This window comes from Euleptes europaea, chromosome 16 (genome assembly GCF_029931775.1).
Source record: "Euleptes europaea isolate rEulEur1 chromosome 16, rEulEur1.hap1, whole genome shotgun sequence".
In the NCBI taxonomy this organism is placed as follows: domain Eukaryota; kingdom Metazoa; phylum Chordata; class Lepidosauria; order Squamata; family Sphaerodactylidae; genus Euleptes; species Euleptes europaea.
Genome location: NC_079327.1, coordinates 39,562,477 through 39,850,834, shown reverse-complemented (window position 1 = coordinate 39,850,834; position 288,358 = coordinate 39,562,477). Strand labels below are relative to the sequence as shown.

General features: G+C 41.2%; 1 protein-coding gene across 2 annotated transcripts; it reads left to right on the top strand.

The window, feature by feature from the left end:
- The first annotated feature begins 75,298 nt into the window (after positions 1 to 75,298).
- On the top strand, positions 75,299 to 238,075 carry NLGN4X (neuroligin 4 X-linked). Of its 2 annotated transcripts, XM_056861733.1 has the most exons (6): positions 75,299 to 75,856; positions 141,075 to 141,134; positions 146,408 to 146,560; positions 225,693 to 225,878; positions 227,507 to 228,296; positions 236,299 to 238,075. In XM_056861733.1, exons 1-6 carry the CDS (start codon positions 75,385 to 75,387, stop codon positions 237,140 to 237,142), a joined length of 2,505 nt encoding a protein of 834 aa, XP_056717711.1. In that variant the 5' UTR covers positions 75,299 to 75,384; the 3' UTR covers positions 237,143 to 238,075. The 2 variants fall into 2 exon arrangements, with proteins under 2 accessions (XP_056717711.1, XP_056717712.1); XM_056861734.1 differs by lacking the exon at positions 141,075 to 141,134.
- Positions 238,076 to 288,358: the final 50,283 nt, after the last annotated feature.

Genomic DNA, 288,358 nt, shown 5'->3' with positions numbered 1-288,358 from the left:
AGTTTTGCTCCTGTACTAATTTCCTAATCTCCAGGTGGTGGCTGGAGATCTCCTGCTTTTAAACTGATCTCTGGGCAACAGAGATCACCTGGAGAAAATGGCCTCTTTGGAAGGTGTACTCTATGGCATTATAACCCATTAATCTCTCCCCTCCCCAAACCCCACCCTCCTCAGGAGCCACCCCCCCAAATCTCCAGGTATTTTCCAACCTGGAGCTGGCAACCCAGAGGGGGGGTTCCTGAGTATCTGGAGCATGTGGAGCAGCAAAATCAGGAAATAACTCCCCCAGTGTAGTTTTTGAGGAGGAACATGGTGGGGGGGCAGGAGCCCTTCCTTCCCCTGTGGCACTGTTCTGAGCCTGTTTGGGCTTTCTCTTTGTTACAAGCCATTACACACTGCTGCTGTGTGGCTGCAAAGAACACAAGTTGGGTCCAGGAACCCGGACCCAACTCTTTAAAAACTGTAACATTTAGTTTGGCTTTGAATTGTATGGGTTGATCTGCAAGGGGACTAGTGAGTGAAAGGACTTTATGGGCAGGGCTCCAAGGTTTTTGTTCCATTCAACCATCAGTGGGTCAATTGATCAGACCTTCATTTATGTCAAATGAAGCTAACTCATTTGTGTAAGTCTAAGTTCTTCAACCCTGTTCCTCAATTTTTCAGGGGGTGGGGGGAAGCAGCACAGTATGGAAGAAATCAAGCATACCTCAAATTCACTAGTAGCAAGAATTCTATTGTACTTGAGGGTCTCTCTATATCAATCTCCTATAAAATCATCATGGGTTGTGTCAGAGTATTGAAATTCAAAATTACAATAGCCGAGCTGCTTGTCCTTGCTAGTATAACAAACAGCATTCATTTAGCTTTTGATTGTTTGCCACTGGCATCCTCTAAATTTAACCTTACTTTAAAAACTAGGCTCTGTTTATTGCAGAAGTATAATCACGATGGATTGAAGTCATAGCTTGCTGTTCTCTGAAACCTGAATTACTCTTAAGCGTAGGCTTCAGATAAGCCACTTCCAAGCTCAAATGGATTTGCTCTGACTGAAGTATCTATTCTTGAACAGGGGGAGCCTCTTTTATGTTCACAGATGCTGGCAGTAATGAACACCTTTGACAGCATTAAAATAAGGGGATGTAAGCAGAGACTGCAGGAAGTTCAATAATGGTAACAATCCAGTTGCTCTGTTGAACCTGTTTCAGGATCCGTGGGAGCTTCTTATACTTCTGCTTTAATCATCTCAGAGTAACATTTCTTCATTGGGCATTTCCATGTAGTTATTTTCATTGAAATCTCTCTTTCCTGTCCTCAGTTTCAGATCTCAAGCTTTGGAAGGGGAAATGGGTACATGGTACTTGGATCTAGGAGTCCAGGCATCCTGGCCTGGGTCAGGCTTCAGCCTGACATGGACTATTTAAGTCATTTCTGAAATAAAATAGAAGACTTTAAATGTATGAGATTGTAGATATGTCTTGTAATTGGAAATGGGAGCCCATGCTACAAGTTTGTACCAGGGCCAGATAAATTATGCTTGACCCTTGCCTAGTTCTGAAAGAACAATTATCTCCCCCCCCCCAAGCAGGTTCCTGTGCACATTCACAACCCCATCTCGAGCAAAAATCAACAGGTAATGGTTTCTACCATCTCTGTGCCAGGAAAACTGACACTGCATTCATTTTAGTATACAAAGACACAGGAGCCCTGAAGGGTAGTAACAGTCTCTGGAGAACTTAGAGCTAGGCAAAAACGTTCTTAGGGCGAAAACGCATGGTCGCTTTAGGGTGAAAACGCATGGTCGCTTTAGCCTCCTTTATTCCCTGTTTCAGCCAGGATTCAGCCAGGATCGAACACATGCGTTTTGTTGAACGTGCATTCGATCCTGGCTGAATCATGGCTGAAACCTGTGTGTTCACATATTACCTAGTTTACATAAACCAAACCTGAGTGGTGTCAAAGGGAAGATTGGGGTAGAGAGAGAAAGCCCTTTCTTCAGTCACAAAGTGGGAGGTGGCTCCTGAAATGGGGAGACTCCTAATTCAGTGGGGTTTTTTTTTGGGGGGGGTGTTTTCCACAAGGTGTGGGCAAATCTGAGGAATTGGAAAGGTTGTGGCTAAACCTTCACTCTCTAATGTTCTCTGTGCTCGGGTAAACCGAGTCCACACTGAGTATAATGAGTATAATGAACAAAGTCTGTATATTTATTGAATAGCCTGAAGAGTCCATACTGAAAACTAAGTAATGTGCCTGTAACAATCCAAGATTTGAACTGTTCCTTATCAACTAAGCTCTGTGCCTCTCTTGAAGTAAAGCAATCCATCTATCCACCTCTCTGTAAACTTCAATTCATTATTATAAAATCAGCTACAGCCTCTAAGCCTCTGACTTTCATCTGGGGGGAGGAAAGAGACCCTTTCTCCTCACCCAAATAAAGGTGACAAGGGTTTAAGAAATATTTTAAAACCCTCACATTTATCGGTGGCAGCAAATTTGTGGGGTTCAGGGAAGGCGAACCCTCACAGCAGCAGAATAAAATTTTGATTTCATCCTTAAACTCAAAACATGAGGAAAGCAAGTATATGAAGAATGAATCTAGAAGTTTTCAAACTGAAATTTCAGCTCAGTCATAAGCTCTCTAGGTATACTTAGGTAAGTTGCTCTTCTTTCAGTCTTAGCCCCATCTTCTGCAGTATGGGAATAGCAATACTAACCAAACTTACAGGTTTTTGTAAGGGTTAGTGAAAACATCTATTTATTTAGATCTTTAAACCCTGATTTTCTCCCCTGTAGGGACTCAAATCAGCTTACAATATTGATCTACCCTCCTCATTTTATTCTCACAAAATCACGTCTGTGAGGTAGTTTAGGCTGAGACAGAGAAAGTGACTGACCCAATAATGTATGTCGATCATTCTGAAAACTCTAAAAAAAATAGGAATGTCATTAGTGCTGTACTAAATGTTCTTCCATTTATATTTCTCAATCAACAATTCTGTGAAAAATCATATCTTTTGTGAATGTTCAATTTTTAATCTAGTTTGTTGCCATTGTTTCCCTAATTTGCTGCAAGCTCAATGCCATTTTTGTCTCAGAACAGTCACATGGATGATCCAAGCCAGTTGGACAGCACAGAGCTAACGGGATGACAAGCAGCGTAGCTAATCAGATTTGGCTACATGATATCACAGAGGAAAAAGAAAGTCAGCTGAGGAAACATTGGATGCTGTTGACCAGAGATAAATCTCTAAAAGGGGTGTGTGCCTTTTTATATGCTGAAATGTTTCACCAAAATTCCTTCCTTTTGGCTCAGTCATAATTAGTATGATACCAATCTCTTTTTAGCCGTCTTTTTGTTTTTACAGAAAGTCCATGCAGCTTTTCCCAGGGCTGAGAGAGACAGTGATGGAGAAAGCTTCACCCCATGCCATAGCAACAGTAGCCTTAGCAATGAGTTCTGCATCATGCCAGATCTCTTGGAGTAAGAGAAAGGAATTGTTGCATGTACTGATAGTCTAGTGGCTCCATTTGAAGGTTTTTTTTTTAAAAAAAACAAACCTGAGAATCAGCAACCTACAGAACAAGTAGTACAAGAGAGTACTTGCATTCCTCCAGGTAAGTGCCAGGAGAAGAGGTAGCCTGAAATCATTTACCCAACTGAGAGGATAACCTAATTAAGATAATGGCCAAGGTGTCCTTGCTATTTTGCTTTTTTGAATTTTGGATGAATAAAAAATGTTACATCTATGTGCCAATCTGTACTTCCAAGTCCCCTTTAATAATAAAAGGTGCTGAAGGAGCCCCAAAATGTAACTGATGTGGTTAAAGGCACAAATTGCACAAGGGCACAATCTGGCATCATCAGAGACTGATGGCTGAATCTCTCAGCAGCCCTGGGATCATTTACAATGTTATTAAGACCTGTAGGGTCAATTCTAAGGGCCTTAGGAATAAGACTGCTAATATATCTAGATGATATCTTAATAGCAGCTCCATCAGAGGAAGCTCCATTAGTTCACATAAAGGCCACAATTCATTTATTAAAAGCCTTGGGCTTTGTAATAAAAGAATGGAAAAATCAATCTTTCAGCTTCAAAAATCAATAGCCTACTTACGTTTGGAATGGGGGAGGGGGTGGATACTTGAACCATGACAATAATGATACCTTGGGAAAGGAAAAGAGTTAATCTAAACAGAAGAGAATGTCTGCAGAGGCAAAAGACTTTCAGTTGTATCATGCATGCAGTTAGATATGGTCTCTCTCACATTAGGCTATCTCCCAATTCTGAAAAAAAGCATGTGTCTGATTAGTTGACCCAGTGGTGGGCATGGAGAAGAGAGGAATGCATTTTAAAGAGATAAGCCTGGACCCACTACAGATTTATTCAATTCTGAAACAACCCATTGTTTCATAGAATGTAACTTAATTTAGTTGTCTAGAATGCGTGGCTCTTTTGCACCATAGTTATTTCCCCCAGTGTATAAACACCAACATCAATATATCTAATTCTCAAAATGGCTGCATTTGAGGATGCTTAAATTTGAGGATCAGGGCTATAGATAGAAAAAGGAGATCTTCCTACAAACCTAGGGAGACACCCAAATTTGCAGAAAAATCCTAAAAGTTAAAAAAAAAGAGGGTTACAAAAACTGAGTTGTCTGCACTTTTGCATAGGAGGACAGGAAGAGAGCTGGGTAGAAATCTAATAAAATAATAAAGAAAATAATAATAAGGAGTAGAAGTCAGTGTTCTTTAATCCTCTTCAGTCACTGAGGCAGTGAAAATGGAGAAGGGTGGGGAAGAGGTATGGAAACTGCCAGCCCTCCAAGCTGCTGTGGTGGTGATGCTAGCCCCCCCCCCCCCACCAAACACACACAGTGGCACCAAAACTGGAGACGAATGGGGAGGATCTGATGGCCTTCCACCCACTGAGGTGACAACACTTGGGACAGGCAGGGGCAGAAACATAGGACTCCCCAGCGGTCATGAGTTAGCCTACTAACTCACATAAAACTACAGCATGGAGGCAGACACTGTTGCAGCCAGCCTGGCTGCCCATAAAAACATAAGAACTTAAGAAAAGCCCTGCTGGATCAGACCAAGGTCCATCAAGTCCAGCAGTATGTTCAGACGGTGGCCAACCAGGTGCCTCTAGGAAGCCCCCAGACAAGACGACCCAGAACCAGGCCCTGCAGGATCAGGTTACCCAGGTCTCCAGTTTGTGAAATCAACTCCTGCAACAGCAGCAGCAGTGCCAGCCATGCCCTTGCCTCCAGGGAAGTGCCCAGTAAGCCCACCTGGGAAGTTTGGGGCAGTACAGAGGACTTTCCAGCTTTCCTGGCTCAGTGCCAGTTGTACATTTAGCTCCAAGGCCGGGACTTCCCTGATGATAAGAACAAGGTCTGCTTCATCATCAGCCTCTTAAAAAGGCAGCTAAGTGGACTACTCCATTGCTACTTGGCCAGTCCCCTCTGGCGAACAACTTTGCGGGGTTCTTGGCCAACATAAAAAATTACTTCCTGAACTCCCAACTGGCATATCCAGCATCTGAAGCAGGGCAAAGGAACTGAATCCGTGTACACTACTGAATTCCAGTTACTGGCCCAGGACCTGGAATGGAACGAGGCAGCCCTCTTGGATCAGTACCTGGAGGGGCTCTCTGATGCAATCCTAGATGAGCTGGCACAAGTTGACCACACTGCTACCCTCCAAGACCTAATGTTATTATGCTTCTGCATCAATGGATGGATGGAGGCACATCAGGAGCCAGGTCTTTGGGAAAGTTTGCCCGATGGGCCTAGTAACCCTGCCCCAGCACCTACGGCAGCAGAACCCTGTGAGCCAATGCAATTAGGGGCTGCTCAACCCCACCTGCTGGCCACAGAGAAAAAGAGGCAGCGTACCCAAAACCTGTGCTTATATTGTGGGGGTGGGGGCAGGACATTATGCTTGGCAGAGCCCAGAAAAATGATGACCATGGCCACTGGTGGGAAACAACCAGCCCTGAATCAGCACAGGCCACACAGCTTGGGGCACAGAGCTGAACCCCATGGCCTTGACAATCCCAGAGCAGGGCAGCTCCTGGTCCCTGTAAAGCTGATCTTGCCTCTAGGTTGACATCATGGTGGACTCAGGGGCATGATGCTGCTTCATGGACAAAACATTTGTAGCACAGCACCAGCACCAGTCCAAGGAATCCCCAACTCTGGTAGAAGCTATTGATGGCTGCCTTCTCCTTTCAGGAAACGCAGACACTCACCCTGCAGGTACAGCACCACCCAGAGCAGCTGCGCTTTGATATGGTTCAGATGCCCCACTTCCCTGTCATGCTGGGCATGTCCTGGCTTGACCCTCCATAACCTCATAGACTATGCTCATAGAGCCGATTTTTTTCCGGTAAACCTGGTAATAAAGGCGAAATTCCCCTTTACCAGTATGGGTATTTGGCTTATTTTTTTACTGAAAAAAAATCGGGCCCAATAAACCCGAACCTGAAATTTACAATTTATTTATTTATTTATTTATTTATTTATTTATTTATTTATTTATTTGCATAACCCTAGGTATAATGTTATAACTGTTCTGGAAGTCCTTGCTATCTATTTGTGATTAAGTCATGGTGTTAGTGTGATAAGATAATTAAGCAATTGCACCCATAGTAAACTGTAGCCAGCTCCCTTTACTGTTTTACTATTGATAACCTCTGTATTTTACTTCATTTTAAAACAATTTTCCAACATTCATTTGAATGTCATAAACGAAGCTAAACACTAATATAAACATTTTAACAAATGTTATAAGATATGCTACGTGTTCTTGTATGATAAGAAAAGTTAATAACAAACCCCTGTCTTGGTGCTACTTCAATCAGCTTGTGATAGGTTATCCGTATTGTCATTTAATTTAATTTATCTGATGCAAGTACTTCAAGGATCTGCTTGCTTTAAATGACAGAGTTAATTTTGGTATTATGGATATGTGTTTATCACCTACCATAAACCAAAAAAAATCAAACATAATTTGTCAATAGTTTTATTTGTACCTGTAACAATTGCCCCCCTTTTTTTGCTTAAATAATTTGTTAGTAGGTACAGGAACTGTGCATATCAGTAACTTCCAGTTTCATCATGTAAAAACCTGTAAAAATCAAATCTTTCAACCCATTTTATAATTCAACAAGTTTTCAAGAAAGCCTGGAGACCACTGACAATCCTCTGCAGCTATTCCTTCATCACAAATAAAGGACTAATTAGGTTATTTCTGTTGGAGCACATTTGCAGGAGAGAAGCTCGTATCTTCTGGCAGAAACACCATACTGTCCATATAGTAAAGCCTGAAAGCTGGGCTGTGAGGGTGGGGAAATACATCTTGGAGTGCCCCCTCTGCCCCTGATTCTCACTATTGTTCTAAGCATTAGCAGCTGCAGGTCTCCTCTGATGAAGGTTACCAGTGCTGCTGGGGTTATTTTTTATTGGGGTGCACTTCCAAAGAGGGAAACCTTTACCCTTGGACAGAGATATTATGGGCGCCAGTTTTTTGAGCCAGCAGCAGCTGGAAGATGGGGGTTAAAGTGAACGGATGCTTTTTGATCACTCATCAACGGATAGTCTCTGGTTAGATCGAAAGCAGTGAACAGTGATGCTGTATTAATAGTAGTTCCCAATGACATTGGTAACAATTTGCAGTTTTTGTGATCTTCCCACAATTTCTCCCAATTTTTCCAGGCACCAGTTCCTTGTGTTCTACTGTTGTGCAGAAGAACTGTAGATAGTCTTTTCTTTGATTGTTTCTATTTAAGGCAACTTCCAGCTTTTATGTCTGTTATCTATGAGTGGTGCAGCAACAATTGCCTGCATTTGCCTTAAAAAGGTAACAGTCCCCTGTGCAAGCACCGGGTCATTCCTGACCCGTGGGGTGATGCCACATCCCGACGTTTACTAGGCAGACTTTTTTTTTTTTTACGGAGTGGTTCGCCAGTGCCTTCCCCAGTCATCTTCCCTTTACCCCCAGCAAGCTGGGTACTTATTTTACCAACCTCGGAAGGATGGAAGGCGGAGTCAACCTTGAGCCGGCTACCTGAAACCAACTTCCGTCGGGATCGAACTCAGGTCGTGAGCAGAGCTTGGACTGCAGTACTGCAGCTTACCACTCTGCGCCACGGGGCTTAAAGGAAAAATAATGATTGGGGCTATAATGCCATTACAGTGCCATGGTCAGAGCAATCACGAAGGGGGGCCAAAAGCCTGTAGGAGCTGACGTGACCCCTGCAGCCACATAAGTGCCACTCACGCTGGCTAAACTAGCACTCTCGCTGCTGCAGGGACATGTATGCCTTCTCTGGGGAGCAGCACAGCAGCGCGAGCCATGGACACTGGCGCAGCTTCACCGGCAGCGTTTCCCCAGTGCAAGGGCTCACACCGGGTCCAAAGGGTGCATTCCTGGGGTGGCGGCTGACTTTAGGCAGCTCCCAAAGTCCTTTTGACCCAGGAACACCCCTTTAGCCAGCGCAAATTTAAGCCAGGCATAGCTCCATGAAACTCTATGGAGGGGTTTCATGCTTTTTTTAAAAAAAAAGTACATTTTCAACCTGCATTTTTGGGCTGGTAAGCCGCTCAGGGGGCGGTGCCATGCCCGTGCCTGACCCAACCCCCACACACATACATACACACTCAGGATTGCACTGTAAATCTTGGTTTTGGTGAGCTTGCCATAGAGCAGTTGGAATGTAGCATGAACTATTTTTTAGAAGAATCTTGGGTGTTCCGGTGTTTTACATACACACAGTATCCCATGCTGCCTGAATATATTAGACACTGATGCACTTTATTGATACGACTGATTTTCAGTTACATTCTCTTTTGTATTTTATTTTTGGACAATCTGTCTAAATAATTTGACTTGCATTCATAAATAGTACTACGTATACAGGATTATTCAAATCTTTAACCCTAATCTTAAACATGATTACTTGAAAGTAAATGTTTTAAATGTCAGTCGGCTATATTTCTATGTGGATCTGCAACATGTACGTTCATGGGTATTCACGTATTTGTTTGTTTATGTGATTAATGTGTTTAAGGAAACTGATATTCTGTCTTTCTTAAGAGTTCTCAAACTGCTTTATAGTAATTAAGATGATGATGATGATGATGACATCATAGCTATAAATGGTTGCCAGTGGACCAGAGTCCAGGAACTGAGGTCACCACCAAACAGCTGCAGTGGAGGGAAGGGATGTTTTGCTCTAAATTTTGCTCTATTTAAATCCTTCCTTGCCTACCACTGAAACCCTTTCCCCTCTCCAGTCACTTTCTGTGATGTGAATATTGTGAAGAAAATTACATGGGAAATGCAAGAGGTGGTGGAAGGAAACCCTCTACTCCCATGTGCAGCTTCTCTATCAAAAATTACCCTTATATTCTCTTTTCCTTTTTATTTTGTTAAGTTGCTGACCAGTGGCCTAACCTATCTAACTTCAATAAACGAAACATTTTTTGTTTCCAATGAAGAAGTTTGTATCTTGTCTTCTCAAGAATAAAATTCAACTAATTTATATGCGGAGACAGTATTTATTTGAGATGCATGACCTTTTGGAGAACTTACTTCACTTCATAAGGAGGTTTTACTGAGCTTATGTTGATGTACCTATGAGCACTTCATACTGTCAGACTTGTTGCTGGTGGCTCTAGCATAAGAACTCAGGATTAGGCATCAGAAACCATTTACGGATGTACTAATCCACTTTGCAAATTGAAAAGTCAACATCTTATTTTTGAGGCTGGTGCAGAATGACACAGACCAAATATGCCTTCTGTTTGCTTTTAATTTTTGCACATTTAAAGTGTTAGCAATGGTCATGTATATTCTATAGCACAGAAAGGCATTGTAAGTAAGCAAAATACTGTTTGTTCATGAGAAACTCCTTCAGCAGCCAAGCCAGTGTTGGATGCAATCATTGTATTGGTATATAAAGTGTAAACACAGTGAGAGGTTTTGCTTCTAATTCAGTTAAATGTATGTTTAGCAAAGTGGCAAAGTGGGCCTTACAAGATGATTCAGTAATATCTATGTTGAGAAAGAGAGAGAGAGAGAGAGAGAGAAATTTCAGGAACTGCAGAATGAGCTGAAACAGATTTGTCCTCTTTCTGAGTTTTAATAAAATGCACAGAGCTTTTTGTTTGGAATGCCAAAGCCATTACACAGATTGCAAAATATAACATATCCTCATTGAAAAAGGTCATTCGTATTTGCTTCAGGACTAAGAATAGCCAATGAAAGATGTTTATTTGTCAAGCCTAAGTTCCAGAAACATTTAGCAGAGGACGTCATAAAAAGCCATTCAGCATTTCCTAATTTCTCGATGGAGGATATTTTGGCAGTGACAGCTGAAAACACACATGCAATTAGTGGAATACTAGTAGCAGTAATGACAAATTTATCTCTATAAATGTGCCCTATTTGATGCTTTAGATTAGATGCTGAATGGCTAAAGTAGAACTGGAGAAGTAAGCAACCACCATGACAATTCCACATACCAGACAAATGTATAATTTATGAGTTTTATGTTTTTCAGTAATTTAACAGCTATGGAAATCAAACCTAATGTGGGATATGTAGAAAGAAGAATACATTCAGGATGACAATATTCTCTCCTAGAATCACCCATATCCTCAACTTTCTCTGTGTCCTTCTCTCCTTCCCGCCCACCCACCAACCTACCTTTTATCTTCCCTCCATCTTTGGCTATATTTTTTGTACATATTTTCTTCATTTATACCCCACTTTTCTCCCCCAAAAGGGACCCCGCTTAGCTTACATCACTCTCCCCATTTTATGTTCACCAAATGAGAACTAATATGTTGCCCTGAGCTCCTTAGAGACAGCCCAAACTTGGATTCTGCACGGGGGGGGGAATGCAAACCCGTCCCATTTCCTGATGCCACAGGGGCCCTTTTATTTCTTTGCCCTTTGCCTTAATAGGCTCCACCCTTGACCAGGAGCATGCAAGGGGGGCACTATGAATCTCCTCCACAGTTTTTGCTTCCCAATCTGCCCCCAACTAGATGACAAATTCTGGGGGTCTTGGGGATCCTGGGGGCTCATGGAACCAGGCAGATAATTTGTGTTTTGTATAATGGGAGGCAGAGGGATTGTTTAGCTGGAGTCCACAGTGGTTTTCAGTAGCCTTGCTTCTCAAAACCTGGTGGAATAAGAATATGCTTGAGTGTTGCTTAAATGAAGTACATGATGGTATCAGGCATGCCTCCTGAGAGAAGATATACTATAGCTTTCAGAGAAAAGGCCTTGCTTCTACTGTTTGCCAAACTTGCATCCACCTAAGATGGTACCTATAAGAAGTCTGTTGGCAGTGTTCATACAGGAGAAGGTACTTTCTGAGATATTTCAGACCCATTGTGACTCATGTTTATATCAGGGTAGATCAATGTACTATATGCCAATGACATTTTAAATTGTGTTTAGTACACTGGGACACACAACAAAATGTTTAGTCTGTTCCTAAACTGCCCATTCCCCATCCTATAGGCTGGTTTCTTTATACAACTGAGTTTATGAGATTTGGGGGTTCAGAAACAGCAATCTGACTCATTAGATTCACAAAGCTCAGAAACGGAGGGCCAAGCTAAATGATATGTCTGACATGTGCCAGCTCAGGAATGTACGACTGGACTTGTACGCATACATATGTCAAGGAAACTCACTTTTAAAAGTTCTCATTCACTCGGTGCTGCAAGGGAGCATTGTAACGGGGGAAAATAGGTTCCAGTTACTCTCCCACCCCTCTTTTGACAGTGGGAAAGGAGGTGGTGGGCTTGCCTTTGTCCTCTGGCTCCACTTGTCCTTCCTATGACACACGGAGCCAGAGAAAAAGGTCAAAAAGCCCTCCACTGCCTCTCTTTTTAAGGCGAGTCTCATCATGCACCTGTCAAGCATATGGTATACTTAAAACCTGAGACTTATAGGGAAATTGTCTGAGGTTCAGAAATAGTTTATGAGCAAATATAAAATGGTCACAACACTGACCCCAGCTATGTATAGCAATTTCTGTCCATACCTGATCTTCAGGGCATGAGGAGGCTGATCATGGTTTCTCATTCAAGCTAGGAAATGTCAACCTGCCCAGGTGAACTTTTTGAGTTCTAAAGGGAAATGGCCCACAATGTTTGGGTGAGATCTCCTCATCTAACCTGTAAACCCCTCACCTACTGCTGCCCTACAGGGCAGTAGCACTGTTCACAAGTAACAGTGAATGCATGTACATCCAGCCTGTGTGTGCATGCATTTGTTTGTAAGAAAGAGCCAATGCAAGTTCAATTTACAAATGAAACTGAGGACCAGTAGATGGATAAATGTAAGGTTTCAGTCACATGTTCATCTGTACATGTGTTGAACATAACATGAGAATTACTCAACACATACATAAAGAAAAATCAAGTGTACACTGTAACTTGTGAACAGGACTTAAGAGGCATCATATATGAACTATCTTTCTATGGGGAGGGATTGTCCCTATTGGGAAAGTAAAGAGGGAATCTTGTATTTTTCTGCATGCCTGGGAAATTGATAACTCCTTCAACATTTCCCTTCACATGAGAACTGACTTAAGGGGCAGTTGAGCATAATGGAGTTGTCAATGCTGTGTCTACGTGTTGTGGGTATACAATCTGAATCCTCCCTATAAAGTAACACAGCCTATGGCAGGCTCTAATGTCAGTTCTGAGCTTTTTCAGTTAGATTCAGTTTCAGTGGAATCTGTCTTGGATTATTCAAAGCAGTTCTTTTTAAATGGGGAGGGATGACAAAAAATAGTAAGATTATCATTCATTTTGTATAAACTACATATTTTGGGACACACTCTACCAGAGTTTCAATTTTAATCGGACCATTTTCCATTAAATCAGTTATTGGTGTCATTGTTATATGAAATGTAATTTCACAAGTGTTTATGCATAATATATCTGATGGAAGAGCTGCTAATAGCAAGCTTTTGACATTCCTTAGGTTCCTTTTTCAACTTTCTTTTTAACATACTGCAAGTAGAGCATAATGAACTACATTAATAAAAGTTACTTGAAAATGAGGTGAACACATTAAAATTGAATTACAGTAAGTACCTAGGATGCACAATCAGACTATGTGCAAAAGATTCTTTCAGGAATGGGCTTGCTTACCTATCCTTGTATCTCTGTAATAATAATTGACCTTTATCTGATGAGCCTATATGTTTAGCATTTCTTTTATTTATTTATTTTTAATGGCAAGGAGGGCTCTGAGGGTTTGCTGAGGCATGACCTGCGAACAGCGTCCTTATTGCCCGGAGATCTAACATTTTCAACTTGACTGCCCAGTGCTGCATCACTGCTTCTTGCTATACATTAACAAGCCAGTCATCATATGAGAGAAGTACTGCGAATTTCCACAAAGGAATATTTATCACCTCAGCTGCCTGTTAAAGCTATGCGACCACCTGCTATAACGTCAGTATCACAAGGCATCGGAAAACTATAATGAATGATTTAGTACTGCACAAATGTAGAGTCAAATATGAGATGAGACATAATATTAAAATCTAATCCAACAAGTGAATGTTTGTGAAAGAGATGGTTGTACCTATAGTGTTGTGAGAACCACCCAATGAAAATAAGACACTTCTGTGTTCATTAAAGAGGAACTATTTGTTTACACAAACTATATGCAAGATCCAATGGAAAACGCAGACTGTACAAATTATAAAATGTTTGTCTATTCCCCGTGGAGCCCCGTGGCGCAGAGTGTTAAGATGCAGTACTGCAGTCCAAAGCTCTGCTCACGATCTGAGTTCGATCCCGACAGAAGTTGGTTTCAGGTAGCCGGCTCAAGGTCGACTCAGCCTTCCATCCTTCCGAGGTTGGTAAAATGAGGACCCAGCTTGCAGGGGGTAAAGGGAAGATGCCTGGGGAAGGCACTGGCAAACCACCCCATAAACAAAAGTCTGCCTAGGAAATGTCGGGATGTGACATCACCCCATGAGTCAGGAATGACCCGGTGCTTGCACAGGGGACCTTTACCACTTTTACCTATCCCCACCTTGCCCATTTCTGGCCTGGCTTTTGCTTTGTCCTCAGATGAAAAAAGAAATTAGTCACTGACTAAAAAGCACTGTGTCCCTTGCTAAATAACAGTGCTGCGACATTTGTTTTAAAGCTGCCATAACATGTACAGCTAGAACATGCAGCTGTTGTCTTATTGCCTTTTCAGAAGTCTCGCTCTACCTACCCGCCCCCAAGAGCTCAGGGCGGTCTACATGGTTTCTGTTATGTTTGTGTTGCAGCAGTTTGCAGCCCCGTGAGTCAGAAAACATAGACTGCTATTCGCTTCAGTAAATTGCTAGAGTGGTCTGGAGAAGTTCTGGAATGAATCAATAGACAAGTGTTAGCTTTCTGTACATACTCCAATCGGGGGAAAGGTAGGATGTATAGAAAATGTTGACTTTTATTTCTTTTCTTTTTAAAAATTTTATTAGGAAAAAAAACAATGACAATACCAGCAACTAAAAAAGCAGAATTACTGACAGTCTTCATAATTTAAAATACAGTATGTATGTGTGTGTGTGTGTGTGTAAAGTGCCGTCAAGTCACAGGGGGGTTTCATGGTAAGAGACTAACAGGGGTGGTTTGCCAGTGCCTTCCTCTGCACAGCAACCCTGCTATTCCTTGGTGGTCTCCCATCCAAATACTAACCAGGGCTGACCCTGCTTAGCTTCTGAGATCTGACGAGATCAGGCTAGCCTGGGCCATCCAGGTCAGGGCGTGTATACACACACAAAATAAAATAAGATTAAGTCTCCCATGCTATAGCTTATTTCTATGTCTTCATATTCATCATTCCGTCCTGACTGAGTGCATCGCATTCCTCTTTCCCGCCCTTATTTATGAAATTCTCTGTTTTACTTATTGTATGGGGATTAACGCATGGCCGATTTGTCTCGCCTTTGTGCCCCAAAAGTAGTGAATTCCCGTGGTCTAAACGCATGACCGACCGTGGGCTGCGCATCAGACCCACCTTAGGGGCGAATTTCAAACGGGTTAAGCAATCCCTGGTTTATAGCGATATTTTCGGTGCTAAACTGCTACTTTTTAAAATTTCACTACATTACCGCCAGTCATTTATGCCACAGCTAAAGGAAGACACTGGTAAGAGGGTGTTCCTAACTGATCAGCTTCTGTGGGGCTCATATTTCTCTAACTGGACAACCCACAGCATTGGATTACGTTTCACTGTAATCCATTGCATTCGAAGGGGCCTGGTTCTTCAACTCTGGGTTCAGTTAACCCCATAAGCTGTGACGTGGTAAGAAGTGGCAAGAGGAGTCTCTAGTTGATCATGGGGAGTAAATATCTCTGCATCTGGACTGAGAGTAAGATGTATGTGAAGTAGCGACACATAACTCAGGCGATCTGTTTGCTCATCATCCAATTAACTGGAGTCAGTGTCTGAATCATCAGAGCCCAAACATGCAGCTTTCATCTGATGTCTAGCTATTCTAGTTGTGCCAGTTTAAAGGTTTGATTCTGTTCTTCTCTGGGCACAGATCCCTGATCTGTGGCTAAGAAATCACATGGATGTAAGAGGTTACGATGAAGAACTCTAACATTTCTATTGCCACCTTCTGCTTCCACTTCACACCTCTCCCTCTTGAGCACCAGATATATTCTGTCTTCCAAATAAGCTTGCAGTTTGCCAGGGCCCCCTCTCTCTGACAGGTTCTTGACTAGCACTCTGTCTCCTGGGGCAAGGGTAGCACCATGCATGCACTTTGCAATCATAACTTTGTTTTCCCCATAAAGCAGATGATTGAAAACATGTTGATGCTAGTGTGTATGTGCCTTTCCTCTATTCTTCTCTTACATATGAATTATGGAAGATGCTGGGCCTGTTGAAAGCCCAAATTCAAAGTCTATGGGTAAGCATAGTAATTGTCCAAACGACAAGTATCAGAGGGGAAACCCTGAGGCTTCATGCTGCAAACATGTTGTATGCATGTATCACTTTGTTAAAGGAGTCCCTCCAGTTGGCTTTTTGTTTCTCTGGCAAAGTTTGTAACATAGCCAGCAGTGTCCAATTCATTCTCTCAACTTGGCGATTACTTTCAGGATGACGCAGAGTTGTTTGAGAAGGGGCTAATATTTCAGTGCTGTTTCTGTCTTTTGAAAGGATGGTTTTCAAATTCTGCACGTTTGTCATGATGTAATTGGTTCAGAAAACGAAACCGCAGAATAAAATAATTGAATATTTTTTTTCTGATGCTGTCCTTCCAGACTTTTTGGGTGTAGGATAAGCCTGGACAGACCTTGAAAAAGGATCAAATGAGACTAAGATGTATTCATATCTTTCCTTGCTCCTATCTACATGCAAGAAATCAAAGGACACAAGTTCAAAAGGTTCTGTAGTGGTTGTGTTGTTAAATGGAACTCTATCCAACTGGCATGGCTGCTTTTGTTTGATACATCTGCAAATGTGTGATATAGTGTTGAATGTCTCTTTTCATGTGAGGCCCCAAAACATCCCTTGCTAAACTGAAGACCTTTTCCCCACCTAAGTGTCCCATTTCCTCATGCAGTTCACAATATGCCAATGTCTTGTATTTTGGCAGGTAAAATGAATTGGTTTCTTTACTTGTTTTTCTGATAAGAAGGCCCTCATTGTTTACATACAATGTATTCCATTCTCACAGCAGAGTAGAACATTCTTCATTACACCAATAGTTAGTGAGTTTATGACCCAAAGCTTTACAATGTAGAATTCTGGAGATCTGATCAACTTTTCTGGGCTGCCAGTAGATCATACTTGGAGATTGGCTGTAGTGTAGAAATAAGGTATTTTGCAAAATCTTCCATGACTAGTGAGCTGAAAGTAACAGCTTTTATCCAGGAGACATTTTCCTCTTTCTGATTATCTGCAGATTGTAAAATGGCATCATTCACCAGTCACCGGCGCAGCCCTTCCCCTCAGGAATGGGCTGTCATATGCATGTTTTCCTTGAAAAAGAAAATAGCCACATAGTGCAATGGTGACTGGCTTTATATTTAAATATTAAATCAATGATTTATTGAATTTTTTAAAAAAATAAATCATATTAGTGCATCTTTAAATATAATATTGTATCTTTAGTATACTCAATCTTGATTTAATTGAAAATAAAGGTGCAAACTGCAATTTGGACAACTTAGGGTGCACTGATATACAATACATTCCGGAGCAAATTGAAAATGCCGCACCTGCAGTTTGCTTGATAGAAAATATTTAGTCACTATCTCTGGGATTGAGAAAGGGAGCATCACTATAATAATGCAGATTTTCATGCTCTAGAGAAAATGTTAATACAGGCTTAGATTAAGCACAGTAAAATTACAAGTAAAATACTTCTGTCAACTAGCCATAAACTACTGTCAATGGAGCCATCAAGTAGAAGGGCAGCAAGCAGCCAGACATTCTTCAATGTGTTTGTATCCAGCTCAGCATAGAATCCCCTCCCACAAAACATTTCTATCAGGTTTTGTCATTTGTATTGGTTTTCTAGGCCAATAGGCTGTTTGAGGAGCCAATTTTAACTGGAAAAAATAAGTGCTCAGAAACTAATAGCATAATCCAGCTATAACGAAACTCTTCCAAGTTCTACTGATTTTGATGGGAGAGAATTAGATCCATGTTTGAGTCTGTATTGGAATTAATGGGACATTTCTGAACTTTGCTTTGCCTTGGTCAGGCTCTCAGTATTAAACCAAAGATGCCTGATGTGTTTACAGTTATTAACAATAATAAATACTAGTTATAGCTCCCAATAATATATTATTTCTTATCTGCACCATGTTATTGACAAACATGAGGAAAAAATCTAACTAATACAGCAAGGTTGCTAACTTCAAGGTGGGGCCTGGAGATGTCCCAGAATTACAACTGATCTCCAGACAACAGATGTCAGTTCCCCTTGACAAAATGGCTGTTTTGAAGGATGCTCCCCATGTCATTATACCTTGCTGAGGTCCCTCCCCCAAACCTGCTCTCTCCAGGCTCCTTTTTCAAATCTCCAGGAATTTTTCAACTCAGAGTTAGTTGACAACCCTAAGATCATGCCCATGAATTTAACAGAAGGCATGCATCCATTGAGCCACTGCATTATAGGGTCAAAATAGATTCATCATCCAAAATAAAAAAAATTGTCTATGCTAACATGTTTATGATTTATTTTGAGAAGAAATTCATTTTGAATCACAATCCATTTTCTGTCCATATTTTGGGCTTTAAACAATACATAGACTATTTTTTTTTATTTTGGATGATGAATCTATTAAATTCTATTAAATTCACGGGCATGTATAATATTAAAGAGATTCCTTTCTGGATGTTGTGGTGTACAAACAACTTACAGGCTTTCTGGCAGTGCGACCCTTTAGGAAAGCCATGTACAGGAATTCCTTACTGCATTATAATTTATTTCACCCCTTGGATTTAAGATCTAACCTTCCATATGGCCAATTTTTGAGATTACAATGAAATTCTTCTATGACACAAGATTTAGACAAAGCTGTGGTAGAACTCTCAGCTGCTCTTCATGACAGAGGCTATACTGAGTCAGTGATTCATTCAGCACTTTTGCTAACATGACAGGTGGATAGAAAGCAAATACTTACTCAAACCTATAGATCCTGCCAAGATAGCATAGTGACTTCATTGCTATACACACATTTGGCCCATCATATACAGCGCATCATTAGAAAGCACAGAGTATTCCAAGTTGTCAGTTACCACCAGTTATTGGGTTACGTAAAGCCCCATTTTGAAAGGAGAATCCAGAACACAACCAGTGAGGCATTTTAAATGTAACAGTTGTTCTGTTTGCTCGTATGCATTGCAAGTTAAAAGAGTTTCAATGCACTGATTCTGATTTCAAGTTTCAACTTGACTAATTGTAATACTAAATGAGTTGTTTATTGTATTTTATGCCTATGTAACAAAATGTTGGTCATTACGCGTTAGGATCATGGGACACCGATCACGTATAAGCTCTAAAATTAAAGAAACCCCATTGGTGGAACACTATATACATAGTAAACACACAGATTCTGATGTAAGATTCTTTATTCTTTGGCATTTAAAGAGTAAACCATATCATCGACTAGATGTGGAACACATTCTCCTTCAGAGGGAAGTTTTTTTCATACATCTTTTAAAACTGTAAGTCCTAATGGGCTAAATGCTGAAATGGATCTTTCTTGCTTTTTGTAAATTGGTTTTATTGTAAGTTCTTTAAGGATTATGTCTGGTTATTTTCAATGATTATAGTAAGTCCTTGGATGGTCCTTAATTGTTTATGTATATTTATGTATTGTTAGACAGGTTCTTAATAATTGTATACGCATTGGTCAAACTTTTGCATGGCAGATTCTACGTTTTTCTGAAGAAGTTGGCTGATGAAACGGTACATTTTCTAGAAGACTATCAAATAGAGTTCGCCTTACAAAGTGGCAAGTCTGACCTAAGATGCATTTAAGGTGGAACCCTCAAATTATTTTGGATTTTAAATTGTTCCAGCAAATGGCACATTATAGGACCAATTGTTATAGGATTGTTAATTTTGCTGTTTATGTAAATATTGTAGAGTAGACATTATTAGAAATATAGATCATATCATATATATAATTTTTGGCTTCCTATGCTGATTTTGGTGACTGTGTAAATTAAGCATAGAGGTGTTCTTTTTTGCACTATGATCATGTCATCAGCTATAATATACACTCTTTTTATATGCCCCAAAGCCTCCTCATTTTTCTACTAAAATACTTCGCTGGAGGATTTAAGTTCAAATGATAACCGATAAAAACAGTATCTTCCCCAAGCCGTATTGAATGTGCACAAGCGTACTGAAGCTTCATCTATTCTGACTGGCAGAAGCTCTCCGGGTCTCAGGCTGAGGTTTTTCACATTACCTACCACTATGGCTGCCAACCTGCAGGTGGGGGTGGAGATCTCCTAGAATTACAACTGATCTCCAGCTGACAAAGATCAGTTCCACTGGTGAAAATGGCTGGTTTGGAGGATAGACTTTATAGTATCACACCCCGCTGAGGTCTCTCACCTTTCCCAGGATCCACCTTTAAATCTCCTGGTATTTCCCAAGTGCCAATTGACAGCCCTACCAGCCACCTGATCCTTTTAGCTGGAGATGCCAGAGAGTGAACCTGGGACTTTTTGCATGCCAGATAGATGCTCTACTACTGAACTATGGCCCCTCCTCATGGCCTGCTTGTAAAATTGTGATTACCAGAGCGGAACACTTAACAATCTGAATAGCCTGATAAAAAAGATACTCTATACACTGTAGTGTGTCAACATACTGCTTTGCCTCAGCTACTTCTCCTCCCCCCAGCAGCTTCATCTGCTACCTCTAAGAATTTGAAGACATTTGTTAAAAGCAACAAAAAAAAAATTGAGGTGAGATTTACTAATTAGATAGCATCTGTATTTCCTTTATGACAGCAACACTTACTTTAGTTTATAGTTGCTGAACTGTCCAGATCTGGATTAATTCATGCATGCATGTATGTTCTTGTACTGCCTCATGGGAACTGTAGTTTCTTCCCTCTTCACTTGCATCTGGAAATATTGTTTTTCTGACTTTTAGACTTCAGACATTTGGCATATATTTACTGCTTTTTGCACCCATGTGAAAAAGCAATGCCTGTTTTTTTTTTTTTTTTTTTTACAAAATTTAAATATATGTCTTCCTCTCAAACTACTCTGAATCAGGTCTGGCCATGACATAGATAACAATACTTCAGTCAACTAAATTAAGCTCTTGTTTACTTCAAATCCCACAAAAAGCACATTTTGCCAATTCTCTAAAGAAAGCATAGAAATTGCTACTTATGACACAAACTAGAAATGAGAGAGACTCTCCTGCACCTGCTGCTTTTTCAGATAAATTGGTTATATGGCAGATATTAAGGCTGAAATCCTAAGGGGGAAACACTTTCCTGGGAATAAATCCTATTGAATAAATGGATCCTATTTATGAGTTTACTCTATACCAGTCAACACTGGATTCATTCTACTGAATAGGAATTCTTGAGCAGTTATGAGGCTGCACTCTCCTCTCTCACCAGAGAAAATAGCAACAAGTCCTATACCATTTTCCTTGATCAACCTCCCCTTCCTCCTATGTGTAACTGGCACTCTGGCTTAAGCAGCGGTAGTCTTCCTTGTGGCAGCAGGGATGGCTAGATTGGAAGGGCTGGTCTGCCAAACCACAAGCTGCAGAATCACTGGGGCCAACAACTGGAAACCAGCTGACAAGGGGCAATGGTTATGCCACACCTTTGATTACAGCATGCTGGTGAAAGGGAGGGCTCAAAGCCATGGATTTGGAAGACATTACCAGCTTTTGAGCATCCTGATCCTAATACCTAAAAGTGGTTAAATACACTTGATTTTTTAACATCATCTCATTGTTTGTTGCACCATCCCCTGTTCCTGCCTTGGTACATAAGGTTCATGTTGACAATAACAAGGAATAGCAAAATCTTTTTTAAAAAATCAGACTGGGGGGGGGGTTAAACAGTATAACAGATTTATAGTCAGTAGAACATTTTTCCAAGAAGGATTTTAGACAGTGGTAATGGAAGCCCGCCTATTAATATGCTTCCTGGTACCAAAAGGCACAGATGCATCATCAAGCTGCATCCTGAACGCAAGTGCCTTTTAACAGCTGAGAAGATAAATGGTTTACATTTTATCACTGGATTCTGTCCCCTTCATAAAATTGCCAATAAACATCCTGTCTCGGAAGCTTTTGAGAAAGGTGGTGGGGAGTTTTTCTCAAATGGTGTTTCTATACTTTGTTTTTAGGGATGTGAACCAGAAAAAAAAAATTGGGTGTGGGAGGGATATGGATGTCAGGAAGGACATCACTGTCGGTATTCTGGATTATTTGGGTCTCCAATACCAGTTCAGTATTCGGATTTGGATTTTTCTCGTAATTATTTGAGTCTATTATTTCCTATGGGGAATCTTTCCAGGAGGCTGGAGTGGCTGTTTTCAAACAAATGACACCAAAATTGCGGCACAATTAGTGCTACCCATGTCCTAAAGACCCCCCTCCCACACACACATACAAGTTTCAGGTGAATTGGACCATTAATGGTTCATCTTGTAGGAGACGTTTTGGTGACAGCATGGTGACTGGTTGAAGGATGTCAGCAGATCCATGACCCTCATTTTCTATAAAAAGTAGCCTACCTTTCTAGGCCTCATTCCCATCCCCTATCCTTTTCCCCTTCCCCATTCCTTGTACCTGCATTCACCATATGCTACATGTACTATAAATGTTGCTGCTTGTTTTGGACCGACAGCGCATTCCTGAGAAGCGCCGGCGGCCATACCCAAAGGCCTTTGGAGGCCGCCGACAGCCTATGCCAGTGCAAGGGCCCACAGTACCAGCGTCCGGGTGGCGCACATCAGTGTTTGTGGCCCCAGTGCCGGCGTGCAGGGCCGGACATGGGTGTCCAGCCGCTGGTGCGGCAGCACCGGGCCCGGATGCTGCTGGAGCCTGCCGCTGGCATCCAGATGCCGACAAAGGCCACAACTGCGACCCTGGAGGAGTTCCCAGGGCATAACGGCATCCTGGGAGCCATTCCTGGGGCGTAACGGCATCCTGGGAGGAGTTCCCGGGGTGTTACGGCACAGGCCGGGGGGCAAAGCCGCTGTTAGGTGGCCTCCTATGCCATTATGGCTTGGGAATGCCCCTTTTATTTTTGCAGATATATGCCACCTTTTAGATGGCATATCTCCCGTGCAACCCTATGCGGGTTGCAAATTTTTTTGGCACCACTGCATTGCCTCCTAAGCCTGGCATAGGCATTCCCTCAGGAATGCACTGTGAATTTGCTAAAGGTTTAAGAAGGTAAGACCTGCACTGCAGAAACACTATTGAGTAAGTGTATTTAGAAGGTTACCTTTGTTATTTTTGCATGCTTGGACCCTTCTCAGGCTCCTGTGCATGAGAGGACTCGATCTTCTGCTCTACAATTTAGGAAGTGGAGTGTTCTCGTAATTGGGGACTCCCCAATTACCTAATAGGAATTTCTGAAACTTGGTGGGATGTCACTCATGATTGGAATATTAAGATTGAGGGGTACAACTTGTTTAAAAGGGATAGACAGATACGGAAGGGGGGAGAAGTAGCACTGTATGTCAAATATGTGTACACTTGTGAAGAAGTACATGAATCTGAGCATGGTAGTGCAGTCGAGACTCTATGGGTAAACATAAAAGGAATAAGAAATAATTGTGATATTCTGGTGGGATTCTGCTATCGACCGCCAAACCAGGCAGAGGACTTGGATGGGATGCTCCTAGACCAGATCACAAAGTCTCAAAGAGAAGGGACATGGTGGTCATGGGAGATTTTAATTACTCAGATATCTGTTGGAAGTCCGCTGCTAAAAATGCAAGATCCAATAAATTCCTGACTTGTCTTGCTGACAACTTCCTATTCCAGAAGGTGGACAGGGAAACAAGGGGGTCTGCTATCCTAGACTTGATTCTCACCAAAAAGGAAGAACAGGTCGATGAGGTTAAAGTAGTAGGCACCCTGGGTAGTAGTGACCATGTACTCTTGGAATTTACAATCTTGGGGAAAGGAAAACCTGTACGTAGTCAGACATATAGGTTGGATTTTAAAGGATCAAATTTTAACAAACTTAACCTTATGCTAGGAAGAATCCCATGGTCGGAAATACTTAAGGAGAAGGGAGTTCAAGAAGGGTGGGCGTTTCTTAAAAATGAAATACTGAAAGTGCAATCCCAAACCATTCCTATGAGAAAGAAAAATGGGAGGAGCCTAAAGAGGCCAGGGTGGCTCCATTAACTGCTTTTTAAAGAGTTGAGAAATAAAAAAAAAACTCTTTTAGGAAGTGGAAAGAGGAATATAAACAAATAACTAGTGCTTGTAGGGAGAGTTAGGAAAGCTAAAGCTCAATATGAACTTCGGCTAGCGAGAGATGCTAAACGCAACAAAAAAGGGTTCTTTTCCTATGTACAGAGTAGGAGTAAGAACAAGGACAAGATAAGCCCATTGCGTGGACTGGAAAGTGTAATTGTAACAGGAGATGAAGAGAGGGCAGAACTCCTCAATTCCTACTTTTCCTCAGTCTTTTCTCGTGAGGGAAGTGGTGCTCAACATGGCATAAACAGAACATGTGATGAGGGAAGGGATTTGCAGACTAGAATTGGCATTGGGATAGTGCACAAACACCTTGTTTCTTTAAATGAAACAAAATCCTCTGGGCCAGATGAATTGCACCCAAGGGTACTCAAAGAACTTGCCAATGTAATTTCTGAACCTCTGTCCATTATTTTTGAAAAGTCTTGGCAAACAGGTGAGGTACCAGAAGATTGGAGGCGGGCAAATGTTGTCCCCATCTTCAAGAAGGGGAAAAAGGAGGATCCGGGTAACTACCGACCCATCAGCTTGACCTCTATACCAGGAAAAGTGTTTGAACAAATCATTAAACAGTCAGTCCTTGAGCATTTAGAAAGGATGGATCTGATCACTAAAGCCAGCACAGGTTTCTCAAGAATAAGTCATGTCAGACTAACCTTATCTCCTTTTTTGAGAAAGTTACTACCTTGCTGGCTCAGGGGAATGCTGTAGACATAGTTTATCTAGATTTCAGTAAGGTTCCACATAGTATTCTAGTTGACAAATTGGAAAAATGTGGGTTAGATCCTATTATTGTTAGGTGGATCTGCAACTGGTTGACAGATCGTAACCAAAGAGTGCTAGTTAATGGTTCCTCATCCACTTGGAGAGAAGTGACTAGTGGAGTTCCTCAGGGATCTGTGCTGGGCCCTGTGTTGTTCAACATCTTTATAAATGATTTGGATGAAGGAATAGAGGGGATGCTTATTAAATTTGCAGATGATACTAAATTGGGAGGGGTAGCAAATACGGTAGAAGACAGAGCCAAGATGCAGGATGATCTTGACAGGCTGGAGAAGTGGGCTAGAGCTAATAAAATGCACTTCAACAAAGACAAATGTAAAGTTCTGCATTTAGTTAGGAAAAATCAAATGCATAATTATAGGATGGAGAGACTTGTCTGAGCTACTGTGTGTGTGAAAAGGATCTTGGAGTCTTAGTAGACATGAGTCAGCAATGTGATGCGGTAGCTAAAAAGGCAAATGCCGTCTTGGGCTGCATCAACAGAAGTATAGTGTCCAGATCATGCAAATTGATGGTATTGCTTTACTCTGCTCTGGTTAGACCTCAGCTAGAGTACTGTGTTCAGTTTTGGGCTCCACAATTTAAAAAAAGATGTAGACAAGCTGGAACGTGTCCAGAGGAGGGTAACAAAGATGGTGAGGGGTCTGGAGACCAAGTCCTATGAGGAAAGGTTGAAGGAGCTGGGTATGTTTAGACTGAGAGGGGATATGATAACCATGTTCAAGTACTTGAGGGGCTGTCATATTGAGGATGGTGCCGAGTTGTTTTCTGTTGCCCAAGAAGGTCAGACCAGAACCAACGGGTTGAAATTAAATCAAAAGAGTTTCTGTCTAGACATTAGGAAAAATTTTCTAACAGTTAGAGTGGTTCCTCAGTGGAACAGGCTTCCTCGGGAGGTGGTAAGCTCTCCTTCCCTGGAGGTTTTTAAGAAGAGGTTAGATAGCCATCTGTCAGCAATGCTGATTGTGTGACAGGCAGATGATGAGAAGGAGGGCATCTTGGCCATCTTCCAGTCACTAGGTGTGTGTGGGGGGAGGTAGTTTTGAATTTCCTGCATTGTGCAGGGGGTTGGACTTGATGACCCTGGTGGTCCCTTCCAACTCTATGATTCTATTATTCTGTTCTATGATTCTATCTCCAGACCCCACCTGGATGTTGGCAACCCTATCCAGGGTCAGGTTCAAGACGAGAAAAATTCTCTCAGACCAAGGAAGGTCAGCCTTGACAGAATGTGTAACTGCCTATGATTATTTCAGTCTTCAGCTGCAATGTATGTAATAAACAGTATTTGACAGGAACAAACCGAGATGTTCTGTATTTTCTAAGGAACACATATGCAAATTTAATTTGTGAGGAAGAAGACTGTTTCTCAAGTTTCCACCTGTGTAACCTTGGCAGTGGCTTCTGAGCAGAATCTATGAAGTTGACCAGAGTAGTCAGGTAGGGTCATATAATAGTGAGCAGGCTTTCAAGTATGCTTGACCCAAGCCATATAGGCCTTTAAAGGTCAATACCTAGCACCCAAAACTTCTTCCATTTTTCTGAACTTTAAAAATCGATACTCTTTAGCCTTTCCTCATAGGAAAGGTGTTCATATCCCTTAATCATCTTGGTTGCGTTGTCTGAACTTTTTACACCTTTGCAATATATTGGAAGGGACCAGAACGGTACACAGTGTTTCAAAAGGGGCGACACCAAGGATCTCTACAGGAGAGTTACAATATTGACTGTTAAATTTTCAATCCCTTTCCTAAAAATCCCCCACATCAAGTTTGTCTTTATTACCACTGCTGCACAATGAGCCAACATTCATCAAGCTATCCATTTCAACATCAAAATACTCTTCCCTCAGTCTCTCCTAATTCAGACCTCAACATACACTTAACATTGGGATTTTTGTTCTAGTGTGCATGTCCTATATTCTTGTCTACTCATCGAACCTACAGAAAACCTGAAGCTCTTCACAATCTACTGTTATCCACCAGTAATTTGGTGTCATCTGCAAACTTGGCCACCACACTGCTCCCCCCCCCATTCCAGATTATTTATTTATTACATTTCTACCCCATTCTCCCCAACCCGAAGGTCGGGCTCAGAGCAGCTGAACAAATGTTTATGAACAAATTAAGTAGCATCTTTCCCCATACATATCTTTGTGGCTCCATTGTAAGAACTGTTTATCTATTCCTACTCTCTCCTCCATTGTGAGAACTACCCATTTATTTCTGTTCTCTTCTTCTTTTCATTTAATGAACTCTTTTAACCAAGAGGACCCATCCTGTTATCCCATGAGGGGTAAGCTTACTCAAGAGCCTTTGGTGAGATACTTTGTTGAAATCCTTTTGGATGTCCTTTACCCACATGCTTGATAATCTTCTCAAAGATTCATATAGCCCAGTAGTTAAGATACTGATGTTGCAAAACACATGGGCAATATCCTACTCTATGTCTACTTAGAACAGTGGTTCTCAACCTGGGGGTCGGGACCCCCAAGGGGTCGCGAAGTGTTTTCTGGGGGGTCGCCGCCACTGTCCTGGGACAGCCCCCATCCCCGGGCTGTCCAGGACTAACCTAGACGCCCTGTAACCCTGATCCGTCCGTGAGGGCAGGGAAGACCCCAAGCAGAGAGGTGAGGAACTGGCCGACCGACAGCCAGAAGTAGCCGGGTTGCAGAGACACGGCGGTGTGCCACCACACACCAGCTGTAGCCCCGCTGCCCAGCTGAGAGGCGGGCGGGCCAGCCCTGGGCGCGGTCGCACCTGCGCTGGACGGATGATGCGGCAGGATGTGTGGGAGGCCGAGGAAGCTCCCCTGGCCAGTTCAGGTCTCGGAGGAGAAGAGGGCGGTCCCCCTTGAGGCCACTACAGTTACGTTGTTTTTACTTTTAGCCGCGCTCGGGTGGGGCGGGAGCTTCAGCCTGGAATCCAAGTGCACATGTCTGTAGTGTGGCTTCGCTTTTCTGCCCTGAGTCATCAGTTCCACTCTGGCAAGGCCAAGGGGGAGAGAGTCGAGGTGTATGCGCAGTTTGGGATTTCCCCCTCGAACGTGCAGGTTCAGTGAGGCGCAGAAGAACCGGTGACTGGCGGAGGGGAGAAAAAGGCACGAAAAGTCCGAGCGGGATAAGTGGCCCTTGGCTCTTTCCTGGCCCTTCGCTCTCGTGAGCTCCGCTTTGAGGGTTAACTGCAGTTCTGTGCACAAGCAGTGTCCCAGTCACAAGAGAGGGGGTGTCCTCGCGAGAGCCCCGGCCTGCTTGGAAGAGTTTTTGGGGAGAGAGGGGAGGACAAGGAATGCAGTGCATGCTCAGAGGCACTCTTTCCTCCGTGCCAGGAAAGGTTGCCGCGCCACACAGTCACAGCCGCTGTGCAACAGGTGGTAGTACTGTTTGCTTGTTTGTTTTAAACTTTAAAATGTAAAGTAATTATATATATGGATACCCTGGACTGCCAAAAAAACAAATGTGTTTTCTTTATCCTATTGAAAATGTCATTTATGCAAATTTATGCAAATGTGACGAGGGTCACAGGTTACTTGGCAATTGTAAAAGGGGGGCGCGACTCGAAAAAGGTTGAGGACCACTGACTTAGAAGCTAACCCTTTTCAGCAAAGGTTCCACTTCTATCTGCAATTTTTCTTTTGCATTCTTGAATCATAAATTATGAGTTGTTGGGGAAGTTTATGTATTCATATTTCCCTTCTTGCAACCAGACCAAATAATTAATATGTTTAAGTTCTTTGATGTCAATAGATTAGTAAAAAATAACAACAATAAAATATAACATCTGAAAATAAGCAATGGTTTTTGCAAGTTTCAAAGTGGAAAACTGTACTTGAGCACTCTCTCATATCCAATTAGAAGTTTGTGCACCACACACCCTCTCTTACAGGTCTTACAGCAGTTCACAGTTTCATTAAAAAATACAAATAAGCCACTCTTTCATATTCAAGGACCACAAAATTGGAGTATTACACACTCTCAGTTTAACCTAGCTCACAGTGTTATGGGGCAGGTTCCCTGGAGAGGTGGCTTGCATTTTTTTCTGAATAAATGAATAAAATGGAGTCGAGAACAATGTAAGCTGGTTGGGTACTATAGTGTGGAGAAGGGCAGGGTATGAATGAAGTAAATATATAAGTTAATGACTGAAATATGTCTCCTATCTACCCCAATGCTTATTCCAAAGCTCCCCCTTACATTGTCTCCTAATAAGAAAGTTGATCACCTATTTCTTTCAAGATGCCATTTGACCATCGATGAAAAAGCTCTTATCCAGGCTGCAGTTGTTGTCACAGCCCTCTGTGATGGCATATCAGGAACTTCTGGGAAGAGACAGTCCTTCATATATGTTGGTCCCAGGCTGTGTCAAGTCAAGTTTATTAATATGGTCGACTGACCAATCATGTACCAACACATCAAAATTTCCAGACACAATAGTTTTGCACCGCAGAATCACAGACTGCCTGTACATATAAAGGTCAATAAAAGCAACCTCTGGTTAAAATTATCACATTAAAATTGATAAAATTATAAAACATTCTAGCAATCATTCTCTAATAAAGCTCTGCGTATTTTAATAGCAACAGCGCAGAACTTGGCAGTTTGGAGCATAAGCTGAGGGTCTTCTCCTAATAGGAGCTTCTTTGCCAAAAGCTCAACTGACTCATCAGGGAATTTACCAATAGGGGGGAAATAAGCTTTGATCTAACTTCGTGGTAGAATGGGCACCATATCAGTGCATGTTCGATGGTTTCAATGTCCCTTGTTCCACACGGACATAACCTCTCTGATCTAGGGATCTTCTTATATTTCCCTTCTAAAACAGCTGATGGTAGGGCCAGGCTGTGAAAGATTTAAAGGTAAACAATACTTTACAATCAGTTCATTAATATGAGAGAATTGGCTGGCTGCAAGGAACTAGGAAGCAATTCATTACAAAGACAAAGGGAAGGAAGAAAAAAGTAACTATCAGTAATCCTCAGGAAACTCAATAGTGCTATGAATGTTCACTCTGGAAAGCTTGATACAACAACTAAAACTTATTCTTTGAAAAATCACCATATATCAGGTCTGAAAGACGTCAAGAAACCAACATAGAACCCAACAGAATGCAACAGGCTGCTGACAACATTGACTGCTTTCTCAGTTAGAACTGAACGTATCATGGCAATTCCAAACAAAACTGCTAGTGTGGAACCAGCTCATCCAAGATCATTGGAAGTGTCTTGAAAAATTAAAGCAATAAACCAACAGACAAATAATAGATATCAACAAATAAAATAAGAAAAAAAAAAAAACCCAGTAAACTTAGCAGCATAAAGCCATGGCATAAGTCATGTGGAGGACAATTTTTTTTTAAATCCCTTGAGAATAAAATCAGTAAGGAAAATATGAATAAAATCACTAGTTGCACAATTAAAAAACAACAACATAGAACTGAAAGTGCAGCAGTGTATAACCAGGACAAAAATCACAAAGCAAGTCATGAGCAATGCTTAAAGTTATATCTTTACCTGGCACCTAACATTCAACACACCTGGCACCAGGTGAATTATTATGTGGAATTATTTTTCATCTATTGTTGGTTCTGTCAGTTGAGTCCTTTGTTTGATTGCAACAAATATTTCCCTTGACTGTTGAGATATCAAAATACAAATTGGTATGTGTATTCAGAACAAAATCCAGTTCAGCTCAATCCTCTATTTTTGTTAATGAAAGCCAAGTGTAAATTTATGCTATTACAATACGAGATCTGGTTTACTGGAATACATGTTAGCAGTGGTAGAATTTGGAAGGAAGGTAGGATGCCCTTAATGAAATCCACAAGCCCCGCATGCTAATTTAGGCCCTCCTGATCTCATAAATCACACCCCAGTTCTGCTCCTAGGGGTGCTTTACACATCGCTCATATAATTTTGGCATCATTGTGAGTCAGGTTTTATGAGGTCACATGCAGAACTATCATGAAAGTGCTTGGGACTCTTATGCCCTCTTCAGGTCAGACTATATAAACTATACCAAAACCCAACATCTTTCTACTACTGCTTAACTGAGCTGACCTGAGAGAACCGTCAGTGCTCTCATGAGCACCACTTTTGGTTCCATGTTGCACCCAACTTCCCCAACCCCTCAATCCCAACGCAATATCTCTCTTCCTCTATGTTTGTGAGAAGAATGGAGACCAGAAATAACCCTCAGTGCTGGGCTTACTCAACAGAGACTATCTTGGCAGGCAGGTGCTGAAACCCAACCAAGAGCAATACGACGGGTGTATCTGGATAAACAAAGGAACACAAAGCTATAGACCAGACTGGTGTCCTCAAGAAGAAGAGTTGGTTTTTATATGCCAACTTTCTCTACCACTTAAGGAAGAATCAAACTAGCTTACAATCATCTTCCCTTCCCCTTCTCTCAACAGACACCCTGTGAGGTACGTGGGGCTGAGAGAGCTCTAAGAGAGCTGTGACTAGCCCAAGGTCACCCAGCTGGCTTCACGTGGAGGAGTGGGGAAACCAACCAAGTTCACCAGATTAGTGTCCGCTGCTCTTATGGAGGAGTGGAGAATCAAACCCGGTTCTCCAGATCAGACTCCACCACTCCAAACCACCGCTCTTAATCAGAAACAGAAACAGAACCTTTATTGGCATTAACATTAACAAAGCAAACATGCAAAGCAGCTAGACATGGATCCAAAAAGAATGAATACACAGTTCATCGGCAAATATTATAATGAACAATTAAATGAGGGTTCCCCTCCTTCTTTCTCCCTCCTTTAGGACCTTGGCCAGGAACTCGGCTACTTGAGTGGTAACTTCAAAGCTTTTGTCATCCAATAAATGGGCTATGTTTCCAGTAGTCATTGCAATAGTAAATTGAGGAAGGGAGCTAATTAAGCTGCATCGAAGCTGTGTGAAAAGTGGACAGTACAAGAGAATGTGTTGTATTGTGTCAGGTTCTTTGCATTGACACCTACAACATCTTGCTTCACGTGGTATTCCCTTGTATCTACCACTAACAACAGCTGAAGGGAATATATTAAATCTGGCCAACAAAAATGCTCTACGGTGAGAGGGTATAGTTAAGTTAAAAAAATACTGGGCCATAGAATTTGTTTGATAAGAAAGGCCTAAAAAACGAGGGGAGCAGATACCTTCAGCACCGGCTTTTATTATTTGGGAATCACTGTCCCATATCCTTTTTTGGATTGTCCTAAAAATATATAATTCACTGGAATTGGACAAGGAATCAAGATCAATCCCGAGTGATCTGATCCTATTTAAGATAAGCCGAGACCATCTAGAAACAGTTGAGTCAGTATGTAAAGCTGCCAATAAACTACTTGGGGGGGATCGAAAATGAGAGCGTAACCAGTATTTGATTGTAGTGATCCAAGCACCAGATTCTATCGTGTGCAGTCCCAGCTCAGCGCACAGAGAGAAATAACAAACAGAGTTTGTGACGCCAAGGATGCGTCTCAAAAAAACTGCCCTGAGACGCTCCACTTCTTTATTAAAACCCTGGATCCAAACTGGGATTCCATACAAAAGTTGCGGGATCACAGTGGCTTGGAAAATCTGTAAGGCGGCCGGAACAAAATGGTTACCCTTCTTATAGTAAAAACGAGTTATTGCAGCCATCTTATTTTTTGCCAAGGTTAGGGACTGATTACGGTGTGCAATCCATTTTAAATTATAATGAAAAGAGACCCCCAAATATTTAAACGTTTTCACTTGTTCGATTTCTCTTCCCTCAATTTTCCAAACTGATTGCTTCCAAGTCTTAGAAAAGATCAGGATCTTGGTCTTATCAAAATTAATAGATAGAGAATTCCGTTTACAGAATAGGTTAAAAGAAGCTAATAAACGTTTAAGACCCATCTTTGAAAGGGATAGGACTGCTGCGTCATCCGCATATAACAGAATAGGGACTTTCTCAGAGCTTAACTTAGGTGCATGACCATCAGTATTAGCTAAAAAAGCAGGGAGATCTGAAATAAATAAATTAAATAAGGATGGTGCCAGTACACAGCCTTGCTTTACGCCCTTTGTCACCGGGATTTTTTGGGTTAAAAGGCTCCCCTCATCGAATCTAACTTGACAGGTATTGGATGTATGGAGGTTACGTAATAAAAACAAAAAGCGTTGGTCAAGGCCCATATGGCATACACCGCTCTTAATCACTATACTATGCTGGCTCTCTCAACAAGTACATAGGCACAAAGAGACATAATAGAGAAATCCAGGCATGGAGATCTGGGGTTACAAAGCTGCTTTCATTCGAGTCACAGTCCCACACCATCTTTAGTGCTGAGGCGAGTGTCCCTCTTTTTTTTATCTGACAAGCAAACAGATCTCTGGCCAAAACAGAAGGCAGAATGCCAGAAGAAAAAGTAAGGCTTCAGCTAATTAAATCATACTTATTGGGTTAGAATAGTTATCCAAGGGAGAAGCCTCAGCTTGCCCATTGCCTGGTAGACCACTGATAAAGGACTCACAATACTTAATCTAAAAACATATCTTAAGATCATAAACAGAGGATCCGTTCATGTATGGACTCACATCCATTTCATGTCCTGCCTCGGACTCTTTGTCTAATAGAACTGTTTTTTACAGTCTGCATTACCTGTCAAACTAATAAGACTAACAGAGCAATCCTAATTGCGGGGGGGGGGGGGGGGAGGGGATAGGAGATGGTGTGACTCCTGCACCAACATTAGTGCCACTTGTGCTGGCTAAACGGACACTAGTGGCAGCGTAGGGCCACTACGGTGGCTTTGGGCAGCCGCGTAGCAACACAAGTCGCAGGCACTCGCGCAACATTGCCGGTAGTGTTTTCTCGTGAGGGCTCATGCCAGCATCAAAGGGGGCGTTCCTGGGGGCGGGGCTAAGTTTAGGCAGCTCCTTAAGCCCTCCTGGACCAGGAACACCACTTTTTGCCAAGTTATGATACGAGTTTGAACTTCAGGTCATCCTGAATCTGTTTAAGTAGGGATATTTAAGCCGAACTGTAAGGTCCTGTAATATCTTCCTTGACCATTGAGATACTTGAACTGGGGCTCCTTAATTACTATGCTTTATCATTTAGGATTATTTTACAAGTGTTTTTGTCAAACCAAAGCACTAAATTGGAGATGTACTACAAATATCTCAAAACTCCAAAATAATATAGAGCATGTGTACATTCGTATGCTTTTTATGATGTTATTTTAAGATATAGACATACTCCATTCTCTGTTGGGTGTACAGGGGATGCCTATAGAGCATCTTTTACCATTTTTTTTTACCAGCCTTTACAAAGAGCATACATAGTGGATGGGAGAGGAGAACTTGCCTGGACAAGAGTTGACAACTCTATATGTCTATGTGAACTGAGGAAGGGCATTGTCATTGATGGTCACATTGCATATTGCAGTGCACATTTAGCATCATAGCTTCTCTTACAGTTGTTCCCATAACAATAGGAGAAAATATAGCGCTGTTCCCATGTGGGTTGCTGTGATCTCATGGTTAACAATCATGCTAGGAATAAATACCCCCAAGCACTTCACATTTCACAGCAACTCACATGGTGTGCAATCATTCTCTTAGCAGTCTGGGAACAGCCATGCTGGTTAATGCTTGTCTGAAGGAGATTTCAAGAGTTGGGAATGGTTTTAGGGCTTCCAGCCACATGAACACAGCTAACCAAAGCAACAACACTGCTTTAATTGATACTTGTGGTCCTTTGGTGGCAGCCAGATTGAAGGGGTTGAAATGGCTTCTGTTTGTAAACAGTGGTGTATGTGTGTGTCACAATTTTGTATCCCATCACATCCAGGAGGTCTGATTCCGAAGCCTGTGCATGTGATCACAGGCTCAGTGTGCTCTGCAATCCGACCACAGGGTTCAACCATGTGTCATTATTTGGGCAACGTTGTTAGTCTCCTGCAAATATGCATTGCTGGTCCTGGAAGCACCATTTCAGGAGGCCTCATATTAAGGAGTTAACAGAATGTGCCGAGTGAGATGCTAGAAGAAGAAAGGGACTACGGGGTGTCCTTTCTATATGTGTGTGTGTTAAGTGCCGTCAAGTCGCTTCCGACTCATGGCGACCCCACGAATGAAAGTCCTCCAAAATGTCCTATCTTTGACAGCCTTGTTCAGGTCTTGCCAATGGAAGGCCGTGGCTTCCTCGATTGAGTCCCTCCATCTCTCGTTGGGTCTTCCTCTTTTCCTGCTGCCCTCCACTTTTCCTAGCACGACTGTCTTTTCCAGTGACTCTTGTCCTCTCACGACGTGACCCAAATACGGCAGCCTCAGTTTCGTCATTTCAGCTTCTAGGGTCAGTTCAGGCTTGATTTGATCTGCAACCCACGGATTTGGTTTTTTTTTGGGGGGGGCAGTCCACGGAATCCGTAACACCCTCCTCCAACGCCGCCCGTGTCCAATGCCCACCTGTTCAGCCACGCAGACACCCTCGGCGAGTCTGTTACAGCTGGTTGGCCCTCGGATCAGATGCTCTTTGCGAAGTTGGGGTAGAGATGGTTTCTGTAGCGATGGGGCCGGCCGCAGAGATGGATTGGCTGCCGGCTTGGCAAATTTCATCCCGTTTGGTCCAATCGCAGGAGGAGAGAGGCTGCTAGAGCCTGGACCCCCCGCTCTCCCTCTTCAATCTCGCTTCTTCTTCCTTTTTTTTGTCGCCTTGCCGATCAGTCTCCTCTCCCCGTGGCTGTCTCCCCGCACAGGCAACCGGAGCTCTCCCGAGCCCACTCTTCTCCTTGCGCCGATCGCGATGCCTTTCGCCCGGCGAATGTAGGTCAGTCCCAGCGGCGGGCAGCGGGCTCCTTTGCAACCGCGTTGCGCTCCTCGTCCGTTCGCGGTTGCGATCCCCCGGAGGAGAAAAACCGTGTTGGGTTTCACCCCCCAAAAAAAAATAATAATAAAAAAAATTAAAATTAAAAGGGGGGGGGAGAGAGGGAAGCTGGACTTGGCTACCCCGTGCGCGGCTGACATCCTGCTACAATTGGGCTGGAAGGCAGGGGCTGGGAAAGCATCGCTGGGCAGCTGCCTCGATTCTCCCTCCGTAAAGGTAGGTGCAGACCCCTGGCTCACCCTCCCCCCCTCCCCAATTTTTTTTGCAGCTGGTACTCTAAATAGGGGCTGGTTTGCTGCAGTCACCGCTGCGCCTCCCCCCCCCTTTTCTTTTTTTGGCTTTGCCACCCTTTTATAAAGGAAGGAGGTGGTGGTGGTGGGGGGAATGGGTCTCTTCTTTCTTCCACCTTTATGGACGAGCTCTGTGTCATAGATGCTCCCCCCCCCCCCGCCGCCTCGTTCCCAGACCCCTGTTAGGAACTGATGGGGAGACACTTTGCTGCAGTCAGCTCTTTGGGGAAGGCTCCGGGGCTCTGTGTGAGATGTTTACAAAGTAGCCCTTCGCCTTCCAGGCGAAGCAACACGAGAGGGTGGCTGGAGAGAAGGGGGGGGGGTATCTGCAGTACAGGGAAAGAAGGGGCAATGCTCACGTTTCCTGCAAACCTGGAGATGGGGAGGGGGGGGGGTTGTGCAAGAAAGCACCTCCATGCACTTTGGTGGGGGTGTTGCAAAACAGGCGCGTGGGGCTGAGGTTTTTCAGCCCCCCCTCCCTCCCTCCACCCACCCACCCACCCACCCACTCACTTCGGAAGGAATGGTTCGGTAGGGATTTGGAGATTTCCCGGAGGCTTTCAACTCGTCCTTTCCCTCCTGGGTTGGTGGAAGTTGCCTCTCCCCCCCCACCCCCACCCCCATTGCATGGGATAATCCACGTGATTGATTTTCAGGCTGGCCTTCTGGTGGGTGCTCTTCACCCTTCCTTCTTTATTGTTTGTTTTCTTTGGCGTGGGGGGGGGGACAATAAAGGGAGGAAGGACACAGCAAATCGCCTTCCCTGCAAAGGAGGAGGTAGGATGATGGGGGAGGGAGAGGAGGTTTGCGGGATCTTGTGTGCATGCATTGGGGGGGGGGGCGGGGGGAGCTGTTTCTTCAAGAAATCTCCATACCTTCCTGGATAGAAAAGCATCCGCCTCCTTCCACCGCCTAAAACGCGGGCAACTCTTGACTTTTCAATGGAAAGTTAAGAAACCGGGAACTGTTCCCCGAGGATCTCCCCTCGGGAGATCTCCCCCAGCATCCTGGGGCCGCCTGCGCTCTTTTATTTCTGACCCCTCCTTCTCTGCACTGCAGCTGCCTTCATTTTCTTATAACCCCCCCCCCCTTCACTCTGCAGGGCGCTGTGAATGACGATCTGTCCCTCCCGCAGCCACCCATGAAGGGGGTCACGGAGATCGGATGCTAACTTGTTACCCATCCTTTCTCCCTATATCTTTTTTTTTTTTTGCCAAACCTCTTCTCCCCCCCCCCCCACACCTTCCTAGCCTGTGGGACCTCGCTGATATTGAAGACTGCGGGGCTCCAGTGTGTGCTGGGGGGGGCAGAGCTCCCTCTGTCCCCCCCCCATCTTCCCACTGCAGACACTTGCAAGTCCCTGATGCAGACAGGTCTCTTCCACCCGCTTTGCAGATGACAGGCTTCGGTTGCACCACCCCACCAAACCAGGTCCAGCTAGCCAGGTGAATCTATGGAGCACCGTGGACCCTTGTTCGTTTGGGAGCATTCCCTAGCCTTCCTTCAATGGTCAACTTTTATGTCTCTGCGTGCAACCGACCCCCCCCCCACCCCAAGTTTGCTTTTCAGTTCCCCCAGTTTATCCTCCCAAGACGTTTGCAAGGTGTTAACAACTGCCACCCTTGCAGTTACAGCCCAAGGGTAAAGTGAAGCGAAGCCACCAGCCCGCAGGGAGGCCCCCCTGTCCTGTAGCAACAGTTAGTGGGCCTGTTTGATGGGCATTTGGTAACTTAACTCCGGCTCAGAATGGGAAATCCTAGAGGTGAAAGCCCACCTCAGGCTATTTGTATCTTCTCGGAAGGTACCCTGACTTGAAAGGAGCCGGATTCTCTTTTCTTAGCATCAGTTGCTGCAGCTGGTATGCTGGTTACTGGATATTTGCAGGTTGTGGTTTCCTGCTGGAAGGATTGTGCTGGAAGGATATTTTGAACACCGGAATCCATTGGGAAGTGGTTACGTTGGTTGATTTTAATTATTATCTTCACTGTACAGGCTTAGGGCAGTTATTTCCAGGAAAGAAAGAAAAATTCAAGTTGTCTCTGCTGCTGGCCTAGGTAGAAACCCCCCCCCCCCATTTTTTAGAAACCAAATAGCCAGACAACCTTTATTTGCCCTGGTGTTGTGCTAATTTTCATACTAGATAAAGGCAGGGGGGGGGGAACTTTTTGGGTAGAATCAAGCAGGTGCTGTTCTTGCGAGAAGATTCCACAAGGTGGTAGTGTGGACACTTCTTAATGATATGTATTTTATTTATTTTGGGGGGAGGTTTGGTCAATTGCTTGAATGGGTTTATTTCCATGTACTTCTCTCTGTATCTTAAAAGACCCCATTGTAAGTCTGTTTTGCAAATTACAAGAGCAGGATTGTTTAACAGATCGGAGGGATACTCGTCCAGGCCTTCTCTCCTATCCATTTATTGGGTCTTGAGGAACAGAAGGGTTTATGAGATTTCAAAGTTTATATATATATACATGAGACTGAAAATTTCAATAAGCACAGGAATTGGCTATGTTTGAAACAAGATGTAGCAGTGATGTCAAATGATGCGTTAATAGAATGAAAAATAAACCTTTGGGTTTCATTTATACTAGAAAAATCAAGCATTCTGGATTAAAGTATAGCTAGTCTGGTAGTTTAATAACCAGAGGCACAGACTGATTTACCTATAGAATCTATTATACTGTCTTATATTTTGATTATCCCTTGTGAAAAGGAGGGGAGGGCTGCCCTTTTTATCTAAGGCTCCTTCCTGTTTTTTTTGTTTTTTTCAGTAGTTGTGTAATTTTGTAAAAATTAAAGGACGAGAAGAAAGGATATGCTTGGAAATATAAGAAAAGAGGGAAAAGGTTCCTAAAAATGAAGACTTTTGTTTAAGGCTTTTGAGGCTATATAGAGATGGGAAGAAAGGGCAAAAGGGCAAAGTGACTGGCAGCAATATCACGGAAATCTCTCAGATTGCTGCTTCTTTTCTTTTTTTTAGAAATTGTGGGACCTGTACAATATGGAGTTCATTGCAAATTAGAATGTCAGTTTAATGGAAGGCCTATGTATTTAAACACAAGATGAATATAAGTACCTAATGCTTATTAAGGACACAATAAGATTACATCATTTCCTTCCTTAATACCGATATAACAGAAGGATTCTAGTTTACCAAAGAATACAACTGATTACATCATTCAGTTTGAATTCATTGTCTGAATCTTTCTTTCTTTTTCTTTCTTTTTTCTTCTCTTCCTTCCCCAATCACTCTAAAATTCTTTTCGATGGCAGTTATGTAGCAGTCCTGGTTCTCTTATTCAAATGTCGTATTGCATATTAGTTAGAAATACCCATTTCATATAAAGGAGATAAAAATGACTGAATAACCAATAATCAACATAAGCATAAGTGGCATTACACCAACCAAATTAACTTAACACTATTTGGATGCACTAAAAACAGCATTTTCTTTTGTCCTAACAATAGGGAGGACATACAAATGTAATCCTATTTCTACAATAGCTATACCAGAACTTTTTTCTGTCATATTTGTTCCTCTAGTAAATTTGAAGCATTTGTTTAATGCTTCGAGGCACATAATTAAAGTTGCTCGTACATTGCCTGTAAATACTGTTGACTTTAAATCCGTGTTCTGAACAAGCCAGACTATGACAATTCCAGACATAAGAATGGTAAAGGTAACTCTTTATACAATGATTGGAAATAATGAAAGCATCTCTTTTTGTGTATGATTTTTTTGGTTAAAAAATCTACTGGCATCTTGACTGACAATAACTTAAACTTAGTTTGCCTCACAGATGCTTACTTCAACCTAGTTCATAAATCCAGTGATATTTAAAAATCTGTTTGTCACCTAAATGACAGTGATAAGGGTTTGTCAAATGTGACTGTCTTAAAATATGCTGAAGTTCATCAACATTATCTTTACTGTGACTCAGAAGGAAAAGCTGCTTGGATGCATCCTTCCAATAAAGTTATCATTTAACACACACTCTCCCCTCTCTTTCTCTTTCTCTCTCTGTGTATGTATATCACCAGCAGTCTTTTCTGACATGGTAGCAGGAAAATGTGTACAGCAGTTTTTGACAGGTTCTCAGCACAGCTGCTACTTGGCCTGGAAAAGAGAAGGATGGTTGGCTGACGGTCTGAACCACCCACTGTGTGGAACACATCCACGTGGGTGGGAGAGCATCTTTCTTTCAACTCCATGCATGTTTCTGCCATTCTGCCTGTTGATGGCCTGCCACAAGGACACAAAGGAACGAGAGGAATCTTTCCTGTGACCAATGTTCATTGCTAATGTGTGCACTTTAGTAAAGGTACACTTACCTGAAAAACCTAGGAAAGGAAACAAGAAACATCACAAATCCAGAACATCAATACAAAAGAGGGCACTGAGGCATTCAGATCAACCGTGAGAGTTTTTCCTTCAACCTGCCGCTGTTCTCCACTGTAGTGCAACTCAGGTGAACTCAAGCTATGTTTGTCAAGCATTTATGTTATGAGTCATTTTGATCCCCACATCTGACAGGGTTATGTATTCAGCTCTCTCACCTTTTAATGGGCTTCATTCTATTTGCTTTAGTAGTCCCCTGATCTGAATTGCAAGGGAGAAAAAAATGCTTGTTGTCTGATAGAAATGAGATTTCATTGGCAGTATTCCTGGAAATAATAGATAGTGAAGGCCCACTCAGTACATGAAGGTGAGGAAGAAAAACAAAGAGGAAAAATGTCAGCTGGAGAAAATTGTGTGTGGAATGGTTGTGCTTGCAAAATAAAATGATGTTTCCACATGTTTTTGAAGTAGCAGTGACAGTCTTCAGTGTACAAAGTGCTGCTGCTTTGGAGGTGTGTGGACTTCATGTATTTCATTTGATTCTCACAACAGCCAAGTGAGTCATGCTCAGATAAGAAATAGGACTAGTTTCACATCTGAGCAGGGATCTGAACCTGGCCTTGCACATACAAGCCCATACAAGACTCTATCTGATATATCTTATGATATTGTGATGCAAACAGCTCTTAAAAAAAAATTCTAATTGTGGTACATTCAGTGGAAGAATCATGAGCGAGACCAAAATATAATTCTTCCTCTGAAATATGGATGGAGAGGGTAGTTCCCTCCCACAGTGGGTTCTGCTCTTGAGTTGCACTTTAAGAACATAAGAACATAAGAAAGGCCCATCAAGTCCAGCAGTCTGTTCACACAGTGGCCAACCAGGTGCCTCTAGGAAGCCACAAACAAGACGACCACAGCAGCATTGTCCTGCCTGTATTCCACACCATCTAATATAATAGGCATCCTCCTCTGATACTAGAGAGAATAGGTAAGCAGCATGACCAGTATCCATTTTAACTAATAGCCATGAATACCCCTTTCATTAATGAGAAGTAATATCAGTTCTAAAACTTGGAACTTGAAGAATGAAAGAGTAGTAGGCAGTAGGGAAGTGGACATGGAAACAAAAATCAGAACTTTTCAGATTCAGATTTCTGGAAGGGTATCCAGACCAGTAGCCTAGATTATTCAGGTTCCTGATACCATTTTGGAATTTGGATTCATGTTTTGTTTCACAATTCTAATTTTTTTTTTTAGTCCATAATTCCCTGTAAGGACTTGGGGGGGATGGAGTAGCTGTTTTTCATGAAAATATCACCAAAATTGCTGGGAATCTAGTATTGCCTATCCTATTTAAGCAAATTGGATCAAGGGGTCCAGTTCTATTGCCTCCTGAGCCAGGTGCCACTGGCCACCTCACTTGTGTCCATTGTTTCCTATGGAGGGGAAAAATGCCATGCTTTCTCCAGGACAGAGTAGCCAATAGCCAAACACACAAGAGCAACCACTAGCCCAAAGTCTCAAAAGGCAAACAGAAACAACAAGCCCAACAGAACCAATGTCAACACAGAGAATCCCCACAGAACCATGGGCCCATAGGGCAAGTCTAACAGAACAAACATTAAACCAGAGAATCCAATCATCATGGATCTGACAGACAGTTCTAGTTCTCTCCCTAATGTCTTATCCCATTGCTTGGAAGAGTTGCTTTTCTCCCCATTCATCTTGTTGCCTAGGACTCCTGTAAATTGAAGAAAAACAGCCCTGGAAGCCTTAAAATGCCAGCCATGCATATTCCAGAATATTTATGGAATGTTTTGGGTCCCAATTATCAGTATTCCAGTATTTTTCAGATGTATACTCAGGGCAGAAGTCTCTAAATGCGCATCCCTAGTAGGCAGATGCAGGCGGAATGGAGAGAAGAAACATCTTAATTTCTCAGTGGGTTGGTTTCAAGCAGCCTTTTCACACAATCTCACCTAGTTTTGTTCATACTCCCACCCCTGTTATACATCCTATTTGTGCACACAGATCCCATGATTCCCAGCATACCTTTTTGGTAATGAAAGGGGACTGTCTTTTTCCTTTTTTGCCAACAGGAAAACTGGCTGGATCCAGCCCTATGAATATGCCAACATACTATATTTTAAAGTGCCATGGATGGAAGTTTTGCTTTTGACCCTGAACTTCAGGTTTCCATCACTTCCTGTGATCTGCCTCCACTATAATGCCAACCATAAACAAAAGCTATGCAAACCTTTTACTATTCACATTCATTTTAGACCATATTACTGGATGCAAGAGAATATAATTTATATTATAAAATTTTAGAAAAATTGACACATTATTATTCTCTGCTTGTAAGTTGTAACGTAAGACAGCTTTTGTTTAGCTTGGTTGCGGATGAGCAAATTAAGAGTAAATTAAGAAACTTTGATAAACTTGAACAGCAAAGTAGCTCAAATATAAAATCCTTTAGATTTGATTAGTTAGCCAAAATTAACATGAAACTCATTCTACGTCCCATAGTCACTTAAGGCCAAACTAGATATTGCATTTTACCATGATTTCGCCATACGCATTTACAGCCATACTGCATCTGCAGTTCCCCAGTGTCAGCTCCTTTGTTAAAAGTTCAGATGGGTCTCATTCATATCAGAACTATGGTACATGGGAAGGAGGGGGCCCTGCCTTCCCCATCCCCCTTGTTTTGGCAGACATAACAACCCAGAGGCCATGGGGAAAAGGGGGCATTATTTGCTTCATTGGGAGGCTGCACATACGCTGAATATTTTTATTCATAGCCTCCTCACTTGGTGAATACTCCCCATCAGACAGGTTTGAAAATGGAGGGATCAGTGACATTTTACTTAATCTGGAGTCAGATGTGAGGAATAAGTTAACTGGATCATTTGACGTGGTAAAATCCATGGTAAAAGTAGGCTGTGAAGAACTCCAGAAAGATCTCTTCAGTCTGTGTAACCAAATTGCAAATCAAGTTTTTTGTAAGAAGCAAATGCACACTGGAGCAGAAACATCCTTATTTCATGTATATGTTGACTAGTCCTGATTTGACTGCAGCAATCCAGGAATAAGATCTTGGGGTCCAAATTGACAGCTCACTGAAAACATTGTGTGCAAAGGCAATTAAACATGCAAATGCAATGTTGATAGCTATTAGGAAAGGATTGAAAATAGTTTGGCCAGTATCGTATGTGATTGTGTAAAGCAATGGCACAATCACACTTGCCACATTATGAAACATGTAGTGTATCACAGAACCTGGATAGGTACCTAAAATAGGAGCCCAAAAGATCAAGGATTTGCAGCACCTTCCCTAGAAGGCAAGGCTAAAGTTGATGTGGGATTTTATTTTAGAAGAAAAAAAAGCTACAGAAGGACACTATAGATGTGTATAAAATTACCAGAGGTATAGAGAATAGTGGCAGTTTTATCTTCTTTGCTTATAGTACTAGAACAGAGTCATCCAAGGAAAATCATTAGCAATAGACTCAGAGCAGACTACTGGAAATAGTATTTCACAGAACACGTAATTGAAATTTTTTAAAAAGATTTCAGAAATTCATGAGGAATATGTTTATAAATAGCTGCTACATTGTTATTATCTGAACATCAAAGGGTGAAGACATACCTGGGAGAGGGTTTTTGACTTCATACCCTGCTTGTGGGCTTTCAGGAAGCCCCTAGCTGGTCACAGTTGGAAACTGGATATTACATGGATCCTTTTCTTATGTTTATAGGGTTGAGATTGATAATTAAAACAGATGGGAGGTACAATTTGTGTGGTTTACCATCAGTAGTCAATAATATATTTTGAGAACAATAGCAAAAGTAAAAAAAAAATGTCCAAGCTGATGTCCAGGCTAATGTCCAGGAGCAAGGAAGTAAAGTACTATTGGAGCAAGTTGGTAACTGAAGGTAAAAAGGGGAAAATGCAGAGAAACTGGTATAATGAAGGAACACCAGAGTTTAAAAGTAGGCATGATGTTTCAGGCAAGGAATTAGAAGAGCCCGAGAAGCAGGTGAAGGTACTTATTATCCAGGCAAAGAAGACCAGGCTGTTGTGGAAATATTTGCATCAGGCAAGGTCTTAAAAGGTGGTTCAGTGCTTCCATGGTGGGGTCCTCAATGCCAAATGTCAGTTGATCCTCAGAGCCTGCAACTATGGGATGGTAGAATGCACAACCGCTTGCCATAGCAGAAAAATCCTAGTTCAAGCTTTGGAGTTTTTTCAAAATAAGAAGCCTGTGTGTGTGTATGTTAAGTGCCGTCGAGGTGCTTCTGACTCATGGCGACCCTATGAATAGGGTTGCCAGCTCCGGGTTGAGAAATACCTGGAGATGTTTGGGGCGGAGCCTGAGGAGTGCAAGGTTTGGGAAGGTGGGGTTCAATGCCATAGAGTCCAATTGCCAAAGCAGCCATTTTCTCCAGGTGAACTGATCTCTAGTGGATGGAGTCAGTTGTACTAGCAGGAGATCTCCAGCTAGTACCTGGAGGCTGGCAACCTTACCTATGAATCAATGTCCTCCAAAACGTTCTGTCCTTAACAGCCTTGTTCAGGTCTTGCAAACTGAGGGCTGTGGAAACACTTGGTCTTTTCCAATTAGAGATGTTGTTTATAAAAACAAGGTGTAGAGCAGAGGTTGAATTGAGTTAAAAAATGTTCAATGTAAACCTAAGAACACTGCAAATTATCCCCATTGAATAGATCTTAGTAGGATTCTGACTAGGCCTTAGGGTTGCCAGCTCTGGGTTGGGAAATACCTTGATATTTTGAGGGCAGAGCCTGAGGAGGGAGGGGTTTGGAGAGGGGAGAGACATCAATGTCATAGAGTCCAATTGCCTAAGCGGCCATTTTCTCCAGGTGAACTGATCTCTATTGGCTGGAGATCAGTTGTAATAGCGGGAGATCTCCAGCCACCACCTGAAGGTTGGCAACTCTACTAGGCCTGCTTATTGTTGCTTTCTCCAGTACTCCTTCCACTTGTTCCTGTAATTGTACAGGAAGACAACATTTGGCACTCATATTGCAGCATATTCCAGCAAAGGATGTTTTCATAGCTGAGCTCACCTGTGCACTTTCTTTGTAAAGCATTCTGTTTCCTGTTCAACTTGTAGTGTACTCAAATGAATCGGCCTTCATTCAAGAAATATGGCAGGACTTCCTGGGTTCTACTTTCCCATGTTATTTAGGGAACGCTTTTCTACTTGATAGAGCTGCTGAAACTTTTATGCTTTGAAGATTAATGGAACTCTTATTAGAAATACATTATCAGAAGTATCACTGCTGACTCCTTAAATGACTAGGCTGAGGGAGGAGAAAAATGCACTATCATTCATTATTAAAATGATTTTTGTTAATAATAATAAGAAATAATTTATGGTCGGAATTGAACTATTTTGTTGGATTTTTGGTACTACTATAGGAGGGCCATATTGGAGTGTAATTGAGAGAGTAAATGGAAAAAAGGATTAATGTAATGTAATAAGGCGAGAGAAAATGTGATAAGTATGAAAGCAGATATTTGGTACATTAGGAGTATCTGACATGAAAATGTTTGTTAGGCATGATTTTATAACCTATATCCTATTTTATAGTGGCAGTGTGGTTGGTTCTGAGTAATGCTTTCATATGTGGGTTCCCATTGAGTCAAAGTGATTAAGATCAGGAAGGCGCAATAGATCAGCAGTGGAACACACATATTGCTGTAGACGATCCTAGATTCAATCCTTCATGTCTATGTCTAGACTGGGAAATCCTTTGTCTGCGACCTTAGGGAACTGATGCTATTCAGAATAGATAATCCCAGGCAATATAGATTTAAGGCTTGACTTACTATGCTAAATTAATATATTCAGATGTAGTAAAAAGGCTCTGTAGCTCAATAGCTAATTAATTTGTTTTCTTATACTGTATTAAATCTGAATTGGATGTATGAGTTATAATTGGAATCTGCTTTATAAAAGACATTTTAGCTATTATTGACTTCTTCTCTTTCTTTCTTTCTTTCTTTCTTTCTTTCTTTCTTTCTTTCTTTCTTTCTTTCTTTCTTTCTTTCTTTCTTTCTTTCTTTCTTTCTTTCTTTCTACATTTATGATCCACCTTTCCTCATGGTTAAAGGTGGCTTAGATTTGGATAACTTTTCAATATGTCATAATAAGCTTCTTGAGATAATGAAGGTTAAGAAGGCTTCTTTTATTTTACTTGGTGATGACAAGTGCCACCAAGTCTCAGCCAATTTATGAAGACCGTGGCAATGCAATGGGTTTATTGTGGCATAAGCTTTCATGGACTGGTCCCCCTAGACATCCCAAGAGGAGGCGTGCATGGGTACAGAGAGGAAAGTTGTAAACTGTGCCATGAACTAATATAACTATGTTCTCAGTACTAATAATAAGTGGGAAATAGATGTGTTGCACTCAAATATGCTTGACAACCCTGATGACAGTGTCTATGAGATGGCTTATTTGAGACTGGTATTCAATTGTGGTTGATTTGCCTGGCCAAAGAATCAAGGTTGATTTTCTGCCTACATTTCTTTGCTCACTATGTTAATTCACTCTGCGGTCATCAAGCGCAGTCATGGTTTGCTAATTCTATCATTTATTTAGTGGTGCTCTGGTCTACAACATAGAAATAACGTGGCTTTTGAAATAACACTGAAGGACTCCCTCGCCCTGTGTTCTTGCTTCTTCCAGCAAAATCTGTGGTCTGTGCCTCCTTCGTCTAGGGTGCATTCAGCAATGGCTTGGCCTTTTTTAGTGGCTACAGCCTTTTGGAAGAGATCAGAGGCCTTTTACCCTCTAAGCTTTCCAGGAAGGCTATAAATTGGAATTATTATGGGAATCATTTGGGGCAGTCTGGGTTGTGAACAGGGTGGTTTTATATCATTTATTTTAATACAGTTAAATATGTTTTATATGTTATCTGTTATTTGTTAAATAAATGGACTTTTCTGAAAAATTTAGGATTAAGACAGACAGGCATTCATTAAATATTGTGTATTTGTAATTATTCATCATCTCCTAGATTTTCCTGTCCTGGTGAAAATCTAGGAGATGAATGAATGTAACAGTGCTACATAAAGGAACATGTGGTACCCATTTTAGTCTGGTGAAAGTGATTTGAATGAACATTTTCTGCCCTGAAAGTAAATACCTTGGAATTGGTAAAGCGGACAGAGTTTCTACTCTCCCCAAACGTCCAAAAATTTTCCAAACTGGAATTAGCAACTACTTGCCTCTAGGGTTGCCATCCTCCAGGGTAGGGTTGCCAGCTCTGGGTTGGGAAATACCTGGAGATTTGGGGGTGGAGGGCGGGGTTTGGAGAGGAGAGGAACTTCAATGAAATAGAGTCCAATTGCCAAAGCGGCCATTTTCTCTAGGTGAACTGATCTCTATCAACTGGAGATCAGTTGTAATGGTGGGAGTTCTCCAGCCACCAACTGGAGGTTGGCAACCCTAATCCAGGGATTACAACTCATCTCCAGACTACAAAGAGCTGTTCCCCTGGGAAAGATGGCCGCTTCAGAGGGCAGTCTCTATGGCGACATATCCCTTCAGCATCTGAAGTGAGAGCTGCTCTATATTTTTTGGCGGAAGCAGAGTTGTAGCAGAACCTTGCATGGGGAATATATTAATGTTCTTTACACATCTGTTCCATTCCACTACCCAGTTCATTTCTGATTGTCTCAAAAAATGGTATAAAAATAGTAAGTGTAACAAATTTATCCCACCCACCCCCTTTTGCACCTGCATATAAGTAATGAAAAATTGCCCTAGGCTAAAGTTTTGGATTCTTTAGCTTCAAATATCTAATTTTTAAACAAACTCTTTATTTGCTTGATTTCACAATTAAGAAATGCAACATCTGGTACAAATTGACACCTGTTCAGTAATGGCTGTAGTTAGGGTTGCCAGCTCCGGATTGGGAAATACCTGGAGATTTTGGGGGCGGAGCCTGAGGTGGGTGGGGTTTGGGAGGGGAGGGACTTCAATGCCATAGAGTCCAATTGCCAAAGCAGCCATTTTCTCCACCACCATTGCTGCCATGGCTGCAGGGAAATACCAGAAGGGAAAGCCTGTGACTGTGTTGGGGGGGGGGGTTCCTGGTGCACTTGCCAGGCCCCGTAGCTCCATCAATGGGAGCTTCGCAGGGCTGTGGCGTTAGCTTGCGATGCGCGCGTGTGCCTGGCACAATGCGCCTGCGCGCGATGCACCTACGTCACTTCCAGGTTAAACCATAGCGTTTTAGCCGAGGGTGCTAGAGCATCCACGTCACTTTTGGGTTAAACCAAAAGTGATGCCTGTGCTGTGTCTGCGAGCAGCCCGGTGGATTTATCCACCACCACCGGGCAATTGGCAACCCTATCCCAGGGTGAAGCTGATGTTAGTCAGCTTCCATACCCCTTTTGCCCTGGGAATGCCCCCTCGTGCTGCTGCATTGCTCATCCACCAAAATAGGCAGCATAGCCTTGCTAAACCCTTGAGGGGGGGGGTTCACATATTTTTTTAAATTCCTTTTACAGCCGAGAAGCCTCACAGGAGGCAGCATGGCTATGCTACTCCCGGCCACTGTGTATCAACTCCCCCCCCCTTAGGAATGGGCTGCCCAACTTGCTCACTCCAAATGTGACCGAAACATCTAGGGTGCATTTGTTTTTAATACCATCTATCTGCATTGGAATCATACAGGAACCTTCCCTGACCCAAAACTTTCCCATGCCTGTCCAGCTCTTGGAGAATAGCTGGCTTTGAGCCAGGAATGCTTCATTATATGAGTAGGACAGATTCACCTGATAAGGTACATCAGAAGAGATTTACATTATACCGTTGTTTACCTCCTTTGGAAAAGGTGATGTTTACAATATCCTCTAGAGTTTGAAGCAGTAGGACTTGGTGTAAATTGTACACAGCTGGACAGACAAGCTGCGACACTGGAAGGCATAAATTAGATAATGCAGCCTCCCTTTAGTGGGTCTGTCGGCCAAATTGGAAATGTTGGACCTGTAGACATGCACGAAACAGGTAGAAAATGGGAAAGGTTGCCGTTCCGAAGAGCAGCAGTTGCTTAATGCACCGATTCTTGTTCTATAATAGGTAGACAAATTTGTGCCAATAAAGATAATAGAATTGTGGTAAGGAGTACTGTGGATGGTATTGATAAAATGTCAAGGCAGTAATAGATATTGCTATATAACACAATTGTTAGTATTAATGATTGTGTGTGAATGTCTTGTTGAGTGTATATTCAAAGGAAAACCCAAGGAACATGAGGATATTGAAGTGGTGTTGTCTCCAAAACATATGTTATATATTTCACTTACTGTTCATCAGAAATGAAAGTATGATGCAGTTAGGCAGCTCTGCTATCATTTGAAAGCTCACATTAATGGGCATGCAACAAATGCTTTGCAAGAATTCAAATGTAGAAAATTTGACTAAGGTACAGACTGTTGTTATGTGATTTTCCTGTTGTATTATTTTGGCCTGAGCTGATCAAGGGGCAAGGCTGACTAGGTCATATTTGTTTAGATTTTGTGTAACTATTTTCTGATTAAATCTTGAATACTTGATTCTGGAGAGCGCATCTATTACACTGCAAAGGGCATAATTATTTAGAATCAAGACTGTTATGCAAATTTGGTCACCAATACAGTATTTACTTATAAGGAAGAAGAGCCTGTATTTAAGAACACCCTCCCTAAAAAGTTACACACACACACACAAGACATAAGAGTAACTTGTATACAACTGTAAAATGGCCCCCTCTTTTTTAAGACATATCTGGGGGGGGGGGAAACTTGGAGTGAATACTGTATTGTGGTGGTAGAAAGTGCTGTCAAGTTACAGCTGATTTATGACAACCCCATAGGGTTTTCAAGGAAAGAGAGGTGGTTTGCCATTGTCTGCCTCTGCGTAACAACCCTAGACTTACCCTGTGGTCTCCCATCCAAGTACTAACCAGGGCCAACTGGAGATCTGATGAGATCGGGCCATCCAGGTCAAGGCAAATACTATAGATAATGAAGAAGAGTTGGTTTTTATATGCCGACTTTCTCTACTTTTTAAGGTGAATCAAACTGGTTTACAATCTCCTTCTCTTCCTTTCCCCACAACAGACAACTTGTGAGGTAGGTGGGGCTGAGAGAGTTCTGAGAGAACTGTGACTAGCCCAAGGTCACCCAGCTGGCTTCGTGCATAGGAGTGGGGAAACCAACCCGGTTCACCAAATTAGAGTCTGCTGCTCATGTGGAGGAGTGGGGAATAAAACCTGGCTGTTCAGATTAGAGCCCACTGCTCCTAACCACTACACCACACTGGCAGATTAAGTGATAATAATTGAAACATTCTTGCAGCCAAGGGAGAGAAACAAAACAGTGTGTGTGTGTGTGTGTGTGTTAAGTGCTGTCAAATCGCTTCCGACTCATGGCGACCCTATGAATGAAAGTTCTCCAAAATGAATGAAAGTCTTTGACAGCCTTGCTCAGATCTTGCAAATTGAAGGCTGTGGCTTCCTTTGTTGAGTCAATCCATCTCTTGTTGGGTCTTCCTCTTTTCCTGCTACCCTCAACTTTTCCTAGCATGACTGTCTTTTCCAGTGACTCTTGTCGTCTCATGACGTGACCAAAATACGATAGCCTCAGTTTAGTCATTTTTGCTTCTAGGGTCAGTTCAGGCTTGATTTGATCTATAACCCACTGATTTGTATTTTTGGCAGTCCACAGAATCCACGTAACACTCTCCTCCAACATCACATTTCAAAGGAATCTCTTTTCTTCCTATCAGCTTTCTTCACTGTCCAGCATTCACACCCATACATAGTGATAGGGAATACGATGGCATGAATTAATCTAGTCTTGGTGGCCAGTGACACATCCTTACATTTCAAAATATTTTCTAGCTCCTTCATGGCTGCCCTTCCCAGTCTCAATCTCCTTCTGATTTCTTGGCTGGAGTCTCCCTTTTGGTTGATGGTGGAGCCAAGGAACAGAAAGTCTTGAACAATTTCAATTTCCTCATTGTCAACCTTAAAGTTGTGTAATTCTCCTGTAGTCATTACTTTTGTTTTCTTGATGTTCAGCTGTAGTCCTGCTTTGGCACTTTCTCTTTTAACAACAGAGGAGTGGAATAATCAGAAGTCATAATACATGATAGGTCCGTTCACATCTGCAATCAAGTATAAAGAAGGAAAACAGAGTACATATCATCAGCCATTGCTTGTAAAATCAACTGATGTCAGAACCTCTGGGTGTTGCTGATAGTTGCTGAAGTCACTAAGAAAGCCAAGACTGGTGTCAGTCTTGTGGAAAGTAATTGCTCTGTTTCTTGCATTGTGGTACTAGACCTGTAATAATTCACACTCTAACCTACCTCACAGAGTTGTGAGGAGAAAATTAGAATAGTCTATTATGGCCACCATTGAGCTTTTGGAATTAGGTAAAATCAACATAAACACCATTCTTAGCTACAACATGTAAAGGCTGTTCTTTTTCTCACCGTGAGTTTCTTGTGCTAGAAAAATGGAAGAGGTTTAATGGTCAATGCATCTTGTTTTTCTTTCAACTCATCAGTATTTAGAATGAGATTGCCCATCCTTACACAGATTAATTAATTAAAAAGACTTTCAAGGCTTCTTCTAAGCCCAGTGACTTTAATGCACTTAGAAGCATTTAACTGTATTTAGGATTTCACTTATAATTTCTTATGAATGGTAACTTGACATACAGTTCCATCTAACTGATCTGTATGAACAACCCAAAATCTAGGACTCTTGTCCAGACAATTTGGTTTCAAAATTGTTTTCTGTTGAAGAAGTTTTTTTTTTCCTTTAGGAGAAAAAAATTGTGTCTTCCCTGCCATTAATGCAATGAATAACTTCTCTTCGAGTTTTGAAATAATAATTTCAAATAATATAAAATGCACGATGTCAGGCAAAACAGGAACACTAAATGAGACTGATAAATACACGCTGAGTAGGCTCTGCAGGTATTTGCTTTTATTATGAAAGATCAAATACATCACAACAATGTAAGCTTTGACATTCTCTAATAAGATGAAAAATAAGAAAACAGGATAATAAATGAGATATACGTTTGCCTTTCTCATATGCATATAAAGCAACCTTACTGGAACTGCTGTATTAGTGGTCTGAATCCAAATCACATGGAATACATCATGCACCAGAGTCTATGATCTATGGCTGCCAGGTCCCCCCGGCCACCCATGGGGGTTGAGGAGGTAGGGTTGCCAACTCTAGGTTGGGAAGTTCCTGGAGATTGAGGGGGTGGGAAGCCTGGGTAGGACAGGGACCTTAGTGAAGTACAATGCCATAGAGTCCACCCTCGAAAGCATCCATTTTCTCCAGGGGAAATGATCTCTGTAGTCTGAAGATGAGCTGTAATTCTTGGGGATCCCCAGGTCTGACCAGGAGACTGGCATCCCTACTGTGATCTTTCCAGATTCTTAGAGAAAAGGTAGGAAATAAATTGGGTTTTTTTTTCACACCAGTATGTAGGATGAACCTGCCCAACCTTAATACTAATAGTTGATGGGAATCATTTCTTTTAAACAGAATGTTGCTTCCCCCTCCCCCTGAAATTTTGTCAACGTGCGGACGATGGAAGTAAAGGAATATCTTCTCCCAAAAGAATGCACAGTGGCGGCATTGTAACCCCTTAGTGGCCTCTCTACAAATATAAGGTCCTCCCCCCAACACTCATCAGGGAGATTGTCATTTTGCCACTGTATATAATAATGGCTTAGCAGAAGATAATCACTGATCTGCCTTAGTTGGCACCCAAACTGCACCAGCTACCTGGTATGACATAGAGGCATATAGGACCAAGGCTGACACAAAAAGCAGGGCACTGCTTCAGAAAGGTGAACAATACTTTCAGGGGATCCTGAAATCCATCTTTGTGACCTGTGTAAAGCTTTGGTGCTGACAGGCAGTAATGGGTCATTTTACATTTCTCCAGGTCCAGAGGTGTGAAAGGCTAAGCACTATTTTGTAGTGCTTGTGCTTTTGCAGCTGTTGGAACCTTCTATCCCAGGCCTTTATTTCCTTAGTGCAGTAAGACTTCAGTTCAAACTGTTAAGTTGAAGCTGGGAGCCAGCGTGGTATAGTGGCTAAGAGCGGTGGTTTGGAGCAGTGGAGTCTGATCTGGAGAACCTGGTTTGATTCCCCACTCCTCCACATGAGCAACAGAGGCTAATCTGGTGAACTGGATTTGTTTCCCCACTCCTACACACGAAGCCAGCTGGGTGACCTTGGGCTAGTCACACTCTCTCGGCCCCACCTACATCAAAGGGTGTCTGTTGTTGGGAGGGGAAGGGAAGGTGATTGTAAGCCAGTTTGAGTCTCCCTTAAGTGGTAGAGAAAGTCTTCTTCTTCTTCTTCTTCTTCTTCTTCTTCTTCTTCTTCTTCTTCTTCTTCTTCTTCTTCTTCTTCTTCTTCTTCTTCTTCTTGGAAGATTATTCAAGGGCTGAATCCAAAAGAGATTCTCTGTCAGTGGAAGTGAGGTAGTTGTTGCGGAGTTTCCATTGCTTTCCAGAGGATCCCCTGTCTCTCAGGGGCGGTGTTTCACAGAGCTAAGTGGACTACAGCAGGAAGGGGGAGACAGGAAAGTCCCTTTTCTGCTGATTGGAGTCCTTCTGTTGGCAGCAAATGACCTTTACATACAGTCCTAGTTCTTTTGCAGCTAGTAAGGTAAAGAAATGTATCTATGAATGCAAAAAAACAAACTTTCAGCTTGTTATTATCTCCTTTTTTCTTCCACTTGTTGGCTGTTAGATATCGTTCAACACATTTAATGGTGGTGTGCATCAGCTAGAGTGCATGCACAAAAACACACAAAAAATTAGGGGGAAGTGTGGGGAGTGTCCAGCACAATTAAACACCATGTCATGAATGACCTGACGCTCTCCACCAGAAAACATCCTGTTTAGGGGAAAGTGTGGACAGAATAACACTAATCTAGGAAAACATAACACAATGTTGCAAAGGGAGGCGTGCAGACAAAAATAGTAGAATTCCAAGCCTCACAGATTGACCATGTGATGTGAATAGGGTTGCCAGGTCCCTCTTCGCCATTAGCGGGAGGTTTGGGCGGAGCCTAAGGAGGGTGGGGTTTGGAGAGGGGAGGGACTTCAGTGCCATAGAGTCCAATTGCCATTTTCTCCAGGTGAACTATTCTCTATTGGCTGGAGATCAGTTGTAATAGCAGATCTCCTGCCACCACCAGGAGGTTGGCAACCCTACATGTGGAAAATCTAGCATAAGCAATGTATGTGGAAAAAGCCAGTGAAGACTTTCTTGTACTAGTTTATGAAATGTACCTGATAAAATATCATTTCCTTCATCTGGTAAATCTGTAACACATAATCATAAATTTGCATTTCTAGTATGTTGGCAATCTATTTTGGGTTTTCTTAACTATCTAAAGTAGACAGAATACCAGTTTAGCTTTCCCCCTGCAAATCCTTTGATTAGAGCCAGCCAACTGAGCAACACAGATGTTCTCATGTATGTACATTCAAGGAATGAAGATACTAGTGGAGAAATAGCTATTGCTTACAGTGGCTAAATAAAATTTCCATGTTCAGAGGCAGTGTATTGCTGTGGGAGGGGGACAGCAGTAAAGGGAAACCATTGTATTCATGCTCTACGTGGGGTTTCCTGGAGATATTGGGTTTAACATTGTGGAAAGCTGCATGCTGAGCTGGATGGATCTTGGTCTGATTCCGCAGGGTTTTCCTTTTTAAAAATAGTAGAAAACCCTGCTGAACTAGACCAAGAATCAGACAAAGACCTGATATGAAAAGGAATTACAATTGCAGCAGCAAACCAATTTTCATGCATCGATTGCACAGAGCCATGGCATGTACAGGCCTTAAACATTTGCAGTCTTCATGTGATCTACTTCCCTGAAAAATTGATACAGAGCTACCTGATGAATGCTTAGAAGTTAAGAAGATGGTGCCTTAGAACATAATTCCAACGCCCCTCTATACCCAGTTAGTCCACATGTTTTCATAACATTGCAAAAGGGGCACAGATGGTTTATTTTGTGGGAATTAAGAATGTGAATATTTTGCAAATTCTCAGTGCTAATTAAAATTCTAGTGAGTTTTCCCTTGTTGTTTTATATTCATTTATTTTGGAATTTTTTATAATAGCTGTTCTGTCGGTTTTTTCTGCTGGTATGCTAAGTCTCACCAACTTTCCTATTGTAGATAATTCACAGTGGGTAGCCGTGTTAGTCTGTTTGCAGTAGTCAAAAAGGGCAAGAGTCCAGTAGCACCTTAAAGACTAACAAAAATATTTTCTGGTAGGGTATGAGCTTTCGTGTATCTGAAGAAGTGAGCTGTGGCTCACGAAAGCTCATACCCTACCAGAAAATATTTTTCCTATTGTAGTGTTTCAATTTTCCATATGCACTTTTGGAGGGGGCTCTTTGTAATTGTAAAGATCCACTGAATCTGCTTCTATACATCCTGAAAAAATTATTGCATTCTTTCTGTTGCCCACATGGCTGAGACATTATAACAAGGCCTACAGGTGAAGGTCTCACTTGTGCTTGTGAATCCCTGGCTAAATAGCATCCAAAGCTCCCGATCTCATTCATGGTCAGATTTGTTTCCTAAAATCAACTTTAAGAACATGTCTTTGACCATGGATGACATGGTCAGGGCTCAGGGCTCACCTAGAATTTAGAACTGGGAATTGTTTTGTTTCTATAATGACTGTTGCAGTCAAATTGAGGTAAGAGAATACAATAACTATTGGAATGTATGGAAATTTATCCATGCCTATTCTTGGCTTCCATAAAGAATAAATCATTGTTGTCTTTGGAATTTGTCCCTGGGGTGGTATAGTCAATATCTAGTTAAATTGCTCCCACAAGCTCAACTTCTACAAATGGAATAAGAAAGCAGATTAGCTAACTGATAACAAAGTCAGTGCTTTGTTATTCTAAACTGAATATTGAATGTTTCATTCATTTTAGTTAACTTTTTATTTATTATGACATGTGCCAGGACTCATAGGCCATTTATGCATGGTCAATTTTGATGCTCGCTATAAGCTCTTTTTTAAAATACGACTTTAAAAATGCCTATTCACGGTCCCAACACAAAAGGAGAAATTCCACACACACCCCACTCGCCTGCTCCTTTGTTCCTGTTTGTATAGACATTAGCATGTGCATAACTAACCCGCCACTGTTATTTTGCATGGTTCCTTCAGGGGGATTCTTCGCGGCAAACATCAAAGGTTGTGTTAAATGGGCTCTTTAGTAATGCAAAGCAGGTACGCGCCAGCTTCTCAGTCACTTCCGGAATGACGGTTCAGCGTGAAAAATTAAAAAAAATATGTGGGGCAGTTCAGCCTGGAACGCGCTGCTAAGCCATAATTTATATTGGGTTTGATTTTTGGGAACTGTTCTCAAAGATCAAACCCAGTATAAATGGGGGATTCCTGATAAACTGTTTTAATGTAGAGATTTGAGGTTAAAACATATCCTAGTTGTAGTGTTTTGAACTTTTCAGTTCAGACAATCTATTTGTGAGGGGGCAGCAGGGACCCACCCTCCAGATGCCTGCTTTCCAACTTAACCTATAGATTTTCTCCTCGGGGAGCAAAATTAAGAGAGGACGGTGTTCTTAGAACCTTGTTCATTCTCCTCGTTTTGGCTCTCTTTTGTACAGTTTATAGAGTGTAGCCAAATGCTATCCTCATTAGTCCTCCCCTCCCAGCTACTTTTAAAGCTGGTCTGATAGGCTCTGCAGGTTCTCTGGCTATCCCCATCCTCTTGTGAGGATTCTTCTCTCTGTGAGCCCCAGGGGGCCAGTCAATGGCCATGGCCAAGCCCTGCCTTGTCACAAACCACGCTACGGCTGAGCCCCACTTCTACCTTGCCATGCCAAACAGCCCATTACTTGCTGTCATGGCATAGTCTGTTTAAAGAACCAGGCCTCTGGCACTCCCAACACAGACCAACTTTCTGGCACGTTTGGGTGACTCCCCACCCCTAGACACTGTCAAATCCCTTTCAGTCTTTGTTCAGGCCAGGCTATGGGTTAGACAGGATGTTGGTGGCTTGGGCTGAATATAGACAAGGGCCATGCCTCTTGGTTGTTCTTACTCGATTTATCCACAGCATTGAATACTGTGGAACATGCCATCTTGTTGAGGTTTTAGTGGCTGAAGTAGTACTGAAGTGGAGTGGGTTGGCTTACATTGCTCCTTATGGATCAGACCCATAGTGCTGTTGTAGGAGATCATTTGTCATCAGTGTGGGAATCTGTCCTGTGGGATTCCATAAAATTTCATTTGATCTTCCATGTTATGTAATCTCTATGTAAAGACCTTAGGATAAATCATGTGTCGTTTGGGAGTAGGTTGTCATCAATACTCTGAAAACACCCAGCTTTATATTTCAATATCCACATCCTCCAGTGATGCCTGAGTTATGTGTTTAAGTGGCTAAGGATGAACAAGTTGAAACTGAATCCTGACAAGACAGAGGTGATGCTAGTTGGTAAGGCTAAGGTTTGAAGGCTGTTGCACTTTTCACATTTGATGAGGTCTAGCTGACACCTACTGACTCAGTTAAGAGCCTATGGGTTATACTGGACCCAATATTATTGCTGGAGAAGCCAGTTAATGAAGCTGCAAAAATGCTTTCTTCCATCATTTATCCCAGAAATGGATACATGCTTTGACCTGGCTTATCTGGCCATGAAGATCCATACAACAGTAACTTCACAGCTAGAGTATTGTAATATACTTTACATGGGTCGGTCTTTAAAGTCAACTTGGAAACTCTAGCTGGTACAGAATGCCACCACTTGATTACTATCTGGAGCTGAGTAGAACAAAGTCATTTTTTCCCCCATCAGTGACTTTTGGTGACCTTGTAAGGTTTTAAAGGCAAGAGATGTTCAGAAGTGGTCTGCTGTTGCCTGCCTTTGCATAATGACCTTGGTATTCCTTGGAGGTCTGATACCCAAGGTTGGGCGGGATGGAAAACATATAATTAATGAAAATATGTAATTTATTAGAAGCACTATGTCAAGATTAAAAAAATTTTTTTTAAAAAAAAAAACAGCACAACGACATTTCCTAAGGTTGATATCTATAACCACAGGTTAGACGCATTTCAGCCTATATGGCCTTCCTCAGTGCTCTATTTGAAACCCATGTAAAACATGCACACATTTACAGATATATATATATATATATATATATATATATATATATATATATATATATATATATATACATACATACATATACAGGCAATATAAAATAGATCAGGCATGTAATAGGTTGTATATATTACCAATTATGCCAACATCTGGTAAGATTGTCTTAAGTTTTAATGCTGGGCTGTATATGTCTCCCATATAAGATGTGTGCAAGTATCAGCCTAGTCAAACGTTTGTCCAGTGTTGCACTCTCCTGTGTGATGGTCAGCTAGGGGACCTCCAAGATTAATTTTGTCTTATAGCGGGGGAAAAGTAAGTAACTGTTCTTTTGTTTAGCAGGGCTAATAGGAGCTCTGGAAGCGGATTATTTAGATTCCCTTTCTCAAAACTGCTCTAAACTGATCTGCTTTTCCCAGTGGCTGCTTTAAAATATAATGAAAATGATGGGTGAACCGATCATGGATCCCCTGCAAAACATCTGTTCTACTTTGCTTCCAAGATCTTCATATTCTCTCCATGGAGATTAGTCAATATTCACATTTGTATCTTGCAATTATTTCACTTTTGGGGAACTCTGGATGTTCATTTCTGGTATTCTACTGGTTGTGTTGTTGGATTAAAATTTGCAATTTATTCTCTGAAAGCTTGTGACTAACAGCCCATTCCTGAGTCGTGCCGGCAGCTCGACCCAAAGGCCTTTGGAGGCCGACTAAGGCCTCCACCAGCACAGGGGCCCACAGCACCGGCACCCGGAAGGCGCACGCCGGCTTGAGTGGTCCCAGCACTGGCATGCAGGCCTGGCTGCTGGTCCCCAGCTGCCATCGCAGACTTCCGCCGTCCACCAGCACAGGCTGTGGTGGCGAGCCTGGAGATGTTCCGGTGCCCCGGGAGGCATTCCCGGGACGTAACGGCGCCAGCCAGGGGTGAGGCCGCCATTAGTCGGCCTCCCAAGCCGAATCTGTCTAATCTCATTTCAAAGCCATGTGTGCTAGCAGTTGGGAGAGAAGACAGCGTGGTGTAGCCTGATCTCATCTGATCTTGTAAGGTAAGCAGTACCTTACTTAGATGGGAGACCAACAATGAAGGCTCTCCAGAGGAAGGCACTGGCAAACCACTTCTGCTTCTCAGTTGCCTTGAAAGCCCCTTGCTGAGGGCACCATAAGTCAGTTGCAACTTGATGGCACGTACATGGCCACCACAATATCTGCTGGCAGTGATCTCTTCTCAAGCACAAGAAATTTCTGTGTGCAAGTGAGTTGGTATGGGATAATCCACTGAATGCTGCAGCTTTACCACTTGTTTCAGATGAAGGGAGATTTGACTCTTGAAAGTTTATATCCCAAAAATCTTGTTGGTTTCTAAGGTGCTACTGGACTTGAATCTAGCAGTTTTACCACTGCTGTCGCAGCCCACCTGAACCCTTCTGGTGAGCTGGGATCAATACATTTATCATCCCTTAATTTATGTTGGATATTAAGAATGATATGAAAATGAGTATATACATGATCGAGTTTATAAAAGTTCACTTCTGGGGTTGCCTGCTCTTTATAGAAAGTATAAAGGATATTAAAAAAAAAACACTTTGTGACATACAGTTTTTGATGGCGCTGTCATTTGTTTTGCTGAAGGGCAATCTGTACCTCTTTCCAACAGGGGGAAAATGTGCTGCGTCTAAAATGGCATCATGCCACCTCTCACAGAAGCCTACTAAAACCACAACACTGTTGGTAAGTATTTTTACAGTAGCCTCTGAGAAACCCTATTACCGTTTTAACCAATTTTTTTTGCTTTAAAGTCCACCTCATGGTTACTTTACCAATTATGTTAACCCATGAAATTACAATAATTAGGTGTGATATTTCTACCTCATAGCACAATATGCCTTTGGGGGGGGGGTTATCAGGAAAATAATTCTCAAATGGGAGCAAAGGTGGGGTTGTTATGTTCACATGTTCAAGCTGTGTACTAACTATTTTATTACCATCACCATTTGTTGGAAGCCCAATAGTACAGTGTTATAATATGATTTCCTCACAATATCAGTCTATTGAAACCCCACAAATAAGAGATGTGCAGTTTGTCAGCAGTGTGGTAGCACTTATACTTTGGACTCATTCAGCCAATAAGGAAAAGTAACAAAACACACATCTAATCTGAAGAAGACAATCCAAAATATATTATATGATATGAAATCACTTGAAGAAGCAACTGTGACATAAACTCATGTATTATTATTATTATTTATTATTTGTTTTTGAGATTTTTCTTGTGATTTCTGGTTAAATTGCCTCAAGTGGTCAACAAATTGCCTCTTTTTCCTTCCAATATTATTTTATGGTTCATTTTTATTGATTTTAATGATCATTTTATGATTGTGTTCCTGGCTTTTGATTTTCCAAAAAGGAAAGAAAGTGAGGCATAAATTACATCATGTATAAATAAATAAATTATATAAATAGGTTTTAATATTTTACAGTCCATTCCTGAGGTTGGGGGCCAAATGGGCTTAGGAGGCGGCGTAACCCGTATGTTGGCATCCATGCCACTTGCACCATCTAAACTGGCATGGACACCAGCATAGAGACACTTATGTCAGCCCCCCAGTCTTCTAACCTGTTTCATCCTGGGCATGCCCCTTTAAGCAACAGTGGTGCTGCACCCCATTTGTGTTGGCGCAGCATTACTGCTTTCAATGGGGCTTTCCCCCCTTTTCCTAATTTTTATTTTAAAATGTCCCTCCCTCCGACAGCAGTGAAACTTCTTTGGAGATAGGGCTGTTGATTCAGTAAAAACCGAACTGAAAAAAATACTGAACAAATGCCATTTTGGTACATTTCTGTTTCGGGTTTACCAAATCAGCAAAATCCGGGAGGTTGGCAAAGTCGAATTTTCCATTCCTGAAAATTCGGCTTTATCAGGAACGTATTTCCGTGGCTCCTGCAGGGCCATTTTTGCAGGTAGAGGTCCCAAATTTTCAGGGTAGCTTGAAGGGACACTCCTTGCAACAACCCCCAACCTTGGTAAAGATTGGGTCATGGGGTCTGTAGTTATGGGGTCTGGAAGGGGTTGCCCCTATCCTCCTCCATTGAAATCCATTGTCAAAGTGGCTGTGACTTTTTAATCTGGTCTTTGCAATGTATCTCAGTTGAGAACCCAGGCTTTAAATGGTGGGTGAGAAAGTTCGCTCGGTGCCTCCATAGAGATACAATGTGATACACTTTGTCTCTATGGAGGTGCGGGGCAAACTTTCCGACCGTTTAAAGCCCGGCTTCTCGATTGAGATACATTGCAAAGATCTAACAATCTGGTGATTCTTGGGTGACTGGGATTGATGGGCAGTTTGATGTACCTCTTCCTTTAGTGACCACACAGAAGTATAGGGACTCTTGTGTATCACAGTGATGTCATGTGGAATTGCATCCTGGCAATGATACAAGGAGATGAAATATTCCTTGGCATAAGTATTAGAATCTTTGTGCTGGGTACCACAAGCAGCTTCAATAATGCCTCAAAGGTGTATATGTCTTTCATTCATCCATTTCATTCAACTTCCTCCACTGAGAATCAAATTTATGCTAACATTGCTTCACCTTCCAATTTGTAATACCAGCCATCATCTGAATTAATCCCCTCCCTGCATTGTATGTGGGTGTGTACATACAAAGATTCAGCTGAGGATCCAAATGGCTTTTCCTATTTAGTGATGATGGGAAAAGCCAGACACATTCATGCAAGGAAAGATAATAAGAATGAGCCCAAGGCCTTATGTATATTACTTGCCAAATACACCTTTACTGGCTGATTAATACACTGGGAATGTCTGCTTATAGTTACTTTCTCTGTCCCCAATTTGATTTGATTGTGCCATAAAAGAGCAATCTCTTGGTGTTTATTGTATGGTAATTCAAGGAAAACCAATCAGAATAATCAGTCTTTATTACCCTTATCTCTGTGGCTGTATTGCTTTTCTGTTGCTCATCTGCATTCTGCCTGAATGATACTTGAAGACCTTTTCCTGCCTGATTTAGACAGAGTGTACTCTTAGTTAATCAGATATCTTTGACATATACTTATCTTTTGGGAACACTGAGTTACACTCTATTACCTTGATCTAGCATCATGCTCGTGCAATGTCAGTGTAGTATATTGGATAGAGTTTGAGTTCCGGCACTTGGGTTCAGATTCCTGATTTAGACATAACATTTATTGAATATATTGATCAGGCCAGCCATCATGTCTTAGCTGAACCTCTCACAAATTATGTTAAAACTTGCTAGGCTAAAAGGGACAAACACAAAAATACTACCGTGAAAAACAAAACTACCCTAAAATAAATAAAATCCAGGATGTTGATATGTCCGCAACCCAAAAGGGTTCTTGGTTCTTGGTTGTTATTGGTAATTGGTTATTGGTTGTTATTGGTTCTGGGCTGTGTAACCGTGGTCTTGGTATTTTCTTTCAACCAACCAATTGGTAATTGGTTATTGGTTGTTATTGGTTCTGGGCTGTGTAACCGTGGTCTTGATATTTTCTTTCCTGACGTTTCGCCAGCAGCTGTGGCAGGCATCGTCAGAGGAGTAACACTGAAGGACAGTGTCTCTCAGTGTCAAGTGTGTAGGAAGAGATAATATAGATAAACTGTTGTAGGTCATTTTTAATTCATCCATGCCCTTTTGTGCAAATGAACTTAACTGAAAGCCAGCAAGACTTGTGAACCACAGGTTGAATGCAGCCCACCAGCTATGTATTGTGCCTTGCCAGGTGCTTCCCAACGCCTTTGTTTTTTACAGACTAGGAAGATAACAAACCCTAGACTTTATTGAACAATGTGCTTAGTGAACTTCTGATGGAATGCCATATCTGGACTATGGGATGTCTGATACATGGGCCAAAAATTGTTCAGATTCATTTAGTTCACTTCACAGAATTTTCAGTTTTCTTATTGTTTATTATTATTAAATTTATATCCTGCTCTCCCCTGGCAAAGCTTGGCTCACAGAATCCCAAGAGAGAATCCCAAGTCTCCTTTCAGTGAGGGAAAATTGGTTAACAACAATGCTTTGTACAATTAACCGCTCATTCCTGAGCCTTGCGGTGGCCGGGGATGGAGTGGCTGAAGCACTGCGGCAGTACCTCCAAAGAGGTTTCTCGGCTGCTGCGTGGCTAAAAAAGGCCTTTTTAAAAAAAAACAGTTGAAAATGGGGAAAATAGCCCCACTGAAAACAGCAATGCTGCGCCAAGAAAAACCTGCCACAGCAGGAGGGGGCGTTCCTGGGCTGGAGGGGCTTAGGAAGCTTACGACAGTCAGCTCCACCCCTGGGAACACCCCAGGAATGCTCCCCCATGCCAGCACCACATTTCTCTCCTGGGATTTAGGTCCTGGAGAGGCTGCAGCCTCAGAGGAGCACCATAAGGCTCCGTGGCACCCAGGCACCAACGGTACTGCGCCTGCCGCCAGCGTGCCTCTTATTCTGTGATAAGAGAGCACTTACGCTGGTGCCATGGTCATGCCTCCTCCACTACACTTTTAGCCTCAGGACTCTCTCCAAAGGGAAAGAAAAATTCTAATGGTTTTCATTCAACTCTGTGCTGACCTCTTTGCCAGGTCCATTAGAAGATGCAATTAAAAAAAAATCCAAGTTGTATTTCTGAGATCACTGTGTCCATTGCGTCACATTTCCATCTATGCATACATGGAATTGCCCTGACCTGGATGGTCCAGGCTAGCCTGATCTCGTCAGATCTCAGAAGCTAAGCAGGGTCAGCCCTGGTTAGTATTTGGATGGGGGGCCACCAAGGAATACCAGGGTTGCTGCGCAGAGGAAGGCACTGGCAAACCACCTCTGTTAGTCTCTTGCTATGAAAACCCCAAAAAAAGGGGTCGCCATAAGTCGGCTGCGGCTTGACGGTACTTTACACACACATACATGGAATTGTTCTGTGTGGGTGAAATGGAGACTACAGCATGTGGAAGAGACTACAGTTATCATAGATCAGAGTTAGATGTTCTCAAACCCTCAAACATGCGGAGCTGTCCACTCTACTGAAATGAAAGGAGCACCAGTGAGCCAGAGGCCACTGGATTTGAATGAGTGAATACAGGGTCTCTGCTGACACTGCTAAATTTTGTGCTGCCGCTACTGAAATCTGGCAAAATTTGTTTGGTAAAGTTGCTGCAAATAACTCTACAATAGACTAAAAATGATTTTTCATAGCAAGTGTTTCAAGGATCAATTTGGGTACCATTGTTGTCAGATCACTCTTGTTTTTATTGTTTTTTTATTTGTTTGGGCTGTTGGAAATCATTTTTTGTATATGCTTCTGTATATGGTTGGCTGTGAGCCGTATTTTTTAAGAAAGCAATGCGTGAATACAATTATTAATACTATATCCATAGTAAAGTCTGAGTTTACATTCTTCAACTTAGAGTTAAGGGACATAAATGGAGAGGGGAGAGGAAATGGAGTGGGATGGAGTTTAAAGTGAAAAGTTATACTAATGATGTGGTGTTGACAAACTCAGACCCCCAATTGTGGATGCAGCATGTAATAGATCAAATTGAAGAATGTGAATCTTTTTCAAAATATAAAATCAATAGGAAAAAGACAGAAATAATTTTAATTTTTTTAACAAAATGAGGAAAAAATCAGGAAGATTACAGGATGCACAGAAACAGATCTAATTAAACATTCGGGAATAAATTTGACTCGACAAAATGATATACCATTTAAAGACAACTATAATATTTCTGGGCATTATGATATGTAGGATGAATGTGTTAGGGGGTTGTACAAGATTTTGTGCAAGCAGAACTGTGTTAAGACTGCTTGTGCATTGTTGGATCCAAGCCTCTCTCTGTGTGTGTATGTGTGTGTTTATGTGTGTGGCATGTATCCTATGACTCTTCTCAGCAAAATCTGTAGCCTTTGTCCAACATAAGGAGCCTTCCTCCAAATTCCACTGGCTTCTTAGGATATAGGAAGCTTTCAGCTTTGCTTTGTTGAGTGGGTACAGATTGCCAAGTTATGGGTAGATCTTGCCAATGTGATCCCGCTTTCCCCTATGCATGCATACTCATTTGCCTGGTTATAACCTCTAAAAAAGACAGATGGTGCTTTCACACATGCCAAATAATGCACTTACGATCCACTTTCAATGCACTTTTCAACAGTGTGAAATGGCAAAATCCACTTGCGAACAATTATTAAAGTGCATCAAAAAAGTGATTTGAAAGTGCATTGTTCAACATGTATGAAACCGCCCTACATTGCATTGTTTAAAAAATTAAAAAACAGCTAACTAGAGGTGAAAAAATAGTTATTTATATAAACAAGAAAATATGAATTAAACAGAAATGTAGATCAAAATAACTGCAAATAAATAAGCAAAATATAAAGCATAATTCAGTAGAGCAGCTTCTGTACGAGTCTTATTGAAACAAATGGGGTTTGTGTCAGACTTTTGCTTAGAGGCCTACACAGATTTTTTTTTAGTTGGGCATTTTCTGCCATTGGCATTAAAAATAGGATATTATGATCGGAACTATGCACAACCGTGAAGAAAAAGAATGAATAATAAACAACTGCTTTGCAGAATAACATAAGCTCTGAGGCAATACTGTATCCCTGTAACAAAGAATGCATGTAACGGATAAGGATCAATCAATGTCATCTCCTCGGGCAGCCCATTCCTGAAGGGGGGTAGATCCGTGGTGGCCAGGAGCACCACAGCTGTGCTGCCTCCTCAAAGGCTTCCTGGCTGCCAAAAAGAAGTTTAAGATGTTTTACAAATAAATAAAAATAAAATGTCCCCATTGACTTCAATGAGGCTGCACCAGTAAAAAAGGTGGCGCAGAAACACTACAGAATGAGGGGGCCTTCCCAGGGCAAACGGGGTTAGGAAGCTGCCTAAAGGCAGCTCTGTCCCCGGGAATGCCCTGGGAATGCCCCTCACACTGGCATGGGCTTTCCCTTCTGGGAATACCTTGTCGGCGTGGCTGCACTGGCAGTGAGGCCCAGTGCAGCTCGACGGCTCCCCAACGCTGCCATGTTTGCCCCTAGGACAGCGTAAGTGCCCCTTATCCCAGTTTAATGGGGCACTTACACCAGCTCGGGGCCACTCCGGCTCCTAAGGAGCCTTGCCCCCCCCCCAGGATTGCACGCTTAATGAGCTGAAAAGGACATCCTGCCTGAGATTCCAGAGAGTTGGGTTAGAGATCTTCTATGCCGTTACTTTAGGGAGAGTATTGATCTGACTTCAGATATGGCATTTTACAGCCATGATATGAAGAACAGATCGAAAAAGTTTTTTGTTGTTTGAAATCTATTAATTTATTGTGTGGGTTTACATTCTTGAAAATATGGTGATCCAAATGTTAACTTCAAAATGAGCAGACCTGAAAACTGCACAGTAACTGGGGCTGTCAGCATAACTGAGCTGATAAGCATTCTTAAGATAGGCAGTTATTTAGGTGAGTAGTCTACTAAACAGAAATCCTTCCTTTTATTATCACGTATCTCCATGGCTGAAATCAACCTGGACATCACTAATTGTGGCCAGCTGCTTCTTTTTGAGGGTTGGGTCACAGGTATTTACAGTGCTGTGTGAAATGCTTCTCCATGCTGCAGTCCCATGGTGTTCCAATAATGTGTGAATGAAATCATACCGCTTTTGGGTTTGCTCACAATTACTTTATAAAGAAGAAGCTCCCACATTGCTATGGGGAAGTATGAATCAGTATAGAGTAACTGTGTTGTTGCTGGTAAGATCAGATTTATCACATGACTAGAGATGATTACTGCTTTGTACATGTAGCTGAAATTTCTATTATCTGGTTCCCAGTGTCTGAACTAGGAAATTAGAGAAGATTATAGTATTGTGTTGTATTCCAAGAGACCTCTACGCTTAATTAGGAACGCTCTGGAAGATCCAGGGCAAAAATCGCATTGGTGCAACCAAATAGCCAAACTTGTCTTATGTCAACTTGCCTTTAGACCTAGTTCACTTTTGACTTCTTGAGATGATTATGTAGTAGGCATGCCTCAATGAAACCACAGTGTATAATATAAAATCACAGAGCTATAACTCTGTGAGAATTCAGTGGTGCTAGAATGAAATATCCTGTTGTAAAACACTGCTGCTGGTTAAAAATGCGGTAAGACACAATGAGTGCATTCACATGTTATGATGAAACCAAGTTTTATTTTTTGTGCAAAGAGTGAATGTTGGGAGTGTTAACGCTGGTGTACTTGTGGTTTGTTTCTTGCCTAGACACCAGGATTCTAAACCATAATGCACTGGCATCTGTAAAGAATAGTTCTGTTTCATTATAGAACAGGGTGTTGTGGTAAACCAGGGGTCCCCAGTCTTGTTGAGTCTATGACCAATTTTGAAATTTAGCTTTGCTTTGGGGAAAAGATGTTTTGGAGAAGAAGGAAGTGAATGCCAGGAAGCAGAATGGTTTATGTCATAGTGCCCATGAGCACCACACTGGGAATTACTGCTGGATGCAGTGCAGTGTTTCTACAGGCAGGCCAGGGTCAAGGCAGGCAACAGCAAGTTCTAGTGGAACTGGTGATTCCATGACTGCCCAGGCAGGACTGAGACTGTTTATGGAGATGAGCACATAACAGCTGTCACCAAGGGCAGGATTGTACAGGCACTAATAGCTGGGCTTAGTCCAGCATCCTGGAGAAACGCATGATGGATCTTGATTGTCTTATCAAAAAAACTCAGGATGGATCTTGATTGTCTTATCAAAAAAACTCATGATGGATCTTGATTGCCTTATGGGTGGAGAAGAGGTTCCAGGGAGCCACCTGGGCCTTCTACCACCAGATCCTAGCCTCTACCCAGGCTCTCTCTTTCCTCTACTCCAGGGGCTCTGGAGGTATCTGTGGGATCCCTGGCAAATGGTAGGTTTGCTGTTGAATTCTTCTGTGCCCCCCCCCCATGTCCAGATCCTGTTCAGAAGCTCTGGATTTCTGATGCCATGGTTCTAGCAGGTGGCTTGAGTCCTGGGTGTCTGAAGGTCCAGGAATGGGGGGGGGGTTTCCCTAGGATCTTGATCTCCTTATGGTTAGTAGTCAAGACCTACTCATCTTGTGAAGATGACATCAAGGCCCAACCCTGACATCAAAGAGTGGAGAAAGGGGATAGATACTGTAATATTAGATCTTGCTGGTACATAATCAAGTTGATTGGCATTTAATTCAAGATGAACAAATGGAATTGTTTCTTCACTGGGAGAGCAATTAAATTGTTGGATTCAGTGTCACAGAATGTATGATGGCCACAGTTGCTTTTAAAGGAGGACTAGACAAATTCATGGAGGGAAGGCTTAGTTGAATCTGTATGATCAGAGGCAGTAATAACAGTGCTGGGGGCAACAACAGGGAAGACTTTGACCGTGGTACCATGGAACATCTGATTGGCCACTCTGTGAAATAGGATGCTGGACTACAGATGGACTATGGATCTGATCCAGCGGAGCTGCTATTATGTTCTTCTGTAATATTGGTGAATATCCAAGAAACAAGCTGTAATCTGTTAAAGCATACAATCTGGACATCACAACAAACTGTTGTCAGTTCTAAATCAGGAAGTATTCTGTCTCAGCATGGCATGTGAGAGAAGGGAAAGAACAACCCAACGCCTAGAACTTCCAGGCTCTTTCTAGTCTGCCTGTGATATTTAAATGCAGCCAACATACAAATGTCTAACCTGGCACAAAATCATCATTACCTCTAACATAATGCTTTTGCACAGGACTATTAGAGATGCTGCAGCAAAAGCTGACATTAGACGTGGTAAAAATGAATGAATAGGCCTGTGAAGTGAAAGATGACACTGCTTCAAGGAAAAAAAGAATACAAAATAACGCTTGGAAAATAACATGCATCTGACAGAGGAATGGAAGTTAGTACTGACAGGGAAAAATTGTTAGGCTAAGAGATTATTTAAAGGTTGTCATTTTATGACTACACTCTTTAGGGTAAAATCATATCACTGTTTATGGAAAAAGAAAATCACAAGCAAACATAGGGTTGCCAGCTTCCCACTCTAGTATTTGAGGAAAATTCTATAGTTTTACCACCGTTTTGTTCAAATACCAGTGTCCCCAGCAATTCCGATATTACTTAACGGCAGCATGGGGATTCATGTCAGCATGTCAGGATGCTGCCAGTGTCCCTCCTGTTTTTCACACCTTTTCCCACTTGCCAGCAAGCTGAATGATTGGGGGGGAGTGATGGCTGAGGGGGGCTGGCAGCTGGAAGAAAACATGTAAATTTATTAGATGAAGGCAGCATTTTAACATTTAATACATTTAACATAATATACTGAAAGAGCCAGCATGGTGTAATGGTTAAGAGCAGTGGTTTGGAGCTGTGGACTCTAACCTGGCGAACCAGGTTGGTTTCCCCACTCCTACACATAAAGCCAGCTGGGTGACCTTGGGCTAGTCACAGCTCTTATAGCTCTCTCAGCCCCACCTACCTCACAGGGTTTCTATTGTGGGGAGGGAAAGGGAAGGTGATTTTAAGCCAGTCTGATTCTTCTTTAAGTGGTAGAGAAAGTCAGCATATAAAAACCAACTCTTCTTCTTCTGCTGCTGCTGCTCCTCCTCCTTTTCCTCCTCCTCTTCTGCTTCTGCTTCTTTTGCTTCTTAATAAAACCTAAAATAACTTTAAGGTATCATGTATGTACTGTTGTGCTGTTTCCATGGCAAGTTGTAGCAACCATTTCATTGTTAATGCCCAAGCTATAAGCACTGTGTTGTGCCATATACTTCCCAAAAGAATCCACTGTGTCCAAAGTAGATAATTCCCAGCCTTCATGCGACAGCTGGAATAGTGTGCTCTGCTCCCTGCCCTCCATAAAGCATGGATGTTATGTAAGAGCCAGGTGTTCCACTTCCTTACATTTATACCCCTCACCCTTTTAGTGAAACCATCTGAATGTCAGCAATTAAGTGCCCATGGAGAACTCATTTCCTTAAGTAAGAGAATAAAAGGGTGGTGGCTCAGTGGAAGAGCCTCTGCTTGGCATGCAGAAGGTCCCAGGTTCAATCCCTGGCATCTCCAGTTGGAAGGACCAGGCAGTAGTTGATGTTGAAAGACCTCTGCCTGAGATCCTGCTGCTGCCAGTCTGAGTAGACAGCACTAACTTGGATGGGCCATTGGGTTGATTCAGTATCAGGCAACTTCATGTAAACAGCTGTATTTGTACTTGTAATATGGGTGCAGTTGGGGCCTGTTATATAGAACTTTCTTGTAATAGTGAAACTATCCTATAGATTGCATTTCACTCTATTGGCACTACCTTGTCCTTTTGGAACTTGGACCCTTCCACTGTTGAAAGACATTATTTTGTCAATGCAAAAGGTTCCTTGTACTGGAGGACCAAGGAGCACAAAAGGAACAACATGACAAGATCTAAATAGGTTGTAATGGTTATAAGTGATAAACTTGCATATAGGGGAGGCTAACTATTCATAGAGTTTTGGGGTTCAGAGATTATGACGTCTGGGTGCTAAAGGATTCTTGCCTCTGATACTTCCTCTTAGCTATCACCATGATAACTACTTGCTGCACCTGCTGTTGCTTCTGTACTTCTACACCCTGTCTCTGTTACCATTCTGAATTGCAACACCATATCTGAACCAATGTGGCTGTAGCAGAGGCACTGGCAACAGATATGGCAGCAATATAAGTCGATGCATTCTAGAACTTCCATCTATTTTGTGGTCAGAGTTGGAGTTTCATTTATAGGGTTCAAAGTGACTCATTAATATGGATTAATCTGAGTTTTCCTTGAAGTTCTATGTACAACCCTAGATGTAGAAAACATTCATTTGAGTAGTACTTGTTGAAAACTTCTGGCAAATAGAAAAAAAATGGCTATATGTGTGTATCCTTGCCAAATATTATTTTGGTTTTCTAGGCCAGGGATAGAGGGTGGGATATAAGTAAGTAATTAAATAAATAAATCCTTCTTCTTCTGGAACAACGATGCTGAATTGTGTTAGAATTCTGAAAGCTCATTGATGTGCAGAAATGTAATTAAGCACTAGATGACATTTCTAAATTTTATGTGTTTGGGTGGATGATAAGGGCTGTCAAGCAAATCATTTTAACAGGTTTAGTGGTGTTATTACAGAGAAGCACTGAGACAGCATGTTTTCTTACCAGGTATTGGCCATGAATAATAAAATTCTGTCTTCTTCCCTTTTTATCTGGTTTTCTTTTCCTGTAAGGGAACAGCACAGGATTTTCTGTTTCATAATGAAATACGTAATAGGAAACGAACCAATATTATTATGGCCTCTACTTTTTGCAATACCACTTTTTAAACTGTAATTTATCATTTTCAGTTTTCCATCCAGTCTAAAGAGGGATAAAGAAGTGAATATTCTACCACTGAAAAGACAGCGCCTTAGGTTCCCCCCCTGTGCTATTCGAAAAAAATCTCACAGTAGCCTTATTAGAAAAACTGTATTTAACTTACTATTATTACCCAGGCAGGGCAAAACTGATAGATACAGAAAGTATATACGGGCACAGGAAATTAATAGTGTTAGCTGGCAAACAGTTGAATAAAATCCAGGGACACTGTAATCATGGGGATTCATGGCTAGTTTACAAAATTTCATTTTCATAAACCTCTCCCAGTTGAAGCCTTTCCTGAGCCACCATAATGTACCTGTGGATACCACAGATCTCTGGTTCAGTTTCAGATGAACTCTGAGAAAGTGTTGAAATGAACAAGGAAAGGCTGCACTCACACAAAGCTCTATATTTGCATTGAGGGACCAGATCTTACTATAGTACTATTGCGGGAGATCTCCCAGACTTAGCCTCACCTCCCCACTGCTGCTTCTCTGGCCAATGAGGGAAATACTGGGGGAGGGGGGCTTGCTGGCATTGGCACAACATGCCATTTCACTTCTAGCACAAGATTGGAAGCAATGTCATTATGTCATGCTGGTGCTCTAGGATTTGCCTAAAAAGTTCGGGCAAATCCTAAAGTTATAGCACAACATGGTGATGTCACTTCCGGTTTTGTGTCATAAGTGATGTGGCACATCACTCTGATGTCAGTAGAACTGTCCCCACTCCCAGGGTCTCCTGGTGGCTCTAGCTGGCAACCCTAGTCTGCATCATAATCCCACAGAATTTTGGATGGCAGCAAATATGGTTAATATGCAGCATGAAGATGTGTGTGTGTGTTAAGTGCCGTCAAGTCGCTTCCGACTCATGGCGACCCTATGAATGAAAGTCCTCCAAAATGTCCTATCTTTGACAGCCTTGCTCAGATCTTGCACATTGAAGGCTGTGGCTTCCTTTATTGAGTCAATCCATCTCTTGTTGGGTCTTCCTCTTTTCCTGATGCCCTCAACTTTTCCTAGCATGACTGTCTTTTCCAGTGACTCTTGTCTCATGACTTGACCAAAATACGATAGCCTCAGTTTAGTCATTTTAGCTTCTAGGGTCAGTTGCTAGCATGAAGATAGCAACTTCTATAGTGAAAGAAGATATCCCTGTGTGCATACTCTGAATGTGGAGAGAAGGGAGTGGAATCTCACATGCTGGCAACATGTCGTCATTTCTATTCATTCAGTGGAAGATTCAGAACAGAGTCTTATGCATGTAGGCTCTTTCACAGGATCAGGCAGTTAGGCCTCAGTTGTTTGTTTAGCTTTCTGTTGTACGCACAGAGATCAAAGAGTATATGGATGTGATCCTCCTCCACTGTGTGTGTTTAGTGTATGCACATCTGAATAGGGGTATTAGCTTGGTTGGGGGCTAATTAGATTACCCCCTCGTGGTTCCCTGCATGGACAAAGACCTTAATGGTTGGCTGCGAGGTGGGGCAGGGGGCAATTTAGACAAGCTAAACCTAAACCATTGACTAAGCACTTTCCGGGAGTGTCGGGAGATGTTAGTAGATGGGATTATTCGGTCCAAGACAAAGATTTGCGCAACTGCGCTCGGGTGACTCATTCGTTTGACGCCGGAGATGCGATCTCGTGCCTTGGTTATCTCGATGGCTTCCGAGGGGCCATTAATTATGTAGATGGAGGGTGGGGTGGGCTGCCTGCATGTTTGGTCATTCCTTGCGAAATGGCAGCTGCTGGAGACTCGGTCTGGGCACAAAAAATGGATTCCCTCTGGTTCTTCCTGAGAGGCTTCTCTGCCCATGAATCATCCTCGTCCGTTCACTTGACAGTAAGGGAGTCTCTGTCCATAACGTCTGGGCTTGGCACCCACCTGGGATAGCGGTGACACGTGTCTGTTTGGTTACCATGTAACACAGTCCGGGAGATGGCAACTATTTGGCTACATATTTTTTATCCAGGATTGGAACTAGGACTAACACTGAGGAAACTGATAGGGGAGGGGATGCCTGTATTTCTTTGACTGAAAACATTTACACACAATGTCTCTGTATTTTCCATGGGACAACACTGATCCATCATGGCATGACTCATTTGACATGGCACAATTTATACACAGTATTTTGAAATCAGTTTACCTTACAGAGAGAAGGAGGGTATTAACATTTTAAAACATGACAGAAACATACAGTTAACATTCAGCCATTAATGCCTAACAAATATGAAAATACTCCTTCCTGGAATTACCAGTTATTTTAAGCTATCCCAAACACTCCTGAAAGATGTTCAAACTTGTGTCTGTTGGAGAAGGGAGGAGTGTTTGGATTGGACTGAGACTAAGATGGATTCAAAGCTTTCTTCATAAAATGTGCTGGTTCAATTTGTGCTAATCATGTATAACCTAACCTATTTCATAGAGGTGGGGATAAAGGGTGTGTGTGTCTCTTTGGTCTTTGAAGGCAGCAATATAAATAGAGAAAGCAGTAGCACACCCAACTGTAAACAGTGTTCTTTTCAATTGCTCTAAAATCTTCCTTCAGTTTACCAGAATTCTTTTTTATTTTTCATATACACACAAATGTTAGTCCTGCAGTTAGTGTAACTGCTAGGAAATGAAATGTACAATGTCACAGTTCATTAGTGACCACTCTCTGTGTGCAACACCCACTGGAGAGACCCACTTCAGTGTAACAGTGTGTTACTGAAGCATGTACCGCTAGGCTTCTACTCATTGGGGAATTCCTAAATCCTAAAAAAGAAGGAGAATAGGTTTTTAATACCCCACTTTTCTCTATCCCAAGGAGTCGCAAAGTGCTTTCCAATCACAAACCCTACCTCTCCCTGCAACAGACACCTTGTGAGGTAGGTGGGGCTGAGAGAGTTCTGTGAGAACTGTGACAGGCCCAAGGTCAGATCCGGTTCTCCAGATTAGAGTTTGTCACTCTTAGCGGCTATACCACAATGGATCTCTTGCAGTGCAAGGTTAATCTCACAGAATAGGATGAAAGTATGAAGCTGTTGAAAAAAAAATGTAATGAAAGCATAGTTTTAAATTTTTGTCAGTAGCAAAAAAAGATAATTTGATTTTTTTTTTCCCTGTGCACAGGTGGATCCATCATGCTGGAATTAACGGAAGGACATCACCATGCCAATGTAGCAGAGTAAATGCCAAGGATCGGGCCAACTTTAGTTCTTGGATAGTTATATCTGTATTAAACCAGGAACAGAGTCAAGGGATGGGTTTAAGGCACAAGAACTCTTCTGCTTTTTGTATCACTGGGATCTTTCTATGGTCAGCCTACTGAGACACATCTCACACATCTCTGGCATTTTCCCTGCCTGAGTAATATTACTTTTTGATTTTTTTATCTATTTTCCTTGGTCAACTATTCTCCCCTCTCCATTTTTCTCCTGTCTTCTTTTTTGGTCCTGTCCTGGCTACGCTGATTTTCTGTTTGGGTGTAGAAGACAGAAGCCTGCTAATGTTGATGTAAATCATGTCAAGGCCAATGGGACTCTTATGGCTGCCTTTGATCTTTACTCCAGTTTGTGTCATGTTGAATTCTAATTTCCTCCTCTGGATAACTGCTCTGGCGATACGGTTTACACTTATTGATGGACAAGCACAATACCCAGTTGTAACCACGAATTATGGCAAAATACGTGGTGTAAGAACACCCTTGCCCAATGAAATCCTTGGCCCTGTGGAGCAATATTTAGGAGTCCCTTATGCTTCTCCCCCAACTGGAGAGAGAAGATTCCAGCCCCCAGAACCTCCTTCATCCTGGACCGGTGTGCGGAATGCCACACAATTTGCTCCTGTTTGCCCACAATACCTGGATGAGAGGTCCCTGCTCAATGATATGCTGCCTGTTTGGTTTACTGCTAACTTGGATACTGTAGTGACGTATGTTCAAGATCAAAATGAAGACTGCCTGTATCTGAACATCTATGTGCCGACTGAAGATGGTAAGTACATTATCCTCAATAATAATAGATGATCTACCATAGATAATTTTATGTCACATTTTTCCTTTAGTCTTGTTAGATGCAGATGTTGTATAAATAGTACCACATTCATCTGAATGCTGCGATGTAATCGGAATACAATTCTGCTTTCTGGAAGTTGCCTTATTTATAGTATATTAATCACTATTACAAAGATTCTTTGCAGAAGAAAATCCTACAAATAAAAGAAAGGACCTTGGATCCACTGGTAGAAGAAGGAATAATCTCACTTTTAATATATTATGGTATTTCAAATATTGTTTTACTGTATGGCCCCTGCAAGGCAAATATTTCTAGCCTGTTTGATTTAGTGTAAGAGTTTTGAAATGTTATTAATTTTGTGGAACTAGCTGTACTTTAAATTACTTTAGGAAGTTAAACAATGATTAATACCCATGTCTGCAGCAAAAAAGACTTCTTGATATTTGAAGTAGTCACCATTTTAGTAATGCTGTACATCATCCTTCAGCCTAACAATTTAAAAAGGACTGATCTATATTGCACTGTAACATCCATTCTTTCCAGAACAAATATTCTTCTACAATAATTATCCTATGGAACCCTTTTAGTGAAAATATTTGTTCTTTCAGGGTCTGTAACTTTAAATAGCCTGTTTCTATAATATACTCCCCACAAGATGCTGATTGTTTATTAATAATTATTAATAATAAATTATTAATAATTTAATGTTTATATATATGTATGTGTTATTTATGGTTTTAACTGCAATAATTTTATATTGTTAGCTGCCCTGAGCCCTGTTTTAGTCGGGAAAGGAGGGATAAAAATATAATTAATAAGTAAAACTTAAACAATTCTTACCTGACAATAATGTCTTATTGGACAAGTAATGTATTGGTTCTACTTCACAGAATGATGAGAAATTTTAACATGTAACAATATTGGTAATCAGCTCAAAGCAGATGATTTCAGTTTGCTTATAATTGTACAATTTGCTCACAGATACATGACCTAAATCTAGGCAAGATTGATACCATTAGCAGTTACTTTAAATAACAAAATAAATAACAAATGACATATGTTTGAGCATCCAAACTGTTGAATGTACAATTTTTTGTCTTACATTGAATTAGTTTATCACTTTAGACTGGATAGTACCTGAAAATGAAACTCTCTCTTAACCTTATATTGTAATTGCCAGTGGCCATTCTTTCACAACTCTTGCGGCCACCTGCATGTTAGGGATTAATAAATATGGCAAGGCAAGGCATGGGAGAGCCTTGGTTTAAAGTGAATAGCCTAGCCACCCTACAGCATGCCCAGAGCAGCAACATTGCCACAGGGTGGCAGGTGTGTGTGTGCGGAGATCAATGGAACACTTCCCTTACTATTCTTAATGGGAAGAGGAAGGAATATCGCAGCCGTAGACTTTCTGAAAATAAAAGAAAGTCTCCACCCGTGTCCAATCTACTTCTCTTTCTGTTTATTTGTTTATTTAGAAATTTCAATGCCACCTCTTCAGAATCCTGTTCAAGGTGGCCTTAAAATTAAAAACCACAGTATTGAAATGCTATGTGTGTTTCACGCATGAAACCATTAGGTGATCTTTCTGCAGCTCCCTAACATGTGTAAAAAATGTATCAATTTACTTCACTATATCTGAGAGTGTGCATTCCCGCTTCTCTTGATAAAGGGGGAAATCATGCTGTTAGGGAATCCCCATACATGCACTGGGGTTCTTGTGGTGCTTTGGATTGGAACCATTCTATCTACAGCAAGTCTCATCTATTTGTTCTTTTAATGCTTCAGCTTTTATTTCAGCACACCTCAGCTTTAGGACAAATTCCTTCTTTTTTATTCAGTCAGGGAGAATGTTGCATTTGCAGTGCAGTGTCGTTTTGCAGTACCGTGTGGTTATCCTGGCTGCTCCGAAAACAAATGCTTGCAAGCAGCTTCTGAGCAAAATGTGATCCAGAAAAACACACACACACTAACCAAAAGAATGAAATCCAGGGAACCTGAAGCGCTGAAAGAACTTGTTGATATGTTTTACTTGCTGCGAGTTGATGGTAGTTCATTCTTGTTAGTGTTGAGCTTCATCAATTTGTAATATAATTAGCAAGATCTGCTACAGCTTCATTCTAAAGCTCTCCAGACTAATTCAGGTAACAGCAGTCTGGGCATGTAACAAAAGCATTTAACAACAGCTGTTAGCCCCCCCCCCCTTGAGCACATATGCCTCCGGAAGAATATTTGTTCTCAAGCTTGCTTGCAGTATTCTTAATTAAGACCCGAGTCTCCCCCACCCCGCCATGAATAATCCCACAGTCCGTCAGTGGATGGCATTGACTGCTGTGACTCTTTTCTGCTTGTACCAGCAGTCCCATGTAAACTTAGAAAAGTGGATTCTCAGGGTTGTCAGAGCCATTGACTAATAGCCACGAGGTTGAGTGACTGCAGCTAGAGCTGTTGGATGCAAAAGCCAGACCCTGCTTGCCAACCTCCAGGGACTGGCTGGAGATCTCCTGCTATTACAACTCATCTCCAGCTGATAGAGATCAGTTCACCTGGAGAAAATGGCCACCTCAGCAATTGGCCTCTATGGCATTGAAGTCCCTCCCCTCCCCAAACCCCACCCTCCTCAAGCTCCGCCCCAAAAAACTTCTGCTGGTTGTGAAGAGGGACCTGGCAACCCTAACTGTAGCTGTGAAGGAAGAGGGCCCTTCCTGTTCTCACTCTTCCATTAGTGGAGCTGCACTGGTGGGAGGAAAGGGAAATTCCACTCTTTCTTCAGTGCAGTTGTCTGACCCATGTGGCTGTTTGTTCACATGGGTCCCTTGAGCACCCAATTAACTTCCCCAAGGTAAAATGGGACTGCTGTAGTACAGGAATACTCATGGATCACATGATCCAACTGATTACTTATCCAATTAATGAACATTGTGTCCTTGGAGACTATCAGGATTTGTGAGAGGCCTGAGAGTTTTCCAGGCTATTCAGTCTGAGGCTTCTGTTAGACTTTGCTTCTTAGATAAATCACAGGTCCTGTTTTTGTTTAGCTAGGGCATACTGTATGCATTGAAGAAAGGTTGCTGGCTACTTGTCTTCTTGGTATTTAGATTGTCGACTGGGTTTTAAGCAATCTTTTCTGACTTTCAGCAAGTAACATTAAAAAAGGCAGGAATCACTGAGGCAGCTGTGGGAACAGGTATTGTGGGCAAAGGAGTTAATTCAGGTAATGTAGCAGAGGAAGGCACTGGCAAACCACCTCTATTAGCCTCTTGCCATGAAAACCCCAAAAGGGGTCACCATAAGTTGGCTGCGACTTGATGGCACTTTACACACACACACATACAAAGTAAAAGATAGGTAGTGCATTGAAGATGGGGAACTGATTTGGTAGTATCTGGATCATATCAGCTTACTTGCACTGTAGGCTGATTCTTTTCAAATTTCTGACCTCACGTTTTTGGCACAGACCATTCCTTTATGGTCCTACAATGACAATTCAACTTGTTCCTAAACCCAATTAGATTAATTTTGAAGCAACAGGCAATAGTTTGGTTTCTATTATCCCTTTATGTCTGCCCTCTTTCAAACAATATCCCACAAGAGTACAACGGTATATTTGCAAGCTCTGATTGTAACATTCAACTGGAGTAATGTCTTGAAAAATTATGCTTCAGTGCATTGTAGGTGAGGTACCTAAGAGAAGAGGGATTCAAGACACCTTACTTATTCATATTCAAGACCCTTGCTAGCTGTAGTAGTTAAACAACAGAGGAGCAAGGGCTACTGACAAAAGAGACATGAAGAAAAGGGTATCAGAAGAGGAGGTTACTGTGTTTGCATTTCTGATAGTGGCTAAATATAGTATCCTGGTAGATCAGATTCTGGCAGGCAGCACAGCTGTTACTGCTGGATAATATCAAAGTAAGCATGGAAGCATCTCTGGGCTCACCCATTCTTCAACTGATGTTTACTTATTCTTGTTCTTTGTTGTGATGAACAGATATTGTCACATTTCATGATTTAAAAAACAACAACCTTGTAAGCTTTGCCTTTTGAAATAAGGCATTATGTTCTCAGGATTTCCATATAGATACATGTTTTGTGGTTAGGATATTGACTCAAGAAAAATCTGCATAGCTTCTATCTTGGAAAATTCTATGATGTACATGCCCTTTTCTGGGGTGAAGATACTTCATTTTGCCTTAAAAGAATTCTGTTGTCTTCTCACCTCTATGTTACACTTAGCGGCCACTATTTTTGACCCTGGGATCCCTGTTTCCATGAGGGATTGTACTTCCTTTGCCATTACTTCCTTTTTACTTTGGAGACTTGTCCGACTTTCTGTTTATAGTGTGGTGTCCTTTTTAGGTCACAGCATGCTAGAGTCCGCCTCCCCCCACCCCAGATATAATCTGCTTTAGCATTTTCACCTCAACTGACTCTGGATTTAGTGTTTCTGTACACTTGCCCTCCAACAAAAAACGCTTAGTCATTTGGTCCCAGCACATGAGAGGAAGTATTTAATATCCTTGACTACATCCACATGGCGAGGATTCTGCATTTCCCTGTAACCGCCGCTGGAAATGCTGAGGTACTTGCATTGGCAACAAAACATCCACACGGCAGGTCTTTATGCACTTTCCTCTGTCAGATGCTGTTTGCCCTGCACAATCTCCCACTGGCCACTGAAGGGCTTTTTTCAGGCTTAAAAATAAAATGTTAGCCATTGCTTCGGTACTCTAGCATTTAACAATCTATTGCCACGATAGCGCTTACGAATTCCCATTTTTAATGGTAAGGCCTTTCAGGTTTCCTTTATATCTCTGCACCAAAAGGACTAAATGCACCAAAAGGACTAAATGCAATCTGGAAAGGACTAAATGCAATCTGTTAGATTGTGGCAATAGTTCATTAGATTGTTTTAATACTATAGTGCAGTAGTATATTTTTTTAATCCTGAAAAAGCCCTCTGGTGGTAGAGGGCAGGGGGAATGATCATGGGGGGCTAAGGAAAATGGCACCAATGTGGGCATGACTTTGAAAAAAACCTGCTTTGACTACAGTCTCCGACCCACACATCGGCCACAAAAGATCATATCAAAATAGGTTTGGAGAAGATCAGGGCAACACAGGGGGAAACAGAGCAAGTAGGATATTAGGAGACAAGATTGCGTGGATGCTCCAAAAAATGGTTCCAGTTTGGCATCCAAAAAATCCACCTCGAGGAGTAACATAAATAAGTACAGTTTGGAGTGAAAGAAAACATCCAATGAACTCATTCAGAACTGTCAGAAAATGTTATTAACATTTATAATAATAATTAAAACATACATTGAAAAACTCTACTGGAGTTGGAGGAGGACTAAAGTAGCTATAGGATTATTGCCCTTTGTCTCATAATCCCCTTGTACTCTACTAAAATGAGTACCAGATTCAGAACAAATCAAGCCTGAACTGACCCTAGAAGCTAAAATGACTAAACTGAGGCTGTCGTACTTTGGACATATTATGAGAAGACGAGTCACTTGAAAAGACAGCCATGCTAAGAAAAGTTGAGGTCAGCAGGAAAACAGGAAGACCCAACAAGAGATGGATTGACTCTGTAAAGGAAGCCATGGCCCTCAATTTGCAAGATCTGAGCAAGGCTGTTAAGGATAGGACACTTCGAAGGACATTGATTCATAGGGTCACCATGAGTCGGAAACGACTTGACGACACTTAACACGCACACAATGAGTAGATCTGGAAATCAGTTTCCACCTCTTTCTACCTCTTTCCTATCCCTGAATGGACAGATTTCTTCATTTTTCTGCTATGGGGATGCCTAATGCTGTTTTCTGTCTCCAAAATCTCTGTCTATAAACACAGTTGCCCCCAAAATTATGACAATCAGAATCCAATCATTACCTCATGGCAACAAAGAAATTCTACTCCCCTGCTAGCTTCACCTCATCACAGACCATGAAAAGAGACTTCTGGTACGTTGAGCACCTTCTCATATCTCAAGGCAGGAAAAGAATTCAGATATTTTACTGAATTTGCACTTAGAAGAAAAAAGTTTATACCATAGAAACTTTGATACTACGGCAATTTAGAAATCCCTTGCATCTCATTGGTAAGGGCAAAATTAAATATTGCATGGAGTTTTGTGTAATTTACCTTTCTTTTGTTTAATGAAAAGCAGCAGTAGGAAATTTTAGTCCAGAATGCAGCACTGGCTGGAGAAAGGTTCCTTCAAGCCATTTTGCCACCTAATATCAGTGCCAGATGTTTGCATTCCATGGGATGGAAGATATAGGTCTCCATATCTTTGTCCTATGTGGAGAAATGCTGCTTGAAGGGCACTTTAAGTGGGCAAAATGTGCAGAGGTGAATTCAGTAGTTCTTACCCCTTAGTTGTGTTTTGAGCAGGAAGAAAAGTGAATGTGTGGGTGCATGTTATGTGCATGAGGCACTGGAACATGGTTCATGTTTATAACATAATATTCAGTCAGTTATATACTAGCATTGTTTGCTGATACAGTGGCCTTCATTTACACCCCAGACACATAATTTTTCTTTTCTTTTTTTGAATCTGCATTATCAGAAATGAAAATTGTCCTGTTAATCTCATATGAGCTTCAACTGTTCATAGAACAGGTGTAGCTTGGGTACTTAGCTCAAACTGAAAATGACTCAAACTTTGAAGTAATATTCTGTGAGATACTGGCATTGGTACTAGAGCTACAGTGGAAGTCCAAAGAACAATGCTACCCCACTCATAATAATTTTTTACTAAAGAATTGCAAATTATTTCCATTCCTTTATCATTGTGGATTATAGGTGTCATAGTTATTGTCGCCTTTTCTGTTTGTGAATCAGTAAATCAAGAAATCAGTAAATCCAGAAAGGATGACAAAAATAAAATTAACACCAAAAGACCTATACATCAAAAGCTTTACGTTAGTGTGTCACCAAATCATGCAAAAGGTAAATTGCTTTGCATTTGACTCCATGGAATCCAATTAAATACATTAAACTTTACCATATGACTCCTGCCTGGCAGAAATAAGCAATGACAGACCATGACATTAGGTTTGAAGGAGAGGTCTGACTCTGTGAGCTCTAGTCACATTTGCTATGCCTATTCAAAGACCTTTGCAATTTCCATAAGAGAACAAGCAAACAGCAGCACTCCAATACAAATGAGTGATGTGACTGCGAAACTTGTAATGTTATGGTTTCTGTTTTCAAGAAGAGACAGCTGGCTGCTGTTTGGTTCCCCTTTAATGCCTTCTGAGAGCCAAACCAGATCTAATGCCATTTTTGCCCATAGAGCCAGAGAAAGGCAAACACACCCTTTCCTTCAGCTGTTTCTGCGGGTGCAAATGGCACAGTAGGGAAGCTGCCAGCCCCTCCTCCCCACTCACAGAGCCACAGAGCATTTTTAAGTTGAGTCAACCCACTTTATACAAGTTGTTACATGTGACAGAAAGTCGGGATGGGCACCAGTGTCCAACTCATCAGTAACATCTAGTTTGGCTCTGAGAAACAATTAATCAATTATAGTTCAGCAATTAAATTTTGATTCGGGGTCACACAACAAGATCAGCATGGCATTTCTCCCACCTATGATTCTAGATCTGTACTGGGGTTGCCAGGCAATGGCAGGAGGCAATACCTGGCAACTGGCAGGAGTGTTATAGGGAAGGATACGGGAGGGGCACAACACTGGGTTTGGTGTCACGTCACTTTCAGTAAAAAAATCTGGAAATGACATAGGTAGCTGTAGGAATTGGTGAAAAATCTATGATAAGACCACAGAGCAGCTGTGATTCCCAAACCGACCTTTTGTCATTTCAGGTTTTTTACTGGAAGTGACATGACATGGCAGTTGGCATCGTGGTTTTTTTGTTTTTTTAAATCCTCCCCACCACTCAGAGTGCCAGCAGGCAATGAGAGCCACAGGTGCGGGGAATCTGGCAGCCTTGATCCAGGCATTTGTCACAAAAAACCTGAGGTTGGAATCCTGGCTGGTAGAAAGAGGGGGTTACCGCATTATGTATTCCCAGCGATGTAGTAAGAGTTTGAAAATGTTATTAAAAAATATCACTTTAAAAGGGTTTTTGGATGCCACAGCTAAAAAATGGTTGGAAGACGTCTTCACAGCTAAAGGGGCCAAACAAAGTGTGAACAGAATTTTTTTATAACAGTTTCAAACTCTTAATACATCGCTGGGAATACATAGAAAGTGCGAACAGTATTTTTTATAACATTTTCAAACTCTTAATTCATTCGCTGGGAATACCTAGTGCAGTAACCCCCAGAGTTGCAGGGGGAAAGCAATGGGTCAGGTAGTCGGGTTGCCAGGTGGGTGGTTTTGGCTGGCAATTGCCTGCCAATCTACCCAGCTGCTTTGGAGCGGCAGTCAGAGGTTTGAGTGCTAAAGTGGTCGTGGCGATGTGGCACTTCCGGAAGTAAACCCAGATGTGACGTCATCATGTGCGCCCAGCCCCACCCCCTATAACCTCCTGCTGATTGAGAGGGGGGACCTGGCAACCCTAGTCTGGTAGCCACTAATCCTCTGTAAATGCTGCTTATCCTGGAAATGGATTTGAATTTTGCAGCCACAACATTCTGACTTTAAGATTTCCTTAAGGCTGAACCTGTGACTCTCCATTTATTACTGCATAGTAAATGATAGGAAGCCACTTGGCTGAGCAAAGGGTCGCCAACTCCAGTTGGAAAATTCCTGGAGATCTGAGGGCAAAGCCTAGGAAGGCAGGAGTTTACAGAGGCAATAGAGTTCAGCAGGGATGTGATGCCATAGTGTACCCTCCAAAGGTGCAATTTTCTCCAGGGGTACTGATCTCCATAATCTAGAAATCAGTTTTAAGTCTAGGAGAAATCTAGGCCATGGAAGTTTGCAACTTTAACTGAGAGTTGAGGTTTATAATTCAGTAAACTAAGCAAATATAGAGGAGGGGTCTGTGCTTCTAAAATTCTGAGAAGTCAACATTAAACTTCAAATATGTTTCCACTTTACTATTTTTAATTGTTTTCTAAAATGACTGAAAATGTTAATTTCATAAAATGGCTCTGTGACTTTGCAGAAAATGAATACAGTTATTTTTACAGTTATGAGTTTTCCAATCTGAGCCAATCTAAAAGGATGGTTTTTATTTGGCCATGCTGCTGAAACAGAAACCTCTCATGTTCAGAAGCAATGGATTTGATGGTGTCAGCTTGATGCAAGAAAGGGGAGGAGCTCTGTTTGACACCTGAAAAGACTGTGTCAGGGATCCTGGGACCTGTGGACAAAAAGCCATGCAGGACAGGAGCTGCAGTGAGGAGGATAATCAAATAAAATCGCTGCTCCTCCCTTTTGCACCATTGGTCCCTCTTCACCACCAGCAGAAGGTTTTGGGGGTGGATCCTGAAAAGGGTGGGGTTTGGGGAGGGGAGGGACTTCAATGCCATAGAGTCCAATTGTGAAAGCGGCCGTTTTCTCCAGGTGAACTGATCTCTATCGGCTGAAAATCAGTTGTAATAGCTGGAGATCTCCAGCTAGCACCTGGAGGTTGGCAACCGTATCCAACTCAGAACATCCTTGGATACCAGATTTTGAGAAAAAGGACAAGACAAGAAAAGGGAAGAGTTAATAGCTAATAGCCATCATTGGAAATAGTCTATATGCATCTTTACACAGTCCAACAAGGTTTTTAATGTTGTTCTAAAAGGAACATCTGTGTATTGTTCATAATCTATGGTCAGTGACTCACAGCAACTGATCTTATTAAATTTGATTGATTTGTGTCACTGAAAAAACCCAGAATGCTTTATTGATAGACTGCTAAACTAGATAGCCACAACCCCAACTCTTATTCTTCTGAAATCACAGTGCAGCTTTTGAGCGAAATAATATTTATATTTGAAGAGTAGTTTCTGAATAATAAGCCCATCATAAGCATTGCACTCACGAATAGTAAGCCCATCATAAGCATTACCCGCTCTGAGCCGGCTTCGGCCAGGGCGGGCGGGCTATAAATCACTAAATAAATAAATAAATAAACAAATGACTTGTTTTTGATCAAAAATATTGATAAAAACTTTCTGACAAGTTACTCTAATTTTGAAAATATCCCCTGCAAAAGTGAAGCAGCTGTGATTTTTTTAAGGGTGAAATAACTGTTTCTTGGGAGACACATTATCTCCTAAGAGAAGATGTGGGAAATCAGAAGAAAGGAAAGGAAATCTACAGAGAAATGTCTGGATGTGGTAAAGGAAGAATACAAATATGAAATAATGATCTTGAAAGACCAGCTAAGGCCCTTAAAAGTTATTCATAGAAGTGCTTTTGTTTCTAAAAACCCAGGGTAAGCCTAGAACAAGAAGCAATGTTGTTTTTCTCTTTCTGACATCTCTCAGTAGTTCATTTGTCACCAAGAAGTGTGAAAATATATGCTGCATGATCAGATGTGAAAGATGGCAGGTCTCTTATACCTTTAATAATTACACAGAAAATATAGGTTCCTCTTCCTGCAAACCATATCTGTAAAATAACATCTTCTGCCCAAAATTATTAAATATATACAATCCATGATCTGTGGTTCTCTGTTCCCTGTTGCTCTCTTCTAATGCTCCTATCCAGATGTTCTGACGGGGAAGAATGAATGTGATGGGGAAGAATCACAGAATCTGTGTTCTTAGACAATAATCTCAGCATCTTAAATTATATTTATTATTTATGTATTTCATTTATACCCTGCCTTCCTCTACAATGAGGGACTCAAAGCAGCGTACATCATTCTACTCCATTTTATCTTCATGTCAACTCTGTGACATAGGTTAGGCCGAGAATGTACTTGGCCAAGGTTACCCAGTGAGCTTCCAAGGCAGAGTGATGATTTGAACCTGGGTCTCCCAGATCCTAGTCTGAAACTCTAAGCACTATACTACACTGGTTTTCATGGAGTGGCTGCTGTTGAACTGTAGTAAGCAGCAAGTCCTGGGTGAGTCATGCAGGTTGCATACTATCAAATTGCCTGGTGGTCGTTGCCAGTCCTGGTTCAAAAGAGTCCTCCCTCAAAGATCAACACAACTCTGAAAAGGGCCCTCCCTCTTCCCTCCACCTTTTACTGATAGAAACCAAGGCTTGAAGGCTGACAATACTGTTGTGGTTGCCTAGCAACTTCCACAACGGCCACTGCAGAAGACATTTGCTAAAGTTATAGCTGCAGCTTCTATTATTGGGATGGGGATAACTGTGGTAAGCAGCAAGTCCTGGGTGAGTCATGCAGGTTGCATGCTATCAAATTACCTGGTGGTTGTTGCCAGTCCTGGCTCAAAAGAGTCCTCCCTCAAAGATCAACACAGCTCTGAAAAGGATAACTTTTCATTTAAAAAAAAAGATTTCTTATTTAATTACAAACCTGGGGCTATTTTTAAATGTTTGTAGAAAGATCTGTCTTTTCTGTTCACGACTCCAGTCTACGGATTTAAGCATCCACTGCTTTAGCCATGCCATGTTGAGAATTAGATATATTGATGGATATTAATGCTCTTAGAAGAGAGAGGCAACTTTATGAGGCCAAAAAAATGGAAAGACAATAAATAGTTTTTAGCAAATGGAAAATAGTCAACTGTCTTAAACACAAATGTTATAATTACTTCCACAAGGGTAGCTGTGTGAGTCCATTGCAACCAAAACAACACACTTGGAGACTAACCAATGAACTCATTGTGGCATAGGCTATTATGAGCTACAGCTCTGATGAAGTGGATCAGGAAAACTTATGTCACCATTAATTTATTAGTCTTTAATGTGCCATGTGACTGTTTTTGATGTTATGATTTTCCTGTGTGCATGAGTTTTGTTCAGTAAAGAGAATAGTGGAGTGGGAAGTTAAGTGATATTTCTGACTGTTTAAAGCTTGTGGGAAACCATTGCAATCCGACATATCTGTGTAAAAGTTAGATCCACAGAATTTCCCTAGGCACAATAGTAAGTAAGATTCTAGATTTCTGAGGGGTACTACTTATGTAGTAAGTTTTCCACATATGGAAAACGTATATGTGGATAACTGATTCTACTTTATCTACTCACACAGGATGACTTAAAAAGTGGATGCCTCAGGTGCAAGTTTTAGGAAGAGGCTCTACATTTTTATCTGTCTTGATATGTGTATTGATTGTTCTTATCTCTGTATGCTACCTCAAGAGTGTTATGGCTATAGGGTAGTGGTTAAATACTGAAATAAATAATAAATGTTCCTGGATTTCTCCACAAAGAAAAGCCCACCTCCTCCTATCCAGCCCACTAGCTGAGATCTTCCTCCCAAGCCCTGCTTTTTATGTCCTGGCCTGCTGAGGTGAGGCAATTAGCCACTGCTCTCCTTGGGTTTAGAAGAGGTGTTTAGTCTTGCAGATGAGTGAATAGTCTTTGCATTCAAAGTCTGTAGTTTTATTTTGAATCAGTAATGAACTGCATTTTTTTCAAATAAGTTTTAAGAACTTTTAAAAAGTTATTTGGAGATAGGGTTGCCAGCCTCCAGGTACTCAAAACAAAAAACAGCACATAGCTCAAAATCACCTTATATATTTACTATATTATCGCTATAACTCAGACGGAGACAGATACTGAATGTACAAGTACACGATGCATACAACCACATGAAAAACACAACAAACCTATCCCAACAACAACCTATAATGCCAGAAATTCTAATATGATAATAATAATACTTTTCCCATAGAGTTCGTGTCAAAAGGTTTTTTTAGACACTATATAGCTGTTCCAAACAAGCTGTATCTTTTGTAACGCACTGGAAAAAACGTCAGCAGTCACTATGCCATGAAAGAGTAGTAGACTCTAGCTTGCGAGGTGAATATCTTGCTTTATAATCTGGATCAGTGCTGCTGGGATTATGGGTCAACAACGGTTGAATGCCATAGGTTGTAGATAATGTAGGGACGTGTATCCTAGGTATTTTTATCATGTTTCACCATAGGGATTCTTCAGCCTATAACATTCTACAAGAACACAGAGGGTTCTTCCAACAGGTTTTCCATAGAACCTACCGTTGTTGACCCATAATCCCAGCGGCACTTATCCAGATTATAAAGCAAGATATTTGCTTTGCAAGCTAGAATCTACTACTCTTTCATGGCATAGTGACTGCTGATGTTTTTTTCCAGCATGTCACAAAAGATACAGCTTGTTTGGAACAGCTATATAGTATCTAAAAAACCTTTTGACACAAACTCTATGGGAAGGGTATTATTATTATCATATTAGAATTGTTTGCATTATAGGTTGTTGGTGGTATAGGTTTGTTGTGTTTTTCATGTGGTTGTATGCATTGTGTACTTGTACATTCAGTATCTGTCTCTGTCTGAGTTATAGTGATAATATAGTGAATATATAAGGTGATTTTGAGCTACGTGCTGTTTTTTGTTTTGAGTCATTCTCAGTACAGCATAGGGTATTGTTTGGGATTTCAACCTCCAGGTACTAGCTGGAGATCTCCTGCTATTACAACTGACCTCCAGCCAATAGAGATCAATTCTCCTGGAGAAAATGGTTGCTTTGGCCATTGGACTCTATGGCATTGAAGTCCCTCCCCTCCCCAAACCCCGCTTTTATCAGGCTCCCCCTCAAAAACCTCCTGCCAGTTGTGAAGATGGACCTGGTTTTAGGGGCAGAGCCTGAGGGTGCAGGGATTTGGGAGGGGAAGGACTTCAATGCCATAGAGTCCAATTGCCAAAGTGGCCATTTTCACCAGGGGAACTGATCTCTATCGGCTGGAGATCAGTTGTAATAACAGGAGATCTCCAGCTAGTACCTGGAGGTTGGCAACCCTATTAATAGGGCCCATTCAAGATGAGCTTCCTACCGCCACCTAAACAAGCCAATAACTGACTGAGATGATCAGCAAGTGAAATGATATTGCAGTATTTCTGTTGCTTAACCACAAGGTGTGTCACTGGAAAACGCACTATAAATAATGTTTCTCCTTCCTTTCATTTGTTTTCTACAATAATAGTCACTAAGCACATATAAAAGCCCCAAAAGTGGCATCTGTGGGAACATTGTACAGTTAGTGATGCATTTAATCAAACCATAAGGCAAGAAACTGGAAATAAAATTTCACAGCTGATGTGGTTTAGTTTTTTAAAAAATCACAGTGGGGGTGTAACCTTATGTTCTAAATCCCTATTCGAGCCTTGGAGAGCATGTCAACACCAGTAGCAAAATTTCCCTTCTCCAAGATATATTTGTGGCATAATTAAGGACTATAGCCCAAATCCAAAGAATAGAACAATTAAATTCCATGTCCTCCTGGAAGCTTGGGCTTGTGGTTTGTTTTTTTTCTCCAAGTGACACATAGCATATAGCAATCTACTTTTGAAACAGAGAAGACCTTTATCGTATGGCTTAGAGGTTTGCTTTTCAAGGAAGATTTTTTTAAAGCAATCCTACCGTAAGCAACAACACTTGGGGAGAGCTTCAAATAGCTGTTGCCTAAATAATAGCTCTGGCCTAAATAAAAGAAGGTGGGCAGCAAATGGGTGAGAATTATGTAGAGCGGTTGTCAAAGCATTCTGACAGTTCCTTTTGATATTAATAGTGCTAGAAACCAAGAGAATATGAGACCTTACTTTCACTACCTCACTGCCAACCTGTCTAGAAATATATGGCTGTGTTTCTCAATGAGACATTAATCTTTGTGCCTTAATTATAATTAGCAATTCCAAGTGGTTTGGATTATGGTGGCTCAAAAAAAAAAAAAAAAAAAACTGGCCCAGTGATGTCTAGTTTTAGTCTTTGCTAATACTTTGAAACATAAAAATAATTGTGGAGGGATGAAGATCAAATTCTGTGATTTGCAAATTGTGTAAAAAATGCATATTTATGCAGCGATGTCTTTATTGTGCAAGCAGTTTTCTGGCTCTGTGCAATGCAGGAGACCCTGCTGCTCAAGAAATAGGCAATGCAGTCCAATTTAGCTAGTGTTTATTCCTCAAGCAGTTCTAGGGTTGCCAGATTCTCTCTGGCCATTGGCAGGGGTGGTTGGGGATCTTTCAGGCTTAAAATGAGGCCTAGGCCTCAATGCCACCTGCGTGAGGATGTCCCTTCTGGTAGTGTCATCATCACAGCCATGACAATGAGGGAAATGCTCTGCTATTTGTTCAAAAACTCTTATGGTAGAAGCTGTTTTTACCATAGAGTTTTGCCCAAATACCAGAGCGTCTCCCTGTCGTCACCTGCGTAATGATGTCGCTGCAGGTAGCACCATCATCACATGGACAGCACTAGGGTGAGGGGCGCCAAAGTGGTGGACCCCTTGCCCCCGGCAGGGGTCTGACAACCCTAATCAGTTCTGTGGCACGGAATTGGATGGGGCAGAATGGCTGGACTCAGCGGTCTTCATCAGCACTTCTCATCACTTTTAGTTTTCATTCTGTCCCTTGATTTTCCTCCTACCAATCTTCAGATGTTCTTTTCTGGAGTTGTGATATCTACTTTCAGTTAATATGGAACAGGCACGATCCTGTTCATGCACTTGTATACAGAGCAGTAACTTTGATGGGATAAGCCAAAAGGGTTGGAAGAGGGTTTTGAAATATCTGGTTAGGATTGCAATTCAAGGTTCTTTAAAGAGGGAAACAATTCTCTTTTCCCACCTCCAAAAATAAATGTAAAAGTAAGTATATATGTTAAATCAGTTATGTTGTGATAATGAAGAAGGATGCCCATAAAAATCACGTTCGTGTGACATGCATATTTTCTTTGCTGAAATTGTATAAGAAATCTCACCTGTTCCTCTGCATCACTGCAACAGACAAAACACTGCTGCCTTTTTCTGTATCACAACATTTTTTACCAAGAGGCTGAAAATACATAATAATTTTATTTTTTTCTCTATTACTGTGAATTTTTTTCTTTTGCATGAATAATTTTAGTGCACTGCGCTATTTTAGAAAGCACTGCATTGTTGCAAACAAATCAGCTCTGTTTTATGAAGGAATCAATTTAAAATGTGCCGTAAGGTCATTTTCTACTGACGATGCTACAGTTTAGCTAAGCCTTTCTGCTTCTCCTTAATTTGTAGGGTGACCAGCAGACAGGCTGTGGTTGCTTCTGCTTTTTTTGGCTGACATTTTCCTTAGAAGCTTCTTTCAATTATCAGCATGTTTCCCTTCTATTGTTTTACTCATGAAACAGTCATATGCAATATGGATCAGAATGCTTAATATTTCTTTTTGAAATTTAATAAGTAGATAGTTACTTATTAATTATTACTTTTTAATTAATGAATTATTACATTATTGTCAGAAAAATTATTACTGATTGCACTTCCCAGCCCTGAATCAGTCCTGTGTTGCTGAAATTAGTGTCTTACTTGTTTTAACATCAGAATTGTTGGCTTTAATTTAGTATTGAATTTTTCTTGTATTTTATTGTTTTATGGTGTTTTACTTGATGTTAGCCACCCTGAGCTGGGCTTCAGCTGAGATAGAGGGTGGGATAAAAGTCCAATAAATAAATAAATAAATTTAACAAGTGAATAAAAGGTTGTTTATATAATGAGATTTCCTCAGAACACATTTATTCCAAATAAAAGTTTAGGGCCAAACCTAACATTATGCCTTCCGCCAGCTGGGTCAGGGAACTAATGCTCCCTAGTCCTTCAGGGCCCAGTTCAGCCCAGGAATGTGGCTATGGTTGCCAGGTCCCTTAGTTTCACCAGTGGGAGCTTTTCAGGGGCATGGGTGAAGCACACAATGTGCATGCATACCTGGTGTGATGCACGTGCCCTACATGCTTCCCCCACGTCACTTCCAGGTTTACCAAGAAGCAACGCGGATAGAGCTGTCGATTCGGTTCCATCCGAACTCAAAAACAGCCGAATTTCCCCCAATCCGGCGGTTTTTAGTTTGGCTGGAACTGAACTAAAAAAAAAGGCGGGAAAATGATGCGCCGAATTTGGCAAGGTCGGGCGATCACTGAATAAATTTGGCGAATCCGGGGGCTCCGAAGCAGCAGCATAACCATCACTTAGTAAGCAGCATTCTCCCGCGGCCAATGGTGGCCAAGCTGGGTCTTCTCCTGGCCAATCAGAGCAGGGATTCTCACTTTTGAAATGCCCAGGAGAAGAGTATAAAAAGTCCCATCCCTCCCCGTCCCGTCCCGACTGTATTCAATCATTGCCTTCCATTTTGGTGACGGTGCTACTGAGAGATCTGATTCCTGACTGGGCCGAGCTGCTGGTGCTTACCGGAATAGGATTGGATTTACTTCTCCATGCTCCTGCTTGAAGAAGACATCACACAGTTTGATTTTTGGGGTTTTCCTCTATACCTTCTCTCCTGTGTTTGTCTATGTGGGAAGCGGGGAGCAGTTTATGTGGGTGGGGGGAAGCCAAAGGGGGGCTTTTGCCCCTTCTGCCGAGGGGGGGGGGGTTGAGAGCAGCATGGCGCCCTATTGGTTTGAAAGGGGGGAGGAGCGGAGGCGGCGCTACTAGCGTGAGTCTCTGTCTGCTTGACCAATGCGCCTCGTGCGCCTTGGTTTATTTCCCCCCATTTTGGTTGCAGTGCAGCGCCCTATTGGTTTGAAAGGGGGGAGGAGCAGAGGCGGCGCTACTAGCATGAGTCTCCGTCTGCTTGGCAAACGCGCCTCGTGCACCTTGGTTTATTTTTCCCCATTTTGGTTGCAGCACGGCACCCTGTTGGTTTGAAAGGGGGAGGAGCGGAGGCGGCGCTACTAGCATGAGTCTCCGTCTGCTTGCTGACCTTGCCTCGTGCGCCTTGGTTTATTTCCCCCTGTTTTGGTTGCAGCGCGGTGCCCTATTGGTTTGAAAGGACCTCACACCCCAAAAATGCCCCCCCCCCCGAGCCACAGAAAGGCGTGAATGTGTTTATGGCCAAAAAAAATTCCCTAACTCAAATATCGCGCCAGATTCCATGGAACCGAAGCGTGGGAGTTCGGACTTCGGCATTTCCCGGATCAAAACGGGCCGGATTTTGCCAGATCCAAATTGTACCGAATTTTTCAACAGCCCTAAACACTGATGCTCTAGCAATTTCTGCCGAAACTCTATGGTTTTCATAGAGTTTCAGCAGAGGTTGCTAGAGTGTCCATGTTCCTTCCAGGTAAACCAGAAGTGATGTGGGCGCGGCATTTAGGCACACATGCACGCGTTGCCTTCTGACCCTCAACTTGTCAGCAAGCAGTAGGGTGGATTTGTGGGATTTTGCCTGCCACCACTGGGCACTTGGCAACCCTAAGTGTGGCCTGGAGAAGAGGAGCTTCAGTCTTTCCCCTTGCCATTTCCCCAAACCAAAATGGCCACAGGGAAGCTCCACTGCCCCACTTTGGGGCTTCTAGCACTGCAGTCAGCACAGGTGGATTCCAGCAGTAGGGCAAATAGCCGCCATGGTTATTTTGGCTCAGGAAAGCTCCTTCTCCAATCTGTGTCATACTCCCAAACTGATTCAGGACTCAAAACACTTGGGAATATTTGTCCACCGACATTACATCTAACCCTAAAATGGGTTGGGAAACCCCCCACCTGACTGTTGGCAGCCATAATGTCTCAATTGGCCTTTATTAATCACAGATTAGGCTATAATGGCATAAACCAGACGTTTTGTTGCATTTATTCCAGCATAATTTTTATGTATTAGTTTCATTTATTCCAGCATAAACCTTTATGTATCAGAGCTAACTTCATCAGATACATTGGAGTGTACATCCATTAGGTCAATAAGTTATCAAAATGGCAGGAGGGAAAGCGATGTTACAAAGAAATACAGTTTTTAAAAGGTACAGTTAAAACAGTTATCAGTTCACTTACAGTATGTAAGGACCTCAACCAAAGGCTGAAAGATAGCAGGGGCAGACTGGAAGGGGGGGAAACACTCCTGGAAAAGGGCCCTTCCTTACCCTTACCCTATCTCCGACCAGGCCAGTCACATATCTTAGACAGGTTTGCTAGCCAGGGGGTCCATGTGCTACATGCAGCTCTCTTGGGCCAGAAGCATCCATCTCTGTGTGGCTTACTCTGGCTGAACATCACTTTCCCAGGGCTGCCCACAGGTCACCCAGAACATATGGTGTATTCCCTGGGGGCATATATGTCTCTCCTGGACCAGGTGGCACCCAAACAGGGTCCTGCCTAGACTTCTACCCATAGGATTGGTGGGGGGCAGGACATCAAGCCATCAGGACTCTTGCTGGTAGCAATAGTAGTCACTCTGCTCCTGATAGGCAAAATAAGGTTAGCTTAAAATCTAGCACAAAATAAGCAGATACAATAGGAAGTTACAGCTGAACTAACTGACATCTGTAAGGCATAGAGTATGAAAAATACTATCAGCTATAGTGTGAAGAATTCCAGGAACCAATTGAAATCTAGTGGGTAAACAGATTTGAATTTGTTAATTTCATATATATTTATTCATTTAAACAGTTATACCCAATTTTTCTTCCTAGTGGGGACCCAAAACAGCGTATAATGGTTCCTCCATGGCTCCTATCCCCTCCCCCTCCCCGGAAGGATTGAGCTGCAAATGCCACAAAACCACCCTGTACAGTAAATCAGGCTGAGTGACTGGTCGAAGGTCATTCTCAGTGTAGGATTCTTCCTTTGAAGTTTCTTTGTAGAACTGTAACTTTTATGTCAGCAGCAGAATGCACAAAGATTAGTATTTTAATGTTTCTGAATATTTTTCATCTCCTACTGTAATATAAGCACAGCATTTAAAAATATGTTTCTAAGGCTTTTGCCCAAATGAATACAGCCAATGAAAACATTTCAAACCCTTGTAAGTTTCTAGTAATAGAAAGGACTGATTTAAAAAAAAAAAAAAAACCCTCTTCATTACTTAAGAAATCAGGTTCAATGTCAATTTAGTGAATCCTGGTAAAGTACTAGGTCATTGATGTACATGTTTTGTAACGTCTGCCAGTTTTAAGCGGTCGATGAACTTCAGAGACAACCTTGCTTTATTTAATTTGCACAATGTTTAGTACAGGCAATGGTCTTCTTAGAACATGCTCAGGCCTCTATGACAGTACAGTCAAGCTAACCACAAGCAGTGCTCTTAAAAAAGCTATTACATTTCAGTTTTCAGCTGCTGCCAACAACTGTTCATATTTCCTTTGTTCAAACTTGCCTTTTCCTTTTAATGTAACACACTGTGTGTCTTTTTAGTTGAGTCTTGTGAATTCATTCTGACTGTCCTTTGGATCTCCATGGGAACTGATTTAGTAATCATAGTTCAGTGTAAAAATTGAAGTATTCCGCCATAATGTTTAAGCCAGGAATATCTACGTGATGATCTTACTAATGTATTTGCCTTAGTTAAAAAATTATACTATTTTCTCTTAATGATCATAAAATACAGCTAGAGATGGAAAAGTGTAACACATAAGTACAGAAACACATATAAAATAACTCTAGAGTTCTGTTATGAATAGTTACTGTCCATCCTAAATTTTTCAAGGGTATATGAGAAAGCTGCTCTGATTCAAGAGATATCTGGGCTTTCAGATTATGTAAACATCCTTGAAAGTTTTTGAGGACCTTAACTCAAATTTGCTGAACTTATTTGTATAGACCAGAGATCGTTTATCTATTGTTCATTCAGGGTCCTGAATTACTCTAGCTTAGACTTGTGCATTTCTTTCATCATTACTTAATTACAAAAATGGGGTGCTTCATAATTATGATAATGATTAATATGAAAACAAAAAAAATCCCCATTTAAACAGTCTGTAACAACAACAAAAACCCTTGGTTTTCTCTTGTTTTGTTCTGCTTCTGCCTGCCTCCCAGCCCAGATGCCTTGCACTCCTTGTGCCACACATTTCCCTTGCCTTGTCAATCTGCCTCTTCCTTCTGCTACTCTTCTTCAAGACCAATGGCTGAAGGGCTGTCTGTGTTACTGCTTGGAATATTTTTTATCAATTCTGCTATAGACTTTAATGTTAAATATGTTTGCCTTACATTGCCTTAAAAAAACCAGACCTATTGCTACTATAGAAATCTCCTTTATAAATTGGAACTGTGGCATATTATACCTTTGTATCAATTCATACTTCTGATCCAGTTGACCTGATTTCTTTGTTTACAAGTAAAGAGGGTATTAAGATATAAGTTTAAAATTTATACCCTTGTTTATATAGTAATCAGGAAAAGGAAGCAGTCAACTTAGATGGATTTTAATATCACTTCATTATGATCATCTGGGAAATGATTAAAAAAATACTTTTAACAATATTGGAGATGAAACTTCAGCCATGACATTTTTATTATAAAAACATAAAAGCTTTACTACACATTCATAAAACTTTGAAGTTTTCCTTATGTATTTAAATGCCAAAACTGACAATATTGTCATAATTAAAACAATTGGTTATTGATTTTTTAAAAAAATTAGCTATTCTAGAAGTTTTCTGGAAGCATTAGGAGCTCCCTTATAGACTATAAAAATAATTTTCACTAATTACCACAATCACTTTTATTGTTTTTCTTTCTTGTTTCCTTATTACCACTTTCATATTTATTACTACAGATCCTTTCAGGACATCAATCCTTAATAACCCTTTTTCATATTAGAGTATCTTCTAAATAATGAGAAATAATGTGAACCTGATACATACATTAATAGTGCATGGGTTAGTTCACTGTACAATTAATTTTGTGACCTCTAGTTTGGGGGGTGTGCTAAGAAAAAAAAATCTGTCATAATTTTGGATCTGGGACGTGGGGTGGACTTTACCATGATTGCTGATTTGCAGGTATGCCATCATTGGTTAAGAATTCAAATCCATGTGGGTTTTTTTTAGGTTGTGGAGTTTCAGGGAATTTATTGGAGGGTCTATGGCAGCTGTTTATAAAGATAATGACACCACATTTGCACAGTATTCAGTGTAAAAATCCAGAAAGTCTTCCTCTCTTTTTCTGGATTTGTACATTAAGTACTTTGATACCTTATGATCTGAACGAGGATGTTGATTGGATGTCCACCCCCACATTTGTGTCGAACACAGTCAGTCCTTCCTCTAATCTAAAGGCTCACTAAAATTGAAGCAGATTGAACAAAGGGCTTCGATTTCACAGACCTCTGAAGTAGGTGTCATTTGGTGCAGGAGTACTTCCTATGTGTGTGCCGGTCAAACAGTGGGTTAGCAGAAGAGTACTGGCTGGCCATAACATTAAAAAAAACTTGTCTGCGTCTAGCTGTTTTATAGAGGACTAAACCATGTATTTGGTGTGGTAGGATGAATGAGGATATTGAAATAAGCTGTAATATAGAAATTCGGTTATTTGTTTAAGTTTACATATATATATTGTATTTTAAATTATGAAGATTGCTGTATGGCTTTTGTTTGTTTTATTTTGTTGTTGTTTATTTTATTGAATAAATAATTTAAGGGGGGAATCCTATGTACCTCTTAAACCTTGGGGATCCATTGTTCTGAACTTGTGAATGAACTCAAATTAAGCAATCTCATGTTGTAATCTCCCTTTGAATCTTATCTGAGGATTGCCACTCTTAGGCCAGCAATTGAATGACCTGAAAAATTAAAATGTTCTCCCAATGGTTAAAAAAAAAAACACTTGTCTGCATTCTTTTCCTTTTTTACCTTTCCACTGAAAACTGTGTTTGCCATCCTTCCTTGCTGTGGCCTGTTGTTTCCTTTCACAAAGTGAGAAAGGCTTCCTTTGCAGAAAACCCCTTCATCCCATCCATCTAGTCCTGTCCCTGCAATCTTTTAAAATAGTTTTTTTCCCCCGCCGGAAAAAAGTGTTGTATGTATGTGCATTTGCATGTGTATGTTATTGCAATGAGACACATGTATTACTGCAGTGTGTCCATGGGGTACAACAATGCTATATACAGAACTCCAAGTGGGTGCAATTCTCAAAAACAACATAGCCAACTCTTCCTTTTTTCTTTATCTTTAAAACAATATAGGTAGGAGAATGGGGGTGGGGTGCCCCATTCTCCCAGTCTGAGTAAAACTCTAAACCTAGAATAGAAGGCATTAAAGTGGAATTCTGTGAACAGAGGGAACAGGTTTTTTTGGGGGACCCTAAATCAGACCACATTGGGTCTCCATTTGCAAAATCGATGTGGCAAGACTACAGTGCCTTCCCTTGCAGTTGAAACTCAACTCAACTGGTTTGTTTGTTTACTGAGATTGGACAAGCCTAGTCTTGTGTACGAGATAACAATTGACCCAAAATTTCAACCACCTGCATCACAACCTAAGACCTTAAAATTATTATGGCTCATATAAAGGATGACACCACAAGGATAACCCCAGAACACTATTCCAATCCAAACAATACCCCCACCACTACCAACCCAGACCACTAGGGTTTTATCTTTAATTACTGCTGGACAAATTCCCCCTTCATTTGCACAACCAGATGATTCTTTATTACCAGCATGATGCCTAAGAGATCTGTCCCCTTGGAGACCCCACCCAAACTCAAGAAATATTTATATATATTTAAGGAACTCTGCCCCAGGTACTTCCTCCCAGTTTGGATTTTTGGGAGAAATTTCCTCTCTGGTGCTTGTTTGCAATGCTGATTGGCTGGGCTCACCCAGCCAAGGATTCTATTGGAAGGGAGAAATGCTGTGCCCCTAAACTCAGTAGAATCAAAGAAAAGCAAGATTCCTGGTGCACTGCTGATGGTAAGCACACAAACATGAAAAACAACACAGATCCTTGCTCCTGAGCCTGCTAATGGGTTGGCAGGCAATTGCCTATCAATCCAAGCAGCCTGGCAACTCTAGAAAAGAAGCATTATATAAGTAGGAAGAGCTATCAGCACAGAGAAAGCTAAACATCTGTAAAATAAACTGGAACTAATTGTAGGGAAAAGCGTGTGAACAGGATACCTGTAAGACTGGTGGTTCTAATACATACCTTCCTTTAAAAAATTGTATTTCCAATTTGTCCAGTTGAATAAAATACTATCAAAGAATACCACACTAGAATTGGCAGCAATAAAAATTTGAAAAATGCAATACAATAAAAGTTATAGCTTATATGTTATTTGCTGTAAAGGTCTTGGAACAAATGAAATAGGTCAGATGTTTGCAACAGACAAAAAAAAATCAGCACAACGAATATGAAAAACATTGGCTAGTGCACATAGAAGAATGGAGACATCTATTGTCTGGCATCTGAAGCCATTAGCTTGCACTAACTACTGGCCTATTCATTCAGGATCAAATCCTAGATGAGCTGTTTTTCCTAGGACCAGCCTGGCATTCAATATATTTATAACATCCTGTACAAGAATTGCATTTTACTGAGAGCATGGGTGGGTTTTTCCCTCCATTTCAAACATGGATTGGACATTGGTGCAATCATCTGCTCCCCAGTTTATTTCTCTGGAGCGCAGGCATAATTTTGCCCACAATCTTATTCATACAATACAGAGCACACACTTATTCCAGCACACAGCTTAATCTCAATATAGGGAATCACAAAAGTTTAAATTGCATGTGAAATCTGACATTCAATGTTAAGTTCAGTATTATTCTGATCTGGGATCTACAATGAACAGTCACAGAGGGGGATTCAACAGGTATCTTGTCCCAAAGAAACATACATTTAAACATGCAAAAAGAAGCTGCCCCGCAAAAGTTTGTTTGTACTTATTTTGCTACAGTGTACAATGTGAAGCCTTGAAATATAAGACACAAACTACTTCAAGGCTGGGTTAAAATACAATGTACAATGTGCAGCATCTCAATGTATCAGCCACTGACAAATCCCTCAAGCTAAAGAAAAAAAGAAAAAAAAGGGCGCCCTCCCACAAATAGCACAACTAGCAGGAGACGAGCTAAGAACTGAAACTAAACCAATCTCTCATCTTCATAAGGTACTTGAGAATTCCCCAGGGGAGAACCAACAGCATTAATGCACCCAGCCAACTATCCAGGGGTTGATCAATGTTCTAATATATAATTCTTACACAGTTTCTGACACACCGCTTGCTTCTAATAAGTTGGATTTGAGGTTGATCTGAAAACTATTAACACGGTCCAATAACTTCTAAATTTGTTCTGATAACATCTTCATCTCCTCCTCACTAAGCTCTTCAGAAGAAAAGGATACCTGTAGGACTGGTGGCTCTAATACATACCTTCCTTTCAATGAGGACAGCCTTTGGAGCTCCTATTTCACTGTCCCTTATTTTTGAGGTTAGACAAGATAACTCTACAAGTAGTGTTCTCAGTTGTCCAACTCAGTTGTTCTTTCTATCCAAGATTCTCTTCTATCCAATATTCTCTTTTTACCTAGAGCAGTGGTTGCCAACAATTTTTTGGCCATGCCCCACCTAAGCATCTGTAAAATCCTGATGCCCCCCTGTGATGTCACCAGCTGATCACCGTGTACATTCTGATTTTAATTTTTTAAATGTGTATGTCACAATATATATTTATATACTGTATATGAGGCCCCTAGAAACATAAGACATGCAAAAAATTCACTGTTAATAACTCATTCTCGAATTGCCCCACTTAAAAATCAAATTGCCCCCCTGTGGGGTGTGTGCCCCACGTTGGGAACCACTGACCTAGACCCTAGCCTTTTGGATTTTTGGCGTCAAGGAAAAAAACATTTATTTGTCCAAGCCCTTCATCGATTTCTCCCCTGTTCTTATTTTTCCTTTGTATTTAGTATGGCAAACACTGACCCGCAGATTATATATTTTTAATGCTCTCTTGTATATTTTTGACTTCTCTCTGATTATGTGTGCATGTCTTTGCTGCAAACCAGAAGTGATGTAATTGCGTCATTGCTGCCGCGCTGAAGTGATTACCACCCCAGCCCTGCCCCCAAAACCTCCGTCCAGAGGAAAGGGCGGACCTGGCAACCCTGTGCTTTTCTGTCATCCTCTCATCCTACCTGATTTCTGGCATAAATTCTATTTTTCCTTCCCTGAACAGCGCCTGATTCCGTCACCTCTGCTTGTTATTCTTCCAAGGAGCAACATTAAGTTGACCATATGATTTGTTTCATCTTCTATTGATATGCTGACACTTCTTCTTGGAAGGCTTTAAGAGGGGAGTGGACATGTTCATGGAGGAGAGGGCTATTCATGGCTACTAGTAAAAATGGCTACTAGTTGTGATGCATACATATTATCTCCAGGATCAGAGGAGCAGGCCTATTATACTAGGTGCTTTGGAACACAAGCAGGATAATGCTGCTGCAGTCATCTTGTTTGGGGGCTTCCTAGAGGCACCTGGTTGGCCACTGTACGAACTGACTGCTGGACTTGATTGACCTTGGTCTGATCCAGCATAGCCTTTCTTATGTTCTTGCTCCCTAAATCTGCATCTTCTTTTCAATTGTAGCATAATGTCTAAGTTGTGCTAGAAGTATTCCTGCCCATCATTCCTGCAGACATCTTGGGCTGGCTTTCTTGGATTCCCAGGGTTGGTTCAAGTATTTTTCCTTTTTGTACTGCCAGTGAAGTCCAAGCTGTCAGGGCCTATGAATCTCACATTGGACCCAGCTAGCAGAGGTGTGGGCCTGGGAGATGATGACAGGAGCAGGCTAGGCTGTTTACCTCCACCCATACTATTGTCTACCAAGTCCAGATGAACTCCAGAGGTAGCATATCTAGTTGCTAGTCTTATAACCAGCAGCACTAGCACAAGTGTAGGAGGTGAACACAGCATAGGCCATTCCTTTCTATAACACCAGCCAGCTTCCAGTCCCAGGGGAGGGGAGGGACTTCAATGCCATAGAGTTCAATTGCCAAAGCAGCCATTTTTCTCCAGGTGATCTGATCTCTATCGGCTGGAGATCAGTTGTATTAGGAGGAGATCTCCTGCTACTACCTAGTAGTCGGCAACCCTATCTATGAGAGACACTGTCCTTCAGTGTTACTCCTCTGAAGATGCCGGCCACAGCTGCTGGCGAAACGTCAGGAAAGAAAATACCAAGACCACAGTTACACAGCCCGGATAACCTACGAGAACCAATGAACTCTGACCGTGAAAGCCTTCGATAATATTTCCTACCTATGAAGTTTGCCTTCAACCTATGCAGCAATGGTGAGAGTCTGTGAAGTGATAGGCTAGGAGGAAGACAAACCCCAGTAGTCTGGCATCTTCAGCAGGCTGTGGCACTCCTCCAAGTAGCTGCTTGGAACACTCGGGTGTTGAACTTACTCTGTTTCAACAACTAGCTATTCACTTTTGTTATTACACGTCTCACCGCTGGCAGGGCCGTTGCTACCATTGGGTGAACATTGGCGGTCGGCTGGGGCGCAGATCTCAGAGGGGCACAGAACTGGCCTGAGGGGCACAGTTTTAAACAGATTAGTTTCTTGAAAAAAATGCAACTGACCATTTAAATTATTATTTTGTTTTAAGTAAGTACCACAATAGTGCTATGGAATGCAATTAATTACAACGTCTTATAAAAAAGTGTTGTGCTTTTATTTTTTCTACAAAACATCGTTTTTTGAATATTGGTTAGCAATGGGGGGGCACAAGTAGTTAGCCTTGCCTGGGGCGCAAAAATGACTGGCACCAGCCCTGACCGCTGGTGAGGACTTGTGAATGCGTGGGGCCTGATTTCTCTCTTTCCATGGTTCACTATGGTTCACAATCAATGCTGTCATTTAAGTGCTGGGGCTCTGATCACACAAGGGGTTTTGGCAGACTTCCACCCCAACAAATACATTTTTACTCCACTACTCCTGAAAATATTCTTAATGTATATTTCTTAGTTCTCTCCAAAGTATGCATATGCATATGTAAATAAAACTTTGTTGTTTTCTCTCATATTACTCATATAATAGGCATCTGTTTTTTAAAAGTATATCATTTTAAAGTCTATATTAAGATGTTTATCATTTCAAACTATATTATTTTCAGTCTTGGACAAAAACAAGTTTTTCAGCTGTCTTTTCATACTTATTTCTTGTGTTTTTAGTCCAGGTAGACCATTCGTTTTAATGGTTCTTACAGGAGAGCCATCCAGGTCTTATATTAGTACGATAATAAAACAAGGACAGTGCTGCTAGTTAGGGCAGAAACTTGTAGCTGTAAATGGGAACTTGCATTGCTATACCTCATATGATAGACAGAACAAAAAACTTCAGTCAAAAGAGCTGCCAATGTGACATATTTTAATGAGTTCTAAAAGCACTTAAAGCATTTTAAATCAGATGAACAGTTACCATAGCAGCTGCTGTGCCATACAAGAATTTAGACACCCTTTAAGACTTTCTTTCTTTGGCTAATTTGAGATGGGGAACATTAACACAAAAAGCAATTTTCTGGGCTTGTCATTTTCCAGTCTCTTTGCTTTGTATGATATTGGGGTATGAATATTTGTTCTTTCAACACCCAGGTCTGTTTTATTAGCTATTCGTGTATAGTGTTTTAAAAGAATAATAATGTAAATGGATGATCTAAATTTAGCTTCACTAGAAAGAACAAAAAAAGGTGTAGTCTGGCAAGCCAGCTTTTCTGGTTTTCGACATATATAATGCCAACCAACAAACTTATCCCCCTCCCTGTTTCAGCTCAGGGGGAAAATATAAAACATGACCCCAAATCATAAAAATATTTTTTTTCATCTCCCGTTATCTCTTTATTCCATTACTTCCCTTCCCACCAATAAAACACAATGCTTTGTGCCCTCTTGACTTTATATATGTTTTCCCTCAAGCCTGATTCTGTTTGAAAGGCCTTTCTTTTGGACCACTGCTTTCTCAGCTCACTGCTATAGCCGGCCCACTTTCATCTGCTTTTCTGTCAGTTCTTGCCAAAGGTCTGTTGTTTTAAGCCCAAAGGTGGCCTTCTTCTTAGTTCACTACATTCTCTTCCAAGTCCACTTCTTCCTCCTGGAAAGATCTTTCTTGTCTGCATCAGGGCAGAGATGAAAGGAGGGTAGCTCAAGCTGTCAGGAAAAATGCAGTAGTGCTAGTTGAAAAAAATGACATTGAAGAAGCTGTCTATCTCAAAGCAAACTGGCTTCAAATTGCAGCAAAAAAGCAAGACGCCATAGGAAATAGGGTTCCCAACTCCTGTCTGGGAAATTCCTGGAGATTTGGGGGCAAAAGTTGGGAATAGTAGAGTTTGGGGAGGGGAGGGAACTCATCAAGGATATGATGCCATAGAGTATGCATTTTGAAGGTGCCATTTTCCCCAGGGCAACTGATCTGTTTAATTCCAGGAGAATTTCTGGTCCTACATGGAGGTTAGCAACCCTAATGGGATTTTTTTTTCTAATTCCTGGTTTATGAAACTGAGGTACAGCTCTTTACTACAAGTTGATCCAGCCATCCTTCCTATATAAGAATGTGGGATTCTTTCAACATGCAATCCCAACAAATTTATTCTGATGAAAGGGAAAAAAGCGAGGACATTGTACTTGAATTCGAAGGAATCATTCATACCAAAGACATATCCAGCATTTTTACCTATTGGAATTCGGGGTCTACTGTTTATTGCTGATTGCAGGGGGAGGAGGGGGAAGCGTGGATGGAAATAAATTTAGATATTCATAAACTGTGGAAGATTTTTTTTAAAAAAATGTTTGCATCTGAGAAGCAGAATTAAAAGTTGAAGGTAGAAAACAAATTCTGTAGTATACAAAAGAAAGTGCATTATTTTAAGAGAAACCTTCTCAACTAGTCACAATAGGTACCAGCAAATTTGGATATTAAATTAGACTTTATAACATTGAAAACTCTTTTTTCCCCCTGGCCTTCACATCTCTAGTTCTTTTGACAGGGGAAAAATAACATAGAGAGGTCAGAGGGACACAAGGGGGAGCAAATGCTGCTTCTGCACCTGTCCCTGCTTTTGGGACTGAGCCTTTAGTGTCTTGTATAAAGACATTTTTTCTTCTCTACAAAGATTAGTGTTAAAAATTAGACTGAAGAAAGTGGGAGGCATGACAACAAACATGTTGTCTATACTCAAGCCTGCTCCTGGACTCAACCCCCACCAAGGCTCCAGAGCTGGGATACTTACCTAGCCTGCGGCCATCAGAGGGAAGGAAGGATGCCAGACAAGAGGGTGCTTGCCTAAGGCAGACCCAGGAAGATACAGGAGCCAGCCAACAGATGACTGAAAAGGGACACTGGGGCCAGGGAAACAGATGAGGCCAGGACAGGACCAGGTGTAGGGGCTGTTAGGCGAATATGGAGGAATGGATGATTGGCTCCTCAATAGGGTTGCCAGGTGCCCGCTGGTGGCGGTCAATCCCCCAGTAATGTGCCCCTCTGCCCGCTGACCAGCTGAAGGCCGGTGGGCAATCGTGAATGCGTGCACCGACGCGGCACTTCCGGTTTACAACTGGAAGTGCCACCTTGCGAGGAGCCTTTGACCACTCAAACTCTTAGTCGCTGCAGCCCTTTAACTAAGAGTTTGAGTGGTCTAAGGCTCCTTGCGAGGTGGCACTTCCAGCTGTAAACTGGAAGTGTTGCATCGGCGCGCACACACGCACGCACACAAGATCAGAAACGAAACCTCCCACCGAAGGTGAGTGGGGACCTGGCAACCCTACTCCTCAAGGACTGAGGAGGTGGGAGAAAGATTAGAAAGGGAAACAAAAGGAAGGAAGTAGCACAATGCCGGAGAATGAGGCAGAGTGCTTTTCCAGGGGAGGACAGGAGGGACCTTCAGTGCTCAGCCAGTAACCTACCTTCCCCAGCTCTGAGGCTTAAGGAGCTCCAACATGAAGCGCACAATGACAGAAAGGGGCGGGAGGTGACCTCGCAGCAGGGGGTGCTCATACGTGATTATCTAGGAAAGAGGTATACAGAATGCAAAGCAGAAGACCAATGTCTGTGCCTGGTGAATCTGCTGTAGGATGATGGAAAGTTAATAGTTGAAAAAGAAGCACAGTTGCACTTTGATGTAAAGCATTTGTGAAGACCAAGGAATTATTGATAACAAAGTAATATTTTCCTTCTGATCTTAGTTGTACCTCTCCTTTAAATGGTCATGAAATGAACTTGCAGTGATGAACATCTGATAATTGGGAAGCTAGAAACTGAATTTAGCATTTTATAAAATTTCACAATTGCATGGAAAAGCTTCCAGTTATTATTATTATTCAAAACCAAGATGATGTTCTGATATTTAAACAGTTTTATATCCCTTCTTTTAATTTTTTTTCTGAAATAAATATAGACATGTCTCACATTTAGTGACAAACCATCATTTATTGTTAAGTGAACAAACCTGAACGATCCTTGGCTTTTGTGCATCCTTCTCCTCTCTCCCCTGTTTACACAGAGGAGTAAAGATTTCCAGTTTGTCATTACTTCCATGCGGTAAAGTAAGGTTTGATCTCTTCCCTTTAGACAGGGTTGCCAGCTGGCATCTGATGGGGGGGGGAGGGCAGGGACACAGGTTGGGCATTATCATGTTGACAGCATGACATCATTTCCAGGGGCAAATCTGGAAGTGAACTCATGCTGTCAATGCAACACTCTAGTTATAGCAGAAGACCCTGGTTTGAATGGAAGAGTGCAATCACAGTCATAATAACAAACTGGGGTTTGCCATCACAAACACAAGCCCAGAATCCCTCTGGCCTGGTCCCACATAATAACACACACATCCAATCTGCATTGAGAAATCATGCTTAGCCATTACTGAATTTTGGCTGCCAGGGAATTTTTCACCAAATGTTGGTGTGCATCTTTCCCTGGGCTTGTGGCATTTAATATGTTTAATACTAAAGATGGTGTTGGAGCCTACAAAATGAACTTCTTAATGAAAGCAGAGCTTTCTGTTCATTCCCACAGCCCCCCTCTGTGAACCCCCCCCCCAAAAAAAAAAGACATTGCCAAGGACAAAAAGCCAGGCATAGAAGGGATGGGAAATTAAGCAAAATTGCTGGTCAACCCTGTTTCACAATCAGATCTTTCACTAGCACAAGAGGATCCAATGGCAGAAGGGGGCGTGAAAGGCAATTGCACTGAATCCGTGCTCCTCACTGCAAGTTCTTAGCAGTCTGTAAGACCCAACACAGGACATTTGAATGGCTGACAAAATCACATTAATCTAGGCCTGTTTTTCTTAATTTTAATTAGAGTAATCAGGTTTAAATCTAACTATTCTTGTTTAAAGGGTCAGTGAATCATACTAACAGAGATTTATCTCTCTTAGTACAGCTGTTGTGTTTTATCACCTTGCTAATCTTTGATTTTTTGGGAGCCAGCATGGTGTAGTGGTTAAGAGTGGCAGACTCCAATCTGGATAACTAGGTTTGATTCCCCACTCTTCCACATGAAGCCTGCTGGGTGACCTTGGGCCAGGCACAGTTCTCTCAGAACTCTCTCAGCCCACGCAGAGGCAGGCAATGGCAAACGACCTCCGGATGTCTCTTGCCTTTAAAACCCTACGGGGTCACTATAAGTCAGCTGTGACTTGATTGCACTTTCCACCACCAATCTTTGCTTTATCAGCATGATTTAGCAAGAATGTACTTTTAAAGTTTTTTTTTTAAATCAACAATAAAGTTGAGAAAAGAATCTGTCTGTTATAGTGGTTTCTTAATAATAATTACTGTTCAGAGTATTGTCAGTGGATACAGCATGTGCCAAGTTTATACTCATAGTGCTAGCTTACATGCTGAATCATCTATTCCAGTCAATTAAAATAAAAGGTATTTCTTTGTGTTTAGTTAAAAATGTCTTAAATCTGTTTTTTCCTGCAACCATGCAGAATCCATAGTCTGTTATTATTATTGTTTTGAAGATATAATTGTATGTTTTTAATGGAGATTTTCCTACTATGATGAGGTCTAGATAGTACCATCTTTTTTTCTAGTAAATCTCTAGACCTGTTAACAGCTTTGAGAACAAATATTTGTGTTGGGCATTTCTATGCTGCCTTGTCAGAATCCTGCTCAAGGTAGCTTATAATTAAATAAAATGAAATAAAAATCAGCAGGTGAAGATTTTGTTGTCACTGCTCTGTATGCTATCACCTTAATAAACAAACTGAATCCTTCCACCACCCTATGGGGTTTTCCTTCAACTTAACTGGCTTTTCCATAGGAAACAGGTCCTTAGTCAGAAGCAATACCAAGACAAAAAATGGATTTCACCATAAAATTGTATACAAATTTAGGCATATATTTTCACTTTTGTAACCATGGATATCATATATAAATTACTTGAAGTGCAAATGAAAAGGATTTTCTCAATTCCCAAATTATTATTTCACATAATTCTGCGTCATGTATGCAGTTTGCTTAATTGTTCATTGTTTTCCTCTAAAAAAAAAGAGAGAAAAGGAAAGGGAAAAAAAAACCCTCCAAAACTTGCTCTTCACTCAACTGTGCATCATTGTCATTCAAATACACAGCCCTGGCTTAACTGCACATTGCTTCCTGTTGAAAGACACACAGCTTAACTGTGCTTTGTTCTTCAGTCAAAACCACAAGCTTCTAATTTAATTGGGCACCGCTCCCATATAAAAAACCCAGACTTAAACAAATGCCAAGTCTCAGTCATTTTGCACAAATTGATTTAGTTGTAAAACAGTTTGCTCATTAAATCACTGCTTTAAAAAAATTGTTCACAAGCCACTTGATTGCTTGATGTGAATTTTTGCAACAGTGATTTTTACAACAGTGAATAAGTGATTTTTGCTTTGATAATATAATATCTGGAGAGAAGGCAGCATGGTATAGCCCAATCTCCTCAGATCTAGGAAGCTAAGCAGGGTTGGTTCTTGGAAGGGAGACCACCAAGGAAGACTATGGAGAGGTAGGCAATGGCAAACCACCTCTGCTTCTCACTTGCCTTGAAAGCCCCTAGCTGGGGTCACCATAAAGCCTGAGGAGGACAGGGTTTGGGGAGGGGAGGGACTGCAATACCATAAAGTCCAATGGCCAAAGCGGCCTTTTATCCAGGTGAACTGATCTCTGTGGGCTGGAGATCAGTTGTAATAGCAGGAGATCTTCTGCTATTACCTGGAGGTTACAATAATGAGGAACACCTGTGCCAGAGATAACTTAGTTAAAGAAAATGGTGGCACGGAGGCTCAAAAATATATCAAACCACACTGGAATTAAAGAATAAACCATATAATGATATATAAGCATTCATTCATGCAATTCTCAAAGTGTAAATCAGCATGCAGTCGATCCCGACTAACATTCAAGTCAAAATATAAACCCCCCAAAAAAGCTCCAGAAAGGGGCGGGAAACCCCGTCCCGCAATTACAAATCAACAGTCTCAACGTATCAATGGTCCAATCCGTAGCAATTATAAAACACGGTCCAGAGTGTCCATGACCAACGAAAAGGAAAAGAAGAGGAGAATGTGTGGCTAGTCTTTGGTGCACGTTTCAAGGGCTTTCATCAGCTCCAAGTAGAAAGAAGACAACTGCAGCTTTTATGTCGAACTGGAAGAAAGCCGGTTGTTCATTTGACTGTCAGCAAGAGTAAATGTGTCTTAAAGAAATTCTGTAGCGCATAATCTTTCATGTCTTCTTTTCCTTTTCGTTGGTCATGGACACTCTGGACCGTGTTTTATAATTGCTACGGATTGGACTATTGATACATTGAGACTGTTGATTTGTAATTGCGGGACGGGGGTTTCCCGCCCCTTTCCGGAGCTTTTTTGGGGGGTTATATTTTGACTTGAATGTTAGTCGGGATTGACTGCATGCTGATTTACACTTTGAGAATTGCATTACCTGCAGGTTGGCAACCCTATGGAATGGGGAAGATCAATAGGATATGATCAACCCTGAGAATAAGCTTTATGGATAGGACATGGAGAGATGTATTGGGGAAGATGTTACATTGTATATCAAAGAGAGCAAAGAGTCTGATAAGCTAAAAACATTAAGGGAATTAACTCCTCTACTGAGTTATTATGGGTAGAGATACTAGGCCCTAAAGGGCTAATTACAACTGAGGGTTTCTATCACCCACCTGATCAGACCCTTGAGGCTGATCTTGATATGAAGGAAATTACAGAGGTGACTAAAGCATATAATGTTGTGATATTTGGTGATTTCAACTATCCTCACATTGACTATGTACTGTAAATGTGTGCTGAAATCATGTTGTAGAAATGAGGAACTGTGCGTTGGAACAGTTGGTCACAGAACCAACCAGTGAAATAGTAATCATGGGCTCAGTTCTGAGCAGGGCTCAAGATTTGGTACAAAATTTTGAGTTATTGCATCAAGTGGGAACAGTGACCACAATGCTATTCAGTTCAGTATTCATATTAGTGGAAAGTTATCCCTAAACCCAAAACGGTAACATGGATTTCAAAAGAAGGAACTCTAGAAAAAAATGAGAGGACTACTTAGGAGGCTAAAATAGAAAATCAAGAGAGTCAAAACCCTAGAGGATGTTTAGAAGCCATTTAAAAACACACTAATTAAAGGCCAGATAGAAGGCATTTCCCAGGTTAGGAAATACACTGCCAAGTCTAAAAAGGATGCCTGTGTGGTTAATGACCCAAGTCAAGGAAGCTATAAAAGGCAAAATGTCTTCTTTTAAAAAGTGGAATGTCTGCCTCAGTGAAGTGAACAGATGAGAGCACAGGGCTTGGCAAAATAAATGTAAATTAATAGTTACTCATGAAAAAAAGAAAGAAATGAATTTAAAGAGTGGATTGCTAAAAGCATCGAGACAAACAAAAAGTGTGTATTTAAATATATTCAGAGCAGGAAACTGGCCAGATAGGCAGTTGGGCCTTTGGATGACCAAGGAATAAAATAAATGCTACAAGAAGATGGCTAGATTCCAGTCCAGTAGCGCCTTAGAGGCCACCAAGATTGGGAAGGGGGGCATGTGCTTTCAAGAGTCAAAGCTCCTGTCATCAGATACAGGTAGGAATGGAGATCTATGAGTCCTGATATTCCACTCTGAAGATGGAAGAGGAGTTGCAATGAAAGGAGTCAGGATGTAGAGGCACCATGTGTAATGTAATTAGCTTGATTAAAGCAGGGGAGAAATGCCCAGGGGCAGAAAATTATCATTTGTACTGAAATAATAATCCTATGTCACTATTTAGCCCTGGTTGGGTGGGGGGGGGGGCAGCAGAGAAGCTAAATGAATTATTTGCATGTGTATTCACTGTAGAAAAAAGGTTAAGTACTCAGGACACAGCAAACAATTTCAGGAAAGGAATCTGAAGATCCAAGTCAAATTAAGGTGATGGAAGATGAAGTTCTAGATGGTTGGGGAAATTAAAAACCAGTAAGTCTCTGGGTCCTGATGGCATACACTCAAGGATTCTTAAATAACTCAAATGTGAAATTGCTAAACAGTATATGTAACTTGTCACTTAAATCAGCCACTGTACCAGAAGACTAGAGAGGACTGGAGAGTTACACTGATGTTTAAAAAGAGGTCCAGAGGGGAACCAGAAGAGTACATGCCAGTTAGCCTAACATCTGTTCTAAGCAAATTAGTAGGAACTGTAATCAATGATGGAATTACATAGAGGATGGAGATGTCATAGAGGGCACACAGAGGAGCAAAGTGCTGAAATCAACATAGCTTGAGCTTCTGGAAAGGGAAGTCTTGCCTCAGCAACCTTTTGGAGTAAACAAGCATGTAGACATTATATACTTGGACTTCCAAGACACTTTTGAAAGAGTCCTGAATAAGCTTAGCAGTCATGGGATAAGAGGATATGTCCTTCTATGAAAAAATTGTTAAATGAAAGGAAGAGAAAGTAGGAAATGGACAGTTCTCTCAGTGGAGGGAAGGAAGCAGTGGGTTCCCACAAGGAAGCTATTTGATTTGTTCATCAATGATCTGGAACTGGGGGTGAGGGTAAGCTGTGTCGCGGCCAGGTTTGCAGATGGCACAAAATTATTCAGGATGGTGAAAACCAAGGCTCACTGTGAAGAACTTTAGGGAGATTTCCACAAATTGGGTGATTGGGCAATGATGTGGCAAATGAAGTTCAATGTAAGGTGAATTTTAAGTATACATAGATAGGGTTTGAATTTACTGAAACTGAGAAGGAAAGAACCCTTAGGGTCATAGTGGATAGCTCAATGTAAATGTCAACCCGCGGTTTCAGAAATGAAAAAAGGAAACACTCTCTAAATTCTGCATCCATTTCACTATACATGTTTTGACTTGCTCAGGTGCTGTTTCTATAGACAACAGTAGTTTATAGATTTTAGACAAAAGATGATCTTGTGTTTTAGTAACCAAAATTTCAAATTCTGTTAGTTTCCTTTGTTTGCTTCTTGTACATAATATTTTCTTAAGGCGTGTATTATTTGATGATACTCAAACCAAGACATCTTAACGTTCTCACCTCGGAGTTCTTGTAGTGTTTTCACTTGACCATCTTTCTCGATACAATGGTTGTAAGTAAATAAGCCAGGAAACTCTGTGCTGGGGATTATTGGGAAAGGGATTGAAAATAAAACAGTAGCTGTTCTTATGTTACATTTTTATTATTATCTTCATAATAATTTTCTCTGGTTCCTCTTCCCTGCAAATGTCCTTTGTTCTGCCGCTATCAAGATTTCCTGATTTGGCTCATGCCTTGTACATTCCTGCACTTGTTTGTTCCACAGAAACGAGCTTATTAGATGTGAGTGCAAACTAGGGTTGCTAACCTCCAAGTGGTGGCTGGCGATCTCCTGAGATTACAACTGATGTCCAGGTAACAAGAGTTCAGTTCCCCTGGAGAAAATGGCCACTTTGGAAGGTGGACTATATGGCATTATACCCCAATGAAGTCCCTCCCCTACCCAACTCCGCCCTCCTCAGGCTCCACCCCCAACCCAGAGCTGGCAACCCTAGCACAAACTGTCCTAAGCACTGTGGCTTTGTTACATGTGAAGGCAAGGTGTATTTCTACACATTTTTGTGAACATTTCATGCTCACTTTAAGCACACTGTAAAATATGCCATTCAGTTGAAACATTATGTGTGCTAGCTTCTTGTGTTTTTCTTGTGCAACTTATGACTCAGACCTAAATTGGAAGAGCAACTGTGTTTGTCACTGCGGAACAGAGGCCTTTTATGCAGGGTCATTTCCCCACGCTTACCCTCGCTGACTCCTTTCCCCCCCCTGTGCAGTTTCACTAATTAAAACCACTTGCCCCTAGCATTGTTGTGAGTTATCAAAGAAAAGAAAATAACAGATCAACCATGTCTTTATTCCATGGTCCCAATTCAAATTGCACTTCCATGCAGCTTTTATTGTTACTTTAGAAGACTGGGAGGATCAGATCACAGTGTGCCATCTTAATTATACATTTTCAAGTGTTGCTTGAACTTGGTTACAAATAGGGCTGCCAGTATGCAGCTGGCAACTGGCAGGAAAATCATGTTGTGGGGGTCCCTCGCCAGTGATGTAATGGTCACACTGGAAGTGACATCAGCCCCTGAAAATTTCCCCCGCAATTTTTCTCCTGCCAGCCGGCTAAGTGGCAGTGGGAAGTGTCTTCTGAGGGTGGGACATTTCCCGCCCCCAGCAGCAAATGGTAACTTTACATAAGAAAACTGTGGTAAGCTTGGAATAGTATTCCAGGGATCAAATGCAATTGGCAATATAGACGAGTTCACTGCAACAATTACATCTAATTGATGACAATTTTGTGAACGAAGAAGGCAACTGGACTGAGGGTTTCTATAACTTTTTGACCAAGCAAGAACTTAGATCTTATCATACTGTGATTCCAAATGACATTTCCTCCCTGTGTCTCAGTGCAGTCCTAATGTTTCCAGATCTCTTAAAGATCCAAAGGGTAATTATTTTTCCTCTTCCTCCTGTATTAATCTCCCCTTTCTTTTTTGGTGGTGAACCCAGAGATAACCCATAAACATACAATGTAGCATAGCCCTCAGATTCTCATGCCCCAGCACTTTGGCACTGGCTCCTCTTCCTCCTCTAGGAATTCCTTAAATAGTAATAGAACTAATTACTAATTAAGGTACCCCTACAATGGACACCCAGAGTGAAGACATGTGTCTCATAAAAATTGGATGATTGATTCATCACACACAGTCACACAAACACATGCTGTATTTTTTTTTTATTTTCAAAGATTGCAAGAATGGGAATTGGGGGTGAGGTTTTCTTCAAAGGAAGCCTTCCTTACTTTGTCAAAGGAAACATCCAACCATAGGATGTAAGGATGGCAGATGAAGAGTTTTCAGTAGAAAGGTAAACATTTTATTGCCAGTCTGTCACTGTAAAAAGGTAAAAATAAAGGTAGTCCCCTGTGCAAGCACCGGTCATTACTGACCCATGGGGTGATATCACATCCCGACGTTTACTGGGCAGACTATGTTTACAGGGTGATTTGTCATTGCCTTCCCCAGTCATCCACATTATCCCCCAGCAAGCTGAGTACTCATTTTACCAACCTTGGAAAGATGGAAGGCTGAGTCAACCTTGAGCCAGCCACTTCCGTCGGGATCAAACTCAGGTAGTCAGTGGAGCTTTGACTGCAGTACTGCAGCTTACCACACCATGCCACAGTGCTCCTTGCCCTGTCACTGTAAGAATACACTGTAAGATTTAAAAATGGATGCAGACAGGAATTCCCCCCCCCACACACACACAGGAATTAATTGAGAAAATTGTAGCTGTGCTGAAAGGCAGCTCCTTCAGGGGTCTGAAAAATCAAGCCCTGTTGTACATTCTGCTTGAAAATTAGGGGGTCTTTAGACTAGACCATGTTTTGTGATTTCCCCCCCAAAAAAGCTGCCACAGACCCTTGAATGGGTTTCCCATTGAAATAATGGTCCTGAAATTCCAGAACCTGTAAAAAACCCACCATGGATTTGAATCCCAAACCAGCAATATCCTACCTGAAAACCAGCAATCAAAGTAAAGGTTTCCCTTCCAAATCCTGGATCCTGGATCCAAAATTATAATGTAATTTTTCTTAGCACACACCCCTACTTACAACGGTTCGTATGATTACTTATATGCATACATGCTATTTACTCACACAAACAGATATATGAATGACATTAGTTTATGTTTACGTGAAGACAGCATTCTATTGATGGTACATTTTTGTTTTCACTGAGAATGGGGAAATGAAGGCAATTATTAAATAGAAGCTGTATTTCAGAAATGGTGGGGGCTATTTAAAAGTAGCTATGCTTGATTTGCATTTACTCAATTTTGTGTATTTAGTGTATTTATATGTGGCTTTTCTCTTGGAACATAGGACTCACAGCTGCTTACAAATGTCAAAGGCATTGAAAATCTAAGATGAGTATAATCACTTAAAATTCTGTTTTAGGGAATTTTTAGGAGGTTAGCCCTGGGTATATAGTAGGAGCCCTAGATTTGAGCCCAGGAGTACCTTAGAGACCAACAAGATTTTTGGGATATAAACTTGTGAGAGTCAAATCTCCCCTTGACTTATTATTATTATTATTATCATTATCATTATCATCATTATCATCATCATCATCATCATCATCAACAACAACAACAACAATAACAACAACATTAACAACAACAACAACAACAACAATAGTATCCGATCACTTTCCCGGACAAAACCGGGCTCAGGGCAGCTAGATACAAGTAGGAAGGGAGATCCCTGAGCTCTTATATCCCAGTCAGAAGGTCAGACGGGTGTTGCAAAGAAGGGAATCAGGATGCAAAGGTACAATGTAAAATGTAATCAGCTTGATTTTAGGGTGTGATATTATCAGTGTGTTTTTCATTCTGATTATATGTATGAAGCAGATTAATTCTAGTTATTCTAGTATAGCATTTTTTAAAAGACTCCAAAATCTTATTTCTACTTCATTCTTAACCAAAGTTGCTGCTGTTGGTTTCAGTGGTCTAAATATACTTACAAAATCAGAGAGCAAATGTTGCATCAAGGATGAATTCCCTAGGGAATGTAAATTATTCTGTGTTTCTGTAGAAATTATTTTATGCCCTCCTATGATGACAATGCATGAATATGCAAAAGTGCAACTATGTATATGAATACACAAAGTAGTCATTTGTAATTATTAATCTCTCTGGGAGGTAATCCAAGTGCCCTTATTATTTTTAAGGTGAACTCTTATACTTTCTACTAACTTCCTTCTTTTTATGCTTAGAACTTTCCTCAAACTATCTGACAGAGGGACCTTTGACTCTCAATAGCTCAATACCTCAAAAATCTTTTTGGACTACTGGATTCGAACCTAGCTGTTGTACTGCAGACCAACACAGCTACCTTCTGAAACTGTCCACATAATAGCTAGGATTGAAGTGACAGTTTCTCAAGCTGCCTATGTCTGTCTTGGAGGACTCACTGTCAGTCCTGATGTGGAGAAACCACTTAACACAAGTTGCACCTCTGCACAAATGCTACCCATCTACATGTCCCATGCCCTTTTTTACTGGGACAGCACACTTATCTAATGGTGTGCCCTTTTCTGATAGTTTTGGCTAATTTAGACCCCATCAGGATATATACAATATTGGGATTCTTTGTCTCAATTTACATTTTATGAAGACATGTTAATAATCAGTCAATAGATGTAATGAGTAACTGTAAATGAATAGCTCATCAAATGCCTTTTTTTAAGAAGTAGCTACCTGATTGCAAGATGCAGTGGCTTCAAAGGAGGTGAATTTGCTTATCTCTTCCTTTGACCTGAACAAGTCACTCAGATTGCTTTACTAGACTTGCTCTTTCTGTCTTTTGTTATCTTGCAATAACCATTTTTAGAACATAGAAAATTCAGTTCTTTTAGTTTATTTCTAATGTCTTGGCACAGGGTACATAGCTGTACTTTTAGAAGGAGCACGCCCTTCTCATTGGCATTGGAAATAATAGTCTGGTGATTACTGGCTTATTTCATATGACTTTGGAATTTAGCAGTTGTCAACCTTTCAAAGAGCAAAGATTTCAAAACATGGACTGATAACATTAAATTGGATTGAAGCAAAAAAAAAGTTCAAATCTGAAAAAAAAAAATTTTCCACAGCGACTTCTAATTCCCTTTCTTGTGTAGTTTCAGATAGTGCAGACCTTATTTTAACCTCATGAATATTATTATTATATATTATTTAATTACATTTAATTTGTATTTAAATTGGTTTGATTAATATTTAACTACATTTTACTCTTCCATTCATTCAAAAAACTCAGGCCTATAGTGTACAGGCCTATAGTGTCCATGTACAACCCTGTGAGATAAATTTGTTGAAACTTAGTTACTGAATTGTTCAAGATCACCCTAGAAGTTTTCTGGCAAACAGGGGATTTGAGCCTAGGTCTAGATGTAAATGAGTACAATTACGCATTTAGAACAAGGACCCTTTCCAATTACCATTCTAAGACAAATGATATCCGTAGTTGGCCCGATTCCAAGTAAAGTGATACAGGGACAGGAGTTTCATACAGCTGATTACAATCCGTTAATGAGCCATCTTTAAAGCACTCTGGTCATTTCAAAGAGTGCCATGCTTTTCCCCCCTCCCCCCTTTTTTGTGGCATGTTCTTTTTTGGCATTAAAAATGTTCTAAGATTAGTGCTATTCAGCTATAGCACCATAGCACTCCAATGCATCTGAATGATGGTGATATAGTAACTCAGTGCAATATCACCCCATTCAGATGCATTAGATTGTTATGGTGCTATAGCGCTATAGCTGTATAGCACTACTTTTAGAACATTTTTTTAAAAGCCAAAAAATAAACTTGCCACAAAAAAAGGTGGGGGGAAAAACAATCCTTTCAGAAGCATTCCAGACATTTAATACAGCACTTCAGCAATTCAGAAGCATACAGAAGAGCTGAAAACGGGAGATAGCAGTTTTCATAAAAACCGGCTGAGCCCCAGGTTACAAACATGACACAAGCGGTTCTTGTAGGTTATCCGGGCTGTGTAACCGTGGTCTTGGAATTTTCTTTCCTGACGTTTCGCCAGCAACTGTGGCAGGCACAAGCTGTGACACAAGCGGCTTTGTCTGAAAAGGTCAAAAAAATCCGTTAGCACTGCAGCCAGGAGCCAAAACAGTTGTGAATAATATATAGTAAATTTAATACAGATACAAAAATAAATATAAACTACTTGTATGTAGCTCTGTTCAAGCCTCTGTGTATCTGTACTAAACATCCCAAATAAACATAAAAACACAAAATTACAACAGTGCAACAATGTATCCAAACAATATCACAGCTCAGACCAAACGTGTTTCAGCTGTGAAGCCTTCTTCAGTGGCCTGAATAATACATATCTTCTCAGGCGTGAGGTTTTCTGAGTGACATTAGATCAGTCACTATCTCTCATCCTAATATACTTCAAATGGTAAGTTACTGTGAGGATAAAATGGGAGAAGACTATGTGACCACCCGGAGCTCCTTGAAGGAAGGGTATGATAAAATATAATAAAATGGTGTTTCATATTTAAAACACTTGTAATTTTTCATGACTTCTTCATTCTTAAACATATTGCTTTTGTTTGAGCAGACAAATGAATGAATGTCAGGTCTAGACAAGAGTTGTAGGCTTGCATAGTTTTTATAGTGACCATATATAACTTCTGGGGAAATGGTATTTTGGTACATTTGTTATCTCAGTCAGTAATGGAACAACCTGTAATTTGATATTAAGGGAGGATGTAATTGTAATAAAGCCTACATTATTGCAGTGACCAAGTGGATAACTTGACAACAACTTAACTGTGCTATTCCTTTAACTTACTGACAACCTGCGATGTGTGCATTGCATTGCGATGGGTTACATCACTGGTCATAACATGATGTAACCCAACGCAGCATGATGTAAACATCGTGATACATTGGAGATTTTAAAACAGCAACACTTAATATTTATATATAGCATGAAAAAAATATTTATGTCCTTTTTACTTCAGTTGTGTGTTAACACACACTATATTTGCAGTATTGAAATGTATTATTATACTGGTTGAGTGTATTTTTGGTAGTTTTTAGAGTTGGTAGCTACAATTTACATTCCAGTAAACTTTACATTCATTCTAGTGGTTAGCAAATATAAGGACAAAACTAATACAACATGCATCTTCCATACTGCTGGGGTAATTTCCCATCCCAGGTGTACCTTTCTTATAAAATTTCAAAAACTAGTAGCTGTATTACCTCATCTTCCCCTTAAAGCCCTAAATGGCTTGGGGTAAGTGTTCCTGAATGACTACTTTGTTTCATATCTTCCAGCACACCTGTTAAAATCTGCCTCACAAGCCCTGCTCTTGGTGTCCCCACATACAGAGGTGAGGCGGAGGGCAGAGAGGGATTTTTCAGTAGTGTCATCTTGCTTAAGGAAAGTACTTCCCTTTGAGGTACATGTGGTGCCTACACTGCTGTCTTTTATTTATTTATTTTATTATATTTTACAAAATTTATACATCATAAAATCACATTTTAAAACCATTAAAACCAACAAAAGCACATCATTAAAACAATGAAAAGCAAGCTAAAATACATACAAAAATTAAGAACAATTAAAGCTTTGGGAAGGAAAGAGGGATCACCGAGGGAACACCAAACAAAAAAATCTTTACCTTCGGTGGAAGATGGCAACAGAAGGGGACAGATGTGTCTCCTTGGGAAGCAAGCTCCAGAGATTGGATGCCATGTCTGAGAAGGCCCTCTCCTGGGCTTCCAGAGATTATTGTAGTTGTTGGGCAGGTTTATAAGGGAGTGGTCAGTCTATCACGTATGTAAGGCCCTAACCATATAGGTTAGCAGCAGCACTTTGAACTGTGCCCAGAAACAGATTGGGAGACAGTATAGATGAACCAAGACTGAAGTGATATGGTCCCTACAACCCACTCCAATCAAAATCTTGGTTGCAGCATTCTGCACAGTTGATGTTTCAGAACACTTTTCAAGGGCAGCTCCACATAGGGTACATTGAAGTAATCTAAACTAGAAGTAAAACTACCTCTGCTTTTCACAGTCCTCGGCTTACTTAAATTATTTTTTTACAGAAAAATCCTAAACCTTGTATCACTAATGCTGGCACAGTGTCTGTGGTGCTAGTTGATACAAATCAAATCAAATCAAATCAAAATGACCTTTATTGGCATATTCTCAGAAATATATCATAGACTGTACATAAGAATTCTCATTCCATACATTTCCCATATAGATATGATTTAAGCTTTGATCCTAGACTTGATAGCTTCCGTCAAAAATTCCGCCACCTTTAAAGTGACTTCAGGGATAGAGTCATTCATTAAAAACCGGCATATGGCAGTTTTGTAGCTAGATTTCATTTTATCCATCAAGGGTAAAATTGTGAGGGCCATCATGCAGAAGACAATTTATAATTATATGCTGAAATGTATCATGTTGACTCAAACCGCAAAAACATATTCTTTTTTCATAGGGGATATTTTTAAATCTGCCCTTTAATACCTCCGAGGGGAGGGCATTAAGTCTGGCGAGCATAAAAGCCCTCCATTGGAGGGGATCCTCAAGTGTATCAAAGTACTGTTGTAGTTTCCTGTATTTAACCTGTAGACCTAATTTAAGAGGGGAGCATGTTGCTGGAAAGATGGACATATCATTTGTTGTTCTTGGTCTAAAATTCTTTGTTTGATAGTATTGAATGCTAGTTTTTCGTCTAACATTGACAGATCCTCTAAGGAAATGCCGGTCTGGCAAAGTTTAGCTAGAATAGTGGAAAACCAACTAGCTTTGTAGGTGTCTTTTAGCAGATGGAACATAAGAGTTCCTTGATTTGCCCTAAAGTGAATTTTAAGCCAGTATTTAAAGGTTGAGATCCAAGCTCTGGTTTCGACTAAATTCTGGCCTGTTTCTAAGCATAAGGTCACATATGGGATGCTAGTTGATACCCTGTGCTCACTCACCTGAGAGAAAATGTGCATTAAAAAATACTCAACTCCAAGGTGCAGAAAGCATAGCAACTTAATTTAACCCACAGCAACTTTGCCGCAACCTACAAATCGTGGAGTAGCATACTGATAATGTCCACCTGACTTCCAGAGGAGGATACAGCTAACCAGTGCATCCTGGTGCAGGCATGACCCTGTTGTTAGGTGACTGCCACCCAGATATGCAACATAACAAGGGAGGAAACAAAGGGAATATAGTTTCTCTTGTTCACTGTCGGATCGACCTTGTACATAGGGTTGCCAGCCTTCAGGTACTTATAACTATGAAATACTACAACATACAAAACTACAAACCGTAGCTGTAATGACGCTACAAGATTCTACAAAGCAGCAAGGTTGCAAGATAAGTATTAACTCTGTGGTAGGAAAGTCTTGGTAGTTTGCAGAATGAGCGAATGTACAGAAGGTCACTATGATAAGAAAGTCTTTTTTGTGTATAAATCTTTCTTTGCAGAATGAGCAAACGTACAGAAGGTCGGAATGCGGTCCGGATGTCCAAAGCGTTTTCACCGCCCACCAGGGCAGCTTCATCAGCCGTTTGTTCTCGCTAGAGTCAAAGCTCCTATAAATCACAATAAACATTCTAGTTTTCAGAGCATGTGTCTCATTAAATTAATACAAAATGATCATGAACTTAACAATAAATCAAAACAACAATACTATACCTAAGAGAAAAACACACCTAAAATATCACACCTAATCCCATCAAGCCTGCTATTCACATTTACATACTGTTCCTCTACTTAAAGACCGATGGATTCACATTCTAGCTGTATCTGAAGAAGTGAGCTGTGGCTCACGAAAGCTCATACCCTACCAGAAAATATGTTTGTTAGTCTTTAAGGTGCTACTGGACTCTTGCCCTTTTTGACTACTGCAAACAGACTAACACGGCTACCCACTGTGAATTAGACCTAAGAGAAGAAGAGGAAAGATTCTTTCTCTATGTTCATCTTACATTGCGCCCGTATGGCTGTTCTGTGTCAAGTGCTTGGATCTAAGCTACAGGTGTAAGTAATTTATCTGTTTCAGTGGGGATGTCAGGCTAGTTAATGCCCCACAGCTGTTGTTCCTTAGACAGTAAACTCATTTTGTAAAAAACCCTATTTTTATAAAAAACCTATTTTTATAAAAAACAAGAAAGATCTGTTTCATTATTTAACCCAAATGGAGAATATGATTTAAATAAGCAAATGAAGAAAGACTATTGAAAACTATGAACTCTTTGCATGATGTTGAAACAACTAATATACCTGACTTTCACAAGCTTCTTAATCTTAGCAAAAAGAAAGTACATTATGAACTTCATGGCTCTTCTTTATCAGATTATGCTAAAGCCATGATAATTCCAAGAGGGCTTCGCCTACAAAAAGCCCCAGCGATGTTCTCTGAGAATACTGCCTTCATAGACAAATGGGCAGCGATTTTGAACAAATGCTCAATGGATCTTATGCTCTTAATTATAGATCAAGCACCTCAAGAAATAGCATCTGTAGCTCAAGATATTGACAAAGTAAATGCAGATTTGAAAAAATTGCCTGATCATGAATATAAAAAACAAATTGACAAATTGGAATCTGACCTAAAAGCTTATGCCACAAACATTAAGTCCTTTAAGTTAAGGAAATTTAATAGGGACAAAGAAGACTACGAGAGGAAACGAGTCTATCATTGGAAATATACTGATTCCTCTACCAATTTCAAACGGAATTGGAGACCTGCATATAATGAGGACTCTCAGTCTGATCATGACCGTTTTAGTTCCTTTGACTCCAATAGATCAAATACCTCAGGTAGGGGCTACCAATTACAGTCCAAGGGACTAGCTCAGAATTTTTCCCATGTTGCGCTATCCCGAGGACCTACGAGAAACAAATGTTAGTTGTTAATTTATCTTCTAGGCTTTTGACCTCTTCTGAAATTGAAGTTTTGAACCTTGGGTTAGGTTTTGTACCAACTCCACCCTATTCTTCCTTTCAAACTAAAATTGATCTGTTTAAATTATATAGGAACATTAAGCTGAGAGAATTCTTTAAAAATCAATCCCCTACCAGCAGAGTAGGGGATTTAGACGGAAATCCTTTTAGACGGAAATCCATATTCATTCCGAATACTTCTAACCATCTGATCAGTAGCTTCCAGTACCTTGTTAACAGGGACATAGAGAAACTTGAGGATTAAAAATGGAAGGCTCAGCCCAATATTTCTCTTGAACAACGAAAAATCATTGAAGATCTCTCCAGCGATAGCTCGATTGTAATCTGGCAAGCGGATAAAGGCGGGGCCATCGCCATAATGGACTTCTCAGTTTACAACACAGAGAACTTGAGACAACTTTCTGACATTTTGTTTTATAGAAAGCTTTCTGGCAACCCTGTTAATAAGATCTCTAAAGTTATTAGAACTGTAGTGGCTGAAGGCCAATCCCTTGGTTACATAGATGACAATACAGCTAACTTCCTAATTGTCCCCTTTCCAAAGACACCCATTTTTTACACTCTTCCTAAGTTACACAAGAATCCTACCAACCCCCCAGGACGCCCCATTATTTCCTCTTGAGGAAGTTTAACAGAACCTCTCTCACAAATGTTAGATTTTTATTTACAGCCTTTCACAAAGGATACCCCCTTGTACCTTTTAGATTCTAGGGATTTGATCAAGCAAGTCAAAGGATTCCAGGTTCCTGAGCATGCTATTCTAGCAACCCTGGATGTGACAGACTTGTATACAAACATTCCCTTAGATGCTGCACGTACCATCATAGATGACCATTTAGAGAAATGACTTAACTGTTCTCCCCCACCCACTTTCTACTTGATATTGCTTACATTGTGTTAGAAAACAACGTATTTAGATATGGCTCTGACTTTTTTGTGCAAACGAAAGGAGTTGTAATGGGCGCTTCGTGCGCCCCGGCGATAGCCAATCTATACATGGTGGTTTTTGAAAAACGTCCCTTTTTTGGAAGATATTCTTTTGTTTTGTCATTTTGTTGACGATCTTCTATTTTTATTTAAGACCAGTGAATCTTTCTTAAACTTTAAAGAATGGCTTAATACCTCAGTTTTACGGGATCATATAGTGTAGACAGTATACAATTCCTAGATCTTGAACACTTCATTGACAAAAATAGAACCTTGGCGTTCAAACCGTATAAAAAAACCAATGGCTAGGAACACAGGACTTAGTTATGACTCTTATCATCCCTTTCATTTGAAAAATTATCTCCCGTTCAGCCAGTTTATACGTTTGAAAAGAAATTCGACCCGTGTACAGGATTATGAACAGGCAGCAAACAGCTTGCAAATGGATCTCACCAACAGGGGATATCCCATAGAAGTCATACAGCAAGCTAAATGCAAGGCAGATCTGAAAAACCGAATTTCGATGTTTGAATCCAACAATGAGGTTAAAGAGCGCAATAGAGTTTTTTGCTCCCTCACACTTAGTTGACATTCCAACTCAATCCAGCGAATCAGCAACAAACATTGGCATATCCTCACAAGCATAACAGGATGTTCTGAACCTCCTATTTTTGGACTAAAAAGGGATGTCTCTTTAAGGGATAAACTTATTCATTCAGACATTTTTCCTAGGCATCCACCTCCCCTAGTGAAAGGACATTTCCCGTACAGCTCCTGTTCTTTTTGCTCTTTAAGTCTTCCTCTAAAAGAGTTCAGTTCTACTTCTTCAAATTTTAGGTTTAAGTTAAATAATTTTTTCCAATTGTTCCACCAGCCATGTCATTTATGGCATCACATGAAAATGTTCAAAACTCTATGTTGGTAGCACACTTAGGCCAGTCAAATTGCGCATAGGGGAACATAAATCAAGGATCAGGGCAAAAGTGCTTGATGCCCCATTAACTTCTCATTTTATTAATAATAAACACAGTGAAAATGATTTGCATTTTTTGTAATATGGGTCTACAGGGGCAATTCTTTTGATCTTGACAATATACAAAAAATTCTGTTAAGGCAAGAGATGCGCTTAATTTACTTATTTAAATCATATTCCCCATTTGGGTTAAATAATGAAACAGATATTTCTTGTTTTTTTTATAAAAATAGGTTTTTTACAAAATGAGTTTACTGTCTAAGGAGCAACAGCTGTGGGGCATTAACTAGCCTGACATCCCCACTGAAACAGATAAATCACTTACACCTATAGCTTAGATCCAAGCACTTGACAGCAGAACAGCCATACGGGCGCAATGTAAGATGAACATAGAGAAAGAATCTTTCCTCTTCTTCTCTTAGGTATAGTATTGTTGCTTTGATTTATTGTTAAGTTCATGATCATTTTGTATTAATTTAATGAGAAACATGCTCTGAAAACTAGAATGTTTATTGTGATTTATAGGAGCTTTGACTCTAGCGAGAACAAACAGCTGATGAAGCTGCCCTGGTGGGGGGTGAAAACGCTTTGGAAATCCGGACCGCGTTCTGACCGTCTGTACGTTTGCTCATTCTGCAAAGAAAGATTTATACACAAAAAAAGACTTTCTTATCATAGCGACCTTCTGTACATTCGCTCATTCTGCAAACTAAAAAGACTTTCCTACCATAGAGTTAATACTTATCTTGCAACCTTGCTGCTTTGTAGAATCTTGTAGCGTCATTACAGCTATGGTTTGTAGTTTTGTATGTTGTAGTATTTCATAGTTATAAGTTTCATTTTGGTAACTTTGTATGATTTTCACTTTGTCACTAATAGAATTTTGATATAGTAAGTTTCAGAGCTTGGTATTATTTCTTTGCACAGCTTGTCTAGTTAATACCAGTGCATCTTTTGCTTAGCCTTCAGGTACTAGCTGGAGATCTCCTGCTATTACAACTGATCTCCAGCCAATAGAGATCAGTTCACCTGGAGAAAATGGCCACTTTGGCAATTGGACTCTATGGCATTGAAGTTTTTCCCCTCCCCAAACCCTGCCCTCCTCAGGCTCTGCCTCCAAACCCTCCCGCAGGTGGTGAAGAGGGACCTGGCAACCCTACATCCAGCAGGAACCCTGAAAGGTTATGGAGCTCCACGGTTTGAGTCCCCTTCTGCCACCACATATATTGTCCTTGCATGCTAGGTTGGGGGATCCTGCTTGGTGTTTGTTTCCTGAGGTGAAGTACCTGCAAAGATTCTGAGCACCGTAATGATACACATATCTTTGTTGTCTTCCTTGGCTGTTTAGGGAAGTGTTCCCCTATTTGTACAAAGTGCTCTTTCTCTAGAATTCACAACAATGTAAGAAGAGTACTGCTGGATCAGAACACTGGTCTGCTTAGTGAAGCTTCCTGTCTCACACAGTGGCCAACCAGTTACTCTACAGGGCAAACAGCAGGGCACTGAGACAAAGACCATCTCCTAACGTTGCCTCCTGGCACTGGTATTCAGAGGTTTACTGCCTCTGAATGTGCAGGTTCCCTTTAGTCCCCACGGCTAGTAGTCACTAATACACCTATCCTCCATGGATCTGCCTAATCCCCTATTAAAGCTGTCTACGCCTGTGGCCATCACTACATCCTCTGCCAGAATTTTAATCATTTGTTGAAGAAATAAGTATTTTCTTTTGTCTATTCTGAATCGACTCCCTATTATCTTTATGATGAGTTCTGGTATTTTTTTTGGGGGGGGGAGTTCTCATATCTTATTTTATAAACCTCTACCATGCCTCCCCTAAACTGTCTCTTTTCTATACTGAAAAGTTCCAGACTTTCCATTCTTTCTTTATAGGAAAGGTACTCCAACCCTTTAATCATCTTGGTTGGTCTCTTCTGTACTTTTTCCAGCTCTGCAATGTAATTTTTTGAGATACAGTGACTATCCTGAATAATTTCATGTCATCTGCAGACTTGGCCACAACACTGCTCACAACCCAGTTGCAGATAATTTATGAAGTACCTGTCCTTGTGGGGACCCACTGCTTACTTCCCTCCATTCAGAGAATGTTTATTTATTACTACTTTCTGCTTCCTCTTGTTTAACCAATTTTTAATCCATGGAAGGACCCATCTTCTTATCCCATGGCTGATAACCTTACTCAGTACTCTTTGGTGAGGTACCTTGCCAAAGGTATTTTGAAAGTCCAAGTATATAAGTTCTACAAGATCACTGTTATCTACATGTTTGTTTAGTTTCTCAAAGAACTCCCAAGAGTTTGGTAAGCCAGGAGTTTTCTCTCAGCAGGCTTTGTTCGTCTATGTGCCTAATAATTCTGTCTTTGACTACAATTTCTAATAATTTGTTTGGGATAGATGTTTAGCTGGCCTGTAATTTCCTCATTGCCCTCTGGATCCCTTTTTAAAGATTGTGTAAAATTTGCAACTCACCAGTCCAGTGGCTGATTTTAGTGACAGGTTACATATACGGGTTAGTAGATCAACATTCTCACATTTGAGTTCTGTAAGAAACCTTGGAAGTAGGCCATCAGGACCTGGAAACTTGTTGGTTTTTAATTTCCCCTGTACATCTAAAACTTCATTTCTTGTAACCTCCATTTGACTCAATTCGTCAGGCTCCTAGTTGTTCTGATATGAGTACATGCCCTATGCTTTCCACAGTGATCACATTTGCAAATAATTTGTTTAGCTTCACTGCCATCACCCAACCTTCCTTTAGAAATCCTTTTATTCCTTGGTCATCCAGAGGCCTCTCTAGCCAGTTTCCTACTCCAGATATATTTGAATAAATGCTTATTGTTTGTCTTGATGTTTTTAGCCTTTTTGTCTTTTATGTCTTCCTTCACCTGGGGTTATTAACCACTCAGGCATCCTTTCAGACCTGGGGAATAGATTCTCTCTTTTAGTGTTCTAAGTGCCTGACATGGTGTCAGGCAGGAAAGAGGATACTGATTAAATTTTGTTTCCCATCACACCCCGATGCAGTCCAGTCCAGTGCCTCTCCCATTTTTTTATTTACCACAGAATGGCAGAGGAATATGTTCAGACACATGAACATATCTTCAAGCGACACTGGCAATATGATGCTAGTATAGGTTTAAATTGACATCTTAAACCATACAGATACTGAATTTGAATTGCTCTGAGAATTCCTGAATTTTCCTGTGTAATTTAATTATATTTGGAGCCTGCAATTTTTACCATACTACTTCTGCAGTTTTGTTTTGTTTCAAAGTATACATTTTTTCCTCTAAAGTCCTGCTCTAGTATATTTAAATAATCTCTATTCCGGATCTAGAATTATACGGAGCTGAGCCTTTTTTTTTTTGCTTGTGGTACAGAAAGGCAAAATAAGGAAATCACAGGGACAAATTGCAACAGTTAACATAATCAGTTTGTGACAAGACAATGTACAGAAGAATGTGTTGTACATAGAAAAGAAATAGTGCTGCCTAGAAGAAGACCAGTGAATTATCCTCCAGTGGTGTGCTAATCATTTAGATTACTGCAGTGCACCCTTGTAAAGGAACACAGGAGCCACAACACCTGGGTTGCTCTTTGGGGGCAGATAGAAAAGACACACTTTAACAAAACACTGAGCAGAGACACTCTCTTAGCTCAGTAAGTAGTCTGCCACCAGCCCTTATTATCCAGCTTAACCCCAGGCAGAGGATAAGGGCAGCCTCAGCCTGCTGGTACCAAATTAGGAACTAGCGCTCACCTTGCCGGGTAGGACTCCCAGCAAGGTGAAGCCACAAAAGTAAAGGGTTTGAGTTTGGTAAGCGGACCCCGCTTAAACAAGGCACTTAGAATTAGAGCTTGGAGCCTGTTAAAGTCAAGAACCACAAACAGGAATAGCTTCAAGGTTTATTCAAAAGAGTGTGCTTGTTACAGAAAGGCAAAGGTTCGTGAGGCAAGAGGAAGCAAACAAAACAATAAAGCTTTTAAACAACTAACTACACAGTAAGGTTTCTTTGTTTCAAAGCTTGGGAAAAAGGCATAGGCAAGTTACAAAATGTTACCAGGTCCCAAAATGAAGTTGCACAGCATTGCAGCATTCAGTAAGTCATTCCAAAGGTTCAGCTTGGCAGAGTCCCACCCTAAAAAGACACCAAGAAATCAAAAGGGTGATGGGCCTCCATGCCGCATGCATGTCAAGACACCACACACTGCTATAGCTAAACTGGCCATCTTTATTCCCGAGAACCTGAGTGGGGTGAGCTCAAAGACCCAACCAGGTACCAAGAATGCCAATAAACCAGGTGATTAACTATATGTCCAAACACTGACCAAAAGGTTGCCTCTGATGGGTCAGAAGTGAGAAGTGAGGGAACCATGATCAGTTGGGCACAAATGATGGGACATGATATTAACTTACAAAAATGGGAGAGATTGTGGACAAAAGACTTGAAACTCTTATCTTCGCAACTATTAAGAGAAAACATCTCTAAAATGATGTACAAATGGTACCTAACACCTAAGAAATTAGCAATGTCATCCCCCACAATGTCACCAAACTGTTGGAAATGCAAAAAGGAAATTGGTTCGTTTTATCACGCTTGGTGGACTTGTGAAAAAGCTAAAAAAAATTGGGAAATGATATATAATGAAATAAGGGTGGTTTTACAATGGAATATACCTAAAACTCCTGAAATGATGCTTCTTAGTATGGTGCCAGACCAAATCTTTACTTATAGAACATTTTTTATATATGCCACAACAGGGGCTAGACTGATATATGCAGCTAAATGGAAGCCTGACGAGATACCAGAAAAAAAAAGACTGGATAAGTAAAATGCTGGAAATGATGGCGATGGCTAAACTTACAGCTTTTATTAATGAAAGTGATAATGAACAATTTTTGGGGGAGTGGGAGGCGTGGAGAATATACTGTGAAAGTTATTTCTCAATAGGTCAATTTAAAGGTTATTCCTTAATATAATCCCTAATTTGAACTTCTTATTATAGATATTATAACTGGATTTGATAATATAAGATAAATAAGATAAATATAATGTAAATCTACAAATGAGGATTACATGTTGGCAAAAGTATATACAAATTAAATGCTAGACAGAATAGAGTGAAGGGGAAGTCCCCTTTTTTGTAATAGATAATTGTCTTTGTTTTCTACTCTGTTTAAATTTATAAGAATTATATGATGAAAACTGATTTAGTTTGTAATAAATGAGAAAATAATAAAAAAATTATTAAAGAAGTGAGAAGTGAGGGCAGGGACACAAATCACCGGGAGCCCATCAGGTGACAAGGGTCTAATTGAGAGAGTTATTTCCTTGATAACCAACTGACCTTCAATTTAGGGAGGTCTCAGGAAGAAGGCACCATAAATGGCGCCACAGCTACGTGTTATCTCTTAAAAGTGAAACTATTCTCACAGCTGTAAATCTAGACCGTGCATTCCAAGATGCTCACAGCTTTATATCACAAGTGGCTACGCCAAAGCCTGAACCAAAGAAGGCAGCAACAAGGAATTGTGGGGCGCACGATTCCTTGACAACCCTATGTGGAGCTGCTCTTGAAAAATTTAAAGCATACAAAGTATAGTAATGCCTCCAACAACTCTCTCTTCTCTTAAAACAAAGCCTGTGACCTGCACGCCATTAAAAGCCTGATCAAATTTCCCGTATGATCTTTTGGACTCCATCGACTGGAATATTTCTGTTGTTGTGATACAGACCTTTCTCTTTTGGTGGCATTTTTTTAAAAAAAAAACTGGGTTTTTGCTTCACTTCCAGAGCAATCCTGGGAAATGCAGCAGTCAAGGCACTACTGTGGTGCCTCCACAGAGGTTTCCCGGCTGCCGTGGAGGGAAAAAGGGGGTTTAATTTTTTAAAAAACCCTAAAATGGGGGGAAAGGCCCCATTGTAAGCAGCGATGCTGCACCACTAAAAATGGTGGTGGAGCAATGCTGTTGCGTTAAGGGGCGTTCCCAGCACGAATGGGGTTAGGAAACTGCTTAACGGTAGCTCCACCCCTTGGAACGCCCTGGGAATGCCTCCCGGGATACCGACTTGGGGACTTGCACTGGAAGAATGCCATAGGTTTCCCCATACTACAGCTATTTCCCTAACATCTATAGAAAAGATAGTGATTGGGTAGGGTAGATGTTAATTAAAGAAAGAACATGTTCAAATATAACAGAAAACTAATATTTGTCTACAGATCATAGAATAGAATCATAGAATCATAGAGTTGGAAGGGATCACCAGGGCCATCAAGTCCAACTCCCTGCACAATGCAGGAAACTCACAACTACCTCCCCCCTCCACACCCCTAGTGACCAGAAGATGGCCAAGATGCCCTCCTTCTCATCATCTGCCTAAGGTCACAGAATCAGCATTACTGACAGATGACCATCTAACCTCTTCTTAAAAACTTCCAGGGTAGGAGAGCTTACTACCTCCCGAAGAAGCCTGTTCCACTGAGGAACCGCTCTAACTGTTAGAAAATTCTTCCTAATATCTAGACGGAAACTCTTTTGATTTAATTTCAACCCATTGGTTCTGGTCCGACCTTCTGGAGCAACAGAAAACAACTCGGCACCCTCCTCTATATGACAGCCCTTCAAGTACTTGAACACGGTTATCATATCCCCTCTCAGTCTTCTCCTCTTCAGGCTAAACATACCTAGCTCCTTCAACCTTTCCTCATAGGACTTGGTCTCCAGACCCCTCACCATCTTTGTTGCCCTTCTCTGGTCACGTTCCAGCTTGCCTACACCTTTCTTAAATTGTGGTGCCCAAAACTGAACACAGTACTCTAGATGAGGTCTAACCAGAGCAGAGTAAAGCAATACCATCACTTCACGTGATCTGGACACTATGCTTCTGTTGATGCAGCCCAAGACTGCATTTGCCTTTTTAGTTACAGCATCACACTGCTGACTCATGTTCAGTGTTTGGTCTACTAAGACCCCAAGATCCTTTTCACATACACATTTTGCTCAAACAAGTCTCCCCCATCCTATAATTATGCATTTGATTTTTCCTACCTAAATGCAGAACTTTACATTTGTCTTTGTTGAAGTGCATTTCATTAGTTCTAGCCCATTTCTCCAGCCTGTCAGGATCATCCTGCATCTTGGCTCTGTCTTCTATCATATTTGCTACCCCTCCCAATTTAGTATCATCTGCAAATTTAATAAGCATCCCCTCTATTCCTTCATCCAAATCATTTATAAAGATGTTGAACAACACAGGGCCCAGCACAGATCCCTGAGGAACTCCACTAGTCACTTCTCTCCAAGTGGATGAGGAACCATTAACTAGCACTCTTTGGGTATGATCTGACAACCAGTTGCAGATCCACCTAACAATAATAGGATCTAAACCACATTTTCCCAATTTGTCAACTAGAATACTATGTGGAACCTTATCAAAAGCCTTACTGAAATCTAGATAAACTATGTCTACAGCATTCCCCTGATCCAGCAAGGTAGTAACTTTTTCAAAAAAGGAGATAAGATTAGTCTGACATGACTTATTCTTGAGAAACCTGTGCTGGCTCTTAGTGATCAGATCCATCCTTTCTAAATGCTCAAGGACGGACTGTTTGATGATTTGTTCGAACACTTTTCCTGGTATAGAAGTCATGCTGATGGGTCGGTAGTTACCTGGATCCTCCTTTTTCCCCTTCTTGAAGATGGGGACAACATTTGCCTGTCTCCAATCTTCTGGCACCTCACCTGTTTGCCAAGACTTTTCAAAAATAATGGACAGAGGTTCCAAAATTACATCTGCAAGTTCTTTGAATACCCTTGGGTGCAATTCATCTGGCCCAGAGGATTTTGTTTCATTTGAAGAAACCAGGTGTTTGTGCACTATCCCAATGCCAATTCTAGGCTGCAAATCCCTTCCCTCATCACATGTTCTGTTTATCCCATGTTGAGCACCACTTCCCTCATGAGAAAAAACTGAGGAAAAGTAGGAATTGAGGAGTTCTGCCCTCTCTTCATCTCCTGTTACAATTTCACTTTCCTGTCCACGCAATGGGCTTATCTTGTCCTTGTTCTTACTCATACTCTGTACATAGGAAAAGAACCCTTTTTTGTTGCATTTAGCATCTCTCGCTAGCCTCAGTTCATACTGAGCTTTAGCTTTCCTAACACTCTCCCTACAAGCACTAGTTATTTGCTTATATTCCTCTTTGGTTATAAGGTTCTCCTTCCACTTCCTAAATGAGTCTTTTTTATTTCTCAACTCTTTAAAAAGCTGTTCATGGAGCCACCCTGGCTCCTCCCATTTTTCCTTCTACATGTAGAAACTCTACACAGTGTGCACTTAGTGGGAGAGTTCTGTCTGTCCCTGATAAAAAATGCATTGGTAGTCTTGGTATTCAATAAAGAAATCAAGCAGAGAGCAAGAATACAGAATGTAATAACATGAAAGATATTGGCTACCCAGAGGGCACTCTGCACATATAAGAGGTGAGACAATCCTAAATTTAATCCTAAACAATGCCCAGGACCTGGTATAAAATACTTAGTTAAGGCAGATGGAAACCACAAACACAAGGTTGTCAAATTCAACAAAACATGGAATAAAAATCAGATAATAAATTCAAGCCAATCACATATGATTTCAAAGGGAGGCATATTTCAAAAAATAAATGGTTTAATTAAAAGGCTGCTAACGGTAAGATGCAGGACATTTAAATCCCTTCATGAAGTTTAGAAGTTACCTTTAAAAAATTCACAGCAGATGCTAAAATATAATGCATAGCACAGCTGATGAAAAAGTTCAAAAGCAGGCATGGGTAATAGAATATACAGTATGAGAGACTACAAGATCATCTCTGTGTTCATCATATAATTTGTGGGATGAGATGAAGATGATGATTTCTACAACCACTATACCATACTATCTACTATACTAGAAAAATCTGTCTCCTCCTCCTGTTATATAATCAGGGCCACCAAGAGGGGGAGGGACTGGGGGACAAAATTTGGAGAGCCCAAGTCTGCTGGAAGGCCTCTGAAGCCAGTTTCATGCTGCATCCAGCCAAAATGCCTCTCCAGCTATTTTCTTTTTAATGCAGTTCTGGCTGCAGCCACTAGGGGCACAGGAAAATCTGAGCACAGTAAAAGGCACTCTTATTGGCTAAGCTCGCCTTTCTGCAAGACTGAAGCAAACTTGCCCAATGGATCATGCTAGACCCATCAAATAAGCCAACATCAGAGCAACATGGCTTATACAGTAATTGTTAGCCTGCTAACAAGGTCGTTGTCTCCAGTATTCTAGCCTCCCCTTGCAACCAGCTGAGTCATATCTGGCAAACTGGTAGTTAGTGTGTTGCAGCAAGATAAAACACCCTTTCCCTCACTTTCCCTGAATTTTGCTCCCTCTTTTCCACACTTTTTCATTCATTTTTTCTCTTCATCTAATGCCCTCTTTTCAAGTCTTGGTCTCAGCTCCTTCTCATGCCTATCCTGGTTGGCAACAGAATATACTTAATAGTAGCACAGTAGCAACCCTTTGTTAATATTTATGAACAGAAGGTGTGTGTGTGTGTGTGTGAAGTGCCATCAACTCTCCTCCAATTTATGGTGACCCTATGAATCAATATTTTGCCATGAACTAACAAAGTAGCAAGGCTGTTAAGGATAGGACACTTTGGAGGACATTGATTCATAGGGTCACCATGAGTCGGAAATGACTTCATGGCACTTCACACACACACACACACACACACACACACACACACACACACACACACAACAAAGTAGTAAAAGGATGCTTCTCCTCTCCTGCACCCTTTACATGCATGGTAATGGGATATTAATATATTTCAGTGGTTATACATGTGGAACAGAACTTAGAACGCACAGTTCAGGCACTGGGTTGTTATCATTATTATTGTGTTGGTGGGAGATGTAATAGGCCTTTGTAAAGGCTACTTTGCTATATGACAAATGACACAATCTTTTTAATATCATTAAAATTAGTCTTATCACAAATGTCATACCCAATCTTTCTACCCAATGGGTACCCAAAGCGACATGGTTCTCCTATCCTCCTGAGTGTGCCACCCAGGACTTCCATGGAAGATTGGGGATCTGAGTAGTAGAGACACAGCAAGTTACTTAAATGCTCTCTCATTACATGTTGCCTATCATGAAGATCACCTGGTTCAGGGTGTTCTAATTCCCCTCATTTTTGGCACTGTAACTTCCATCTGCCCTGACCTGGATGACCCAGGCTAGCCTGATCTTGTCCGATCTCAGAGTTAAGCAGGGTCAGCCCTGCCTAGTATTTGGATGGGAGACCACCAAGGAAGTCCAGGGTTGCTGTGCATAGGAAGGCACTGGCAAACCACCTCTGTTAGTCTCTTGCCTTGAAAACCCCCCGAAACAGGGTTTCGCCATAAGTCGACTGTGACTTGACGCCACTTTACACACACACACAACTTCCAGTTTTCAAACATGTAGCATTTTTTTCTGGAGCATTATGCCTGCCACAGAGATGCTTAACTTCCATTACAAATAGCACAGGATGGGTATCTCATCTGGGTCAGGATATTCCTATTCCTTTCAGTGTTGGCCATAGAACTCCCACAATCATCCTGAAGCTGGGTCCGATTTTGAGCCTCCTAGCCTTATTCTCTGATGAGTTATGCCTGCTACAAATGGACAGACAGGCTGATCCTTTTATTACTGTCGATTCATGGTAACAACAAGCCAAGTTATTTGTTTTGTTATGATATTTGGTTTGGATCAGGATCATATGGGGAACAGGTGGAATCTTTGTTCGAGGTCCCATGGTGCCTCTTGGCAGCCCTGTATGTAATGTAAGATGCTTGGGCCTTAATGATTAATTCGAAGGGTAACATTGGTAGAACACATTCATATGGTCTTCAGAGTTGATAGTTTGCACACGTTAGGCCAGTGGCCCCTGATTACTAGCAAAACCTGAAAATTGGACAGTTGTATCATTCTCCCTTAAATGAAAGAACATGAAGTGAATTGGAGAATCTATACTGTCCATATTGTGAACTGGAGAATCTATACAAATTCTCTGAGAACGTAGCTCATATGTTGATGGTTTGTACATTTTCTCATTGCATTCTTTCTAGTGTTACAATACAAAGGCCAGGTATGGCTTTATAAGTTACACCAACAGCATGACAGATGTCACACACAAAAAACTGGAAAAGTACCTTTTGGAAGTTTCTGCAAAGGTTAAAAAGAAGCACCTTTCACCTGATTCATTTTTCCTTTTGAATTGCTTTTTTGTCGACTAGAAATGTCAGAGCAGAGGGAAGAACTAAAGGTCTCAGGGCAAGTTGCATTTGTTACAGCACTAAGTCTTGATCAGCAGTGCTCAAAGAATATAGCTTGAATAGAAAATGTTACTGATGTCAGAAAAGAAGCTTGCAAGTGATTTTCTCCTGAAATTACTTCTGTATTTTAACTATATTTTGTTGTTGTCAGACGTTCAAAGGCAGACTCGGGGTCTTTCAAGAGTCAGTACCTGGGGTGATCAGAGAGTAAATCTGTTGTCTACATAGAAGATATAGTGTTGGTACCATTGACAAGGCCAGAAGCTGAGCGATTAAAGAGGCTTAGAACTAGTGAGACTCAGGACTTGCATCCTACTTCATTGCTGCCTGATAAGAGACCATAACTGGACAGTACCCAAGAAGGGTACAGGAATTGTAACAGAGCAAGGCATGGTAGGGAAACCCTGGATAAAAACAGGAAACTGGAACTAGGTTAAGAGGTACTTAAGCTAATATATTTTAATTGGTTGTTTGTTTCCTGGTTTCTATAGGCCACCTCTGCAGAAAGAAATCAGCGAAGAGCACATATTTTTATTGACTTGACCTAGTTCACCAGTGATTTTTGTCACTGAGTAAAGGTTTGAATCTAGGTCTCCAATCTCCAAACCAAATCGGGTTGCCAGTAGGGCTGTTGAATTAAAAAAAAATCGGTATAGTTCGGATTCGGCCGAATTCGGCCCGTTTAGATTCGGGATATGCCGAAGTCCGAACTCCCCCACTTCGGGTCCGTTCAATTCGGCGGGAATTCAAAGTTCGGGAAAAAAATTCGGCCGAATAAAGCCATTAAAAACACAATCATGCCTTTCCGCGGCTCTGGGGGGGCATTTCTGGGGTTAGAGGTCCCAAACTTTCAGCAGAGCTTCAAAGACGTTTATTGAAAGACTCCCCAAGTTTTGTAAAGATTGGGTCAGGGGGGGCTGAGATATGGGCCCTGAAAGGGGTCCCCCCACCCTTAATGTGCATCTCTCAGCAGAGCTTGCCGCCCACGCACAAAGCTCCCAGCCCCGACAACAGCTGAGAAGTTTGCAAAGCAACTGCAAAACAACACAACCTTGTAAAACAACACCTTTGCAACAGGGAAAACCAGAAGACACACAACTGAAACCTCCCCCCTCAAACCAGGGAGCGGGAGACTCGAGGGGGAACACACACCCCAGGCAGAACTGACAAAAGCCCCCTTTGGCTTTCCCCCCATCCACAGAAACTGCTCCCTCCCCACACACACACAGACTCTGCTTTCCCTCCACACACACACATACACAGGAGAAAAATTATAGATTAAAGCCCCCAAAGGGGTCTTACTGTGGCTGTCTTCTGTTCCATCAGGAGGGGCTGGGGAGGACTTGTAATCCAAGATGATTCCAATTAGGCACGGGACGTTTTGCTCTGGAGATGCACACAGGATCGGCTGATCCATTCATCCCAATAGGGGAAAGGGGAAAGGGGAAAGCCCATATCTCGGGACCCCCTGACCCAATGTTCACAAAACTTGGGTGGTCTCTTAAGAACACTTCTCTGAAACTCCACTCAAAGTCTGGGATCTGCACCCCCAAAAATGCGCCCCCTGCAGCCACGGAAAGAGAAAAGGGGGGAGGCGATATTTCTGCCCCCACTGAACCCATCTTTACAAAACTTGGGTGGTATCTTAAGAATGATTGTCTGAAGCTATGCTGAAAGTTTGGGGGCTATAGCCCCCAAAAAGCGCCCCCTGCAGCCACATAAATGGAAAAAGGGGGGAGGGAAAAGGGGGAGAACCCATATCTCGAGACCCCCTGACCCAATGTTTACAAAACTTGGGGAGTATCTTAAGAAGCTTCATCTGAAGCTCCACTGAAAGTTTGGTTTTCTGTATCCCAAAAAATGCACCCCCTGCAGCCATGGAAAGAAAAAGGGGGGGAGCCCATATCTCGGGACCCCCTGACCCAATGTTTACAAAACTTGGGGGGTATCTTAAGAAGCTTCATCTGAAGCTCCACTGAAAGTTTTGTGTCTGTACCCCAAAAAACACGCCCCCTGCAGCCACAGAAAGGAGCGAATGTGCACAAGCACCCCCCCACACACACACGAGGATTTTGCTCTCTCTCTCTCTCTCCCTGGCCGGGCCGCACATCAGCTGATTCCTCCAGTACTCAATCCTGACTGATTGGCCAGAAGAAGACCCAGCTTGGCCACCGATTGGCCGGGGGAGGAGAATGCTGCTTACTGACGGTTATGCTGCTTACTGACGGCCCCGAATTTGCCGGATTTATTCGCGAACTCCCTAACTCGCTGAATTCGCCCCCCCCCGGTTGCCCGCCGGTTTTGAGTTCGGTTCCTCCCGAACTAAAAACCACCGAATCAGGGGAAATTCGGCTGATTTTCAGTTCGGGTCGAACCGAATCAACAGCCCTAGTTGCCAGGTCCCTCTTCGCCACCATCAGGAGGTTTTGTTGCAGAGCCTGAAGAGGGTGGGGTTTGGGGGAGGGGAGGGACTTCAATGCCATAGAGTCCAATTGCCAAAACGGCCATTTTCTCCAGGTGAACTGACATCTATTGGCTGGAGATCAGTTGTAATAGCAGGAAATCTCCAGCTAGTACCTGGAGGTTCACAACCCTAAAACCAAAGCCACCAGTTCACCTGTGCCACCCCTGTAGAAAGTTCTTTAAATAGTTCCTCCCTACCTTGTTTGATGGTGTTGCTTATATATGAAAGTCCTCAAATAGCAAAAACAAGAAATACACTGATTTTTTAAAAAAAATACAGATTCATTCTGCAAGAAATTGCTTTGGATTTATTATATGTATCCAAGATGCATCTTGTAGGAAGCATTGCATTTGCACACAGTTCCACTTTTAATAATGAAGCCATTCATGTTTATTACACTGAAGATTCTTTAGATTGTGGCCCTGATATTCATTTTTTCTAAATTGCAAGTTCACCATGGGCATTTTGGGTTGATTCTATCCCATGTTCAATTAGATGAAGACATTCATGTGCATGTTTTAAGTGAAATCACTGATTATGGCAAAATGTTCAGTTGAGGAAGGTAGGGCCTTACGCTTAACACCCTAAACCCAATTATACAGGAAAACCACTGCAACTTTAGGGGATGATTAATCCCAATCTAGGTTCATGCTTTTGCAAGTGCAACGCGGTAGGGATGTGAATGAATTTTCACCTTGATATCTCTTTTCCCTGTAGCTGTCTCCTAAGCATGCAAACGAAGGAATGGATAATCTCACCATAGCTTGTTCTGTACACACAGAATTGTGTGAAATTGTTTGTTTTCAATAAGTGTAATATTTATGCTTGATTTCTTTTTTAACTGTGTCTTTACTGACATGGCAAGTGATATATTTTGTATGACTATGATATGGATTATGAATCCATATGGAGGTCTGGGTCCTTCACACTGGCTTTTATATGTCGAAGTGCTTTACATTTATTTGCATTAACTATGTTGTTGATAATAAACGTTCTAATTAATTTGTGATTATTACAGTGATTTTCAGGATCCAAAGAGTTACTTTTGCCCAGGTTTGGGGCAAAGGTGCCAAAGACCATTGTAGATGTACAGTGGAATTTTTTTTGACTTTTTATCTTTGAATGCATAAAGAAAAACATACCAGATCACAAACGACTTATGAAACTTCCTGCATTTTAAAAAGAGAGTAATCCGTCGTTTCCCTTGGATGCAGGGAACTAGTTATGCCGATCTTTGGCTCCAAACTACAGATCTGTTGTAAACATGGTATTGCATATACAACTGAATTTTTTCACTACAGACTCCAGTTCTGCTCTTAAGAATCTGTTTGAGTGAAATTGTACTATGATAGTGCAACAAGGATTCTGAGTTGTACAGAATTATGTGTTTACAGTGTTGTATTTTTTCTTATAAATTTTAAACTCTTAATCAACTTAATTGTGTTGTCACAACATATAATTTTTTTCCAACTCGTATTTTCTAATTTATTTTAGAGTTTATGTTAGTGTGAAGTTTGCATCCTTTTATTTTTTCCAGTTCAAGTTTTGACTTTTTGTGTTGAATTTTTCTTTTTCCAATTTTTTGGCTATTTTTTTCTTAACATTTTTGAGAACCTGCTGTTTTTGAATTCTCTTTTTTCCCTTTATTCTCCTGCTCACTCTGACCCCAGGAGCCAACACAAAGAAAAGCGCAGATGATATAACCAGTAATGATCGTGGGGAAGATGAAGGTATTTTTTGGTTTTGTTCCAAAGCTCAACCCTGATATGCATGAATATGAACTTTCCCCCTTTATTTAATCACACACATTTCAGTGTGCTACTTTATTTTCTTCTTATCTGGAATCAACTTTCCTTTTTTTCCCCATTTTTAAGACACAAATTAGCATTTAGATGATTGCAATTTCCTTTTGAGATGTGTACAGGTTATTTGTAAATATGTGTGAAGTGAGTAACATAAATATTATTTACAACGAGATGCTTCCCTTTACCCCTCTTCCCAACTTTTGCCTCGGAAGAGAAAATGGAACTTGAAACCTTGCATGTCTCTCTCTTCCTTTATCCCTTTTAGTACATTCTGTAAATTCACCTACACATTTTTCCCCTCTTTCTCTTCCCCCAATGTGTACTGTACAGTGGATGCAATTACCTCATTTGCTGTTTCTCTTTTTCTGTCTTCAGTATGGAATATTTCAAGAGGATTAGAAGCAACCTGTTCAGTTTGTTTAATTCTATATGACATTCTCACATGATAAGGTGCCACTACTTTGCAGTTGCTCCCATTTTATTTCCAGGTAGGGTTGCCAACCTCCAGGTGGTGGCTGGAGATCTCCCGCTATTATAACTGATCTCCAGGCAAAATCTCCAGATATTTTCCAACCTAGAGCTGGCAACCCTATTTCCAGGAGTGTATAGAAATGGCCACCTAGTTGGTTTGGCTTCTTTAGCCGCATCCACACACCATTAGTTAATATGCGGTCATTGCACGTAAAAAATTTGGTTTCCTGTGTGGACAATATAGACTAATTGTGAATTATCACTGCAGCACAATATCCACTGATGTGTGGACACAGCCTGTGTATGTATGCTTATATAAAACATCCACAAGAACAAAAGCATTGGGATGCCCTTCACTTGAGTGTCATGTGGGTGGGAGTTTTTATAAAAAATTGGAAAGTGTTGTGGGAGCCACTAGGGAAGTGATAACAATCATGTCATCCCAGGTGGGTATACAGAGAATCTAATTGTTCCTATTCCATATTAGATGCTTGTTATCAAGTCCAGCAGATCCAGACCTTTCCCCATATGTAAAGTTAATCCCTGAAGGCTAGAACCTTGACATTATTGTATTAAGATGTTTCTCCCTTTGATGTCAGTCACAAATATAGATAGCTACATAAATAAATGGCAAGAAGACACCAATACTTTTTTTTTAAATTCCAGCTAGTCTTCAGTTTTTTACCATTTTCAATGAAAAGTTTTTCATCCATGAAGTCTCAATGTTTTACCATATTTAATAATTGTTGTGGTGGCAGTCCACCAGTGTTGCCAATAGCCAGGAAGAATGGATGTCCCTTTAATAGAGGCTTAATAAGATATTATTTACCAGGTGATGTTATTTACCTCTATGCCAGGAAAAGCTTCAGCTCCCCATTTCCACATATTAAGCCTCTATTAAAAGGACAGGCCATTTTTCTCTAAGTCTATTGGCAAACCTACTTCTGCTTCAACACTTTTCTGGCTTCAGCTGTTTCCTTATGTGATAATTTATCACTTTATGCTAAATGTTTTCTTTCAGCCTAGGTTTTATCACACATTTCAGGCCTTCTTTTTGCTTTATTCCAACACTAGTCACTATATCAGGTATCACTGCAATATCCATTATGATTGGGACCCTGAAACCAGGGCAACTGTTTATTTTCCAAAGAGGTGAGAGTCAGAGAAAACAGGAACTTGGGTTCAGCGGGAAAACCAGCCATTTGGCCTACCTGCCAAATGAACTGATGGTTGTGCATCATAAAACCTGATCGAGGAGAGAAGACAGAGAGATGTGGATTATATGCCTGAAGGTCTCATTGGCAGAGAGCTGAGCAGCTCCCACAAGGGGCAGGATTCCCAACTCTGAATTGGGGGGGGTTCACCTAAGCAGGCAGACGTTTTAAAAGGTGAAATCTGCTTTTGTTCTGGGTTCAAACACTTTACCCAGATGCAGTAACCAGTGGGCCTCATCCTCCATTCCTTAGCTCGGTATTGTCCTCCTTATGATAGCCTTTCCCCATGTATGTGCTCTAGTTAAATCTTTAGTAATAAAACCTCTTTCCTGTTTAAGCAAGCAAACAGTGTCTGACATTTCATTAGGGTTGTGCATATCGATAAACCCGAACCGAAAATAACCCTGAAATTAGCTGTTTCAGCTCCACCCCTTACCGAATACCAAAACCTAGGAATACAGCTGAAGCCGAATAGTTGATCACTGAATCAGCCGAATAGGTGTTTGGCTTTTTTCGGCTTCAGCTTTCCCCAGTCTTTTCCCTATGGGATTTTTAAAACGAGCACTAGGGGAGGCATATTTGGAGGTAGAGTTCCCAAATTTTCAGGGTAGCTTCAAGGGGCTCTCCTTGCATGAACCCCAATGTTTGGTGATGATTGGGTCAGGGGGTCCAATTGTATGGGGTCCAGAAGGGGTCGACCCCCTCCTCCATTGAGAAGCTACCTTTGGGGGGGCATTTTTCAAGGTACAGTCACCAAATTTGCAGCGTATCTTCAAGGAACTGTCCTTGCATGAACCCCCAAGTTTGGTAAAGTTTAGAACAGGGGGTCCTATTTCATGGTGTCTGGAAGGGGTTTAGCCCCTCCTCCATGGAGAAGCATTTGCTTCTCTATGGAGGAGGGGGTGACCCGTTCCGGACCCCATAAAATAGGACCCCCTGACCCAATCTTTACCAAACTTCAGCTTTCATGCAAAGAAAGTCCCTTGAAGCTACCCTGAAAATTAGGGAACTCTATCTCTCAAAATGCCCCCACAGGAGCTTCAAAAAATCCCCATAGACTATAATGGACCCAATTTTTTTCGGTAGACCCTGAAATACAGCCGAAATACCCTTTTAATGAAAAAAATTGGCCCCAATAAACCCACACCTGAAATTTGCCTTTTGTTTTTGTTTTTGCACAACCCTAAATTCCACCCACATGCTGAAGACCATTCATGCAAGCTAAGGACACATACACACGGGGGGGGGGGGAGCTAGAGTAGTTGGCAGCTCTGCCCTTTGTACTTGTTCAGAGGCAGCTTTACCTGGTTACCCCAAGACACTGGTTACTTGAGAGGCTGGGTTTTATATCTTGAGGAGGTGGCAGCAAAGAGGAAACATGCTTTTGCATACTGGCAAACAGACAACATGCATGTGATAACACACAGACCCAGGGCAGGATTGTGACAATATCTACCTTTGTTTTTACTTTGAATAATAGAATAAGGTCACAACTTAATCACCTTTTTTTCTCAACAGTTCAGAATTACTATGACTTTTGTGACCTTTCTTACTTTGGGTACAGCATTCAAGCTTGTAACTTCCCTGTTATTGCAACTGCTTGCATTTCTATGAATTTCTCCACTGCTACAGTGTTTCTTTCCACATGTAGAAAATAGATCATGACTCTATATTCAAAACACAGAACTCCATGCAAGGCTTCTGGCCAGAAATTTATTTTACTGGAGTAGACTTTGACAAGCTATGGTCACCTCCTCTGATCTCCTCAAATGGCCTGCTGACAAGTTCTATAGATCTCCCTTCCTCTTTTCTGCTTAGCAATCAGGGCAGGAGAGGGTTGATGATATGACCTTCAGCTAGATAACAGGAGGTGATATAATTAATATCTGGAGCAAAAATATGATCATTACTGGAAAAGTTTTTTTTTTCATTTACCATGCCAGGGTTTTGATATCTGACCAGATATCCCAACATATAACGTTTTTAAAAGACTCAGAATTATTTGAGAGAGAAATCTATTTAATATGATCCATTCATAAGCAAGCACATGCTCTAGAGCATGCAAATGCATTTTGTTGTTGCTTTTCCATTTGATGCCCCCCTCAGATGCCCATAGACTTCAACCCCACCATTTTTGAGATACTATAAAATAAAACATACATCAGTTTCAGAATAAAGTAGCTTTGGGGAGGCGAAGAGGTGGGGGATCCCCTCATTATTGACATAAAAATTGCAATTCCCAAGAAATCCCAGGTAACAGGCAGGTTTACTATAAGGTAGCAGATAATAAACCCTGGAGGCCATTTCTCCTTCTTTCCCACTCACCTCCCTCAGCCGAGAGGAGTGCTAGCAACCTGCTGTACACCATTTGCTCTGGATGCTGAAAGGAATGGATTTATCTTCAAAATCTTCACAGGTTCATCATGCCTAATAGAGTGTAGCAACATGTTTTAGGCTATTATACCAGACCGATATTTTGTATTGTCTTTCCAAAGCACTTTGGCTGTGGTGGATGATCCACACAGCAGAGATAAACACTTCAGTGTCCTCTGCGCTTTGTAATGCTGGCTTGCCGGTTCTTCTTGTTTGACAGTGGATTGCACACAGAGGGAAAAACATTTTGGTGGCATCCTTAGGCGGTAAGGAAAATGTAGATTGGCCTTTATTTTCTAATAAAACAGCCCGGAAGCTGTCAGAGTAACTGTTGATTAGTTTAAACAAAGCACAAATGCAGTGGTTCTTGTGGGTTATCCGGGCTGTGTAACCGTGGTCTTGGTAAAAATATCAAGACCACGGTTACACAGCCCGGATAACCCACAAGAACCAATGAACTCTGACCGTGAAAGTCTTCGACAACACAAATGCAGTGGTTTGGTCTTAGCCTCACATGACATTTATTGGTTGTTTTGATTGAGGAATCTTCCTCTTGCCAGTTCAGTTTGCACTTTTAATGTAGGCAAAATGTTGGCGGCAATTAGTTTGTTGTATATATTTTGAAAACTGTAACAGTATCTTCTGCAGGTTGCAGATGAATAGAAAGACCTTGGTTGATACTGTTTGGTTCATTTTTAATTATCTCCAGAAAACATTGTTTATTTTTTAAAAAAAAATACACCTTTATGTTGTGAATATTCTGATGACATTTTTGTGAATTAATTCCCCCACTGCAAAGCTTCCTAAAATGTCTAGCAAACATGCTAGATTCCTATGCTTTCTTGAGTACCAGCATTATTCCAAAAAAGAACACAGCTTCAGTATGAACACTGAAAGTAGCAATAGCCATCAGGTGCACTTTACTCCACAACTGCATTTCTGAAATAAGAGACACCAGTAGTACTTCGGCCATGTTCTGACCTCTTCCAGGAGATGCTGATAGGGGTTGTGGCTGGTGGATGAGAAATATGATGAACTGAAAAAAAAACACATATTTATTGCCTTTTTTTAAAAAAGCTACATATTTCCTTTAATAGTTTTATTACTTTCTTGTGTTTTCCTTACTTGTACTTTTTTTAGATATACATGATCAAAACAACAAGAAGCCAGTGATGGTCTACATCCATGGGGGATCATACATGGAAGGAACAGGGAACATGGTTGATGGCAGCATACTTGCAAGTTATGGAAATGTCATTGTTATCACTATCAACTACAGGCTAGGAGTTCTAGGTAAGTGATTTTTCTTTCTTCCTTTCTTGAATTGATGAATGCAAAAAAGCTCTCCTATGTTATTTCTGATTTATTTCTACTAAATTTATTTAATCTGGATGAAGACTATTCTATTGTGGCTTCTTTCTAGACATTCTCTGGCAACAGGTGTGGTATTGTAGGCTGGAAGAGTGATGGTCCTTCACAGGCTGTGATTCATATTTGATGGATGTGTTTTATAGTGAATTGTGTCTATTATAAAATCAGTGAGATTTCTTTAAAGTCAACTTTTGCTTTATTTGTTATTGTTAGCGCTGTTGTGCTGTGATTCGTCAGATAATTTCCCCCCATCTTGATTGATTGCTTCAGCAGAAATACCCAGGTATTGGCTACCACAAGTTTTCGTCTTGGTTCAATGATTTAAATAACAGTGGAAGTAAAATGGTGGTAGTGAAAAGGGATATTAAGTTGCAGCTCACTTTCAGCAACCCCCTAGGGTTTTCAAAGCAAAATATGAACAGAGGTGGTTTGCCACTCCCTGCCTGTGCATAGCCACTCTGTAATTCCTTGCTGGTTTTCCAACCGGGGTTGACCCTGCTTAGCTTCTGAGATCTGATGAAACTGTGCTAACCTAGGCCATCCAAGTCAGGGTGGATGTAAAAACACTTTTATATGTAAGCTTTTCCTCAGATAAAGCTGGAATAAATTCGACAACAATTTACAAAAAATCATGTTTGACAGTTGTTGTATTCAAATCTGTAGGTTTATACCCTGCCAGCTTTTTCAATCAATGTCATTTAATTTATCTCCTTACTCCAGTTCCATTGCACATACTTTTCATCCATGCAAGTCCTACGATTCCCACCATTACCTTTTTGAATGGTAAAAGGTGATCTTATCTTCCCCTTTTCCACAGTGGAAAAACTGTTTGCATCAATCCAAGATGTGTATCTTAAAGTGATTCTTTTTAGCAAATAAGTTTGGATTTTATCTTTGCCCTACAATGGAGTAGCATAGATTAGTCTCCTAAAAGTCACCATCATTTTCTTACTGGCACTTGACTGAATTGCATCTGTTTTTAAGCTTTCTCATAAAATGTTAAAGGCTTCTGGTTACTAAAAAACAGTTTAAACATGGCCCACAAAATTAGATGGCCTGCTTTTACTTTGGTAATAAAGTGATTAGTTTCTGGTTCTTTTGTGGTATTAAATTGTTGTTCTGACTATCTTTTATACAATTTTTCTTTTGCTGTTTTATTTCCAATCATCAAATAGGAATATCTTTCTAGTTTTCTTATATTAGTTGCTTGATTTTCATGTCCATTGGAGGATTTGCCAGAACACTGTGATTTTGTGCAGCAATAAATAAATAGACTTTGGCACCCACTACCATGCCTGTCTTTGCGCCAAAAATGTGTATTTTCTAATGGGACTTTAAAAAAAAATCACAGCCAGTTACAGGAAATGAGCCCTACAATCTGACACATAGATGTTGGAGACCTACATTAGAAACAAGAAAATAGTACCTTAGTTATATTAATAATAGTCATGGTAGTAGATTATCAACTTTAGAAATGTCAAGGAGCTTGAAGCTTGATATTGAGGGCACACACCACAGAACGCTTCAGTTATCTAAGGTGCATAATTATTGTGCTTTATTTCAAATCTTCTGTCCCAAAAAATATCATCCACAGATGAAAACACAACTTACATTATTAAAAAGGGTTATATTATTAGTGATTCATCAGATGATGAGTGACAGGTGAAGTAATGTGCAATATTTATTTGGTACCTTATTATGCTGATAATGTATTTAATCAGTTTATTTTGGGCCATGTTATTTTACTTTTTATTTTTCCTTTTTCCTTCTATTTTTAATTGATGTTATATAGATACCTGTATTGCTTTGTTATTTTATGCTGGCCAATGGCCATAACAATAAATTATGAAAATTACAAATTACAACCTACATTACAACTGTGCCGGGATACCTAAATGCGAAGCATATAGCTAAGGAAGTCACATCATGCACCTCAGCTTGGATCCAGACTAGACATTTCAACAGGGCAAGGATTTCTACCCAAGGACCAAGATTTCCCCACCTCCTTCATCCTGCAGCAAGAATTAGGGCTGTCAAAAAAAAAATTCGGTACAGTTCGGATTCGGCCGAATTTGACCCTTGTGGGTTCGGTACGTGCCGAAGTCCGAACTCCCCCGCTTCGGATCCCTGGTAATTCGGGGGGATCCGGAGTTCGGGGGAAAATTCGGCCCCAGCGCGCCTTCAGAGGGATTCCCTGAAGGCGCGCGGGGGCTCTTTAAACTGATCTGAGCCTCCCAGCTGGGAGGCGCAGGTCAGTTTAAAGGGCAGCCCGCACCTTTCAGCGGGCTCCGCTGGAGAGGCGCGGGCTGCCCTTTAAACTGACCTGTGCCTCCCGGCCGGGAGGCGCAGATCAGTTTAAAGGGCAGCCCACCCCCCTTCAGCGGGCTCCGCTGGAGAGGCTCGGGCTGCCCTTTAAACTGATCTGAGCCTCCCAGCTGGGAGGCGCAGGTCAGTTTAAAGGGCAGCCCTCACCTTCCACGGGCTGCCCTTTAAACTCATCTGCGCCTCCCAGCTGGAGGCGCAGGTCAGTTTAAAGGGCAGCCCGCGCCTCTCCAGCGGAGCCCGCTGAAGGGGGGCGGGCTGCCCTTTAAACTGACCTGCGCCTCCCAGCTGGGAGGCTCAGATCAGTTTAAAGGGCAGCCCGCGCCTTTCAGCGGGCTCCCCTGAAGGGGGGCCGAATTTGCCGAATTTATTCGCGAACTCCCGAACTCGCTGAATTCGGCCCCCCTGGTTGCCCGCCAGTTTTGAGTTCGGATCCGTCCGAACAGAAAATCACCGAATCAGGGGAAATTCGGTTGATTTTCAGTTCGGACCGAACCGAATTGACAGCCCTAGCAAGAATAGGATTTTGGACGGCTTTTCAGGCTGCCATGGGAGGGGGAAAGCAAGAAAAGCATAATCCATGTGTGGAAATCTGTGTATATGTGAATATGTTATTCTGGATCCAACCCCACATGATTAAGGATTTACCCGTGTCTTCAAAACATGCTTTCCGTTTTATCGAATAACTGGTGCTGAGACTAGTCCCAGTAAATCAGTAAATCTATGGCAGAGGACTCATACAGGCAAACAACTCCAAAATGTTGGTCAAGCCAATGAGTTGGATTCACTGGAACAGCTCACAGAAAGTATTGCTGGAGTGGGATTTTCCCCATGTTCTTGTTCCTTAGGCAGCTTTCTGTTTGTCCTGAAACTCTTAGCTGAAGGCTGGAACAGCCTTACAAACAAAATGTACCTCGGGACAGGGGGGAATAACAACAATGAGGAATTAGGTAAAATAGTTTCACAATCCCTCATTTGCTGATGCAAGTCATGAGTAGCTTCATCCTCCCTCATGACTGATTTTGCTTCATCCTCCCTCATTACTGCAGCTCTCATCCTGTGGCACATTTCTCTTGAAAGAGTCTCCCAATCCTTAGAGAAGAATTTCAGGGAAAGCAGCAGGTTGCTTGGGGAGGGAGGGATCCACTCCATCAGCTCATTCTGCAAACTGTTCCACTGAATCAACCCAATGACTATACAAGTTAAAAATATGTAAATTATGCTTAAGGAATAAAGTGTGACATACGAATCCTAAATCAAAGAATCAAAAATCTAAAACCATCATTTGAGGAATTAAGCATGTCTGAAACATTTTGCGTATTTGCTTGTTTATTTATTTATTTGTTTATTTTTATCCTGATTTTCTCCCAATGGGTAGGGTTGCCAACCTCCAGGTTGCAATCCAAGTTCTGTTTATATTTGTAATTGAATAACCTCCAGGTAGTAGCTGGAAATCTCCCAATATTACAACTGATCTCCAGGCAACAGAGATGACTCCCCTTGGAGAAAGTGGCCGCTTTGGCAATTGGACTCTATGGAATTGAGGTCCCTCCCCTCCACAAACCCCGCTCTCCTAGGCTCCACTCGAAAAATCTCCAGGTATTTCCCAACCTGGAGCTGGCAGCCCTACCAATGGGCACCCAACAGGTTATAATACAAAATACATACACACACTCAATAGAAATAAACAAGAGAAAGTGGGGAGAGGAGGCTTCCTAGTGCAAAGCAAATCTCCCTCTATCTCCTAGCAGATCTTCCTTCCATCTCTAAGCTATGACCTTCAGGCTGGGAGCCAAAGGCCAAGGCCTCAATTACCTGTGTGACTAGGAAGAGAAACAAAATCAGCAAGATGTTCCACATTTGCTGATGGAAAGAGCATGCTCTTCCCCAGATCTTCCCAGTCAGCACTAAAATTTTACTTTCTCCTCTCTCCTAGGGTTGCCTGGTCCAGCCTGGCAACTAACAAGAGACTGGGCGGGGTGGGGGGGGATGTGGAGGACAGCCATCTGCAATAGTGTGAAAGCCTGGAATTGATATCAACCCCTCTAGGAATCACCAGAAATTCTGTGGCACAACCAGAGTTTTCAGTGTTTCCTAGAGAGGACTGATATCACTTCAGGCTCCCCTAAACAGTGGTTTTTTTTAAAAAAAAATTTTCCTGTCAGCTGCTGGAGTGGTGGCAGTTGGGTTGCCAACCCCCAGGTACTAGCTGGAGTTCTGCTATTACAACTGATCTCCAGCCGATAGAGTAAATGGCCACTTTGCAATTGGACTCTATGGCACTGAAGTCCCTCCCCTCACCAAACCCCACCCTCCTCAGGCTCCACCCCAAAAACCTCCTGCTGGTGGCAAAGAGGGACCTGGCAACCCTAGCTGGCAGGCCAGGGTTGCAGGGAGTGGAAGATATCTCACCTCCAGCAGGCACATGGCAACCCTACCTCTCAAAAATGCACAAACACAGGGCAAGCACTATATCTAGATCTGTATTGTCTCTCACTTTTGATTACAGAAATTTTTTTTAAAGACTAGCCCTTATTTGGAATATCTACCTTTGTCATTCTTCTGAAGCACATGGCTGAGCACGACCTTGCAGCATTATGGGGCTCTCTTCTCATGGGTGGACTAGTGGTAGATTGGCAGAGTTGCTAGGAATATCTATCATCCTTCTGAGCAGTCTAGCTACATCACCCTAGAAATGTAAATTTGTTTTACTTGTTCTACTGTTTGTGGCTTGTTTGTTACCTACTTCAAGCACCTTCTAGTCACCTGTGCCTTTTCCATTTCTCAACATTGTGAGGTGGTATGCAAAGGCTATGTTAATTTGCACAGCCTGCCTATGTGCAATTTGACTCTGTACATACTGGCCAAGCCTCTCCTAGACATGCACTGAATCAATAAATAAGAATTTATTTTAAATTCTTTAGGGTGCCAGGACTGGGAGAGGCCTGGCAAGAATGACCAGTAAGAAAATGTAACAAGATAGGGAAAAACACACCAAATCATTTGGGGAGGGGGTTGGATGGCACCTCTAACATGGGATGGGTATGAAATCATTTCCAATTCTTGAATTTGGGAATAAAATAGGTGTGGGTGAAAATATCTGGCATGTTTTAACACAATTGTTTTTCATATATGAATTTTATAAATGGAGTTACCTATTGGTGATTCACACATTACTGAGTACACAGTTAGAGTCTGGGGTCCCGAAGTGGTTGCCCCCTCCTCCATAGAAAAGCATGGTAAACTTTACCATGGCTGAACAAGAAACCTTCCAAGAGAGTGTGCTTATGCATTGTGTGCTTATGCAGACCAGAGAACACAAGAAAACACCAAACTGCTTAGCCACAAAAAAACCTCTCTGAAATCAACAATGGGATTGATGATAAGAACCTAAACAATAAAGCAGTGCCCCCCCCCCAAATAATCAAATCACCCCTTCGTTTCAAGTAAAGGCCAGCAAAATTTGAAGCAGAGAAAACCCCAAAATTCAAACAGTGCAACTTTGAAACAGCAAGCAGTGGAGAAATGGAAGCAAGCCCCCTCAAATGATAAAATCACCCCCTTAAACTAGAAAAAAAACCCACAATCAACCAACAGGCCAAGCCTGCTGACTTGTACCAAAATATAGAAAATAAGCCCCAAATACAACTACTAGTTTAAAGGAAAATGATGATATCTCAAACCCTTCAATGTCCTCTCCAGGCAGCAGGTAGGAAGGAATCCAATCCAAGCAGCAGGTCAAGGTAAGGCACCAGAATTCAGGAACGCAGAGGGAGAATCAGGCAGGAGCTAAAGCCAAGCTTTGCCACCAAACTCTCTCAAGTCTCTGTGAGGAATGGCCTGGTCTTGGAACCAGACCTGCTTTTATGGTCTTTGGCCAAGCACAGAAAAAATTGAAAATAATTCAAGCCAAAAAATACCTTCTGAGATTGACCAAAGATCACTGTTCTTCCTTACCTGGTTTCCTATTAGCCACTGAGAATTCCTGGCCCTCCTCCCTCACCTCCCTAGGTTATCCTCTATTGCAATCCAGGTAGACTGCACTAGCTGGCTTTGCAGCAATGCAAAATTCATTGCTGCCATTGGCCACATGGGGAAGCTCCAGTGAGGCTTCCCATTGGCCACTCCAAGATGCCTGCTCCCTCCCTCCTGCTGCCCTGGAAACCTGCCAGGGGGCATGGATACGAAGAAAGGAGATAGCTCTCCTTTAAACACAACAATGGCCACAAAATGGAGAATCCGCAAAAGCCGAATAGCCAAAACCCAAAAAAAGTTTGGGCAGATTCCCAGGTTTGGGTATTTGGCCGAAATGAAACCCGAATATTGCCAAAATGGCTCATTTCAGTTTTATTTTCGGTTCAGCTTTTTCGATATGCACAGCCCTACCTGTGACCATGGTATGGTATACATGGGCTTCAGCCTCCTTCCACCATGACATTTTCCCAACCTGACATGGCCTTGGTAATGGTATTTGGATTTGGAAAAAAAACATGTGTATCCCAGGGAACATGAAGATATCCACAATGGGCCAAATAGTATGCCCTTATGCCACATGGTCCTTTTTCTTAAAACCCACTACTCAACATATAGTGACCTAGTGGTTGGTGATAGAATACCATGGAGGATAGCACAGTTATCTGTTCTCATTATAACTTATTGCACTTTTAGCAAAAGGAGATCCTTATGGGACAACTCACCTGCATGAACTCCTCTACCTATCATGTGTGTGTGTAAAGTGCCGTCAAGTCGCAGCCGACTTATGGCGACCCCTTTTGGGGTTTTCATGGCAAGAGACTAACAGGTGGTTTGCCTGTGCCTTCCTCTGCACAGCAGAGTATTCCTGGTATTCCTTGGTGGTCTCCCATCCAAATACTAACCAGGGCTGACCCTGCTTAGCTTCTGAGACCTGACGAGATCAGGCTAGCCTGGGCCATCCAGGTCAGGGCCTACCTATCATAGGTACTAAAAAAATAAATCAAGAAACATTTGGATGATGTTTCTTTGATCCAAAGTAAGATAAATGATTATGTTCCATTATCATAACTGATCAGTCAATACAATCCAGATTTTACTTGGTATTCACTTCATTGTACTATATACACATGGAGATTTTATAGTCAAGAAGAAAACACTTAACAAACCTTTGGATGCTATGCTCTGTGGAAGTTCAGGGTTAGAATAAGAGAATGATTTGAGGTGTTTATTGAGTATGTGTGCTGATTATGTCCCCTCCCACTTGAGACTCAAGGTTTCTTTTTTTAAAAAGAAAGACTATGAGTTTGTCTACAGCCTTCACATGCATTTTCTTGTAGATGATATAAATGCCCCTACTTCTCCACCCCCATTGCATCTGCTGGTTTCTGTGCAGTGCAATTAGACTAATTTGGCTTGTTGACCGCTCTTGCAGCAGTTCCTAAAAAGGATAACAATTTGGCTATTAGCTGTGACTCTTTTATGACATTTTTTTTTTTGTAGATAACGTTTCTTCCTTCTGCCAGGACCTGGCTTCCAGGTTTGGAACCAGGTGCAGACTGGATACTCCGCCTGCCATGTTGGGTCCTTTTTTGGACTCCTTCAGCCTGCTCTCTCAGGCTGACATCAACAGGGTTCTGACTGAGGGTCCAGACCAGTCGACCAGCTAGCCTTCCTGGGGGTGAGGGACACTGCACTGAGGTGGTTCTCCTCATTCCTCCAGGGATGCTCACAGAGGCTAGCCATCAGAGGAGAGTTGTCAGCTCCATGGGCCCTAACCTGTGGAGTCCACAGAGGTCGATTCTCTCCCTGATGTTGTTTAATATTTATATGCTCCCTCTGGTGGAGATTGTCAGGTGGTTTAGAGTTGGGTGCTACCAATATGTGCATGACACCCAGTTCTACCTCCTGCTTGAAAAGCACCTGGCTGTCTCAGCCCTTGCTTCATGCCTGTACACCATAGTGGATTGGTTAGGTGAGAGCTAGCTGAAGTTAAATCCTTCAAAAATGGAGATCATATGGTTGGATATGTGTCCAGGGGTGGTAAAGACAGCATTATCTCACCTAATGCTGAGCTCGCCAGCTAGTCCTCTATTTGTCTTGCTCTGACCTTGCCACTGTGATCCATGTGATGGTCACCTCCAGATTAGAATATCGAAATGTGCTCTATGTAGGGCTGCCTTTGAAGATACATTGGAAGCACTAGGCAGTCCAGAATGCAGCTGCTAGATTGCTGACTGGATCTCCCTTGTCTGCACATATAACATTAATACTTCAGCACCTGCAGTGGTTTCCAGTCAGTTTCCAGGGCAAATTCAAAGTGCTGGTTTTAACCTATAAGGCTCTAAACCGTCTGGGACCATCCTATCTGCAGGACTGCCTCTCCCAGTATGACCCCCATCATTGCAATGTCTTCTACATGTATATTTATCACATTTATTGTATCTGTGTTTATTGTATTTTTAACTGTTGTAAGCTGCCCTGTGTTTATTGTATTTTTAACTGTTGTAAGCTGTGGGGAAAGGGTGCTAGTATAAATTAAACAAATAAATATAATGCCAAATGATATATTGCCTTGACCTGGATGGCCCAGGCTAGCCTGATCTTGTCAGATCTCAAAAGCTAAGCAGGGTCAGCACTGGTTAGTATTTGGATGAGAGACCACCAAGGAATACAAGGGTTGCTGTGCAGAGGAAGGCACTGGCAAACCACCTCTGTGAGTCTCTTGCCATGAAAACCCCAAAAGGGGTCTCCATAAGTCGGCTGCGACTTGACGGCACTGTACACACACACACATATGATATATTATAATTATAACAATGCTTTAGTAGTGTACCCTGTTGTATCTTATTTTGCCCTTTCACTGTAGAGTACAGAAACAATTTTGAGATATAATTTGCTTTACTACTTTTGATAATCTTCATGCAATCCTTTGGATGGGACCAAGACTAGAGGTTCACTAACTAATTATGAAACTTGGAAAGTTTCAAGAGGTTTTGGCAGAACCACCACTCCCTGAAAACAGCCAACACGATTTCTTGAGGCAAAAGGACTATTCATGCAACTGCACTTCCCTGAAGAGTATTTTCACATGCTATCTGGCATTCGAATTAGCAATAAAGTATGTTGAGTGCAATAATCCAGCACCAGACTATTTTCTACTAGTTCTTTTTTGCATTTCAATGTCCATACTAATTCAGTTGCTCTGAATGTTTGGGGTGTATTTTTCTTACCAATGGCATGGAAAGTTCAGGAGGGTGGTACAACTTATGATTGTTTTATCAATTTTATTATTTTATCAGTTTTATTATTTTATCAGTTCTGTGTTGGGATCAGTCTCTGTAAAGATGGAAAACAAAGCTAGATATATATAGACCACATGTATTGTAAGAATATATGGAAGAAGTTTCTCAAAGTATGAAAGCTAATAGGGATGTAAATTTATGATAAATTAATTTCTAAACACATTTTAAGAATTCAAGATGGTGGTTGTTCCTTTATATTCCTTCAATGTGGTGAAGATCTCAGCTCACTCATAAACAATATCTGATTAAAACCCCATGGTCTTAATATTCACTACCTTTCTCAATTTAAAGAGCCCTGTGGTGCAGTTAAGCTGCAGTACTGCAGTCCAAGCTCTGCTCACGACCTGAGTTCGATCCCGATGGAAGTTGGTTTCAGGTAGCCAGCTCAAGGTTGACTCAGCCTTCTATCCTTCTGAGGTCGGTAAAATGAGTAACCAGCTTGCTGGGGGTAAAGGGAAGATGACTGGGGAAGGCCCTGGCAAACCACCCCATAAAACAAAGTCTGCCTAGTAAACGTCGGGATGTGACATCACCCCACGGCTCAGGAATGACCTGGTGCTTGCCCAGGGGATCTTTACCCCCCCCCTCAATTTAAGAAAATCCTCCTCAACCAGACAAATAGGTTTATGATCTCTACTGAAAATTTTGATTAGAACTCCAGAAATATACTGGAGGTGGAATTAGTGGATTACATGAGGTGGAATTAGTGGATACAATTTTGCTCTGCCTTCAGTACGTGTAAGTCTCAACTCTCATGTGTTTGTCTATTGATAGCAAGTGTGTATGCACAGTCTCTGTGTCAACATTAAGGTAAATGATCCTAGAGTAATGAAGACAGTCAGGAATCCGCAAAACAAGTCATATGAGGAGAAGTTAAAGGAACTTGGTTATTTAGCATGAAGAAGAGAACATTGAGGGGGAGAGCATGATCATACTCCTACCTGAAGTGCTTTCTCATAGAAGGCTCTCTTCTTCTGAGGTGTTGCTTCAGATGCCACCACCTTCTGAGGTTAGATTGGCGGCATCCCAAGAGTGGGCCTTCTTGGTTGTGGCACCAAAATTGCAAAACCTCCTTCCTGGGGTATTGCCAGTCCCCATCCATCACTGTCTTCTTTTATATATGTATTTTACTATTGGTCTTAAATTGGCTTTATGTTTTTTTTTTTATAATGTTCTGCTAGATCTAGACTAGATCTAATGAGTTTAAGTTGAAGGAAGGCAGATTTCAGCTGAATGCTGAGAAAGACTTACTAACAGTAAGAGCAATTTGACAATAAAAGGAATTACTTAGGGGTTGTGAACTCTCTCCTGCTTGAAGCCTTCAAGCAGAGATGGGACAGCCATCAGTTATGGATGATCTGCACTGAAAGAGCTTGTAAGATTCCTTCCAGCTGTGTGGCTCCATATTAGTAAGACTGAATAAATAACTGAAGCAAAAGTTAGTATAGGATATGCTACTTTAGGGTGTCTAACATTAGAATTGAAATACACAGGTAACTTGTTGCTAAATTTGACCTTCTTACCTAGATCACTGGAAACTAGCAAACACTGATTTTTAAAATGAGCTCAAGGAGAGATCCAGGAAGTTACAGACTAGTTAGCTTAAAGTCTTTTACAGATAAATCAGCAGAAACAATTAGTAAAGGTATTAACTGCATAACCCAGTGATTCCCTGTATGGTGTCATGGCTGTCATAGCGCCCATCAGGCACCTACTTCCTTCTGACTTTTCTGGCTTTCCTCCAGTTCACTGGAGCATCATCTTTGGTTCTGTAGGGAGCACCCATTCAGAAATAGCTGCTTTCAGCACAGGGGACACTTGGCTTGGAACCTCCCAATATTTTGTGATTTGCCCCAGCACCCATTGCAGCCATTTTGTGATGGTGTCCACTCAGTAGGGTTGCCAGGTCCCTCTTTGCCATAGGTGGGAGGTTTTTGGGGTAGAGCCTGAGGAGGGTGGGGTTTGGGGAGGGGAGGGACTTCAATGCCATAAAGTTCAATTGCCAAAGCGGCCATTTTCTCCAGGGGAACCGATCTCTATCGGTTGTAGATCAGTTGTAATAGCGGGAGTTCTCCAGCTACTACCTGGAGGTTGGCAACCTTGCCACTCAGTGTTCTCAAAATTCCCATATACTGAACAAGGTTGGGGATCCTTGAATAGAAGAACATGGCCTGCTGAGGCAAAATCAGAATAGCTTCTGCAAAGGATGTCCAGCCTCAGCAATCTTTCGGAGATCTTTGAGAGGATTAACAAACATGTGGATAATAGTGATATGGTAGGCATTATATCCTAAGACTTCTAAAAAAGGTTTTGATCACTGTATGAAACAGCAGGCTAGATGGACCACTGGTCTGATCCACCTCTTATGAAACTGCTGTTGAACTGTCTTTTGCATCTTTCCTGTCCGCAAATGCAGTTAAATCTGCAGTAATGCTGGTCTTTTCCATAAACATAGGATTTAATCCACACTTGTGACTGGGAGTGAAAGAGGAGTTACTGATTATGCACACTTCCAAGAACATTCTGGCCTGCTCTTCAGCATCTCTCAGAAATGTAATCTTGCAGAAAAGGGAGACTTTATAAATTATCCACTTGTCAATTTTCCTTTCACAGTTATCTAAGCCTGTGAAGACTGGGAGGCAGTTACATGGGAAATCTTGTGGCAGGCACTTAGAACTTATTGACTATTGTTTTTGTTGTTAACTCTTTTTTTTGTACAATTATGCTCTCTTTCTACTGTAGGAGATATAACCTGATTAAAGCATGACATTTTTGCAGTTTTAGCATGATTTGGAAGTCACGGAAGAATGGAAAAATATGGTGCATGCCACAAGGCATGTAAAGTAGACTGCTTGCTGGAAGTGACAAGTAGCTCATAGCAAATTTCATGTAAGCATATTTCCAGATACAGTTTTTAAAGCCTAAGTGGCAGCTGTCAGTTTCTTATTAAAGTTTTTATTTTAATCAGAAACTGCTGGAGGGATGGTGGGAATTTTCACTTCGCTGAATTGTGGCATAAAACCTCAAGTCAGCAAACTGCATTGCATATATTCTTGTATAATTAAGGGGATATGATTAATGGTGGGTAAGCACTTTCCCCTTGCCCAACTTAGTCTGGAATAGGCTGAGCGAAAATGAATAACCCCACCTTCCAAAAAACAATCAGTAAAAAACCCCAACTCCATTCTGAAATTTATTTTTTTAATATATTTTTATTTTCTTTTAAAGATATGGGGTACAGAAAAGAAAAGGGGAAAAGGGAAGAAAAAGGGGATCCACCCTACTCATAACTCCGGAGGGAGAAATAAATGCTATTTATATTTTATTTACATTCTTAACTTGTACTAGTATACTCTTACTACAAGACTAGGTGCTAATCCTCGTTTTATACTTAAATGCTTGATTTCCTGTTGATTGCCTTCAATATATTACTTAAAATGTCAATGTTACTCAGAGAAAGAGGGATTGATAGACAATTAGAACAGTAAGATCAAATCCGTTTTCCAACTTAGGCGTATCTTATATCTATTTCATTAAATAATACTTATATTTAATTTTCAATATACTCTGTCTTGTTTTTCTCTCTTAGTTCTGTCTTTCTTAGTGCTGATACTACCATTGACAAAAATTTCTGGGGGATTTTTCTCAGTAAACCCTGTTTCTTAGATACTCCCATTTAACATTTTGGGTCATGAATCCATCCTGAAATTTAGACTCTTCTTGCATTCCTAATTATTCCAGGAGCCTAAGGGAAACCAATTGCTCCTCCTAGTTTCAGGAAATCCCATAGCAAACTTCTGCAGCTATGCTTTTATTTCTCTATTTCTATTTTTTTTTCTATCTCCATTTATTTCTGTGAATGAATGAGTGGGTGGGCACTGTGCAGCATCTCCATCTCTCACGCCCCAGACCCAGTCAGACTTTTACTGCCTCCTTGCAAGCAAGGATTTGCCATGCCTGCCCAGCCAGCTGTCTTCATCTGGCAGCCGCACCTGCACAGGAAGAAGGCACGCACAGAGGTGTGTCACATGTGTCTTCTTGTCCATGGCCCGGGTATGTTGACTCAACTGGCACTGCCACCAGTAAAGGAGGCCAGGTCTTTAGAGAAGGCCAGAATACAAAAACTGGTGAGTAAGTAATAAAGATTAGGCTATAGAGCATATTTGGGAATTTGATCATCAGCATCAAGTGGGAGTAGGGTTGCCAACCTCCAGGTAATAGCTGGAGATTTCCTGCTAATTCAACTGATCTCCAGCCGATAGAGATCAGATCACCTGGAGAAAAAGGGCCGCTTTGGCAATTGGACTCTATGGCATTAAAGTCCCTCCCCTCCCCAAACCCCCTCCTCAGGCTCCACCCCCAAAACCTCCCACTGGTGGTGAAGGGGACCTGGCAACCCTAAGTGGGAGGGAACCCCAGAATCACTAGGGCCCAGGCCCCCGGAATAACTAGGACTGCCCCTGCTTCTATACTAATTAGAATTTAATCATATACTTGAGATTAGAAATCTTTCAAATCACATTAAACTGCCCCGTTATCAAACAGTGACAAGCTTATCTAGTAATTGCTCGCAAAGTAATTATTTAAACTATAACTGGCCATAAATGTAGCATGAATAGCTGGGGGGAGGTTGTTTTATAGTAAGTGTGCTGACTCTTTTCCACCCCCTTAACACACGTTACAATGACATGTTGTCAAAGTCATTCCTAGGGGTGTGGTCTGAGAAAAATAAAAGTTATAATTTTATATCTGGGGTTTAGGGAGAAAACCTTTACAATGATCCAGTTTGAAGGCAGACATGCCATTGCATGGGAAATCAGGAGAATCTAAGAGATACAAGACATCTGATGAAAAACAGCATGGATTTTTCGGAGATATTTTTCATAATGCCCGAGAATCTTGGATTTGTGTTACCATTCTGGAGAATCATACTAATGTTCTGAAGCAGAGATTTTTGGCATGGGAATTTCAGAATGCACACCCCCAATGATCTGTTTGCCCTTGGTCCAATGTAGTATTAACAACCACATTGGCTATTGTGTGTGTGTGTGTGTGTGTGTGTGTGTATTTGGATTTAGGGAGGTTCACTGTGGCCAACATGGAAAACCTGCAATTCTAAGGGTCCACCTTCAAACTTTAGCCATATGTTTCATTAGTTCACTGCCCTATTATCTGTCGCAAGGAAGCCTCAGAAAGAAGTTGTTTTTTTGCCAGATCCTGAAAACGTCACACTTGGTTCCTTTTAGTTCCACAAAAGTTGCAGGCCTATGTTTCCCTCACAAACACATACTTGGATGCTTTCAGGTGAGAAAGGAGTTGGAGTATTCAAGGGGAAAATGGATGGCCAGAGAATGTTTACCCATGCAATCCTGAATGGGGGGCGGAGCTGCATGAAAACAGGTGTGACCCCTACACTGGCATCCATGCCACTTTGCGCTGTGCAAAGTGGCACCTACTCTAGCAAGGGGGCACTTACTGCATCTCCCAGGGAGCAATGCAACAGCGTGGGCCTCAGGCGCTGGCGCTACCGTGTTCCCAAAAGCTAGCGCCTGCGTCATCATCAGAGGGGCTGTTCCCAGGGCATTCAGGGGCAGGGATACCTTTAGGCAGCTTCCAAATCCCTTTTGGCCCAAGAACTGCGCTGCGGCGGAACTACGCCAGCAAAATAGCTGGTGTAGCCCTGTGAAATTCAATGGGTGAGTTTCACAGGGTTTTTAAAAATGCTTTTAAAACATTTTTTTCCAGCCGGGAAGCCTCTCAGGAGGCAGCACGGTGGCCCCGTTCCTGGCTGTGACCTAACTACCCCCCTTCGGGAGTGGGCTGCCAGTGTTCCTTTTTCCCCATCCCTGTTCTGCTATACTCCTGGCAGTGCCTTGCAGCATAGAACAGCACTCAAGTTAATATTACATTCAGTGTGGTGGTGTGTTTGAGAGTATCTGGATGATCCAGGTTTGAATACCCACTTGTGCCATGGAAGCTCACTGGGTAACCTTGGGCCAGTCACAGTCTGTCAACCAAACCTACCTCACAGGGTTGTTGGGAAGATACAATGGAGGAGAAGAGAATGGTGTAAGTTGCTGTAGGTCCCCATTGGAGAAAAAGGCAGGATATAAATGTATTAAATAAAAATTCAGTTGTAGTGTAAAATGTAGTTTGGGCCTAATTAATTCGAACAGCTCAAATCTTTCCTGGAATAAATAAATATCACATACTTTACCTTTACCTTTATTCCATTTTTTATGCCTGAGGACCAACTGGTCATAAGCAAAACAAATTCAGTACGTTCCATAATACATAAATAACCATAATACAAAAATATAATATCTAAACAGTACAGCTAAAAAGAGGTATCATTAAAAACAATAGATAAAAATTTTGCCACAGCAAGGGTTACATTTGGGTCAGTGTCAGCCAATAACTTTGCAACTATCGCTTGCTTTAGGGCAGGTCCCCACCTCTGAATGTATATTCTGATCCATTTGTCTCTGGTGAGATCATGCTTTTATATCACATACTTTTTCAGTAGTACCCCAGATTTTTCATTTTTATCCATTGGGAAAATCCTTGGGGCATAAAGAAAAAAAGAAAGAAGGGGAGGGAGAGAAGAAAGAAAAAAGCCAACTTTTCCAACTTGATTTTTTATGATTTTTTGGGGGGTGGGTAGGCCTTCACATCTCTTAACTGATGAAGTTATAAGTTTATCTCAACTTTACTTGTATTGTTTTCCCTCTGCCCTTGATTATGCACTTCTATTTGATAAAATGAGAAACTGCAGTTCAGTTCTAATACAAACAGGCATTAAGACATAAGGAGAATTACTCTACTGAGAGAACCCTTGATTAATTCTATTGATTAGTAGCATGTACCATTGATAAAACAATGTAATTTAAATAGGCAGGCTCAGCAAGAAGTTACTATGCTCATGGGTATAATTGCCAAATTTAAGATCTAATCAGCCTTCTGGCAAGCAAGTTGTAGCTTTCTCGAGTGAGCTTTTCCTCTTAAAATGAAACTGCAAGGTCAATTTCCACTATAGAAATATGCATGCAAGTACATTCTGAACAATGTGATGTGTTCTATACATTATACATTTCCCCCCTGATTCATTCTACTACTTATTTATTGATAAGGATAAATACCACTCAGATACTGAAATAAATAAAAATCTGTGTACATTACAGCTGCTCTGATCTAGCTAAGGACATCTGCGTGTAGAGGTCTACTTCTGCATGCTCATCACTTGCTGGAGTGGCAACCAAAGGTGCAAATTGGAAAGGCATCCAATTGCACTTTGAAAAGTAAATCACGCAGATGTTGTTTGTTTTTTGCTTTCAATAGCATGTCCATGTAAGAAATAATCAAATGCACCATCCACATTATGGTGCAATTATTCAAATGCAAATGAAAAGTAAATGAAGTAAATGCATTAAAAGCTAGGTTGGGATGGTTGTATTTGGGTGATCTTGTCTTTAAACTAATCTGTTAGTGAATAATTTATCTTTTGTTCTTTATTGTATACTATTTATAAGCAAAATTACAAATTTGTTTTGCAATGTACAGTACAGAAAACTATTTTCTACCAGAAGTATCCATAATCTTCAAAATATTAATTTATAGTATGATAATAATAGTCTTAAAGGAAGTAATGTAAACCCATCTGATTTATCTTATTCCTAGAAATATTCTGTTGATTCTTTTTCTCCTGACGGTGTAGCATATAGAAAGGTACATATTGGATTTTGCCTCCTGTACTTTCTGTTCTTTTCAAGTACATTCCAAAATAAATGGGTACAAGATCAGCTAATTCTCTATAGAGACAGCTTGCCTCAGTTAAAACATGAAGTCTGTTGACCAAAATGCATTGTACTGTATCTCCAAAAATAGTATCTAGTTGAAGATTTAACTGCAGTCACAGAGTTGTAAATGTGTGTTTTATTGACTTTCCCAGAAAATCCACAATTAAAATTACCTTGGCAAATATGATTGAGCAAATATGATTGATGTGGCCTCACCCTGACCTGTGGCAGAGAAATGAGCTTGGTTTGCCACCGTCATTACCACCGGGTAGACATGAGAATGTGCTCTCACCTGTGCTGGGTTACATCCACTTTCCCTCCACTTTTCCTCTTCCTGTCTGCCCATCTGCTTCATCAATCCAAATTCTTCAGTAAAACACAGAGCATTCTGGACTCTGCAAGAGAGTAGAGAGCACTCCAGAATGATCATGTCCTCAGCCAAGTCATCTCTGTATTCCAGATTGACCAGGGATGTGACAGCCCCAGAACATTGCTTTCTGCCACCTTGTATTACTTTACAATTTTGGAGGCCACTGCAGTAGGTTCAGGACAATGAAAGCAGCATTTGCAGTTCAATCCTAAACTGAGTAAATCTGTTTCAGGCTACATTGTCAGTAAATAATAAGATATGATTATTTTAAGCACAGCAGAATGGAAACAGGTCCACTCATTTTTCTTTTATAACTGGGGCCATGACAGCACTACTCATTTTCAATGTTTAATGAAATGCCCTATCTTTGTTTGATCACACCAAAAGCCTTCCCTTTGGTTTTGAAAATGATTTGAAAGCGCAGATTGTCCATGCTTTGAGCATACACTTATATGATGAAGTTTTTCGTTTCTCCATTTTAAAGACAACTTGCCCCTTGGTGTGATCATTTAGAGATGTGTTATTAATTTCTCTGCACATCTCCCTCCCTCCCCTCTCCGCCATCCATTTTTTTCTTTTTTTTAATTAAAATTTATTGGATAATAACAATAACAACAAATAATAACAACAACTGAAAGAAGCAGAAAGAAAAATAAAAAAAATCTTCATGATTTAAAATACGCTATATCTATATACTATATACCTGGATGGCCCAGGCTAGCCTGATTTCATCAGATCTCAGAAACTAAGCAGGGTCAGCCCCGGTTACTATTTGGATGGGAGACCACCAAGGAATACCAGGGTTGCTGTGCAGAGGAAGGCACTGGCAAAACACCTCTGTTAGTCTCTTGCCATGAAAACCCCAAAAGGGGTTGCCATAGGTTGGCTGCGACTTGACGGCACTTCACACACACACACATCTATATACATGATAAGATAACAACAGGATTCCTATGTTACAGCTTATTTCAAATTCAACGTTCCATCCTGACTGAGCACAATGCATTCCCCTTTCTCGGCCTAATATATAAAAGTCTCTTTTTTATTTATAGTTTGTGACCATAACTCATCTAAACCCTTTTGTCCGCCATCCATTTCTGATCTCTGGCAAACAACTGCAGCTGAGAGCGTGGAAAACACACACATGCAAGGTGATTTCCTCACACACACACACACACTTTCCCTGGAGATTTACCCCACCGCCTGTTTTTTTTATAGACATTACGCTCCTACCATGCTTCGTTAGACCCAATGCTCAAAATTTAAAAAAAACTACCCATGACTTTTGGCCCCAAATGAGCTCTACCCCACCTCAGGACAAAAACAAGGAGTGGAATCCTAGTGGGGATTTTAACGCTTTAGCTGATCATCTGAATGCAAAGAAACTTGTGGGAGAGAAGGCAGTCATGACTTGGGCACCCCAGACAAGCTCACCTCCCACCTTTCAGGACATTTTCAAAAAGTACAAGTGAGATTAGAAAATTAGCATTCATTTTCATGTCTTGGGGATTGACAACGAGGAAAATGTGAGGTATGTAGTTACTGCAGTCATGGCCCGAGTCAACACCTCCCAGCAACTCATTCATTCTCAAAAACAACTGTCATTGATTCTTGCAATTGATTCCCATTAGAGATTTTCTTTCATATAATCTTCAAGTGACAGGAAGTGCTTTCTTTCCCCAAAAAAGATAAAGATGTGACAAACCGGATTAACAAAATCAATATTTGTGAAACAGCATAATTAGCATAAAACATTAACTCTTAAATATCGGAGATTGATTTGCGGCACCTGTTGAGCATACCTGCACCCAAGAGGAGGAACAATTCATGAGGGGGAGGTGCTGTCTTCCCATTTGACAAGTCTAACCAACAATTGCTGGGGGACATTTTTTTAAAAAAAATTGGTACAGTGCTTAGTGAGCAAGTTATCATAATGTAAGCAGAAAAACTGCCCACAAAACATTATACATGTTTCAGTCATGACAGGATACCCTAAAATTATGAAGGTAAGGTGTGGGGTGCTTGGGTCCCATGTCTGCATAGCACATGCTCACAGGAGCCTGAACACGACTGTTGAATCAATACAGTCAGCTTTGAGGGGGGAAAATCCCCGTTTTGAACCTCAATAGTTTCGTCGGCACCTTACAAAGACGGCAGGAGACAAATTGTATATGAATACATGTTATTCCTTCCCAAGGTTGTCATATTCTCCATTTCATCTATAACCTTGAGCTGTTCATTCTGAACATAAACTGTAGGAAACAAGAATTATTGGTGTGCGTTTACCCAATAAGTGTAGCTAGCTGATAAGTGCATGTAACTGCCTGGTGGGTGCACACATTTTGCTCCTGTGTGTAAGGGCTTTTCCACATTCTTCCCTATCAGTTCTGGCCCCATACTGCTTCAGTTTATCCCCTTATTTCAGCACACATATTTGTGTCTTTAGTTTTAACTTCTGTTTTTGTTGGTTGGTTGGTTGGTTGGTTTTTTCCCTGTTGTGTTTTTCCCCATTTCATTTGAGACTAATTTTACCCCAATGTTTTTGTGGAAGCTGATTTTAAGTCGGCTTTTCCCTCATGCATGCACCTTTTTCCTCGTGCACCTTTCTAGATAATACCTCCCCCCCCCGCCCCGGTTCCAGCAAGGATAGAATTAAAGATAATTTTTGGAAGTGAGTCATTGCCTGTGCAATTCCTGCTAATGGATCCCTAGTTGGATTGGTTGGCCAAATTACCTGAAGTGAGAACTATGCAAATTATGATCTTCTGAATAGTTCAACACATATTCAGATCTTGGCTTAGCACAAATTTGGCAGTCTTCAAAAATCAATGTCGCCAAATTTTTCTTGAGATGTAATTTGAACCTCAGTTGAAAAAGAACATTAAACCATTCACTAGGAAGTGAATACAATAAAAAAAAACCTTTGTAGAGCTTGCCATGGAAAATGCTGATGTCTGTATACATTGCTAGTTTATTACTTAGAGGTTAAAGCCTCTTTATTTTATGTGTGTTGCTGTATGTAGGGCATGCAGTATTTTTTTTTTAAAATAAATGCCTCAGGAAGATTGTGCTGAATGTTGCCTTTGACATGGCTCGAGGCACACAGTACCCTAAATTTCCAGAAGAAGGCTGTGAATATTGAATGTGAAAAATATCAGTAAAATTGCTGGTGACAGCAGGGAGTGTGGATAGAGAACACCGAACAAAATTGTATTTCACTGGTGGAGAAAATACCTTAAGGGCTTGTGAAAGGAAAGAAACCAAACCTGCAGCATTCTCTTGATGATAGAACATTGCTGGGTTTTGCTTGGAGGTCTGCTTATAGGGGAAGAACCTTTTATTTTTCTTTTGTGGACATAATGCTGCATAGTTTATTTTTCAAGAAGTACATAACAATTCATTTATTTAATTGCTGGCAGATCAATTTAACTTTAGAGAGACACTGGCATTCAACAACACCTTGTTTCGATTTAGCAATGCTTGAGTAAGCACTGTAGCTAAGTATTACAGGTCTGGTTCGTTCATGTCTGTTTTTTCTTTCACATGCCCTTTGGGCAGCTAAGTACTACCGTTTTGAAGAGCTGATCATTTCTGAGTAAATTTATCCTGACATTGAGGTGACACTAGAAGGACCTGTTAACGTGAGTTAAAAATAAGTTAGAGTTATGACTGACAAATTCCTTCACTAAATAAAAGAGCAGATCCTTTTGTTATAGAAAACTGTGCACTAATAATTGAGGACAGAGATACAAATATAATAGTATGATTGCACCCTATTTCACATTGATTTTTAAAAGTAAACAGTGAGTACAACCAATTCACTGTGTGTTTTTTGTTTTTATTCTGCAAATGTTTTTGCTGTTGTAAGGTTTAGTTCCTGTTGGCTTTTGGTAACCCAACAGCTTTTAGGTGCAGCTTTCCAAATGCAATTGGCACAGTACATAAAACTTCCCAATAATTAATCTAGGGATGCTTCCAAAACTCTCTTCATCTGAATTTCTCCCAGGATGCTAGAGTTACAAATGATATTTTGTTTCCTCATCCCCACTTCGCTCCACATTCTCTCTATGCTTTGCTGAAATCTCACTCAGCCCCTCTGAGCTCTGCTGACTTCCCATTTCCTTTGGCCCCGGAGCACCCAAACTATTTGGGGGCATAGGAGCCGGTAGTAAATTAGTCGCACTCACCAAATCACAACACAACAATTCATCAACTCGTTGTGGTCTTGGGTCCTTAGCAATTTTGGATAACTCAGAAGATTTAGAAGCTTTGGTAGGGGGTGGCACTGGAGAGTTTGAAGTTCTTCTCTTTCTGCCTCTCTTCACTGCCCCCATATCCGACCATCAACAAGCTCAAAAATTCAAGGAGTGCTTGCCGAAATATACGGACGCCAGCAGCCTAAAATAAATCTTAAAAGGCAGTTGTTTCCCCAAGCAAAAGGAGAGATAAGGGGAGGTAATTATAGCACGACTACTCCCTTCGCCATCTTGACCACAACATGAATAAATCTGACTCTGGATATTTTGTTTCAGAAGTGGAACCCATGGCTCAGGAATTCCCAATTTAAAAAAAAAATAAATCAGAATTTTGCTTTGTATGCTTTACATGTGTGGTTCAATCAAGTTTTCAGTTCAGTTGTATCTTTTACTCCACTTCTGTATTACCAGTAGGGTTGCCAACTGCCAGGCAGTAGCAGGAGATCTCCTGCTAATTCAACTGATCTCCAGCCGATCAGATCACCTGGAGAAAAATGGCCGCTTTGGCAATTGAACTCTATGGCATTGAAGTCCCTCCCCTCCTCAAACCCCACCCTCTTCAGGCTCCCCCCCCCAAAAAAAAATCTCCTGCTGGTTGAGAAGAGGGACCTGGCAACCCTAATTACCAGTGTATATATGAGTATTGATTAAAAAAACATTGCTTGAACAATTGTATATATCAATGCATCAAGATGTTTTTGACTGTGGAGTTGTGAAACTCAGGTAGTGATGGCAACAAGCACAGATAATTTTAAAAGGGGGTTCATGGAGAATAGGTCTATCAATAACTACTAACCGTAGTGAGTAAAGGGAACCTCCATATTCAGAGGCAGTAAACCTCTGAATACTCGTGCTAGAAGGCAGCATCAGGAAAATGCCTTGGCTTCTGCGTGCTGTTTGTTGACTTTTGAGGGCAACTGGTTAGCTATTGTGTAACACAAGATGCTGGTCTAGAGGGACCACTTTTCTGATCTAGTAGGCCTCTTATGTTTTTTTATGTTTTGGTACCGTGTTTCAAAACAGTAAATAAAAATAATCTTGGTGAGATTCTCTGCACAGTTGTATCAAGATTCATTTTATCTAGCATTATAGCATTTGTAAGTGTCTGTGTATACATTTTTCCTTGCAATCAGATCCTTGTTCTTCTCAGCATTCCTAATCATGTGGGAAAACATACTTATACAAAATATGATTGTTGCAGAGGTTTGGCTGAAAATGTTGATCCTGGGGCAAGGCCACCAGGTGTAACCCTTTAGCTGTGTATACTTTTAAAAATATCTTATTTTGATTGGATTTTTAATAATATCTGCACAACCTTACAGAGGCTCCAAACAACGTGAACATTACTCCGTTCACACCAACAAGTGGAAGCTACTTGGTAAAATTGCCTTGGCATAAAAGTTCATAGAAGGAAGGGATTTGCAGAGATCTAAGATTAAAATGCAAATATAATGAGACATCAAGTGAAATTCAAACACACTAGAATAAGTGCCCGCTTTTCACAATGCATTGTGACTGGAAGCGAAATTACATATGCAGTTAACAGTTGAAAACTAAATACAACCTAAAGTGGATAATGATCAAATCTTGGAAGTATTATGGATTTATAAATATGCCTTAGGTTTGTTTTGTATGTTATCATGATGAGTCTTTTCATATTTCCAACTTTTATTGTGAGTGTTCCTGATTTCTTTGTTTTCCATAATTTTATGGCATTTATATGACATATGCGATTTATATGCAGTTGATACAAAAACAATATTGAAAATTGTGAAAATTTAATGAGAAAAAATCAGTGCCAGAAAACTGAAGCATGTGTGAAAAGGAAGACTTGCAAAATTGTTGTTGTTGTTTTGCATAAGTGATCAGAATGGGGATTTTTTTGAATTAAAACGATAAGTTTGCAAACTTCAGTAGCATCAGATCACAGTAGGGTTGCCAGGTCCCTCTTTGACCCCAGCAGGAGGTTTTTGGGGTGGAGCCTGAGGAGGGCGGGATTTGGGGAGGGGAAGGACTTCAGTGCCATAGAGCCCAATTGCAAAGTGGCCATTTTTCTGTATCGGCTGGAGATCAGTTGTAATAGCGGGAGATCTCAAGCCACCACCTAAAGGTTGGCAACCCTATTTTTCCATCCCCAGCTTTCTGATCTCTAAGTATTATCCTAGCAATTGGGGAATAGCAGAATTAACAGTGCATTTTTATTTTTATCTTTTTACTCATCTTCCTGGAGCTGGGTTGTCTGTTCCTTGCTGGTGATTGACTAATTCTATATCTGGCAATGAGTGCTTCAGTGTAAGTGTTGATCCTGTTTTGATCAAATAAAAGATAACCAGATCTGAATGAACTGAACCTGAGGTGTCCTCCTTTCAATCAATAAACAGATAATTGCATTGGAGAATTGTCTTATTAAATCTTTGTATAAAGCTAAGCAATTATCACCAAGAATTATTTTGGAAGATCAAACACCAGATCTAATTTCAAGCAGAGTAGATTACTGAGAATTACTAGTAGATCAGTGTTCCAAATTAACAAGATAGGGCCATATAAAGTTATTTGCACGGTTACATTTCAGGTCCTAAAAACCAATGATCAGGCTTTTGCATTCCATGGGATGTATGGCTGTCAGTTAGCTCATCACTCATCCTTATAGCAGATAAACCAAATGATTTGCAGAAATAAGGATATAGATATTGTATGTGAATCATATCAGTGGCATTGCTGTCCCAGCAACATATTGGTATGTGGCTTTCATGAGTACACTGGCAGCAACAGGTGAGTAAAAGAGAAAAATGAGAAAGGATGAGTTATAAATAGCTTTTTTCTGGGGGTAGATGTGAGTGGTTTGACAGGACACCACTAGATTACCTGTGCAATGGGAAATCTATTGTGGTCCATGGCTTTCCCACAGGACATTTATTCATGGGTACTTAGTCTCGCATTCTCTGGCGGACTGCTTTGGGGCTTCGTTGGAGTTATGCATGGTTTCCCCAACCTTCAGAAGTCACTTTGCTCCTACCTCGCGCTTTCCCTGGAGTCTCAGGATACTGTTTTGCCACAAATTTGCTCTGAGCCCAAATCGATGCAAATCAATGCAATTTCTGTGCATACCCTTAACTTTGGGTTTCTCTCCATTCTTGCTTGTCCCTCCATTCTTGCTTGCCCATTCTTGCTTGTCCCTCCCTCATCCAACCCCTCCTCTAGAAGCCATTTTTGTTGAGTTTTAGCAGTGAGTGTTTTAAGATCTTGGGGAACAGAACCAGCTGTCCCCTCCCCGCCTCCCATGCATCGTCTCTGGTCAGTTTCAGCAGCACGAGCTCCTTTTTAGTTTGCCAGTGCAAGACTCCTGCTTTGAGATAGCCAGAAAAAATGGTGGTGGGGGAGGGGATTCCTTCTCTGCTTTGGCTATAAAATGGCCACTTGGTTTAAATCAAATGAAAGAATCCCTCTGCGGGGCTGGCAGGGGCTAGTGACCCAGGGCTCCCTGCCTCCCCTGTTTTTGTTTTCTAGTGCAATTTTAAAGGGGAAATGCTAAAATTGTAAATATAAATGAAGAGCGGCTGAGGGAAAGACTCTTCATTCCCCCCCCCCAATTCGGGCAATTTATCACCGGTTGACCAAATTGGGGGGGGGGATGCAGAGCCTTTCCTTCAGCTGCTCTTTATTTATATTTACAATTTTAGTGTTTTTCCACTAAAATCGCACTAGAAAACAAAAAGGTGGGGGTGCTAGCTGACCAGGACAAGATTTTCCGCCCTCCCTTCATAAGCATCCTCTTGGTCAATTTCACAGCAAGTGCTTCTAGACATCATTAAGTGAACAGAACTGGGCTGATTCCTCCCTCTTCTCTTGGTCAATTTTACAGCCTGCTTACAGGCATCCTGGAGCAAATGGAGCTGGACTGATTATCCCCTACTCTTGGTCAATTTCACAGCCTGCTTATAGACATCGTGAAGTGAATGGAGCTGGGCTGATCCCCCCCCCCATCAGTTTCACAGCAGGAGTTTTCTTATGATCCCTGCAGTGAAATAGCCAGAAACAAATTGGTTTGGGGGGGAGTAAAAATGGCCACTTTGTTCTATTAAAATGAAGGAATCCTGTTGTGGGGCTGATGGGGGCTGGCAACATATTTTTTTAAAAAAAATACATGACAGCCAATTACAAAGCAGTGTTTTAAAGGGGAGGGATTCAGGAGCTCTACATTTTTGCTGGGGGTGCATAACTGATCACAAGGTACTCTTGGAATTTCTTTGAGGAAAGAAGCCCCCATGGATAGAGTTTTGAGAATTCAGGTCAGAAAACTGTGCATCTGCAGAGTGGCAAATCCAATACAAACTTCCCATGCATAAATGGCTACAATCTCTGACTCTCATGTGAGAATGGAGAACACTTTGCCACTTGGGTGGACAAGGAGAAATCCTAAGGTTTGAATCTGGCCTGAGACATTGAGGGCAGAAGACAAGGATTAACACCTCCTTCCAAAATCCAACCTAGTACATAGTTGGTGGGTTGTGGCTCAGACAACAGAAAGGAGATGATCATTCCATGATGGAAGAAGTGTTGGAAGGAAAGAAAGTCAGTCAAAAATGGGGAAAATAATGAACCCATGGCATCTATGTCCACAGTCCGTGACAGTTGACCACTTGTGCATAACAGCTGCAATCCTTCGGACACTTACTATGGAGAAAGTCTCATTGAATTTAATGTTTACTTGTGAGTATATAGCCTATGATGAAAGTTCTACTTACAGTACTTTGGATCTAACCCCAAATGCAAACTTTATTGAAAAGATTGAATAAAAAGCAGAACTGTTAGAGTGATTGGGAAAACTATTCTGTTTTATCTATTCCAATTTTCCAGTATAGCGGATATTATATTTAGCCTATAGTACTTAATATATTTTTGTGTGGTTTGATCATGAAATATTTAAACAATCTAACATTACAGTCATTAATTTGAAACAATCCAGCAAACCGTCCATACATACAAGAATACAAAAGATCCAGGAGGTGATTTACCTGCAAAATTGAAAACCACTTTTTAAGCTCACACAGTTAACCACTGGATGGGGGAAGTACAAGGAGATGGAGATTACACATAGGGTCTTCTGAATTAGAGAGTAAGTGAGTGAATTCTACCTAAGGGTGTCAGTAGTATTATTGTGTTAGGTATTTTGTAGACACTCCCCCAGTTATAGTTTATAATTTGTTTAAAATGAAGGGAAACAAAGGTCATTAACGCATGGACATTTTGTCTTGCGATTCTCGCTCTTATGTTTCACACTTTTCTATCCCGCTATCAAAAATATGAATGCATGGTGAACTCTCACTCCCCCTCTCCCCCCCACACTCCTGTGCCCTCCTCCCCCTTCTCCACTCCTCATGGCAGCCACCCAGCAATCCTATTGGTGCAATCCTAAAAAAAAAAAAAACTTTACTGTACTGGGATTTCTGTTGAAGAGATATGTGGACCTGCACAAGAGGCCTCAATCAGGGAACTTTCCCGCCCAGCCACAACTGAGTGCGGGCGAAGGTGAAGAGCTGAAACCCGCTGCTGTGTTTGCCCTCCTCACTGTCTGAGGGGCCTTCTCAGTGGATGCTTCTGTCCCACCTGGGGAGACCGCGCTGCAACAAAACACTCCCCCATTGCTTTAAAAGTAATCCCCATTGCTGCCTTGCACAAGAGACTGTGGGGAGGAGAACCGAGTCTGGAAACCAATGGGAGACACTCCCTGTCCCTGGTGCAAGGAAGCAGCAGGGATTACCTTTAAGGCAATGGGGGAGTGTTTTGTTGCAGTGCGGTCTTCCCAGGCAGGACAGAAGCACATTAGTGTTCAGACATCAGAATCCATGGTTTATGTGCCCTAAGGTTTTTGTTTCTGTACTTAACTACAAGTTTATGTTTGCTCACATACATGCCACTCCCAGCAAATCTTTATTGTTCTCATCTCCAGTTATTGTCATCATACTAGGCTTTATGTTTTTGTCCCGTTTCCCCATAGGATTTAGTTTAAAGCCCTCCTGATCAGGTTTGCAAGGCTCTCACCAACACATTTTTCCTACCCTTGTGAGGTGCAAACCATCTCCCAATAGAAGAGCTTCTTGAAAGCATAAGCCATAGTCCAGAAATCCAAACCTTTCTTGACGACACCATCTATGCATCCAGTCATTAATTTGTAGTATTCTTCTTTCCCTTCCTAAGCCATGACCTTTGAGAGGCATAACTGACAAAAACACAACCTGCACCCCCAGGTCCTTCATCTTCTTACCTAGAGCCACATAGTCTCTTTTAATATGTTCTGGGCTCTGTTGGGCAATATCATTTGTTCCCACATGAATGAGCAAGAAGGGGTAATAATCTGTGGGCTTGATGAGTCTTCCTACCTTTCATAGGGTCTGAAGGGGTTTTTGGAGGCCGCCTAAAGGCAGCTCCTCCCCCAGCCCAGCACTGGAACGCCCTGGGAATGCCGGGCTGCCAGAACGCCCTGGGAGTGCCTCCCAGGATGCCGGCATGGGCTTTGACACCGATGGGATGCCAGTGGAAGGTACCGTCAGCATCCTGGGGTGGTGTTGCCATGGCAGCGCCCAGCACCTGGAGTCCAGGCCTTCCTGCTGGCATTCAGGCCACTAACGCTGGCGTAAGTTGCTTGGATGCTGGCGCAGGGGGCCCAAATGCCGATGCATTACCTTCCTGGCCTCCTAAGGGCTTTTACCCTTCAGGCTCAGGAATGCGCTGCAAAAATGCTTTTCAAAGACTATCCCCAATTTTGATATTTGTCACATAATTCCCTGCTATTCTGAATTTCAATAGTTTTAAAATGGGTAACAGACGATGCCATAGCAAAATTGTTTAAAACAAATTGTTGGTTTTGTTTTGTTTATATTGAACAAATAAATCTTATCAAATACAGACTTTTCTAAAATCTGACTTCCTAGGACGTCAAATTGTTATCCTTTCCTTAATCCTTTATAATGCAGCAGCTCACTTATGTGGTATAGACAGTAGCACTGAGGGATGTAAATGAGACAAATAAATTGTGCTGGATTTATCCTATATCACTTGTATCTAATCTGTTCTTTCCATAACAAAGTGGCCCCATTCTGTCATTTGCAGCTTTTCTCAACCACAATTTGACAGTATTCTAAATGCTATGCATACTTTTGAAAGTACACCATCTCCTGTTTAGTTGGACTGTATGTCTGTGAGGTGGCAATGCAGACTTTTCCCTTTTTTTGCTACAAAATTCTGTTTCATAAAATAGAAATGAAATAAATAAAATTCTGCTTCCATAACATAGACATAATTTATACTCCTTTTTTCAAGTTTATATTTTATATCTGCATTCCAACCCAGCAATATGTAAACAGTTCATTGATTCTAGATTGCAAAATGTCCAATCTGCCCAAAATATTATGGGCATTTTGAATGGCTTTGGGATATTGCTTGAATGGCTTTAGATCATGAAAGTTCATGCCACAATATAGTTGTAAGACTTTAAGTTGCCACAAGATGGCTGTTTTTACTGCAACAGACAAATATGGTTGCCCCTTTGGACTTCGACAAAATGGAAGAATACAGTCATTATCTAGCTTACTGAGAGGGCATTCCTGGCACTGCAGACTGTGTAGCAAGTTACCAGATGTCTCTTGCAGGTACCTTTAACAATGCTACTAAAGGCATAAATTCACTACTTGAAACTTTGTGTTCATCATGGAGATGCAATAATGGGGAAACCTTCATTTGATAGGCATGAAGTTTTAAAAATAAAGAAACAAACATTCTCAGCAAAAACATTATTTTCTTATCTACTGGCAGAGATCCTTCTTCATCTTTAGGTACCTGTTTTCTACGTTTAGATTTTCTAATAATTGGTGAGAGACTAATCTGAGTATATGTTTGAAAACAATCTAGTTTAGTTTGTCATCACAAATACTAAAGAATACCAGTGTGTAAAACCATGGAACCACAAATACTAAAACGTACCAGTGCACAAATATATTGAGACAAAAAAAATTATATTTATAACTATCTTTTTAAAAGGAGAATGGTTTATAATATGTTCAAAAACAAGACATTTGTAGACATATACATCCAATATGGAGCAGAAGCCTGGTAATCTTGCTTCAAGGAGGAACCTCTTGTTCAGATTTTTACTCAAAGGTGGATTATGTGGAACCCCGTACTTTTTTTCTTGTTGCAAATGGTTTTTGGCTGTGTACTCATTTTGAGATCTTTCTAGAGGTAATGTTATGAATGGCTCCAAACTGTACCTGCTGTTCAATTATTCTGTATCTATAAATCTCATTTCTTCAGACTTGCTGGGAACTTGGTGGTGTAGCAGCTTAAAGTTTAGGCGTCACATTCTGAAGAATGGACTTTCACCATATTCTGACAGCCAAGCCTTTTTTGGCAAGTGAACCACAAATAAAGTCCAAAATATGAGAGTGCTTTTATAATATACATACAATGGCTTGGATCCAGAGCAATTTTTCTGCTTGTGCTTGAGCTTTTGTGAAAGTGGAAAGGCAAGAAAAAGACTGGGTAGCTTCTTGAAACAAGTCAAACTTATTGTATCCTCACTAGTGTTTCTGCTTGCACAAGATCTTGTACAAGTGGAACTATGCTAAATTCATTTATGTTTCTGCTTCTACATCTTGGATCCCAGCCAATGTCTCTGTAGAAGACATATATCTTACAAGACATATTTAATCCCCACTGCCTTGAGGTGATACTAATTCTTAACAATATAGCAGCTTTTAATCCATTCGAAGACTCTAACAGCACATTCCTGAGCTCTTCGGCTGAAAGAACTCAGGAGGCAAAAAAAGGGGCTGAGCCGGCAAAAGTGGGACGGCTGCCCATCAGACCAGCCTGGAACCTGGCAGGAACCCAAGATCGCATTTGCTTTGTTAGCTACCGCATCACTCTGCTGACTCATGTTCAGTGTTTGGTCTACTAAGACCCATAGATTCTTTTCACACACACTACTGCTCAGACAAGTCTCCCCCATCTTATCATTGTGCATTTGATTTTTCCTACCTAAATGCAGAGCTTTACATTTATCTTTGTTGAAGTGCATTTTATTAGTTTTAGCCCAATCCTCCAGCCTGTCAGGATCATCCTGTGTCCTGGCTCTGTCCTCTACCGTATTTGCAACCCCTCCCAGTTTAGTACCATCTGCCAATATGATCTTAATAGAAACATGATCTTAATACATTTATAGTGAAATATTTGAAGTGATGATTTTAATAAAGCTCAGGAGAACTGCAGGGCTGTCAAAATCAAAAGCACTATCATCTCTTTTTCAGTATTTAAAATTTAAGCTGAGAATCAGATACCCATGATAGAATATCTTGTAATGCTTTCTGCTAAAATTAAAGAAAAGTAATGCTGTGGGTCAATTTGAGGGATGCAAAAGAAATTCTAGGGTTTAATTCAGTTCAAACTATTGTTTCAAATGGGTTCGTTTAGATGCATCCCAATTTTCAATCATTGAAATATTTGACTTAGAAATTATGCTGGACATCAGTATAATGCCAGGTTTAATTTTTAACCATTTATAACAGAAAAAAATACATCCTTTATTTCCTCTTTTTATTGTTAGTTGTTATTTATTTATTTTAAAATACTTCATTGTTTTTTATCTTTTGTGACTTAAAATGTCATTATGGCTCCCTGTTCAGCATGTTTATGCAGGGACTAATACAAAGCGTCCTGTTGTGATCTGTAATCATCTTGGTACAAATGTTGGCTGATCATTCCTTTGTTGGGTTAATAGCTCAGAATTGTTATCTGGGGCTTTCTCAATGGGGGTCAGTTGTTTAAAGAATACCCCTGATCTATGAGATCTAGGAGGAGGTGACTGTTTCCACCTGAACAGAAGAAGCAGTTGTGTGTTTCTGAGTAAGAAGAAGCTGTTTGGAGTCTGTTTTAAATTATTTTTGAAACTATATTGAAACTATTTTATTGTTTACATTTGAGGCCAGTGGCACCCAGCCCAGCCTTCTGCAACCCCCTCTTGGCATGTCTGAGAAGCCTGGTGGTGCTTCAGTTAAGCCCAACACTGGATGCCCCCCATCACTACTCACCTGGATAGTTCCCAGCCACAGGCAAGGACCCAGGAGTGATGCTGAAGAGCGTACCAGGTGCTATGGTGAGGAGCAAATAGCAACATCCCTCCTGGAGATAGCCATGTCAGAGAGGCTGGTGGAATGAGGTCATCACCTGGCACTACAAGCTTCACAGTGCCAAATAAGGACAGACCTCTAAAGAGGCTAACGGGTAAGCCAGTGACCTCCACAACAGCCGGCAGCAACCCTGAAGGGATAGCCTGGGTAAAGACTGCCCAAATCAATGCCCCACAGACTACCAGGAGGGCAAGATGAAGGGAGCCCAGCAGATAGCCCTGCAGAGGTAGATCCATGCAGGGAGGAGGGCAGGCAAGGTTGGAGGAGGTATTTAAATGGTGTAGTGCTCCATCCCCAGGCCCAGGTGGTGCCAAGGGGATGGAAATGGGGCCAGGAGGGTAGGTAGGGTTGCCTGCTCCAATTTGGGAAATACCGAGATTTTGGGGGTGGAGCCTGAGGAGGACATGGTTTGGGAAGGAGAGGAACTTCAATGGGGCTATAATGCCATAGAGGCCATCTTCCAAAGTGGTCATTGTCTCCAGAACTGATCTCTATCACCTGGAGATCAGTTGTAATAGCGGGAGATCTCCAACCACCACCTGTAGCTTGACATCCCTGATGGTAGGGTTGGGGCTAAGTGACAAAGCCAGGGTGAGTGTTTAAGAGAGGCTCTGATGCCATGCTAAGAAGCAAAGAGGAGGTGGTGGTCTTAGCCAAGAGTCTTGCATACTGTAACCCTAGCTAGGGATAGGCATTCGGTAAAGCTGAACTAGGGGAAAAATGGGTTTTAAACTGTAGCCAGTAATCCTGATAAAGCAAAAAAAAAAAAAAAAAATTTTTTCCCAGGGTCATTTTGGGATTGCTGACTACAGCAGTAGAAACTTTTTTTAAGAGGGGAAAAAACATGTTTCGGCACATTCGTACCAAACTCCGCAGAGCTTTAAAGTTTAATTCCCCAAATACTGCTATATTATAGTATAGGGAGAATCTTTCCAGGGCTCCGGGAGGGAGGTTGTTTTTCAAGTAAGAGGCACCACATTTTCAGCATAGCTGCTGGTGACTTCCTTACAGGAATCCCCAAGTTTGGTAAAGACTGGGCAAGGATTGCAGCCTTTGTCTGACTCTTAAATGTTAACAGAAATGGTACCACATGCATGTACTCTACGGCAGATTTCCAAAGCCCGGATACCATCAGAGCATTGCCTTCTCTCTGTTACCAACTTGTCTACCCACAGAAGGTGAGAAGATTTGGAAGGAAAACCTTGTATTAACTGTCAGGAAAAATATGATCCTCCAGGGCTGTAGTTTTATCACCAGATTTCAGACTGAGCATCATAAAAACCAATAAACAATAGAGATAGTGCAACACTTGAGTGTTTATGGTAGTCAGTACCAGTTAACAATGTAGCTGCTGCATTTTGCAACATTGAAATCCATGAACAATTTTTTAAAGGTAGTCTCATGTGCAATATGTTATAGTAATACAAGATGTTGATAACGAATGCTGCTGGGTTGTTGAGAACTATGAGCTATAGAAACTACTTCTGTTGCCAAATTACACTCTGTAGAAAAACAAGAGATATGGCAATGGGGGCATGTTGGCGTTATATTTTGATCTGTCCATTAGAATGTGGTTGACTAAAACAGAAAGAGATGCGTGGCTTAAAAATGGTATCAGCTCTTTCTTTGAAATGGAAGGAAGATTCCACTGGTGATTAGGTTAATTTTAATTACAGCAATTAAACTCCATTTTCTATATCTTAATCGTGTTTTGCTCCAATTTAATTCACTTTACTGTTTTAAGAGGTAATTCAGTCCTTAGACTGACTTAGAGATGGCACCAATAAGCCCAGCTCCTACTAAAAAACAATCTACTGTGCTTAAATGGCAGGAAATATATTTGATAAAAATATAAAAGTGATTTAGAAAATTGAATAGGAGGATTATAGGCAATGTGTGATTTTATGGGACGAAAAGTAATCTCTCTTGCTGTTGTATTAGAAGGAATAACTGTCTATTTATTTTAGGATGTCATGCTGGCATCCCATAATAATATATGATTACTGCATAATATTAGTACTTCCAAAAATGTGAATTTTCAAGCAGTAAAATCTTGCCTTTAATCCTTGTTCCTATAAATGATTTTATGTTTTCTACTTTTGCTCATGACTCAACTATTTTTATTGCTATGATTTTATCAATAAAACCAAATTGTCTTCTTAATACATCATTAAACAAAACTGTGTCTAAGAAGACTGGAGTGATGTTTGTACAAAATGAATTACTTTGAAATGGAGAGCAAAAGGACGAAAGAAAACAGAAGAGTAATTAAAAGTTTGTAGGAGAGGATTCATGTTGAAAGGAAAGTGTCTACCCTTCGCAAATACACAACACTTGAAACTCACGTAGAAAGAAGAATGCAAACACTTTCAGAAGAACAGTTGTGTCTGTAAGAGCAAGAACACAAAAAAGCTGCTTCAGTACCTGAAGTTAGTTGGTTCACAGGCCTGGTTTTCTGCACAAGAAAGAAGACACTGTAGCAGTACTGGGGGCCAAAGCAAATTCACTGGCTTTTGCAGTGGCGGGATTTTCTCTCTTCTCCCCACAGGCCTTAATGGGTAGGAAAGAAGGTGACATCCAAGAGGGGGGGGGCAGCAGCTTACTTTCAGCCATGCATAGGAGATCTTTTTGCTGTGGCTATGGCTGCAGCTGCTGTAGAAGCAACATTTTTAAACAACCCCCACCCCACCCTTGCATAGCCAACGAGTAGCCTTGCTGTGGCAAAAACCCACCCAGGCACTGCCCACTTTCCAGATGCACTTGATGGGTACCAGAAAAAATATCCATGGCACCTATAGGCACCGGGTTTTGGACCCCTGCATTAATGAGCCCTACAAAAAACCTGTTATGAAATATTATTTTAATAGAGTTATGTGATTCCCTTCCTCTTAATTTTCTTCTCAGGACTCTCAATGTTGAATGCAACTTCCATGCACATAGTATTAGCTACTTCTTATTCAGACTGAAGAAGGATACCAAGGGTGCAGTGGAACAATATAGAAATGGAAAATAGAGGAGATGAGGAGTTGAAGGAAAGGACGTGCTTTCTTCACACACCAGTGGTTACTCTTTCTCAGCCTTACCAACTTCACATGTTGGCCTCAGGATAAAACGGAGAAAGGAATATCTATCTACATCCTGACTTTCTTGCAGGAATAGAGGGATAACAATGCACTGACTAAGTAATGTTTTAATTACCATGACAGTACATTTCTTCCCCCCCTTCTTTTCCTCCTTAAAGGTTTCTCCTCTCTTTCTTCCTCTAATGTCGTCCCTTGCTACCCTGCTTGTACTGTGTTTCTTTATTCCAAGGTTTTCTTTGCTACACTCTTTATCTTCCTTTACCACTGTCTCCTTCATTTCCTGATCATTTCTTTGCCCTTTTCTCTCCCCGCCCTCTTCACTTTGTCAGTTTAGCAGGTGTTAGCATTCACAAAGGCATTATCCTACTACAGGGGTCAGCAAACTCATTAGTCAAAAGAGCCAAGTATCAACAGTACAACGATTGAGATTTCTTTTGAGAGCCAAATGTCTTAAACTTAAACTATATAGGTAGGTACACTGTTTATTAACTTAATAAACTTTAATTAAAGTTTTAAGTCTTAATTAAACTATAGATGCACTGAATAAAACTTGATATCATACTTAATAGTGATCTTATTTATTGATAAAAATTAAATTGTAAGTCCCTGCCATTTCCCCCTCCCCGTCTGGAGTCCTCGTCTGGAGGCCTGGTCTACCGCCATAAAAGCCTATTGGTAGACCTGGCCTCTGGCTGAGACCCATTGGGAGGCCAGGTCTACCCATTGGCTTTCTTGGCAGAAGACCTGGCCTCCGGAGGCCCATAGAAGCCAATTGGTATACCTGGCCTCTGAAGGGGGACTTTTTCCCCTCCTCGGAGTCCAGGTCTACCGACAAGAAAGCCATGGCCTCCCAATGGGACTCAGCCGGAGGCCAGGTCTACCAAAGGAAGCCCGCCCTGCCCAACAGCTGATAGGTGGGGGGGCAGGAACTGCGGAGCCACCCAGCAATCACACAGCTAGAGGGGAGGGGAGGCTTTAGCCTCCCAACCATTGAGGGCAAGGGAAAGGGGGACCCAGCCATTCTCCATGGCAGGGGGGGGGAGAGACAGTGTGCCCACTCGCCCGCGCTCTCTCTCTCTCATGCGCTCCGGCTCCGCAGCCCGGCTGCCAGCGCGAGTGGGCGCGAGAGCAGGGGCTCCGAACCAAGTTCGGAGAGCCGCACTCAATGGGCCAAAGAGTTTGCAGATCCCTGTCCTACTAGCATGTCTGGATTTTCCCCCTAATGGGCCAATGTGGATACTTGCATTTTTTGTCAGTAAAATTGTTAGTGTTCTTTACCTATGTTGGCCTTGAGTACAGTGAGTGTAAACCCTGCTCAGTCCCTCAAGGGAATGAAAGGTCTACAAAGACTGTCATTTTTGGTTACATACAGTTCCACCTCCACTTGGACTTCAGAAAGTGACAGAATGACAGGAAATTGGTGGTGAAATTCTACTTTCTCACAACCAGAGCTGTCTAATCCAACTTTTCCAAGTTGTGGACTGTATTAATGTCAGCTTCTTTCATGGAAAGCAGTGTCATAACTTGAGTATGAAGATATCTGTAAATAGTTGCCTTCTGCTTCCTTTGTTGAGGTGTTTGCAGGAGCCAAGCATAATTTCTTATTAATAATCTTCGTAATAAAAGTGTCTATTTTATTTTTGAAATGGCCAGAAATAGGCAATATAATGGTAATCTAGTTGTGGTAATAGCCTGACCTCCCCCCACGTCTTATTCTCCAGGTTCCACTAAATTATACTCATTCTCAAACTTGATTATAAGTCTTTTATTATCAAAGGGCTAGATACGCGGCGGGGAATCATTATAGTAAAAGAAACTAATTATTACAACGAAATCTACTAATTGTTTGGATCCTTAGTCTAGTTTCAGGCCTGGTTATGGGACTGAAATGTTCTTGGTCACGCAAGTAGATGACATGTGCTGAGAGATGAGCAAAGGGAGTATGATCCTGCTGATTGTCCTGGACCAAACAGAAGTTTTCAATACAATTGATATCCTTCTGGGTTGCCTTTCTGGGCTGAGATTGAGAGGCACCATTCTGTGGGGTTTCGAGAATGCTGAAATAATCACAAACAACCTATGTGGCTGCATTTGGTCAGTTTCATAGTGAGTGTGGGTCAGTTTCAGTTCTGGGCAGGATGGAACAGAAATGGGCTGATTTGCTACCCTCCCCTTATACGGGTCTTTGTATAGGCATTAAAGCCTTGGGGGGGGGGTTGTAAGTGCAAGACTACCACAGGAACAATGAAATGGCCACAAATGACAGTGTGAGTGTTTTTACGACCCCTGCATTGGGATAGTAAAAAGCAAATCAGTTTTGGGTGGGGGATTATCCGGACCCTTCTCTGCTTTGGCTGTAAAATGGCCACTTGGTTCAGATCAAATGAAAGAATTCTGATGTGGGGCTGGCAGGGGCTGGAGACATATTTTTAAAAAAAGACACTCCAGCCAACTACAAAGCAGCATTTTCAGGGGGGGAGGGACTCAAGAGTAGTTCAGACGTTGCACAGTTTCACTGGGGATGCTTAATTGATCACAAGGCACTCTGGGAATTTCTTTGGGGAGGAAAGTTCCTGTGCATAGTGTTTTGAGAATTCAATGTCAAATACTGTACAGTTACAGAGCAGCAGATCCAGAGGCCTTTGTTCTGACTGCCATCCCCTCAGTAATCCTTCCTGCCCTGTATTTTAATTGTTGCTTTTATGTTGTTGTTTCTGAATTTCAGCTTGGTTTTAATTTTTTTTTAATTATATGTTTTTGTTTGGTTTCAATGGGATCGAGAAGGGATAATAAACTCTCTACCATTGTACCTTGTTCTTCTAGTCCTTCCTGATGAGTGCAGGAAGATAAGGGATAAATTTTGTAAATAAGTAATTTTTCTCGTATGTCACTTGCCTTATCTAACTCATTACCATTATGGTATCAACTTTAAATTACTAAGGGATCTCTCGTTTTGCCTCTCACCTCCTCTCTGTCACAACTTTTTTTTTCCTTTAAACTTTCCAATGCCATATTTCTATGATACAGTGAGACTATCAGCAAAGAAAATTGAATAACAAGGGGGAACCTGCAAGGATTTGCAGAGAGCATCTCAGTTTCCTATCCCCCACTATTCCTTTTCCCTTCCCTGAAAACCCCAGTAGCCTCTCCCCTTTTCCTGCTTCCTTCTGTTCTCCCCAACCAACAACCAATCTATCTTTATCTGCTCCTCTTGTCATAAGCTTCCCCCTGCTCTGGCAGCCTCTACACAGGAAAGCTATGGCCCTTTTGTGTGGTGCCAGTAGGGTTGCCTAGAGATGTCCTGGAATCACAACAGATCTTCCACCTACAGAGATCAGTTCCCCAGTGTTAGGGTAGCCAGCTCCAGGTTGGGAAATTCCAGGAGATTTGGGGGTGGAGACTTGGGAGGGTGAGGTTTGGGGAGGGAAGTGACCTTAGCAAGGAATAATGTCATAGAGTGCAGCTTGCTAAAATTGAAAAGGGGAGATTAATGAAAATCCTTTTCAACAATAACAAAATTAAAAATGAAATTAAAATTTTTGCTTCTGCCCACCTGTAAATATATTAATTTATACTTTTGATAAATTGTTCCTACCGAGTATGAAAGTATTACATTCCACTGGCCCCACTGTGTGCAATGTAAGTGGACAGGGAACTAGGTAAAACTGGTATTAGGTACAAAATGGCCCATAAGGATTGGATGAACATTTGCTTATTGTTAAAAATGCCCTTTGTAGATGTGTCCTTAAAGTTGCATGTATCTTTATCTTAGTTGCAGTAAATGATAACTGAAAAAGCATTATTATTTGCCAGTTATGTATTGTACTTTGGTCACATTATGAGAAGGCAAGATACACTGGAAAAGACAATAATTGTAGGAAATGAGGAAGGCAGCAGGAAAGGAAAAAGGCTAGGGTTGCCAGTGCTGAGTTGGGAAATACCTGGAGATTTTGTGCTTGGAGCCTGAGGAGGGTGGGGTTTGGAGAGGGGAGGGACTTCAATGCCATAGAGTCCAATTGCCAAAGTGGCCACTTTCTCCAAGGGATGTCATCTCTGTTGCCTGGAGATCAGTTGAAATAGTGGGAGACTTCCAGCCACAACCTGGAGGTTGGCAACCCTAAGAAAGACCCAACTTGAGATGGACTGACTCTATTAAGGAAGCCACAGCCCTCAGTTTGCAAGACCTGAGCAAGGCTGTGTAAATGGTAGGATATTTTGGAGGGTATTGATTTACAGCGTTGCCATGAGTCAGAAGCAACTTGACAGCACTGAACACACAAATGTATCGGTTTATCTCTTGTTTCCAAGTCCTGCAGATGACTTTTAGCTTTAAATTCTCTTTAGATCGGAGTTTTAATGTATGCTCTTATTCAGATTGCATTTTTGATATGGACAGACATGAGTTTCTTGATGTATATACAAGATATTGGATTCAGTTTTTCTATGACATACAAGTTCTATTAATTTTAGTGAGATATTTTAGTTGGTAGGATCAGAATCTTTGAGTTCCGGTGTTTAGCCAACAATACTATAGAAAAAAAATGTCCTATTAGACATGTGTGTTCAGTTGAACAAATGGAAGCCAATATATAAAATTTGCACAGGTATAGTTATTTTAAAATGGCTCTTTCTTAGGCTGCAGTATTGAATACTGCATGATTGCTGCAGAAATGTATTAATTCACAACTGGTGTGAATCACAACTGGTAAGACAATCTAGTTACAAATGATTGCTATAGCCCAATGATAACACAAAATCCAATGATGTGTGAAATGCAGCTTAGGTGCTAGAAGGCATTACTTTGGAGCAAGAGAAACTGTGTGTATGTGGGTGGGTGGGAGATTGGTTGAAGCCTTTCAGTAGCATAGTTGAGTAGCATTTCCTGACAGTAAAACTGCAGTCCTGAGGGTGTAATGGGGATTCATTTAGCTGGTGGCTTTGAGGACAGAAATACTGGCAATGCACAGCCTTCTGGATCCTGCATCTATTTGTCGCTATATGTTGCTGGCTGAGATCAGGATTGCAACTCTACTGCTGTTATCCGTAATCTTGTGCTATTTTTCTCAAAGGCTCTGGAATATTTGTTTGTGCTTGTTTGATTTACTAGCTGCCTTTCTTCCATACAGAGATCAAGGCAGCTTACAATATAGATACAGCATATAAAGTAGAAAAGAGCAAGAATCCAGTAGCACCTTAAAGACTGACAAAATTTCTGGTGGGGTATGAGCTTTCGAGAGCTACAGCTCACGAAAGCTCATACCCTGCCAGAAATTTTGATAGTCTTTCAGGTGCTACTGGACTCTTGCTCTTTTCTACTGCTACAGACAGACTAACACAGCTACCTATCATGATCTAGCAGCATATAAAGTAAAATCCATTAAAATATTAAAATCACAGTTTAGGCTGTTTCAACTAATGGTTTCTGGTGAAGCTGCAAACTCTATGGTGGTTATTCACATTTTTCACATTGTTTGTTAATTAGCATTATCTATTTAATATAGTTTTTGTACCTGAAATATATATAGAGCCTTGTGCTGTTTTTTCTTGCCAACTGCTTGCTATAGCATAGGTGTATTTCTTGCTACAGCATAGGTGTATTTTTTCCTTCCAGCAAACTCTATCACAACATGCCATCTCTCTGTTTTAGAGGGTAATTTCTCTGTTTTAGATTAGATCATTTCTCACCTGTGGACTGTTACTGATATCCAGCACATTAAGATGTGTTGCTCGTCCACAACTGCTTTTGGAAGGAGTGGATCATGTTCCCTGTATTGAGTGGGAAATGCCAACAAAATGAATACCATAATCTGAATTAGCTGTAGTCCTGTGAGGTTTTGTTGCATTGCCCTGTTAATTGTGATTTGTGTGTGAAGCTCACACTGCTTAATGAAATCTATCTTGGTCCATTCATCCTCTTATTAGTGGGTAGTATCGATTTTACTCTTCAGAAACTGTATTGCTTAACTTGTTGACACATTAACATTTTGATCAAAACAGAATTGGGGAAATAAATACAGTTAAACTGGAAACAGAATGATTTAGAATCCAAACCAATTTTTTAAGTCACTGAATGGACTCAATGACCCAATTACAAAAATATTTGGTAACCTGCCATGAAATGGAAAGGGAGTGAAGAGAAACTAATAAAATCCTGCATCCTGTTGGGGACCCAGATAGACTTGATATGCATATTGGCACAAAGAGTAATTGTCTTGAAAAGGACAAACCAGTATTTGTTGTGAGACCTTTCTATGATGCTACAGTAGCATGCATAGAGGAAATGCCTCTCTGCACACAGCACAGGGAAACAAACTCATACTTTTAACCCACTATTCAAAATTCAAAAATCTAAGATATTGCTATTTTTTGTAAATTAGTAGTATATTAGTTATTATAGTCATATCACTTCTGCAATATCAATGGTGTTTCAACAACAAAATAAAATGTCATTTGTTTATAACAAAACACACACACACACATATATAAACTCTTCTTAGGAAGAAATGTATGTGCTACCTTGACTTTCAGAATTAGCACTCTTTTTAGGTGTTAATTTCATTGTTGTGTCCTGCACGCTTGTAATGAAGGAGCTTTGGATGTATGGAGGATATTAATTTATATGATATGGTATGGAAGAGGTAAGGAGCCCCATGGCACAGAGTGGTAAGCTGCAGTATTGCAGTCCAAGCTCTGCTCACGACCTGAGTTTGATCCCAACGGAAGTCGGTTTCAGGTAGCTGGCTCAAGGTTGACTCAGCCTTCCATCCTTCCGAGGTCGGTAAAATGAGTACCCAGCTTGCTGGGGGTAAAGGGAAGATGACTGGGGAAGGCACTGGCAAACCACCCCATAAACAAAGTCTGCCTAGTAAACGTCAGGATGTGACCTCACCCCATGGGTCAGGAATGACCCGGTGCTTGCACAGGGGACCTTTACCTTTACCTATGGAAGAGGTATGGTAAATATGATATTAATTTATACCACACTCTTCATTGGGGCAGCATATGGGTTTTAAGGCAACGTTATTGTACCTTCATGGCAACCCTTGGAAATAGGTTAGGGACTGAAATGGGCTCAGAGTCACTTAGGAAAGGTTTGTACCTTGCTATCTATTACATCACTCTGCTCTCTTCTGTCTCACCTGTGCTACACAGTCTCCAATATTAGTTCAGCTCCAAATGTGGATCTAGACTTTATGTTTAACAAGTATTGTTCTCTGACTATGATAAGAAATCCCAGCTGTTGGTGGAAATGGAAGAAGCATTTTGAATCTTCTTTCAATAAATCCAAATAAATTAATCTTCCCAGTGGTGAAAAGTAGGGTTTTGATCATTTTTTCCCCCACACCACCATTGGCTACTTTTAATATATCCCATGGGTTAAAAATTTTTTTTAAATTCTGCCCGTGCCTCAAGAGAAATAATTTTTTTAAAAGTACAGACAAACTTTGAAATGCAACCACAGGTGCTACAACAAATTTGGCCTTAATGAAGCCAGGATATTGCTTGTCCTTTTATGTGATGGAGTAGGCTGCTGAATTCTGCAGTCACAATAATTTTATTTCTTCGGAGGAAGCTTTGAACTTCTTTTTTTGTGGCCTTTGTGAAATATCATAGATCTCTGAAATCTAATAATGCCTTCAGAACATTATCTCCAGTGTCAGCCAGAGCTATTGCACTTTCCAGTCTCAGTACAAAATGTTGCCTCACTCAAACATAGCTGATTTTTTTTTTAATCAATAACTGTTGGTATATGTTAAAGACTTGGAATCTGTGTTGCATTTAAAAGCACATAAGCACTAAACTGCAAAGAAAGGAACCTGTGTGAATATAATATTGTGCAAATCTAAGTCTGCAGGCTCATTTTCCAAATGTTAACTTTTTTTTCTTTTTAATCTTGAGCTTATTAGAAAAGCCCAGAGGCAGAACAGGCTCAGGAAAATACCTGCTTTGTTACTGTGATGCAGTTTGATCTCTGCTGAGCGAGGCGCTTTTTTTCAGCTAAAAAGAATTGTCACAACAGACTGGTTTTCCTTGAGTAACTAAAATCAAATATGGGGTACAGAAAATGAATACTTCTTTCTTTTCTATAGCTTCAGAGAGAATGCATTTTTATTATTTGTCTCAGGTATTGTAGCGTGATTATTCTGGTATGATTCATGTAACTGTTGACTTCAGACGCCTGAAGATGCTTGTTTTAAGGAAGGTTTTGTGAACCAAGTTACCAGTCTACATGTGATTACCCTGATACATTGGACTAATAGAAGTTGATAGAATTCAGATACATTCAGAAGTTGTCCAGGGCAAATGCCCAAGATCATTCGATGTGGATGTGTTGCTTTAACTGCATTTTGTTTTCACAAACAGTTCTTTAGGAAGGCAGAAGAATAGCATTCTTAATGCTGAAGAATAGAATCTAATCTCTGTACATTATTGGCAGAGCAATTCTAACCAGCGTTATACCTTTCTAAGACTATTAACTTGTGTAGCATTATAACGGTGTAACTCTGCATAGGATTGTATCATAGGATGCAATGGAAGAATTGTAATTTTGGGGAGTCTCCCCTGCTGAAGGGGATATAGAGTTCCTAACTCAGCCATACTAGATGAGCGATACTACATTTTGTTATTCTGACTTTCAATCCAGAGCAAGAGATACTGCCAGTGATGGATACATCAAAATTGGTTTGGTGGTTGCTGGGTTGCCAAGGTGACAGGATGTCACAGTTTACAGTGAAAGCCTCAGATATCTCACAGATACCAGGGATGAGTCAGGAGGGTAACATGCAGTGTTTAAAAAGAGAAGGGTACTGAGGGTAGTAATGAAAGTGTTTCTCATAGAAAGAAGTCCCAGTCCCCAGAGAAAAGAGGGGAAGAAACAGGGTTGCATGTTAGCCTACCCACCCTACTGCCAAACCTAGGGTTTCCAGGCATAGCCTGGCAACCAACAGGAGACAGGGGTGGGGACATGGCAGGGATGCTATCAATATGGTATGATATCATTTCTCAGTGGAAACCAGAATTTACTTCAGTCCTCTCTAGAAATTGCCATAAACTGAGTTTCCGGCAATTCCTAGAGAGGACTGACATCTCTTTTGCTGTTTCCTTGGACACAGCATCATGCTGTTGGGCTGAGAGCCATCCCCCCACCCCAGAACAGTGGCAGAAAATGGGAGCTGGGGGCAGGGAATTCACCCACACACACACACACACACACACACACACACTGGGGCTAGATAGCCCTAGCCACGCCTGACAACTGGAAATGGGAGAGGGAGCCAGGATGTGAAGGATGAACCCTGGGCTCCCACAAGTAGTGTTTCCAGATCTAATTTAGAGCACAGTACAAAGCTGCATAAAATGTGAGCCATCATATTGTAGTACACACCTTAGTTCTGGCATGCCTGACTCATATGCTACTAACATAGGCTTGGTTTGATATTCTGTTATATGAATGTATTTTAGTGAGAGTCAGGATATATGATGCAGTAGGATCTGGCTTCCAGGGGTCTGGCACTCAGTACTTCTGTCACTAGAAAAATGTGCTATGGTTGCTAAAAAAAACCCAGTATTTGGAAGTACCCTTACTTGCAACTTGGATTGCAATGATTTAAATGCAGTAGTCACAATGTACTGAGAACCGTGTTCATTTAATCACACTATACTGAAAATAGTTTCAGAAGATGTGCAATAATTACTTGATGAGAGTTCTTAAAACTCTCAGGCAAAACTATAATTAAGGCAATTAATACCTAGTGATTAGTACCCGTACTAACTTGGGTACTTTGTGTACTGGGATAATCAAATAAAGATCTTCCTCATCTAGATGTTCTTTCTATAAATACATTGTGCTGCATCATTTTTAAGGCTGTGATTCATGGAAGAATATGTTTTTAAGCTGCTAGCAGCCTTGGTCATACGGTTGAGGGCACGGTACTAATTTTGAAAATAAATAAATAAGAATAGAGAAAGAAAGCTCTTAAATAAATGTAACAAACAAACCTTTTAAATCCCAAAATCCATCAGTTCAATCAGTTGCATAGCTCAAATGATCGTGTAGTACAATAAGTCATAAAAGTAAATAAGATTGCATATCTTTTGATCCAAGAAGGACAGGAAAAAAGATTATATGTTTAGATAAAATGTCTGTTTGGAATCTTTCAAAGAGATAAGAATAGAGGGAAGGTTAGGGTTGCCAGGTCCCTCTTACCACTGGTGGGAGGCTTTTGAGGTGGAGCCTGAGGAGGGCGGGGTTTGGGGTGGGGAGGGACTTCAATGCCATAGAGTCCCATTGCCAAGGCGGCCATTTTCTCCAGGTGAACTGATCTCTTTCGGCTGGAGATCAGTTGTAATAGCAGGAGATCTCCAGCTAGTACCTGGAAGTTGGTAACCCTAGGGAAGGTCCCTAAGTGGTCCTGTTTAGGACCAGGTGAATGTGATAAAGTAATTATATAAATTTAAAGTAAATATAGAAATATTAGATAATAACTGTTTTTTTCAATACATATACCAGTCTTGCTCTCTTTATGCAGGCTTTAAGAAGATCAGCCAAAAACAGACAAGTACTTGGAGATGTTACCTCCTGGTTACAGTGAGATATTAAATGGTTTGAGTATAGAATAATGCTCACATCATTCCAGTGTCAATCAGGAAAAGCTTTTGATGGGGGATGAAAAATAGAGAAACAAAATATACTTTGCATATCTGTTCCACAGTCTTACTGTAACTCAGGAAAGCTCTAGGGAAAGTAGCAACTAGGGCAGCCAGTCCTCCTGATATAGTGGGGAGCTCTAGATGCTCCCACTGGCAGCTCTAGATGCCTAGAAGTGATGTAGGGTTGCTCTTGGAATTGCCAGAACCTCTATGGTTTTACCATAGTTTTACCTTTTTATGGTAAAACCTTTAAGGTGCTCCCCATTACCCCACTCCCAATCCTCCCATCAGTTGCCAGATTTCATGAAGATGTCCTTATATATTGCAAACCTCATAAAAGAAAAGGAGGGCTGAATTTAAAAAAATGGGTTATTAACAAAGGTAGAATTGGAAAAGGCGTGTAAGGGGTTACTGGTACGTTCTGGACGTTTGTTCTTTTATGACTGCAGATGTGCAAGGCCATAAAGAGGCACAGAAAAATGTAATGCTATTTTCTTATCTGTAATTGTTCCCACACCTGGGGGGAAAACATGTTTGGATGTAGGCTGGGAAGGTAAACATGTGAGGGGGGGAAGAGATAATTGGAAAGATATAATCCCAATCTGGGTTTTTTTTTTTTGGGGGGGGGGTTAATCTTGTGTGTTTGCTGCCCTTTCAATAATCTTTCCTGGTAACGCATCAATGTCTGTATTCACTCCCCTAAGTCTCTGTGGAGTCTGAGGAAAATTGGGGGGGGGATTAAGTTGGGGAAAGTGGAGGGAGCGTTCTCTTTCTCTCTCCTTTTGCTTTGTGCCCCTCAAAATGTGTCATCTTTGACAGAAGTGCTCCAGATCAGAGTACAGGAGAGGGATTAATACCTCAATGGGATGGAACTGACCAAACCCAGTCATCCTATATGTATAAACCTAATTCATATTTTCTTTTGTTTTACATTAAAACGTTTTAAAAATAGCAATGCAAACACTTGCAAAATAAAGTCCAATGACCCAAATTTAATTTACATAGAAGGATTTCACACTGACTGGTACTGAATTGTTTAGGGTCACACCCTTAGTCTATACTGCTATATATAGCTTACTGTAAATAGGATCCTATTATGTAATTTTTGCATCGTTTAATGTGCCATGTTGATACTTAAGCAATGTGTCAGTTGTATCTGTTAGATTTCTGGTTGGTTCCAGATTTCGACAATCCTAGTGCATAGTGTGTTGAAAGTCCCATTTTGTTGATTGTACTAACTCACTCTGTGCAATCTGCCTTGAGTCCCTGTGAGAAAGGTGGACTATAAATAACGTAAACAGAATAAATTTGAAAAAGAAGCAAAGAGGCAGACAATGGCAACCTATCTCTGTTCATTCCTTGCTGTGAAAAACCTACACAGTTGCCATACGCCAGCTGCAACTTAACAACACTATCCACCACCCACATTTCTGGCAGTGGTGGGTGAAGAAACCATGGATAGAGCTGCCAAGCCTCCTGCTATGGTGAAAAGCCGCCACTGGTAGCCCGAGGTGTCTGCCACTGCTCAGAATGGTGGTGGGAGAAAAAGACCTTTTAATGGTGATGTTGGAGACTTCACTACTTGGAAATAATGTAGGGTAGCTCTAGGAATCACTGAGAACTCTCCCACAGACCTTCTGGCAATTCTTTCACCTACCTACATCACTTCTGGGTTTCCCCTGGAAATGACATAGAAACACACCCCAATGTTGGGGAGGGGCTGTGGCTAAGTGGCAGAGCATCTGCTTGGCATGCAGAAGGTCCCAGGTTCAATCCCCAGCATCTCCAGTTAAAGGGACTAGGCAGGTAGGTGATGTGAAAGACCCCTGCCTGAGACCCTGGAGAGCTGCTGCCGGTCTGAGTAGACAATACTGACTTTGATGGACCAAGGGTCTGATTCAGTATAAGGCAGCTTCATGTGTTCATGTGTCCCCCCCCCCTCTAAGTCTCCCACCAGCTGCCAGGCTCAACCTGACAACCCTAATACTAAGACCTGGTTGTGGGCCAGCAGTACGCTGAACATATGCAACGAACAAGAAGGTGTATATAAAACATACAAATTCATCCATTGGAAGTCTGAAAAAAGTGTAATTTCAGATGCACATTAAAAAATTGAAAGTATTTGGAAATTACTTCATTAAAAATCTGTACTCTTTAAGTCTGCCTGGGGCAGCCCATTCCTGAACCTCCCAGCGGCCAGGGATGGCGCAGGAGGGGCACCACCGCGGCACCTCCAAAGTTGTTCCCTGGCTGCTGGGAGGCTTAAAAAAGCCTGTTAAAAAAATTAACCCAGAAAATGGGCTTTCCCCCCCTTAGGAAATAGCGAGGCTGCACCAGGAAAATCCTGGCGCAACAAAGCTGTTCCCAGAAAGGATGTTCCCTACCTGGAGGGGCTGTGGAAGCTACTAAAGTCAACTCTGCCCCCAGGAACACCCGCACCGGCGCCACATATCTCTGCCGGGATTTAAGTCCCGGAGAGACTGCGCCACCAAGGGAGTGGAATGCAACTCTGCGGCGCTGAGACACCGACAAAGCTGTCCCTGCCGCCAGTATAAGTGCCTCTTATCGGCTCTGAAGGTCAAGAATGGGCAGTTAGTCTTTCATTTGTTTGTTTTGATAGGCTCTAGAAAATACTAAGTATCCATTATTTGTAAATGTTGATGGAAGGTACCAAACTGTCGTATTCTATGTATACTGTAATATGCTGCTGTTAAAAAGAACACCCAGAAGTAAAGGGTTAAAGAGCAGGGGCTGTGAACCATTTAGTTTAATTGGAAGCCATTTACGTAGTAACTTCTCAGAGGGGCTTGTGTGCAATTTCTATTAATCATCGTCACAAGAAGTCCCTGGAGTATGCAGCAAGAAAAGTCGCTGGTAACAGGCTCTCTTTTAAGGTCTATTTTTGGTTGCTGGGCTTTTCATCAAAGTCATTGTCAGATTAGTGATCAGTCATTGTCAGGCTAGCTAGTGATGACAACCAGCTATTTCCATAGAGGAGGCAAATGTTTAGAATTGTACCTTCCACATTAAGCAAGTCAGTCCAAGGAGCTGACTTTCTAAGGAACCTGATGTACAGTTCATGGATGGACGTGGCCAAGTTGTAATACCATGAGACAGGCCAAATCAAAGATCATGGATTACGATCAGCACTCTGATAGACACTGCTTTACTAGATTGATACCTGCACACATAGTATATGAGAGACTTATACTAACCAGTATTACAACAATAACCTATTATAAAAGATGTTTGAGTAATTGGGAATAGAATTTACAACATATACATATGCCTGGTTGGGTTTGAACTGTTTGTATTTGTATTCATTAATGTATTTCTGTAAATGTGTGCAGGCTTAAGAAAGGGTTTTAATTAACCACTGATGAAGGCCCCATAGGCCGAAACGCGTTTTGTATGTGGTTACAGTTATCAACCCCAGGAAATGCCATTGTGCTATTTTAATGCTTTTAAATAATTTTAACTTTTACATAGCGCTTCTAATAAATTATATTTTCAGTATTTATACATAGACTTATATATATTGTCTTTTCACCCAACCTTGGGTACCCAGCTTTTGTTTTTAGGTTGGGTTTTATTCCCCTCCTTTTTTTCTTCCAAAAAAAAGGTGCTTATTCTTAAAACATCAATATAGTCTAGTTGCTTCTGTATGGCCATTTATGCAGGGTTGATTTTGATGCTCGCTCAAAGCTGCTTTTTTAAATGTGACCTTTAAAATGACCGTTCACGATGCAGGAGGAGAAGTCAAACAAATTCCACCCCCCACTCGCCTGCTCCTTTGTTTGCATAGCCATTAGCAATGGCCATTTGCATAGCTAAGCTGCAGCTGTGATTCTGCATGCTTCATTCCGGAAATGCTTCGATGTGGGGGCAGAGCAAACACAAAAGGTTGCGTTAAAGGGGCTCTTAAGTAATGCGAAGCAGGTATGTGCCGGCTTGTCAGTGACGGCTAGAATGACTGTTCAGTGTGAAGAGATCCAAAAAATATGTGGGGCGCTTCAGCCTGGAACGCGCTGCTAATTACCAAGCATAAACGGCCTATCACATTTTATCTTTTCTTCCTAGTCACTCTGATGGTGCTGGAATAATAGTTTAATTCAATCGTGTGAAAGACAATTGAAATTAGCTCGCGTTATTATTTATTCATTTGTTTTATTTATTTATGTTATTTATAGCCTTCCTCTGGGAGGATTGCACTTAGTGAGTCAGTACAGTCAACAAAATTGAACATTCAGTAACGATTGCATTAGGATATTCGAAGTCTGGAACCACCAGAAAGAAACAGAAGCATATCATAAGTATTAACAAGACACATAAAGTGGTACAAAAATTACATAATATTTTTTGATCCTACTTTTTTATGATCCTACTTACAATACATTGTTTATAGCAGTAAAGATGACAAGTCCCAATTATTTATCCAAAAAAGTTTGTGAAATCATTTTGTACTGTACAGCCTTATTATTTATGCAGAAAAGCCCTCTTGAATAATGTAGCAGAAGGCTAGGGGAGTGGAAGCTTTCCTGACCTCCTTGGGCAGGCCATAATTCCCCTTCACATAGTTTGTATTTAAAATTCACACATTGCGGAGAATTCATGTGAAACAGTGTGTCTCAGGAAACTCTAGTATTCGCTCATGTACCATAATTCCACATGGGTTGCTGTGTTAATCTGTAGCAACAAAATAAAACAGGTGTCTAATGGTGCCTTTGAGACTAACAAAGTCTATTTCAGCATAAGCTTTCATGAGTCAAAGCAAAGCTCTGATGACGTTAGCTCTGACTCACAATATCTTATGCTGGAATATATTTTGTTGGTTTCTAACATGCCATTGGGTCTATGCACCATGTGATTTTATGAGCAATAGTGGCAATATGGATACTTAAAACTGTATGAACTGGATCCTAAGTCCAGCCAAGGAGCAGAATTTCTGCCCCTCACACTTTTACTTGTTTTGCTTCAGAAATGTAAACCCTCAGGGACAGCATGGGGTACAATTCATGGGTCTACAGTATGAAGGAAAATCAATTGAAATTCCTTCCTGAAATGTGATCAGAGATACATCATGCATGAGCAGACAAAGGGAGAAAATGCATGGTCGCTTTAGCCTCCTTTATTCCCTGTTTCAGTCAGGATTTAGCCAGGATCGAATGCACGTTCAGTGAAAACACATGCGTTCAATCCTGGTGTGTGTGTGTGTGTGTGTGTGTGTGTGTGTGTGTGTGTGTGTGTGTGTGTGTGTGTGTGTGTCTCTCTCTCTCTCTCTCTCTCTCTCTCTCTCTCTCTCTCTCTCTCTCTCTCTCTCTATGTTTTATCATAGTTTATATTTAGTAAATGACTTCTACAGTACAGACTTATACTGCTTTAGCAATCTTCTGAGGTCAGCTTGCATAGGAGATATAAGTAAGGTATCATCAGCATAAATGGCCTTCCCCCAAGTGTGGCTGAGAATAATTGTGCTCCTGATAGATGGTCAACAGTATCATTTATATATAAATTAAAAGGCAAAGGGGCCAGGCCCAGGATACAACCCTGGCACATTCCTTTTGAAGTTACAGCTGTGCTAGACAACTGACTGTGGATACCCAGTCTGACCTTTACAGTGGATATTCACTGTGTGACTGAAGGCAAGTTGGGTGTATGCAAGAAAACGTTTTTAAACAATATGTTCATTTTAAAAGGCTTCTACCTGAAATGTTAACCAGAATGTCTGCCTGAAAATGTAGAAGTGTTACAATTAGAGTTATGCGTAACTTCATACCCTGACATTAATGTGATTGGCTCTATCTCCTGTGGCAGCCATTTGTGGTTGATTCAACCTCTAGTGGCAGCTACCACCCTGCATTAGAATTTCAAAGATGCTCACAGGCTCAAAAAGCCTGGTCTAAGGGTTTTTTCTCACACATACACACACATTGGTCCATCCAAAGGCATCTTTCTAACTGAAATATATCAGAGAACATTTGGGACATAAAAGCACCTCTGGCCCAGCTACCACTTGATGGTTTCTTTACAAATATTATTTTATGGGCTTTAGGGGAGCCTTTAGGAGCCCCGTGGCGCAGAGTGTTAAGCTGCAGTACTGCAGTCAAAAGCTCTGCTCACGACCTGAGCTCGATCCCGACGGAAGTCGGTTTCAGGTGGCTGGCTCAAGGTTGACTCAGCCTTCCATCCTTCCGAGGTCGGTCAAATGAGGACCCAGCTCGCTGGGGGTAAAGGGAAGATGACTGGGGAAGGCACTGGCCAACCACCCCGCAAAACAAAGTCTGCCTAGAAAACGTCGGGACGTGACGTCTCCCCATGGGTCAGGAATGACCCGGTGCTTCCACAGGGGACCTTTACCTTTACCTTTTTTTTAGAGGAGCCTTTAACTGAGGGGCCTAACGCACCAACAATTTACAGCATATTATCACCGTGCTCGGTGTGTGTGTTTTGGATGCGTATTCTTCATTTCCGATTGCACAGTGCCTGTTAAGACTGCTCCCAAGACGGTTTGTCGTCATGTCGTCATATCGCACCTCCAGAGAGGAGGAGCTTGAGGGAACACCGTGTCATGCCTACGTCGCTGATGCTTCCCCGCCTCCCCTCCCCTTTCTTTGTTCCACGCATGCGAAATATCATTGATCCGAAGGAGCGCTGTACTCCATTAAGAATTGCCTCATTTGCACGTTAGGGTAACCCTAATTACAACCTATGCAGGCATCCCCCCCCCCCAAAAAAAATGAGCCGTTCCTTGCACAGTGCTAATCACAGAACTGCCGTCTTTTCGGGCGTTGGTCCAACAATCTTGCATTTTTTCGTGGGGACGAGCACATTAAAAAAGTTTTTTGAGAGCAGGGAGGCACGCTCAACCGGGGGGGGGGGGTTAAGTAACAATAATGATTGGTGGATGCAAACGGCAGGGGAGGGGGAAGGTGGGATGGGAGGAGAAAGGCTTTTCATTGGGTGTTGCAAAAAGAGGGGAGGAGAACTGAATAGCGTATGTAACTGAACGCGCCCCTTCATTGCTGGTTTTGAAACGACATAATGAAATACATCGTGGTATAGGCGTTTTGGGGGGAAAACAGATGTCTGGCGCTTCCAAAGCATTTCCAAGCCGAAATGGGAGGTCTGAGGTGCGATCTAACCTGGATAACACGTTTTTTTTTTAAACGTAGTATATACTGAGTGTGTTAGGCCCCTGAGAAGTAGACCTTGACAAAGTGTAAGGATCAGGTTGTGATGTTTCAAACAGTCCCATCCAACTAGAAGTTCTCTCCTTTGCATGAAACAGTTCTTAAATTTGCTTTGAAATTGCATTGTAAAAACAGTCTTGCTACAGACTATTGAAACAAAAGAAATTGGGGGAAAATGCTTTAGTTAGAAGGAAAAAATAGCTATGGGACAGACACATCCTACATAAAGTACAAGAAAAGCAATTAAAAGCTTCTTGTGTAACTCAACCAGGGCAGAACTGTTCATCTCAGTCCTTCATATCCTCAGAAATTTCTAAGGCCTTTCTACCTGGATTAATTTTTTAAGTTGTGATAGGGGACTGAAATGATTTGCTAGCAATTAGATTTGGTATTAGTGTCTCATGGCACTGCCCCCATAACCCATTTCATGGCACTGTTGTGCTGTTATAGGAACTTTTTTCCTAAGCAGCAAGGAGAGCCAACCTAAATGAGACACGGGAGATCTGTAGCTGGATGTCCCTTTACATTTCATTTAATAGCAGCTGTGCCCTCCAGTTCAGTTCAGGAGGCCACAGAAACTTCAGTTCCCATTGGTCCCAGTAGTGAGTCATGCTGGGTACAATTGGAAGCTGTAATTTTTCAGGAAATATAAGTCCCACTTGGGTGCTTTGTGGTGATTGCTGTAATTTAGAGATATGTCCTTACAAGAAACACAGAGGATTGGAGTTTACAACAGATCCCTGCTGGCTAGAAGAGAAGGAGCTGAGGGGCAGTAAAGTTAACAAGTATCAAGGGAAGAATGGGAAACAAGTGTTTGTTTGGCAATACAATGTTGAAGTTATTTCTTTTTTTGGTGTGGTCTTCATGCAACTGAACTCCTAACATTCTCTTTAAAGAGTAACATCCCCATGGCATGTCTCCCTCGCTCTTATCTACATACATCTACACATACCTCAGAAAGGTAAGGGTGGGAGAGATATTTCATTATTAATTACAACAGTGATAAAAATGAAGTGTTTTGCAATTGTGGAGAAACACCAATTTATTTTGGGGTTTGGGGTTGTCACCCCCCCCCACCCACACATTTAGTTTTAAAGGTTAGGAGCCCGTGGCACAGAGTGTTAAGATGCAGTAGTGCAGTCAAAAAGCTCTTCTCACAACCTGAGTTTGATCCCAACGGAAGTCGGTTTCAGGTAGCCGGCTCAAGGTTGACTCAGCCTTCCATCCTTCCGAGGTTGGTGAAATGAGAACTCAGCTTGGTGGGGGTAAAGGGAAGATGACTGGGGAAGGCACTGGCAAACCACCCCCCAAACAAAGTCTGCCTTGGAAACGTCGGGATGTGATGTCACCCCATGGGTCAGGAATGACCCAGTGCTTGCACAGGGGACCTTTACAGTTTCCAGGCTGAAGATAGGCAGGAGGAGGGAAGTCAATTGCTACCAAGCATCACTCAAGTACTAGTCATCAAAGCCAATGGACATCTTGGCTGGAGAAAAGGAAATGGCCACTTCACACCTTAGCTGGAATCTCACACTTAGAAGCTGACATAGAGACTTGGGGGTATAAGAGACTAGAGTATATCTTCTTTGACTCACAAGACATCTGCAAACATAATAAAATCCCTTGCCATTCTGTCTGATTCCATCTGGAGGAGGGAGCTCTTACATCTGGGCTTCATCTTTATGCCTGCCATTGCCATGTGGAACAGACAAGGAATGATAGCCCAGATGGTGATTTCAAGGTAATGGGAATAGGATTGCCAGATCCCCCTTGGCCACTGGCAGGGGATGAATGTAGGGGGAACTTAAGAGCAACAAAAAGAGGCTGGAGGGAGGCCGGTGTTGTCACAATGACATCACTTCTGGAAGTGACATCATCACTTTGCCAACAATCACGGGGATGCTCTGGTATTTGGGCAAAAACTCTATGGTAGAAGCCATCTTTACCATAGAGTTTCCCCAAATTCCAGAGTGTCCCCGCAATCATCAGCAACATGATGTCACTTCTGAAAGTGACATTGTATTGACACTGGCTTCCCTCCGGTCTTTAGTAAGTCCCCCACCAGCCAGCTTAACATTGCCAGGGGAGAGGGCTCGAAAAGGGCTTGGAGCAGACAATCCCCAGCCTGCAGTGGAAGAATGGCAACCCTAAATGGGAAGCTTTTAGCCAATTGTAACTTCTAAGTCAAACAGCCTGTCTTAGAACAAGATCAGCTATGAAGTTGAGAGACAGAGGATCACTTGCTTACTTCTTTCCTTTGCATTCCTTGCTCAGTCCATTGCTGTGCACAGCGAATGATGTGGACTTTTTACTTTTAATAAATTCTTAACTATTTTAAATGCTGGTAGTTGTTCTCCACACCACTTAAACCTTCAACATGCAAACAAACTATTTAAAACGGGTGCCAGAGAAGGAAGGCAGTCAGTTGCTAAATCACTATTTCCTGGGATTGCACAGGTGCAGTAAGCTCTCCTAATAGTAACTAGACCTTGGGTGGTGGGAGACACAGGCATTAGGTGGAGCTTTAAAACAGCAATGTGCAAGGCAAGCTGGGAGTACTGGCCCTCGTGGCAGGTAATTCCTAAAACAATCAGTTGGTGGCAGTGTACTAAAGGAGAAGCAAGAGAAGAAACCCATCACAGGGTTTGGTGAGCCAGAAGGGTGGTGCATTGCCAGGTGGAGATTTGGGATTATTGCTGGGACACCCAGATGCCTCTGAAGGCTGAACTAAGTGGCGCTCATGGAACCGTTCTACCACAGTTATTGTTATAATCAATATAAAAATGAAACAAATTCCCCATCTGCACAGCCAGTTACAAAAAAGCCATTAAAAATGTTCTGGTTTCATCATGGTATCATGGCATGGTTCTAGTTTCATCATGGCAGTCTCTGTCCTCTGTTTGTTTCATTTGTACAAGGCAGCCAGTGTTTTACAAACAACAATGATGAAAGAAACAATAATGAAACAAAAACATATGAAAAAAACCCAATAACAAAACAGTCCCTTTTGGAATTAGTAACAAAATTAAAGAAACAAAATAAACTCCCATGCACAAGATCAGTATATGCATTTGGCAACGATTGCCCAAATGTTTACAAACACCATAACATGTTTTTGAGAGTTCAGCATGAAAAAAAAATGGTTTGGGGGGGTCAAGTACAGAACTGTTTTTATTGCAATAAAAACAGTTGGCAGAAGGTCCTGAATTACTAGCTTTATTTTTCATTTAGGCACTGGTTTAGCCAGTTCTTAATGTAATAGCATTGCTTTTCTTGGCCAATTAAGGTGCTTTTCAAAAAGAAAGCTGCCATTTGGTAATATGCTTAATCTTCCATAACCCTTTCATTTAAAATATCTCTTTCTTCCCTGAAGCTTGTAATTAAAATATCCATCTTTGCTGTATTTTCAGCAATTGCTGCCTGTGGCTGACCAGATAAATACTTGAACCTTTCTTTTTTACTTTTATTTCCGACTACATTATTTACCAACAGATCACAATAGTACCCTTGAGAAATCTAGTTTCTCACATAAGTGTGTCTTTCCAGGAACATTTTTAATGTTTACTATACAGCACTAAGGAATTGCCAGTGCATGTCCTAAATATACTGCAACTCTGCAGGAGATGTGAATAGGCCTTAGCTAATGGGGTATGGTGGGCATCACCATAACGATGAAGAGGAGAAAAGATTTGTGTGGCAAAAACCAACATTTATAAAAATGATTTCAGTACATTCTGAACCTCAAGTCTTCCTCAAGGAAATGCTTTTTAGACACGGGCTGACCTGCTTGTGTGTGTGTTAAGTGCCGTCAAGTCGCTTCCAACTCATGGCGACCCTATGAATGAAAGTCCTCCAAAATGTCCTAACTTTGACAGTCTTGCTCAGATCTTGCAAACTGAAGGCTGCAGCTTCCTTTATTGAGTCCTTTATTGACCTGCTTACTGGGCATGTATACTCTATGCAGTACAGGAGAACACTCTCTTTAGAGTTCACATACTGAGAGAGCACATGGATCCTTGGAATACATGAAGTAGTAAAAAATAACCTCTGGGACATCACTGTGTAATAAAGTCCCGAATGGCAAGATTAAGGATCAGGCCTTTCAGAACCGAGATATTGGCGTAGTTGCCCTGGAGTTTTTTCCGCAGGCAGGATACTCGCTCACAGCATGTCTCCCTTTCCCCTTCTCACGGCAGCCTGAAATGCTCCCTAAAATCTTGTTCCTGGAAGAAAGAAAGTCTCCCTATGAGAAGATATCCTCCCACTTGGAGAATAAACTCTGGAAAATAAGTCATGGCTTCCAGATAGTCTACAGCTAAAAAAAAAAAAAAAGAGGAACAAAAACAAAACGGTAGCCCAGAGAAGGAAAGAAGAGCCCAATAAAGAGCTGAATAGAATTTTTGGAAACACAATGGCTGCTTTGCTGAGTCAGCTGCTCCATTTCCCAACTTAACCAAGCAAATTCCATCAATAACTTGATACAGTGAGATAAACTGCTTCTGCCATTCCTTAGTCACAGTAGCCTGTAACGTATCATCCTAGTCAGAAAATCTGGAGCCTTCCTCAAACTAAAAGAGCCACTTGTTGGAGGAAGGCTCCTAGGCTATAGAAAGGCTTCAAAACTTGGCTGACAGGAGTGATAGGACACATGCCATCAGCTTTTCCTATGTGCACATTGCTACGATGAACAGATTTCCATAAAAATTAAGCTATACCTACCAGAGATGCTAGCTGGAGGCTATTGGATTCTGATCTGAAAACTAGTTTTCTTTGGAAGAATTCAGAATTATACCCCTGAGTATATTCTCATTTTATTTTTCATGGAAAGTATGGGATGCTATATGATTGACCCTCTTTAGAGTGCATGTCTATGATGACTGGAAGACAGTTTTCACCCAGAGGTGCCACATCACAACAGGCCCATTGTGATGCGGCACTTCCAGGTGTAAATCAGATACATGTGTACCCCGCTTCCGAGCCGGGCAATGGATTGGTGGACAATTGCCCGCCAGTCTAAGCGACCTGGCAACCCTATCATGGTTCCATATATTATTCTCCATTCCTCCATTTTATCCTTACAATAATCCTGTGAGGTAGCTTAGTCTGAGAGAGCGTGACTGAGTCAAGGTTAACTATAAAGCTTCATAGCAGGATAGGAATGTGAACCTCATTCTCCCAGATCCTAGTCTGACACTCTAATCCCTGCACCATGCTCTCAATTCCATTGGTCTAATTCTCTAGTATACCTTGGCAGAGGAACATAAGAACATAAGAAAGGCCCTGCTGGATCAGACCAAGGCCCATCAAGTCCAGCAATCTGTTCACACAGTGGCCAACCAGGGGCTTCTAGGAAGCCACTAACAAGACGAGTGCAGCAGCACCATCCTGCCTGTGTTCCACCGCACCCAAAATAATAGGCATGCTCCTCTGACACTAGAGATAATAGGTATGCAGCATGACTAGTATCCATTCTAACTAACAGCCATGAATACCCCTCTCCTCCATGAATATGTCCACTCCCTTCTTAAAGCCCTCCAAGCTGGCAGCTGGAAACTTTCCATGTTCCTAAATCATTTATTCTTTCTACAGTAACATCAGTAAACCAATCATATTTGAAATAAAAGATTCACAAGGGTTCCAGTTTCTGTATGTCTTACTATCATTATGACCTTTGCTTTCTTTCTTTCTTTTAACTTTTATTTTATTTTGTTTGAGGGATACAAAAGGAAAAAAAGGAAAGGGATAAACATTGGATATAGCCGTCAGCAGATCAGAATAATAAAAGAGAAAATTATAGTGTAAACCCGATAACTAATTTGGTAATTAATTCAACAGACTACTTTCTAACAATCTAACAGAGCTTTGAATCTATGTCAAAACATTTAATTTTCCATTCTGCAATGTATATCAACCTGGAAATGTTTTTGGCAATGCATTTTTAATGTTTTGTGAACCTCGACCTCACACCTCTATATACCTGTAAAACAGATTCCATTTATCGTTAAACAGATCAAGGGTCTCTTCATCTGTGACATTCATCATATGAGTCATTTTGGCCATGGTAGCATATTCCATTATTTTGTCTCTCCACTTATCTATTTCTGGTGGAGATGTTTGCTTCCACCTTATGACCTTTGCATTTATAAGTTAACTAGAGCAATACTGCTGTTCAAGGCAGTATCTTTTTTTTACTTCAGGTAGTTGTAACACCTAGAAAAAAACTGCTCCATCATAAGGAAAGAGGTTTTATGTCATGAGACACTTAATTTTGCTTTGATATGTTTGAGGCCTATGCTAAGTTCATACAAGAAGACTGAAGCGGCAATGGTGTGACACAGTATCTCTAAAGATCTGATCTTGCTAGTGAGATGCGAGATTCTGGGTTTACTCAGCTTGTCTCCCATGTTTTTTTCTCTCAGGCGGCATTTAATTGACAGATGCCAGAGTTCAAATCCATCTGGAAATTGCTGCTTCTGACACGAGTCCTGGTATGAAACGGTAATTTTGTAGCACCAGTTGGGAACAGTGACCACAGTGTTATTAATTTCAGTATTCCTGTCAACAAAAAGTTGCCCCCTGAATTTTTTTTTAATTACTTTTGATTTTAAAAGAGGGAACTTGGCTAAAATGAGGGGACCAGAAGGAAGTTAAAAGCAAGAATTAGAAGATTCAACTGCTTCCATGGTGCCTGGAAACTATTTTAAACTACACTAATTGAGGCCTAGTTATAAAGCATAGCTCAAACAGGAAAGGTGTCACCAAGTGCCTTTATAATCCATCTGAACAGCAGGTTGCTAATGGATTTTTTATGTCAATTCAGACACAACTGGTTTGGCTCCTGGCTGCTAACCGATTTTTGTTATTTGTGCAGACAAAGTCATTTGCATCCCATTGACATTGCGGGGCTCTGCTGCTTTCTATGAAAACTGCTTCCTCCCATTTTCAGTTCTTGCTTGCATTTCTGAATCACTCCAGTGTGCTTTTTGAACTGTCTGGAGCACTTCTGAAAAGACTGCTATTTTTTCTCACCTTTTTCCATCCAGCGTTCTTTTTCAGCCTTTTTAAAAACATTCTTTGTGCTATAGCCCTATAGCCCTATAGCGCTACAGAGCTATAGTGCTATAGTTGACATGCCTGTCACTGTAGCTGAAAAAGAATGCTGTGTGGGAAAAAGCGGGAAAACAATAGTGGCATTGTTTGAACTGGTCAGAATGCTTTAGAGATGGTTCATAGACAGATAGAAATGAGCTAAAGGAACACCTATCTCTGTATCACTTTACTTGGAAACAAGCCAACAATGGGTGACATCTGATTTAGCAAAGTAATCTGAAAAGGGCCTAAAAGGATTCCAGCATGGTCAAGGAAGCCACAGAAGGCAAAAAGGCTTCTTCTAAAAAGTGGAAGTTTTCCCTGTTTGGGTAGAACAGAAAGGAGACCAAGTTCTGGCAAAACAAATCTAAGTTTGATAATAAGGCAAGCAAAAAAGAATTTGAAGAACAGGTGGCCAAAAACATTAAGACAAACCATTAGCATCTCTCCAAATATATCATGAGTAGGAAACCATCTATGGAGGTGGTTTGCCCTTTGGATGAAAAAAGAATGAAAATATTGCTTAAGGAAAAGGGATGCAAAGAATTAATTCAGTTTCTCTGCCACCATTTTCATTATGGAAAATGTGGGGCTAGGGTTGCCAACGCCCAGGTGGGGGCTGGTGATCTCCTGGAAGCACAATTGACCTGTAGACTACAGGGATCTGTTCCCCTGGAGAAAATAGCTACTTTGGGTGGGTGGACTATATGACATTATATGACATTACCCCATTGAGGTCCATCCCTTTCCCAAAGCTGGTCCTCCCCAGGTGTGTGTGTGTGTGTGTGTGTGTGTGTGTGTAAAGTGCCATCAAGTCGCAGCCAATATATGGTGACCCCTTTTTTGGGGTTTCATGGAAAGAGACTACCAGAGGTGGTTTGCCAATGCCTTCCTCTGCACAGCAACCCTGGTATTCCTTGGTGGTCTCCCATCCAAATACTAATCAGGGCTGACCCTGCTTAGCTTCTGAGATCTGACAAGATCAGGCTAGCCTGGGCCATCCATGTCAGGGCCCTCCCCAGATACCCCGCCCCAAATATTCCAGGAATTTCCCATCCTGGAGTTGGCAACCCTATGTGGATCCATGCTGGATGCTGTTTATGAGAAAGATGTCTGAAGAACTAAGACAAATTGTGGTGACAAGTGATGAAGTTCTATGAGTACTAGGCAAGCTGAAAAATAATGTCTGCAGGCCCAGATGGCATACACCTGAGGGTTCTTAAAGAACTCAAATGTGAAATTGGTGATCTACTGAACAGTATACATAATTTGTCTCTAAAATTGGCCTCCATGCCAGATGACTAGAAAATAGCAAATGTCACCTCAGTTTTTTAAAAAAGGTGTCCAGAGGGGATCTAGGAAAGTACAGGCCAGTTAGCCTAACATCTGTTCAAGGTAAATAGTAGAAATTGTTATTAAAGAGAGAATTATTGAGTACATTGAGAAAGAAAGTCTGCTGAGGGAAACTCAGCATGGCTTCTGCAAGGGGAAGTCCTGCCTCACCAGCCTCTTGGCATTGTTTAAGCAGGTAAACAAGCATGTGGACAAGGACAATCCAGTAACATCATATGCTTAGACTTCCAAAGGGCTTTTGACAAAGTACTTCACTAAAGATTACAGAGTAAACTTAGCAATCATGAGGTAAGAGGATTGGTCCTTTTATGGATTAAAGATGGTTAAATGACAGGGAGTAGAGAAAAAGAAAAATGGATAAAACTTGCAACAGATGGAAGTGAACAGTGGGGGTTCCACAAGGATTTTTATTGGGACTGGCACTATTTAATTTGTTCATGAATTATTCAGATTTGGGGTGAGCAGTGTAGTAGCCAAGTTTTCAGATGATACCGAATGATTCAGCATGGTGAAAACCAAAACCCATATTGAAACAAAAAAGAATCCTAATTTTAAATATCTGCTGATTGCGTTTAAACTGGCTGAGATGGAGATTGAGATAGATCTTGTAGTTGTAGTGAGAAGCACTATGAAAATGTCAACCCCATGTGCAGCAGTGGTGAAAAAGGCAAAATCCATGCCAGGAATGATTAGGAAAGGGATAAAAGGGCCAGTATTGTAATGCTCCTGTCTAAATCTGTGGTGTGACCTCATTTAGAATACTGGGTGCAGTTCTTGTAGCCATATCTCAAAAAGGATATTACAGAGCTAGAGAAAGTACAAATGACGGTAGCCATGATGCTTATGGGGTTGGAGCACTTTTCCTATGAGGAAAGGTTGGAGACTCTTGGACTTTTACATGTAGAAACAAGGCAGCTAAGGGGGAGAGATGATAGAGGTTTACAAAATTATTCATGAGGTTGAAGAAGTGGGTAGATGGAGCTTTTTCTTCCTTTCCCATAATACTAGAACAAGGGGACACCCAATGAAAATGCTGAGAAATAGTTTCAGGTCAGACAAAAAGAGATATTTCTTTACTCAGTGAGTCATTAAACTGTGGAATTAATTAAACTGTGGAGGATGTGATGGCCACAAGTATAGCTGGCATTAAAAGAGGCAGACAGATTTGTGGAGGAGAGGTCCGTCAATGGCTACTAGCCATGATTATTGAAGGGAGCCTCTATATACAGAGTCCTGCAGACCTCTGAATGCCAGCACTGGGAGGCAGCATCAGAGGAAGGCCTCAACCCCTATGCCTCGTTTGGCCCTCCAGGGCAATTGGTTCGCCAGTGTGTGAAACAGGATGCTAGACTAGCTGGTCTATTGTCTGATCCTACAGGGTCTACTTATGTTCTTATGGCTTGGGTACCAAGACTTCTGCTTTCAGTTTGGGATTAGGTAAGTGAACATGAATGTTGGGCAGATCTCACATAAAGACAAATGAGAAGAAAGGGAGATGCAACTTCCAGCCCTTTCCAACCATCCATGCGCCAGTACCCAAGGACAGTTTGTACACATTAGTGGTGCTTGTGTGTGTGTTAAGTGCCGTCAAGTCGCTTCCGACTCATGGCGACCTTATGAATGAAAGTCCTCCAAAATGTCCTGTCTTTGACAGCCTTGCTCAGATCTTGCGAATTGAAGGCTGTAGCTTCCTTTATTGAGTCCATCCATCTCTTGTTGGGTCTTACTCTTTTCCTGCTGCCCTCAACTTTTCCTAGCATGACTGTCTTTTCCAGTGACTCTTGTCATCTCATGACGTGACCAAAATACGATAGCCTCAGTTTAGTCGTTTTAGCTTCTAGGGTCAGTTCAAGCTTGATTTGATCTATAACCCACTGATTTGTTTTTTTGGCAGTCCACGGAATCCATAACCCTCTCCTCTAACACCACATTTCAAAGGAATCTATTTTCTTCCAATCAGCTTTCTTCACTGTCCAACTTTCACACCCATACATAGTAATAGGGAATATGATGGCATGAATTAATCTAGTGCTTAGCAGCATGGATTTTGCACAGCTAGTGCAAGATCCACTTCAGAGTAGTAGATTCCAAAATTATGATCTGGCCTCTATTTTGACAACAAGAGCAACAATATAATAACGGAGAGCAGATTTTGCTTTATCTGCTTTTCCTTTTCGAAGACTATTTTAATAAGCAGAAAGCGAGTAAGAAGACAACACAAGTTCCCCCTCAGCAATGAAAGGTAAAATATTTTGTCAGTTTGTCACAGTGTGGGGCTGGCTCTATAGGCAAGTGAAAAACTAACACCTGCTATGTCTTATTTTCCCGCTTTTCCACCCCAATAATTTTAGCAAAATTTGCTAGTGAAGACTGGAACTGGCATCTCAATGCAAACGGCAAGAAAAGGAATAATGAGAAACAACATTTTATTTGCAACCCAGACAGTGGATGAGATGGTAGAAAGTCTCTGGCCTGCTGCAAACCAGCTACTCCCGCCCATCAGGCTACACCTTCTCCTATTTTGTTTCCCTCTCTAGTCTTTTTATGGTCTTCTGTGGAAAAAAATGCAACCCAGTCCCTTTATGTTTGGGTTGCCAGGTTCTTCTTCGCCACCGGTGGGAGGTTTTTGGGGTGGAGTCTGAGGAGGGGGGTGGTGAGGGGAGGGACTTCAATGCCATAGAGTCCAATTGCCAAAGCGGTCATTTTCTCCAAGTGAACTGATCTCTATCGGCTGGAGATCAGTTGTAATAGCAGGAGATCTTCAGCTAGTACCTGGAGTTTGGCAACTCTACTCTTTGTTAATATGATATTTGGTGTGCAATATACAATGGGATAATCTGAAGACTGTGAAAGTTAGAAACCAATGCATATGGAAACAAAAACCATATATCTGTATATGTTTGCTGATTTTAAACATATCTTCTTGCCTGGCATTCCACAAATTCCAATAGAAGATGCAAATGCAGAGTACGATTATTTATGTCTTCAGACAGACAGAATATTCTTAGATCAATTTGGAGCTATCTTTACTGTGCTCCATATAAACACCGGTTACCTGTCCAGGACCAGGCTCTAAGGAGAGAAGAAGTCAGATGAATATGCAAATTTCCAGCAAAGCTGCCTGTAATTCCTGAACATATGTGATGTCAAAGACATCTTCCTTCAGAAGAAAAGACATTCGGTGGAAGATCCAGACTTTGTGCCCGTGGCTGGGGTTAAGAGACTAAAAATTATAAGGAGAAGGAGTGGGGCTAGGGAGGGGGAGGGGAGGGATGGAAGGGAATGAGAAAAGTACGTTATACAAACAATATATGTAGAATAAGAAATATATATTTGAAATTTGTATAAAAAGAAACAATAATTTAAAAAAGACATCTTCCTTCAGTACCTTTCGAATACTTCAGCACTTGAAAAAAAGTTTATTTTATTTAATGTATTAGATTGCCAATGAATGGATCAACATATATATTTAGCCTGAAATTTAAAGGGATGGGCAACAAAACTGATGGCTGAACTAGCGTTTGGTCCCTTCAATATAGGTCTGTAAATAAAGTTACAACGCTAAAAGGAAACTGGGTTGAAACCTCCATTGTGGGACTCACTATGATTTCTCTTGTACTTAGGGTTGCCAGGTCCCTTTCCACCATCAGCGGGAGGTCTTTGGGGTGGAGCCTGAGGAGGGCAGTGTTTGGGGAGGGGAGCCACTTCAGTGCCATAGAATCCAATTGCCAAAGTGGCCATTTTCTTCAGGTGAACTGATCTCTAACGGCTGGAAATCAGTTGTAATAGCAGGAGATCTCCAGCCACCGCCTGGAGGTTAGCAACCCAACTTGTACTCTTCTTTTGATTCCTTCATTCACTGTTTCCTTGATCTTTCTCTTTGATTTATTTGTACTCAGTTTTTTATTCATTTGTATTCAGTTTTATCCAAATGTATGTTCTTCCTTTTTATATGCCAGTAAAGGCTTGTGTTGTGTTGTTCTTTCTCTTTGGATCTCTGCAAATATACTAATTCCTTTTCGCAAGATTTTTGCTTTTCAAGGAAGAAGATGCTCAACTGATTGCTGCAGATTTAGGCAGGTCTAGACAGCCGGGGTGAAGAGACAAAGAACCAATACAAGGCAGACAGAACGATAGTAGCGCGTTAGAAAAAAAGACAAGCCAGACTAAAGAACACTAGCCTACTTATTTCTTCCCAGTGTTCACTTCTGATTGATTTCACACTAGGACATCTTAGCTCTTTGGAGTGTGTTATTAAGTTGGGTATCAGTTTTCGGTAAGGAAAATGCTGCAGGCCTAGCCATAAAATATTGATGTTAGAAATTCAATAGGAAAAAGACTTTTGTGTGACATATATTGTGATGAATTAAAGCATGGTTTAGCCTTGCCTTCTCCCTCCCAGAGTGGACCAATTAGAACACAATAGTCCATCCTGGAAACTGATGGATCCAGTTGGTTTCCAAAATGCTCTGGGTAGGCTTGAGAGTATCAGCAGTGGGTCTGTAGAAGTCTTGTTTATGAGATGCTGGACTGAGAGATGCTAGGGTTGTTAGAAGTCCTTTCCCACTATGCATGAATGCAAAAGCTTTAAAAGAGTTGGGAGATGACTAGAGAATAGTTAATTGAACAGTTTTGCTGAATCAGACAAAGCTGACCATGCTGGCCTATGAAGTAGTAATGATGGGGACAAAAAGAAAGCTCTCTTCTCTAACACTATTGAGGCAACAGAATCACTCCCAGGTAAATTATTTAAGGTGATTTGTTGTCTGCTATTCTTTGTCAATAAAATCTCAGTTATCTGGTTTGAAATAGATCCAGAATCAGGGACATCGGAAATATTCTCTTATTAGTGTTCTTTGCATAATTGTAGGGTGATCTCACTATATAGTGTGGAGCCCTTGGTGTTAGGAAGGCTACCACATACAAAACAATCCCTTGCCCTTCCTGGATCCTCCAATCTTGCCAGGATAAGACTGGCATTCCCTTGTACAGAATTTTTAATACATCTTTTGTGAAAAAAGCATGTTTTCTAAGATCCTTTAAAAAGTATGGTAAGACCTTTATTTTTATTACCAGCGTGGTTTTTTGTTTTGTTTTTATTGGTTTTGTTGTTGTTGTTTTGGCAAAGGATGTATTGGCCAACTACAGGCCTGTTTTCAGGCAAGGTGCTTGAGCAGGTGGTGGCAGAGCAACTCTAAGCATACCTGAATGATGCTTCTGACTATGACTGTTTCAGCCTGGCTTCAAGGCCAGTAATGGGCTAGACACTGTATTAATTGCTCTAATAGATGACCTTTGACTTCATTTAGAGAAGGATATATTTCCCTCCTTTATTTTGTTAAACCTCTCTGCAGACTTTAATATGGTATTCCATTTTTATTGGCTAGAAAAAGAGATGGGAATCATGGGTGTAGCACTCTAATTTTTTTGGCCTTTTATGTATGATAGGACAGTTTCCACTGGAGATGAGGATTCAGTTGCCTGGCTCCTAAACTGTGACTTTTTTCAAGGTTCTTGTGTGTCACTTAGATTGCAAAATATTTACATGAGTACACTAAATGGCATCATCAATAGGTATAAGGTTGGGTGTCATCAATATGTTGATGATATCCAATTCTATATTTTATTAATGGTGTGGTGGTCAGTTGAACGATGGAGAGCAAACTGAAACTGAATACAGACAAGTTGGTCATGATGATGGATGTTGAAAGGATTGGTCTTCCTGTTTTGGATGTTAGAGGTCTTGGGGTTCTTCAAGACCCTCAAATGGAGGTTGTGGCTTGGAGGAATTTATTCAGGAGTATCTGGTTAAGAACTTGCCCTCCCTTCTAGGTTAGTTCAACCTGTCTGGCCATACTGATTCATGCTACCACAACCTTAAGGTTCTACTATTACAATGTGCTCTTGGGGCTGACCTTGGAGACTTCAGAAACTCCTGCTTTTATAGAACATAGCTACGTATCTGCTCACTAGAGTGGCAAATTCTGAACCATATACAGTAGCTACTTTTCCCCCCCTTTTAAATCAAAATGCTGATTATTACCTTTAAAATATTTTGCATCCACTTATCTAAGAGACTGCATCCATGGGATACACCTGTGGGCTCACTGACCAACAGTCTTAATCATCTGCTCTGCCTCACTCTATGACTGGGTCTCAATTTAAGCACAGTTTTCTGTGGCAGCTTCACAGTTGTGGAACAGCATCCTGCAGAAATGTATCAAATCCCAGCCCTCCTGGCCTGCACAGGCCAGTAAAACTTGGCTCTTAAAGGAAGACTTTTATTGAAGCTGATCTCGACCCTGCTATATGTAGGTGTCTGGCATTTATTTTTAGATTGATATAGGGTGATTAAAATGTGTGTGTGTGTGTGTGTGTGAATAGGTGGGAGTTTTAATTAAGTGTTCAAGCATTTTAATTCATTTTTATTTTTAATATATTACATAAATCCAATTGGTGTTGTTAGCTGCTATGAACCTAGGGTACAAATGATTCAAATTCATATGGACTGGAATCCATATACTCTGGTACAGAGATTACAGATTTTTGTTATCAGCTTGGTAGTTTTTTTTTCATGCCACACTTATTTTAACACCCTTTAGGGCTGTTTTAGAAAACAAAATCTGATATACCTGCATTTGTACTAATATGAACATGACTGAGAATATGCCAGGATTACTGAACAGCTGTTTTAGGAGTGTGATCCTGCCTCTGTCTTTTAATATATATTAAGTGTCTTTATGCTTTATTTCTTTCTTTCATAGTAAGAGGATTACTATGGTCATTTCTGGAGGCAATGGCCTACTTTACTGCTTAGTTGTAACATGTGTTGAATGTATATTGCTTTTTTCCCCTCCCCATATCCTACTTTTAAATATTCCAATTTAGGGTTTTAATGCTGTTTTGATTCAGATATTCAAATGAAGTTTTAGGAATATGCCATGTTTGCTTGTTGGAGCAAATACACTTAAATCAAGAATGAAGGCTTTTAGCAATGAGGTCACGGGAAGAATATTTCCCCCCAGATATTGGCTGAATTAGTCGGTGGGCTATTCTTTAATTTGACTTGAAGATAGATAAATAAATAATGAAATTAACAGATCTATCTATCTATCTATCTGTCTGTCTATCTATCTATCTATCTATCTATCTATCTATCTATCTATCTATCTATCTATCTATCTATCTATCTATCTATCTTAGTTTATGTGTGTGTGTGTAAAGTGCCGTCAAGTCGCAGCTGACTTATGGCGACCCCTTTTTGGGGGTTTTCAAGGCAAGAGACTAACAGAGGTGGTTTGCCAGTGCCTTCCTCTGCACAGCAACCCTGGTATTCCTTGGTGGTCTCCCATTCAAATACTAACCAGGGCTGACCCTGCTTATCTTCTGAGATCTGACGAGATCAGGCTAGCCTGGGCCATCCAGGTCAGGGCATCTTAGTTTATATCTCACCTTATTTACTCAAGGCACTTAACTAGCACCCTTTCTGATTAAAACCTCTCCTTCTTCCTAACCTGTGTCTGTAACAGACTTTAAATTTGTGATGTGCAAGAAGAGAGTCTCAGATAGCAAATGAACCAGCCCACATGAAATAAGGCAAGAATGAATAATGATGAAAATACATTTATGACGGACAGGAGGCTGTGCGGCCCGCAGCTGTCAAATCAATCCCCTGAGAAGGCTCAAGCAGATCTGAAAGTATCCCGTCAGCTTCCAGGGAACGGATGGAATGTTAAGAAGAGAAACTAGGAATGACAGTTGTGGTCTGGCTTTTGTAGAGATTAGACAAATTAGAGAAAGAGTATGTCTTGAGCAATCTATGCAGATTAGAATCCAGACATATAAGTGGGTCTAATCAGGTTTGAATATATTCTTCAGAAAGAAGGAGATTAGTTTAAACTGGTTTGTCAAGTCTTTGTGGTCTGACAGAGATCAACTTACTCAATGTGAAGTCCATGAATGACTTCGGACTGAAAAGTTGCCATCCGGGGCGGAATGACTTCCAGGTTCTCTGAAAACAATTGAGTTAATTCATATATAAATAATCCCTGAAACTGTAACCCATTAACTAGAAAACTATATCCCTCAACCAAGGCTTTGAAGTTACATTATTCTGTAATCTGTATGCTGTGCCTGCTCTCCTTTAAGCATAGTAACCATTTTCATGAGAAAAAAATGAACCATAACAACTGTTCCTTTATAAACCTGCCTCCAGTGTTTTAGTGGCCTCAAAGAAAAATACAAATTGCCTCACAATATCAACTCACAGTTCAACAGCCAGTGAAATAAAGGTGAAATAATCACACCATTCCAGAATACCTCAGAGGGAAGGGATGGGGAAAATTTGCTAACAATATGTATAAAGGTAAAAGTAGTCCCCTGTGCAAGCACCGGGTCATTCCTGGCCCATGGGGTGACGTCACATCCCGACGTTTACTAGGCAGACTTTGTGGGGTGGTTTGCCAGTGCCTTCCCCAGTCCTTCCCTTTACCCCCAGCAAACTGGGTACTCATTTTACCGACCTCGGAAGGATGGGAGGCTGAGTCAACCTTGAGCCGGCTACCTGAAACCAGCTTCCATCGGGATAATTCCCTGAAATTCTCTGAAAGGGTCCTTACACCATTTCTTGCCCTAAACTGCAAATACAGGTCTCCCCAAATATTTAGCCATGTCAAGATCCTCTGTCCATTCCAGAGGAGACAATAGTTAGGAGAGAGTTGCATGCAGCCCAGGCTGAAGTTCTTTGCATGACAATCACTCATGCACTGATTGTTGCAAGGAGGCTATTGTGCAGATGTTCCTCACACTCACCCTTATGTTCCCCAGGACATTTACAGTGCGTTCCTGAGCAAAGTTACACCTGTAAGTCCATTGAAGACTGAGAATAGTGTATAGGGTTGCCAGGTCCCTCTTCGCCACTGGTGGGAGATTTTTGGGTAGAGCCTGAGGAGGACAGTGTTTGGGGAAGGGAGGGACTTTAATGCCATAGAGTCCAATTGCCAAAGAGGCCATTTTCTCCAGGTGAACTGATCTCTATCAGCTGGAAATCAGTTGTAATAGCAGGAGATCTCCAGCTAGTACATGGAGGTTGGCAACCCTAATAGTGTATCACCAATCCCCAAACATAATATGTGATACAGGATTGTGATTTGGCAGGCTAAAGGGTCTTCCGGAGTTTGCAACTTTTAGATGTAGGAACTATGATTTATTGTAATAGTACACGATTTTCTTTGTAAGGTATTTCACTTCTAAATACTGATAACAGGGATGCTTTGAAGAACTTTTCTTATCCAGTTTAATACAGTTTACTGCTATTCTATTTCTTTTCCTTATCTTTCTGGCTTATTGCACTGAATTTTCAAAAGCCACTACTGACATCTGAAAGAAGAACAATTTCATACCACAAGAAAAGGGAGTGAACACCAGATCAATCTCTAGCCTCCAGCTATTCTATAGTTTAGGGTCCATAGCTTCAAATGTTAAAATGAAGGGAGGGAGCGAGGGGGGGGGGCACACACAAAAACCAGAAACTTTGGAAAGAGATTCACCAGCTAGGTTTTTACCAGACCTAACATTGAGTTGATATGGAACCAGCCCTTAGGCTATACTGTTAAGTATAGTTCTTCTACTCAAGATGGAAATGGACGGGAAAATATTGTTACAGCCCCTCCCCCCAATAATCATCTTTAAGAGCTTTAAATCATGCTGAATTACAGATTTCTCTTCTCAGTAAGTGTGTTCGGCACTTTGGCATCATAAGTTTTATAAATTCTACTACAAACTCCAGATTGCATTAAGATATAAAATGAACAATAGTTTTGGTGGTCAAATAGCTGCCAATTAGAGATACTAATTAGTTTTGTGTGTTTATTTATTTACAAAGTTTATACCCTGCCTTTCTGCTCATATTATGGTGGAAAAGGCAGCTAATAGATTAAAAACACACAGACTAAAAACACATTGTAAAAGCCATTAGGTAAAGGTACCCTGTGCAAGGTACCCTCTGCAAAGTGATCAGTAAAAATTGGCTTTGATTTTGCAGTCAGCAAATAGAATGTGAGAAAAACTGGTGGGTGTTCAGGCATTCCAGGGTCCTGCACTGTTGCCTTGTCCCCCTATGGCATGCAGTTTGGGTCCTAATTTTTGGGCAGGGTCAGCTATGATGGACCAGAAAGAAGACTTTAGTCCATTTTATACATTTGTCCTAGAGGGGATTATGTCCAAGTTCAAAGCTACTAAATTTAAATGATGGGGGGGGTGTTTGCAGGGGGAAATCAGTGGGCACCAAAAGGGTTAAGCTTCCTCCTAATGTACACCAATTCTCCCCTACCCATGGAATTGAGAATTACATCCTTTTTTTTCCAAAACCTGTAGATTTATGCACAACCATTTATTCTTCCATACTGAAATGTCTTTAGCAGTCCTTGACCAGACATTTCAGTTTCCCCCCAATTATTAATACAAGTCAGAACTGTTCTAGTTTTGTATAAATTAGTTTTAACAGATGAGCCTTACCTTGACTCTAAAATGGCTTTTGGCAAATATTATGATCTGGTATTCAAAGCATGAAAGGCTACATATCCTCATCAAGAGGAGAAATCTTTGTTCATTCATTTGGTGTCAGACGAGGCTGACTCTTTTGCCTTAACGATTAGTTTTTAAATTACAAAAACTTGCTCTTGCAGTTAATGAGGATCAGTGAAGAACTATTGAAGGGGAAAAAAACTTCATTTGTTAAACATCAGATAGTCATTGATGGTGGTCTCAGTTGCCTTTTAGCATATTGGATATGAATAGCAAATCACAGAAACATTCCAACTTCTTGGCTTGCAAAAGAAATGTTACAGCTCTGAATGTTAATTGTTCTGCTGTTTAAAAAGTTCATTGGGTCTTGTAACCTAGTGACATCATTGCTCTTTTTCTTTTAATAAATGTGTGAGATTTCCAGGCTTTCAGAATAGATGGGGCGAGGGGTCAGCTGCTAATCTGTTCCATTTTTTTTTACTTTCACCTGAAAGAGACTTATAGCACAGATAGAAACTTCTTTTTACATTGAAAACAAACAGGAGTATTTTGGCACTATAGAGACCAAGGGCAAAACTCAACAAAGTGTTGGGCGTTCTGTGATCAGAGTTTCCAGCAGGGGTGAAAGTAACTTAACAGTGCAAGGTCTAATCAGAATCTTACTTAAATCCGTTCTTTTTGGCTTATTCCCAGGAAAGTGTTCCTAGGATGGCATAGTGGGTGTCCTGTTGATATTGCCATGTTCCATTTTTTGCTTGCAAATCAGGTAGAGGTTACTCATTCAGGTTCCTGCTCTTAGTTTCAAACAGCAAAGATGTCAATTTATTAGAAAGAAAATGCAGGAATGGGAGCAACTACTGTCAGGACAAGGGAGCTTATGAGATCCTACAATTCTAACTGATGAACAGAACTAACTAGCCGGGACTTAACCTGAACCTCTAGGTGGGGCCTGGAGATCTATTGGAATGACAACTGATCTCCAGACTACACAGATCAGTTCCCCTGGAGAAAATGGTTGCTTTGGAGGGTGGACTCTATGGCATTAGAATAGGGTTGCCATCCTCCAGGTAGTAGCTGATCTCCTGCTATTACAACTGATCTCCAGCCAACAGAGATCAGTTCACCTGGAGAAAATGGCCGCTTTGCTCATTGAACTCTATGGAATTGAAGTCCCTCCCTTCCCCAAACCCCGCCCTTTGCAGGCTCTGCCCCAAAAACCTCCAAACGGTGGCAAATAGGGACCTGACAACCCTATATAAGAAATCACTCCCCTCCTGAAAACCCAGCCTCACCAAGCTCCGCCCTCAATCTCCAGGATTTTCTCAAGCCCAAGTTGGCAACCTTAGCTATGACACTAAACTAAGATGCACAAACTTCAGGGAAAGAAACAGACTGTTACATTGTAATGCATACAATAAATACACTGTATATATTGTTCTCTGGGGAGGGGGGTCTCAAAGCAGAAAACGGGAGGTACAACTTTGGCCACTTTCTTCTCTGTACTGGCCCACACTAGCTTACTTTCACTCCTGGTTCCCCCCTTCTTCTTCTTTTAAACACAGTTATAAACTACATCGGGCCCCAATCCTGAAAAGGATAGCAGCACACGGTGTGTGTGTGTGGGAGCTTTCTTTTTCATGCTGTTTTCTCTCTATAACCCACTGGTTCCCAACCGGGGGTCCACGAGAACTAAATTAAGGTCCGCAAAACAAAGTTATAAACCCATAATAAATTAATATTTTCAATTAAAAGTTCTCTATTATAAAAATATATTTTCAAATATTATTCTAAGTTTAATGTTTAACTAACAGTTATGACTAAAGTTTATTTTCAAATTCTCAGAATTTTTATTTTGAACCTTGGGGTCCCTGCACCGAACAAAAAAGTCCTAGTGGCCCCTGGTCAAAAAAAAAGGTTGGGAACCACTGCTCTAACCTGAAACATGTATCTGTAAGTTTTCCCCAAAAGGTAAATACAAGCTCGGCAGGGCTTCTTCAGATCAGGAAAATGGCACACTGGAGAAGGCTTAAACTCCCCCTGGTCTCATTCAGATTGTCCTCTTAATTGCATTTTTTTAAAAAGCTGGGAGCACTGATTATGGACTTCTAAATAACTTACAGCTGTGGCTCACGAAAGCTCATACCCTGCCAGAAAATATTTTTGTTAGTCTTTAAGGTGCTACTGGACTCTTGCTCTTTTCTTCTAAATAACTTGTCTGTTGTGAGTGTAATTAAAAAAACATACACATGTTCAATGCATATGCTGATACAGACACTAGTCCATAAAAGCTGAAGCCACTGTAAAAATCTGTTATAGCCCATTCCTGAGCTGAGGCGTACGGGGACGGCGGGGAAGAGGTGCAGTGGCACCTCTTCCTAAGCCGATCCCCGTACACCATTAAACAAAAAAAAAAAGCAGGTGCAGCACCGCCATTCCCAGTGCCAGCGGAAGTGGCCGAAAGGGGATAGGGAGCACCCCCGGAAGGCCCCCGGAATGCCCCCCTGCTCTTGCGTGCCCTCTCCATGCCGTTGACGGTGCGACAGAGAGGCCCCGCCTGCAAAGGGGGGAGGCGTGGTCCCACAGCGCTTGGCCGCCGCCAGGACTGGCCTCGCCGCCAGAGTGGATGCGTGTAATCGCATGATTACACGCATTTACACCAGCGGCCAGGTCATGCCACCTCCTATTGACTTTCAGCCCCATTCTCAGTAAGGGGCCCCTGAAGTCCCATGAAACACTGAATATAATGCTTAGATTGCACAGTAATTTACATAGGGAAAAAACACCATCTTCCATTAGAGAAACCTTTGCTTAAATCTTTTCTGATCTTGGCTTTGTCTTTTTCCATATTGAAGATTGTCACAGTTTTAATTTTTTTAGATAGTAATCATTTAGTCTTTAATTGCTCCGCACAATGAGATAATCCCTGAACTTTGCTTTTAATATGGAGAAACATACTAATTCTTTAGAATTTTAATTGTGAATATAGTAAAATAGATGGCCTTTCATTTGGTCTTATTATAATGGCATATATTTAAACCATACAAAATACCAAAAAAGAAAGCAAAGAACAGAAAAGAAAGAAAAGAAACTCTTATTGCCAAATGAAAATTATTCCACTTTTCTTACTTTCCAAACTGAGGATTAGTAGTGATAGATGAACAGAGAGTTCGGTTTTATACTTAAAGCCAGTGTGGTACAATGGTTAGAGTGTTAGACTAGAATCTGGGAAACCCAGGTTCGAATCCCCGCTGTGCAGCAGAAGTTTGCTGGGTGACTTTGGGACAGTCACACCATCTTGACCTATCTCACAGGGTTGTTCTGAGGATAACATATAGTAGAGGACAATGATTCAAACCGTTTTGGGTTCCCAATGGGGAAAAAGGTAGTGCATAAATGAACTGAAGAAATAAATCTCACATTTTAAAAAAATATATATTGGAAGGTAGAACTGGAAGTTTATTTTTTATACGATACAGATTATGTCTTATTTCTTATTCATGTGTTAAAGTGTCAGACACGGGTTTGGGGACCCAGATTTGAATCTCCACTTTGCCTTGGAAGCTTGCTGGGTGACCTTGAGCCAGACACAATCTCACATCCTACTCTACCTCAGAGGATTGTTATGAGAATAAAATGGTGGAGAGTGATGTAAGCCATTTTGGCCCCCATTGGGGAGAAAGAGGGACTATAAGTCAAGTAAATAAAATAATGACAATAAATATGCAACCCACTTCTGGGGAAAAAAATCTTTACTTATAAAGAGTTGTGCACCTTAGTCCTCTGATTCCTTGAATATGTCATACCTGTAATATGTTGCACTTGTGTACACAGACATCCCCGACACACAAAAGCTTTTACATTCTCCTCTGCAGTAGGAGTGACTCTGTATTGATTGGCATTTTGGTCTGCATTTGGTCTGCCAGTCGTTGACAAATACTGATGTCTGCTGCCTTTTCTACTGAGAATGGTTTCATGCATACAAATGTTCCAAGTTGGAGCTAGATATATTCAGAATTTTCCATCTGTTAGCTTGCATTTTTACAAGCACATCACACCTAAATAGTTTACTATGATAAGACTGTGCACTTAAAATCAAGCTTGAAGACAGAAGAATCAAATGGTAATGTGGGCATAGGGAACTATGTATAATACCAATCTGTCCAGTCGACATGCATTAATTTAAGTTTTCAGACAAGCTGCTCTCAGCAAAACAAAGCAAATAATAGCACATACGTAATTGCAGATGGAATTGAAGCAAAGAGAACTGATACAAGTCCTTTGGATGTAAAATGGTCATCTATTTATTATATACAAGATATCTGTAATATGCAACATAATCAACCAAACAGCTCTAATACAGTGTTGATGAAAAACTAAGCAGGAGGCAGAAATAGGGTTGCCAGCCTGCAGGTACTAGGTGGAGTTCTCCTGCTATTACAACTGATCTCCAGCCGAAAGAGATCAGTTCACCTGGGGAAAAAGGCTGCTATGGCGGTTGGACTCTATGGCAATGAACTCCCTTCCTTCCCCAAACCCCACCCTTTTCAGGCTCCACCCCAAAAACCTCCTGCCGGTTGCAAAGAAGGACCTGGCAACCCTAGGCAGAAGAGTCAGACCTCCAGCACCTCTCAGAGTTCCAAGGAGACCTGGACCACTTCTAGCTTGTGAAGACTTTAGCCATAATAACGATAAAGAATTGGTCAGATAGAGATGTTAATGAAAAACAAGTTTCGTGCAACAGGGCCTGGTCCGACAGTGGTAGCTACTGCACAACTTGGCCCACCGATAGTGCCATTGGTGACAGCTGCACATATAGTCCTGGTGATGGAGCCAGTGGCGTCCACCACACCACTCAGTCTGTGCACAACTCAACCAACTTTTCTCAGAGAGTTAGTGCTAGGGGGAGGGAAGGAGGAAAATCTGTAGACAGGAGACCAGGTAAAGATAGTTCAGCTCATGGGAGGCCAGAAGAGAAGGAAATAGGAAATGGGGAGAGGGTATGGGAGTTGCCAGGAAATAGGAAAGGGTGGGGGAGGGGTACAGTAGGGTTATCAGCTTCCTTATGGTAGCAGGAGATCATTCACAACCCTGCTCCATTGCCCACTGGTGACTGGAGCACTGTGAAATTCCTGGAGATTTGGGGGCTGTGCTTCAAGAAAGTAAAAGTTGGGGTAGGGAGGTCAGCGGATATGTGATGCTATAATGTCTACCCTCCAAAGCTGCCATTTCCTTCAGGAAAACTCTTTTGTAGCCTGGACTTCAGTTGTAATTCTGGAAGAACCTGGCCTGGCTGGAGATTGACATCCCTAGAACCTGCTGAAGTGAATTTTGCATGGTTTATAACCAATTTTATGACAATTCGTTGTTGTTGTAGTTGTTTTGCCATATCTTTAACATGGACAAATACCTCTCTGGCTGTTTAAGTCAATTGGTTATTACAAACTATGGAAATATAACATGCATTAAACAGCAATATGCAGTGTGTGTGTAAAGTGCCGTCAAGTCGCACCCGACTCATGGGGTTTTCAAGGCAAGAGACTAACAGAGGTGGTTTGCCAGTGCCTTCCTCTGTATAGCAACCCTGGACGTCCTTGGTGGTCTCCCATCCAAATACTAACCAGGGCTGACCCTGCTTAGCTTCTGAGATCTGACGAGATCAGGCTAGCCTGGGCCATCCATGCAGTAGCTGAGGAATATTGTTTAGGCAGTGATCCTTGATATAAGAAGTGGGATTTTACTAACATGTCCATATTTTCTTCTGTGAAACATTGGAAGGTTGTGGGGTCCAGGTGGCTCTATCGCCAACTGGTAGCTGTTTGGGTGTGTGCTGCACCTCCCTCCACAGTCAGATGAGACCATCGGACCTGCTGACTATGTGCGCAACCCAGCCCTAAGAAGAGGGAGGTGGGGTGGGGAGCTGCCCCAATTCCTTATGATACACAAACCCTCTGTGTTCAGGCTGGTGAGCAGATTTTGTCCTCACACTGATGAGGGAGGGTGTGCAGCTCCCCATCCCATCATGGCTTGTGGGGTGTGAGTAGGGTTGCCAGGTCCCCCCTCTCCTCCGGTAGGAGCTGTATGGGAGGGTTGAGTGATAAAGTGGCCCATTGCGATGTGCTGCTTCTGGTGTAAACCAGAAGTAAAGTAATCGTGTTGGCACATGATCCCTGCTCCTGAGACACCCGATGGATTGGCGGGCAATTGCTTGCTAATCCCAGTGGCCTGGCAACCCTAGGTGTGAGGCTATGTAGGGATGCCTAATTCCACACTCAACAAAACCCCAGGGGCGGTGTGATACGAAACCCCCTTCCATGTAACTATGGAGACCACGGGAAGTTGGGGAGGACAGCCTATGAGTTGGAGGAGGGTGGGGCATGCAATCCTCCCTCCTACAAAGGTATGATGCCTATTTATGAACATGTGTTTGACTGTTTTACACATTACTTCTTATGGCTATACTTACTCATATGTGTGCCTAAAATGTCATGTATTTACTGCTGGTAAGAAATGTTTGGAAAAGCAATTGGGATGTCTGTGAAAATGGCAATTCTCTCTTCTCTGTAAAATTGGTGTCTTAATTTTCCTTTTGTGCAGTGAGTGGACAGTACAAAAATTCCATATGAGGAATTTATAAATAATCTGTTGATATCCAGTAAGCATTAACACATTTTCCAAAACAAAAAAACAAACAAACCCAGAAATGAAAGAAAAAAACACGAATCTGTTTTGTTTTATAAGTGTAGAATTATCTGGAAAAGATTACGCAGCCTTCTGCTTATTTGGGGGAAATGACTCTGTTTTTAAAGATTGCTTTGAACACATTTAACTCGGACCATGACCTTTCAAAACTGGAAGGAGGAAAGAAGGATATATGTGTTGTGTGTGCATGCCCTATAGCTAATTCTGTGACTGTTGAGCTAAAATTATCCTCTCTTTCCCCCCCTGTTTTTTGCCTCGTAGGTTTTCTAAGCACTGGAGACCAAGCTGCAAAAGGCAATTATGGATTGCTTGACCAAATCCAAGCTTTACGATGGATTGAAGAAAATATTGGCTCTTTTGGAGGAGACCCAAAAAGAGTTACTATTTTTGGATCAGGGGCAGGTGCATCATGTGTTAGTCTGCTGACACTGTCTCACTACTCAGAAGGTATCCATCTTCCTACCTATGCATAAGTGATTTGGAAAAAAAAAAGTGTTTCAAAGTAAATTGCAACCTACAGGACCAATGAGGACAGACATCCTTTAGAAAATATGACTTTTTTCTTCCACAGTGTCTCTGTCCATTCTCTGTCTAACTTAAATCAGTTATTCTTAAAATACAATTGATTTTTTTTATACAATTAAAACATTTTTATACTTTGTATCAAGATTTGATATCACACAAACCCTCTAGCTAAGCAAGATCTGCACATCCATTCAAAGCATTCTAAACTCGGTACTTTTTAATGGAATCTATTTTTCGCACCTGAAAAGTAAGTCCATCTGGGATAGATTCAAAAACATTTTCCAGCTGCTCTGCTATGCTCTAGTGATGCAGAGCAGCTCTAAAACAGCTTCTGGTTGCTGTGCATCACTGGAGCATGGCAAAGAAAATTGCACTGTGCCACTGAATCCGTGACCCCATATTCCTAGCTTCTTTAGAAGAATGCAGATATGTTCTAATTGCTCCAACCCCTCAATGATAAGGTGAAGACACACCTCTGTAAGGAATGGGAAATAGTGTTGCAGAATAAAAGACGAGCCTATTAAATTGATTTTAGTCTAGCACACTTTTCTAAATTACATGATGCATGGCTTCTGTGAGACAGGAGAAAATGTATAATTTTCCTGTGACCTTTTTGCTGGCAAGGAGCTTATTTGTGCAAGTCATTCCCATCAAGAGAAGATGATTGCATGTGGCTGACATTCCTATAAAGTCCTAGGTCACAATTCAATTGAACAGAGACACTTACACATGTGAAAGAGATGCCTTATGACAACTTTTGTTCCATTTTATCACAGTTTTTAGACCATCCCATATTACCTTTTCAAAACATCTTTATATAACATGTTTGTGGAGTTTTAAGGTTTTTTAGAAGTATATGCAAATTGCAGATCTTATGCATCTACACAGGGATTTTGTGCAGGAATTTGGTTGTGACTTTAATCTATATGAAAATCTGGAAATGATTGTGAAACAATTTGGCCTTTTGACATCCATACAATGGCCTTAATACTTTGTATGTATAACCAGTTCAAATCAGAAAGAATTCAAGTAGATAAGAAGAAGAAGAGTTGGGTTTTTTTATGCCGACTTTCTCTACCACTTAAAGGGAGACTCAAACCGGTTTACAACCACCTTCCCTTCCCCTCCCCACAACAGACACCCTGTGAGGTAGGTTGGGCTGAGAGAGCTCTAACAGATCTGTAACTTGCCCAAGGTTACCGAGCTGCCTTTGTGTGTAGGAGTGAGGAAACAAATCCAGTTTACCAGATTAGCCTCCCCCGCTCATGTGGAGGAGTGGGGAATCAAACCCAGTTCTCCAGATGAAAGTCCACCGCTCCAAGCTACTGCTCTTAACCACTACACCACGCTTGCATTAAGCTTTAAAAAAAAGGGAGGAGGGAAGCCAACTAAATTTACAGTTGCCAACTAAATCTAAGAACAACACAATCTAGAATTCAATTTGCTTTTTGCTGCAGTAGGCTTCTTCTGGGTAATGGACAATGAATAATTTTGCTTGATAAATACTGCTGATTTTAATGCATGTGTCTTTTCAAAATTTGCACCTACAGGTTTGTTTCAAAAGGCAATCATACAGAGTGGAACTGCCCTGTCCAGCTGGGCGGTGAACTACCAACCTGCCAAATATACTGCCATTTTGGCAGAAAAAGTGGGCTGCAACATGTTGGATACTACAGACTTGGTGGAATGCTTTCGGAACAAGAACTACAAAGAACTCATTCAACAGACTATCACTCCAGCAACGTACCACATTGCCTTTGGGCCTGTGATTGATGGGGATGTAATTCCAGATGACCCTCAGATTCTTATGGAGCAGGGAGAATTTCTCAACTATGACATAATGCTAGGTGTAAACCAAGGGGAAGGCTTAAAATTTGTGGATGGCATTGTGGATAATGATGATGGTGTCTCTCCGAATGATTTTGATTTTTCCGTCTCCAATTTTGTGGACAATCTGTACGGTTATCCAGAAGGCAAAGATACACTACGAGAGACCATTAAGTTTATGTACACAGACTGGGCAGATAAGGAGAATCCGGAAACACGCAGAAAGACTCTGGTAGCATTGTTTACTGACCATCAATGGGTTGCACCAGCCGTTGCCACAGCTGACCTGCATGCACAATATGGCTCCCCCACATATTTCTATGCGTTCTATCACCATTGCCAGAGTGAAATGAAGCCCAACTGGGCTGATTCAGCACATGGGGATGAAGTACCGTATGTGTTTGGCATCCCTATGATTGGTCCCACTGAATTGTTTAACTGCAACTTCTCAAAGAATGATGTCATGCTCAGTGCGGTTGTTATGACATATTGGACAAACTTCGCCAAAACGGGGTAGGTTTTGCCAAATAACTGCTTCTTGTATGTACAATTATTCTATGGTATAAGGTTGAGAATTTGGGACAAAAGGGAAATGCCAGTTTGGGGCTATAGTTGCTTCACTGAAAGGTTTGCACAATGTTTGCAGAGTACGGTTATACAAAACCAGATTAAAGGCTTTTAGAAATGTCACCTGCATACAGGGGTGGACCTATATTTTTGGACCCTGAAGCTTGAACTGTTATGCCCCCGCCTTTGCAACCTGCAACCATAGGGCGACATCCAACAAGGTCCAAAGGGCCTTGCTGCCCTTGCAAGAACCTTGAGGCCCAAATGGTGGAAAACGGGGTGATGGGGTGGAGTCCTTGAAAATGGGCCATACAGTGAGCCCCTTCCCACCAGCAACGAGGTCTGGGTAAGCACTGTTATCTTTTTCAGTTGAGATGTTCTATGGCAGATGTATTGGTTCATCTAATAGAGAGGCAGAAGGTCATCAGAGGGGCTTGTTAGGATAAAGAGATAAAAATCTGATGTTCGGTGTTAAAATGCACAAGTGAGATGAGTGCAGCCTGAATTGAGAATTCATATGTCTTTTTATGGTTCTGATTGGCTCTAGCCTAAGGGCTGAGTTATAGAACTATTAAGCCATTCACCAACGAAGGATTCAAGGATCCAGTTGCCAAAATGATGTCTATGAACAGATTCTGGCAAGCTCAGCGAGCCCATACAGCTGGGGATTCAGGCGCTGCAAGCCTCTGAGAAAATTTTGAAATTTGACCAATTACATTTTGTAATTTTGAGGCCATATGAAATAGGTATTATTAATCACTTCAACCTATTGGTTTATTTTAATAGCAAACACTTTTTAAAAAAACTCCATCGATTTTGTTGAAAAATTCACCATTAAAAAAAAAGGTTGTTTCAGGGCCCCTCTGGGATTCGGGGCCCTGAAGCTTAAGCTTCATTAGTTTCATAGTAGATCCACCACTGCCTGCATACTGGTACAACCACAGAGATGCCATGATGCAGAGTCCTCTTCTGCTGTCTTGCAAAATCCTCCCAGTCTGGCCATTCTGTTCCTTGTGCTGTACCATCTTGGTTTTCAGTAACTACAAATAGGAAAATGGCTTTTGGCTTCCTGCTTTCTGTGAGGGGGAAAAACACACACAGTGGCTTCTTGCATTGTACTGAAGTGTTCATAAACCTAATGCAGAAAGAAAAATGGCCACTTGCCCCACAGAGGCACTTGATGATTATTGGCACATATTTACATAGCAAAGTGCTTTGATACTTATTCTTCCCATGAAATTCTGGGAATTATATTTATGGGGGTGGGCTAGTGAGCTTTAACAGAGAATTTTCAGTACCATCACAAAAGTACAATTACCAAGAATCCAATATAACCAGTACAAGTTGTAGAGTAGAGTCAACCTGCCCTGCTGCGTCTTTTCCAGTATGGTTAAATTGTATGCAGAGACCAACGGCTAAAATTTCTTTGTTAGCGTAAATAGCCATTATTTTGTTACCTAGAAACCATTTTTCCTATTCTGTAGAGCTTCCCCCCCAATGCTTTTTTTCAATAGCCAATGTGAAGAATGATACTATAAAACGGTGCATACATAAAAACAGTGCCGTTATTTAGGCATGAATGTTCTTGGAAGCAATTGGTCTCAGGCTAAGCCTGTAAAACATGCTGCGTATAGTTACTGTAAATGGAATGTATCTATGGTTCCTCTTGCATAAAACTGTCCAGTTCAAGACAAAGTGGAAGAAAGGATAACAGAAGAGCCCTTCCTCAACCAAGGCTGGTGACTGAAATAAAAATGATTAAGCTGATTTACAAAATTAAGAAGAAAATATAATGTGTGTGTATGTATGCAAACAGAAGTAAGAAAAAAGTACAATGAGAGTGCTACCCCAGACAGAGTTACACCTTCTAAACCCATTAACTTCAATTGACTTGGGTGTGACTTTCTTTAGGATGGCAGTGTTAGAAACAAAGATCAGATGCTTATTAACAAGCTGAGAAAAGCTATTCTGTAATATTTTCTTAAGGAACACTGCAGTACTTTCCCCTCTAAATAGCACCTGGTGTTTGTTACTGTTCGGGTTTTGTTTTTGCAATTTGATTTTTTCCCCACATCTTGGTATTGAATTAAAATAAATGTTCTCATGGCACACTAAGGGCCCATAAATCTTTCCAATGAACATTTAATGGCAGAACTGTGCTTTCAGAGCTGCAGTTCTACTGCAGTGCAGAGAACAGTATACAGCAATACTGGGGGATTTGGATATCTGTAGTGCCCTGACCAGTTCAGGGTTATAGTCAGTTCTCAGAAAGCTGAGAGAGCAATCCTAAGCAGGCCTGAGGCCTCCTCAGAATCCTCCTCAAGTCTACTCAATGGGTCTTACTTAGGGTTGCCAACTGACAGGTAGTAGCATTTTTTCTCCAGCCGATAGAGATCAGATCACCTGGAGAAAAAATGGCCGCTTTGGCAGTTGAACTCTATGGCATTGAAGCCCCTCCCCTCTCAAACCCCGCCCTCTTCAGGCTCCACCCCCAAAATCTCCCGCCGGTTGAGAAGAGGGACCTGGCAACCCTAGTCTTACTCCTGGGAAAGTATCCTTTGGATTGTACTGTAAGAGGCTTACTGAAATTATATCCTGTATTCACTTAGACAAGACAATTGTTTAAAGCAAAGAAGATATCGCAGAGAGGGATATAACAAAAGGTAGGATAAACTGGGGAGCAGAGCATCCCTCCAAAAAGAAACATAACACTCACTTGTGCACTTAATCCTATTCCTATTTCCATCTGTTTAAAAAACAAACTCCTTTTCTATACCTGGATGGAATGGAATTATTTGGCCTAGAAGAGGGTTTCTCAAATTACATTTTCAAATAGAACATTAACGAAGCCTGGCAAAATTCCTGAGCCTGAGAAAAGAGAAGTGGAAAGGGGGAAAGGAAAGCTGACTAGGGTTTTCCAATCACTTGCAGGTATTTTTTTAAATAGTTTTTGTGATTGACACTTAGGGTTTATTTCCACAAGATGGAGTACACAGGGTAGGGTTCATATGTTGCTTTCCTGTTGTTCCACTGGGGATTGAGACCATAGTGCCTGTGCAGAAGGAGCTTCGCCCTTCTGTCACCCCAACAAAAATGGTCTGGAGGGAGCTACATGGTGCCACTTTGTCTTCCATAATGGGCCAAACAGCTTAGTTCAAGAGTAGCAGCATGTGAGGGAAGGCCCACGCTCCTTCTGCTCATGCAGTGTTCTGTTCACTGGCTTGGTCTCTGGTCTCCAACCCATGACCTCTGTATCGCAATAGTGAAACTAGAGTATAATTAACCAATAATCTTGGATTTTTGGATTTAAAGCTTGGCTGAACAAGTACACTGTTGTGCGCCCTCTGTGTATGACACCAACTAAGCAGTGTTATTTAATAATTATTTGATAATGGCAACGTTTTAGTACTGGAATGGTCAAATGATTGTACCTGCTTACATCTTCATGTTCACTGAATGTCTGGAGGAGAGACCATGATTATACATGCTGACTCACCCTGATGCTCTACACGTTAAACAGAAGGTGTGGGCAAAGGTCCATGTGCATATTACATGTGGATCTGGCCTTTTGCAACTTTCCCAACCATGCAGAAGCCTTCGTGCACAGAACTGTATGCATGTGGTCTCCATTCACACCTTCCATTGAACTGTCAGCAACCAAGGTAGAGTCAATGGATGCAATCCTGCTCCCTCCTCCACCAGCTCAGTGAATGTGATTTGAAAATGAGAAATAGTCCTAGAGTGGGTGGTCTGCATTGCATGGACTTTTAACTGGGCTATGAAACAGGGATTTTTACATCATAATGAAAGTGTTTATCAAAGTTAATAATTAGGGCTTGAAAATGAAATATGTAGGTGTTTCAAATATGAGGAAAACCATTCTCGGGATGTCAAGTTCTCTATCTGCTTATTGTTTATATTACAATGCTACTACTACTACTACTACTGCCGCCACCACCACCACCACCACCATTATCATTGCTGGAGAGCATTAAATTAGACTTCAGCATTTATCTAAGGATTATAAAAGTTCCCTCACAAAGCCATCTGTCAGTATTACTCATAATTTCAAGCAGCTTTCACAGACTGCCTGCTCAAGAGCTAATTTCAGCAGGGTATACATAAAATTGTAGTCTCCTGGGTCTGGATTTACACCATATATCCTATAGACAGCACAAATATTTAGGAAAGGTCATTAATCATTTTACTATGCACCCAACTGATAATATGATTACTAAGTAGAAATGAGACCAACTATAAAAAAAATTTCCCATTTGGATTTCCTCTGATTTGACAAGAAACAGTAAGAAATACAACCCAGTAACCTTGAAATTCCACCGGTTCTGTAGGGATGGGGAAAACAAATTAGAGTCTCTTAACCATAGTATTTTTATTTGTTGTTCAGGGATACTGGCAAACAGCTCTACGTGTAATTGTCAGGTGGAAAAACATAAATCTTCAGATTATCTTTTAGTATTCCGAGAAGAAATTTATCTGCATCACTATGATCCCAATCCTTTGATCCCAGTCTGCTTTCTTCTGGAATAGGGAGCTTTCTTCCAGTAGAACTCATCTCTCCCACCCAATGGAAGACCCAACCATTAGCAGATAGACCCATATATTAGCAGAATCTGAACATGATCCAACCCACTGCTCCAATACAGTCCCGCCCCACTTGCAACAAATGGATGATATAGAACAGCTCTTTAGAAGACTACAGTTTAAGCCTTTTGGGCATAATATAATCTGTCAGGTTATTCACTTTCTGTATCTTACTCTTGTGCGCTCTTATTCCTACTTTGGCTGTGCATAGCCTGGGTGTCACAGATATGGGGAAAGATATAGAGTGCCTTGCTTCAAATCCTCGGGTGTTTTTCTTGTCCACAATATTCAGCCTTCCTCCTCCTGCTTCAAATTACTGTTTAACAGTTCACTTCTGACCCGATGTAATGAATTAGGGTTCAGTCATATGAGGGAGACACCACAGTTAAAGTAAATGTAATAGTGAGGATTGCCAAATTCCTGGTAGGTGATCTCCTGGAATAAGAAGTGATTCCCAGAGTATAGAGAACAGTTCCCCTAGAAGAAATGGCTGGTCTGGACAGTGGACTCGATGGCATTATACCCCACTGAGCTCCATCCCCTCTCCAAGTCCACCCTCCTCAAGCTCTACCCCCAAATCTCCAGGAATTTATTTATTAATATTTATTTACATTATTTATAGTCCGCCTTTCTCAATTGGCCTCAAGGCGGATTACACAGAATGAGTCAATACAATTGATAGTGGGGACACTGAGTAAACAATGCAATGGGATTAAGATTGTAGAACCAACCAGAAGTCTAAAAACAACACTGAAGCAAAGTGTAAGCATTGACATGACGCAAGAAATGATGCAAATGTCCATAGAAGGATCCTAGTTTCAGCAAGCTAAGCACAATAGTATAGACCACAGTCCCTAATAATCTCCTAACCTAGAGTTGGAAGCCCGAGTAATAGTTTACCCTTTACACATGGACACTTCTGAATGTCTGTTACAGTGAAGCTTGCTGTACAATTACTGCTCAATTAGTGCATCATTTGGAAGGGCCGCATGGCACAGGCCACCTGCTGTTCACAAGCCACACAGGATATCATGGGCCTAATGCCAGAACTAGATTTTTGAGGCAAGGTCAATATTGCAAAATCACCAGGTGTCACAAGATATAGCAAAAGGGACCACACTTTTATTGCAATTTATATGGCATCCCAGAACTGAAGCTAAACTATAAGGTGTGGGAAAAAAATCATAAATAGTCCTAAACATCCCATTACTGGTTCTCCATTTCCCCTTCCTTTTCATTTTTCCTCTCCTCTTTAATGTCCTCAAAATAAACCTTGTTTGTTAATGCATTTATTTGAATTTATTCATTTACATCTTGCTTTACTTCCCAGTGGGGACTCAGTGGCTTAGAAAATAATTCTCCCCTCCTCCTTTTTCTCACAACAATGCTGTGAGGTAGGTTAGGCTGAGAGAATGCGACTGGCCCAAGGTCACCCACTAAGTTTCTATGGTAGAAGTGGGGATTCAAACTCAGTTCTCCCAAGATCCTAGCATGACACTAGCTACTACACCATGCCCGCCTCTTTATGATAAACAGCATCATATAGATGCTGTGTCCAATCTTTTGGCTTCCCTGGGCCACATTGGAAAAAGAAGAATTGTCTTGGGCCACACATAAAATACACTAACACTAACAATAGTTGATTCATAATGTTTTAAGTAAGTTTACGATCTTGTGTTGGGCCGCATTCATAGCGGTCCTAGGCCTCATGCAGCCCAGGGGCCACAGTTTGGACAAGCCTGATATAGAGCATCTGCTTGGCATGCAGGAAGTCCCACATACAATCCCCAGCATCTCCAGTTAAAGGGACTAGGCAGGTAGTTGATGTGAAAGACTGAGGCCCTGGAGAGCCGCTGCCGGTCTGAGTAGGCAATACTGACTTTGATGGACCAAGGGTCTGATTCAGTATAAGGCAGCTTCATGTGTTCCTGTGTCCATGGAAGATGCCACATCAACTATGCAGTGTAATACTGCCTTTTTTGGCTGTCATTGGCTGGAAACTTTGAGTGGATTTATACAAACAGGCTAGGAAAACTACAACAACAACAAAAGGTTACTACAATGATACACCCAGTTGTTATTCTCCCAGAGTTGCCTGTTTTCCCACATTATGTAGAAAAAGGAGACACCAAAAAGGATAACCCAGTGACATGATAAAACTCTTTAGCACAGTTCTCTCCCCAAGTGTTTTTCTCTCTGTAGCCACCAGCCTCTGCGTTTATCCACCTCTTACTGTAGCAAAGACAATGTTATTTCCCCTGCATCTCAAGAACATACAAATTCCCAAAATAAATAAACAAATGCCATTCCTTGTTTCTAAAACAGCTTTATAATGTGACATACTTTGCAAGTAAAAATCATAAGCATGGGTATATGTTGAATTCCTTTAAAATGCCAAATATCATGCTTTTAAAATATATACTACTTGTTAAGGCCAAAGTACAAAAAATTAATATTGGATCAAATTATTTCTTATACTCATGCACAAAATTTGTATAAAGTCGTTTAAAAAAATGATATGAGCTTATATCCTCTTTGCACTGGGGTACTCAGAGATTTTAATATTGTGCTGAATAGCAGGAGATTTCACTTATTTTTTTAACTGAGAGTCAAATTCTGTCAAGCAAATAGAAGGATATTATTAAGGTTAAATAATCATTTTACCTCTAGTAATAAGTAGCAGTCTCTCTGAACAATGATGGAACCTCGGGAGCATTTAATTGTACTTATGGATACTTTGAAAATTGTTATGCTGGTTTAGACAATTCTTGGAACTGAGCAAAAAAGGCATACCGGAGCTCCAGTTTCTAAAAGAAATAAACTTAACATGTATGGGAATAAAAATTAGAAAGCTCTATGTAATTTAGTGTAATGTATTCTGCACTTTGGCAAAATAATATTCAAAAGGCACTAATCCATCAAAGGGAACCCGATGAAAAACTCGTAGCGGAAGCCAGAATGCTGAGCACAGTTCCTGCAGTGTAACAAATATATTCACAGACATGTTTGTCATTCTTTAAGGAAAAATATGTAGCTGTTCTTGGAGCATACAGAAAGACTCAGTATTCCATTTGTATTGCCCCCTGTTCCCCACCTAATATCATATGAGGGTTTGGCTGAAGCGCCTGTTCAGAGCACACAAAGTAATCGTATGTCACCCTGATGGATTTGTAATGATGGATTTGTAAGTGGACGCAGGTTTATTAGACAAATATTAGAACCTGTGTTAAGTTTATAAACCTGTTTATTCAACAAATATTAGAACCTGTGTTAAGTCTGAGCAACAGCTAATTCTCGTGCAAGTTTTTACATGCTTATAATATTTGTATTGTTTGTATACTTTTAGGGATCCAAACCAGCCAGTTCCCCAGGATACAAAGTTTATCCATACGAAACCCAATCGTTTTGAAGAAGTGGCCTGGTCAAAGTATAATCCAAAAGACCAGCTTTATTTACACATTGGCTTGAAACCCAGGGTCCGGGATCATTATCGAGCAACAAAAGTTGCTTTTTGGCTAGAACTTGTACCACATTTGCACAATCTGAATGAAATATTTCAGTACGTCTCCACCACAACGAAGGTGCCACCTCCAGATATGACATCATTTCCATATGTCACCAGGCGGTCTCCTGGCAAGTTTGCCACAAAGCGTCCGTTAATGACTCCAAGCAACAATCCAAAACATTCAAAGGATACACAGAAAACGTCCTCGGAGGATACAAGTGTCCTGATAGAAAACAAGCGAGATTATTCTACGGAGCTGAGCGTCACAATTGCAGTCGGGGCATCCTTGCTGTTCCTCAATATTTTGGCATTTGCAGCATTGTATTACAAGAAAGACAAGCGGCGCCATGAGACGCACAGGCGTCCTAGTCCTCAACGGAACACAACCAATGATATCGCCCATATACAAAATGAAGAGATTATGTCACTGCAGATGAAACAACTGGAGCATGACCATGAGTGTGAGTCTCTACAGGCACATGACACCCTGAGACTCACCTGCCCGCCTGATTACACCCTCACTCTTAGAAGATCACCAGATGACATTCCACTCATGACACCCAACACCATAACCATGATTCCAAATACATTAACAGGAATGCAGCCTTTGCATACTTTCAACACTTTCAGTGGAGGACAAAATAGTACTAATTTGCCCCACGGACATTCCACCACTAGGGTATAGCTCTGTCATTTGCCCCACCCCAAACCACCTGGAAGATTAAAAAATAAGAAAAAGGAAAAAATATAAAAAATCATATTCTTCATCACACAACTTGTCAAAAAGGAAAAAAAAGGTGAAAGAGAAAGGCAGACATAATTTTCTTACTGATCCTTTCCATAGGAATTCTGATATTATAAAAGATCAGCTTCAAACCCTGTGAAATGTGAAATATGTACATTGCTATTAGGATACTGCTTTAATATCTCAACCACTTCGATTGAAAGTTAAGAGTTGAGGCCTGAAGAAAGTCACTTAGGAAGGATATGTATTGAGTGTAACGAACAGAAGCAGACACTTCTGGAACACAGAGCCAGTGACTGTACAGTTTTTTAATAAATAAAATTTTAAAAATAAATGTTCTATATGTGCCATACCATGAATGGCCCTTGTTATACAAAAAAAGACACCACCATGGGCTTTTACCCATTATACGAAGCTGTAATCCAGAATGGGGGAAATCAGATTTTATTATTAAACAAAATAGGACTGACTATGCAGTAAATAGGTATAGTTCTGAGCAAAGAGATGACTTGCCAAGCCTGAACTATATTTAAGAAACTTTGTAAAAAAAAAATGTACATAGCTGTGAGTTTAAAAAAAAGAAGCTTTTATCGATGTTTTCAGTTTGAGAAGAGCTTTTAGAAAGATCGTGCTTTCAGTTGTGATCTATGTGTATAAACATTAATCATACCACCTCTGTTCCCTCCCAGACCAAACGGAGGACTTTCTTCTTAATTACTAGTGGTAAACAAAGACATGAGGCTTTTTCTTAATGTTTCATTTTGACGAGGACATGGTGTCATACAGAGATTACCGATGACCGTATGGCCTGACAGATTTTCTTTTACAGGTTACACAGGTGCATGTTGAGGCATTCATTGATAGGAAACCGTTGGGTTTGTTTTCTAAAGAAATATCCCCCCCCCCCGTTCTTTCTTATTTTTGTGTTAGCTTTCACGATATTGCAACACAGAGACATATTGGAAGAATTACACAAAACTTGGTAAATTGAGCAAAGAGGCCAGTTTTGTAGTTCTTGGTATCTGAGTATGTCAAAAACGTGTCGCTTCCCAATTGAAAGCCTGCCGTTTTTGGTTAGGCTTTTTTTTCTGAGGGGGGAAAAAAGTTCATTCGTCCTTCACTAGCTGCTGTAGAAGAAGAAATTGAGTTAAGAAAGCAATTGCTTAGCTATGTTGCAAAGGGAAAACATGGAAGCTGGATAATGGGCAGCAAGAGTCCTTGTTTGGTTTTGATTAATAAAGTAGATGGGAAAATCTGGATGAATCAATCTCTTTAAAACTTCTGACCTTGCAGTAGATTTTAAGGAAATACACTATTTTTGCTGGTTAACCTTGTTGCATCACAGAAAAGGATGGATGCTGTGGAAAGCTAGAAAGAAATCATATCGACCATACTGTAGGTGAGTTGCCTTGGAAAAGTTGGATCAGTTTACTGTTCTATGATAATAAAGTTTTAATATTCTTCATTCCACTCTCTTTAACAGGTGAGTTTAGTTTTTAAAAAATGCAGCTTCCCAGCAAGATATCTGGCACTTCTGTGCAAAGTTTTTTTAAAAAAATCTTCTGTAGGGAAGCTTGAATCAAGTTATGAATAATTGAGGAATGGTTTATACTTTGTCTTTAGAAACTAAGTTAAAGATGGTAACCAAAGATACTTGACCAGAGTTGCTCTGCACACAATCATCTCTTCCCCAACCCGTATACTGGATTTTCATTTCCTTTAACTCTAAATGGTACTGCACTGCTGTATTATCATTCCCAGGTATTCATCTCTGACACAAGATGCCTTCTGCCTTTATCATAGATAGTGTATGACTTTCTGACTTGACATCTCACGGGCTGTGCATTGTGCACATTTCCATGCTGTTTCTGCCAGAAAAAGCAGATCCTGGGAATAGCAACCAAGAAGGCTGGTGACAGTAAAAAATTCACCCAATAATACATGGAAAAGGATCATTTTTCCTTATCTTTACTGTAATGTTAATTAAAGCCAAATCTGTTTCATGCCGTCATCACAACCAGTATATTGCCTCCACTAAGACCCAGCAGTTCTGTCATGACATGGGGATTAAAGAGAGAGAAAGAGAGAGAGAAAGGATGGCATCTTAATCAGTTGGGTATGTTTGTTATGTGAACTAAGGTATTTGTTTAGTACTTCCAGTTGTCTTCTGCTAGCAATATGTACAGTACTGTGTCAGGCTTGTGACATTTGGGTAAAGCCGTTTCTGTAAGTGAATGATTTTAGCTTTTAAAAACAATGACAATGACGTCAATTTAATAATTTAATACATCTGGACAGATGTATGATTTATAAACGGAAATTTTTAGGCTCTTCATAGGATTCTATAATAACAACAAAATATACTTAAACAAAAAGAAAAAAAAACTTTCCCAGGCTTTTCTTCTTGACCTTAAGAGGCACGCAGGGTTTATTTTCTTTTGTTTCTGCATTTTGTTTTCTTTTTTTGGTTTTGCCTTAACTAAGGATAGAAGATATATATGGCTGGACACATATGTATAAACTTTTCAGCAGCATTTTTAATAATAAAATATCACAGTATTTTCTAATGCTTTGTGCAAATAATTATGTGTTTATCTTCTTTTGTAAAAGCAGAAAAAAACCACTTTGAAGATCTGAAATCTGCATTAAACGATCAAGTCCTTATAAATACTTGTCAAATACTGAAAAGGGTTAAATTGGTAATTTGATTTTGGGTGAATATTGTTGTGAGTGGCCTATGAATCTATTGGTATGCTAATGGAATGTTGGCACTTAAAACTACTGAACGGCAAGTAACATTTTTATTCCTTATGTACTCTATTGCTCTTTCTAAGCTATGGTTTCATACAATTTTGTGAAAATGAAAATGTAAATTAAATACTTGAAATCAAACATGTCCCCACCAAATTAAGCTTTAAGATGAAATCAATAGTCATCTCTGTATTTTACTAGTTTCCAGAACCATTGAGATCTGTACTAGATTAGCAGAAATGCTACAGTAGATTCCAATGCTAATAAGGGTCTTGTCTCCCCTTGTTTCTCACACTAGCCCAGGGGTTCCCAATGTGGTGCCTGCTAACACCATCAAGCATTTTTAGAAAATGGCTAGGGCAAGGTGTGGCTTTTGCTCAGCAGGGCTTCTGATTTGCCACTGAAAATCTAATTGGCTGTGAAGATTAAAATAACAGTTTCAGCAGCAGCTGCCACCACAGTGTTTGTTTCATTCTCTCACCCCTTTCCCAGTGTGTTTTTAATTACCCCTCTTCTGCCCTGCACTTGGGCTTTCTCTGTTGGTTTGGCTTTCCTTTCTACAGCAGCCGTTTTATGGTTGCACCCACCACCCTGTGTCAGAATTCCAAAGGTACTCACAGGTTCAAAAAGGTTGGGGACCCCTGTATTAGTAAGTGTGGCGTGCTGCAAACAAAGGATAGGGTTGCCAGCTCTGGGTTGGGAAATTCCTGGAGATTTGAGGGTGGAACCTGGGTAGGGTTGCCAGGTCCCTCTTCTCAACCGGCGGGAGATTTTGGGGGTGGGACCTGAAGAGGGCAGTGTTTGGGGAGGGGAGGGACTTCAATGCCATAGAGTTCAATTGCCAAAGCGGCCATTTTTCTCCAAGTGATCTGATCTCTATTGGCTGGAGATCAGTTGTATTAGCAGGAGATCTCCTGCTACTACCTGGCAGTTGGCAACTCTACAATGAGCAGATGTCCTCAACTGGTTTGATTAATCCAATCAGAGCATTGTTCCTTCCAAGCCTGTGTTATGCAGCTTGTGCCTTCAATGATGTATATTTCTTTGTGAGATTGATTCAGGCTAATGCCTTGATGCCCAAAATCAGGGCCAACGTCCCAATAGACAAGATTCCGGCTATATCTTGTTTCGTAGGCTTCCTAAGAATATTAATTTCATTTCTCTAAAATAGGCACAATGTATATTGTAATAACACACATGTAACATTAATTGTTGTAATTCATACCAATGCCATAGTATTGTAAACTCACCTGGCCGTATCTTGCAGCTCCTGGAATGTGACTCTTAGTCCATTGATTTGCTAAACCAGAGTACCATGCTGTATAAGGAAAATATTCAGGCTTGGAAGGAGCAATGGTCTGATTGGATTAATCAAACCAGCTTACTCGGAAGCAAGTGCACTTTCTGTGTGGTGCACAGGATCCACGCACCCACAACGGGATGTCGGGACGTCTTGCCAAGTTTGGTTTATATATAGTTAGAATTTTATGCGGGACATTGTTTCACTGATATTTCAAGAACAATGGTATATTTTTGATATATATTTCCCTGTATAAAGAATATAACAGCTTTCTAACATATTGTATAAAATGTACATGATGGTTTATCTTGTAAAGTAGTACACAATTGGACACATGGTTTTCTCTTAGAAGTAAAGAATTAAGTGTATTGGTGGTTGCGTACTGAAAAATTCCTTAACCGGTTGCCAAATCTTTCTATTTAGTAACCTCCAGGTGGTGGTTAGAGATCTCCTGGGTTTACAACTGATCTCCCAGCAACAGAGATCAATTCACCTGGAGCAAATGCCTCCTTTGGAAGGTGGACTCTATGGCATTATACCTCATTGAATCCCCTTCCCCCAAACCCCAGCCTTCTCAGGCTTCATCCTCAAAATGTCCAGGTATTTCACAACCTGGAGCTGGCAACCCTAGTGATAGACCTTGCTCCACTTGGGACCCTGAACAGCTGCTACCAAAGGAGTAAGCTAATGCTCACAAATGATGTGACTTACAAAGCCTTTTCACATGTTAAATTTACACTGTGTGTACGTGTGTGCATAGAGAAAGTTAAAAGTCTGTTTCTTATTGATAATAACAAAGCTTATTTTGCTTGGTATAACCACTCCCAATAGACTAGGAAAAATATTGTATGCATTTTTATCCAATACACAGTAGGTAAATATTCCTAAGAGATGGTTAAAAAAACCTGAAATGATTTTCTTAGGGCAAAACTACACATTACATTAGAGCTTTGTGATTAGAACCTCAGACATTTGGCCTAAAAATCAACTACAGGTGTTCAATATGGATTGGGTTATGGTGCTCTGTATCTACTATTGCTGCTTTTTAGAGATTAATAACATCATAGAACTGTAATGCCACATTTTTTTTACCCCTTGTTATCCATTCTACACAACTCTCATTGCATTGGTAAGGGGATCAGAATCTGCATCTTCAGCAAATATTTCCAGGACAGTAGGGAACACATTGGATGACAGCTTTAAAGAAAGTAAATTCTGGTAAAGGTAAAAACATAAACTGGGAGAACCATTTCCTTGTATCCTGAGATCAATGGCTAAGTAAATTTAATTGGATCATATTTATTGATATCTTCCATTATATGATCCATCCATCCCCAAAGCTCAAAGTAATAAAAATGCATTTAAAAGGAGAGAATTTATATTCATAGAAAGTCCATCTGTCATATGTGCTTTAAAGAATTTATCATACTGATAACACCAAGCATCATGAAGAAAGCATTCTTGATTCATGAACCATCAATTTCATCAAGGTTGCAGCAGAAAACTTGGATGACCTTTTAAGGTTATGTACATACACCATTTTTAACATTACTTAGCAGAAATTATCAAACATTTCTTAGCAGAAATGACCAAATTGACTTTTTCTGGATTTTTAAAAAAGGAATTTAAGAACCGAACCTAAATTTATAATCTTCCTTTAGTAATATTAAAACCCTGGAGGCCAAGCTGTTTCCAGAGCTTGTGGTCCTAATTTGCAGCCCAGGAAAAGATCTGTGACTGCTGTTCTTTTCCACATAGCAGTAGTTCCTGGTTATAAATGAATATAGCAGCCCATCCAAAAACTCAAATCTTTTACCATTTTTTTTTAGCAAGAGTTTATTTGTGTAAGATGTACTCCTGGAAGGGAGCTGTGACTCATCTCTGGCAAGTAAGGTTTGGGAATCTGAGGTTATTGTGAAACTAGATGTCATCATCTGTTCTTCCACAGTATTTGTAAAATAATTGCTGCAAGATAGCTTGAGAAACAAAATGCTGACTCTAGGCAAATACCCGCTACAGGCCTCCTGACTTGCTACTGTCTTATATCAAAATCATAGTTCAAATTATACTGCTTTATAATTCCCAATTGCACAGAGTGGGCTATACATATGTTCATGTGTTATGAGTGTAGGCTCAAGACATATGTGTCTAGATTAACATTTACACCAAAAGTGGAGGTTGCCACTTTGATTCTCCCATACAAAGGGACTGTTCTAGACTGTTAAGGAAGTTTGTTTATCGGTCATGTAGCCTATATTGCCGGAGCTCCGCATAAATATCATTCTTGCTTTCTGACCATTATGCTGTTCTCCAACGGTACATCTCCTCAAATGAAAATTTACAGGACATCCGCAACTCTGTTTGGACAACAGTTCTTGCAGAACGTGAAAAGATTTCCATTTCTATTAAAATGCCGAAATGTAGAATTTAGACCCTGAATTGTATGTCCTAATAATGTAATGAAAGCTGCCTTCTTTTTGATTATCTTATCTACTATTGTCATTACTATTTTATTGTCATTACTATTTATTGTCATTACTATTTACTATTTTATTATTACTATTTTAATATTACTAAATTATGTTACTACTGTTGGTATTTCAATGCATATTTGCTGACTGAATATGAATCCTGCTGAAAAATTCAGCATTTGGCAAAACTGATTTTACTGGGATTTTAGATATAGACTGCTATATAAAGAAAGCAAGTCCTGGATAAAAGTTAGTTTACCATGGAATCCAACACTGTCATAAGAGATCGTATGCAGAAGAGCCCATCCTTTTTTTGAACCAGTGAATCTGGAATAATGATTTCTGTAGGCACAGTTATTCATGAGTTATTCATGCACACCCACTAAAGTAAGGTTCTCTTTTAAATATGCTATGTGTGTGAGCTGCCTAGCTGTGAGCAGCTCCCACGTGGACAAGAACATCTCTAAAAATGACCTGTCCATGGGGGTGGGGCTGATTCCATGGGTCTTTCCTAGAGAATCAGCACCCACTTTCTTAAGCAATTCTAAAAACATCTAAAGGACACCTAAATATGCAATGAAAATGAGGAAAGATCTTTCATTTTTACTATTAGTTTACAATCCCACGTTTAAGTACAAAAATGTATTTCATGTATGTTATGGATCTGTTTAAGTAATGTTGGCAAGGAAACTGCCTGTTAAGTGTCAATAAGTTCAAGTTCTATGGAAAAAAGGTGTTGTTCTCCTGGATTATTTAAATTCTCTAGACCCAAGGGGACTGCACCTTAACCCCATGTCTTTTAGCATTTAATGAAATCACTGTAAGTCATCATCTGGAGTGAACTGTCATATGTATTATGGTGACACACTTCTGTTTCTCCTTTTCATCAGTCTTAGCTGTCAGTGGATGTCCTGAAAGAGGGACTGGAGTAGGCAATAGGTAGACATGGGCCAATAAACTAAAGCTCAGTTTGTTAGATGCTACTGGCGAGTAGCAGGGCTAATGGTAACATTGAAATCCAACCTTTTCTGGAATGAAAAATGAAGTTCCTAATTGAAAGGTGGTTACCCCCAATACTGCCTTTAATCAATTTTGGCTGATTGATCAAGTTTATCCATGTTTGAGAAGTTATATGTAGCAAAAATTATTCATGCATTAATAACCAGTTCCAGTTCCACTGCAAAAAGAGCACCTGTACGCAAATGAGCATTTAGGTGTAACTTGGTTATAACTTTTGGCGTATCTTCAAAGCAGCTGTTAAGTAGTAAACTACTGATGGAGTAACAGCCTTATCATTATCAGGCAGCAGATAAAGTGGTAGTCATGAGAACATACAGGAAAGTGTGAAATCAATGGATTAATCAAAGAAGATTTTATAGAAGAATATAAATCACAACAGAATAAAAAATGGGTAAGTGTTTCTGTCTTTGCCTTTCCACACAGGCAGACTCTCTGTTCGATTGGGGTTTTCAAAAATCTGCCAGTTAATTCTTTGAGGGGCAATAATAACATCCAAATTGGATTACTGCTAGGAAGTGTACGTGGAGCTGTCCTTGAAGACGGTCAAAAACAATGATTGCATCAGCAAGGCTGGTGACATGTCATCTCTCGGGAATTTTATCTGCCGGTGCTGAGAAGAATTACTGTGAGAGGCATGTGTGTAACGGATGTAAACATCATGAGTAGCATGATGTGGATTTTATTGGCAGTCTGTGATTTTATTGGCAAGCCTAACTTTGATTAAACTTAAACCAAACCAAGTGGTAAAATAAATTTTGGTGTTATAAGTCCTCTCCTCTCCTCTATAGGTTATTATTTAGGGAAATACCTTGTACACCTTATACAAGATAATGAACTTTTATTTATTTCCTTGTAAAAGGTTAAATGCTTAGAAAGAGCAATGAGGCTTCAAAATATTTACACATGTAGCTCTTAGCTTCTACGGGCAAAATGCATCAGCAATGGTTACTAATAAAATGATGTATTCTGAGGATGGTGTGCGAACATCAACCAAAGTGTGCTTTTACAAAAAAAATCTACAAATGACTGCATCCAGCCTTAACTGAATTCCAGATTACAGCTACCAGAGTGCTTTCCAATAAAATCACAACTCATCTCTTTTGCTTCCTTCAGCCTTGGAACATTAAGGAAGATTAATTAAATACTAGAGTTTAAATGTTACAGTGAACCTGCAAGTACATACATAGACCTGTTTCTAAGAGCAAACCAATGCATATTCATTTAGGAATGAAACTGGGGACCAATACCTAGATAAATGTGGGTATGAGGTCAAGGTGGGGAAACTGGCTGGCCCCGTTGGTGTGGGCATGCCTCCACCAGCTCATAGCGAGCTAAAAGTCCTGTAGCAGCCCAGAGATGATGTCCTGGCAGCCAGTCTTTGCCCAAAAGTAGGAACACATTTGGGCTTGGCAGCAGCATCCACACTCGCTTGGCACACCTGGAAGTAAAAATGGGTGGAAAGAGGGAGACAAGGAGCCATCAGTGAAAGCTGGGTTCAACACCTATAGGGAGGGGCATCAGGAGGAAGAGAGATGGGTGGGGAAGGAGAAAAGAGGAGGGGCATGAGGAGGAGAAAAGAAGGATGTGCAAGAGGAGAAGAGCAAGAGGCCGGAGAAGGGAAATTACCTGACAGGCTCCATCATCCTGTGGCGTAAGAAGAAGGGGGAGATGCTGCTAAGAATCCAGACTCCTTCACAGGCTACAATATAGAGCCAGGTGTTGGGAAGAATCATATAGTACAATTTGTATCTAGAAGAGAGAATAAATATTTTGTTAGCAGTTGATGGGCATATGTGTGTTTCTGCAATGTCAAGAACTCTCACCAAGTGGTTTCAATAGGGTTGCCAACCACCAGGTACTAGCTGGAGATCTCCTGCTATTACAACTGATCTCCATCTGATAGAGATCACCTGGAGAAAATGGCCGCTATGGCAATTGGACTCTATGACATTGAAGTCCCTCCCCTCCCCAAATGCCACCCTCCTTAGGCTCCACCCCAAAAACCTTCCACTGGTGGTGAAGAGGGACCTGGCAACCCTAGGTTCCAATCATACATTCCGCTGTATGTCTTCAATGTAACATGAGAATTAGTCAATTGAAGTAGTCAGTCACTGTACTTTAGATTTTGTGATTCACTAAAAAAAATTGAAGTAGTCAATCACTGTACTTTAGATTTTGTGATTCACTAAAAACCACGTTACCTTATTTACCCAGTCACTGTAAGTGATAATACAACATATTTTGAATTGTAAAACAATTCCTTTTTATTGTAAATACTTTAGAAAATAGTAAAATGAAAAGATATATGCACAATATATACAAGCTTCAAACAAAAGAATATAGATCTGAATAGAATACACAATACAGTTACAAAATAGTTATCAACCCAGCAACCAACCCATCAATGACCATGCCAGGAAAGGGTTCTCAAGCCAAACTGCAAGCAAGCATATTTGGTAGAGAATTTCCCATTCAGACAGAACGCAAGCTTGTCTGGGGGATAGAGTCCCAATTTCTCACAATTTTCAGGCCCTTTTTATACATTTTTGGGGGCTGGTGTTTTGGGAACCAGTAAGAAGGTGCAGAAAAGAGCAACCAAAATGATTAGGGGACTAGAGCAACTGTCCTATGGGGAGCGGTTAAGACGCTTAGGGCTGTTTAACTTGGAAAGAAGGCAGCTAAGGGGATACATGATAGAGGTCTATAAAATTATTCATGATTTGGAGAGAGTGGACAGGGAGAGGTTTTTCTCCCTCTCCCATAATACTAGAACATGGGGTCATTTGCTGAAGCTGGAGGGTGAGAGATTCAAAACAGATAAAAGGAAGTGTTTTTTTCTCACATAGTTAAATTGTGGAACTCCCTGCCCCAAGATGTGGTGATGGCTGCCAGCTTGGAGGGCTTTAAGAGGGGAGTGGACATATTCATGGAGGAAAGGGGTATTCATGGCTGTTAGTTAGAATGGATACTAGTCATGCTGCATACCTATTCTCTGTAGTATCAGAGGAGCATGCCTATTATATTGGGTGTGGTGGAACACAGGCAGGATGGTGCTGCTGCAGTTGTCTTGTTTGTGGCACCTGGTTGGCCACTGTGTGAACAGACTGCTGGACTTGATGGTCCTTGGTCTGATCCAGCAGGGCCTTTCTTATGTTCTTAAGATGGGGTCTTGGGAATGTTGTCATTTTCCCAGACTTCAAAGGAACTTCAACGGACTTGTGATGCATGGAATCAGATTAAATGTCTGTTCTCAAGCATCTACCTTAACCTTGATGTCATAAATTGATGGATAGCATCAGGAGATTTGTTTATAAACAAATAAGTTTCTCATAGCATTTCTAAGTTTCACACCCATTGTTTAGCTATTAAGTCAAAGCATCTGTCTTAAAGTTATATATATATATATATATATTGCATCTTGATTAACTTCTAAGCAAAGGAATACCTAAAACATTGTCTAGGCAGATGAAAAGGCAGACAAGCCGAATTCAAAAGGTGTCTCATCATTTTTTCTACTGTACTCTGTCCTAGGAAGCCAGCTGTTCATTGAGCTAACTTATCACAGACAGTTACATATCTACATAGCCTAAACACAGGCAAGCATAAGAATTAAATGCATTTAAAGCTGCAATATGTCAATACCTATAATCAATATATTGAAAACCATAACAAATACACATATAAAGAAATATCAAGTGAACACTGTTCACGGAAGCCCTGTTCACAAGTTACAGTGAATACACATTCAATCAATGTACAATGTACACCTGATTTTTCTTTATATATGCACTGAATAATTCTCATGATACATTCAATGCATGTATACTGGAACATGTGATCAAAATCTCACATTTATCCAGGTACTGGTTAGAATTACACATTGAGCTGTACATTTATTGAGCATAACATGAGAATTACTCAGTGAACGAATAAAGAAAAAAAATCATGTTTATACTATACATGAAAGCCCCATACAGATGACAGTCCCACACATTCACTGAAAACATGGGGATGGAGAACAGGAACAAGTGCATTGGCCTTTCCCCCTAGCTCCATGCAATCACCTGCTCATCTGCAAGGGTGGTCGCCTGGAGGAAGTGGCTGCACGAACTCTCCATCCCTACAATCAGTGAACATTGCCACTTCCTTTACTCTGTTGCTCCCTGCAGACAACCTGGCGACTGCACTGAAGTCAGGGCTGGGGCCAGTGCACTTGTACCAGCTCTCCCTCCCTGTACGTCCAGTGAATATTTGGGCTGTTGTCTGTACCAGGTGGGATTGTACATGTGTTCATTGGAATTTGTGAACAGGATTCCTGTCTGTTGCTGAGTTTTTTTTCCCTCCAGCTCCCACATCCCATCAGTTCTCATGGTTCCAAGAGCTTTGATTGGCTGTTACTGGGTCGCTGAACATTCCCACCAGGTTTAAAGTTAGTTCCAGGATATGGATGGGACTTTGGCCTTTCTGTTACAATGGCACTGGCTGCCAATTCATTCATAAATGCAATTAAAATGCTAATCAGTCTGGGACCAGGATACCTAATGAACTAGATACTCCCATCTGACCCTGCACCCTTCGCACTGCCTGCTGATCCAGTCCCAAATTTCAGCATTCCGCTTTATAAGATAATTGGGTTCCTACTGAGGTCCAGGGTTTGGTGGACATGAAGGTTCTCACTGAATCAGTGTTAGAGAAAAGATGAAAGTAGTGATTTATTTAACCTTTAAATATCTTTAAAAGAAAACCGTGGCAACTATAATTTTATGTCATAATGTATATCTCCTCAAACAGCACATTCCTACAAATAAGTTTCTATGGGCTTTTTTGCATGGGTTTTCCCCATCAGTTCTGTCCCCATACTTCTTTGGTTTATTGTCTGATTTCTGCACAGATTTTTGTGCCCTTAGTTTTCACTTCAGGTTTTTTTTTCCCTGTTCCCACCACCCCAGCTCTTTTGAGACCACTTTTACCCTGATCTTTTTCTGTAAGCTGATCTTGAATCAGCTTTTTTCCTTGCACAAAATGTTTCTTTCTATCTGTTTTCTTTGTTCTGTCCACTTCCACCCACCTCCATCCCACTTTTCAATGATTGTACTGTCATCATTGTTAAACCACTCTCTCCCCCAAAACAGGGATTTCAATTTTTAAACATTAAAATATCAGTATAAAGCTGTGGTGTATTAATGATAGTTTATGCAGGTTCTCTGAATTCCCAGTTTTCATTTTTTTTAAAGTAAGTATCTAGCCCAATTCTTTGTGGAGATTTAAGGAAAAGGCAAATCTGCCGGAGGGAAGGGGACAGGGACTTACTATTTTTAAAATGAAAGCTGGGAATTCAGAGAACCTGCCTAAACCATCATTAAAACTCTACAGCATATATCATAATTTAGGGCCCTTTTGAAGAGAGAGAAAAGGATGCTATGATGCCACCGATAATAACACCAATAACGACAGCACCCTCCCTTGAAAATCCTCATTATTTAAGCCACATGCAGAAGAAAACCAACTGACCCCACAACTGTTAAAATAGGTAGAGCGGGCAGATGTGCAGAAAATTCCTTCCCAAACTGATTCCAATGCTTGAGGATCAACTCCCAAGAAAATCAGGAGTAACTCCAGTGTGCGGAAAAGGTCCATAAATACTGTTATTATGTTGAGCATTCCCAGCATGTGTTTATTGAAAACCAGGCCAATAGATTAGGCTGAGAGCAGCTGTACCATTTGGCCTTCTTTACTTCCCTTTGCAGCCAATGTAGTGAGGTTCCCCCCCCCCCAGTCTCTACAGAGTAGTTTATGAAAAAATTCCCACAGACATATTGCTAAACACTAGTTTCAAAATGTGCAGTCAGTCTCTAAACATATGTATACAAATGTGTTTTCCTGCAGAAATACTTTTAAAGAAAGCGGTGTAGAGCACTGTTTCCCAACCTGTGGTTTGGGACCCAAAAGCTGGTCTGAAAGTGGGTCATGGGCCAGCCCACCCTAATGGCCACTCCTGCCCTTCTCACAGGCTCGCCAATCCCTTCATGAGAAGGAAGAGGGACGGGTCAGATGGGAGTAATTTTATGATGGTAGCTGGAAGAAGGAAAGAAAGGGCTGGAGGGTGAGTGGGAGGGGTTCAGCAAGCTGCAGAATAAGCAGAGGAGGAGAGGAAGAGGTGTGTGCATGCATGGATTCCATCTTGATGCTGTTCCTTCAACAGGCCGACTTTTTGACATGTCCCCTTCAATGCCCCTCTGCCTTCTACCTGATGTGGGAAATGTACTGCCCCAAGCCCTCTGCTGTGATCTGCTATCTTTTCACATCTCCTAACCCCCCATCCTCACCCCCTGGTGCACCTGCTCAAACTCCAGCACTGGCCCAGCGGGCAAAGGATGACAGAGAGGCTCTTGCTCTCAGAGGCAGCCTTGCGAACACTCAGAAAAAGAGAAGCCTCGTTGTTATAGCCCTTTCTCCCCCACAGGTGCCATACTTTATGGATGGGCTTGGTTGCTGTAGTGGAGACATATGAATTTCTCTACTCAGACAATTAGTAATGTGTGGGTTAAATCATTCCTCTTATCACAATGCAAGCACGGATGAAAGTCTGCACTTCAATCATTCTGAAGGTGGTTTGAGGCAGTATAATGCGCAGTGTTAATCAGTTTTGAGCAAACAGGTATTGGGTAGCATCTACCCATTTGTGCATGGTGGTTCTTACGCTGTGGTGAAAAAAAAATATCTGACTTCTAAGTTTAGATGGAAACTAGAGGTAATTTCACAGGTTGTACATTCCTAAACCCCTTGCACTGAGAGTTGTAGAGAAAAGAACATATACTTTCATGTGTGATGACTGCAACCTATGGTGCTATCTCAGTAAGTAAAACATGACATTTGACAACATTTTCCTATGTAGAATAATAACTCTGTAGGCAAACTATCATGTGCAAATTTGCTCGTAGGAAAAAAAAAACTTCATTGCTTAATTTGAGGCAAAACGTTACAGCTGTGCATATTGATAAACCTGAACCAAAAATAAACCTGAAATTAGCCATTTTGGAAATATTCGGGTTTTGGTTTTACCAAATACTAAAACCTGGGAATGAAGCCAAAGCTAAATAGCTGATTGCCGAATCAGCCGAATAGGTATTTCGCTTTTTTCGGCTATGGCTTTCCCCAGGCTTTTTCCTATGGGAATGTTTTTAATGAGCTCTGGGGGAGGCATTTTTGGAGGTAGAGCTCCCAAATTTTCAGGGTAGCTTCAAGGGAATCTCCTTGCATGAACCCTGATGTTTGGTGATAATTGGGTTAGGGGGTCTGATTGTATGGGGTATGGAAAGGGTCGACCACCTCCTCCATAGAGAAGCATTGTAAACTTTACCATACTTCTGTATGGAGGAGGGGGTGATCCCTTCTGGACCCCATAAAATTGTACTCCCTGTCCCAACCTTTACCAGACTTTGGGGTTTGTGCAAGTAGAGTCCTGTGCAGCTGCACTGAGAATTTGGTGACTACCTCAAAAATCCCCCCTGGGAGAATTTTAAATGTACTCACTTTTCACAGTTTGTAATGGCTGCCTGCTTTCTCATCCAAGAATCATGGGGAACTGAGTTGTGCACAAATGCTTGCAAAGTGTGTATTCATGGGAAACTGAGTTTTCCCATGATTCTTGGGTGAGAAAGCAGGTGGCCATCACAAACTAAAAAGTGAGTACTTTCAAAATTATCCCGGGGGGGGGGAAAGCATTTTTTGAGGTAGAGTTACCAAATTCTCAGTGTAGCTTCAAGGGACTCACCTTGCATGAACCCCAAAGTTTGGTGAAGTTTGGGACAGGGGGTCCAATTTTGTGGGGTCCGGAATGGGACACCCCCTCCTCCATAGAGAAAGAAATACTTTGCTATGGAGGAGGACCCCTTCTGGACCCCATAAAATCAGACCCCCTGACCCAATCTTTACCAAACTTTGGGGTTTATGCAAGGAGAGTCCCTTGAAGCTACCCTGAAAATGTGGTAATTCTACCTCCAAAAATGCCCCCTAGGAGTTTCATTAAAAAATCCCTATAGACTATAATGTACCCGATATTTTTTTTTGTAAACCCGGAAATAAAACTGAAATACCCCTTTACTGTTATGGGTATTTGGCTTATTCCAGGTTTGCAAAAAAAAATCTGGCCCGACTTTTTTTCCCCACAACCCTACAGAATATTGATCTGTATTTTGGAAATCAAGACCTGACCCTGGAAATAGTATCTTCCATGTCATATATTAATTGGCATTTTTTGCATGTTGATTGATAAATAATCAAGTAAAACATGTCCTGATGGTTACTAGAGTGAGGGTTTTGTTTTTGTTTTTAATCTGGGGAGTTTAATGGGAGTAATGGAGAAAGTCAGGGTGGTCAAAAGCTGGAATGTAACCTCCATCTGCAAGGGCAGTGTACTTTGTAATGCCACTTGCTTGGGGTTCCTAGTGGGGGCATCTATGCCGTTTGTGCAATGTTTGTTGGTTTTGCAAAACATCTGGTTCACCACTGCAGAAAATGGAATTTGGGGCTAGATTGATACAAATATCATAGTTTGCCTATGATGCCCAAACACCTGTGGATAGCCCTGAATGGGTCACCATACCAAGTAAATTTGGACTTGTAGGTTGCCATACCAAAAAGGTTGGGGACCACCGGTGTAGAGAGCCAGTGAACATGACTAGTGAGAGTGTTGGACTATGATCTGGGGCACTGAGGTTTGAATCCCCATGAGCCAGTCACATACTCTCAGTCTAACCTACTTCACAGGATTGTTGTAAGGATAAAATGGATAAGAGAAGAACAATGTAATCCACTTTGGATCACCACTTGGGAGAACAGCGGGGTATCAAGAAAAACAAATCTAGGAAATTGTTTCTGTAAGTGTCAGAGTTTTATCCTCTGGATCTTTTTTCTGTAGCAATTTAACATTATTGCTCAAGGAACAAGTTAATGAAAGTTCATCTGCAGAGGTTGTAATAGGTAAAAGACACTTATTTTATAAAATGCTTGAGGGTTCACTGTCATGTATTATAAATAATCTAATTTTATAACAAATCAAATCTCATCATTGATGTCCATAGATGCACACACATACACAAACTTTTCCATATAGTCAATCCATATAGTTCGTCTAATTTATTACAAATGCTTGATGCAGAACAATAGCATCAGAAATACTTTTTAAAAAGAGTTGGGTTACAATATTCTTTGTTAATTTTTTTTTCCAGTCAGGAAATGTGTGGTATGACAAATGATGAGGACATAGACTTGTCTTTATTCCAACAACTATGCTGCGAAAAACCAGATATATTTTGTTCTTGTTTCTTAAGATATTTAATTATTTCTTGTTCCCCTGCTGTTTTCTGGGTCAGGAGTTGATAAAAATAAAATATAGTCCACAAAGTATTAATCAGAAACCATGAATTTAAAAACTCAAGGTCTCTTCACAAAATCTACACTATCAGAGACAAGTCGTTTTGTGGTAAGTTCCAAAGTGACAGCTGTCAACTTAATGGGGGCAGAGTCAAGTAGCTTGATGCCAGGGTAGGTAATGGACACGTTCCAAAATATATAACCAAAGATCAGTAGGCCAAGAAGCAGCTAGCATCATTCAGGGTGAATAGGCAGATGAACATGCAGGTGGGCAGGCAGTCTGTTGCTAGGCAGCAATGTGGGGAAAGTGCAGGTGCTTAGCGTAGTAGGATTTTGCACAAACAAGAACTCAATGAAGAGAAAATCAGAGTCTTTGACAGAGTGGCAGGACCTGATTGGTCTTTGGAGTCAGCTGACTGGAATGTTAGTGTTTGCATTGCAGCACAGCTGACAATCTTGAGCAGCACACCTCCATCTGCAAGACTTGTAAAAGCAACATAGCCCTGCTTGTGTAAAGGTAAGATGCCAGAACCAGACACTGCTAGTCCTGATACCATCTGCACCTCCAGGTATGCATGTCTATAGGGAAATATACATTGTCAATTGTGATATCCAGGGTAAAGTCCTCTACTATTCCTTGTAGCTTTTTTCTGCGGGAATTGCTGGTGATCTTATCTCTCAGTTAACCCATTACATTCTTCATTTTGACGATAAAAATTGACCTAGACTGTAAATTGAACAGAACAATAATATAACAATTTTGCTGAATAATATTCTGAAGTCCAAATGCCTGTTATCCTTCCTTCAATACTCCCCATGTTTAAATCCTGATCTTAAGAGTTATGACTGTGATTCAAAAGCATGAGCATGTGATGGGTTCCAGTGGCTCATTTTGACACACTACCATATAATTCCCATGGGTGGCCCTCCAGCTCATGTTTTGCAAACATGGGGTAATTTCAGGTTTGCTGAAAAATACAAATGTATACAAATGGAACAGGAACATTTAACAAATATACAGAGGAAAAAATATGGAAAAAGTGAGGGTTGGCTATGGTGTGGGAAAGGGAGACTGGCCAACTGGGCAAATAGAAGCTGGGGAAGCAACTCACAAACCGAGAAAGCTTGGGAAGGAAAAGGAAACCAACCTTTTTCCATTTCCAGAACCCAGTTCTGCATTCTGGATGTGGTGTTCCCTCGTGGACCACGTTCCTCCAGCACTAGTTCCTTTCCACCCATGCAAGATCATCAGTTTGCCATGAGCTGACTACCTGTGTGTGTGTAAAGTGCCGTCAAGTCGCAGCTGACTTATGGCGACCCCTTTCGGGGTTTTCATGGCAAGAGACTAACAGAGGTGGTTTGCCAGTGCCTTCCTCTGCACAGCAACCCTGGTATTCCTTGGTGGTCTCCCATCCACACATTAACCAGGGCTGACCCTGCTTAGCTTCTGAGATCTGATGAGATCAGGCTAGCCTGGCCCATCCAGGGCTGACTACCTAATGCAGGAGAAACACACCCTACAGTGGAGCAGTGCCTCTGCAATGGAAGGTAGGGTTGGGGAAACAAGAGAAAGGTTTATGATTGAGTCAATGGGAGTGAGCAGAGGAAGATTAGGGAGGAGGTTAGGCCAAGCAAGAAGGAGACAGTGGGGTAATGAAGTAGAAACTGAATTTTCCTTCCCCATAGCTACTTGTGAGTCCCCTTCTTGTGAGTGTAGTGTTCATTTCCTTGACATACACAATACTAGAGATGCCCTGCTCGTGGAGCACATTCATTAAATGCAAATATGTTCCACTTTTGTGTATGTATGTGTATAAATACATACTTTTATAACAGCACTCCTTTCACCACCCAAGACAATGACTTATGGAATTAAATGGGTATTGACCTATTTTCGGGGAACCACAGTTAAGTGTCTGTGAAGTTTCTAAAAGAATAAAAATATAAATACAAATAAGGATATGAGATTTTTTAAAATAACAAACCACTTCCAAAAGTTCTCACACTCAGTTGTGGTCTGTACCTAACTGTATTGTCATGGGAGCATGCACACAGTTCACTGCAGTGGTAATGATTATAAAACCATGCTTGATACTAATATCTATGAAGTGATGACTGAGCAATGTGCAGAGAGGCATAACAATTCAAAGTTCCCTTGCTGATTTGCATCTTTTAATAATACGCTGTTAACATATTACTTGCTTAACCAGGGAAGATACCAAGCTGATGGTTGTGTTCCTTGTTATCCTGCAATAGTTCTTAGCGGGACTGTCACTCAGACATTTAAAAAATGATCAGCCATCATGTAGTGGAAACAAAACTCATGAAATATGGCAGATACAATTAACTCTATGACAAGATCTAATAAGTATATTACAAGTTGTGTTGTCTGGTTTGTTTCTGTGAGCAATTTAAGGCATCATCTTTAATGCAGGGGAAATATATTGAGGAGCTGCAGGTCCCTTGGGGATTACCTTTCCATTTACTTGGAACTCCATCTATGGGGAGCTTGTAACAGCATGTTCTGCGTGAAGGTTCCATATCTTTTGAACATCTTATGTGAACCACAGGTAACAGTGTAAGGCATTCTTGGGCTTGCCTATGGTGATTTGTGGGGTGATGGATATGTATAGTTCCCCTCCATTTTAATGTTTTTGTGAATTCTAAAATAGACTTCAAAAACCATGTGGCTGTTTTGATGCATTACGAGAAAATCCACATGGTATCAGAACCATATGCATTTCAGAAATAATTGGAATAAGAAACTTTTTAGTGACTGATGCTGTCACGCTCCATCTGAAATGTAGTATTTTTGTGTGAATTATAACATGCCTTGAGTGTTCAAACCAGTGACATTCATTTGGTGGCTCAGGAGTCATATGGGGCCCTGACATGTCACTGTCGACTCTTCTGAGCACCATTCCCCAGGATGACGTCTGCCCCATATTTGAGAAAAGTAGGCAAAGCCCTTACCTGGAGGGGATTTTGATTTGCAGATGGTTCCTTGAAACAATTGCTGCTGGAGGAACGAGTAATCTGCAAGCCTCCTTGATGTAGAGGGATAGAAGTAAATTTGGCTCTTCTGGTTGATGGCAGCTGTGGAATGTAGCTCTTCGTGAGCCATTGAATGAGTACCGCTAGTTTAAACAGACAACATACCACAAGTAGGCTGTAAATAGATTATAAGCATATATCATTAGGTGTTATTCAGCTGACTATATGATGATGAATACCTCCAACAGTGCAGATGCAAATGAACTCCATATTGCTTGTTCTAAATTCTGAACAAATCATCAGTGCCATTATGTGGGATGTTTGACCTGTGAGAAGATGAGTATTGTGAGCATGGTAAATTCCATTGATTAACATATTATGTGTTAGGACTGTATTATCAGCAAAAGTAATAATAATAATAACAACAACAACAACAACAACAAATGCCTTCTACCTGCTAATGATATTCTAACAAGAGCCGAACAGCTGCACAGAATGTACCTCAGTGAGGAGAGGTGTTTGGTCTGTCCCCGTATAGCAGTGCCCTGAGAAGCCTGTGAAGGATCAGCCCGGGTGTGGGGAGGGGGCTTCCATTGGCGGTTGCCCCTTAAATGGGAGTTTTCCCTGAGGTTCGTTGCTGGCTGGACTCACACTTTCCTGTTGGGAATCTCTGCACCGGCCGTATCCCAAGCTCGAATCAGTGGCTCAGTGGTAGAGCATCTGCTTGGCATTGCAGAAGGTCCCTGGCATCTCTTGTAAAGGAACTAGGCAAGTAGGTGATGTGGAAGACCTCAGCCTGAGACCCTGGAGAGCTGCTGCCACTCTGAGTAGACAATACTGACTTTGATGGACCAAGGGTCTGATTCAGTATAAGGCAGCTTCATGTGTGTGTGACCATGTACAAAAAAGACAAATATGTTTTATAGACTTCCCAGCACAGTACACAGGAATGTATTTTTTTACTAAGTATATAAAACTCTCATAATGGAATACCTTTGTACACATTGAACATTTGTGAATTACATAATCTTATAGTTTCTGATGTTTCATTTGTGACCCGATGAGATTTGGAAGAGTTTGCCTCAATATACTCTTAATGTACACACCCCTTCTGTCCATTTCTTCTTGGGCATGAATGACTGCTTACAATGAAGTTGTTCCTTGGAAAATATACTTTGGAATGGTTCAGTGAATAAATCATGCTCACTGTTTAAATAATCAGGGGGCTGCGGTTCAGTGGGAAAGCATCTGCTTTGCCTGCTGAAGGACCCAGGTCCAGTCTACAGTGAAAAAGGATCAGGTAGTAGGTGATGTGAAAGACCTCCATCTGAGACCCTGGAGAGCCACTGCCTCAAGGCAGAGAATGCTGAACTTGGTTTACAGACTGAACTGGTATAAGGCAACTTCATATGTGTTCACCACCTTTGGAGCTGGAAAGTTATTTCCCTAGGATTAAACTTGTGTTAAACATTTTGACTTTCCCTATCAAAGAGACATGCTGTCTATTTTGCTATTTTTGCAGCCATTTTGCCAAGTCCGTTGACAGTTACATTCATTTTTATCCATGTTTCAATTCCACAGTACTTCATATTCACTGATATCATGTGAATACGAAGTTATTCATTTTACTATGATATTATTTACTGAAGCTCCCCTGTGTCACCACACCATGCTTATTATCAACCTGTTAAATCCATCGTATCTTTCCACTGAAAAGTTTTTGCACCTGCTTTAATGACCTGGGATTATTTGCTTTTGGCAATGAATCACCCCTCTGTTCATGTCATATCTTGGTCTCCTGTAATCTAAAAAGTGTGATATAAAATTCTTGTCCCCTGCTTCAGTATAGTAAAATCTTAATGAAGTATCAGAAATTGAATTTGTGTGTGGGGGGGATTAGATGAAGGAAGTGGTGTGTTTGTATAAAGTGCCATCAAGTCACAGCTGACTTATGGCGATCACAACGAGGGTCTTTCCAGGCAAGTGAGAAGCAGAGGTGGTTTGCCATTGCCTCCCTCTGCAGAGTCTTCCTTAGAGGCCTCCTTTCCAAGTACTGACCCTACTTATCTTCCAAGATCTGACCATATCAGGCTATACCATGCTGCCTTCCCTCCCAGGGGAGTCTTTAGTGGGCTAAAATATTCATGGCCTGAGCAGTGTTACCACCTTGAATTCCAGAGATGTCTCCTATCCCTTTAAGATCTTAGTCCCGCTGCTGTAGGGTTCCATGATTCTGGCTACATATAGATCCTTTTCTTCTGCCCTCTTCATTTATCGTTAGGCAGAACTCCCTTACAGCAGCCATAGGAACAAAATCAGTGTGAAGGTCACTGGAACAGAGGCTACTACAGACACTTGTTTGTTCCAGTGCTGGTCTCTGGATAGACAGTTTAATAGCTTGTAACCACTGAGTACATTTTTCAACCTCAGCTTGACAGTTTTTGAGTGACTGAAGTCTGCTATGCAGTGCGTATTCATCTATGTAGGTTTTGGGTCCTTCATGCTTTGGTCTTTTCTGAATTTCCCCCCTTTATCTCTTTTTCCTAAGGGCAGTGGCTACAGGCATTGATCTACCTGACTTTCCTCCTTTTATCCTGCCAGCTGCCAAACCTTATTAGCTCCGTTAAGAGCTTTCTGTCAGTTGTGATCCTTAGTACATTTAACCTCAACATGCCCCTGGCTGTTCCCTGGTGGCCAGAGTACTGAAGCCTAGTTCCTTATTTTATGATGATCCATTACTCTTGTGTGTTTGATCTTTGTTGCCTCTTGCTGGATTGCTTCTGATATCTAGTGGATCCAGTTTTGATAGAAGAAGGAATCATTACCACTGGTGACGCTTATCATCGGTGACAGCTGAAATTGACATTCCTTTGTCCTGAAAGAGTACTGGTGGGAGAATCTGCTTCATGCAGTAGTTATTACAGCAGTATTGTGTCTGGAATGGGGACGAGCCTGAAAGGGAGGGAGAGAAGAATAACACAGATACACTGGACTGGGAGAAAGTCAAGCCTCAACTTTATTGATTACAGATTCCTCAGGTTTTGGGACAGCATAGGCTGAGGACAATTGGTACAACTGATAGCCCAACTGCTGACAGCAAGCCACCCTTACACACCAACCTGCCTGTTGGGGTAACCAAAGATACAATGGGTGCAACTGATAGAGTGACTGTTGACCACAACCCTCCAATCCACCTATTGGGGGTAGCCAAGAAAAGAGAGCTACTCTTATGGCTGGAAGCAGCAGAAGCCAGTGTTCCTGCCTGCCTCTTGGGGTTGTGGTCAACATGCCAACCCTGAAGGTGGCTGTCATACCACTCACCCCCAGAGCCCCTTAAAGGAACCCCCTTTTAGAGCTCACCCCTGCATACCCTGTACTATGTCCCCAACCAGTGCTTAAACTTGTGCAGCCAATTGTCACCATTATTTTCATTCAGTAGTATAATCAAACATACACAGAACATATACTTTTGCTATGAGGAAGGCAACCCCCCCTCCGCAACCTTTTAGCCAACCAGAACCAACAATTAAAATATGAAAGCATTTTTTTTTTGGGGGGGGGGGTTCTGGCAGACAGCTCTGAATGCCCAGCCTGCCTCTATCTCCTTCTTTTAACATGCAGTGCGGACCAAATTGGGGCCCAATCATCTGGTCTACTGGCTGTGCCCTTCTGACATATAGCTGGCTGACATATAGCTGACCAAATGGGATCAGGGGGCAGAAAGCAACATAAGAGCCCCCAGGCAGAGTCAATGCTGGGCATAATTGCCCCGACTCTTCTACTCCAAAGCCAAGTCAGACAGATCAAACCACAGAGCTCATTTGAAAGTCTGTGAGAAGGTAGTGATGGTAGTAAAGAAGGGTTTTTCCCCCCTCCACTATGATCATATCAACAGAATTTTATACAGCAAAATTGTTTTTAGTTGTTAGAAATCTCTAGGATCTAATCTGATCTGGAGTCTAAATTGAAAACAGAATGCCAGAAGCATCAGAAGGACTGTCTAGTTAAATGTGTATGTACAACTTTGGATAGATATCCTTGAGTGGTGTTGACAGGATACTTAGGGTTGGGGAAGCCACCACCTGTAAATTGGATCCTTTTGCTAGATGATTGCTGAAAATTTGTAGAGATAAGTTCAGGACATCTCTTGTGAAGATTGTAAATATCTCTCTGGTAGAAGAAATCTTCTCAAAGCTACTTAAATAGCCATGATTAGATCTCTACTGGTGGAAAAAACTTTAAGCAGTTAAAGAAGTTTTGACCAATTATAGGCCTGCATCCAAACCAATGCCCTGACCTGGATGGCCTAGGCTAGCCCACAGAGACCACCAAAGAAGTCCATGGGTGCTACATAGAGGCAGGCAATGGCAAGCCACCTCTGTTAAACTCTTGCCTTGAAAACCATATGGGGTCCCACAAGCATAGCTATTGATGCCAATGATTTTTAATATCTATAGACAACTACTAAATGAGATTGTCCAAAGCTCTGGTGTGGTGTGATATCAGTATGTTGATGGCATGAATCTACTGTATATATTTCTTTTAAAGAACCTCTATCCTGGGATGATGACTAGAGACCATGGTAAAGTGACTGAACACTGGATTGAGAGAGGATGGAGATGATGCTGGCCAGTAAGGCTAATATTCTGTAAGGGATTGTGGTGCCTACTTCGGACAATTGAGTAAACAAGCTGGCTGAGCCAGGAGTTTTGTGGGTTTGATCCAGCAGTGCTGCTAGAGATGCAGGTTAACAAATTTATCCTCCCTTCTAGGCCCAGCTGACCTATCCTCACAGATCCATGGTACTGCCACTGAAAAGAACTGGATCCATCAGTCGAATGAGTGACATCATATTAGCCAATGCTGAGTGGCAGTCTTGAGCTTTAATAATATTGTCTTTCAGATGCAGAGCCTCTGCAGTGCTAAGTATTTATATAGCAGCTTCGGCTAATCTTCTGGACCATCTTTGTTTTAATGGTGGCATGCTGGTCCCAGGCTGATTACCACCTTTTTCTAATCCAGTTTCTGTTCCATCTTGATTGAAATAGGCTGGTGATCACTTGTTCCATGGTCACACACCTTGAATTCAAGTATTATAGAAAAGCAGGAACCATTAATTAGCAAATAGTTGATCATGGTAGCTCCTTGAGGGAAACAAAAGTATAATAGCCGAAAGGATCAACAGTATTATTTCCATTAATGTCTGTTAATGAAAGCTTAGATGTCATATTTATCATTCTGGCCCCAGAGTTATTGATGCCCATGTCTTTAGAATGGCAAATTCTTCTTGCAGGATCATAATAAAAAAGACTGTTGTTCCAGAATTTAGAGTGGAGCAGATTGCCATCATTTGATCCAATTCTGGTATTAAAATTGCAGCCCAATATCATAGCACCTTGTGGATAAGTATTCTACAGATCCAATAAATAGTTCTCAAGGTGTCCCACTGGGTGTTAATATCAGCCCTAGAAGCTTCAGGAGGAAGGTAGACATTTACCAGCAGGATTGTCCTTGAATTGATGAAAATGTTGACTGCCATTGCCAGATTGGAAGGGTAGGGTGATAGGGTAGATGCTTTACAATTTGTTGGAGATAAGACTGGCAGCCCATTCCTGAGCCTTTGGCAGCTGGGGACAGCGTAGCCGAGGTGCCACTGCAGCACCTCCAAAGCCATTCTCCAGCTGCCAAAAAGCTTTAAAAAGCCTTTCAAAGTTTTTTTTATTTTAAAATGGGGCATTTTGCCCCATTGAGAACAGTGAGGCTGCGCCAGCAAAAAGTTGGCACAACAACACTGTTCTTGCTGTTGGCATACTGGGGCAAAGGGGGACAGGAAGCTGCCTACTGGCAGCTCCATTCCCCAGCATGCTCCGGAAATGCCCCCCGGCATGCCGGCATGGGGCTCTGCACTGGTGGGATGCCAGCAGAAGGCACTGCTGTGGTATCGCTGGGAGAATGGCATCCGGGTCCCTCTGCCGGTGTCCGTGCCACCCTGGACAGCATAAATGGCCCAAACGCTGATGCAGTCCCTTCCTAGCCTCCTAGGAAACCCAATCCTGCTTTGTTTAGACACCGGAGGGGAGATTGGATCACCCGGCTCACGCATACGTTTGGAAACTCCCATCTTGTGGCACACCTATTTTACACACTTGTTTTTTTTTTGTTTTGTTTTTTAACCTACACACAGATTCCGGATTCAGGCTTCTATACTCTGTCTGACTGCACCCAAGCTCTGTCAGTTGTTGAAGCCTTTACGAAGCCTAGTTTGAGGAATCTGGGGAATTCACTCTGGTAAATGCCTCCAATATAATAGGGGACTGAATCAAAACAGTTCAGAAGCCAGCGGCAGATATAAATTTTGCTAGGCCCTGGCATTGAGGACTGGATGCAGCTGGATGCAGATATCAACAAATTTTCTTCCTCTAATTACAAGAGACCTTGACACCAGCAGCTATGGATCCCACGCAATTATAAACGGGCTGAGTTCATAAAACAGCAACTTACAATGAATTAGTGTGGCCTCTTTCTCCTTGTAGACAGGAAATTTGCCATCGAGTAAGGCAGGGAGTGTTAGATGTTAGAGCTCCATGTATTAGCGTCCGCCTTCCTCATTGCGATCTTGGATACCCCCTGTAAGCAACCCCCCCATGGATGCCCCTTACATTTCACTGCGGGCGGATGAAAGGAGTTAAAACTGCCCATCACTGAAATTGCTGAGCCAGGATTCCTGTATCGTAATACAGTCATAATTGATTTAAAAAAAAGAAAAGAAAAAAAAAGAAAAAAAAAAACAGGTTCAGAGATATTCCTGTTCTAGCCAGCTATATTCCAACTGAGAATTGTTATTTGTCTGAGATTGGCTCAATATGTGCTCTTATCTCATTCAGTCTAAAAAAATCAGTCTTAGCAGCCACTTTACTAGGGATGGAAGTATTAGATGTTAGCGCTCTTAGTGGAAGGGGAGCTGGAAATAGTTCTTTAATATGCTCAGAGGAGGAAGTTTACCAGGTAGGTTAAGTAGATCTGGAAAACTGGTTCTCTTCCAGGAAAAAGATCCACAGATACTTCCTTTTCTACCGGGGAAGGATTTGCCACTGTATCTGTATATAAAATTCCATGGTGCTGTAATCTCAAGGATGCGATGCACACTAGTAAGAATAATCTGAGTCTTTGGGTGTCATGTTGTTGTTTTAGACTTTATAGGTCCTGTACTGTGAAACAGCCTCCAGAAAAGGAAAGAAGAAAAACATCTTTGTTACTTTTAGGAGGTTTTGGTTCAGGCAGTATGCAATTTTACAGGGCCTTTAGGATAGTATTTTTTTAATTGTGTGATTTTTTTTGAATTGCTGGGCTTTTTTTGAACTGTCCGGAGTTCTTACATTACAGCAAGTACAGGATATGAATACATTATACATATTTTGATGTTGATTGTGTATATAACATATACATGTATACAGGATGCAAATAAGTGTACAAAACCAACAGTGAAAATCGGAGTAGTAGAATCACTGACACCTCCCCAAAAAAAGACTTTAAAACCCCTATACATATATACATATAGGCAATCATTCTATTATGAAATACCCATTTAGAACTTGGTGATATGGAAGAATCCAACACAGCCACTTAATATAGTGGACTGCTACAAAATATAGGTGTTTTTCAGATGACATGTATTGTGGCATGAGGAGATCACAAATTTAAAAAAATAATTATGTGGTGGTGTGAAATAGTGATCATTTTAGATAGGGAGTGTATAGAAGAGAAATAAGATATTGATATGAAAATTCTGTGGAAAATGCCAGTGATAGGTGAAGATTTGAACTTATTTTGCATCTCTCAGACATTTCACAACTATTTGGGTTTCCAACATTTTGTCTAGAGAGATTCCTCCAAATTCACAAGATGTACCTCTCCACAAATAATTTTGCTTGAGGTGAAATCTGGCCATAGGAAAACACCCCAGTGAATGTCACCAATCTTATCCAATCATTTGTCTTCCATTTAACAGCAGAGGAGCCTCCATATTTGTAAATTTTCATTTATATTGGATTTTGATTCCTGCTTTGAGGGCCAATTCTTTTCTGAATAAAGAGATTTAAAATATATTAAATATTTTTAATTACTTCATATTTCAGTATAGGCAGATTTTTGGTGGCCACTAAATAAAAGGCACAAATGAAGTAAGAACAGTGAGCGTAGAGGAGAAGAACCTGATTGGCTCACTTCTATATGCCACCATATAAACGAATAAGATTTAAGAAGACTACAAAAAATTATCTCATTGTGGTGTCTCAATTTTTAACATTGCAAACTTGGGATCCTGGTACATGTTAGAAAGCACTGCTAACTAAGGTAATAGCTGCCATGTGTAGACTCCTGTTTAGTAGGCACTACATCTGCTTATCTAATTCTCAGCATGTTCCCATCTGTGGAAGGGAAAATGAGATGAGCCCGGCAAGTCCTTGCAGGTCTCCCACTTGTTTGACGTCAATTGTGATAATTGAAAGGCACCATCCTCACCATAAAGCCAAATATATCAGCACTACCCTAGAGGTATTATATTTGTCGGTGTGGGGGGAAATCTAGAGTGACAACTACCTGCATTTTGTTTCTTTTGATAAGGAAATATTGGATTCTTATGGAATCTTTATGAGATTTTTTTTCTTTATAGATACACAAGTTGTGCATAGATGGAGGCAAAGGGGCACTCCTACAAGGAAACAGATCCTCTACACCATATTAGATTTCCCACTACAGATACATGTCAACTACTTTCTTTCATATGCTGAGTTTGTGAACCTTTGTGTTTTGCCTAGTTAGGTGTTAGTGATACCAAACTGTTTCTTTTACACATTGATTCCATTTTGCACTATTTTTTATGCTGCACATATTCTATACACCACTTTTACATAATTGATGTAATGTTATAACATTGTCTAAATTAATGGGGGGGGGAATAGTATGCAGAGCCAGAACATATAACAACAATAAAAACTTGTAGCTTTATTTGCACAAGGGAAAAATAAATCATCTTTTAATTGGAATATCAGAGCTATGAAATTTGGTACTGGTCACTGTTTGCCCCAGCTTGGATGCAAAGCACAATTGGAGGCAAAGCACAATTGTGATGCCCCAAAGCCTTCATCCAGAAGAAGTCAGCTTCTCTAAGGTCTCATTCAAGTTCAGAGCTCTCAGGAAACCATCTCATAACAATGAGCTGCCATTAACGAAATACGTTCATTAACATTCTTTTGTCAAAGTGCTTGACTTCCATTGAGTGTCATAGGAGTGACAGATTCATTCGCAGTAATCGGACAGCAATCTCAGAAGTGTCAATCTTTTCTAATAGATTTGCAATTGTCAAACTGCATAGGAAGATGAACTTTCCAAACTCCAGATTTTTCTGCCAACATGCCTAATAGGGGTCTGAAGCTGCAATCCTTAACACATTAACTAGGAAATAAACCCTAGTGTGGCTTACTTCTGAGTAAACATGCTTAGGTAAACTTGGCACTGTAAGACGCTTGGATATATTATCTAGTTGGAAGTGACTGTAATTGAAATGTATTAGACTCGCTCAAAACTGTTGGTTCATACCCTTAAAACATGAATCAATTAAAAAATCATTTATTATGAAAAACCTGATGTTAACCCACATGAAACAGACATTGAAAATATGAATAAAAACTGTCAAGAGGTGGATCAAGGAGCATACGGAAGTACCATCATTCATTTTTACATTATAAATTGCTTAGAGCTTGTTAACGTGGTTAGGAACGAAGCAAGATCAAAGGAATGAAATTAAGGAGTAAGTTCTACATTCCGTTGTCTTGTCATCTACCCAAGCAAAGTTTTATGATTAAAGCCATCCCCAAAAACCCTGCATAAATCTTTTAATTTTTTTAAGTAACTGTGCAACAGCAGTCTTCTATGTAAAAGATATGAAATATGTGACAACTCAGTTCAGTTGCAAGATCTGTGGATAAACGAGTCTGCAGAAGAAAATATGATTAATGTATAATTCAAGCAACATTGTTATCAACTGAGCTGTGAATGACTTCAGGTCATATGATAACATTAAAGGTACATTACCATTAACAAATCAGAGATAGCAGCAAGCACAAGAAGGTTGATAAAGTGCAAAATGTGCTACATAATTTGCCTAGCTAAATTTGTCCTGTATTCTTTAATGTGGATTCCTATGACCATAATTGGATATTCAGTCACATGGAAAGCATTTGGGTGAGCAAGCAGAATTTCTGTACCTTTTGGACTGAAGCTGAATAGAACTATTGTATGCTTCCTTGAGCATTTTGTAAGGAGAGATGGGATGTGATATTTTAAATAAACAAACAAATGCACAGGCTCAGACTTACCTACAAGCCTAGTTAGCTGGCATGCGCTTGGGAGGGTTGGGAGCTGGCACAAGGTTCAGGGGCTTGTCCAGTGAGGCAGGGGCTCAGCTGGCATCTAGAACACTGCCACAAAATGGCAACTGGTGGGGAAGCTGGAGAAGGAGCCATAGTGTTTCTAACTCCAACTCGAACTTTTCCTGCCCTGCTGCACACCTTCCCGGCCCACCCTATAATTCAAATGGGCCAATCAGACCCTGGTTCAATAAGGGCAAACCCGGCTGGCAGGCTACAGATCTGAGCTTTTACACTTGGGTCCACCAGCCAGGTATTTAAGAAGCCCTCTCCCTCGCCCAGCTGAGTCTGCTTCCTGATTTGTCCCGCTCTCCCTTCCTATACTTGGGCTGTTTAGTTGTTATATCACTTTTAATTTGTCAGAACCTTTGTCATGGGGCCGGATCACATTTGGGGGAAAAGGAAGCCTGCATACCCCCTTTCCCCCATTCTGGGGACCCCAATAAGGGGTTTTGGGGGAGGCCTAGTATAAGGACATGCCCAGTCAGGGGTTGTCAGGATGGGGCATGACCAGTCAGGGGTTGTCAGGGTGGTGGCCTCTCACCAAGTGGCAGGGGACCACACAGCAGGCCTCTGCCCAAGTGGGTCCCACATACTGCCATCTCAGGCTACTCTCAGCAGGTGGGGTGGGAGTAGGATGCATCGGTCAGCAGGCAGGTTGAGCTAATGCCTTGGATCCAGTTCTTATGCACCACCAATGCCTGATGCTGTAACCCCCAATTATGGGGCCCTAACAAAACCAGTCAAAACATAGAAAAATGGGAGAAAGTACAGAACCATGCATCTAAGCAAAGATGAATAGCTGAACCCAAAAAAGCCAAATAATTATTTGCCTTTTGGAGAATCACCTATTTGGCTTTGGTCAAATTCCCAGGTTTTGGTATTCGGTCTACCCAAAACCTGAATATTACTGAAATGGCTATTTTCAGGTTTATTTTTTGTTTGAGTATATCGATATGCACAACCCTAGTGGGGGATATGATTGTTGAACTTTTTCCTGTGGAAAGTACTCTTTGCAAACAGAGAACCAGTACATCTTGGAGAACAGTTCCATAATAGTCTGCTGAGCTGGTTTTCTATTTACTGGGAGTAAGAACAGTTACACCCTTCTAAGTCCCTTTGAAATCAGTGACCATAGAAGGGTGTAATTCTGGTTAAGATAGCACTGTAAATTTCTTCCTGGTATGGTCTCTCTTGGGTTGGAGCAGGGCTTCAGCTACCTCCTTAGTGGTACTCTATTCTGGCTTACTTTTACCTTTGAAAGTCTTTCTCCCTTTTGCTAATATTTAAAAGAAGCCCTTTCCTGGCCTCAATGGAGCAGTAGGTCTTTGTATGAAACCTGAAGGTACTGGGAAAACACTAAGGTATATTGGGAAGCTTCTACCTTCCCTACAGGTGAGTGGCACTAAAACTGTTACATAGCACTGCCTAGACAAGGCCAAAAAAATTGCCCTGCATCTGTTATGTAGTTGTAGCTTAGCAGTACCAAAAATACCACCCCTCTCCCCCAAAAGACAGCAGAACCGAATGAAGTATATACAGTTGCAGTCTTTTATCAGCCAAAGGAAATGTGCTAACTTAAATGTTAGAGCTTCAGTACAGTACTACAGACTACTCATTCAAAGGCACTCAAGGTTCTAACCCACAATGATGCTCTCAGTGCCTCAGAAGAGCTACTCCCTGCTTCGTCTTTACTTAGTAATTAGGCAAAGGTGCTGGCATATTTTTTTTGTTTCACTTCCTCAAAGCTGCAACCATAAAAGAGCTCCAAAGTTCAGATTATTATGTCCCCTCTAAAGAATATATAGGACGAAGTTTAAACTGTCGCTGAGTCTGACACGTAAGGTGAATTTTCAGTTAAAAGGCAAACAGCCGAAACAAGGATGTAGGTGGGCTTTGAAATTCAATAAATGCAGGCACTTGGTAAGAGGCAATACATGGCCAGTAGTGGCTTTCTGCTTGTCACTTTGGGGATGAGGATCACTTTCTCCCACTTTTCCCTAGCACAATCCCCCAGAATTAAAACCAGGCGCCAGGGGCAGTTTTGCTTCTGCGTTCTATGAAGTTAATATTTCACAGCTGGTGGGAAATATCACTGTCTGAGGCTGCCTATGAATAATATATGGTTACTAGTACTGCCAGCTAGTAGGAAGGATGCAATGGAAAAGAAAGAGATGTGGGATCGACATTTCAAATATTAAAGGCCCAGTTCTGGAGTCTAAGAGGAAGAACATCCACTATTAGCTCAGAAATAAAGCAAATACGTTTAAGATAAATTACTTATCTGTCATGTATAACCTCTAGCACATGCACAGAATAAATGACATAATTTAGGGGGTTCACAGGAATTGGGGTTAGCTATGGCTTAGGGTTGCCAACCTCCAGGTACTAGCTGGAGATCTCCTGCTATTACAACTGATCTCCAGCTGACAGAGATCAGTTCACCTGGAGAAAATGGTCGCTTGAAAGTCCCTCCTGAAACCCTGCCCTTCTCAGGCTCCACCAAAAAAAAAAACCTGCTGGCAGTGAAGAGGTTCCTGGCAACCCTGCTATGGCTTGGGACAATGGCTTGGCTCCAAAACAGCACTTGTTAAAATGAAAGGGCACCTGAACACATTTCCAATGATACCACTTCCCATTGTGCCCTTGGTTATATTCAGGGTTCTGTGGGATTGTTTTTCAACGTGTGTGGGAAAAGTGATTTCCCAGAAAAAGTGGAAGGAAGAAAATAATGTTCTGCAAATGGAATTTCGTGGTTTGTTGGAGTCATTCTCTTCTCTTCATTTACAGGCTGTAGCTATATGTGAACTTTTCTCTGTCCCCCCCCCCCAAGGATGGAAGGCCATCTCTTCACTATGAAGTGTACTTTGCTCCCCGACAGAATGTCACCATGTTGTGCTTGAGCATAAAAACATTTGTATTTCCTAGCATTCCTTGACCCTAAAGCAGCATTGTATTTCTTCCTTGTCATTTGTCCAGCCTCCAATCAGGGCATAATTCATAGCTAACCAAGACTGTGCCTACCTTTATGCTAAAAAGTAGCTATGAAGTAGCAAGGGAAATCCCTTTGATGGCAACCTGGCTCTCCAAGTTCTCGGGTAGAGGTATTTTTTGGCCCTGCAACTTGAGATACTTTGGCACTGGAGATGACAGGAACTGAGTCTGGGAGTTTGTACATGAAAGGATTTGTTCTACTATTGAGATATAACTCTTCCCAAGCATGGATTGTCCTAAGCTTGCAAATTGATTTTCTGTCAATCAACAGAATGAAATCATTTTCTTCTTCACGTAATCACAGCAATCAATCAGGATAGGAAGGACCACACAAAGTTATGCTTCTCTAATACCAAGCAGGCTAGTGACCAGATGGAGTACATTGTTTTTTCTAGGACTCTTGTTTACAGCCTGAAAAGAGGAGGTGAGGAGCATTTTAATGATTTGGAGAGAATCAGAAATGGGATTACATAAGCCTGTTACATAAATAAATACTAATAAGTATTTAATAAGAGGCAGATTGAGAGAAGTGGGAAACCCTGCACATGGGTCCATGTTCATCAGTACATAGAGAAGTAAATAGTGGAGAAACTAGATAAAAGAGTCCCTAAGGATGACACAGCCAATAAGATTGGACTCCATGTTGATATTGAAACTGCATGGAGGTAAGAGCAAAAAGCATTGCTCCTTCACCTCACTGTGGCATTCAATTGCATAGAATACCATTGCAATCTTAAGCATAATTATACCATTGAAGTGAATGAGCTTAGGGCCCAACTTGACATGATGACATCCTTGTGACCACAACCAGGATGTCACCGCCTCTGTAAAGTCAAATAAAAAGTGCCACAAGGGCCTGACACAGCACAGTGGCTTGAGGAGCTCTTGTTTCCCCTTCACCACACCTTATCATGTACTGAAATGGCCACACACATCTGCAGCTGTTTTGGCAACTGAAACAGTGCATCGGGGGTAGAGCTGTCAATTCAGTTCCATCCGAACTGAAAAACAGCCAAATTTCTCCCGATTCGGTGGTTTCTAGTTCGGATAGAACCGAAGTCAAAAAAGATGGGAAAACAACGAGGTGAACTCGGTGAGTTTGGGCCAGGGGAGAGAAAGAGAGAGTGTCTGTGTGTGTGTGAGAAAGATCCCCGCGGGGGGGTGCATGTGTGTGGTCCCGGGTTGCTGCACAGCCCGGGGGTGGGGGAGAGAGAGTGTGTCTGTGTGTGTGAAAGAGAGATCCCCATTTGGGGGGTGTGTGTGCATGGTTCTGGGTTGCTGTGCGGCCCGGGGGGGGGGAAGAGAGAGAGGCCATTTATGCACGGGAGGTTTTGCTTTGTATTTGCCGCTCTCTAGGTGCACATTTTCCCCATCCAAATTCTCAAAACTCAACAATAAGCTCCCATGCAGAGTTTTGAGAATCTGGACGGGGAAAAATGTGCATCTAGAGAGCGGCAAATCCAGGGCAAAACCTCCCGTGCATAAATGGCCTCTCTCTCCCTCCCCCCACTGGGCCACACGGCAACCCGGGACCATGCACACGCACCCCCCAAATGTAAAAGTGTAATAAAATAATGAAAAATACCTGGCATGTGATGAAATGTGAATTTATACTTTCATCCAGATTAATCCAGACATTCCATGTCTGGTCATCATTTGCATTCCATCGTTTTACTGAATTTGGCAAGATGGCAGAATCTAGCACTGCAAGAGCTTTTAAATGTACTTCTTTCTAAACCTGATGACCAATTTAGCAGGAACATTCACATTTTGAGCTTCAGGGTATTCACTGATGAATGAGATCAATTCAAGATAATTAAGTGGCTACTTTACTGACAGAGGGGACCTTCTGAACCTGCTTTAGAGCTGCCCAGCCATATGGAATGTAAAGATTTTCTAGCTGGAGGGGGGAAATAGCAAATAACTGAAGCATTACAAGATCAGATTGAGCAGTGAAATATGAGGGTTGGATGAATGTCATCTATTCCTTTCTACACTCGTTTTGCTGCATCAAATGTTCCATTCCACATCCGTTCAATGAATATTTCTGTGAACTTCATTTGTGTGGGTACCTGCACCCATAATACACATTTGGAAATTCATTTTTTGTGTGTATTTAATGCAAGTTACCATCCATACTTCCATTATAATAATACATATTTAAATACATATTTAAAAATCTGGGACACATCACCAAAAAATGGACATGCACTTGCACCATTTAGACAGCAGTATATTCTGGAGAAATTTATATCAGGTATCAATTAGAAAGCATTTTTACAGAGCAGTATGTGTTGGTCAGAATAGATAGTGCATGTTTATAAACCTACTTCCTAATGTACAGATGATCAGATTTTCCTCAAAAGCAATATAACCCTATTGGTCGTTCTCCTAAAGAATTAACTAACCATTGTTTCATAACATTTTCTATTGATCTGTTTAGTTGAATCTGTATACTTCTGTTAAGTTCTTGTGGGATTATTTCAATGTTGTGTGTGTGTGTGTGTGTGTGTGAAGTGGTGATGGTGTAACACCTTTTAGTGATTTATTGTGTGTTTGTGTGCATACATGCTATTATGTGGACGGTATGAGATGTCTTAATTTGCTATTGCCAGTGCTTTCTTTACAAGCACAAAAGATTAGTGTTTTAGGGTGAAAAAGCAATTCTGTTGCCTGTAAGAGCAGACCCATTGATGTTATGGATAAGGAACTGGTCACTGGAATCAAATCTTTAGTGTTTTTAGGATTGAGAAGATCCATATCTACAGGGAGACGTAGCTTATGTGAGCCCACAGCAAATGCACTCCACTGTAGGAAAACTTGCCCATGTGTTTTGCCCCAGCATTCCCCCCCACCATGATAACATAAGACAACAGAAAGTGAGTTCAAGTATTTTTTATTTAACATTATTAAAATTAATTAAATGGCTGATCTACATCATTGCTTATTCCAATGAGCTGCTGATTTGGAGGATGGGCTATGCTAGGCATCCACCTGGTCTGCCTTTTGAGTAGATCAACCCTGGCTCCAAACCTGGCCAGTGTTTCCGCTGACCTTTTTTATTACTACCTGCATAGCCATATCTGCTGAGAGGTGCCAAGCTTCATCCTTCTCCCCTGATATACTACAAGGGTCTTAAATGTAAAGATAAAGATAGTCCCTTGTGCAATCAACCGGTCACTACTAACCCATGGGGTGATGTCATATCACTACATTTATTAGGCAGACTATGTTTATGGGGTGGTTTGCCATTGCCTTCCCCAGTCATCTACACTTTACCCCCAGCAATCTGGGTACACCAGGTTTAAAAGATGTCACTTAGCACTAAGGATGCTCCTTCACAGCACACCTAGCCACATGGCCAGTGATGCGCTGTTTAGGACACGCCCTCCATCATGCAGATGTCTCAGAGTGCTTGCTGATTAACCCTACCTATCTTGAGCTACCTGCTCTATTCCTGCTTACCAATTGGGGCCTAACCAGTTTTATAATCATGCCTATTTAATGGGGGGGAACCCAGTCCACAGAAACAGTGCAGAGCAGGTGAAAAAAAAGGTCTTCATGCTTAGCCAGCCTGGCAAAAAAAATCCATATTCCAGCTCAGCCCTAACTGTAGAGATCAGCTAATCCCGCACTGCCATAGGGAGGGTGGGTGGGTCAACTGCAGTGAAAACGCTGCAGGAGAGAGGGTGCAGCGAAATAAAGTTGCCTGCCACCCTCTCCTGATTGACTAGCCAGATTTGCTGTGAGCCCATTGCATCTTGTGCCTCATTTGAAGCTAATGGGGCTGAGGCAAACTGATCCACAGTTTGATCTGCTGTGAACATCTATTTTCAAAGGAATCCTCAGACCGAAGAAGGAAATCATGCCTGAACTGGCACTGTGTGTAAATCATTTCTTAAGACAAATTTATTTAATATAGTTATCTGCTTTCCCTTTTTTAAAGCTAGCAAACCTACTTACACCACATTAATAACACTTTCAGCCCATTCCTGAGAATGGGGCCGAAACTTCATAGGAGGCGGCTTGACCTCGCCACCAGCGTAAGTACATGTAATCGCGTGTTTACACGTACTTATGCTGGCAGCAAGGCCAGTGCCGCTGGCGGGCGAGCATCGTGGGACTGCGCCTCCTCCCTCCTCCGGCGCGGCCTCTCTGTGGCGCTGGCAACGGCGTAGAGAGGCCGCGCCAGTGCAGGGGGGGTGGGCTGGGGGTGGTCCGGGGGGAGGAGCTGGCGGCTAGTTGGCTCCCTATCCCCTTTCGGCCACTTGCGCCGGCGGCAGGAACAGCATTGCTGCGCCTGCTATTTAGCTATTTAGCAGGCGCAGTCTCGCGGTTTTCAATGGGCAAAAAGCCCCAGTTAAACAAAAAAAAAAGCTGCGAAACGGCTTTTTTTTGTTTTGTTTAATGGCATTGGGGAAACAGCTTAGGAAGAGGCCATCCCCGTACACCATCCCCGTACACCTCAGCTCAGGAATGGGCTGTCCGCACTTATGCAGCGCTTTGAGTGTCCAAAGTACCTAATATGCTCATGTTCTAATCTTTACAAGAACCTTGTAAGGCAGGCCAGCAACACTGTCCTCAAATTACAGAGGTCAGGTGAGGCTGAGAGAGGAAGTGGCATGCCTAAATCCTCCTGCTGGGTTTGTGACAATGAAAACTGTTTAACCAAAGGGCCTTCTAGATTATTCTCCTAGCCACACCAGTTTATACCACTACACTTTTCTGTCTCTATTGTGTTCCTTTTGTTTTTGGGAGAACTGAGAATCTGACCTATCAAAAGCAAGCTCACAATTCTTGAACTGCTGAAAGGTCAAAGCAGAATTGTAAGAGGCTATATTGGGAGCTGCGATGCACCGAAAGAGTGCACCGATATCACAGGTCTGCAGAAAAGCACAATACATCTCAATTGAACACTAAGCAGGAGATTGATTGTCCCAGTGGCAGTGTGCTAAAAAAAGAAACAGTGATTTGAAAAGTGAAATATCGGGAGATTTATCTCATACTTATGCATCTCCAGCTAAAGAGAGATCTACAGCATGACAAGATTTTATAACCATCTGTAACTGGCCATGCCGAATTAGAATTAAAGTGCAGCAGCGAACAGGAGAGAGAAAAAGAGAGAGTGGATTTTCTGAATTAATGATCATTGGAGGGGCTCAGTAAGATCTCATTTCTCTCCTTACCTATACTGCCAGCTTATGTAAAACACCTTATGAATTTTACTTGGCATTAAGCAGTATAATCCCCAGGAAGGCTGTTTATTTTGGCACAGTTTGAGATAGATACACACACAATGTGACTAAAATATGAAGAGTAGCCTTATCTAATTTGTAAAAAAATGCTTCTTATATAATTGGCCAACCTATTTCATTATTATTTTTTTGCAAGAACTATAACAGACAACACTATATAATGGATTGGATCTTGGGTTGCCAGCTAGGAATATGTGTGGACAGAGACTGGGGGTAATGATGTCATTGTAATGCCAGGATGTTACTTCTGGGTGCACACACCGAAGTGGCACCACACTGCTGTGCAATGTTGTTCTCCCCACTCCAAGTTTTGTTCCTACTATTCCACTGAGTAATGGTGGTGGCTAGAGCATTAGGGGCCTGCTATGGTGCCACCTGTTAAGTCTAGTTGGCTCTAAAAGGCTCTATGAGAAGGCTCTTTTGCTGGCTTTAGCAGGGGAATTCAACGATTTCTGCATTTTTTCCCATTTGGTTATCAAATGACTCTCATCCAAATTGTACCAGAGCTTCTCCTGAACCCCAAACAACTACAACTGCAAGAGAAGTTAAGAAAGTTTTGATCCATGAGCAGAATTCTGATCAAGGTCCTTAGAATCCAACCAATGTTTCTCATACAGATACTGAATGGCAATTCCAATATTAAAAATTTGTTGTACTCATTTAAAGTACTACTGCAGCAACAGCAGCTGGGTATACATATGCTATGATATGCTGAACTATCACTATGTCTTTTTTAGCCATCAGAAGATTACCATGATTTGGGACTTCTGTGGTTTTATAATCTGTGAAGTAGAGAATGACATTTCTATTCTAAATCTCTGTTTTATATTTGTGTTTTTTGGGGGGAAATTCTCCTTGACTGAATTAGTGCTTTGCTTATACCAAAAGAGAACCCTTCTCAGTTTCAGGAAGACTTTGCAAATTAAGATGCACTTTGCTAAATCTGAGCCTCATAGCTTATTTCTAAGGTCTTGCGAGAGAACTTGCAGGTAATGTCTAGTTCAGACCAGTGGTGCCATCCTAAGCAGAGTTACACCTACCCAAGTTCATGGAAGATAAAGGGGTTAGAAGGGTATAACTCTGGTTAGTATTGCACAGTCACTATGACAATTAACAAGTTTATTCATTTGTTTGGTCTTAGAATACATTTAGAAATATTATTTGGGAAAAGAAACACATACATTTACTTTGATTTATATAGTTCTACCATCATGTTGGTATGGGTTTACTGTGACAGCAATGCTACTCTTTAACACCATTTGTAGACAACATTTCTTACATATTTCCAAATGTTGGCAAGTATATTCATAAGTAGCAATCCTGTGGCCGTATAGGCAAAATGGGCTTCACTGGATCTGTTGTAAAGGGAATAACTGAAGTCAGAGGTTCCATTCACACTTCTGGTGGCTTCCATGTGAGAGTCTTGGAAGTTCATGGAGTCTCAGCCAGGCTCACAGTCATTCAGCACTTGCACACGTACTGTCTGTGACTGTGAAAACTGACCTCCACATGAGAGCTGTATGCGTGAAACCTGTAATTTTGGCATTAAAAAAGGTAAAGGTCCTGTGTGCAAGCACCAGGTCATTCCTGACCCATGGGGTGATGTCACACCCCGACGTTTACTAGGCAGACTTTATTTATGGGGTGGTATCACGACTGGCTGCCCTCTCCAGAGCCCCAGCCGTGTTGTAACATAACCGAGTCAGGTCAAATAACTCAAACCACCTTTTAAATGAAAAGGTTTATTAAGAAATTTAAAAAGTCAAAAGTAATTAAAATGCTAGTACAGTAATCTTAAAGGCACACTGGCAAAGAAGATAACAAAGTCTTGCAGATTATACTTACAACTACTACATTGCTGAAGTTCCTTATTCTTAAGCTAAGCTGGTTCAGGCCTTAGTTTCTTGCATTGCTGTAGCTGAGCAGAATAACGTGCTAAAGCAGTACACGTGATGATGATAGTGAAAATAGAATAAGCATGGCTAAACATATGGCAATCTGGACCCTACTCAGATGACCCATGACTCCCAATCAGAAACGGTGGTTCAAAGAAACCTCTAGATGGTTCAGGCCAGTTCAGGCTGGACTGGGTCCTAGGAGTGAAGAGTGAGATCATTCCCCCCTCCCAACTTCTCACAGATGAAACTAGCTCCCAATTAGGCTGGCATGCTGGCTCAGCCTTGAACGAGTCTTATCTGCCTGGTAACAGGCTGCAAGTGCATCTTGTTATTCATGGTCTCTGCTGGGCCTCTACAATTACAGGCAGCAGTTTCTAGGCATTCAAAACGGAGAATAGTGATGGCAAAAGCTAACACAAAATGGCTTTTCCTGTCTTCACAGGTGGTTTGCCAGGGCCTTCCCCAGTCATCTTCCCTTTACCCCCAGCAAGCTGGGTACTCATTTTACCGACTTCAGAAGGATGGAAGGCTGAGTCATCCTTGAGCTGGCTACCTGAAACCGACTTCCGTTGGGATCGAACTCAGGTAGTGGGCAGAGCTTGGACTGCAGTACTGCAGCTTACCACACTGCATCACAGGGCTCCTTTTTTGGCATTACAGGAACCCCCCAAAATTCAAATGAAAGCATCCATATGCATAAATCCCATGTGACCGTGCTGGTTCTGGCAAGCAGTTTCTTGGCAGTGACTCTCTCAGGCTCCTGAAGTGCTTACAGTGGAGACGCTGCAAATCTGAACTGGGGAAAGGCATTCATTTCTTATTTTCTGCACGTCCTTTTTAAATTAGTCCATCATATCTCGCACTCGACCAATGGATTATTTGTGGGTTTCTACAAGTCTGGATACTACTTAAAACAGTTAAAATGGCAGCCTGTCAATCAAAATGCCTAAATTACAATAAGATATAGCTTGCACGGCAGCACCTGTTCATTCATTAATATAGTTATACCCCACTCTTCTCCCTAATAGGGACCCCAAGAAGCTAGCACAATGCAATGATCGTTTCTGCATGGCTGAACATATACTCAAGAAAATATTTTTCAATAATACGTTCATTTTAAAAGGCATCCTGTTAAACAGAGTTTCTGTCTGCAATATTGAAGAGTTACCATTCGAGTTCTGCCTGACCTCAGTCCATGACATTTTGTGGTTGCATCTGCCTTCTGTTGCAGCTATTTTGTGGTTGGCTCTGCCTCTTGTGGCTGCCATTTTGTAGTGGGGCTCACGGACTTGTGTCAGAATTCCAAATTCCCCACTAGCTCAAAAAGGTCGGGGACCCCTACTTTAATCACTATCCTGTTAGACCAGTGGTTCCCAACCTTTTTTTGACCCGGGACCACTAGGACATTTTTGTTCGGTGCAGGGACCCCAAGGTTCAAAATAAAAATTCCGAGAATTTGAAAATAAACTTTAATCATAACTGTTAGTTAAACATTAAACTTAGAATAATATTTGAATATATTTTTATAACAGAGAACTTTTAATTGAAAATATTAATTTATTATGGGTTTATAACTTTGTTTCGCAGGCCTTAATTTAGCTCGCGGACCCCCAGGGGTCCGCAGACCCCCGGTTGGGAACCTGTGTGTTAGACATCTAGCTAAATTCCACAGAACAACATCCTTGTAAAATGTTGCATGAAGCAGTCACATTTTCCATTGCACCACCAAGTCAAATTATGTATTTTAATGTGTTCTCAGAGGCAATATTTATTTTCTCTTGTTTAATTCCCAGTTTTGATGCTGCTTTCTTTTTCACTCTGTTCTTGCATCTAATTAACATTTCACATCTCTTAATTTCGTTCCTGGATTTGAGTAATTTAGTCATGTTAGAACTTCAAAGGGAGAGAGAGACAGAAAGTGCAAACTTGGAGCAAATTGCTTAATTGCATAAGTAGTTAATTTGCTGTTACAGAGAAACTCATAGAGTCTTTAACCTTTGAAAATTCCATCTGAAGATATCTGCAGATTAAAGCACAAAAGTATTGGAAATCTTTTAATGCCAATTGTTTGCTGGGCTGTTCGGAGATGCATTAAAAGGAAGAGGTGATTCGTGTATTTAAATACTTTAAGCTTTGTGTATGGCTAATATGCCAAAGCTGCCTTAAGACAGTGTTTTTTCATCGAATACACTCAGAAATCACAACAATCTATCAAAATCTTAGTTTGACTAAAAGAAAAGAGCTCCTCTGCATGGCCTTTCATTTGCCATTCACAAGCACATCAGCATCCACTTTGTACCTCCTGGGTAGAACCTTGTCAGATGTTTAATCTAATCTGTATAACAAATTACAGGTTCTCCCCCATCCCTTTTAGGCCTTTTCCTTTCATGGAAGATTGATTTTACAGCTCTGAGAAAAAGTCACAAGTCCTTCTGAACATGCAAAACTGAGGCATCTTTAAAAGTTGTGTAAAATAAGAAGTTTCAGTCAGTGATGCTTTAATCACTCCTGAATGACAAGTGGCACTTACTTCTCACGCAAGTCTTTCTTCTAAATAGCCATTAAAGGCACAAGAACCCTGTCTTTGTTCGCAAAGTCTCCATTTAATAATTCAATGATGTCCCTTCCAGTTTATGTGGAAGCACTGGCATGGCACCAGGGGGATGCTCTAGCACTTGCAAAAAAAAAGCTCTATTGTTTTCATAGAGTTTTGGGGGAGAATTCTAGAGCATCCACCCTGTCTGATGCCAGCCCTTCTGCATAAAACGGAAGTGATGTCATCACACATTGCTTCCCCTCCCTTCCCCCAAGGGTTGCCAACCTCCAGGTGGTAAATACAACTTGCAAGTAAAACTTGGATTGCAATAAGAAGCTATTCAACCAAAGGGCAATCACTATGGCAAATTACCCATTTGTATAAACTCTTGTGGGTCTATTATGTAGGGGAAACCTGTCCATAAATATTTTATGAAATAACTAAATAGATGAGATAAACGTCTGTTAAAGGAAAACGGGGGCTGAAGTAATCAACCTGCAAGTAAAACGTATCCTGGTGAGAAAGATTTTATGGGGTGGGGTAAGATTTTCACATTGTTTCTCCCATCTATGATTCCTCACAGGTCCCTGTTTGAGTTTGTATGTATAATATACCTGTTACATCTTGTGGGCTTCTTTGTCGCATTGCATACACTTGATAAATACACATGATCACGTAACATGCAGCCAAGGTCACGAGGGTACAAGCCAAGATGGTACTATCATAAACAAACACAAATTGAATCCTGTCCACTGCTGAAGTTATGGGGAACACATTGTTCAATGCTGTAGGTGCATCAGTTCCAGCAGGAATCCTAACATTGCCTCTAAATACTAATTTCCCAGGAGGCAGTAATTTTCAAGGTTTGTTTTAATTGCCTCATTGGCCTTTATTATAACATAAACTTTACTAAATCCTGATATAAAACCAGGCCTACTGTGTTCTGAAATACTGAATGTTAACATTTTTGAACAGATTTTCATTTTTAGTATCTCTGTCAGGCTCCAAGGATTGATGTTGTTGGATTTTCGTTGGTTGTTTTATATCAGTAGTGACCCAACTGTACGGGTATCATAAAAATATTTTTGCTTGCTTTGAAATTCCTCAGATGTTTCTCCTCAGCAGGAATAGAAATTTCATTGTAGGTAAAATTCAATAGGCGCTTGATTTCAGGTCTTAGCAACTTTGCTGGCTGCGTGGAATGTTTCTTCATTATCTCTCTGTTGCAGCCTTCTGTGGTGTTCATAAGATGATGGGAGAAGAACTCAGCCTGGAGGTCTACAGTGAAACTAGGCGGAAGACAGAAATATTAACATGAAAATACACTATTATTAACATGAAAATATTATTAACATGAAATATTAACATGAAAATACACCAACTGAAAAGGACAAAATAAAGAAAAGATGGGAACAATACACTGAGGAGCTATACAGAAAAGATGACAGATTGCCTCAAAGAAGAATCTTTTAAAAGAAGAACCTGCAAGTTACTCTTTAAAAGTGAAAGTGAAAGCTGCACAGAGAGCAATTGGGAGAAACAAATTACCAGGAGCAGATGTAATATCAGTAGAGCTATTCCAAGCCACAGAAATGGAGTCCATCAACAGTTTTACAAGAATATGTCAACAAATATGGAAAACAAAACAGTGGCTTACCATAAGTAAAAACTAAATCTACATTCCAATTTCAAACAAAGTAGACATCAAAGACTGCAGCAACTATTGGACCATCACATTAATTCTCACATGAGTAAAGTGATGCTCGAAATCTTACAACAAAGACTGTTACCCTGTATGGTACAAGAAACGCCATAAGTTCAAGCTGGATTCAGAAAAGGACAATGCACTAGAGCTAGAGCTCATACTGGAAATTTGTGTTGGTTACTGGAGCATATGACATAATTTCAGAAGAAAATCAACTTGTATACCATAGAATATAGCAAAGCTTTTGACTGTGTGAATCATGAAAAGCTGTGGTTGGTTTTAAAAGAAATGGGTGAAACACAAAATCTGATTGTTTTGATGCATAACCTATACTCTAGACAAGAGCTACTGTTAGGACAGAATATGGAGAAACTTTCCTCCAGGTGATCTGATCTCTATTGGCTGGAAATCAGTTGTATTAGCAGGAGATCTCCTGCTACTACCTGGCAGTTGGCAACTCTACAATGAGCAGATGTCCTCAACTTTTGGGGCCTGCCGCCACCTTTGAAATTCTGACACAGGGTGGTGGGTACAATCACAAAACAGCTGCCACAGGAGGTGAAGCCAGCCACAAAATGGTTGCCACAGAAAGTTGACCCAACCATTAAATGTAAAGGAAGGAGGTTATACATAACAGGAACTCTCCAACATTCCATTTAGAAACTCCATTTAGTGGGTTGTCTTTAAAATGGACGTATTGTTTTAAATATTGTCTTACATACACACAGCTTACTTTCAGTCACACATTGAAGAGTTTTGTGCCGTGGTGGCAGCTGCCTCCAAAGCTACATTTTTTAAAGATCTGCACAGTGCCAAAGCAGGACTGCAGCTGAACATCAAGAAGACATGGTAATGACTACAGGAGAAGTACACCACTTTAAAGTTGACAATAAGGAAACTGACATTGTTGAATACTTTCTATTCCTTGGCTCCATCATCAACTAAAAGGGAGAGTGCAGCCAAGAAATCAGAAGGAGATTGAGACTGGGAAGGGCAGCCATGAAGAAGCTAGAAAAGATTCTGAAGTGTAAGGATGTGTAAGGCCACTAAGATTAGGTTAATTCATGCCATTGTATTCCCTATTACTATTTATGGGTGTGAAAGCTGGACAATGAAGAAAGCTGATGGGAAGAAAGTAGACTCCTTTGAAATGTGGTGTTGGAGGAGAGTGTTATGGATACCATGGACTGCCGAAAACAAATCAGTGGGTTTTAGATCAAATCAAGCCTGAACTGACCCTAGAAGCTAAAATGACTAAACTGAGGCTATCGTATTTTGGTCCCATTTTGAGAAGGCAAGAGTCACTAGAAAAGACAGTCATGCTAGGAAAAGTTGAGGGCAGCAGGAAAAGAGGAAGACCCAACAAGAGATGGATTGACTCAATAAAGAAAGCCACAGCCCTCAATTTGCAAGACCTGAGCAAGGCTGTCAAAGATAGGACATTTTGGAGGACTTTGATTCATAGGGTCGCCATGAGTCGGAAGCGACTTGACGGCACTTAACACACATACACACATGTATAAAGGAAAAATGTATATAATATATGGGGGCATCATTTTGTACTTTTGCCCCCCTTCAAAAAATGTAGATACAATCCTGCTGGTTCCAATTAAGATAATCAGAACATTGGGCTAGATGAACCAATGATCTGATTCAGTGCAAAGAAAGCTCTATATGTTCATTTGTCTCCAGAACTTCCAAATATTCTAAGTGGCAAAACAGCTCAGACAACACATGTGGAAAACAACTGAATCATTAAGCAATCAAAAATGGACCTGGATATCCCGGGATAAAGATTTCCAGGATTATTCCCAGCACTAGGACATAACATATAAAGTGTGTTCTTTGTGGTGAAAGTTCGAAATCTGCAGTTAAACTGCGGACCATTTATTTTAGAAGCAGGATGGGAACAAAATGTTTTTTCAAAAAAAAGACATATACAATTGATTTTTCCCCTAGTCAAATCACTAAGGTTGAAGAAAGGAGCTAAATGCAGCCATTGTTATTCTGCAGTTGAAAAATGGAAGCTGACTAGCAAATTGATCGTAGACAAAGGTAGGGAGTCATGCTGCACATCCTAATACTTTTCTTTCTTGGTCAAAGCTAGAGCATAAGGAGTTTTCTGTAGTGATCAATTTATGCTAGGATTTCCCTGTTTTTCTCCTTTGTGTTGAATAGGTGTGTGGCACGCAACACACTGGCTCAATGCTTTCCCCTACACAGACAAGCAAGGACACAGAGAGAAGCCCTTGCTGAATGGCTGCTGTAATTCCACAGCTGAAATCTGGCACCTGACGGGAAATAAATGTGACTGCTTAACAAGGTATACTAGTACTTCATGTAGCAAAATAAGACATCCATTTGGTTAGGACAGTTCTGGGCCAAAAACTGAAGCCAGGTCCCCAAGGTTGGATAGAAAGAAAATATCTATAAATATATATAAATACTGAAAGTATAATTTATTCGAAGCACTATGTAAAGGTTAAAAATATTTTAAAAGATTAAAATAGCACAATGGCATTTCCTAGGGTTGATCTCTTTAACCACATACCAAATGCGTTTTGGCCTATTGGGCCTTCATCAGTGGTTAATTAAAACCCATGTTAAGCCTGCACACCTTTACAGAAATAAATACATATACAAATATTGTCGAAGGTTTTCACGGTCAGAGTTCATTGGTTCTTGTAGGTTATCCGGGCTGTGTAACCGTGGTCTTGGAATTTTCTTTCCTGACGTTTCGCCAGCAACTGTGGCAGGCATCTTCAGAGGATTAACACTGAAGGACAGTGTCTCTGTGTCAAGTGTGTAGGAAGAGTAATATATAGTCAGAAAGGGGTTGGGTTTGAGCTGAGTAATGTCCTGCAAAAGTAATGTGCTAATCATTGTCCTGTAAGTATCAAGATAATGTACTAATGAGGGTATGGTATGTTAATATGGAACCATTGTATCCTGAAGTGATCTGTTAATGTGTGTAATCCAAGGCTATTGCATGGCTATTGTTGACTGTTGCCTTTGTTAGTCTGGAGGTTTTCAGAACAGGTTTTCAGAACAGGAAGCCAAGCCTTATTTATTCTTAAACTCTCCTCTTTTCTGTTAAAGTTGTGCTGATGTTTATGAATTTCAATGGCTTCTCTGTGCAATCTGACAAAATAGTTGGTAGAATTGTCCAGTCTTTCAGTGTCTTGGAATAAGACCCTGTGTCCTGTTTGTGTCAGTCCATGTTCAGCCACTGCTGATTTCTCAGGTTGGCCAAGTCTGCAGTATCTTTCATGTTCTTTTATCCTTGTTTGTATGCTGCGTTTTGTGGTCCCGATGTAAACTTGTCCACAGCTGCAAGGTATATGATATATTCCTGCAGAGGTGAGGGGGTCTCTTTTGTCTTTTGCTGATCGTAGCATTTGTTGTATTTTCTTGGTGGGTTTAAACACTGTTTGTAGGTTATGTTTTTTCAAAAGTTTCTCCATCCTATCAGTATAAAAATAGTTCAAATCAAACCAGGCATGTGTATAGGTTGCAAAATCTATTACCAATTACTCAGACATCTGGTCTGAATGGTTCTAGTTGTAATACTAGTTTGTATATGTTTCTCATATACGATGTGTAGAGCAACCTAGTAGAGCAGACCTTTATGCTAAAAGAGCTGGCCTTTTAAATACTTAGGGTTACAGAAGAAATTGGAAAATTAAGTAACAGTTGCCGAAATGCAAATATGGTGTGTTTTTTCCCTCCATGTCTATGGCTTTTTCAGTAATTACTTTTTTGACCTTTACAGATGCCTTGCATGAAAGCAAACCCTACATACTTTATGCAACACCACCATCTTTTTCAAAATGTTGTCATACCAATCTCACAGCATCTCCCTTCCAATGAATGGATTGCTTGGATTGCCTCCTGTTTCATCATGGCTCATTTTTCTAATAATGTTCTTGGCTTAGAATTGTAAAAGAAAAAGGCTAGATCAACCCTATGTTTTACTTTGCTTTCGTTCCAGAGACAAATGTGAGCCCGGCCTCAGACGGCTGAACCTCAATGTCTGACATGTGAAACATGATAAGAAATAATGAAAAAAGTGGTTTTGAGAATGTGCAGAGCACTTATGATTTACTACCCAATAATCACTTGGACATCTTCTAGGTCTTAAAATTATGAATTCCAGCTAGGCAGGTGTCATTCTTGTTGCCTCTAGATTGTTGTAAATCTTTTAGGTTGCTCTGGTTGTTTCATTCCTTTGATGCTTGCACAGCTTCACTCCATGCTTTTATTTAAAGCAATTTGTTGTGCAGTTTAGCCAGGTGCTGCAAATTTTATAATTTTAGTATGTCCAACAAAACATGCATTCTACTTCCATTCTTACTCAGCTGATGGGGGCATTTTCCATAGGCACAAAGTGCATCTGGTTCAAACAAGGTATGTCACGGAGACTCAAGAGGCACTTCTGGTGTCAGGATGCATTTGGCACACACTGTACATTGCTCTCTATCACATCTTTACCCCATTCTTTTCACAAGGAGTTTACACAGCTCTCCCATCCTCCATTTTACCTGGACAACAACCCTGTGATGCAAGTTTGGCTGAAAGAGAGTGACTGATCCAAGGTCTGCCAGCAGGTTTTATGGCTGCCTTTGCATCTACACCTGGGTATCCCCAATCCTAATCTGACATTCAATTTACTACATCACATGTTCCAACCCAATACTCAGCTGTAGAACTGAACTCAGTATATTTTCAGTGTTGTTCTCTAATTATTTGTTATTTCATCTTCATATATGCCTTTGTTCCCATCTGTCCCTCACCACAGCCTTTACAATCTTCATTCTTTTTGTTATTGATGAGGATTTGGCACATTGCTGGGATCCTGTGTGTGTATGTGTGTGTATATGCATGTATTCATCACTTAGAGTTCATGTCTGGTGGGGGGAGTGAAGGCAAAGCCCCCAGTAACACACATGAACACGTGGAGCTGCCATATACAGAGTTAGAACATTGGTCTTGGAATCTCAAAGTCAGTATTGTCTACTCTGACTTGCAGCAGCCCTCCAGGGTCTCAAAAAAAAGGTCTTTCAAATCCACACCTACTGATCATTCCAAATGAAGATGCTGTGGATTGAACCTGGGGAATGTATGGTTTGGCTCACTTTCTTGAGTCACGTGGAACTTCCTTCTCTTGTGACGCTATACCACTGTCATTGCTAATCTTGCAGTGGAGAGAGCTGGTTTATACTCTTACTTTTGGGCATGGGATTGGACCTGATATCCTTCTTATCATTTTACTACTTCATTATCTCTTGGGAACTGTTGGTTTCTTAGCCTTTTCAAAAATCTACTGTATACACTTAATGTGGCTTTTTAAATATCAGTTTCATAGTGTAACGTCTGGCATTTTTCTTTCAAAATCATGGCCACAGTGATTTCTGATTCACCATGTTAAACAACCATGACTCCATGCTTTTAGGCCAATTTCCATCTCACAGTTTTACATTTCACACATTGTAAATGAGCAAAGCAACACGATCCACTTTTTTTTCCTCTTTGGCTATTGATTTCCTCAAAGAATAACCATACATGCAGACTCACCACTGAATATCTGCAGCAGACACAACTGAAACATCTCATTGAATTTCATGTTACATCAAAATGGAATCTTCCATTTAGAGTGTGACTTGGAATTAAGAGTGCTGAGGATACTTCTCATGTTACTGCTGCAGTATGGAGGTTATCACAATAGAGCTCTTCCCTGGATTGCAAAGGTAATGCCATAACCGCGCATTCCTGGGGGGGGCAAGTCTTCTTAGGAGGTGGTGTGACCTCGCCGCCAGCGTAAGTGCATCTAAGTGCATCTAATCACGCAACAAGAGGCACTTACGCTGGCAGCGACGGCAGTTCCGCCGGCGCCCGAACACCGTGGAGCGGCTCCTCGACCCTCTGCTTGTGTGGCCTCTCCGTGGCGCAGGCCACGGCAGAGAATTGCCACGCCAGCGTGGGGGGCATTCCCGGGGCGGGGCAGGGGGAGGAGCCTGTCCCCATCCACCCCATTACACCGGTGCTGGGAACAGCGTCGCTGCGCCTGCTTTTCAGCAGGTACAGCCTTGCTGTTTTTAATGGGGCGAAAGACCCCGTTAAACAACAACAAAAGCCGCGAAACGGCTTTTTTTCGTTTATCGACATACAGGGAACGGCGTTAGGAGACAGCTTGCCTGCACCTTCTCCCCGTTGTTCCTGTACGCCAATTCTCGGGAATGCCCGGTAAGCCTCTGAAGCCTCCTGCATTAAAATGTCTTTTCCACTGAAATTGTTATATTGTTTTTGTATATCAAATGGTTTATCCTTCCCTTTTTTCCCCCTTTTTGTACCCCCCCTATTATAAAATAAATAAAAAAATTATTTAAAAAAATGTCTTTTCCAAAAAAGAGGGCAATATGAGTGTAGCTCA

Excerpts from the sequence above, each read along its gene's own strand:
- NLGN4X (XM_056861733.1), top strand. The coding sequence starts at position 75,385 with ATGTCAAGGCCAATGGGACTCTTATGGCTGCCTTTGATCTTTACTCCA. Across the intron at positions 75,857-141,074 it reads CTATGTGCCGACTGAAGATG|GAGCCAACACAAAGAAAAGC; the intron begins GTAAGTACATTA and ends CTCTGACCCCAG. Across the intron at positions 225,879-227,506 it reads ACTGTCTCACTACTCAGAAG|GTTTGTTTCAAAAGGCAATC; the intron begins GTATCCATCTTC and ends TTGCACCTACAG.